This window comes from Nesoenas mayeri, assembly GCF_963082525.1.
Source record: "Nesoenas mayeri genome assembly, chromosome: 17".
Taxonomy (NCBI): Eukaryota; Metazoa; Chordata; class Aves; order Columbiformes; family Columbidae; genus Nesoenas; species Nesoenas mayeri.
The window spans coordinates 1,733,836-2,022,193 of NC_137565.1; the positions used below are offsets into that span (position 1 = coordinate 1,733,836).

The window sequence follows — 288,358 nt, forward strand, 5'->3', positions numbered from 1 at the left end:
TTGAACACGTTCAGGTTTCTGATATTATTTTCTTTCTATGAAATAAATAACCTTGAAATTGAGACTGCAAACCAGCCAGTCATCTGGGTGTCTGAACTGGTGTGGATTCTTGTTACAGGTTTGAACTGGTGCGGATTCTTGTTACAGGTTCTTGTTACAGTTTATTTAATTCATCTGCCCCCAAAAAGCGATTCCATTTCTCATCACGTTCAGACTTTGTCAGTCTGGAGTTTTCCTTATTTCTTATACCTGCTCAAATTAATAAGTGTAGAAATCGGTTTTAGTGCCATAACATTAAAAATACATATATTGAATCCCGCTGAATTTTCCACTATTTTTTATACTCTGACTTGCATGGAGGTCCCTAAGCCAAGAACTTTTGTATAGTACAGACAATTCATTCTTCATACTGTTCGAGAGCTTTGAATTTAAACCTGTACCTGGCAAGCTTGTCACATTAACACATTCTTCAGTTTTGTTCCGATTGCTGCTGGTGGCGAGTATTAATAAATAGAGATAGAAAATACACCCATCTCCGTAGGAATGGGCTCCAGCCTTGGCCAAGGTGTTGCAGGTGATGGTGGGTGCTCCAGCAGAAGCTCTAAAGCAGGTTTGTTGTATATAAAATTTCCTGGGGTCACTGGATGGTGATGAATCTCGGCTCCCCACGAACACAGCAGCCACGCGATGCTGGAGCCAGCCTGCAAAGCCGAATTGTGAAAGGTTGCCAAGAGTTTCTGCCTGGCAAATGAATCCTGACCTCTTTGTCCTGACTTTCTGACCTCTCAAATTAAAGCTTAATTTTATTTCTAATTTAAAGTGAAACCTATCCCTAGCGGTTTGCATTGTACTAAATACCAACAGCTTATATATATACATATATCTGTTCTGCCTAGTTCATGCAAAGAAGAGATGGATTCATATTAACGGGCTGTTTGGTAACTAACGCTTCCACTCAAAATATTGTGCTCGACATAGAATACAATATACCATAGTGCACTGTATTTTGGCAAAAAAATAATTATTGAATTTACTCTGCAGAGCAACTGTGTGATAAATAACTTCAGTCCTTTAGTTACTGGCTGCAAAGAAGCTACATAAATAATTACTGATACACTGACAGCAATTAAGTTGGCCTAAGAGCCCAGGATTGATAACACACTTACTCTGCTCGTTCTCTGGAATAATAACTTAGATGCCATTTCCAAACATCATATATCTTTAGCTTGGATTCTGATAGCTGTCAGCTCACCCCGACCAAAGGAGCTATGAAAATGTAGCTTAAATGTCTTTCATCTCCGTAAATCTCTTTCCCCTAGTGCCTGTTTTTGCAATAGTCAGGGTTCTAGTGAGGCAATCTTAATTTATTAGTTTAATCTGGGAAATTAGTTGCTGTAGGTTTTGATTACGCAGATCAATGGGCAATAAAAACCATTTTGATTTGAATGAGATTTCTTTTCTTTTTGCAAAGATGCAAAGGGAATACTGAAAATAATTTGACTATAATTGTTTTAGAGACTAAATTCAAATGCGAGAGCATACAAAATAAATATTGCACTGAAATCACTGACAAAGGGAAAAGTCACATTTTACAGGAAGGAAAAAGGAAAAGGTTTTGCAAGCGCCTGATTTAGGAATCTAAGTCACATATTTAAGTGTCATATGGGGCCAAAACCATATAGCTGTATTTTCAAAAACATACTTTGAAAGTCCAAGTTGGACTATAGTTGCTTTTTGCCCATTTTGCCAGGTTCCCGTTTGTATTGGAGGAGTTAAGCATATTTTAATGTGATTTAGACTTTGAGGCCTGTTCGGTGCTTCCAGCTGCCTCGATGCGTATGAAAGCGAGATTTAGCTGTTCAAATCCTTTCGACCTTGTGATGCTTAGTGCAACAGCAGGAAAAAATTGAACCTGGTTGCCTGAAGATACTGCTAAGTACTCAGCGGCATATCATAAAGTGCCTACGCAGGTTAAGCTTGGATTCAGTTTAAGCAAAAAAATCACAAAAATGCCCATGCTGTTTATTGGGTAGGTTCTAATTAGTATATGGAGATAGCGATCAAACGCCTTTTATCTTTCTGTAAATGAGGAATGCTTCTCTGCTTGCGTATTGTGCCAAAATGTGTGTATAATTGCAGGAAAGTATCTGCAGAAAAAATAATCGGGCCCAAAGGATAATGCTGCTGCTCGCGCTGTGCGGCAGCTCCCGAGCCTGCCCAGTGCCACCCGATGGCACCGCCCGTTCACGTCTCATGGAAAAGGCACCGAGGGACCAGCTCTAAATAACAGTTTTCTTGTTGAGTCCAAGGCTGAGCAGCTTGCGGTGCTTGCGAGTGGCTTGCGCTGTGTCCTACACAAGGTGCGGCAGCCCCGGCTGCCCGGCTTTGACACCTAAAGGAGTCAAACCCGCGACTGCTCCAACTCCTATTGCTGATCACAGCCCCGATTGCTCATCCTGCGGGGGAGAAGGGTCTCAAGCCAAAATGTCAGGCAGCGTGAGAGCTGCTTGCTCTCCACCCCACTCACAAACAGATTTCAGAGGGTTCTGTTAACATTTGGCTGTTTGCAGAGTTTCTTTTTAATGCTAGAGGATTGATCAGTGCTCAGTGAGTTTATTCCAGTCGTGCTTCGGGTTTGTTGCTGTTTGGATAAGGGGCAGGTCTGTCTCTCTCTCGCTCTGCTTGAGTCAGATTTTTAAATGTTGACAATAATCCTGCAGTTTTATGTAAACTGAACTGCAGGCTGAGTGTGTAAATAGATGTCTTCCCTTCCAGGGTCTGTCAGCTAACGAGAGCTGTCAGCAATTCTGGTTCCCTTGAATAAAACATCTCAAGCTTGGCTTCTCTGCCACTGTCAAAAATCTAACTGAAACCCATCCGTTGCTTGAAGCCTATTAGGAGATTAAGGAACCTAATTACTCTAAATGTGTTAACCCAGCTACTTTGTCCTTTCTGGATCTTTTGATAATGTCACCCATGGGTGCCATCACCTCCAGAAATGGCAGCGCCGTCATTCATGGCCGCAGAGGACGCTCAGGACGGTCCTGGCGGTGGCCGGGATGGCCCTGCAGGCAACACCTTCTGTGGATGAAACTTGCAATTTGACTTAAATATGGAAGCCAGTGTAAAGTTTTTGCTCTTTGGTTTCCTACCTGACTTGCACTGGTGACTTTAAGGGAAATTCAGGGATTTATTAAACTATGGATGAACTACCAATAACAATATTACCAAGTAATAAGTTACTGCTGTGTAAGTCTTTTTTGACTCCCAAGTCCCGTTCCTGAAGCATCATTTTCTTTGTGAGAAAGAGGTTGTGCTTCAGAGAATATACACCTGCCTGTAAGACATTAGTTTTTTCACCTCGATGTTTCCAGATCGTCTGGTAATGTCCCTGATGTATTCATTAGGGAGCGGTTGGATCAGCGTGGCACGGAACCAGAATAAGATTCACACCAGGAGGCGTGGAAACACAATATTGAGATAGCGGAATTCTTTCCATGTATGGAATAGAAATAGTCTGAAGATACAGTATCTGTGCTTGCTTTCCGCAAATGTTTTTCTTCCTCTTCTTACATTTCCATTTGGAAATCGTGTGTCTGTATAAAGCTCATGCATGTGTTTCTTTTGTCGAAGGGATGTGCTGTAACCTGACGTCTTGCTCAGGGCTCCTCGCTGCTGACCAGTGAATCACAAACATGTACTGAGGGGAACAGTGAGAACAAAAGATTATCACATTATGTACTCAAATTCAGCAGCAAACTTGGATTCAAGGGGGTCTGTTTGCATTTTCATTTCCCAAGAACACTTGAGTGTTTGTCCTAAACACAAAAACTAATCGTGAAAATGTGGGGATTGTTTACTCCAATATCGGAATTTTCACCAGAAGGAAAGTTTGATACATGTTTCTAGTTCATTGCATGTTTTATCAAATGAGAAAACCACCCCAGTAAGTGAGTGGATGTTTTCTAGCTGGCACAATGTATCTTCTAGTGTAATATTCCATTTTTGTAAGTATTCAATATTTTTGCAATTAGTCACTTCCACCTGATTCATCCAACTAAAAGTGGTGTCTGAATGGCAAACTGGGAACATTTGTGGCAGGTTTATCAACTGGTCTGAAGAATGGTAGTTTCTGTGAAGCAGTTGATAAATGTCAATGTTTCATCCAGCTCCAGGATACGACATGACGTAAATCCTACCCAGGTAGTTGCAAGGCTTTAGACAATTGACTCTATTAGGCTTCATACTGGAGTGCTTATCAACTAAAATGGGATGGTATTCAGTTATTTGTGTTATATGTAGCATATTATGAATAATTTTTAATCTTTGAGTAATGTCACAAGAGTTTTTTTATTCCAACTGTCTGTAGCCTTTCTATGGGCAAAACCTTTCAATCCCAAATCATCTCATCCTGTGAACTGTCAGGCAAGTTATGACAGTTTTATGGCAACCTGGGTTTTCCTGTTTCACCTTCCCCTGATTAACTGGAAATAAGAGCTATAAGGAAGTTAAAAATAATGCAAATGCAAGATAAGAATTCTGGTCAAGTTTTAGGAGGATATTTTGGGGTTTTTTTTTGAGATTTGGGGCATTCCTCGGATAAAATCCAATAATCTCACCATGCTCATGAGGATATTATCATCAGAATTTCCATGCTATGTACCACCCAGAGAGACAAGTATTTCAGAGGAAGAAACACAGTAGATTTCAGGTGCCCTAGATGTAGGTGTTACAAATGCTCATATAAAAATAATGATTTTAAATCCCTGCTGCTATAGAGGAGCAGCACTGGACCCTTCTTGCATTTCTCTGACTCGTGCTGGAACAGCTTCTATCAATCCGTTGTAGCTTTCTGATTGAGTACAGAAGTTTTGGTATTAGCCCTAAAAAGCCTGTCTTGGTTTTTCTTTCTTTTTTTGTGTCCCCTCAAAAGATTCTGTTCCATTTCTGCGATGATCTCGAACGGTTACACCAGGCATGTGCTGCTCATGCAGAAACCAAGTGGAAGCAAACAAGACCTATATCTTCGTATAATACATCCCAGGTCCTGAAAAGAAATGGAGTGGGAGGGGATGTTAAATGACATTTCTCATCAGCCAAGTTATTCCTCACTCACATATCAAATTCTCCTTCCTGAACACTTAATTGTCCAGTAAACTAGATAAAGAGAGTGCTTCTGGCTAGGCAGGGTGAGATGGGTACTGTAAGAGTGCTGAATGCACCGCGCTCCATACAGCATCCAGATACATTAGCACTGTCGGGGTAAACGGGGCAGATTTTCAGATAAAATCCTGGCTTTTCACCTCTGGGATAAATGCCCAGTTTCTCTCCGTACTCCTACTAAATGCGAAATTAGCTTTATAATATCTCTGAATACTATTTGGCATCTCAGCAGCTTTGTTGTCCCTCAGCACAGTTTGAGGCTCCTGCCCTTTCCGCACGAGGGCTGACCCGTCTGAAAGGTGGGATATCAATGGCTCACACGGGGAGGGACCTTCCCCGGGGTGCGTTGGCCCGTGGCCCCATCTCAGCCACTTCAATTGTGCCTTTGCTGGACAATCCGCACATCTGGACAATCCGCACATCTGGACAATCCGCACATCTCCTGGGCCGGGTTCCTCCCACTAAAGATGCTGGGTGTGCAGCGCCGTGTGCTCAATGGGCCAGGCCAGCCCCTGCATCCAGCCTGCTCTTCTGGATTTGCGGTTTGCAGAAAGGTTGCAGATACAAAATTCTGCTATTAGGGCCAAAATAGCTTTGGTTTTCAAATGCACAAGTTTAAAGGCATGTGTGTGCATGCAGAGATCTCTAAAGAACAGCAGACTTACATCTGACTTACAATTTGACTTATAGCTGGGGAACAGGAGTTCAGCTGAAACAGGCAACTGAGGTTATATTAACTTAATAAAAAATGTAGAGTCTAACTCAAAAAATCCAGCATCTTTTAAGGGAAGTCAAGTGATTTTCTCATTTGTCTGGGCAGCTTCTATCAAGTTCATTACTCTTTCTTGATTAAATCTTTTCTAATGATTTCTGCCCGAATGAGAAGCGGAGGAAGGGTAGTCACAAATCACTCCTCAGACACACCCTGACAGCGATGGATGTGACTCATTTATACCCAGCTGGATCTAAGTCTTTAATTCTTCTTCTTAACTGTAAGGAAAAGGGGTATCATCAGCAACAAATATCCTAAGGGCATAAATCCTAAGAAGGGAAACTTCTACCGTGTTATAGCTGGCAGTAATCAGAAAATTAGAAAAAATGTTGCAAGTCTATCGGGAATAAATATAACACTGAACAAAAAAAAAGGGAACCAGTGTAATAATCCTAAACATTTAAGTTATTACAGTCCATTTATCTCATAGAATTTGTTTCTCTGGAGTAGAACTTTGCCTCTTTGGTGTATTTCTATAACTGGAGTGTATAAACAGTTTGATCTGTGTGTTGGACCACAGAACATGAGTAACGTGAGCAAATGCCAGAATAGAGGGATGTATGTAGAGCATCCTATTCAACACCAATAGCTACACAAGATCTTTGGTGCAACACAACCTTTCCGTGAAAGATATAGGTACATTTTCATTTTATCCAAAGGGTATTATTCTTATATATTAGCCTTAATACTGGCACAGTGTTCATGCACATACCCAATGTTAAGCACTTTCCTCCTCAGCGCCTCTGGTAGAGCTGAAAACGCAGCGTGTGCTGAGTGCAGAGCAGCAGCTTCCCTCGGTTCGGCCTCCAGACACAGGGGAGGCCAAGAAATCTTCTTCTTCCCCTCAACCACCTTTTGTCTGCTATTTTTCTCTTTTATCTACTTTTCCTCATAAGGCTGATTGTGAATGTTGCATTTCCGAGAGAGAACTGGGCTGCTCTGAGCAAGATAACAAACATGCACCTTTTTCTCCCACTTTCCTTATATAAAATAGCATTTCTTTATTCTGTTTGCTTTGTTGCCAGCTCTTATCTGTAATTTGGATCATAAACCAGGACTGTCTTTTTCCAGGAACACTGAATAATATAATGGTTGGTAAATTGTAAGGTTATTTTTCTATTTTTTTTTTTTCCTCCTTTTTGTTCTGAATTTTTATGATGTTTCAAAATAGATTTAGGAACTGTTCATACTCTGTAAGAAAAGCAGAAACAAACCGCTTTTATCTTCTTCATTTCTGGCTGCTATACTTGTTGTTTTAACACCTTTCCCTTCTTTACTGATAATTAGAGAGGGTTTTTCCAGTGGTACTAGCGAGAGAGTTAAATAAACTGAGGGGCTATTTAAGGGTAGGGAAGCAACCAGCTGGAAAGAATGAAGAAGGTAACGAGACCTGTGAACTCATTTGATTCCTGTTAACAGGGACCAGCTGCCTCACCCATCCCAGACAAATACAGCTTGACTTGTCATTAACTTCACTGTGTAAACCCCCCCATCTGTAGGAAGAAAAAGCAGAAGGTAGAAGTGCAGGTAGAATAACCTCTTCCCTATACACAGTGTGTTCTTGGTTCATCACTTCCATAGAACGAAGTGAGTTGGTGTCTTTGGCCCTTGGCTCAGACGAAGAGCAAGGCTGCAGCCTGGCTCGCTATCATTCATGTTGCATGCCCGTTTTCTTTCTTTTGTTGGTTTGGTTTTGTTTTCCTTGTTTGTTTGGGGTTGTGGTGGTGATTTATTTTTCTCCTTAAACTACATCTCTAAATTCTTACTTTCTCATCTTGGAAAGTAAAATGTTTCACAAATTATAGCACACAGAAGGAAAGTAGAGTTCGGCTGTTTTGAGCTTCCCAATGAGCATTTCTTGTAGTGCCATTACTGAGGCTGTTATCTGGAAAATAGCTCTATTAAATGAAGAGCTTTGATATATAGGAAGAAAATTATCTGATATTTCTTTCCATGTTAAATTATTGTCCTTATGCACATCCAGGAGAGACTGTATTTTTCTTGCAGAACAAACAGTTAGGTGTTCATAGGACCAAACATTTTCTTAACGGGAAGATGTTATTAAAAGTTGCTCTACAAAACGTTTTGCTGTTTATCGCTATGAGTTATGACTGATACGAGACTTACAGGGGAAAGACAGGCTGTGGTTTCACGAAGGTCGCTCTGCGGAAGGGCTCGGGGGGCTCAGGAAGGGGTCGGGATGCAGGATGCGGGGAGCGAGTGATGCTCCAGCCCCGGCGCTGCTGCGGACCTGTCGGGCTGAGCCCGTTCCAGGTGAATCTTTGCTCCATCCTCAATGCGGGACTGAGGAGCCTGCAGGGAACAGTCTTGGGGATGTTCTTCCTTGCATCACACATTTTTTGCCCCAGAGCAGAGCTGCAACCGCACAGGGCAGCGAGTGCTGGAGTGGGGAGGCTCTTCGGCGCCTGGTTTGCGGTGCCTGCGCCTTCCGCGGGTCCAGTCTGCTGACAGACTAGAAAATAAGTTCGATTGCAAAAGCCGTGGATTCAAAGAGGAATTACTCATAGAAGTGACTTTCCTGAAGTCGTGGAGCAAATATTGCCCTTTACTGTCCACTGAAATCCTCCTAAGTGGCTGCTGTCATCCAAATAAGCTCTGCTCTCGGGATGGCAGAGCACAGTGCGAGTTGTTTTATTTTGTAGTACAAATGCATCCTGTATTGAGTGTCTGAGGCAGGCAATTCAGTAAGTGTAAATAATAACTGATTTTGACAGAAATGCTTTGTACACTAGAGACTCTTCAGACGAGCAGAGAGCAGCTTTCACACATTTTTTCCAGCTACATTGTAGAACCGAATGCAGAAATCCAGATTTGTGACACTCTGGGTGATTCTTTCTCCCCTACTGGAAAAAAGAAGAAAGGACGGCAGTGCTTCCCTGGCATGGCTTTTTGCCTGTGAGAAATGCATTGACGTGACTTTTTCAGTAATTATTCACTTTGCTTAACAGGTTTGAGAGAGAGGAGGTTCCCTGACAGTATTATGGAAAAAAGCAACAACCGGAGTGTGGCAAAGAGGAGGAACAAGGCGTGCGATGTATCCTGGGCTGCAGCTCTGCCCTACAAATGCTGCGCTCTCCCCCGCAAAACGTGAGTGATGCCAATTCCATCAGCCACGGGGCAATGTCCGTTTTTAACCTGGGAGGGTCCCTCCTAAGATTGTCCAAGCAGTGAAAGCAAAAAGGAAATGATGGAACATGTATTGATGCCAAAGGGGTGTCACGTCTGAGCTCCCCTGTCCCACCCGTGTCTCTGCACACACGGGTTCTCAGGATGTGGGGCAGTGCTGGGAGTGGGTTAATGGTTGGACTTGATGATCCTGAGGGTCTCCTCCAACCAAAACGATTCTGTGGTTCCACATTTAGTTGACCTGTGCAGAATCTGAAACAAAGATGTTATAGCCAACATAACATGAATTTTAAGTTGTCAGAATCCTACTGTATAAGGCCCAGATTTCCCAAGGAGCATTTGATTTCTGCTGCTCAACTTAAGGCTCTTTGGAAGGGTAAAAATTTTGTACTGTTGTGCATTTTCCTCCAGAATATTATGAACACAAAGTCAAACTTAAAGCTTTTTGCAGTGACAGACGTTGTCCTTCAATTTTTTTCCCTTTTTTTGTAATTGAACTGTTTTATGCATTATTCCATATTCATAAGTAGAGATAAGCAAATGCTTAGTTTGGAGTATGCTTAAAGGAACACATGCAATGCCCCATCAAGCTCTTGTACAGTAACTGCAGAAAATAACACAGGGAGGCAAAAATGTCAGTTGCATTTGGTGAGTTAGACATCCTGGATCTGCTCTATGGGGAGTTACCCTGAGCAAATGAGGCTCTGGTGAGGGGAGCCCTTTGGTAAAGATGCACCAAATGATGCCCAAAAGCCACCCTTGTGACTCAATATTTCTGCCACGCGGGAGCACCTGGTGAACGTGCCGATGTCAGTGGTACATTTAGCACTGTAATCACCCTTGACAAGATGAAATATAGCCTCCGCATTCCAAGAACATATGGGATTGTTGAGAAAGAAAATTGTGTGAACAAGGGCAATTATAGCAATAATCATCCATGACATAGCACAGAGTCATCCAAATATAGCATAGATACAATGAAAATATTTTTAAAGGTGAGCATAATGTGAACCAGTGCCAAAAATTATGTCATTTATTATTCTGTCATGAATGTTAAAAGTACCCTTTACATTTCACAGAACAGCCAGAAAGCATTCTTTTATGTGTGCCTTGCTACATTATTTGGAGGGATACAAAGGGAGAAAGGTTTCTTTGTAATGAGTATTGAAAGGTGATGAAACACCTTTCTCATCTAAATTCCAATCTTTAATATTTCAGGGTAGGATTGCCCTGGTTATTCTACATTACATGGTTCCCTTCCTATTTATTTTCCATCGTCCCCCCGCTCCGCAGAGGAGGCAGCTGGCAGCCTATGAATCATAACCAGACCAGCTTGAACCTTGGAAATGTGGCATCTGCACCCCTATGACCATGAGCTTTTGGAGGCGTTTGTTCTTTGATATGTAACATTTCTGGATTGACATTATCATTTTCAGATAAAGATGTTGTAGCCATAGAGTTCGAATACGATGTGCAAGGATGCTCTGTGTGGACATCAGACTCTGCAGCCACTACAAGAAGGACAGTTCTGCACCTGCTAGAAAAAGGTAAAGTGGAGAAATCTCTGTCCTAATCCTGTAGCAATTAGCAGCTTTCCATTATAACACGACATGCAGAGCATAAATATGTACCGCAGTGGTTTGGGGGGTCAGGGCGAAGGTTGGGGGTCACACCATGCAACACTTTAGTCCTCACCACTGCAGCCAGCAAGAGGTGAAAGAGCCCAAATTACAATGTGGCATTAGCGTTTGATAACAAATGCTCTGCTCGTCAATTGTGCGTTTTATCTTCGTTTCACAGCTGGGATAAACACATCGTTAGGAAAAGTTATTTGCGAAGGTCACGCAGCAGAGCGATGACAAAACCCCGGTGTTTCCGAAACCCCAGATTGGTGCCCAGGGCTGTGTCCCCAGGATCCCAAACACGGCCCCTGGCACTGGTTCGAGGGCAAACCGCCATGGGAAGGGAATCGTGCATCCCCTCCTATCCAGCAAATTCTTTTTCCCCAGACACAGAAAACAGCGTAGAAAAAGGTGCAGGTGTGGTGATGGGAAGAGACTCCTGAAAGATGCATATATATATATATTTATTTAATATATATTCATATATCTAAAATGTGTGTGTATATATCTAAATGTGTGTGCGTGCTTGTCACACACAAAATTCTATATTCAGATATCTGTTAGAACGAGTTTCCCCTCTAAGTCTGAGACACAATTTGTTTGTCATATGCATAAATGTACTTTTTTTTCACTTAGGACCTGACCTTGACCAGGTTGCTGGAATAGTTGGGTTAGGAGAATAATCTGCAGGGGATCCTTCATAAAACAGGCTCTTTTTTAAAGGGGAGGGAATGACTTTCTTCAAGTATATTCTGTGGGTATAAACTTTTAATACAAAACATATTTTCTGCACGTTACGTGTGCACTTGACACATAGAGCGAGAGTCCTCATCTGAATAGAGCTGTGCTGGGTTATCGTACCCACCGAGAGCCATCGTTGCCGCGCTGTTCTTTATAACCCACGTCAGGAGAATCATTTGAACAAATACAAAGTCCTTTTAGGAAATTAAGATTTCTTATTTATTTGGAGGGAAAAACCAACAAAACTCAATCATTTTATTACTTACTGGCAAAGTCATTCTTGCTACATTACCTATTTTAAAACTCACATCTCATTCAATTAAGATTTCATACCACTGACAAAATGATGCTGTCCTGAAAAAAATACTGCAAAAGCTGCTATATACAAGCCCATAAATAAACGGCAAGATTTTCAGGCTTCAAAAGACTGAGGACAAGAAGAGATTGTCGAAAGATTCATTCGAGTTTTTCTTATTCAGTACATTTGCTGCATTCGCTATCAACAAAAATACATTGAATCAAACAAAAAGAATGGACTTGGATGGCAATGGAACACATTTGTACTTCACGGTTTTTTACTAGTTTATAAAAAATGAAAGAAACCTCATACCCAGCCTAATATTACAGACACGTTCTGGCTCCCGACCTCGTGTGACATCAACAACAAGATAAACTCTTCATCACCGGGAACGTTCAAAAGTCACCGTGTGGGGCGCAGGTTGCCCACGTTGGTCTTGGTAAATACAGCATAATAAATGGTCCCCCAGCTTATGATCCATCTGTGTCACAGTCCAAAGTACAGAACCAAAAACGTTTTCACACTCTTCCTATTTTTGGAGAACAATTGTAAAACATGGTATACCTGGACAAAAACAGATTTAGCCCTTTACGCTACTGGTTTTTGTACTGTCATGTGTATGTCGCATGTGTGTTTTCAAATGGACCTCGGGTAGTGACATAGGTGACCAATGTACATCAGCACAGGAGGAAATACAGGCAATGAAAACGCTGTAGAGGGAAATATTCTTAAAAATTAAGATTTCTTTTAAAGTGTTTATATGTCCTATCACTCATTCACAGAACTGTTTGTGCTATAATACAATGACTAGAAGAGGAATGATCAAAAAAGGGTTTCAACCTATATCCATGGTCACAGTGTAAGAAAAAAACCAACAACAACACAAACCCCCACAACACAAACCCCCACAACACAAACCCCCACAACACAAACCCACACGCTCCAGTATAAAAAATATGCTTAAATACATTGTCTGAGCACAACACAAACACTGAAGGCTGTTGTCACAGTACTGTTCTATTACAGTCTCTTCCATACATTCCAAGGCCTCCTTCTACTGTGTCTTTTGGGGGAAAAAAAAACCCATCCTAATTCTTAGGCCAAGAACAGCCCAGATGTTTGCACAGCTGGAAGACAGTCCCATGTAGCAAAGGCTCGGGAAACGCCATGTACAAAAGCCAAAATAAAGACATAGCCACTTAGATATTTGGCTTTTACTGACCTGCCTTTTAGAGTTATCTGTCAACAACTTGTTATTTAGCGATAGCAAACACAAGCATAGATGCCTATATATTTCACACATGTATATTTGTGATACGCAGTGTGTCATGTGCTGCTCTGGTCAAGCATAAATCCAGCATCTAGCTGCTGAAACCAAGAGAATTTCTGTAGGATGTTTCCATTTGTAGCCACAGACAAACTTGGGCTCGTTGTGGGGTTTCAGTTTGGTGACTGTACCAACGAGTCTTGGCACAGGAGGTGGGAAAGATTGGCCCAAACTGGCACAGATCGTTGTTAATTAGTGCAGGAAGGGAACACAGAGAAAACTCGCTTTAAATCAATAAAAAATGAAGCACATTGCTGTTTTCTAAACTTTCAACTCCGCTTCTTTTGGATGAAGCACTTCACTAAAATCAGTCCTAATTAACTAAAGTTTCCTGTTACCTAAAGATCAATTTACTTTTATCTTGTTTTTCTTTTTTTTACAAATTTGCTATCTAATAAACAGTTATTTCCACCCTGCATGTTAGGGTGCAAATAGCTTTTCTCTTGGAAATCGGTAGTAGATATCTTGCAAGATTCACTGCGACCAGAAACGGGCTGAGCTGATGAAGGTACAAACCTTTAGTTAAGGAGGAAAAACAAACAGAGAAAACCCCAAATCACCAGAAAACAAGACTAAAGATTTGCATATTCGCCTCTTTTTGTAGTGTTTTGCTAGCCCGGTGTATCGGGAAAGCCAATACAGTTACCTTGCTGATTCCTGCAAACCAGTACACCTGGGCTGCTGGCCAGACTGCAAACAGGAGGAGCCGGGATGCACAGACACGGCTGCAACAGCATCGGCCAAGGGGACTCGTCTCTGGAAAGGGCTCCGGAGCCCCCAGCTGCTGTAAATCCTGGAGCAAGACACAGGTTTAGGGCTCTGACCTCCCAGCTTTACATTCAGCTTCACCCCCAGTGGGAAAGGTGCATCGTGGGCACAGCTGAGATTCCCCCCCTGCGCTCCAAATGTCGCTCTGAAAACGTACAGAACACTGGTCAAAAGAAAAATGACAGTGTTGGTTTTTTCTCCTTACAGATACTCATAGCAGTACTAAAGCAGAAGCTATTAAGTGCTGAGCAGAGTTTAAAAACCACAAAAGGCTCTGCAGAGACCTATTTAAAAGATGTCTGTAGGTAACAATACATAGACTTATTTGTAGTCTGGCTGTCTTCACAGTATATCGTTGTGTTATGTATTTGAGGTTGGAATTCAGTGTCTGCATTTGACCAGTAAAAGGAGGAAGATAAGTCACAGTGCCAGGTTTTGGTTTCCAAAAGCTACAGCGCGTTTGCAACGTGCACTTGATGGGCAGCTCCTGATTGCATCCAAAAGCTTCGGGCAAAGCAGCACAAACACTTTGCATTGTGATATGTCAGCAGACACGGATCAGCGATAGAAATGCTTTGGATGCCTTATAGGACACCCTTGGCTGTTTCTGCCTTTTGCAGATACAATGTAAACAGGAATATCTAAAATACTAATGGGCCACGTACCTGTTTTACCTGTTACATACGCTGTTTATGTGCACAGAGACATAGGCGCATGTCACCTTGGCTGATCCCACGGCCGAGCTGGGACCTGAGGAGCTGGAACCCGCTTCTCCCTCCAGTTCTGGCTTCCTCGTAGCATCTCAATTAATCACCATGCTATGTATTTTGAATAGGTTTCACTTTGATAATTGGATCTGTAAGTAATAAATGTAAACAGAGAGCACACAGCAAGACCAGAATAGCCCCATTACAACATCACAATGGGAAGAATGGTATTTTAGAGCATAAAAGTCCATCTTTCCAGAGGTTCGTTGCCTCTCGGTGCTGGGAGCTGGAATGATTCCGATAGCTTATTGCCCTTTCTGCGTACCTAGTGTTTTCATCGCTGCTGACAAAACCATCCAGTGTATATTTGTGCTAGTTAGTTTTACAGATATTGCTAATGGCCAAGTGGTAGAGTGTGTTACGGTTTCGAAGGCAAGTGAATGAGGGCTATTTACTCAAAACACCCCAATATGGCAATTTCCAAGTTCTTAGGCAGTGATTAAAAAGCAGTTTTCTGCTGGTATGAACGGTGAGAAGAAAGCAAACCAACGGTGGACACTGCGCCAGGGTCCTGGGCGTCCGGCTCGGTTTCCAGGGCGAAGCTGGTGCTGCTGTCACACTGCCGATAAATCAATGCGGTTGCCTGAATTGCTGCTCTTGTCCCAGGTGTTGAGCTTGGTGGGGGTTGTGGCCGGCCTGGTCCCCGTCATCTGCAAAACAAAATGATATGGAAAATAGATTGATTTATTTTGCTAAACCACTCCTGTCTGGATGAAATAAAAGCTTGAAAGCTCTATTTCCGTTACAGTGTTGTCACAGAGTCCTGAGAGCACATGCCATAAAGGATTTTTAAACAGTTATAGCCGGGATATAAGGCAGCAATCACGTAATAATACCTATCACTTCAGAAGTCTGGTTCTTTACAAAAACAAATGTCTTTTGCCTCAAGACAATTTAAGGAGAGGAAGAAAAGCATATTCAAGCATTGATTTATTTTAGAGTTTACTCCTCGGGCTGAAGTGTAAAAGTGCCCTATCAAAAAGCCATCATCGGCAGACAAATCCATTGCCAAAATGCTGCCGGAATGTGTAATAGGAAATCCATGACAACTGGTGGGAATGGTCTCATGGAATCATACTCCAGAGTTCATAAACCTTTGCTTACTTTTATTTGATAGTTTACCAGAAAGCCGAACTTTGTCCTTTGCTTTCAAAACAGACGCTGTAGCTGCAACTTAATACTTGCCGATTCTACCTGTTCGCACCAGGTACTAAAAATACCCACGTCTCTTGTGTCCTGTTCTTTCCAACAGAATTTAATGTGGAACACTTGCAAGTACAATAGGGAAAGGAAGAAACCAGGAGGGCTACTTACAATGTCTGAATGGAAGGGTTTCACGTTGATGTTGCGGGTCGAGCTGCTGGTGAGGGACCAGACTTTGGTTTTGTGCTTAAAGGCAGCTCGGACCTTTGGGAAATAATAAAACAAATGAAGCCAGGTAGAAGATTTCTTTTGAAAAAGTCGTGTTCATTCTCATAGGTGCAGCCTACAATCCTTCCCCCACTATCTTTTCTCCACACGAGCATCACTGTACTAAAAAGCAAGAAACAATCCACCCCTACATTTTGTGTTATATTTATGGTCTTATTTTAAATTTTAACTTCACTTTTCAAGTACCCATGCTTTAAACAGACAGTATTTTATAGCCTCACTTATGCCTCATTTCATTGGCAACACTGATGTTAGCGGCATTATCCTAGATGCCCAAGGTGGGACTGCATTACCATTCTACTTGTTAAAAATAAGAAATAACAAAAGCAAAAAAACCCAGAGGGCTGAAGGGCGTATGCACATACATTTGCAGCCCTGGTTTGAAAGATCGCATGAGGTGCCATTATACTGATTTTCAGCAGCTCGCTAGGACAGTTTCACGCTGCGTAAGGGAATGTACAGCCCCCGGCTCTCCCCGCAGCTCACCCAGCACAGGCGCCACACATGTAAACCAGCTGCCAGCCTTTGGAAACAGAAAGTATTTAAGATGCTGGATGAAATTCCCTATAGATGCAGGAAGATTCCGCACCAAAGTGAACATGATCAGCTGCATAAAGATGGCGAGACAGTTATTCTTTAGGCAAGCGGGTGAGATTTATCGAGGATCACTGGCTGGAGGTGATTGACCAGTGTTGTGGTTTTGTGGTAAAGAACAGCTCGTCAGGAGAAGCGTAGCCTGTGAAGTAAATACACAAACTAATCCTCCCTCCCCATCCTGCCCTGGCCTCAGGTACAGTGCTGTGTCCCGCATCCCAGGACAAACAGGGGCCAGCTGAGACAGCCCTGACGAGGCAGTGAGGGTGATCACAGGGCAAGAAAACTCATATTACAAGAAGCTCTGGATGCCTAATCAAGAGAGGAGATTGGGGTAAGACAGGATAAGTCCTTTTCCTGTGGAGAGGAAGGGAATTATCTACTTTTTATACATGTGGTAGCTAAGACAAGAATAAGCTGTAGCTACAGTAAGAAAGATGAGAATTAGGATTTAGGAGTGGTGAGACATGGAGCCAGATTGCTGCGAGAGAGCAAGGGGCTTTGCTGACATGACTGAGCATTAAACCTGTGCTGGGAAAAGGCTGCTCAGGTCCCTGTCAAATCCACTCTCCTGTGTTCTTCATAATGTGTATTTCTTGTCCAGGGCCGCTGGGAATAAAGCTCCTTTTATACCCAACCACTTGGCAATATGTGCAGATTTCACTTTACAGTATCTGAGTTTTACTTCTACTGTAAGAATGAAATACTCAACAATTCCTGCAGTTTAGCTGAAGAAGTATTTTAGATATGCACAGCGTAGGATGGAGCCAACAAGACCTGCTCTCCAAAAGTGACATTCACATTAGCTCTATACGAACTGGTTTCTGAGGATACATGTTCTGAAAAGTTTCTGAATTTAGTTTCTCGTGAGACTTAGAAAAAAGGGAGCAATTCAAATATTTGTATTTGATGTAAGACAAACGTCTGAAGGCTGACAGCAGGAAGAAAGCTTTCTGAGCCTGGAGCAGAGCAGAATAAAGAAACAGTTGTCCTCCTTACCCTTAACCTGCCTGCTGACTTTAATTGATTTCAATAAAGATCAAGCTTTTCATAGTCAATTCCAACTCTCCAAACGGATTGTAGCAAAGATCATATCAATGCTCTAAGACTGAATAGGTTGGCAAATATTAATAAATAATAATGTCTCCCTGGAAGAGCTGGGGTGCTATTGTTGCATGGGAAAGGGCAGCAGGTGTGGGGCAGAGCTGCTCAGCACCATCCAGAACAGCAGGGGGAGAACGGCAAAGTTTCACGCTCACTCATCCGTGCTGCTGAGCACTTTCTGTGATCGCCACGAGCAGGGGACGCTGCAAACGCTGGGCACACAAGGTCTGCACAAGCCCCATTTACATCCCCTTTGCTTTGGCTTTACCCCGTTGCTCTGTACAGCTTCAATGCGAAAAGGTGCGTCTGGAAACCTGAACTGCCTGCCAAGGAAAATACCTGGAATATGTTCTAGTCTGTTTGCTTTCCCATTAAGGATTGCAAGAGAAACTTCCAAGAGTAGGTTTTGCTAAGAATAACGTTTCTTTTCCTTTCTGCAGCTGTAGATGTAACCAAGCCAGAGTGAGTCCTGCTCCTGCTATTGCAGCATCGTCCCCCGGCAGCACGGCCCATGCCTGGGGAGGGCTGCTTCCCTGGGTCCTGAGCTGCTTCTCTTATATATATATATAGATATATATATGTATATATATATATATATATATGTATATATATATATGTAGTCAAAAACCAAACAACCAAAACAAAAAAAACCCATCTTTCTCATGTTAAATAAAATAAACATCAAGCATAGGTCAAAATTCCGCCAATCACAGTCACTAACAGTCATGTGTTAATTGAAAGGAAAAAATAAACCAGTGGCATAGCAGGTGATGGAGAAAGTGTTTTCTTTCTTTGTACTCACGTTACTTGAATTAGGTAACGCCAGCTTTGTTAACGCCGTTCGGTTACGTACCTCTGAATTCAGAAGACAGTGGAACAGGAACATGAAAAATCCCTGAAAACAGATAAAATGGAGAAGGCTGAAGGCTGACTGTGATAAACGGAACACAATGATGTCTTTCTCGCGGTATTGTGTAAAGCAGGCATGGAGCAGCTAGAGATCTATAAATATCGAAGAGCAGCCCGAATTGTGCCCGTGTTGAACTGGGGAAACCTGCAGCATTTCGTTCCTATGGGGCTTGTCCGCATCTTTTCCTATAAAACAGCAACTCGGAAACTTTGCGGTGCGAACGGAGAAAAACCTGGCTGGAAAGCAGCAGGAATTCTGTTTTCATGAGAACAAGAGAACTTCTTGTCTGTGCTTGTAAAGATAAAGCCAGATGTAAATCTCCTTGGGGAAACGCCAGATCAATACTTTTACATTAGCAAACAGAGCTATTAGCACTAGAAACGCTTTAACAACGGAATTTTGCTTCTTGTCCAATAGAAGGTGAAAAGGTCTCATCTCCTTTCCCTTCCAAAACAATTTTATTTTATTTCGGGGACTGTTCAGCCCAACTTATGTTTTTATTTTGGGTGGAAATTGGAACTTTATCAGCTTATGGGGAGAACTCTGTTGCCCTCTTGCTGTGACCATAGTGCTGATTGTTCCTGAGACAATAAAGGATTTACAAGAGTTCATTTCCCTCCACCTTGTAATCATTATTCAGGACAGAATTTTAACACACCTATTTATGCCTCTACTGGAACATCCACTTAAAGCAGATGCTTCAATTCCTTCTTGGAAAGGGCTGTTTTTCTGGATCGGTGTCTTTAGAAGACGGGACTGAAATGCGGGCTGTGAGGGGCACGAGCTGGTTCCTGCAGAACGGCTCCGCTTTGCCCCTTCTGCTGCACCTCAACACAAACTGCTGCTCGCTTGCATTTAGTCTCAGTAATGGAGCCTCAAACTGACGCTGAAAAATCATTCTGTTATCTCTGTTAAAGAATCCTGCCTGTGGTAGATGGTGCTGGAAGAATGAATTTCATTTCTCAAGCTCGCTGTCTTGTTTATTTAATTATTGCTACTGGAAGCACAGAGGAGTGGGATTAAAGTTGTGTTTGTACAGACTGAACAAATGCCAGCACTTTGTGGTCAGCACAGACTTAAAAGACAGAGGAAGGAACACAGAAAAAATCCAATAAACACAAGCTTGTGAAAACGTTACTAATGATCCATTTACGGGATTTCAGTAGCCATAAACTTTCCCACCATGTACTTACTTGTAGCGAATTGAAAGCAGCAAATATATACTGAAATACTAAGGCATGGGCGTTGACGGCCAAAATCCCAAAGATCCACGAGCTTCCCAAGATGGGTAAGAGAACAGCGACGGCTTTAGCTGTGAGTCTGAAAGAGAAAATGAAAGGAGGAAATATGGTGAGACACTTAAACTTCCACCCACGCAGCAGGGAGCTCATCACGCGTGGCCTGGCTGGAAGGCAGCGCCTGGGACCCCTCCCCAGAAAATCCCTCCATGGGAAAGTCTCTTAATTCCTCATTCCACACCTGTGACACCGGGGACAACAGAAATTCAGTATTGCATGGGATAAAGCCAGAGGGAAAGTTGGTTTAGGGCGATTAATGTCCTACGTGCGCCTTTGACCTCCTCGTGCAGATTAAAATGCAGGTTTGTGCACAAAGGTGTGCGACAAGAGAGCACTTGTAATTACAACAAACATGAAACAAATCAGAATTTTGTACAGCATGATTTAATGAAGAAATCTTTTAATTAAATGTAGAGACACCTTATTTGTCTTAGCGACCTGAGCACACGCTTCGTTACAGCCTTGATTAAAAGCGAATGTTGAAGTGCCGCACCGCCTTCAGGCTTACTGAAAATCTGGGATGGGGAAGAATCTAGAATATTGTTGGTTTGGCTTTCTTTTTCTTTTCTGTATTGATTCATATCTTTATGTCCCCGGCCATGAATATTTCTGCACAATTCAATTCAATTCTGCAAAGAGTTTGTTCAGCCAGAAAATAAAGGAATAGCCAAAGCTATTTTGCTGCACCCCAATAATCTCCTCAACTGATATACAAACCTGTGGTTTATGTTGCCAGAGCGCTAACTCATTGTATAAACCCTGTTTGGTTGGTTCATTGGCTGGACTTTTCCGGCCAGAATAAAGTCTGGTTTGGACCTTGTTGTCCACCTAAAACTGACTGTGGGGTCTCTCGGTGACAGGCGAATGGGCTACACTCGGACTCCGGGGTGCTTCAGGTGTCCTGTCTGACCTGACGTTGTAGGTGGTCAGTGTGCACAGCGCAGCTGCACTTGTAGAACTGCCCTCGCTACAAACCCCGCTTTGTTCTTCTCTTCTCACACTCTCCATTCCTATAAAATGTGCCGTTTGAAATATCATTTTCCTCAGCTGCCTTGTTGCCAAAATTGAATTTTCATTCTTTCTTTCCGAGTCTAAGCATAAAAAGCTTCATCTGTAATTTGCCGTTGGGGCAGAGTAGAATAAGAGACTACATTTCAATGTTTTCAAATCCTTCTTACTGTGTGGATTTTCGGGAGCCTGTTAGCAATGCTGCTCACTATTCAGCGCGGAGCTCAGCACATGCGCGGCACAAACACATAGTGAAAAATTAAAACAAAATACAGACATGTGGGGTTTTTCGTGCAAAGTCATTAATGTTTCATGCATATCCATTTAGAAGAGAAGCCATGAGGGGGTGAAATCCATTTCAGACTATCTAGGGGTCAGCTCTGCACATATATCACTTAAATCTCATTCAATCTTTGTGGTTTTTTCTAATTAGTGCGTAGTTTCCATGCCTACCTGCCCTGAACCTCATCTGATGTATGAAATGGTCGGTTCAAGGTGTTTATGAGCTTTACTCACCAAGGGAAGGACTCAGCTCTATTGTTCCTGGTCCTCTTTCATTTTCTTCCACCTTCCCCACCCCTTCCCATCCTTATTTAATTTTGTCTTTGAACTTTAAAAAAGGAATACACTAAATGCAAAATGCTGTGTCAGAACACACCATTAAGGTGGCAAGCTTAACAAAACCCTTAGGAATACAAAAGTTAATGTTCCACTGGGCACATTAATTCTGACACACTCTGCATACTTCATTTTTTTTATTCCCATTTTTCTTTGCTACATGAATATTTTAGTAGATTAGTTCTAGTACACTAAGATATAGAGCACAGTGAAATACGTGTCGGTTTTGGAGAAGCAATACCGCATGACTTGGGCTGCAATGCCAGCATTTGAGCTTTATATTGTCTATGGAATTGGGTCCACGAAGGAACAATCCTTGCGCCCTAACGGGGCAGAAAAGCGAATGGTCATTGCTTTATAAAGGACTCTCTCATTTCCTCCCACGTGCCCCTTCTCATGCTCTGGCCTTCGAAATGAGCAGCAACAGAACAGCCTATTTCTGACATACACTTCTAAAAGCTCAGAAATTATTACTTTTCAGCAGCCTAATGGCATTAAGTCAGGTGAACTTTCTGTTTCTCTTCACCTATAGACTCTGAATGGTCAGTCCTGGAACTGATTAATCCGGAACAAAGCAAAAGCAGCACAAAAGATTTGTTTCTTCTTTCTGCCGTTTCCTTTTGCCGATATATTGTTTGAAAGTACGTATCTTTGGCTCAGGTTGTTGCTCCCTCTGCCCCGGCACAACCGACGTCTCCAGCCGGGCTGCGGAGACTCTAGAGCACCGAGAACCGCTTCGGTAGAACCTGATTGCATTTGGGTTGGTGCCCATTGAGTGAGATTCCTCTCTCGCACCAGAGCTGCCCAGTGTAACCTGATGGCAGAGGCTGCCCTGGGACACTCCTGGTCCCTGTTTGCTCATCCGCGGCCCCGCTCACCTGGGCTCTCGGGTCTCAGTCTCATTGTTGGGGGACCAGAGCCCTTGGAAAATGTTCCCAATGGTTCTTGCAAGAGCAGCGTGAGCTTTATTCATTAGTTGCTAATCAAGCTGCCCGTTTCACATGCACTCACCCTTTCAACCTCCTGTTGAAAAGAAGTATTTTTCTTCCCTTTACCTGTTCCTACAGTTTGATTCCTGAATGGTAAACATTGTTCACTAGAGATCCGCTACACATTTCTTCAGCTGGCTTTGGTGGGCTGGTTTTGTTTCAGCATTCACTTCAGTGTATTTCTTACCCCGACTGTTAGCAGAGCTTTACCCTAGCTGGGATCCTCAAGTGTGCACTCAGCAATCAGCAGAGAAGGGAGGTTTTCTGAGCTGGATAATTATCACTGTATTGAAGTCCTGTTGTGCAAGAAGTGCAGGTTGCAGCACCTCCAAGACGTATTTTCATTACCAACATCATATCAAATTGTTGCACTGCTACTGAAGGAGCATTTTTCCAAGAGCAGGGTCGGGCCTTATAGTTTTATTGTATTTGCAATTGGTCTGGAACAGCTCTACTCAATGGAGATTGCCGCTTTCCTCTTATTTAATCTCTGCCTGTTTCTGCTGCTGCCAGTGTCGATATCTTACCCCGATGCAGAACGGCCACACTGACAGCTACAAGAAAGGAATTTCACTGCTTGCAGAAAGAAAACTTGATGACTTCTGCGAAGGGGACCCCTAATTCACAAATCAATTTTAGTAGTTATATGCAGAGCACTAATCCTTTTAAGACTTGTGACATGTACTTTCCAGTCATGATGCCTCCTAAAGAACTAAATTCAGACCCATAAGCCAAGACTATATAATAATTGGAGGAAACACTGTCTAAAAAAAGCAAAAATCCTTCACGATTCACCAAAATCGTTACTCTGACAAACAGGCCTATTAACTGGAATTTCTCTCGTTTCCTGAACTCTTTGCTAGCCTCTGTCAGCAATATCCTTGTATGAAAACAAATAAATCCCCAAAGCTGTAACTAACACTGCAGCCTAATGCTGGGAGAGGTTGCCTTTAGCTGGGAACCACACGCACCAATTCTGGGCAGGAATTAGAATGTTTCTCCTGCACGTCCGGCAGCGCTCGGAGCGCACACACCACGTCTGCTGTCCGTCTGTCCCGCCGCTGAGGACGGACGGTCCCTCTGAGCACACGCGTCCCTCTGCCACCTCCTCCTCCAAGGGGCCAAACCAGCACTAAGCCATTTAGGAGGTGAGTTGCCACCAACATCAAACAGAGAAATGGAAGGACGCTGATAACAACTCTTGTTTTCAAGCAAACCGGGCAGTGAGCAGAAATGAAAACAACATCCACGAGAGTCTTTGGGGCTGATCCAAAGCCACTGATATCATTTGGAGTCTACAGGATCAAGGTCCCTTTCACTCCTCAATAACAAACAAGCGAGTCTCATGGAGTAAGAGGCTGCGGGGGGTGTGAGCAGCTCAGCAGAGCAGCCAAGCACAGGCTGAGACTCACATCCCTCCGGCCCCATTCAGGCTTAGCAACCAATTTGCTGCACACACCGCATCAAGCGATATGGAGAGCAGGCGCCTGGGTCTCTTTATCAAAATGAAATGAATCTCTGAACTCTGCTGGACACCCCGATCCAACGGGCAGAGCTCTCCTCGCGGAAAGAACAAACGCATTTTAATTCTGAGCAGTGGCTCATGAACTCCTGCAAACAGACATGCACCTTTTATTCCTCCTACGCATTGTCTTGCTTACAGAGACAATCAGGTTGATGGCAGAAGGGATGTCTTTTAATTAGCACATACACAGTTGCCAGCCTAAGCTCGGGTGATTTCTAGGCACAGCTACAATAAATTAAAAAATAAAAATAAGAAGGCAGAACCACTGGTAACTGCAGATGCCATTTCCCATTTTCCCAGATGTTATTTGCCCTTTCAAAGTGATGCTGTGAAACTGAGTAAGAGATATTTACAGACACTTCAGATCATTGCTTTCTGGTGGGTGCTGGTTATAATCCAGGGAAGACGCTGCTCGTCAAAACTGCCGTATTTATGAAAAGACAATAAATCTAGGCTGCAACAGCAACTAAATGGAGAGTGATCATGCTCAGGTGAGGGGGACGGGGGTGGCATTGCTCCCATTCTGTTCCACTTGGTGAACAATACCCAGCCCTCTCACAGACCCTCACAAGAAGGAAGATGCTCCTAAAGCAGTGACATTTCTCATAAGTCTTCCCCAAAGCTAAAGCTGCCTTTAGGATCTACAGTATCTGCCCAGAAGGTCTGGGCTCAGATCCCTCTCCTGCCCAAGGGACCGCAGTTGCCTTTTGGTCCAGAAGAGCATTTTGAGTCCCTGCTTGATGCTCACTCTCACCTATTGGACCTGCTCCATTTACATTCAATAATAAAATATTGCCTAGGTCAGAAAGAGAAGGGGTACTCCATGGGCTAGTCAGTGGATTAGTATTTCTTATTTTATATTAAATATTCAGTGGAGCAGGGACTGAAATCCTTGAACCCCCAGCAGGCCTGACACGACTATGGCCGTGACCAGAAATGGAGGGACCTTAAGAACTGGAACGCTGGGAAGGCAGTTCCAGGGGCTGGCAGCACTGACTTCAGCACCTAACCAGGGATTGTGTGCCCAATCACTATAACAAATTCACTATCAATGGTGCATTTCTTTAAAATGCAGGTCAACTAAAGGGTTGACTTTGTTGCAGTCACATGTTAAATCTTTTGGGAGTACCAAAAAATGTGGCTGCTGAAACAGTTTTTTGGGACACGCGGACAATGGGTGACAGAACAAATTTCCCAGCGGTTGGTATTGACGACCATGGCCAGAAGCCAAAATAATCAAGTTCTCAGAAAAGCATGTGGAAAATGGAAGCAATTCAAGGGGAAAAGAGCAAGCCTTGCTCCTTACAGCACTGGAGATTTATGGACTTCTTGAACACAAACCATTCACTTTCCTATTTCTTCCTCTGTTTGGATCTTCCTTAAAGCTGGTTCTGGCATTACTTTAAAGGAAAAAAAAGACAAGAAGATATTACCCACTTCCACTTCAGGGGTTCCTTAATAGTCTCACAAAAGCAGTTTGAGTGGGAAGTCTGGAGGGGTTAATTTGTTGTTTTGAAAAGAACATAAATCGCTGTGTTCTAATGGGTCATGTCCTTTTTATATCACTATTATTGAGTTTGTTCCCGAAGTCGGACCAGCCCTCTTGTTTTTCAGGTCACACTTACCGAGCAGACTCTCCAGAAAAGAGCAAAGAGAGCAGCGCTTTGTCCTCACAACCACACAACACAGCTACGCGGGAGGGTCTGGGTCTATCCATGTACCGTTAGCCCTGGGCTAGTTCTGGGCTGAAAACGGTTACAGCATTATTTCTGTCTCTAGGCCAGATGAAGATATCAAATAATTAATTGCCAAATATGACCACAAAGTTAGTTGTAGGAGTAACATATTAATACAATAATCTAACCTGGGCTGCACTTGGCACTCTCTATATGTGAAAACAGATGTTCCTTCAGCCTCCCCCTGTCTAACCGGAGCTGGTGCCGAGCTCTGCACTGGACTCAGCCGCCAGAAGGAACTTGTTACAACAGCTTATTCTCAAGATACTCGGTACCTGTCCCTTCCAAGGACAAGGCAATAGAAATGTCCCCAAGGGCTAAATCCTGCCTGTGGGTGCCAGGTGATTTTTTCCAATTAAATTCATTATTTCTTCCGCTACAATTCATTTTCAAAGCTCCCAATGCGGGACTTTTCCATCTCCCGGCAGCTTTCTGCACAGACTGGCCCTGGGTCTCTTGTCGGTGTGAGGCATGAATCTATATTAACCCAACACTTACTATTCTTAATTGGCTAAATCTCTGCAAGTCATCTTGAAACAATATACTGAAAATTAGTCCTATTGTGCTATTTACAGCCATCTGAATCTTTTTTATAGTTATTATCTCATGCGGTGAAAATCTTTGTTTTCCCGGCAGTAAACCGGGATGACAGAGGCAGTGCTAATAAAGAGGGATTGTCAAATTACAGAAGTTATGAGAAGGACCTCATAGCATTCGCTTTTTCTTACAGAACAGGAGATTTGAGGGAAGAACTCACCTGACTGGAATACTGATCTGAAAGGGCACAGCTTGTTCAGAAAGGACACGCAGGGAAACAGAAAGGCTATATCGACAATGTAGACCTGCTCAGAGAGCCAGAAACCGTAGGCAGACCTTTCAAAACTCTATGTAAAATAAAGGCAAAGGGGCCGGTGTGGCAGTGCACGTGGCTTTGGTTTGCCAGACCAGAAGCTGATGTGGATGGGCCTTTTCCTTCCCCAAACATTTCAAGAGTTGCCCAAAGCACAGTATGAGCTGTTAAGATGGAGCTAGCTTCATTTAATACACAAAACGGCGGGTTTTTTAAGACTAAAAGGAAGCAACAAAAATTATTAGTAATCTAGAAAACGTGGCCTGTCAAAAATGGGACAGGTTTTGAGTATATCGGTTTGCAGGAAAAGAAACTGTTGTCAATGTCCACAGAAGGACGGGCTCCTATTCGTCCTTTCTTAAACTGCCCTTGTGGAAAAGTCAGGCTTTTTAAGAGCAGCTATTAGGGAAAAACTTCTGAGCCAGCTACACCCCAAAGAGACTCACATTTCCATCCCCAAATGCTTTTACCAGTGGTTTTACACACAATTCAAAGTGGTCAAGAGCAATTACACAGCCGGTCACCCCTGTTCAGCAATGAACCCCAGAGCTTGGTAGTCCTGGCTGCCTGGGAACAGCCGGGAAAAGCAGCCTCGCAGGAATGGGGTTCATCCAAAATCTGCACATTTGTCAAATATCTGCGGTCTAAGCGTGAAGTCAGCAGGGCTCATAGTTTAATTGAGGATGGCAAAGCAAGAATCACATCTGCCCATACACAAAATTTCTGTTGAATAACATTCACCCCCTGAGGAGCTGAACTCTGAAGATGATCTTTCAACCTAAACATTCTCAGTGACCTTCAATTATGCAATGATATCAACAGAAAGACCATTCTCCCATTTCCATGGCAACGGTACCTGTGACCAGCAAAGCCATCAAGGTCAGGCACACAAACGGAGAAAGAAAAGTAATTTTCTGTGTAATGGCTCATATGAGCTTTAACTGCAGTCGTTGCAAATAAATAGCCATATACGCGCTCGATCGCCTGTCTCAAGTGTACGTAAGGGGAGAAAAGAAGAATTGCTGAAGTACAACTGCAATGGCACCGCTTTGCTGCCTGGATGCTGAGACCTGCTGGTGCTGCTGCTCCGGAGGACGACACACAGTGCACCGGGCGCCCGGCCATGCAGAGCTCTGCTGCCAGAGCTCCGTTGCTTGTTAAGCTGGGATTCAAGGAGCCAAGCAACACAGCCACCAATGCCAGCAGTGCTGGCTGAGCCCCTTGTGGCTTTTTGCTACCACCTCAAGCCCTTTGCTTTAGTAAAATGCAACAGGTATTGGGTACATTTGTGGTTCTGTATATATTACAGAAAAAAAAAGACTCTGTGGTCATTTATTCTAATTACTAAGCTGAGGATCTGCTGATTCCCCTGTTCTGTACAGAGGGCTCAGACAATATTGCATAACAAGCTCCTTTATGAGGCTCCGTGCATATTGATGTCTGTCTTACTGCTGCTTAATTTTCTGAATGGGTAATCTGAATCATGACTCTCTACTCACATGGGAACACCCAAGGCTTCTTTGTTCTCTTACTGTATTCAGATATTCCCTAGCTTTTTAATATCTTTATTAAAATAAGGCAACTAACTTGGGAGGGCGGCTGGAGAAGCTACACTGGGGATGATAAACCCAGTGGAGTTAACGCGGCTCTTCATGGGGCGATACAGAGCGCACTTCGAACATTTCACTGCTCCTGACATTCTCCTGCTTTCAGTCATCATCCGACTTAACTGCCTTTTTGATTATTTCCAATATTGTTCCAAAATAAAAGTGCTTTTTATTCCATTTCCTTCACTGAAATATATATTTCTGCCTCACATCTTTTTCAATTGAAAAGAACTGGGCATCATTTTCAATTTCTGTTTCCAAAACACCTGTAGTATATCTATAGTTAATGGCATTTTATTACTTACCTGAAAAGAGTATCTGAAAGTTAAAAATCACTTGTGATTCTAAAATAGGGCCTTTGCCGCAGGTACCCATATTTTTTGCTGATTGTTATTTACTTAAATTTATTTATTTATTTTTCCCTATTTGCTTTTATTATGAGAGAATATTGCGAGGAAGAGATGTAACTCACACTTAGCTAAATCTGTGTCACACTGAGCAGTGATTTACAAGGTTGCTCAGAGCTCTGCGCGAGCTGCATGTTTACATAAGCGTTTACTTTATGTGATGGCACAACTGTAATATTTGTCTTATTATTCTGCATCAAGCTGACATAGAGTTCTAGGATAATAAATTGGGCCAAGGATGTAAATGCAGCAGTTCAGGCGAACACTTGAAGTTATTGCTGCTCACAGTGAATTGTACTATTTTTAACATTTTTATATTTATTTATTTATATTTATTTTAATATTTTTAACATTTAATTGTTGCTCTGGTACGAGCCGTCAAGCCGTGACTCTCAACACTGCCACCTCCTGCCATTATTTGCGTGGCCCAAAATCGATCTTAAAAGATTGGAACCTAAAAATAATTAGGCAAATTTTAAAACAAAGGGCTGTGAACATCAAAGTCCTTTTTCACTGTAGATTTTCAAAAGCTGAGACTTTCTGTTGTTATAATTCTAAAGTAAAGACCATATACTGTTCTTTAGATGCCTGGAGGAGGGAGGATGACCCCATACCTTCAGTGTTCCCATAGGTCACAATATCATCTCGCTAACAACATCTTTGACCTGGCTCCTGTGTGCGCTGGTACCCTGACACCACAAAAGATGCAGCCTTGGGCATGGGGCCAGCAGAGAGGTTTGTTCTCATTAAATGCCACGTAAATCCTGATCTGGCTTCAGGAGGCGCCATCTGAAGGCAGCAGACCCTCCAGCTCCTGCAGAGAACAGATTCCCCTGCAGCGGCTGCTGCTGGTGTCTGCCAGGGACAGGACGCAAGCAAGGAATTGATTCAAGTGTAGTTCAATAAGTACGACATAGGTTTCTAGACACGGAAGATGAGAAATAGCCAAAGGGTGGCTTGGTGCGGTCCCTTCTCTCATCCCTTTCCCTTCCATTTCTGATTATGTTGTGCTCAGAGCAAGGTTTCATCATAACCAAGTTTTACTAAACCTCGTTCTGTCCTGACATTCAGATATGAAAACAAACATGCCTGAGCACGTCTAACGAAAAACATTATATCCTTATCCTCAGAAAATCTAGCACCTCTTAAATATCAAGCTTTCCTAGTATATTTTGTATCTATATCACAGTATCATAAAATCACAGAATAGTTTCGGTTGGAAGGGACCTTTAAAGGTCATCTAGTCCCACATCCCCTGCAATAGCAGTGACATCTTCAACTGCAAATCTCACTGTCCTTCCTCATACAAGAAAGAAACACGCACACGAGTATCAGAGCTGCTTGTTCCTCTGGAGCCAACGACCAGCTGCCCTGGCCACCCTGGAGCAGTAAATCCTGTCTAAGGAGAAACAGCAGACGGGAAACAATTCCCGCAAAGGACGATTTGGGCTCAGAAGGAAATGACCAAGAGCACAATAAGCTGCGGAAGGACTCACAGTGTCGTCTTGTCCAGCTCAGCTACAGGACAGGATCAGCAGTGCAACCGCTTGTCAAGCTGTTCAAAGACAGGAGCTCAGCACCTCTCTGGGTGACCAGTAACCTTCCCACTATTGGCAGCTTAAAGATATTTGACTTTGCCATCAGTTTAAGCCCATGACTGTTCTCCCTTGTCCTGTGGTTTTGCAGGGTAGCCTGCTCCCTGCAGTTATGTTTTGCATACTTTAAAGCTTTTATTACTCGTCCCCAAATGTGCCTGAAATGTGCCTTAACAATTCAACAGGACCTGGAGCCTTTTCCAGTGCATCTGCGCTAAAGCAAGCGCTGCCGTTACCGTCATTATAGTTCCTAAAAGATTAGCACTTCCTCATTAATACTCTCATTGGCAACATTCAAACCCATGTATTTTTAGTCTAAACCTCCGAGTCTAATAAGGAGATACCCAAACTGCATTTGTATTTGTCATATTCAATGAGCCAAAAATTTAATTAGGTTGAAGACATTATTATTGGCAGCGGCACTTCAGCTCACTAATTGTCATTGCTTAATACTTTCATTTTAATTATTTCCTTTATTGCCAGTCAACCCTCCTCCTTCCAAGCGCTTCCTTGAGGTGCATCACCCACGCTGTTTGAAGCCGTGTTCAATAGACGCGATTCCTCACACCCGATCAGAAACGGTGAGAAAAGGAATTGCTGCAGCAGGTTTGGCCTGGGCTCGGCTCTTTCTGCCCCACGGCTCTTCAGCAAACGGGAAAAGCTCCTTTCCAACATCGCACACAAAAGCTGGGACCCTGTTTCTCGGAGGGTTGCACTGCAGCATCTGCTGCCCAGAAAGCGTTTTCTAGTTCTCTGCATTTTTAAACCCTGTAGACTTCCTGAAGAAGTCTTCATTGTAACTTGCTCCTCACCCCTCTTGGAAAAGGGCAGAAAACCATCTCTAATGGCATCACAAAGGGGTGGAATTTAGTTATGGAAGGAGGGGATGCTATCTCTGTTGGCAGCAGAGCTCTCACAAGAGCTTCAAGCAGGTGCTGTGATGGACAAGTACAGTCTGTGAAAATGAACAGCAGCAAATAACCCTTAGAAAGAGAAGTCTGTGGGCACCAAATGACAGGAGACAGGAAAGGAATCACAGGAACAAAATGGAACAAATACACAGTATCTTGCGGGATAATGGCTGATGTTAAAGCAGCAAAGCTCCCTGCAGGAACGGGGGGGTTGATGTGGAGACAAAAGGTGACGGGGCTGGAAGGTGGGCGGCATGTTTATAAACAACGTAAAATACTGATGCAGAGCCGTGGCGCGGAGTGGATCGTTGATTAAACGGATGAGCAGCTTGCCACGGTGCATTCGGCGTGCGGGGATGTAATAGATGGCTTTGCAAAGTGCTTTGGAACGGTCAATTACACGGTTAAACATACAGATGTCCGCGGCAGCACGAGCTGCTGGGGGACAACTCTCTTGGATTTGTATCTGTCAAAGGGAAAATCTCTCTGTACAGCTTATTTTTTTTCGAATAACCAAAGTAAGGAATGTTTTTGCATTAAACCTGCGCACTCTGTTTTCTGTTTAATCCAAAGTGGTTTACGCTATATTAAAAAAGCGGAGTGAACTAATACAAGAGCTTACAGGAGCTTTCCTTGAAGCCCTGTTGTGCTCCCGTGCGCGGCAACTACTGCCATTTGTTCCAATTTTTAGTCATTAATTTAACTAATCAGAAGAAATTATTTCCCCTCACCCAACAGAGAATTAAGAAGCTGTTTTATTATTTTACTGAGGACTGAGCTTTCAGGAACAAAGAAAATTAGTAAAATGAAAGCAAGAATGGGGCAAAAAGCTAAGAAACCTTCCTGATATTGTCGTAATTGCTTTCTCCATGGATGATGATGATCGCTATCACTTCTGCTTCACTGCCCGCTGAAGTGCACACTTTTAAAAAATAATAGCGATTTTTCCAACTCATCGGACCATTTCAGAGTAAGCAGTGAGAAAGGATTCGGTAAGAGTTGGACTTGATCGTTTTTTCAAGAACAAATTAATTAAACTGCTTCTTCTGGACAATATATGCGCAAATGCAGTGGCTGGGGAAGCACAGTGCTACCATTCCTGCAGCAGAGATGTGCTTGGCATTCCTCCCTCTATTACAATTAATACTAATCTTAGTGCAAAACTAAGATCTTTGAGAACTGTATCATGCTTTAACTCAAGTAATCCAGGAGCCAGGTAACTCCTGTAATCAAACAAGTACCTGCAACAGGCTTAATCAGGGCAGAGTTCTCCCCATGGGCGATGGAATGCGCACCTTTCTAACCCACTGTCACATTAGATATCTTTTCTCAACATAACAGAGAAGTAACTTCCCCAGTAAACACAACAATGAGACTTTGAAGGGGTAGAATAGCAAGAAAAAAGCTATTTAGGTCCTAATAACAGTTAATGAAGGCACTGAGTGGAATTAAGGCTTTACATGAGGCAGAAATAAGTAAGAAAAAGAGTTTGAATGGTCCATAACTCAGAAATGTAATCACGTGCCTTTTCAAGCACGTGAGCAATTCCATTAAACTAATCTGCTTTAATTGCATTAAGCTTAGAGAGACTGCTCATATGCTTCAACTCAAACGTATGATTAATTATTTCCCTAAAAGAGGGGCCAGTCAAAAGGAGCGGTTAATGCAAACTAATGTCTTATATATACATTTAAATGTTTCAAGGCATTTGGTTCAGAATTCTATAAATGAAAATATTCAGTTAGCATTTTGGTGCAAAATTTGCCCCCTGGTTGCAAACCGCTCTCAGAAAGCAGCAGTTGAATTATGACCCAAAATTATTTTGCTGAGAGTCAACACCTAATCATCTAATAAAAGGTTCAAATATAATCATTCACAGCAAAGTGCAACAGCTCGTATTCCATTCATATGTTCAATATGCTTCAAAAAACAATGCAAAAAGCTTATCCTTAAATAAAATTAAAGTAATAAATAGGAGCTAATGACAATTTTTTTCTCAGCTCTTACCAATAAACCGCTCTTGCACAATTAAAGTTCAGACAGTAAAAATGTGACTATTTTCGCACACATACAAAAATTCCTACAATGACCAAATACTTATTGCTCAGACTGTCACAGGAGTCTGTTATTCATTAGTTAGCATTTCTGATCCTATGTTGATTAATGATATTCATTTTGCCCTAAATTATTGGGTATTTTGCAGTTTATGTGTCAGATAAACTTACTCTTTTCTACTGCTGCTTCAGTTTCTCCCATGTTTTACTTTGGGAGTGCTACTATTGGTATTTCCTTTAAACAAACCAGAAGCATGTCCACACCAGCACCTCTATAACTAGAACAAAATGTTCAGCAAGACGCCGTCTGGTGTCTCCATTGTGACGAGCAACATCTGAACCTGAAGAGGCCAATCAGCCCATAATGTACTGCCCTTTATTCTGAGGAAAATGTGAACGGGGAAGATGAATAATAAATGAATTTTAGGATAAAAAAGGCATTTTGTTCACACTTCTTTTTCTATTTTGGCTTTTAAAGCTGCAGCTCAATGGATGCTGCCTTCGGAGCGGAGCACTGGCTCGCCCTGATGCATATGCTGTAGTTGCACTGGAGAGGACCTGTTGCCATATGGAAAACCACAAACAATTAGTCCAAATAATTACATCAGTTTATTGCTGCCTGTTGCCAAGAGAAACAAGCCTTGTTGGTAATATCCACTTGCGTTGCCAAGTAACTTAATCTTTAGGGAAACTAAATACGCTCCAGTATTAGCACCTCTCTAACAATAAATATACTTTCCAACTGATATCATCACGGCTCACAACAGCATCTTCATTAAATTCTCTGCTCAGCCATGGGCCGGAGGCCTCAGAGCCGTGAGTTATCAAAAGAATGATATGATACCTTTGACATTCTTTGCACTTTACTAGAAAGGAATGATATCAGTGTTCTGGGAGAAGTCCATGACACGTCTCTATGACATAACATTGCTAGTGGGAGATTACTAACTTGTCATAATATAACTTGAATGAGAAAAACTTACTTGAAGGCATTGGCATCTCCGTGGACCTTGTAGTTTTCGGCACTGATTCTCGAGATGACTCTCGTGACGGCGATGAGGATGCCAATGTTGACCTGCAGAACGAGGAGGAACACGGCTTGGTCAGGAAAGCGAGCGCAGACAAACGCAATAGAAAATAGGAACTTTGTGTGTTGTGTTTATTTGGCAGAAGAGGTTTCCAGTTTTGAACTAGTACAGTCTGCCCCTTGTCAATGGCTTTCCCTGTCCCCACAGTGGGAAACTTGCTTGTACTCTCCTTCAGGAACAGCCCCTGCCTGTTGAGGATGAGGCTGGATCGATCCATTGCTTCAGAGCTAAAGAAGTGCTCAGGATCCCTCCGGCACAAATAACTACCCTAATCACCTACTACCAGCTCTTTGGTTTTGTGTTTGCACGTGCACAGAATTCTGAAAGCAACTTTCCGGCCAGACTTCACGATTCCTGGTTCTTACCAAATTCTGCTTGCAATTTAAGGACAAGATTATTTTAAAACAGCAATAAGGAAAATATGTTAAGCCTGAACTCTGTTCTTTAAAGCCCTGCTGTGTTTGATGGCAGGCCCTGCAGAAACATCAATACAATCAAAGACTTCTGCCAGAAAAGTAAGGAATCTTGAAAAGCCTGACACTGAAAATGTCTAACAAAGGAGAGTTTGCTCTGGAGTCACAGGTGAAGAAAGAAGGAAAGATGAAAGAAGATGAAACCTTATTCTTGAAATCCCAAATTTCTTGCACCTTACAAAGCCAGTGAAAGGTGTGAACGATACGCAGCAGCAAATGAATACTGAGAATCTTGCAGATTCTCCAGCTGGCCATGAACCCTGCGCTCTGCTCATGACAACAGCACGGGCAAGATAGTCTCAAAGAAGACCAATTAGATGGTTTTCTAAAGCACAATCTGCTCAGCATTTCTAGCTGAATTTTAATTTCTTTACATAAAATAAATTAAATTGGAAGTTAATTTCCTAGGTATTTTGGGTTTGTCTAAAGTGGAAATTTCAAAAGGCCTTGAGCTGCTCCCCTTGCGCAGTCAGCGTCACTCTGTCCTTTCCAGGGTGCACCAGTAAGACTTTCAAAAGATTAAAAGGAAATACTGCGATCTCACTGCTGATCAAAACCAGGATACAAGTAAAATTAGCAATGAACCATTACACTCAAGCCCCAAAGTTCTATATTTAAATTTCCCAAACCACTTGACATTTTTTGCTTTGGTATTTTGAGAAATCAATCTCATCCAGCCTAAATAAACACATTAGCTACTAATGTCTTGCTTTGTTAATGTGTCAGTAAGTAAAACATGGAGGTATTTCCACTGCCCTTATAATGGGAAACCAAAATAAAGCCCCTGAATTGCTCCTCCAATGATTTTTTTGGCATCTGACATAAAATCTTTGCCGACGACTTGAAGAGGAGAACGCTTAGTTGATTAAACTCTCTTTGTGCTTTAGCCTATATCAGAATGTTCAAACTAGGCGAATAAACACTTAGGTTAGGGAACTGTATATAGTTTCTATTTTTCACTTGTCACCTAGATTTCCTCCAAGTCTCATGAGATCTTTGTCTCTTCTTTAGTGCGGTACAAAAACCCCACGTGTAAAACCTTCCGATGTGGTGCGTTGCATCCCAGCCAAGTAAAGGCTTGGCAGCACACAGGAACTGAGCGAAGCAAAGGATAGAACACATTGCCTTCATTAAATCCATTGACCAGCTTCCCTCTGAAACCACAGACTATTTTAGGCTCCACTTCAGTTTCAGGGAATGGTACAGGGAGTTAGAACTGAGTTTTCCAGTCCTAATCTCGCCATCGTTAGTAATACACCAACACTGCAAGTCGTTGTGCTCGCAGCCCATCGCCAGGTCACATCAGGAATCATTACTGGGTATTATATATTTCCACACACAGCTAATTGATTAAATTAGATCGATGTTGAAACCCGGGAGAATGATTTGGGAACACCTGATTCTGCCCTTAGCTCTCCCAGAGCAACTACAGGTGGAATAGACTCAACTGAGTTAGTTTAGACTTCTGTGTACATGACTTTGTAGTAATGCATGTAGAATCACACCAGTCAGAGCTGAATATCAGAGCAAAACTTTGAGGCTGGAAAGGAAATACACAAGAAAATAAATAATGAATGAAAGCTGTAACAGATCCCTGACTCCTGCTCTTTCCTAATATTAATCCTTAATTTTTAATTTCTTATCATCTGCTCCCTTGTTTAAAAAAAGTCGCATGCTTTCCTGATGGTTAACTAAAAAAAATTTCATTTTAAAATAATGAAGAAATTTAATTTTAAATAGTAAAAGGGCTCATAACTGGGCGCTAATAAGAAAAAATGAGAAGCTTAGCAGCTGTGGCCTGTCCATTCGTGCTCTAATCTACCGCAGCACTTAAGTATGTACTTGATTTCAATGACTCTGAGGAATTCTACTGCTCCAGGGCCTTTAAACACTACGGGTCCAGCTCTGCCACCTTTTCCCATGAAGAATGATGTCTAATGAGGGACAAACATTGTCACTTTTCAATCAGTGGTTGTACCTGCAGAGCAAGATACTATTCATCATACCAAAATGATCCTAATTCTGCACTGGTACATAAAGGTATGAATAAATACCATGAGGCCACAGAGGTGGCAAGTGATCAGCAAGTATAAGGGAAAGAATATATTTTTTTACATATAGAATATTCCTAAGCAAGTACCAAGTGAAGACAGTGACGGAAACCTCAGCCTGGGGCCCGAGCTCCACCGAGTCGCCTCTGAAGCCTCTGGTTACAAACGTCATGTGGCCACCGCACTGAACTGTTCGCAATATGCTCATGGAAACCACTCAGCTCCATAAAAATGCTGTTTTTTTCAGAAAGACTTGTGAAAACCCACCAGGAAAATGCCTAATTACAGGGACAACAATAGCAAGGACTCGCCAGTCCAGCCCCATATCTGCCCCCAGCGACCGTTCGTCGCGCACAGCACCCCCACTGCTCCGTGCGCACAGATGCTTTCTGCAGAATTGCCTTAATTCTGCCATATCTATGGAAACACACCAAGGCAGCAGATGGCTGATAACAAACAAACCCTTCTGCCAGAAGTTTTAACGTTTTATTCCAGAAATTCAGGTGCTTTGTCAAGGTGTCTTGTTCCCTTTGGAGCCATATCCCAGGCCTGCTTTTTGGTTTTCAAATTAATTGCAAAGGTTTTTTGTGAACCTGCCTGAAGTGGATGCTACGGAGGCTTGAGTGTCACAGTTTCGGGCGTGTGGGACAGTGATTTAAAACTAAGATACAGGTAGAAGCCAAAAGCCCAACGCACAGAAGGAGCTATTTCTTCCATCGCATCCCTTGACTCAAACCTCAAGGTTTCCCTTTCTGTATGGGAATCCATATAGGGATGGGAGGTTCTGTGAATTACTCCATAGAAAAGCATGTGTGAGTATTATTTCCCGGTCCCACTCCCACACATCATTCTGGTTTAGGGCTCCGTGAGGTCTGTGCCTTTCGGGAGCTGAAAAGAGCAATCTCTCGCTTTCCTTCACAGCATAATCCTTTTTCTTGGCTCAGAGACACCGCGGATGGAAATAGTCAAAAAGCGCTTTTTGAGACGCATTTTCAGAGCTACACACTACTTCATGTAACCAGTGGGTAATTTGTTATTTACAGAGCACAGGCACGCATGCACACACAAAATAGTGTTTACCCTCGTTATTTCCCTATAGGCACCAACACATTTTTCACCTAACATATTCAATGCCCAGAGAGAATAATTTGTCAGCCAGCTCGCTGCTATTTTGGGCAGAGCTGGGCTCAGCCCATTTAACAAATTGCTCTACGTGGATCAATCTGGTGAGCTCATTTTTTTTTTCTTTCTCTACATACTTGTATCCCTATAAGAATATAACTTGAGCAGCACAAATGTTATGTATCATAAGTGAGAGCCAGGCAGCTACACCCTCACTTTCATTGGCAAGCAGCTACACATGCAAATAGTTGAAGGCTGTGCTCACTCAGGTGAGTAAGTGCTGCACTATCTGGTGTGTTTTGATTAATAGCATCTTTGGACAGCAGCTGGGAGAGATTCGGTTTCACTGCTTGCATCTCATTTCTTCCTTTGCTGCTGAGCAATGGCCAGAAAGCAAATGCTAATGCGAGGAGGAGACATTTGAATACTAGATTATTCTAATTGCTCTCCAAACATTAATATTTACTTATCTTTGAATATAAACTCATGTACAGAAAGTCCAAGGCACGGGCCAATGAGAAATTAAGTTTGTTGGAATGAAGTCTAGAGTTGTTCAGCCAGCTCTAATCCAGCAACCAACATTAGTGATTTTATATATATGCTTTCACTTAGATAAAAGGAATTTTGCCCTCACTGTACAGGGACTTTCCAGTTTTGCCATTAATAATTAGATTAAAACGCTAACATGAGGCAGTTTCTGCCATATCAATACAGTAACTATTTTCAGAGGTTTTTAACATACGTTTCTCTAGCCTGGTTTTCAGAGGCTGGACCCTGGGGGGAAGATGCTGGGCTGCCCACGAGAGGTGCTGAGTTCAGTGTCTGCCAGGCCAGTGTCGGGATGTCTGCTCAGCTGCGGTGTGGAATTGCTTGTGATGGAAAAGGTCAGCCAAGGAGCCACTTTCTGCTTGCCAAATAATTATAGAGATATGCAACAGTAAACACTAGTTCTGTATATATAGCTCTCCATCCTCCCTTTGGCTTGGGAGTGGGATTTGGGGGCAGTTTCTTTTCTTTTCTCTGTGTGTTCCATGGAAACCAGAGCTTTCTCAGGGCAGTCCAAGGCACAGGCTGCGGCTCCTGATGCTCCTCCATGCAGGTGAATCCAGAGCTTATTTTACCTGGCCCTGCTTAAACACCACAGCAACACAGACTCTGGTCTAAATTTGGCCTCACGCCTTCGAAATCTAAGCAAAGCTCTAAAGACAACCTGATTTCGGTAAACAGCGAGTCCATCTCATGTTCATAGTGTCACTCTGACATTATAGCCTGCAGCAAAAATTGTAAACAACCTGATCAATTAAAGTATTGAAAACAGTGCTGAAGAGCAATAATCTCCCACTTAATCCCTGCAAGCACCCCTGACTCCTTAAGTAATCATAGTGATTAAGCCACAACTCCCTGTAATTTAACATGTGGGCATAATGAAACTGCCGTAGAGCATTCAGGTCCCAGCACTGGCGCCCCCAAGGGCACTGTCACCCGAAAGACACTGTTGGTACAGCCGGGAGGGGTGTCTGCGGCACCACCTGCACCCCGGCCCGGACAGCCCCGCTTGCTCCCTGACATGGGATTCCAGCACCTGGGGAGCAGCACTAATTCCTGGTCACTGTAAGGAGGCAGGTGCAGCTCCGAACCTTCCCCAGCACGTACCAAAGGGTGACAGCTCCTGCTGCTGCTTTTATCCTTTCCTGCCTGCTGCAAACTCTGCCCATGAGCATCTTCCCTCAGGCCGCTTTACTGGGAAAAGTGAGCTCTCTACAAGTAAAAGCTTTAAATAGCAGTGGGGTATCTGAAACGCAAACCACAGGGTTTGTTCTTTTGGAGGGATCTTTCTGAGAGTTATTAAAACTCCCCAGATTACTTGACTCTACACAGTTACTTATGGCTCCAACAGGGCTGTTTCAGGAGATTGCTCTCCTAATATTTTAGTTTGTATTTTTGTCTCGGAATAGTGAAATGAATGGTTTGAGCATTAATACGCATAAGCTAATACACAACGGTGTAAAACACAACAATCGGAGGAGGAACAAAATATTCTGGCCTTTTGATCTCTGTGGTTGGTTCCGTTTGGCTGGCCGGGCACAAGCCGTCCAGCCGGCGCTGCCGCGCGGCTCCCGCCAACGGGCAGCCAGGACAGGGCGGCAGCCCCGGGTTTACCTACCACAATGACAAACAACGCCGGCGCCACGAAAGCCCAGATTGCTCCATTCTCCAGTGAAAGCCAGCAGCTGTGGAGAAAAACCAGAATGGCTTCAGATGAAACACACAGTCATTTAATTAGTAATATTCTTAATTTAGGAAAGGGACTAAAAGAGAATGCAAAAAGAGCGATGAATTTTAAAAGCAAGAGACATGATAGAGCATCAGTAAGAAGCTCTTTTCCCCCTCACACGTGGGGAATCTGAGGCAGGGCGTAATTTTGATGAGTGTCTTGCAGAGAGCCGGCGGCAGCGATCTGCCCCAGCGCGCCTCCCCGCAGCATCGGGGCTCAAAGACGGGAAGAAAGGGAAGGCTTTATTTGCTGTCTGTTGTTCTTGTCTCCTGTATCACAGGCGTTCATTTCAGTGCTGTGAGCACTGTCATTGTAGCCGGAGACAAATTGAAGCCCTCCCTGGCTCTCCTGGCTGGGGGTGAGGAGGCTGGAAATTTGCTGTCAGCTTCACGCCTTTCCTACAGAAAGCTGCTTTACCACACACAGAAACAACCCTTGCTCCAAATCTTTTGCTTGCATTATTCATTGGTGCCCAACAACAGGATAAGGGGCAACAGGCACAAGCTGAAACGTGGGAATTTCCATCTGAATATGAGAAACTTCCTGACAGGGACAAGGACAGGGGCAGGGACAGGCTGTGGAGTCTCCTATGGAGACATTCAAACCTGCCTGGACATGATCCTGTGCCATCAAAGTCAACCTAATTGAGCAGTGGGGTTGGACTCGCTGATCTCCAGAGGTCCCTTCCAACCCCAACCATTCTGTGATTATGGCAGGATTTCATCCTACAGTGTTTTCTCAGATAAATTTGCTTTACTTTTTCCAAACGAGAAAGGAACTTGGTTTTCAAAATTTTTAATAGCAACCATTCTAGATCTTCTGGTGTCTAACTGCAGTTTTCTTCAAACGATTAAATGCCTTTAATCAAGGATTACACTCATCTTGTTGGAAGCGTTTTGGCCGCTCGGTGCTCAGCGCGTGGGGTGAGCGGGGGCTCCCCGCGGGGCCTCTGCGGCAAAGGGGAAAGTGGGCAAACCATCTCAGCAGCCCTTTGTGCATCATCTCAGCGCTGGCAAGCAAACCTGAAGCTTCTGCCTCCAGCAACCTGTTGATAGAGCAGTTGTGCTTTTTCCGGCTACCTCCCCTGCTCCTCAGCAGGATCTTGCAGAACTACAGCCCTTTTAACAGATCTGTGAGCTTTTCTCCCCAACAGATCCTTATTGCACCCGGAGTGAAGATGTTTTCATACTCACTTGCCACTTTCCCCATAGCTGTCCAGGGACGATGCTGTAGAAACTACACAAATCAGCAGCGGGCAGCCTGCGAAAGGCAAAGGCAGCGGCAAGATCAGTAACAAAAGCACATCTTCCAGTAAACTCTGCAAGTTTAACTACGTTTTGTATGGAGAACAGAGCAGCTCAGAGTCATTTTAGAATTAAGTCTGACTTGACGTTCTCCTGCAGCTGTGTAATACAACACATTTCAATCAATTAGTATCAGACAAACCAAATGACTTCTCAATAAAGCACTAGTTTAACAGTTAAACCAAATTAGTGTTAATTTCATTGAGAATCAGATCCCCTTTTTCAGCCTGGTTTTTGTTTATGCAATTTCTGCTGCTTGCTCTTCAAGCAGCGAAGTCCCATAGAGCAATATCAGGCTCGTTTTAACCACTTTGCCCTTGTTCAAGAACGCAAAACAATCTCGAAAACAAAGTTGAGTTTCTCACAGGGTGCGTGGCCACCGGAATCACAACATTCTGTGATTCTATGGCCAGCAGGCGAGAGGAAAGGAAAGGCGACATGTAGCTGTCCAGAGCATCACACGAGCAGCCAGAGTCGGTCACCAAGAGACAGAAGCAAATTCTGACCCCACTCGGATGCCCAACCAAGACTGCAGGGAAACCACGTTTTCCTTGCCAACAGTTCTGAATATAGTGAAACCTCATCCCTTTAAATATTACATGATTGCCTGTTAATTCCTGTATGATTTAATAAAATGTGAAGGTTTGGGGTTTTATCATCTTATGGAATTTAATAACTGAGTCCCAGACAGAGTATTATACATGATAGCTTAAAGTTTCAATTTTCTTCTAAATTCTTCAGGTTTTCTGCATGAGGTTTTAGCAGAAATCTCTGACAAGCTATTTCTGCTTCATCTTACCAATATCATACCCATAAAATTCTGTATAATTTTCCTGAAATGACAGAACTGTAATTTTAGGAAGGGATATTTTCATTCTGTTTTGAGTGCAATTGTGGCTAGAAGCACCTTGTATTTAAATAAGAAAACCACTCAGTAGTTAAAAAGCAGCATCTACAGACATTGTTTAGGTCTTAAAACTCAAAATCCCTTCTGCAGGATGGAGTTTAATATCCCATCAACTTGATTCTGCTCTCCCAGACTTGTCCAAATCAGGACTAACTCCTTAGAAGTAATTTCTGTGTAAGACCTGAACGAAGGCAAGGTTTTAGTTTGCTACCACATTTGCCTGTTTTAGAAAGGAAATTCCCACATATATATTTGAACAAATAATTACATTTAAGAATCTTTATATCCAACAGAGCGATTAAGCGCAAACATGGGCCCGTGTGCTGCAATTCGCTTTGCCGCGGGTCCATGAAATGCCGGGACTGATGGTCCCACTGGGACGTGGGCACATTGGCCATCGCGGCCCCGGTTGCTGGGGGGACATTGTTGCTGCCTCTGCTTGTCCGGACTTTGTCACAGAACCAAAACTACCTCTGCCCAACCAACCAACCTTTAGAGTTCTAGTCTGCCTTTTTTATTTTTCTCCCAAGTCAAATGCTAGAGATTCAAAGGATTTAGTGTGACTCTCTATCAATTTTAAATGGTAGTGAAGAAGAAAATTAAATACAGAGTTCCTTTGGAAGATAATAAAACTTATGCAGATGAAACAGAGAGCAGTCATCTGCATAAAAAGAGCTGTTAAGTCAGCGGGAATAAAATGGTCTGCAGCCTGTAGTGCAGTGTTTGCCTTTTCTTTGCATTAACGAGATATTAAATGGATAACGGCAATGGAGACAGAATCGAGGTTTGGTTACAGAGAAACTGGAGTATTTTTCCTTGAATCATTCAATAAATTCCATAAAGGTTAAAAAAAAAAGCTATGTAGCTCAAGGGGATCATAAGATTTGATCTGGACTGAAGAATTTATATGGATTGTATATTATACACAAAAGTAAGTGTTTTTGTTTAATCTTTTGTCAGTAATAATTGCATAAGGGCTGTGAAGTTTAGTCTACACCCATACTAGGTAATGTTAATGTTGTGCTGGCACTGGTTTTCATCCATGGGAGGATTATGGTTGGTTTTTTTCTGCTGTATCTGGATGTTTTCTCGGTTAGCAAATGCTGCAAATACGCTCAGCAACCCTACTCCAAATCTCCAGATTTATGTTGCAACAGCCCGTGCTTTCCCGAGCACAGATCAGATTAAAACGCTCCAGCCACACCTTCCCGGCAGCTGATATACGGCGCTGGTGTCGCCTGCGTCCGTGCAGCCCTAGAGCAGCACAGGATCACATTCAGACGGGTAAATCAACCACGTGAGCCGTGTGCTGGGGCAGCTTGAGCTCCCTGTGTCCCAAACCAGCTCATTTAAACCTGCCTCCCAAACTAGGCACCAAAATCCAACCTGCAGAGCGAGCAGCAGCTTCATACCTGGCGCAGCAAACCCAATAACGCAATCCTTGCGCTAACAGAATTCTCCCTAATTCAGCCCAAACACAGTCACCAGGGTGAAGTCCAAAATCAATGCCGGCAAAGCGCTCTTCCCCAGCGTTAAACTTCACGTCTAATCCATCTGCTTTATGTTTCTGAGGCGCTAACGATAAGTAAAATGGAAAATGCCTGTAAATCTGTTTGCTGTTCTGAAAGCTGGTGTGTCTTCTCTACATAGCAGAAACCAGGCAGGCTATGGCAGCTCTGTGCAGGCGGTTCAAAGTGATTGCAGGACATTATTTCTAAAAGGCATTTATTGAGAAAGATGGAGCGTTAGACACAAATGAAAGTAGATTTCCTTCCAATACTGAGAAGATCTACTTTGCTTGAGTGCGAAAAGTATATTCTCCCATTTGTTTTGTAAAGGTTAATTTTCTATGGTTTTCTTCTGCCGTGTTACACTGTGTCTACGCAGAAGTCTGGGACTAAAGCAACAGCAAATAAAGAAATTTAAGTCTTTTGACAGCTCAGAACAAAATTCTCATTCTACGGCAGTCTGAAGGGAAAAGAAATTGTCTGAAGTAGGAAAACATGTTAAGGCCAAAGTGCCACAGCAAAATCTCCAGTATCACGAATTCCACCATCAGCGTCCTACAAATGGGTGGGTGGGAAAAGTTTTGCTACAATAATGTGTGTGATGCTGAATCACCAAGGCAACGAGGTATTCTTTTCCCTCAATCAGTCTCTCAAGGTAGTTTTAAAGGCAGGATATTATCACCTTCCCCAAATTGCTCTTCTTTTGAATTCCTGACAGCCGCAGCCTTTGAGGTAATTTTAGTGCCCTTGGGACTAAAGATAATACACGGGGACTTCAATCAGCTCCGTTTGGGATCCTGTCTCTGATTACTGGTGAATTCATTTTACAGGAGCAATATCTCCCAGAACTCTCAGCAGATGTTGGGACCTCAGTGATGCTCGGGGTAGAGTTCCCTGTTCCTATCTCCTCTCATCGCCTCAAGCTTCAATTTGTCATTAATATCGACTTTGCGAACTTTTACACATGTACCTAGTCCAGTGTTTCTGCTTAAAAAAGAACGAGAGGTCTGGGTTTTAAAATTCAGGACTGGGGTTCGTCATTATTGCAGGAACTGAGGTTGCAGAAGTTCACTTTCAATTAAAAGCAAGGAACAAAGGAATTAACTATCTGTTAATGCAACCACCTATTGTCATACGCAGTAAAATGAGGCAAAATGCAACGTTTAGTACTAGTCCTAGCGCAGTCAGATGCCGTGTTTATCCTTGTGTCTTCTGAATCACTTTGTACCTCACTGCTGTTTTACAACACATAAACCATACACAAAATGCCAGGACAAAAAGGGTAAGGGTGCATTGCGGCACATATAAATCATTGATTTATTTTCGTAAGGTAATTAATGATTGATCGTAAATTGAGTTCATCAAACCATCTGCTATCAGCGAATACCCCAGTGAATTAAGTGCCAGTTCTTATTATTTTATGAACTTCCGTGGCTTTTTACTGAGTATTTCTGAAGGTGAATGTGTTCTCAGGGACGTTTGAGAACACTTTCTTTGGTTTGATCCAGCTGGATTTGTATTCCATAAGCTCAGAATTAAATTAATCCACAAGAAACCTCTCTAAGACCAGCAGGTTTCTCTGCATTTAGGACTGAACCTGGAGGAATCTGCAGATCTCCAGTGTCTCCAATCTTTAACCCCTCCAGGTTCTCTCACTTTTGGGTCTATACACATGAAAACGATTAATTACTCCACTTAGCCTCTTTTTGGGTAAAAAAGAAAGAGATGTATTCAGTAAGCACACCTTTAAGGTGCATCCTGTTGGCACACTCCTTCAGAGCAAAAAATCATCTTAAAGCAACCAGGATAAGGACACATATATGTGATACTCTCGAGCCTGTCACAGAGAAACAATGAGGGCAAAGGGAAAACCCTTTTAACTAAGCAAACTGCGGTTTGTCCCCATAGTCCAGCAGATATTGTGCTCACCAGACGGCAGCAAGCGCCCCTTAGGCAGAACTGCTAAGCAGCACATTTTAAAATAGAAAAGGAACAATGAGCATAATAAAAAGGCCACATTAAAAAAAAGACAAGTAGGCAGCTGTTGAAATATACATATATATATATAAATATATAAATATATATATTTTTTTTTATATATATATATATATAAGTGAACGGCATTACTAGTACCCAGATCTGCATGGTGCCGATAGATATTAAATGTTCCAATTATGACTTCTGTGTGTCTGTATTACTGGTATAATTGCTTTTCGTTCGGCTTCCAAATGAATTTGTGGGGGGAAAAGATAACGTATGTTTTAACATATTTTGAAATTATCTGTAATTACGTGGATATTCATTTGTTATCTTTGCATCTCTCTGGTTTTGACTCAATGTACGAGGTTTTCTGGTAACTATGGAGGTTTGTGGAGCATCAGTGCTGCACTGAGCTTTCATCTGCTGGGAAGAGAGAGGCTGCAACACAATATTCCGTTTCCAGTCCTCAGTATGCACACAGATGATATAATATTTCTGTCACCACATTTAAAAAGCTGTGAATTGTTATCTGTGAGATTCGGGTGTCATAGGACTAGTTTTTTATTCTTCATAACAACATTGAGGTTCCCTGCAGCCTTTTTCACCTGAGCATTTCAAGGCACAAAAACATCGACTAATGAAGTCTTGTGATACTCCTGTGCTGCTTCACCGATTTCTTATGTATGAATTGCAGAATGCAGACAGAATAAGACAGGGTTGTGAGTTAGAGCCAAAACAAGAACGTACCAGTGCAGGGGGGCCGCCCCCACACACCCCGCTATTGATTCCCTAATTAAGGATCTGATCTGCCCCAGTGCGGTCATGGAAATCACTGCACTGGGACCAGGTTTAGGGACTATAGATCTTTAAAGTCTCATTACAGTCCAAAAAATTATTCATTTTCTCATCCATAGTGAGACCTATTCTCAGTATGGCAAACTATGATCATAAAATGATAGTTTTAGATACTCTTCTGCATATAATCTTGTCCTACAGTGAGAAGACTTAAACAGCTACTAAATGCTTACCCCATCCAATTCCATAATAGTAGAAGTGCTTGCTCTCTTCTGACCCAAACACTTTGATCACCATGCTGTAAAGATGAAACCCTTCCACCAGCATCCATGCAAACGCACTCAGGAAGAAAAAATGAAGGAGAATGGCCAAGATCTTGCAAGGCACCTAAATTAAGAAAATAATAATAATAATACGTTACTTCTTTGTGATGCAGTCATATTGGCTTTCCTTTTTTAAAAAAAAAAATTCTGTAGACATTTACAAACTAAACGCTTAATCGTGCAGTATTCTTAAATAACCGAGCACTAGGGAACTTCATTTTTCTGCAGCACTTTCAGAATAACAAATCCTCCCACCTTTTCAAAAGAAAACAGAAACCATTGCCAGACATGATGTGGAAGTCCAACCTGATTATTCATTGATGCATAAGCAATACTCCTACTGTAGTCTACCAGATATTTAAGAATTCAAACCTGTAGAGCTGACATCCCATTGCTGAGCCTGCGGTACGTACAGGAGATAAAGGAGCGGGGCACAGGCTCTGTCCTCCATCCCGCTCCCTGCTCTGTGACGGCAGGAAAATCAATATGGTTCCTGACTTATTTTCTACTGAGAACTAGTAGAAGGTTGGTGGATCAGTTAAGTTGGAGTGAAATAAATAAGGTGCCCTGTTGTACCTGCTCTTTAGTTACACTTCGCCACGTGGCTTTTCTACTTTGCTGTTCTCCGTATTAAAAACAGGACAACACAATAATTAAATGACGTTATATTCCAGTGTCTGTCTGTCCTGGTTAGAAATTCGGTAGAAGTCCCACGTGCTCCTCCATCGACAATACTAAAACTGACATTTTAAAAATTACTACAAGCTATCATTGGCTCTTCCACCCTAATTACTCTATGGTGGGCATCTAGTTTGCACATCTTTTTGAATTCTTCATTTCCCATGGTCTAAATCACACACCAGCTGTATATGAAGCCATGTTTGACAAGGACATGTCTAGCGCTTGAGGCAAAGAGCTGAAAGTCTTATCTGTAGGGTGTTTACAGACAGTTCAAATCCTCCTTGCTAGTCCTTTATTCACTTTGCGCTATCAAAGTTCTGGAAATAGGAGCAAATACAAGAGTTTAAGCAACGCCTGGTGTAAGCTGGACTACCTGTTTCAGTCTAGACTGTAACATGCTTGAAATAAACGCTGTCCCAACAGAGAGAGGAATGGCAGCGAAAGAGGATGCAGTGAGAAGTGAGAACATCCCCGCGAGTCCAGTTCAGGCCTGTCCCACCGTGGGCTTTGGGAAACGCCACCTGGATGTTCCATAAAGGTGTCACGGCACCCAAAAGCCGCTCCTGAAATAGATCTTTACATTTTTCTCTGAAGTCTCCTCTCAGTCTGCCTTATGAACACAGGCAAGCCCAATCCTTTCTTCTTCCCCGCTCTTCACATGTTCACACAGCACGTTCTCCTTTCCCGCTAATTGCTTTTCGAGGATGTCTCACCACAAGCGGCTTCGCTCATCGTACAGTAATTGAACAGATGTGGCTGCCAATGATCTTACCACAAGATAACCTTGTTTGGTTTGCTTTCAGCTAAGGCGAATTGTAAACACGCTCTTGGAACGAATCCCAGCTCTATCTCAGTTTTGCATCTTGTAGCGTACTGATGATGGTCATTCTGCTCTGTGAGGTGACATCCCAGGATCTCAGAGGGGTTGTCTGCATGCACTCCATGCAAATAGGATGGCTCTTTGCCCACCTGGACCAGTCACAGAAACGTACCCGGGCAGGTGGAGTCTGTGCTGAGGAAACATTACCAGTAGGAACCAGCTTGGTGTCACACTGGTCTTCAGACATTAATCATTAGTTCCCTTTGTTGCATCAGCTTTGCTGCCTGGTGCTGGCGTTTTATTATTTTTGTTGATGGTTCATGATTTTGTACACTAATTAAAATTAAAGTGTTGGGACTTGATAGTTTAATGAGAACTGAAGCTTTCCCGCACCTTCTCACTTGCGCTGAGCTGGTCCAGAGCTAGTGCAAGGGCATTTTAATGCAAATCCTCTGGGAATACTCGTATTAAAAAGCAGCAATAACTGTAGTTTTAATTCTTGTAAGTGAGATCTGTAAGCGCTTTAGTGTTTTGCAATGTTCAGTGAAATATAACTAAACCAGATTTGATTATTGACAAAACCTGTAAAAACCTTTCCAGTTAATTTTATCATATGGCTGTGAAATCTATTTTAATGCCTTTTGATTTCTACTGGGAGATTAATCCATGAAAATAGAAATGCAACATAAAGCTGACTTACAAGCTAGTTCTGTCTAATGGATACTTTCCAACCTTTGAGTAGCCAAGCAATATGAACCACAAAACAGCAGAAAAATAAAAGGTAGTGAAGTCGCAGGAGGCTGAGCTGTATATGATTTCACATACTACCAACTTGCAGAATTTTACGTAAAATCCATAGCAGAGTTGCTACTCATCCTGTATTTGTGCCTGAATTATTACTTTGAAGATAGTCCTAATTGACAGAATTGCCTTCTTGAAGAAGTCATTGAAACGTTGAGACCTTCCATATTGAAAAAGCAGCTGCCCCTTGCTGTGTCCTACGAGGCACACTATGCTGGGAGAATCCCTCTAAAAACGCAGGTCTCATTAGTGTCACTCTCCCATTGACTACCTGGGAGCCTGTGGAAACACAGAAATCAGTCCAGACAGCAAGGTCTGTCATGTTAGAGTTGATGGGAAAACAGAGCAGACTCAGAAAGCCCTCTCAGAAAATAGTACTGAGGACAGTCTTAAAACAGACAGATAAATTTGCATACATTTGCTAAATTCTGCTTATAATAGTGTTTTTAATTGAAGTGGCAATCCTACTGCATTATACAGAACCCTCTGCAAACGTCCTTCTCTGCAATCCATATGCTGCCTTGATACACAGCCTGGAATTTCTGCACATACATATATCACAGGCATATAAAATCTTCCAGTTGTGCTGGAAAATCACAGTGCTACCTAACACACTGCACTTCCATTTTCACTTTGCTGTGTCCAAATAATCCTTCACTTTCTCCCATAAACATGTTCAGATCTTCGGGAGCCTTCAGTAGCCTGAAGAAATGTTGGTGGTTAATTATTTTTAAATGCACGCTGCTCTATGCGATCCTGTTAAAAATGCTGTTATCTATAGTGGAAAGAAGGTAACTAAGAGCAAAGTTCTCTGAAGAAACAAAAGCATCTATTGCTGAAAGTCAAAGGGAAGTCATTAGACTGGCATGCGGACAGCACAGATATTTTAGGGACTTGGCAGTATAGGAAGAAGATGCTGTCTGCAAAGATATTTGTATTAGAAAGATCAAAGTCCTATTAGTGAAAACAGAGTTTTGTGGTTAAAAATTAATCCTACTCTTCAAAAGGAAAACTGCTGTAGTATAAATTGTGAATTATTAAATATTACATCTGAAATTACCAGGTGAATATGGTATGCTATATCTGGAACCAAGAATTCAATATCTGTAGAGACAGCGATGGGAATACGCAGTGTAAGTGCAGCCAAGCAAGTGATGCCATTCCCAGTCCCACTGGGTTTCCCAAACTGGTACCACTGTCCTGTCAAGCAAGGACACTTATAAACTGCTTAGCACCAGATACACCCATCTTTGGCAGAAACAGATTAAAACATTAACGCCTTCTAATTTAAATATTGCCTCCCTCTTTTTTGTAGACTACCATTTAGCAATCCAATTAAAGCAGCAATTAAAGGTATTAAAGCTGATATGAAAGCTAGTGAGAACAGAGCAAGGACATGAGCCTAATTAAAGGAGGAATCACAACAACCCTGATACCAAGAGGTTAAAACAATGAAAAAAAGTGTAGCAATAGTATGTCCATCACGCTTTTCAACTTTAAGACCTTTCCGGCATTGTGCCCTGCAATTACTGCTGCTGCAGAGGAGACGCACTGAAATAGCTGTGCGTTCTGTGCGGTGTTTCACTTGGGGAAGCCTGTGGCAGAAGACAGGCCTTGCTTTCTGTGTGCTACGGGTTTGATTTAACTAAATGAAGTTTGGGATAGTTTTAAGGGAAAGAAAAATATGCACCTATTAAACTGCAACTTCAGTCTATGAGAGTGTTTCATCAGCTTATCTACCTCTGCTTAACTAAGCAAGCAAGACATCTGCACATGCACGAGGGACATTACATTAAGTTCTCCATTACTACGGCAATTTTTCCATTTGATGGGTGCTTATCTCATTCAGTTTTGCAAACATCCATGGCTGGATACTAAGAGAACAGTATTTGGATGCACAGAGGTCTTTATCCAGCGTTGCAGGGTGTCGTTTTTGGCTAAGGTGTGTTAAAACTGGTAAGACACTTTCTTGCACGTGGCGTTCGCTCCACGGAGGAGCCTCGCAACAAACACAATCGCTCTTTTTAGCACTTACCGTCCCAGGGCTGAACTGAAAGCTGGTGAGAAGCAGGATCTGGGCCACCAGGACAGCAAAGGACAGGTTGGCATGGATGTGGTAGCGCTGGTTGCGGATGGTGCTGACTGACCTGGCAGGAAATAGAAAGACACATGAGTACAACGGTATTGCAAGAAACACGAACGTATTTATGATATAGCGGCAAGCGTTTTGGTTGGCTTTTAGTCACTCGTTTTGCTGGAGTTACCCTGAGCGCTCCTTCCACCAGCACCGAGTGGCACCAGCTGGTTTCTTGCATATCCTGCTGCCATCCTGAAGGCAACAGAAAGACTGCTTTGCACATTAACTAGTTCTGCTAACGACTTGTGATAGAATATTTACAAAGGGGTTGATCCTGAGTGGTGCTGAGCTGTTGGCCCTGCCGCTCACAGAAAGCTTTCTGCACCTTGCACATCCAGCACACACCGTGCCAGAGTTTCTGCCTTTATTTTGTTGGTATTAATATTTGCCTGGATTAGAAATAAGTGAATGTGAAAAGGTTTTAGTTACAATTTTGACTTTACTATTACCAGCTTTTTGAGCTGCTTACAGGATGGGCAGTGCCCATCTTGACAGAGACCTGACCTGGAACACAACATCGTTTGAACTTCTGTCTCAGCTTTGCGAAAACCAGTGGAGATCTGACAAGAACATGCTTTCCTGGGGGCCTCCTGACCTCCTGCTTCTGTTCTCATCCAGAAATAGGAAGCAGAAAACAAAAATACACGTTTCTCTGAACATTTCAGGAGTTTCACATAAGTTTATTCTTCTTTTTTAAAAAAGATCAGCACTAGTGATAACGAGTTTTCCATTTCAATCAGCCCCTGCCACCGGCTTTAATCATTTTGGGAGACCTGGGCCGTCTGGCTGTGTGAATGGCAGCGCTTCCTCCCACTGCAACGCGTGCTCCGTCCTTTTCTTGTGTCACACTGGATGGCGGTGGCTTTTGCAATCTGGTGACACATCGCGTGTCCCCTGTGGCAGGTGCCCCAGGCTGGACGGTGCAGATGACGGTTCCCTGCCAGCCCTGCTCTTCCAGCGCCGCTGCAGCCAGTGCCCCATGAGTCCCTCCCATGAGGGAGGACGACAAGAGCTATCGATGTCCTACAAGTAATTGAGAGAGACAGGCTGCGCCGCCTGGCGCCAATGCCTTTCTAATAAGGAAATTCACATAGTTGCAAACTGGAACGTGGTTACCCAGCAGGGCTGCCCTCCTGGGAAGCTCTTGTCATTGCCAGTACGTGGAGTAGCAAAGAACTTGCCAGATTCCTCTCCGCTTACCTCACGGTCATCTAACAGTACATTGCAAAATCTCACTGCGGCTGTTTAAGGAGGCCCCGCTTGGCGGTGAAAACCTAATCAGACTGTTTTTAATGGGCGGTTTGAGTGGTGTTGTATGCGGGTAGGGTGCGCAACCCCTGGGGTCCAAGCTCTCTGTCCCAGTCTTCCCTTTGCCTTTGGTTTCTCGAGCACTTTGCAGCCCAGCAGCAGCATCACCAGCTCCTTTTGCTCCTTTTTCCTTCCTAAACACTGTAACATCAAATCTTGCACTCAGACAAAAATGGAGCCGATCATTCCCCTTAACCTAAACATGCAAACAGCACAATGCCAGATAGGCAAATGTTGGACTTATTTAGAGTGAATTTTGCCACGAGTTGCACGCTTGATCCAAGTATGACGAGCACAGATCTGAACACTTAAAAATAATACAGGATTTGGAACAAGCAAACATTACAATCGGTTTACTGGGCTTCAGAAAGACATTTTTCCTAGAAACTGGCCACTTAACAGGATGTCCAAAAAACATGCTTAGTCATAGAAATAAAGAACCAAACTCTTGAATAAGAAGTACGTGGTTTAGTCTGCAAAAGGAGACGAGAATCCCGTTCCTGTGCTCCAAGCCTTCTACAGCCTCCTTGCAACATTCCTGATCTATAGCGAAAAATCTATAGCAAAAACTCAGAAATACCTCATAAGATGGAAATAGCTTGCTATTCAAAGACCACCCCATTTCAGGAAATGAAAGTAATTAAGAAATAACCAACCAACCGTTACAAATACATGTACAGAATATAATTAAGGAAGGTTGTAGAATTAATAGCTTTTGTTTTATCCTGAGCACCTGAAAGGACCACTGCTTGGCTTCCTGCATCATAGTTGCTCGGCAGTTAATTAAGATTAGATTACTCACGACAATATAGCAAATGTGACCAGGGTGATCATCAAGCAGAAGATGGACAGAGCGCAGCCAATGTAAGTGATGGAGGAGAGGGCCACCTGGTGTTCTCTTGTTAGCTGTACACAAAGGAAAAACAATTACAAAAATATTAATTGCTTTATGACACCACAGAACCACAGGTCAGCCCCCCCTGCACCTAATGTTTCCTCCTCCGTGTGCCCATATATAAGCTGATGTTCGCAAACATGCGCTGCTGTTTCTAACAGGGGAAATGAAGAGTCAGCTCCAAACTCAGTCGCGCAGCCAGGGCATCCACATGCCCGTGGCATTTTGGTTCCTTCTTTCACTTCATAAGTCAGTATTTCCTCAGAATAAGTTCATTTCTCTGAGATGAGCGCGGTTTCTCGGGCTGCACAAGCAGTGTCAGCGGCGGGATGTTTCACAGCTCGCAGGACACTTCGCTAATGCCCCCGCGCTGCAATAATTTACAGCGTTGTGCAAATACCAGAAGCGCTTCACAGCAGTGAGAGCTGACAAACCGAGGTCACCCATAAATCACAGGCCATTTATAGCCCACTCATTTTGTTTAATGTATCGTGTTTTCGGTGCCTGTTGGAGGAGCTGGACTGACATCTACAGAGCAGAAAGCCACAGAAAATGCCCAGCATGAGTGGTCGGAGCGTGAGCCTCTGCTCTCAGCCTCTGCTCTCAGCCTCTGCTTTTACCTACACGCACCTTTTGAAGAAATAATTCAAATTTCATGAGCGTTTAATCTTTAAATCTATAGTGTCCACTGCTACACTCACAGAACCATAGAATCATGTAGGGTGGAAGGGATCCCCCAGTTCATCGAGACCAACCGAACCCAACTCTGGCTCAAACCACAGCCCTGAGAACCTCATTGACACATCTGTCCAACCCCTCTAGGGACGGTGACTCCACCGCTGCCCTGGGCAGCCTGTTCCAACGCTTTGTAACCCTTCTCGTGAAAAAATCTTCCTAAGAGCCAATCTGAACCTCCCCCGGCACAACTTGAGGCCATTTCACTTGTTTTATTGCCTGTTAATTGGGAGAAGAGACCAACACCCTCCATGCCGCAACCTCCTTTCAGGTGGTTGTAGAGAGGGAAAAGCCTGGATACCTTCAGTTTGTTTTAACTGTTCTTCCTAAATTAATCAGAAAGTGTGCTTTAATTGTCCATGCAAGCTGTCATAAAAGAATGAGGAAAAAAGCCGCACCCAGCAAAGGGAGCCAGACAATATTAATATATAATAAGTAGAACAGAGCCGGGCAGGAAGGAGTTTGCTCATCTCAGAAGAATTTTCCTGACTCGAATTTGGATTGAGTTGACATTTGCATAAACTGAAGATTTGAAAAAAAAATGTGGCCAATCGAAAAGATTTCATTTTGATATTTGAAATACTGTGGGTTTTTTTTTTATTCCAATGCCTATTTACTATACATTATTAGCTGAAAACTCATTCAAAATATTCATTTATTCTGAAAAATACTAATATTTTTTCCTTTTTTTTTTTTTTTACAGTAACTCCAATAATCGTTGAAGTTTGGGATTTTCTATTCTTTTCCCACACAAAATAAAGTTTTCCCTCCAACAAGTATTTAATCAGAGATGATCAAACCAAACCAGTTCTACCAATAAACTATTGAAATTCCTTTTAGAGCAGAGAAAAAAGAAAAAAAAAAAAGAAGATCATTGTAAATGTGAACAAAACCGACGTGTTGTGGAGGTGCGTTTTCCTATAAATATCAGCTCACGTGCGGTGAGTTTTACAGCAAACAGGTTGCGGCTGCTCCGCAATCTGAGAAGCACCAAGCGATGGCCAGCGGTTGCTATGGTGTTACCGTTCCGAGGAAATACGATGCAGCTCTTCAGGATTTCTTCTCTCTCAGCCAAAGACACGTTTCTTTTCCCTGACATGGACAGCATCGCTTACAGAAACAAAAGTGTTCTGTGTGCCAGACCAGCTTCAAGGGTCCATATGATGTCTACACAAAGCTCCTATCACCCCTCATCCCCCATGTGTAGCCATTCTTCACAGATTATTCCTGAAACAGGAATAACTTACGTGGAAAACTGGGCAGTTTAGAAGTGATTTCCTCACTCATGCCCAAAATGCATGGACCTTATTTCCTGATTGCTCCAATACACATCCCTTTCTCTTGCTACAGGTGGTTTGCAGTTCTACAGAGGGAGGAGGGGAGCAGAGGAAGCTTTTGTAGCTTCAGGGCTCTCAGAAATCAGTATTTCTCTGCACTTCAAGGCTTTCTTTCACTCCCAACACCTGCAGCCAGAAGATGTTCCCTACTGAGGTCAAAGCTGCTCAGTGCTCATTCTGATTGACCGGGGTCTATCACAGCGTCTGCATTGGCAAAGCGGGTAAGGTCTGCGCAGGAAAGGTGATGTCTGACTGTCACACACAAGTACGGGAGATACAGGGGATCCATCTAGTGGAAATGGGCAAAAATCAAAGCGTTTGTATTTTTCCATAGTATATCCGAGAGAAAGTAACGATCACACAAACATCTTTTCCTAGCTAATCTCTGTTGTAACCAGCATGCCCCTAAGAAAGGCTTGCTCTGGGTTTTAGCTCAGTCTTCCTCCAGAAACCTCCGCAGGGAAAGACAAGACATAAATCAAGTTGTCCCAAGAGGAGCCTGTATTACTTAGAAATGAAAATAAAACAAAACCAAACAAAACAAAAGAAACCACTTCTCAACAAAGCGTAGAAGATTCACTCCTAATCTAGAATAACCCACATAGGTCCCCACATCTATGAAGTGCTCTTGCTCTGGTAAAGTCAACCAAAATCTGATGATGCTTTAAGGACGCTCTTAAATCAATTCCCCACATCAGTCTGGTAACTGGTATTTCCAAAGCAACCTCGCTGCAATTCACAGGCTCATCCTGCCCGGTGTGAAGAACAGGAGTGGGGAGTTCTGACCCAGTTCTGCGTGTTTGGGGTGAGATGGGGCCTGTGAGGGCTGTTCTCCAACTGCACTGCGGGTTGGGGTGCAGGGCAGCGTCCCCATTCCCAGCGGCTCCTTTCTGGGCTGATACGAATTGCAGGGGGGAGGATACAGCACACAAACAAGTCCTGGAATGATTTCCAGGGTGTGGAGGCACATTTCTAAATAAAAGTATATGGTGCAGGAGAGAAGAGAACCTATATTTAAAATACCAGGTCTTTCCTAACTTCCCACAAGGCAGCTGTTCCAGCACAGCTGGATGTTGTGTGTCTGTGTTCAGGCTGTAAGGGATAACAAGCATGAAGTTTGTTAGAAGTATCCGGATTGTCAGAGCATTGTGCATCGCAATTCCTTATAAACTCCAATGCCTGATAGGAGCTGATTCCATCTGACCTCAGCTTGTCTTTTTCCAAATTTCCAGACTCGGTTCATGGCATAGAATATAAGACGGTAATTTGGGATGATCTTGTAGTCAGCACAAAAAAGCTAATCAGGCTATTACTAAAGAAAAGATCATTAAAAAGTACCAAATAAAACATCGGGCAATCTGTGAAGTAGTCCCATGAGCCTGACGCTCACTCTTGTACATGAAATTATTCTTTTCTTCTAAAAGATTTTGCTTCTTTGAGCTTATAAGGTCATTGTCTTACACTGAGACAAGCTGAAAAGCTAGGAAACGAGCTTGTGCAGTCACGAGCGTTAGCAATCATGAGCACTAAAAGACAGATATTTCCTAGTTTCAGCTTGAACAAACAGTCAAATCAAAAATGCATTGTCCATATGAAACTCCCACTCTTTTAGTTCAGGCTGTAACACCCTTTACCTTGCAAGGGTCACTAACAGCAGGGACAAAGATCTGACCGTTTTGGTATTAACAGTTACTTCCATCTGCAATGTTATAGACGATTGTCTCGCCTTCATTCTCACTCATAAAAGAAGCTAGTGCATTTTTATTATGGAAAATCACAGGCATCCGCATGGCCTGAGAAATGGTTCTGGAAAGATACCAGTTCAGACTCCGAACATATATATTTTTCCTTGATGATGTTGTTAAGAACAAGAAAATGAGTGGCATCTAACTCATCTGTTTAAAAATAGCTGTGCTGCAAAATGAAAATATATGATTATAATAGAATGGTACTTTTCATCTCTGGAGTATCTGGAAAAGGTCAGTTGAGGCTGAAAGTCTTGCCCATTAGGCTAGACATGAAAAATCCTTTGATCTGTATCTAGAACAGAAAACCTACTTATTTATGTAACACTAATGAGCACTCGTATATACAATGCAGCACAACAACCCATCAGAGAGCTAAAGGGGCTACAGACTCACAAAATACAACCGGCCGGACCGGAGTGTCTGTCTGGGCAGCACTGGGCGCTCTGTGCCCAGCATCCCCTTCCACGTGTCCCCTTCTCTGGCCCTTTTTCTCATTATTCACCTCTCAGGCAGCTGACAGCATGTTTTCTGCCTTGCAAAGGGGTTATTTTTGCTTTCTCCAGAGGAGAAAGGGACATTTTGGGTGAGTATTAATCTATAATTTTCTTCTTTACATAGTGCAGAATATCCCCGTGTCTGCCTTTAGAGGCAACCCCTCAGATAAAGGGCTGAATTCTAATACTTAAAACAAGCTTTGTCACAGCCGATCCTGAAAGGGTTTGTCCACATACCAAATTACAGCTTCACAATTTAGCCACCGAAAGCAGTAATTTCACTGTCTAAACTGCTTTTGAAATCTCCTTTCTGAAAAGCAATTCATCTTCTTCCAATAAAAGGCAAATTCTTGAACCAAAAAAAGCTTCTCAGCCTTAAAAAATAAGCCCTGCAATCTAAGGACTATATTTGCCCTATCATTTGTATTTTAGTGTTGCTTACTGGTAGAACACAGAATTTGCTATTTTCTGCGTGTGCTTATATACCATATACATTGCATGAACCCAAATGTTTTTTGTTTACTGGCACAAATGTAAGACAAGACAATAGCATTTTGCCCTAAGTTCAAACACAAGAGCGAGTCGGTGTCCTTTTTGATCAGCTTTCCATCCCAAAGCAGCATTCCTACCACAAAGTTAATTACAGAGACATATGGCTTTTACTCTATTGAAGCGACTGGGAGGATCAGCCGCTGGCCGGGGCTGAAATCGGCTCTCAAACCCTCCTGCAAAGGCTTGAAACGATCTCTTCTGAGACATTTCTTGGGGTGAAAAATTAAGGCTCGGCCAACCCTATTGAGGCTTCACCTTTAAAATGCAATCTGAATCCAATTAAGAAAAGGATGAATAATTAACTTTGGCAGCCTGAGTGTTTCAGAGACAGTAAAACATTGGCCTCGACTGATGAAGCTAATGGTTTTAATTGCCTCCAGAAAGGCTGCTGAAATTCAATTTCTGTCCAGTGAGGCCTTTATTTATATATTAAATAATAATAACAATACAAGCCTCTGTTTACCTTCAGCTTGCCAAGCACTTTGTTAGGTACATAACACCATGTTTTCTTTTCAAATTAATGTTCGTGTTTAGTTCGGGAGGCTCAGTCTGCTCACTGAGACCACAAGGAGGATTTTTGTGTGGCCAAACCTAACGGCACAACCACAGCTCACAGAAAAAACAGGCTCGCTTGACCCAGAGAGTACTTGTATAGAGCCACAGTGTACCTGATACCATGAGTTTAGAGAAGAAAAGCCTCTGAGAGTGATGCTTTGCAGGGCTATCACCTTTATCAGCCACTTCCAGCAGAACTGCTTTTGAATTCCCATTCTCTATTAACTCCATGACTCCTAGTGAGCAGCAATAAAGTGCTACGAATGGGGCTTTTCAGGATTAGAGGAACTTCTTCCCATCGGCAGCCCAGCCTGGTGGTTGGCTGCTTATTTAAAACATTTCACCATGACATGAAACATTTAGAATTTCCCCAAATATCTCTGCAAAGGTATTAATTAGCATTCTTAAAACCCCACGTTGTCTTTTAAAGTAGTTCTGGGCAAGACGTCATGAAACAGTGGGTAATCTGCTCATTACAAATCACACGCAGCAAGTTTTGAGTTCGGTGAAGCTTAAAGGAAGCGCTTGAGTTGCCAATGTTCCCAAAGTATCGTAAAGTTTGGGGATTAGAAAATCGTAGAATCATAGAATGTCCTGAGTTGGAAGGGACCCACAAAATCAGATATTTGCAATTCTTCCTCACACCTCTGTTTGTGTAACACAAAGCAGTGTGGTTTTCCTGCCTTCATGTCTGGCCTAAGACTTGCAGTGCTTCTCCAGAACTGTTCAATGCCGTATTGACAGCGGATTATCCGCTGTGATACCAAAGGAGCTACTTTTGCCCATACGCCTAAGACTTGTCCATCTGTTCCAGCAAGAGCGGACTCATTCTGTTCTCCAATTAACAGCCAAAAGTCCATCAGCGAGTCCAACGAGGAGAACAAACCCCATTGTGGGGCCAGCGGGCTCTGGCGGGCAGAGAGGCGATGGGCTCTTGCCAGACTCTGGGATTTTTCGGAGCGGTTGAGCACAATTAAATACCCAGCTCCCAGAAAAATTCAATGAATGTTAGTATGTCTACTTTCCTTATCCCAGGCTTGGGCTTTGATTCAGAAACACACATTTCAACTCAGGAGCCAAGAATCTCCCGGTCCCCAGCATTGAACTTCCCCTGCACCAGGCTTTGGGGAGAAAAAGGGCAGAAAAGGGCCAATACAGGAGACAGACTAAACTTAAGAGTACGGAATGACTAAGTTTAAAGATATTCAACAGAGAGCAGTCATGGATAAAGGTGCAGTATCATAACATTTTTATGGGGAAATCCTTCAGACAGCAAGATGACCCAGCTGCCAAATGGCTCAGTGCTTTCATTTTCACCATAAGAATGAAGTCTGTGTTATTTTGTTAAACATTCTGATTAGAATAGAGTCCTTCTCAAACTAAAGAGCTCTTTTGACCATTAGAGAACTCTCAAATATTTGTGCTTTTCCAAAATAAAAGAGGTGGTTTTTTTTTGTTCTCCTCTGCTGAGTGAAATTCAGCTACTGCCAAACAATTCTCCAAGGAATTGGAGGGATTTCATATCCTGCAGCATTAGTCCAGCTTTTTCCACGTAATTCTATGGCATTCAGGACAGAACAAGAAATTCTCCTATTTCCTTTCATCAAAATTAACAGAGCTGCACTGGCAAAGGAATGGAATAGCAAAGAATGAGCGATGGCTCGGGGTTAGAAGTTGGTTGTAAGAGGATCAGCTTTGACGATCGCTCTCAGTTGACCATTGCCAAGTTCCAATGGTGGCCACTGCGCTGCCCATCTTCAAGGCGCTCAGCTCCCTTAGGAAACTCCTGGACCTGCTGCTACACTGTCCGTCCATCAGCAGCTCCTGGGCCAAACGTCTTGTTGATATTGAGAGTTCAATCCGCTGCTTTACTACCCAGTTTGAACTCTAGTAAGAAAATCACTCGAATTTGCTTTTTGTCTAATATCACTTCCATAGTTTAAAATAAGCATAAGATAAACAGCAAGTGATAAGTCAGTAGCACAAAAACAGAAAGCGAGAAAAGCGCATTAAAACGAAGTATAACGTATCCACACTTAAGAATGTATTCCAATAGCAAATGGCAAATTTCAACAATGCAAAAACCGCAATTACTTTTACACCAACCTAATAAATACATCGGCTGATTCGTCTTTGTTCACCTGATGGGTAAGGGCTGCTTAAACTGTCTGCAGAGGTCTCCTCAGCTAAGTAAACTGTCAATGGTAATAAACAAGGACCAAAAGAATTGGAATGCCTACCCAATTTTTAAATATGCAACAGAGAAGAAAAATGGCTGGGCTAAGGCATTATTCTTTGTATGTTCCCAGCAATGCAAAACATGCTGAGAAAAGTAATTATATTAAAATTGCAAAACAGCAGAAATCAGAAAATGTCACATCATTTCCATTTCACTGTCCTGTTGGATTATATAGGCTGAACCTCAGCTGGGTGAAAAATTAAGAAAAGAGTTCATTACTTCAGATTGTTCTTTTAATCCCCCCTGAGTGCAACATTTGATTAATAACTGCAATATTAGATTTAGGAAAATAATGTTACCGACTTATAAATTATACACCTATGCGCCATGTTTCTAAAACATTTGACAATATTATGACACTTTCAAAACAGTCTTTATAGACACAAATAGATGCACTTTGTTGTCAGTCAGCCACACATTGTCAAAACTTGCTGTCAGACTCAGCTATAACATGACAAAATAGAAACACACATATTGCCCAAAAGAAGGAATTTGGGATGTCTTTCCTTTTGTGGACAGAACCCCACAGCCAAACCCAGGGCTCCCTAAAGATGCTATGGGTTGTCTCTATAGCTCCAGCTGCAAGATCAGAAGCTTTTAAATATTTTCCCCTTTATAAATGCTGCTCTGATTCAAGCCCATTGGTGGGCAGCTTGAACTGTATTGATTGATCCTCTCTTTCGAATTATGGAAGAACAACTACAAATGGGATGGAAAAAAAAAAACGTCTAACTTTAGAAATGTAGAAAATGCGTTTAAAGACCTGAACAATATCTGCAACAGTTTGTATGACACTGTTACCTTGCTGGAAATGCCCATCCACATGTGAACTTTATAGCAGTCATTTTTATATCCTGACAATTGGAAAAGACAGAAAGAGGATAAAATAGGGGGAAAAAACAAATCTAAGGGCCATAAACATTACATTTGTGTCCTGCCTCGTTCATTCTGGGAGGGGGACCCAAAGCTCAAAGTCTATGTTGCTGTGGGAGACAATTTCCCCTTTAAAAGAATTGTTGAACTCTGGGTCCCCAGGTGTCCACCATCCTTTTGCTGAAATGACATTTATGTGGCAGATGGTACAAATAGCCTGGCATGCTTTGTGGTTGTTGGATCACTATAAAAATCAAACCTGCCAGATGGCTGGCGTGTCTCCTGGCAGGAGCATAGGGCCCACTGACTGATGAGGGGAACTAAAGCTGCCCAAAATAAAATAATAGCGCCTGCATTTTCTTTGGAGTGCTTTTGAAACGTGGCTTCTTCCGTGCTGGGTTCGATTCCTGCTGTCGAGGAAGTACCTTGTGCCATGGCTCCATCTGACCGCCCCAAGGAGCACAGCCCCGCTCTCCTCCCAGCCCAGCAATGGGCCTCTCTCCTCCGGCCATTGCCCTCAGCTGGAGGTGCCGCTGGTGCGGGAGGTGGCCTTGGAGCTTGGGATGTCCCCAGCCCTGCCAGCAGAAGATGCTACTCAAGGAAACGTGTTCCACCTCCTCCTCTGCGGCTCCTGTCCAGGCCCACGGCACAGACTTCTGTCCTACCGTCCCACAAGGAAACCACCACGGGGAGCGTATCACCCCGAGTGCCCTCCACTTGGACATAAACAGCCAACATAAACCAGTGTAAACACATCAAACTAGATGGATTATTTCTTTTTCCTACCACAGCTATATTAATGCACCATTGTCTCCCTAACTATAACATTGCAGCACTGGCTTGTTCTGACTGCAGCAGATGAAGCCAAAGCTGGAACACTGTTCTGTGGGTTGAGGAATGAGAAAGACAGACACGAATCCCCAGGAGTGCACCTTGAGCAATGATTTGCTGTGAGGGATGTTTTCCCCCATCAGGAAGAGCAGCTTGATCGGAGCAATGAGTTCTCCAGAGGAGGGGAACACGAGTTCGTTTGTATCTGCACAACTACTCTGAAAGTCCCATTTTGTTAGGGAGGTGCAATTGTAAAATTCTCAATCTGACTAACTTGATCAGAGTTGTGAAAAGACTTCTCAACCAAGTTTCCAGACTCTGTGCTGACCCTCATTACATCCATGCAGCTTCACAAAGGCAACCAAGGGCTGAACATGTCCCTTCAGGAACATTCTGCTCGTATTCAGTCACATTTTACCTTCAATTAACTTATTTATTCATTTAAACCAATTCTTCATCACTAATCCCCAGAACTCCAAACAAATGCCATCATTTCTCAAATTAAAACAAACACGATAAATGAATCTCAGCAAGCAAGCATGAACTTGGGCCAGCCGTGACACAGGCTTAGCAGCAGAGTGATAAAGACACAAATAATTCTGGCGTTCCATGTGGGCCAATTCATCAGCAGGCTAAGAGGTCAGTGCCAGGCTGACATCTGAGCACCACATGGTCCTAAGTTTTTCCAAGATTGTCATTTCATTCCTGAAATAAACTTGTTAAACTGCTAATCGCCTGCCTCACTGACAGCACTAAACTGCGCCCATGTGTCTCAAGCTGATCGGTGTTGTCCACATCGTTCTTTCACAATCACCGCGACTTCAGTGTGGTCGAGCTCTTGCTGAAACAAACACAAGATCTGGAGTAGTGTTCAACTACACTTGTAATCCGAGCTTGGTTTTAGCTATTTCACAGCACTCAAAGCTCTTTTCCTCCACACACCACTGTATAGCACACATCTATGTTAAAATTGCAGAATTTAAATGTTTTCTTTGTGACCTCTCTTTTGCTTTTTCTCTGAAAAACGGAATGAAAGTGCTTTTCCATCTCAGCAGATTTCAGTCTCTGTACATTGCTGCCAGCTGGAATACAGTAGAATAGTGGCTGGGTTAATCTAACCTGCTTTGAGTAAAGATCAAGAACTCGCACATTGTTCCTAAGAACTTCTTATAATATCCATGCTACCTGGAAATCAGGCCCACCTGACAGCCTGCCCCATAAATGTCTAACAATTTGTCAGCACTCCCCATCTTGCAATACTTCAAGTATTCATGAGAAAGCACCATTAGATGCAAAATATCCTACAATTTTGTCCCTATGAATGTCTCACTGAAACAAAACAAAATCCACATGGCATCGTAATTCCTCTCCAAGCGGGTGCATGAATTATTAACATAGTTCTGTACCTTGTAATAAAATCGCTATGGTAAAGAATCTTGAGAATATATAAAGGCATTTATGCCCACAAGAAATGCACAAACTGCATAAATATATAGAGACATCTGCTGGTTGTTGGTGAGAGAAGCTGAGCTGGACCATTCCCAGCGGGAAGGGAGCACTGGGTTCATCCAAGCTCATGGATTCTGGCTCGTGCTATATTCTGTCCATGGAAAAGCCAGACTTGACCGTGCGAGGGAACAAAGAGAGGGAGCTAAGCAAGGAGATTCTTGCTTAAATTTAGCATAACCCAGAAGAAAAATCACCATCCTTGACAAAGAGTTATCACAGAATCATAGGATGGTTTGGGTTGGAAGGGACCTTAAAGATCATCTTAAAGGTCACTTATTTTCAGTATTGCTTAGAGACGCTTTGGCTTTGTCTGAGTTTAGAGTGCAACGTACTCTCCAGTTGTGAACAGCAAACTGCCTTTAAAAACCTGTGTTGTCTCAATAACGGAAAACTTACCCTTTTTTTTTATTTTTAGCAAAAAGATAATTATTCTGGTGAAAATGGGCCGAGTCAAACACTCCTTGCACTGGAGCTGCCCAGCAGCAGCGCTCTCCAGAGATGTTCTCCCAGCTCTGGAGCTGCTCCATACCTACTGCTCTGCACCGCATCTATTTAGACTTGAGAATGGTTGATATCCCCCTTTGTATTTGTATTAACTCTTTCCTGTGCAGCTGCCTGCCTTTCTGCAAGGCAATGTAGAATTATTCATCCAGGCTTTTAGTTCTCCAGACCGCTGCATTGGATTAAAGGCAGTTACGGCGCCCTTGGAGAGGATGTCTGCCTGCTTCTGCTGCCCTGAGAGCTGCACCTACCCATGGGATGGAGAGAAAGGGAAATGGGACTTTCTGTAGAAAAAATGCAATATAAAGCACCCAAAGCAGAATTCCCATGAAGAATATGGCTACTTTTTTTTGTACCAAAGTACAGCTTTGGATGAAAGCCTCCCCAGTTTTCAGGCAATCCATTCCCAATAATTTATTTACATTTTTTTTGTGAAAAGCAGAGCCCTTCTGTAAAAAAAAACAGAATCTAGACAAAAAATAAATATTCTGTCAAAAACAGTGTTGATGTGGAAAAATTTCATCCATTTCTATTTATACAGCCACAGCTATATAATAACTATAAAAATAGAACTGTTCAAATGTGGGCAGTTTCATCCATCCACCCTCGCTTTTTCTTGTCTCATTTATCTGTGAACTCCATTTATAAAAAGAAAAATAAAATATACAAAAGTTCAAGATCAAATACAACACCATTGTAACAATTTCTTAAAGCACTGACAACCTGGTATTCAAATGGGTGATTTATATGGGCCCTTTGAACCTCGGCTCATGAATTTCAGAACACGGTGAATAAACATGTATATGTGTTTAAAATCTACAGCATTTTAACATTTACTTAACAGGGTTCCAAGGGCGCCCGGGAGAAGTTCCCAGTTGTGTAGTTGATTCAGGAGGCTCTATTGCTTAGATATGTGAAGCAAATACTTAGCAAATGTTTTAGGAATTTGTAACTGAGCATAATCTGCTTGCACAGCTCAAAAGCCAGGCGGCTCGCCTTTGCTTGAATCTCAACTTCACGCCAATTACACAGTGAAGACACCTTTGTCTTCTTCCACTGGTTAAAAATATTACTACTGCAAGATAATCCTAAATATTCAATTTAAAGGGTATATCTTGGTCAAAGATTTGGGATGAGATCTTCTGATGAACTCTGAGAGAGGGGCCAAATAACAGCCCAATCAGAGGAACTGCAATTAAAGCACATCACGGGATGACAGCCTTCATTGGCTTCGTGCGAAGCTCTTCAGGCAAAGCTGCGTTTTATTACAGGTATGAAGAGTTCCTAGAAAAATGATACTTGGAAACCATCTGTGGTCATTAGGCGCTTTATAAGTAATAAAGGTAATAACGGTTAGATAAAAACTGGGTGACCTGAACAGGATACCCTCATCTTAATGTGGTTTGACTAATGCAAAGCACTGTGGGTATTAAGCTCTTTGGACAGCAAACCATGTTATTCCAACCTGTGCCCCTGCCTTGGATGGCATTACACCACCCAGCCAGCATTACCGTGTGAGTAGCTGCGCTAACAGTGTTACTGAATCAGTAACTCCCAATTGCAGTTTGGGATGATTCATTCCAAAAGGCTTTGGAGCTGCTCAGTGGAACAACCCTGATTAGAGTTCCCTTACGCTGCAGCCCGACTTCTGCATCCATCTGCAGGAACCCCTGTGCTGTCCTCACACGCAGCCCGTCCCGCAGCAGCAGCTGTCCGGGCAAAACCACTGCCTAAAAGAAGAGCAAATCCATTCGAACTAATTAACAGGAGCCTGAGACATGGACATATAGTCAATGCATCCACGCCAAGAGAGCCGGCAAAGCCCCTCCAGCTGTACCGCAGAGAACGCCACGCTTGTTAGCAGCACACGGTGACAAACGTGACAGTGGGACTCCTGCAGTCCTGCCGAAGCTCTTCTTCAGTCTGTTAATTTATGTTATTAGGATGGTGTCTGTGGAGAGCTGAGAATGTGCCAGAGACTATAAATTTGACAGACGATCAGTATACATTTCTTTAAATGTATGATTTGTAAATGGTTTCTATTATGCATCCACTGTTTATTAACCAAGGGTGGTCTGAACAGGGCTTCATCCTTACCTCCATCAGATCCTCTCTGATGGAAGCACACCCAAATAAAGCAGTAAAAACGTATTTCTCATGCTCATGGCTGTGCTGTCTGTCTGTCTGTCTGCCTGCAAAGATCCAGGACAGAGTTGAGCTTGCCTGGTGCTGAGTTTTGTAGGAGTCCTTGAGCAGGCACGAAGCAGCAGCTCCCAGCAAGGAGCAGACACTGCTCCAGCTCTGGGGGAATCTCAAGGCATTGTAAGGTATCATGAAGAGAAGAACACCCCTAGCGAGGCGAGCAACGTGTTTGCCATCAAAGCTCCATCTGAAAGTGGTGATGAGCATGAATAGCAAGCATATTGTGCTGGGTAAACAAGGGAAGTGTCACATTGCAGCTGGAAAGAGGCTTGCTTGAAAACTCTTTGGAAAAGGAACTGAGCATAGAGAAAACTGTACATAAGGGGTTCACTCTCTACTCTAAAGCACCAGTTTGTTTCTCATGTTCCTTTTACACAAGCACCTGCTTGGCAATGGGGTGAATGGTGAGCCGCAGGGAGGCACTTGGGGAGCCAGCAGGGCCAGCTGGCAGCAGAGCTTCCCACGGAGGGCAAGCTTGGCTCTCCATGTTCCACAAATCTCACCACCAAAACCCTTAAAGAGCCACATCTTCAGCTATCTCTGTCTTCAAATGTAACCGTAAAAGCCAGAGTCATTTGAACAATGTCTTCTACTGCTTTTTCTGCTTAATACTTCAAGAAACCATGCCTGAAGAGTGAGAGCAAAGAGAATTCCCACCTACCACAGACGTGTTTCATTTCATGCTCCATTTCAGTTACCAAAAGTTTTAAAAAAATAAATAAAGTCAAGAGCTATTAAAACATCATCCCAGAAAGCAAGATAAGGAATCAATCTGAGTTGGGTAAAAATTAGCCTAGTTTCAATCCCTTACTGTGGTGTGAGGATGCAACTGGTGTATTTATGCTTTGGTTTGGACAGATAGATTTATTCCTTTGTTCTGTCTTACCTTCAGAGGCACCACTTGCATCAGAATGGCAAAGTTGGTGAGATGGTTACAAAGACACACTGAGTAGTTGAGGTCCCCGCTCTCTCGTACACAACCTTCGTTAGACCAGACGCCCGTCCCGTTGCTGCAAAGCACACAAAATTGGAACATAATCTCTATCAAAAATGCATCTTATGCAGGTTAATTTGACATGCATTATACTATACAGCAGATATAAAGATGTGAAAGCCATGTCAGGCTAGTGCATCCACAAACACTGCTGGTGTCTTCTCAATTCCATCATGAAAATAGTTAAGGAAAATATTAACCAGAACAGGTCCCATATCAAACCCCTACATGAACGTCACTAGAGATTTCTTCCCAGTTTTACAACAAATGAGTGATAACTACATTTTTTTCTTAACATTGTGCAACCCACTTATGGCATTTCACCCACCTAGCCTCAAATTTCTATGTTGTGAGAACTACAGTATCAAAGTCAATAAGCACAAGTCAAAGTCAGCGTATTGTATCTGCTGCCTCTCCCTTATCCACTCATCCTGCCCAATTAATCCATTCAGACTGATTGAGGCTCCATGGGCTCAGACACCCGAGGTTGCCCACCCAAACTGCTTAACCCTGTATTACTTTTGATATTATTCCAGGTCCTGAAGTGAGACGGAGTGATCTGTGCTTTCCTTGGCGCTTATTTTAACTATAGGTATTACCTCACCCTTCTTCTCTCCTTTGGGACCCTCCTCGAGTTCTCAGAGAGAGTCCGTCATAGGTCAGAAACCAACTGCTTGTTCTTTAATTACCATGCACTGGGGAATAAGACCATCTTGACACAAATAAAACTCATTAGGAGGGACAGATTTTGTATTTCATTTCCTATCCTGAGGCAAAGCCTCGAGGGCCCAGGCCCCGATGGAAAACAGTACAGAACAATGGCCCAGCCATATTAATTTGCTTCAGTGAAATCTGTTTCTAATTTACCGTAATTTGTGCGTAACCATAACAACGAGTAACTGCCAACAGCTGGGGCGGTTCAACAGGCTTGAAACAAGACTGGAATAAAACAATGGCGGTGCCGTTCCCACGTGCGTGCTGGACAGGAGGGATCACGGCACCGCGGCACCGCTATGGCCATCAGGATTATACCCTATGGCTCAAAAATGGCTAATCCCCATCAATTCCAAAATTCACTATTTGTATTCCTTCTCGGTTAGTTCAGTAAGAGCAACACATCTGGAAACCAAAAACAGATGAAATATATTCAGAGTTTAAAAAAAGTGGCTACTGCCTTTCCATTGTTCCTGTTTTATGAGAGGAATTTAAGGCGATGTTTAGTTCTCTTTTATTCTAATTTGCATTCAGGGCCATAATATTTCTTCATCCCACGTGTTGTCCAAATTCACGGCTCTGAAACAGCTGTGGTGTGACACAGGCACAGATCGAGCAAAAATAATGGCGCTGCTGGAGGTTTTCCATTAAAACATCCAAGAATTTGCCCAAGAGAACACACTCGGAAACTGCGATAAGCACCATTTGTATCAGTCTGCAGTTTAGTTTGGATTCCAAAATTTTTCAGCCTTTCAATTACCTGCCTAACGCAGGATCTGTGAATAACAAGTCCCCTATTTACGGGAAGAAGTCACTATGAGATTGTGGTTTTTGTTAACCAGTGGCTCCATTTCTATAACTATTTCCATGAAAGCAAGAAAACAAAAAGAATCTAGCTAATATCTAGCATCAATTATGTGCATCGATCATATGCAATTTAATTAAACCAAGGTAAAGAATTTGAAGTTATGTTACATACCTATAGTCCAGAAATGCACAGTAAAGATGAACTCTGTTACTCTTGTTTAGCGCTTGGCTGTATTGTTTGGGAGTCTGCAAGAAAGAAAATATAACCCCGAAGTAAAGTTTAAAAAGGACAAAGTTCTGCTATTCAACTACTTTAAATTCTCATTGTTATAATAACTTCAATAGACTTATTCTAGATTAACATGCCATAACGGAAAGCAAATGTTGTCAGTCCTTGTGGCTTTAACACAAACTCCAAATGTGAAAAGGCTGGTATTCAGTCTTAATTTCACACACTGGGATTAAACTCATGGCGCTTTGAGAGAGAAATCTGTGTCCCATTTAAATAAATAGCAAACCAAAATCATTTATTGTATATAAGCACAAATATATACGTTATTTTTTGCAGGACTGGGTGTTATTCTTCAGCATATATTTAGCTTTGTTGGGTTTTGTTTTCATTAGGTAATAAAAATCTCATATTTTAGGATTAATAACATCGAAATACATGCATTCCAACAGCCAGCTCACAGACATTTTCTTTCCATGATAATGACTATTTTAAAACACACAATCCAGCTGAAAGAATGATGCCATAATTCAAGGTTTTATTTTAACACACCTTTGCATTATGGTGACATAATTTCTATCTTCCATAAACAGATTGAACCACTAACTCAGTCTCCCCCATTCAGGAAGCCTTGAGACACCAGTTTCATGACAAAATAATTCAAAATATGTTAGAGTGAAGTAATAGTTTGTTATACACAAAATATGCAAGCTAGAGGATTTCCAGCATCTGTTCAACTCTTTCTTATACATAAATCCCCAAAGTCCACCTTTTGTTAGACTCTAACTTAAAGAATTGGTTTTATTATGATTACAACTTAAATAAATCACTGGTGAATCAACAGCCCTCGGATTATTGCAACATGATTCTGCTGTCAAGCCAAAAGATAACCAAGTATTGCTTTCCTTGTTTTAGAAGGGGAAAAACCGCCCCGCCTCATGGTGCAGAAATTCCACCAGCATCCCTGGTGCAGTCGTCCTCCTCTCCCCCCGTCCAGCACCCCGTGCTGGGCACCGGGCAGCACGGTTCCCTCCTCACCCGCGATAACAGAGCGTTTCTGCCCCACCCGGGACACTCACGCTGCATTTCCACACGCCTCAGGTAGCTATGCTGTAGATAAGGCCATTGACTTCTTCTCAACTCACATCTCCAGATAACACAAATGGAATTTTCTTATCTCGTGGAGCAACATCCCTGGACAAAATTTCTAGTTCCTGGCGTGACCCTGTTTTCCCTGAACCACCACAGAAGCAGCCGAGGCGGCGGGTCGGGCACGTACAACAGCGCAGCTGGGGGAAAAGTCAAGTTTGCTGTTCATCTGCCCAGGGTCTCTGCTTCCTTCTGTGACTCTAGTGCCATCCCAGAGCCTTTTTCCACACAGGGAGCAAAGCAAACGGTAAAACCCCCCGTTCTCACAAGTGTGCCGCGCTGGGAAGTGATAATGGGGCAGAATTCACGTCCCACATCGCCAGGAAATCTCACTGATATAACCCCCAGTTTGCTCATGCCGCTTAATTCCCAGCTCTGGTGAGAGAAATGTAATAAAACCAAATACTTGACATTAATTATTATAATACAGAAGAGTTCTTCCCCATCTACGAGAGCCCTTCTCCCTCTGAAAGCCCCCACAAGCCTTCAGGGTCAGACTGGTACGTTCCCTCCTAGATCTGTCATTTCAGAACTTCTCGTTCCTTTCAGAAGGTGCAAAACTGCCTCCTGCAGCTTCAGTTCGTTTATTTGTGTTAGGAGAGTTTGTTCTGTTTTACCAGCGGCAAGGGCATGTAGCATAATATTTGTCCATTATGCTGTATAATGTTATGTCCATCATGTCTATTGCTTCCCTGAAGTCAGCAATTGAAACAATTCATAGTCAGTTTGCATTACAAATTACTTCGCTTGTACAAGAGACAAACAGCAGCCAAGAAAAAAGTAAATTTAAAAAAAAAGAGAGAGAAAGAGCTGCTGTAGTAAGAGCTAAGACCGTACAATTACTGCCATTTCTGATCGGTAAGGTATCTGCACATAAATCTTGATCCCTAACACACTGACTGCAAAGGACAGCACAGGGTCAGGTTGGAAGAAGACACAGTGCTTCAGCTGCCTATCTTTCTGCACAAATAAATCCTGGCTTTATGCTTTACCCTCTGGCAAGGGACAAATTATTGGTTTTCCCCATCTTTAAACACATATGTCACTGATTAGACAAAGAACTGCTCCAAGTGTGGTTATACAGTCTCTGAGCTGTCCAGAAAGGTGTGTGCACCCACACGGAAAACGAACCCATAAATAATGCGTTTACAAGAGGGGTCCGTACCATTTTGCCTATTTACTTCTCTTCAAAAACATCTCCCATTATATAGGCCTGAAAAGTGCTGTTTATAACTCCATAAAACACTCATCTGCCGAGACTCCATTGGAAGTTCTGCACCGAAACCGTCATCAGAACAGAAAGCCCCGCAACGTATAAGAAACTTGCTAGAATGAGGTGTAAACCCTCTCTGATCTTCACCAGCTCTACTTCAAAGGACTCTCTAATCTATGAAAAGCAAACTGGCTGTCCCTCGAGTCTGCATTTCTTAAGTTAAACTGTGTGTGACAGCTCCTCTGTGCCTTGGATCCTGTAGCACTGAGGATATTGATTTAATGACACTGATAACAGAAAGCTTAATATACAAGCAGGCTTTTACGCTAAAAGATTAAGTCACTTGAGTGCTTATAAAAGCCTGTGAAAGGACAGTTGCTGCAGCTTTCAGTGCTGCAGAGAGGGAATGTACCAGCACGCTCAGAAATACAGGAGCTGTGCATCAGTTCTCACCAGTCTAGGTTCTTTATATTAGTCCTTCTGCATGCAGAGGGCAGCTTCGGCAAAAAATAATTACATTAAAGGAGCAAAGCAAGCTCTTGTCGCTGAGAAACCCTGCAAACGCTGTGTCTGGAGCAGGAATCTCGAGGAAGGACCGTCTGTTCATACCCTGGCTGCTCAGCATCCCTCACATTAACCGCTGGCTCTCAGTAAAATGCTCAGGATTACAAGCAAGCCCCAAAAAGTTGCTGTATGTGCTGAGAGCACCCAGAGACACGCGTGGTTGTGTGATGGGGATACGGTCCTTATGCTGCTGGGAACGAGGCATGAGGCCACGGTCAGTGGGTGAAGGGGCCAAGAAAGGGGCGTGGGGCTGCGGGGCTGCTGGAACCCTTCAGGAAAAGCTCGCTGCAGGAAATGTCGGGAACACAACTGCACAAGAAAAACAGGCAGGCAGCTGCTGCCGGGACGGCTTGCCAAGGAACAGCCGCCAGGCGCAGGGTGGGGTGACGCTCCAGGACATCAGCTCGTTCCTCCTCTCCTCCCCTGAATCTGAAAAGCAGATATTCAGCTGCACAGTGGTGGCCACCATGGAAGGGGGGGTGTGCACCTTCCAGTTCAATGTTGGTTTCTCTGATGTGAAGGACAAACCTGTGGGCCAGATCTGCCATTGATCTAAACTCAGCAGCTCCAAGCCCATTGTGCTAGACTTTCTCACATTCAAAGCAAATGATAATTTACCCTATTAAGTTCAATTTGTCTCTGTTTTACAACGTACAGCTTTTTGTCTAATTCAGAGATTTCGAAGCCTTGTCTTCTCATCCCCCAAGAACACTGTGGATTGTTTTGAAGGTGGTGAGAAAAGGCACTAAGACAAACCAGCCTCTGGTCAGTATGTCGTGTCTTTCCTGCAGTTCAAAGCCCCACTGAAATGTTCTTACAGCTGTGTGAGTCAAAAGCCCTTTGGATTCTGCTTTATGGATTAAATTAGAGACTAAAGTAGTGCTTCTAATTGAAGGATTCCCTGTCCTCACAGTGACCTATCCAAGACCACACTGGCCATTAACTTTCCTTTCCACATTATATGATCTACTTCTCCTTATTACCTAGAAAATTAAAACTTTAAGGTACTCCGTTCCCCAAAATAAGACAGAAAGAGAGAAAGAAAGAATAATCACCTGTTTCTATAGTGGCTGTATTGGCTGTTTTCTTCCAAGCTGCATTGCAGCAGACCTTTGGTTAGATCACCCAACCATTTTAATTTAGAATCTGTTTGACTGATTCACCCTGAGATGTAACTAGCATATGTAATGAAAAAAGGTTACAAATGCTACAAGAATGAATTTAGCTTATCAACAGGGAATTATAGTGTGTTATGCATAAAAGCCAGACCTTTAGTTGTTCCAGTGTTGTCAACAGAGCTGAGCCAACACTGAAGCTCCCAGGGTCCACACGAAAGCTCACTGAATGTATTTTATAATGGTACAGTCATACAGTTAAAAAAATCCCATGATATCACGGAGGGTGGAAGACTGTGACAGAGAACAATATAAAGGAAAAAGAACAGCAAAATATCAGAGCCTATAAAGACACCTGAAATTAGAAAATGTGGCCATATCTAATTGAATATGGATTCGGTTGGATTCTTCCTTTGCCTGAGGTTAAAAATAGTAAACGTATCAATTTTCTGCAAAAAATATATTCTGCAAAAGCTACACCAATAGCTTTCCTGTAGTCAGTGCCAGGGAACCAGGCAGTTCTGAGCACCAAGTACCTTGCTCAGCCTCACCAAGCCACGTATCAACCACGCTTCCATACGTTCCTCAAAGATCTCAAACACATAACAGTATCTTCCCTTTTCCTTTCTCTTTGGCCTGGGTGCATATGGGCACAATGAGCGTTTTGTATGTATTTGTTAACCCTGGGCAGTGACAAGTAGTCGTGCGCCAAATCATTGCAGCTTGGAAGCCAAAGCTGTTTAAGATGTAATACTGCAGCGTGAAACCACGCCAAACTCCCATTGGTTACAATTTGGATTAATAATCCTCACAATATTGTTGTAAATCATGGTAATAAATGGAAAGCACAGAAAGGCTGGAAAATAGCCACAGAAAGGAGGTTTGTTTTCATCGGAGATGCATGGAGCTGACTTCAATAGAAAGCACACGCAAATAGAACCCACAGGATAGGACCTTTGAAATTCGGTTTTGGCAGCAACCAAGTTACATCAGTAAATATTTGATGTTTAAAAATTGTAAATGCCAGTCAGTGAGAAATGAGGTTCAGCATGGCAGCCTCTCCTTATGTGAGCACCAATCAACACAGGATTAAACTGATGATCTGTATGGAGAGTTGCTTTAATGCTTAAGTGAAAAAATGGTTTCTCATGTCCCCTAAAAAGCACAGTTTTGTTCCAAAGAATAATAAAGTGAAAATATTAATGTTCTCTCTCTAGAAATAGTCTCATTTAAGTAATTAGCAACATGGCAGCCAGACGGCTTTCATATACACTTACAGTTTAACAGTTATATCCATATGTAAGAAAACATTCTGTACGCGCGCAGCCCTCTAAACCCGTGCGTGATTTCACCCGCTAGGGATGGACTCGGGAGTGCAAAATCAAGTCACTGATACTGAAACACCTGCGACACGTTTTCTCATTTTGAGTTTCAGCAAGCCAGTTCAAATCAGAGAGCAAGTACGAGCGGTTTCTCTCCTGTGTGTTATTGATAGAATGGTTTACGCAAGGGCGGCATCATCCAACTTGCCGGGACACTCCGCTTTACCTCCCGCTGACTCCAGGTGTAACCTCCAACTAGATATCACCTCTCCAATATTAACCAATGCAGACTGGCTCCAATGAGATCTAATTTAAATCAGGCAATATAAAATGCGAGTTATTTCACTCAAGGTGCCCTTGTTGAAGCCATTACTCACTGCTCAGAAGACCTTGTTTTGTTTTAACGCAAAGCAAAGCCCTGCAGAGCAGCTTCTCTGCTCTTCCCAGCTCTTAGAACTTCACACCGAAGAGAAAAAGAGACTCAGCTTGATTATCGGGGATCAAAAAGTGTTTGTCACACTAGCAAATCAATAAATAAAAGGAAATCTACCATTGTTTTCACTGGCAGACCTGCCTGAAGTGGACATTGCTGAGAGGCTGTAAACACTAAATCCTATGGGGCCGTTCTCCTTTGATCAAGATCTCATTTCTGTCTTTTATGCTCTGATGTGTTTTAGCACATCTGAGTTAGACAGGCCAGGCTGACAGTAATCTTTGACCATAGATGATACAACGCTGAAAACACAAAACTACCTCAAACATTTGGTGAGATCTTACTTGCCAAGCTCGGCTATTAATGCAACTGGTTGTCACGTTCGTTCCTCTGGTCCCTCTGCACTTCTAAGTGCCCTGAAAACACTATTTTTAATGCAAATAAAGTCAAATACTTACGAAGTTTTCTGTGCAAACCATCCACCAGCATTGCAGGATTCTAGTTATACATGCTGCTAGATGCTCACAGGCTTTTCTGGACAGATGAATGAAATATAGTTTCAGCTCTTCCCCATCCTTACAATCAGCAGAATACATTAGATGTTGTGGTCAAGCTGATACAAGTTCATGAGAACTTTCCAAAACTGCTTAGTGAAATAAATGACAATGCCTTTTGTTAAGGTTTTTTGTTTCCTTTTGCTGTGCCTTTTTCTGCTACTCTGCATTATTTTATTAAAAACGTATTGCTTTTCTAAAACGAGAAGCAGATGTTCCTTCTATACACCCTTTCTTAATCTCCTCTGTTCTTCTTAACTCATGTGAAAGTACCGCTAAAGGAAAACAACTGGTCTGTTTGATATTGAAAAGTCTATTTAAAAATGGACACGCTTTCTAACCCAGCAGAACCATAATGAAAAAGGTAAACAAATCTCCCTTTTTCCCCCCATTCACCTGTAGTATTTGGACACAGCCAGGAACATTTCCCTTTGCCAAACAACTGCCCAGGCCCAACACGGAGCTCGGGATGCCAAGAGCTGTGACAGGGACCAGAAGCCATCAAGCAGAATCCTTAATGGGATGCACAGAGTAGAATCAGTTTTAAGAATCCTTTTCCTATTAGGTAATGTTTCCACAACAGCAGAGAGAATTAGAATCAGAAACAAGAAATAGGGAAAGGTCGTCAGCAGCCGACAGGAGCGGGTGCTTGGCCCGCGATGCCGCAGTGCCCATGGATGGCAGCAGGACGGACAGACAGACGGTGCTGCGAGCGTTTGCTCCCATTCCCACAGTTCCACCCGTATCCCAAAGAACACACATCTGGGTTTTTGCTAATCAGATTTCACAAAGCTCAGCTGAAACCAACAACCATTGCAGCAGATTTTGTAAGATACTCGGTTGGTTTGTCACTACACGTTGGTAGAGGCATCTTTGGTAACATTACTTTCCAAACAAAGGACAATGTTTTAATGGGTATTTTGAAGATGTGGTTTAATGAAAGCTTTAGGAGGAGTTTTAATAGTTCACATAAGAAACAGAACCATGCTTAACGGTAATAACATTTACCACTCAGTACATTTTTTTCTAGGGCTGGATTTGTATATTAGCAATTTCCATTCTCCTTAAAAATCCTGCCTATGTAACTGTTGCCTCTGAAAAACAACGCGTCGCGTTCTTTGTGAATTATCTGTGGCAACCGTTGTTTTATATTGACCCTTTCAGCATTTGGATCCCTTGACGAGCTGCTAATCGTCATTTACCCTTTCCCTGACTCTGGGAACCTCCGGGGAGTGGGTGGGACAGGCGGTCAATGGAAGCGATGGGGTATAAATAATGACAGAGTATGATAAACATCCCGGTTGCAACGCCACGTCTTGTGACAGAGACTTTCAGAATGATAGAGCACACAGTCCTTCTACGATAAGACTGTTGTAACCAGACTGGAAAATATTACAAAAACCTTTTGCTTGCTTAAGGCCAAGATATTCAGACCCACTAGGTGAGATAAGGGAGTATTTATTCTGTAGAGTTAAAAAAAAAAAAGCACTTGGACACTTGGTTTTATTCCCAAATTCACTTTCCCCATGTGACTTTTCCGGTTCTTTCCTGTCTCCACGTGTTTTGTTTCACATTCATTATCTTACCTATTCAGTCTGTGAAGTCTCAGACTGAGGTATGACTCCTGCATCTTGTTACACTTTGCACAGTGAGAACCCAGCTCAAGTCTGCAGAGCCCGGCTTAGGAGCCCGAACACACATCCAGCCTAATACTGTGGCTTTTTCCAATAAGCAGCCCTGGATCATCCGAAAACCTCCTTAAGTACCCAGTGAGCCCAGGGGCTCCCTGAGCCCCCAGACTCCAGCCAGAGGTGCGTGCTCACTGCATCGCTTGTGCCGGTTCCACAAACACCCAACCACAGAGTGAAAACGAGCTGGGAAAAAACCCAACAAAAAATGCAAGTTTTGTATCACATTAATAAACTCCAGCTGCTGTCTTGAGCAATACGATCAATAAAAGAAACAAGGAACCACGGCAAGAGAGACATAGACAGGAGCAGGATGATTCTGTTCAGATACAGCCCCAATCTGTACCAAATTGGGTCTAACATTAATCCTTATCTTGAAACAAAATACTCCTCTGTAATGCGTCTTGAGCACAGAGCTGTGTAACACCCTCTCTTGCAAGACTCTGGATTTCTTAACTTTAATATCCCATTATTATACTCTCCTGACTAGATCTTTCTAGGATTAAGCTCATGGGTTTCTATTGCTTTTTATTTCTCTCTAGTTTTCATTGTGGAAAAAAAAAAACACCACCCCTCTCAAGAACATTTACATTTTTCTTCTTCTGATTTGAATCTTTTCCCCCATTCCTGCACATCTGCCAAACATGAGTTGTCTTTTAGTCTGTTGCATGAATGGGGATGAAGCTCACACAACTATTCAGTGTCATTTTTCATTCACAGGAAGCGTCGAGGTGCCAGAACTATTTGATTTGTGCATCAGCCACAACCAACGAATTGAGCACCGCTCTGGAATTAGACCTGGCCCATTAACTTCAGCTACAAGGCTGAGTAATACAGGACTAAGCCACTGAGTTCGTTTTTCAGATGAGGAAATGGAAGTTAGAGGAGCTTTGTGTGTGTCTCCAGACATAACACACGCAGAGATTTTGTTGCTGATATAGCAGCAAACAGAAAATAGCCGAGTGGGCACCCAGGTTGAGCAGCTGGCCAGGGAGCCCTTGGGAGCGCAGAAACCAGGGGCTGCGCTTTCAGAAATGCAATAAACGCGGCACTCCTGAGAAGCTGGAGCTCTGAATTTTCTGTATACAGGTGTTTGGGGTTTTTTGGGGGGTTTTGTTGTTTTTTTTTTTCAGGATAACCAGGATGAAATTTTCAAAGTTGGGGTACCTTCCACCTTTCATTCCTTTGCCGCATTGCAAATAGCACCAACTTTTCCTCTTTTCTCTCAAATAAACTTTGTGCGAACATTCGACCAAAAGATTTGTGCAGCTGTACAAGGGGGCAGGCAAAGAAACGAGCAGCAAGCTCAGGAGCAGCAGCAAGCAGCCCCGGAGGCATCCCTGCCCGCCGGCTGATTCATCCGCGCGTATCGCACAGTGCCACAATCCTGCCATAAATTCGAATACCTCCATCGTTAGTCAGCTCCCCGCTTGCGCTGTTTGGCTGGGGCTCAGTTTTTCCATGTGATTCCCCAAATCAGCAACGGGTCCCTCTGGAAACTGACCTAATGGTTTGAGGAATGTAGCCATGGTTATTAGAGCTTGGCAAAGTTTTCTCGCAAAGGGTCCAAACTCGCTTTTCAATTACTTAGCGCAACCATTTAAAATGGGCAAAGAATGAGAAATGTTATGTTTTCCCTTCAATGGAAACGCTGCTACGCCCCTTTCCTTTCTTTGTTGCACTTCAGTGAAATGTCACTCTGTGGCAATCCGGATTTTCCAGCATCTCGACAAGATGCAAGGACCAGCAGCCAAGCAGCACATCACAATGTCACGTTCCTGCCAGCTCCCGCGACACTGCTACCAGCAGCTTTTCTTCCTTTTTACATAAGTAGAGAAAATGCTTTTAGCTCTAATAAAACTACAATCATGCACAAACAGAACAGCTGACTGTACAACTTCATTTACCAGCATCATTCTATATAACTTGAGAAAATATTACAAAGCAAAAGCCTCCAGCAAAGTGCTGCGGGTCAGTAGCTGTGCGGGCTCAGGGGCGCCCGCCCTGTCCCCACTGAACCCCGCAGGGAAACTTCAGCGGGTACGAGGCACAATATTCCTGTTCCGCCCTGATTAAAAGTTATTACCAAGAAAGACCGTCCAGTTTGAGGAACACAGTGTCTCAGAACATTACAGCAAACATTTCAGTGTCATCTGAGCGCTAGTTCAGGATGCTTTATGCCGTGAGGCATGAAGATGTCGTTCTTTTGCTAAATGTGTTATTTTTGGAAACATTTTTGCTAGTGTTCGTGGGAATATTTCCAATCGGGCAACGCTTCCAATTAAGACCTCCCTCTTAGAGTTTATAAATGCTTCAATAAATGGCTGCCAGCCTTAAGAATAAATGTATTTTTTTAATAAACTGATGATGGTTAACCTGTCACAGAGTGATATACGGTCCAAATAAGTCAAGAGACTCCTTCCAAGTTATAACTTCAGAACTTGTAGTGTCCTCATAACCAAAAGTGACACATGCTATGGATATCTACCCTATGTCCATACCATCTACTGCTTATTTAGGAATACTTAAAAAGCGATTCATTAAAAGATGCCAAGTCATTTCTTAGAGAGGCTCTTCCACAAACTCTTGTGGTAATATCAAGTATTTCTAACGACAGGGAATAGGAGAAAGAGGAAAATACAGCCTTTCCCGGAGATGTATTTAGATTCTGTTCAGCACAGTGAGATATCAGGAGCATCAGAGCTATCAGTGGAATTGTTGGACTGCCCTGCACACAGACAGCTTTGCTGCAGTTAATGGGAACATCGCACAAGCACAGAACTGCCCCAGGAGGCTGCAGCTCACCAGGTGAGGACCATGGGCTGCACCGCTTATAAATCCAAAGCTTAAAGCACCAGAGGGAAACTGCCTTGAGCCTCAACACAAAGAAAAGGAATATCATTTAAATGCAGTTTCCTAGTTTACGGCCAGTCTTTCGTGACGGTCTCCTTACGCTACACAGAACCAAAAAGCAGAAGAGCCTGGGGAAGGGGACAGAAAGCTGGGGAGAGGGGAGGGAACACAGCGCTCGCTGTTCCTCTTGGACCCAGCCGTGTGCGTGACTAGTTTCCTAACCTGAGAGCACTTCACGTTAAAACAATGAAAGAAAATACGACTTTCAAAACTAGCAAACCCCCCTCTGAAACCTTACTTACCAGCAGGATTATCAGCGTGTTGCACACCGGTCAGCTCCCTCTGGTCCCCCAGAACATCAGGTACCTTTCCAGCGAGATGCGCCCGGTGCACACAGCGGAGGGCAAGGAGCAGCTCGGAGAACCTCCATGCACTTGCAGCAGGACTTCAGTAACACAGTCAGGCCTCTTATTTCTTTTTTACACAGTAGTGATTCATTTCTGCTTATTTCCCAGCAGCAAAATATTGATCCGACCGGACCTTTTTTTTCTTTTTTATTAGTTTAGTTCCTACTTTTCATTGTTTGCCTTGGCAAACTCTCCTAGTTCTTTCCACATTCAACCTCAGGAGAGCAGGAGGAGCAACAAAATCAAAAGGCCACATCCAATATCTCAGGTGAGCCAGTATGCTGCAGGAATATCTAATGGTTGCTGCCTGTAAAGGCAACTTATAACAACCTGCTCATTGAGGGTGTGACTTTTTAAAGCAAGAATTTTCAATGCAATGCTATAAACGCACCTCTCGTCACACTCAGCCTCTACATGTTGCACAGGACTTGTAAGGACCTGCATGGTGAGCAGAGCTGTGACTGAGACTGAGCTGCACCACCAGTCACAAGGGTCTGTATGTCCAACCCCATCTGCCCACAAAGTGAACATCGTTACACCGTTCACGGCTTGATCCCAAACCCATTTAAGCCATTTACAGTCTTTCTTTAGATTTAAAGAAGTTTTGGATCAGTGTCTCCACCACAGAGCCAGAAAAATTTCTCATTAGCACTCTCAACGACTTCAGGTTCTGCCAGATTTCATTACTGGGAAGTTCTGCCAGCCCAGCAAGAGCTTTCCAGCAGCAGAGCCCCTCTCAGCACACAGGTGGGGCCACTGCCAGGGTACACTTCACTTCTTGTCAGTCTGTGCTTCCAGGCTGCACTATTTCCTAGCACTTTGGTTTTGATTGCCTCGGATACAGGTTCTCCTAATGCTCATGAATGCGAGAGCTGCTGAATTCAAAGCAGGAATTTGTGTAAGGGAATGGTCAGGACAGAAAAGTGATTCCTCTATGCAATGCACGTCCTTTGGTCTGCACCACCGTAAGGATCTTCTTGTTTGCTGTTAGTAAAGATATTTAGGGGATGTAAGATAACTATCACAAGAACTTGCATGGGAAGACAAGATAAGATATCTGAAGGCAAAATGTAAACATTCAGATTCACTGAGCAGCTGTTTGACACAATACCGAGGGCTATTAGATGTAATCTGTATTGCAGATGTGTGTCGTACCCTTGACGAATCAAGGCTATTAAGTGCTGTTTGTCCCTAAATCCACATGCCACTTGCACTGCTTTTAGCTCCTCTTCCTTCCCTGCCCTCAAGGACACAAATCATAGCAACAATCACATTATTTTTTAATTTAATAGGAGGAACAGTGAAACTAATTCCAGCCCTGGGCAGTGCAGACAGCAGTAATCTACTCGCATCCTTGACGTATTGTATAGAAAGGAGATTGCAGCCAAACTGCATCGTTTTTTCAACCACATGCTGAGGAACTGCAACGTGGGGCTCCTCTCTGTTCTCATCGCTGGGTGTCCAACGCAATCCCTCCGCCTCACCGGGAATACGGCTAAATATTGAAATACATCAAGTTAAATTAAAGCATACATAGTAATATAGCCCATGTAATTAAATTACCGCAGAAGGCTACAGACGCTGTGCAAATTGCAGCCTACAGCTGTGCGGTACGCAGATATTATAGGTCAGACTTGCATTTGTTAACTTCAGCTGACAAAAAATGACAGCCCAAATACCTACTTTTGCCTATTTCTTCCTAGTAATTAACACAAGCAGCCTCTAATGTATGTTACACCAGGGGATTTCTACCCAACCGCTAATTCTATCTTCATATATCTATGGTGTTTCTTTTTACTTTGTTCTCAGGCTGTGTGGGCACAGCACAGCTACAAAGTCCAATACATTCTCTGGACAATGCCAACAACATTTTGGCTGTGGCTGGAAATTACACAAGCGTGGGGATGAACGCAGGAGACTCAGAAAATACATTCTGTTCACAGAACTAACTCTCCCTGATGAGATTAAATTAGACTCCGGTTTATCTGATAGTAAAAAGGATCACATCCAAAAAAGAGCTGTAGCACAAACAGTCTGTGCTCAGCCTCAGGAAATCAAAGATTACCTGTTGGGTGATTAAAATAGCTTTCTCATACACAGACAACAAAGAAGAAAATCAGCTGTATGCCTGCCCATGAAATTGTTTTGTGGCGTGAAATTACCCATTTGAGTTCATCCACAGGACAGAAAACTCAAAGATGCATGAGGAATTGTTTCTTATTCTACAGGAAATATTCCTCTCTACAAGTTTTATGGAAGTGGGGGAAATTGTTTACATTTTGCTTGGCTTTTCCATTTTTGGAGTAACGTGGGACTGGAAAAATAGAAGTGACATGAAATTCTAAACATTATGATATTTGAAAGTCCTAGTTTCCCATACCATTTCCCCCAAGAAATCACTGAGCGATAAAAAATTGTCCCCTAATTTTGAAAAGAAATACTATGACATTTTCAAAACACTTTGAGATTTCTCTCTTGCGTCACATTCTCTTTGGTTTTCAGCCTGTAATACAGTAAATCATCAAATTAAATCATACTGAATCTTGCCCATATCTTGTTATCTCAGAGGCATATGTTATTGCAGCCCAAAGTCTGACAATATAACTGCCCAATAGCTGCTTCCCCATCAGCAAAAAAAGCCTGCAGGCATTTCTATCAGCTACATTTCTATGGACATATGTGTTATTTTCATTTTTTTGCACATTTTCCCTGTTATCGTACTGCTTCTTCCACTATTTTCTCTTGGCATGGGGAGTTCATTGCCTGGTTTGGTGGCACAAGGAGCAGACCCACCAAATTCATGCCATCTCCAAGCTCAGTCCCGTTGGGGTGATGACCTCCAGATACGTCCATTAGAATGAAAGAGAAGGGGGTTGTTGGTTGGGGATGTGCAGTTCTTAGGGTGTTTTAGTTTTAGAGCATGACAAAGCCTGAAGCCAACAGTGTCACTTAGTTATCTGAGTCTTTGGATGTAAAAGTTCTTAAAAAGCTCATTTTCATTTTATGAGAAAAGGGGAGGCGAGAAGAACAACTTTGTTCTGAGCTCGTTTCTGGTGTTTAAACTCCTGAGGAAAACTTCAAGGTCAAATTGTAGACCCTGAAAATACATGGTTTCTAAAGAAAACGCTATGAATGCCTATGAACTATAAAAGTTATGGCAAACCCTGTAATAGTAATAATAATATCTTTCACTTCTATATAGTGCTTTTCTCCCAAAACAACCCATAAACTATAAGCCCAACAAACTCATCTGTGGCAGTAAAAAGGACTAAAATAACAAGGACTGTAAACTTCTGGATGGGAGAAACGTCCCACCCTGGTTCAGTTGCTGGCCAGGACTTTATTTCTGGTCAAATTGAGTTAAACTAAACAAATTAATTTGAATGGCACGGGCTGGTGACTCCAACTCCAGCGCCGGAGATCTCCCTCCAGAGAGCTCAGGAGGGAGCAAGTCACCACTATAAAGATATACGGGTTCTTTACCTGGGTAAATAATGGTTGAGAAAGAGAAAACCTTCCAGCAGACGCTACCAGGAGTGCAATGACTTTTCCAGTTTCAGTTAAATCTTTCTGTTGAGATGGCGACTTCAACAGAAGAATAAACTTTCTCCTGAATTTTCTCCAAGAGACCAAAGTTACCACAAATAATAATAATAAATTAAAACATACGTGAATCCTATATGAATGACATAGCCACTTGCAGAAAATCAAGGCTGTTTCTTTGATGGCTGCTATTACCTATCGCATTACACGGTATACAAGAGGTCTAGCTGAAAACATGAAATCATTAAGAAAATAAATGTAGACAGAACTTGGTGATTTATTTTGCATAACAGCTTCTTCTCCAAAGATCCTACCAGCAAGCTGAATAATAAGTGTCTGATTCAAATTTATGATGAGAAATGGACGCAAATCAAGTAGTAAAATATTTGCGGCATATGCAAAGCAGCAACTGTGAGAGCTACTCAAGTTGTTTTCAGTGAGCTTTGCTCGCTTTTATTGAAAAATTAATATCTGTCCATCAACAGCCAACTCCTGGTCCCTCTGAAGGCAGCGGGAACTTTGCCATTGACCTTAGAACGTGGCTTCATTGGTCTTGTTGGGAAGGTGGGGGGTGGCAAGTAGGTTGTTTTTTGTTAAATCTGTAATGGAGCGGGAAAACTTCTGAAAAACAACAGTAGACATTATCCTCTAATTAATTTTGACCAGTGACGCAGCATCAATATACCCTAAAAATCTCCGCTCCAGGTCTTTGTGTTCAGTGCCAATATGCCAAGCACTGTGCAAACACAGCATTTCAGCTCCAAAGAGCCAAATTTCCAAATAGAAAAGAGATAAGAACAAAAAAAGTTGAAGGATTGTTGTGTCCATTTCACAGAATTATTATGGAATATTTCCCTTCTTGAAATAATTCATCGCCCTTCCCCTTATTTCATCTGAGTGAACCAACTACATTTGAATAGCTTGCTGAAAGCTAAAGGAGCAGATTATGCCAGATCCAGAAAATCGGTTTTAGGTATCAAATACTTGGTTGGTGTAAAACTGTCTTTTCACTCTTGTTTTGTGATTACAATCATCCACTTTATACAATGCAGTTCACCAGTGTTACATTCAGGGGTATCACTGCACCCCTAATCAAGGGACCATGTACAAGGATTTTAAAGGCAGTAAAAGGGTGGAGTAAACATATGAAAATAAGCTTCTTATGCAAATAGATTCATCTCAGTAATTATCCTTACAGAAAGCAGATTTCTGTATTTAGGACTGCAGTTATGAACGAAAGCAATTTATACATTAATTCTAGAAAACTGTGGGTAAGATGAATAAAACAAGTGAATGCTGAGTAAGCTTGTCAGAAGATCATCCCTGCTTTTGTTTCTAGGAGTCAGAAAAAGCCAGAAAGACTGAAAAGTTATGTGCTTAGTTGGAAAGATACCAAGCACCTGAATTTCTTACACCCCAAACCAGCTCTTCCAGATGTTGGGGTTTGAATCACAGGCAGACCCGTAACACCAGTTTAGGATAATATAGATTTTCTGATGGCTCAGCTTGATCCAACTGTATCACAAGGACAAGTTAAAATTGGAGTGGGCATATGATGGGAAAGGGATAATAATGAACAGCAGTACGTTGGCAGAAAGATGAACTCTTCCAAACCCAGATCATTTCCAGTCTTTTTTCTTATTTTAACTTTAGAAAGCTCCGAAATCTGGGTCACTGCTCCAAAACTTCATGGTTTGCTTACAGCAGATCTGAAACTTGGCCCACAAACTGTGTCTTTTTCAGTTCCGTGGGAATGGCAGTTGCCTGAGATTGGCCGCGGTGCCTGGTTAACCGCAAACCAGAAATGCCACATGAAAAGCTATTTTCATACCATTTATGTCCCGTTCCAACACAAATCAAGAACTGCACAGTCTCACACTGTGTTTCTGAGTTAACAGCACCTTTGAATCTCACTAAAACGCAGGTACTGTTTGCTTCAGAATTTGAGGAAAGGTTTACACAGTGTTCATTTTCATCAGTTTTACTCCTCTATTCTCATAGTCACTCCTCCAGGACTGAAGTTGCCTTATTCCACAAAACCTTCAAGGTTTTCTGGAACAGCTGGGTTTAAACTTCACCCTTATAATTTAACTTGCTGGCCAAATATTTTTATTGGTTTAGGTTTTTCTCTACATATCTTTTTTTGTACCTTTCTATAGGACAGCCATAGGTCAGCTTTCTTCCTGCACTCAGTGTTCTGGATCAATACAGTATGATGATTTTCTCAAATTAAATACTTTGACTGAAATAGATATCTATTGAAGGGAGGCCTGTACAGCATTCAGATTTAATTTAAAAATCAGGCTTAAAAATAAATCTAAAGGGAAGATTAAAACAACAACAAAAAAGGTATTTACCTGACTAAAACTGAGCTCAATCTTGCAAAGGCACAAATACCCAAAGCCTTGTCTGGTCATTTTTCAATGTATAAGAACAGTCTCAAGTGCTACCAAACAGGACTAGAATTGCATCAGTTCTCAATGTCCATGGCTACGTGAAGTGCAAGGCAATGGAAAATAAGGCCCGTGTTCTCAACGCAGCAAAAGGAAGCCACGGTCTTCCGAGTTCAGGATATTTTATAGCAGTTGACACTCATTGGGAGCCTTGACCCCAAGGCAATTAAACTTGTAAGATCGTGCAGAACCTTCTTGCTTTGGGATTTTCCCCAGATGCTTCTCTCAATTACCAGTCAACAGAGCAGGAGTGAGGGGATTTTGAGAAGGGAATTTATTGCTACCAGAAAATGAAGAGGCTGTGGACACTTGGAGCGATTCACCTCGTGGCTCGGCTTCTCGATACTGTAATTCAATACAGTCCGAAACAGTCAAAGACAAGACAAATCTGCTTGTAAATAAGGCCACAGAGACTATGATTAACTTACACATACATGTTCCTAACACCCACTAGCACAAGCTTAAGCCAAGTACTATTTTTTTCAGAAGCTATTTCAGCTTACCTGAATGACTTTTCACGATTAATTATTTTTAAAAACACAGAATGTGAAACGAACGTCTATTATTTTCTAAAATAAAAGGAGCTCCTTTTTTTAAAATCAATCTAGATCATTCAATCTATTTGAAAGGGCAAATTACAGCCTGATCATAAGCCAATTATTTTGGCGGAGATGGTTTGAATGACTAAATGTATTCTTTCACAGGCAGTATTTGCTATTTGAACACTGATGTTATTTAATTGAAGGATGAAAAATAGGTACTTCAGGTCAAAAACTGATTGCAAGGAGTGTAGCTCTACATATAGGCTGTTGTACTTTGGAATGGGTCTGCCAGCCTTGGACGTCCGAGTCCCAGCCTCAGAAATGGTTTTGCTGATGTTCATGGAGGAAAAAGCACAGAGCCAAGCCCATGGCTGATTTTCCTTCACCGATGTGATAACAGCAAGCCCACAGCACCCAGAAAGGTGACAACCTTTGGAAAAAGCAGCCACGGGTTCTGTGGGCTGAGCTGATTCAGTGGAGCACAAGCACATCTTGGACTCATCTGCAGGGCTTGTGTTCCACTTGTACTAAATGGCTCTCAGAAAAGGCTGAAAACTTCCTGAGCAGGTCCCCACTGCTTGGTGCATCAATCGCTCTGCTATTATAGCCTAGATTGCAATAATAATAATTAAATACCATCTTAGAGTTTACATTCTGAACAATCAATTCTCTCTCTCCAGAAATGTTATGTCCAAGGAACAGCAATGCAGAACTCATTACCAAGAGCTGATTATGAAGACTGTGACCATGCTCTGGGTTATTATAATCTGATTAGTATAATAACCTGTTCTATCCAGCTCCATGACAATTCAGTACAGATTACCTTGAATACTTCAGCTGGTTGTGCGAACCCACTGAGAAGTTCTTCCAATCGCACCAGCTAGCGTTAACTTAAAATGAAAATGTTTACTGTGTTAAAAATAACCCTTTCATCATTTAGGAAAAAATATCCCTTATTTCTATTTATCTTCTCATTCTTCACATTTTGAGTCACGTCTCAAGATCAACTAAAGAAGCTCTTTTTTTTGCTTCCAAAGATCCAAATCCTTTGAGTTTACACCAATACTTTTATTTGTCATATTTATTGGATCTGACATCTTTCTGGACTCTATTCACACTATGACTTATGAGCTGAATTTGGTTTCATTTGTTTTGCTGTTTAAAATAAATTAGGACCAGGGTGCGGGGGCCTTATTCTTCCTCATGATCTTTATTTTCTAATATTGTGCAAAGTGAATTCGACATTCTGGTTGCTATTGAATTATGTCATCTTATTAGGAAAGACCTTACCTAGCTATTTAAAGGTTCCTCTCCATCTCAGAACTACTATTTCATTTAATCCCTATAACATAAACCAGGGATCTCATCTAGTTATACTCACACTAGGGATGAGGAGCCAAAGCACAAAGACTGAGACTAAATGAGCAGCTGTGCCTGAGATGGGATGGTTGAGCAAGGGCTGAAGTTCAGCCTCCCAAGCGCAGTCTTAGGATGGATCATACATATTCTTAAAATAAACAGCAACCAAGGAACAACTGGGGAAGCTGAGACTTAGGGAATCTTGAAAGGTCTTAAAGAAAAAACACAGTGGAAATATATGATAAATTATGCGCTCAAACAGATATAAGTAAAAGAAAAAAAATCATGGTTCTGGAAAAACGTTATTTTCCACTGCTGGTGCTGGAAATAGCAACCACACATCTAGATGGCAGAATTCGTGCCCCTTCCTGATGGTCCTCGCCAGACATGGGCTGCCCAACAGAGGCCAAGGGCAGAAGGTGGTTACGGCGATGGATGTGGCACCTGCCTTCCAAAGAGCAGGTACCGAGAAGCTGCACATTAACCAGGACCCCCTACCCATGTATAATCCACTCCATTTCTTCTTTGGAATCAAGAGACACCCGTCTCCGCTGTGCTCCAAACACCTCTGAAACCAAACCCAGCCTACATCTTAAGCTATTACACTAAATAAAAAGAGAAGAAGGTGATACAAAGTCTTTACGCTGTTACAATTAATTCCTGCACTACTTCCTCATTAATAAATTGCAGAGTTTTGCCTGGCTGAAGCCCAGAAGGCTTGTTGCACGTAAGATTTTACGCAAAAATGACTGCTGTCCACTGGAGTTCTTGTGTGAGGGAGAACACGGTCTCCAAGGAGCGAGCTGCTGCTCAGACACGAAGGCACACCAGAGAATGTGCATTCGAGATAGAGAGAGAAGAAAGACTCGCCTAATCTGAAATGCTGAGAGCAGAAAGGCCTTTTCTTCTTCATTCCCAAGGCTCTTCCCTGATTCCTGGAGCACTGTTTGGGTTCTTCTTTGAGGCCAGAATACTTCAGAATCATATTGTGTAGGGTTTTCAAAGCACCCTACAAGGGCGACTGCTGAGTTGTCGTCAAACTCGCTCAGTGGGGTCGGGAGTCAGCACAACAGTAAAGCACAACGCTCAGTTCTCTTGCGATAAAGTACTGAATCAAGAACCTCTTGTAGGGTATGCAACACTTTCCCCAAAGAAAACCCCAGCCGAACAACAAAAAACTGCAAAAGGCCCTCAAAAGCTGAATATTGTAAGCATCAGTTAAATGCTTTTGTTGTGTTTAGGTCTGAAAATTGTTCATGGATAAAGCAGATGTTTGAAACTTTAGGAGACGCAGCTCACTGACAGGTCTCTGATGACCCTTGGGGAGCTCAGGGGTAACGCAGAAAGGCAGAAGGTCTGCTTGACAACCACAGGTACATTATAATTACACAACTGCCCACGCACAAGTTGTGCCAAAATCTTGGACAAGGTAGAAAGGAGCGAAAGGCAATGATAATTTAAAATGTTATTTCCAGTATCTCCTCTATGTGGATAAACGAGGCTGATGATAATCCAGACAGAGGGAACACCACCTCAATTAAATGAACTTTTAACAGCAAAAATGGTTAGGGGATAGCAGTGACAGCTGGTGCTCTGTTAACAACGCCCCGGTCAGACACTTACTCCTGAATTAAAGCCTCAAAGAGGGAACTCTGCCCGCAAAATAACAGTTGACATGACTAATTTCTGATGAAACAAGCACCGAAGACAATAAGAAAATGCCATTTAAAAATAATACTCTGCTATGCCATTGAAGCAGAGCTGGCTATTAATTGAAGTATTCATAAGAGAAGATGCAAAGCAACTCTGCTGGAGGAATAGCAGGACACTGCGGGGACAGATGATACAGACAGAAAAGAACATTGATGGGCTCCAGAATATTCTCAGTAATTATTCTTTGCTCTTCTTTTAAGTCATATTTGAAAACAGTTTATGAATTCATCTCCATTAAGCTACAGAGGATCAGACAAAACCAACCCCAGGAAAACACTTTAAAATAAACTGGGTTTACCCCTAGGAAGAAGCAGCCCAACTCTATCTTCTACATGAGGTTTCTCACCAGCTCTTCATTTCTAGAAGAGCTTTCTAAGGGCACATTCCACGCACCTTTACCTGATCTCGTGGGTCACCGAATGCAGCCGCCCGCTGTTCTGTGCGCCTTGCATCGGGACGAGTTTCTTCCCAGCTTCCAACACAGCCGGTTTATCCCATCTGACAGCCAGCTCTTTTCACAAAGTCTGAACTTATTTTACTCCTCAAATAACCATTTAATCTTGATCGTTTCTTTTATGCATTTGGCAAACAGCAAATTTTTAGCTTTCATTTTGATGCCTTCAAACACCTTACACCTGCTTTTCATTTCTGGGATGACACCTTAAATATCCTATTTGCCTCTAAAGGAAGGCACACATACAGATTTCAGCCTGTTTAAGAGGGAACAGAAAGGTGAATACATTCAAAGCTGCTGATATCTGCAATCTCCAAACAGAAATACGAGCAGTGACGAGTGGAAATACATTCAAGCGCAGGCCTCCACATACACCTCTCTTTATTATCTACCTTTTCACAAAGCTCTGGCCTTGTGCAGCTGCTGCGCCTTACTGGGTTTCATTTTCCATTCTACTCATTCAGTCCCATCCATCTTGCAATTTTATACAGATGGCATTGAATATATTTATCCATCTCATAGTTAGTCAACCTAGTCCTTTCTTGACAGCAGGGACTGATCACAATATTCCCCATTTCTCCTGAATTATCTTGCTTATTTAAATGTTCCCCAGGAATTCTCCCACAATAGAATTGCCCCTTCATCCTCCCGACCGTGTAAGTCTCTGCTATGCCCAATGAGGACTGTGAGACAATAACTGCTGAGTTCATTTAGTTTGCATTCCAAGGGTGGAATCTCTTCTTATTAGTATGAAATTAGGTACCAAATGTGCATGTGAGACAAAAGAGGGTTAGTATTGTTCCAGGCAAGCATTCTAGTAAGATAGACAACTCAGACTGTAGATTTGGTGTATATCCTACACGGAGTTATGAACAGACTTTCAGCATTTATCTTCTTGCTATTTGCCTATATAGATACTGTTTCTATGTTCTGCCTTCTAATTCAAGAATCAAGTTATGTTATACATTTGCCATTGTTGACACAGACTAGATCCTGGTATGCAGTTCAGAAGTAACAAATAGCCAAGTTCTTAGTACGCTGAGATAAAACTCATTAAACACAAAATCATTCATCAGTTTCCTTCAAAATTGTGATGCAAAGGTTTTTATGGAAACACTCTCCATAGCATATATGTATTCTAGACATGGCAAGTTACTCTAGCCTGGGCAAACAACCCATTTGTCTAACGTGTTTCTAAGAAATACCACAAAATTATTTATAGTTAGTAAGGCCAGAAACCATCCCCCCAAAAAATGTTACAGCACACGCAGAGATGTAGAGAAGCAAATATACTTTATACACAACAGGCTATTGCTCTTCTGAGTAATTACATGTATTTTCATGTGAAGCCTGTTTGCTGTTGCGCCCTGAGCAGCAGGTGCAGATGTGAGTGCAAGTGGCTGCTTGTGTCAGACGGGAACGATTTCATGAGAAACCTGAAAGAGCCAACCCAGACCCTGCTCGGGAGAGCCGAATTCTCTGATCGGCACGAGGGAGGTTGCAAACTGACTGCAAAACAAGAGCACCCATCGTCTGGCCCCCCTCCAGCATCTGATGAAATCACGCTGCCCGCGGCCAGCCCCGCTCCACAGATGTGCTCTGCCTTATAAACAAATGAGCGAGGCGTCTTGGGAACGGGAACTTTAATGCACGAAACAGATTGTATTCTGTTCTGCCACAAGCAAAGAGATGATGGAGTGAACCACCAACATCTTTAAGAGCAAATATTCCCAACTCTTTCCTCGCACTGGGCCCCTAACGCCACCTTCTCAAAACGGGTTTCTCCAGCTCCCGGAGCTTGGTCCCTTGACCTTCACAATGGAACATTTCAGGAGATGCGGACAGGCCCTCCCGTGCCTAAATACCCAATGATAATACTTCATACCTAAGTGGAAGCGGTGACTGGTGCTCTGTAATTTTGTGCCATGGCTAGGTAGATGTAAGAGTTTTGGCCTGAAGCAAGAAGAAAGATGACGGATGTGCTCCCATCCGCAGGTGGACCAGAATGGCGTGAATATTGCTGTATTATTACACAAAACTGCCAGTTCTTCGGCATCTGGAGAAAAAAGGCCAAGCAATAAGTGCTTGGAGTAGGGCCAGCAACAATTTTGCAAGAAGGTAAAGTGCATGTCTGAGTGTGAGACATTAAAGTAGCTGCCACCAGGGTGGCTTTTTGTGACATCCTGAAGTCATCACTTCTTAGGGTTTCCTTCTCAAAGCAAGTTGAGAAATCTCTCTCATTGCAAGGGCTGGAAAAGACGGAACTTGGCCAGACTGAAAACAGGCTGAGAAAAGTTACCCTCATTGTTTTCGTTTCTGAACTGAAGGATGAACAATAGAGATGATAAACAAGGAAGCAACAGATGTTTTAGTGCCCATTTGGAAAGTCAAGAGATTCATATACCCTAAGAGACCATATAAGAACTGCGGTACTTATGACTAATCCTTCCACACCATAATCCAGGCTGGATGCTCCCTCTTGTTTTCCCAGCTTTGTATTTAAGTACTTGCCTCCCCTGACCTTCTTAAACCAATTAAAAAAGACCTTGCAATTTTTCTTGCCATCTCACATTCAACCAAAAGCCTCCTGAGACTGAGCATCCTGGAAACATCCTGTTAATGTCTGAACCACCAGAAATCTTAAAATCCTTTGTACCTTTGAGATGATCTTTCAGTACAGTTCAAATGTGTGGAAAAACAAAGAACAATATGGAATGGGTAATTATTTAAAATTCAGTAATTATCCAGGGGCCTTTTTTATTTCCAGATGTTTTAGCCCAATCTGACTGCAGTTCCAATACACCAGTTAAGAATCTAACTCGCTGGCCACAGCGGGTGGTCTGAAAAACCTGTAAAAAAGACAGGATTATATCACAGGACAAAGTGCTTTGTTTTATGGATTCATCCCCAGCAACCCAGGTCTCTTTGCAGAACTGACTGGAAACACCTAATTCTATGCAGCCCCTCCAATGGCAAAGTCTGTATCGGGTTGTGCCAACAATAAAAAAAAATAAAAGAAAAATAAAAGAAAAATAAAAGAAAAATAAAACACAACAACAACAAAAACCTTTCATCAACCTGCTTTAGGTCACAATGAATTTTCAGGACTACATAGTCACATCAGAGCTGTAATATGGCCACGTAAGGTGAAGCACAACCATTAACGGGTCTCCCTTCAGAAGACGGTGTCTGAGCCAAACTTTACCCTAAACTAGAGGTAAATACCCCCAGTTTTAGAGCAGCTGAAGGTAAGAATGGGAGCCGGCCTTGCTCTGCCACGATGGTGCAGCAATAGAGGCAAACGCCCCCCACCAGCAGCGGAATTCCGCAGCCGCGGGAGCGCGGAGCGGAGCAGATTCGGGCTGACTCACCCGCCGTGTTTACACCTCCCGCTCCAAGAACGTATTTAGAGAGCACACAGCACACGCTGCCACCCACCACAAAGACAGAACATTCCTGGAAGGGAGTTCCTCCCTTTCTTTTGCAACTGATATAACCTTAAAGGTATTTTTCTGCTTCAGCATGTGCATTTCATTTCTTTTTTTCTAAGGCAGACTTTACGAGGCTCTTGTTTCTTCTCAAGCAACAGCTGTCAGGTTTAGTGGGAAGAGACTCTGCTTTTTGCAGAGTGTAGTTACAGAACAAAGACTTTGGGCCAGTGTTTTGGCCACACACAAGCAGAGAAAATCTTCCCCTGTCTCACACAAGAATTTATAGAATTAAGATCCGTTGGGTCTCTTAAGCAGTTCTGCTGTTAACATGGAACTTGGCTCATGGCCTCTTTACATGATTGTTTTAAAGTTGGGATTAACATATCGCCTCATCCAAATTTTCAGCCCAATTCCCACCTCTGCTGTATTTTGCACCCGCAAATGTTAAATACAGTACCCCCATCTTCAGGAAATTTTTGACATGTTTAATAATATTCCTATGTTATTCCTTTGGGGATATTTATTGCTTTCAAGAAAGCATCTTGTTTCTGCTCGTGCTGTATTTTAAGCAAGGCACTTCTTCCAGAAGATCTGGGTTTAATTTACATTTGAGGAACTGATACGTATAGTAACAAAATAGGAACACTAGTCCCAGTATTTGAGTATTGATCTACTCAAGTGGCACTGCGAAAGCCCTTTCTTTATCCCATGATCTTTAATATAGTTGATATATAGACAGCAATTCTCCTTCATGGATCTTATTTCCATTAGTTTCAAAAACTGTGTATCCACACCAGCTTAAATTAAATCCCATGAAGTCAATTGTAGCCCACCCACCATCTTTGATCAAACCCAGCAGGAGGAATTAAGTTATTGTTTGGATCTTGGAGCCAAGACCATAACGCTTCAACAGACCAGTTATATAGTAGAAATTAAAACAAGAAGTGATAGGCTTGCAGTCTAAAATTGCTTCTTATTTTGCAGTTTGTAGTTGTAGGAATGAGAACATATTTTACTGTAATACTATTGCAATTGCTTATTTTTCAGATGGAAAAGACAGGAAATCACCTAGCAGAATGTTAGGAAAAAACACTTACAAAAGCCTCAGAAATATCACAAAAAAGAGAGCATAAGAGCAAATTTCAAAGGAGCAACTGCCCATGGAACGTTAAGAGTGGGCAGTCCTGTGCCTCTCTAATCTCTGTGCACGAAACCTGAGTTCTCACAAATAGGTTTGACTCTGCTACACTAGGAAACAAAAGGGGTTTCAAAGGAGCCTTTCTGTTCATAAAGAAAACAAGAAAAAAAACTAGAGCAGGGTACTAAAGGTTTCCCCGTGCCAGTATCTTTTGCTAAAGGCAATCATTACTACACAACTGGAACAGCTAAGCAGATGCGTGTGGAATAAACCAAACACAGCTCAAATATCATATCTCCAGTGATAACATTTTCAGGAGGAAAATCCCCCCATTGCCCGACTCTCTCCATCACACGCGTTCCTCCCCCGGCTCGGCGCTGCCCACATTTCTTTAATGCCTGGGGTTGCCGTAGCTGGACAGAACGAACCCTGCAAAACGCTTACGCAGATTATACCAAAGGAATGTAGGGCAAGGATTAAATTATAAACCACAGTGACTTTAAATGCAATAACACAGCAGGTTGTGATGACCATTCGCTACGGTTGTTTAGTACCTGACTTTGAAGATACGCCAGAGTAGGTGTAGGTGTGAGAAAGGAGAGGGGACTCCTGGCCTGGCTGAGGTTTGTATGATATCCCAGGTGGGGTCTATGTTCCTTCCTCCCCCCACGTCTCCAAACTACCTCTCCTTGACTCGGTGCCTAGAAAATCTGGTCACCTTATATATAGTTGGCAACACATCAATGTACAAGTCCACACCACCATCTGAAAGCGATCATTTCACTGCCCGCGCTGGAAGAACGTTTCCCCACAGGAATAAGGAATTTTATGAGCGTTATAAAAAGTTACTGGCACCACAACGTATTATCACTGTGGTATAAATTACTGATGCGCACGTCAGCGAGGACGGCAGCCAGAGCCCCCTCGCTGCTCCGGGGGAGCTGAACGGGCAATGCCCCCGCGCATCCTCCATCCCCGTGTCTCGGGTGGATCCAACCAGAGGGCAGAGCACAAAGCTCTCACATCACATATTGATCAGACGACAAGTGCAGCGCAGACAACGTTTTGACAGCATTTTTGTCTTGCTGCCAACAAGAGCAAAAATGTAATGCTGATTTCCATCAGTAGATATGAAAGCTGCAGTTAGTTTTGCCTTGCTTTCAGGCTTGGAATAAATTAAACAGAGTATACTTGAATATACATAAGTATACTTTGTTCTTAAATAAGATACTTAAATTTTCATCAGGTCATATATTTCAGCTCCACAAACGTGGAATCCAGAGTTAGGCACAGTCTGGTTCCTCCCTGCTCCTTTACTTTGGGGAAAACAGCATTCAAGCCTTGAGCCGTTCGCCAGAACTCCTGCAGCTCAAGTTAGACCAAGTTTTGGATCCTGTAACTTAGCACAAACTACAGCTAGATGATGAGTCTTCATCTCCTGTTCAGAAAGCCAGTGCTACGAGGCAATGCCTTGTGAAGAATTCTGTCCGACAAATTAGAAAGACTGCAGCTCAGACTGAAACAATTAATCTGCATGCAGGGCTTGTCAGCAGCCCCCATTAGTTTGGAAGCTCCAGCCTTGTCAGCGATCCATCAGTAGTTCCAAGACACATTTTTATTTTCAGGGCTCCATAGCTCTGGGCTGAACACCATTTGTGGTGTCATCAAAATGTATAAAACCTGGTTCAGTCATGCAAGAAGGAATGAGAAAAAAATAAAGGACTTTTATAGTTTCAGTACCTTTCCCTTTTAAATTGTTTTCTCTCTCCAAATGCTTTCATTAGGCTTAAATGTTGCACGCTACAGAAAATCCAAAATGAGGCAAGTTTTTCTCAGCAAGTAATCCAAATTTCAGTCATTACAAATATAAATCTCCGTATCTCATCTGTGCAGTCCTTACCAAGCACAGGTGGTACCTCTAATTCCTTAACGTGTCTCTGTTGCCCACCTCCCCACATTGCCCACAGCAGGGACCTTCCCTGGGAGTGCTGATCTGCTTAATCTTGCAGCCAATTAAGACACAAAGGATGGGTCTTAGCTGAGCAAATCTAGATGCTTATCACTCCAGCTTCCCTTCATATTAGTGCAGACAAATAGGAGTAATTCAGCCAATACATTTTAAACAGGTACTTTGGCATGAGATGGATCATCTCCCGGAAGAATTAATAATATCTGTAGTGAACTGTACAGGAAATCTGTGCTGGTGAGCAAACCTGGAGATGTCAATTATACAGGGTGTTAAAATACAAAAAACTCTTACTCAAACACATCTTGACCCAGGTCTTCAAATGCAAACAAGGTGCAAGCTTCATTCAAATAGTGGGTAACTGGATATCCAAATACTTTTACAGATCTAGCCCCATACATCTCTGAATTGCGACGTGGACCCGCTGGAATAGCGGTGAATGAAAGTCCAGTAAGAGTTTGGTTTGCTCTTCATCCAGCGTGAAGGGCAAGAAATACACCTCTGACATTTTGGCTTACTGTTGTATGATTCAGATGCTAATTAACCCCACTAGCATTAAATCACAGAACCCAGAGTGTGAGGGGTTGAAGGGCCCTGGAAAGCTCATCCAGTGCAATCCCCCCATGGAGCAGGAACACCCAGATGAGGTTACACAGGAAGGTGTCCAGGCGGGTTGGAATGTCTGCACAGAAGGAGACTCCACAAGACATCACATGCTCCAAGGTGGTTGGATAAGTGTGAGGTTATTTCTTAAAGTGAATAATCAGGCTTAATAATAACACATTTATAGGAAGCTTGTTCCCCCCACGGGACCGTGCGGGACTTTCATCGTGAATGATTTGTGCACAGCACCTCACGTCCCCCTCCCAGCCAGCCAGCCCCACGCTGCTCTCCTTCCTCTGCATTTTAATGCTAAAGAGAAATCTACAGAGGAAAATAAGCCCCAAAAAATAATCCCTGATAGACAAACTATCTACATTTAGTTCGGATTTGAGGGTGGGGATCTCATGGTCAGACACAGAGCTGTGCAGGAACGCAGCCCGTTCCGTTTGCGTCTTCATTGCTCCTGCCACTTTGGCTGCAAATTCAGTAATAAATGGCCCTTGAGCATCTCTCTGAACCGCGCTCAGTAAAAGCTTTGACCCGAGAGATGAGAAGCGAAGCTGGCCTCATGCTGAGCAATGAAGGGAACGAGCTGACGGCGCTCAGCCAGGTTGTGAGAGAACCGGGTCCTGGACGCTGAATTTCTGCCCATTTGTCTCACACTGGCAACTGTTCCCAAGAGCAAAGCGACGCTTCTCTGAAACAGAAATGGTGCCCGTGCTATATTTTCTTCTGCTATAATAAATTATTCCCTGGATGATTTTCTTGCTTCGCCCACATCTCTTTGACCCCCACTAACACTTTGTCTGACTCTTGGCAGGTTTTCAGTGTAAATATTTGTGCTCCTTGGAGGGATGCACATAAAGCCCAACTGCTTTGCAAAGGAGAAATGTGCGAAGCTGCCACCGCCCCTTGGTGACAGTTCCAGAGGAGCCGGTGCTGCGTCCACAGGGCCAAGAAAGGGAACGTCCAGACCTCAGCTCTAAGTGTGCTCTGCCATTCACCGGGAAACTGCAGTTTAGGAGTCAGGTTGAAGTTCCAAAGCTTTGATCTGGCAGTCTGAAATAACAGCCCCGAACACGTATTTACTGGCAGCATTCAGCAGGTTTGCAATTGTCACATTTTTGCAAATTTTAGCAGTTTTTGGAAGTCCAAAGGCTGTGCAATAATATTCTGGGGGCCGCTATGGCTGAATCCGACACCGTCTTTGCTGGAGATGCCCTCGGTTACTACAAAGTGCCATCATTATATTAACTTATGTGAACTCCTGCTGAGGACCTGCTCCCATTAGATGTTTATCCAGTTTATATAACCATGTTTTCTCCCCAGTTTGAGCAAGAACAAACAAAACCATTGGACTAGAAAACAGATCATCACAACAGTCTCATATATTGAAATCAATGGAAATCAGGACTTTAACACATAAATCTAGGGGAAAAGCTGTGTATGAATCACAACACAACCATTCTATAGAAAGCAAAACTCAGAAATCCGAGATTAGAATAAAAATCCGATACTCTTCCAGCTGTTTTAATTAGTTGAAGTGCATAATTAATGGCATTACATTGCAAGGCTAACTTTCTTGACAAAGAAAAATTGATCCAGTTCTGAAAGCCTTTAAGTAATACTCCTAAAAGAAGAGCTAGCATTTGTCTGCCACATGCTAAAAATTGGGACAAATTCTTATTGAGGGGAGTGGAGAGGAAACAAAAACCAACCAAAACCTCTCACACATCTGAAATTCTGCAGCTTGTTGAGGGTGGAATTGTTGTCCCTCATAACGAGTGGAAACCAGTACGATTTCATCAGTGTAGCTGAATAATTACAAACATCACTCAGGAAAACCAAATTCCCTGGTGTGTCTGGTTCTTCCTCAATTTCATCCCCTTGCTGGCTATTCCAGTTGTATTTGACATCAATTATCACAACGGGAAGCAAGGGATGAAAAATACAGAGAGCAGCGCTCCCGAAATGATGGCTATTGAAATGGTTTAAAATATTTTTAGGCTAATAAAGTCTATTGTAAAAATTGTTGCCAAGGAGCATCATAATTCACACGCAGCTTAACATGGACCAACCCATTCCTTAAGTGGCACAGGATATTATTTTCCCTTGTGACTTTATATATTGAAAGTCTCCTTGAGCATTCAGTTCAGAGATTCTCTGCTTTATAGCCACAGAGAGACTATGAAAGGAAAGTGTCCCCTGAGCATGGGCACATTGCAAAAATATTAGATCTTATGGAGGCTTTTTGTACCACCCTATAATACAGGGTATAACACACTCTCCAATGCTCTGACACTGGACCCATCCTCTGCCCTTCCTCCTGTGCACCCACAGTGCACAGCAGAATCTCCAAAATGTTTGTAACATCAGCAGCTATTACACCGTCACACCGAACGAAGATTTAGTCACCCCATAGAGGATTAATTGATTTCACAGCTCTTTGATTAGCACGAATGCAAAATAAAGAAGTTGATGACTTGCACTGGACTAAAAGCTGGTGACTAAATATTTTTCACTAGATAATCAACTGTGCATCTGGGGATTAATTCCACCCTCATCCCGACATGAGCCATCAAAGTACATTTCATCAGCCGAACCCCAGAATTCTTCCTCCCGTGCACCGTATAGAATAGAAATAAGAGGAGTGGTTTGGTTCTAGGATGGGAGAATTACATCTTCCTTCTATCAAAATACTCAGGCTTAGTTAAAGCCTCACATTATCTGGCCCAGCCTGTTTTTCAACAATATGGAGTTTAGTATTAACATTAAGCATACACAAATACATAAATATGAGACTATAAGATGACTAAATTAGGATAGATACAGGTAATATAGATACAGATACAGCAAGCCAAAAAAAATAATTGGCAGTTGACCAGATTAGACTTGCTCTAACTAAACCCAATTTTAACCAATACTGGAAATACTAATCTGGTTCTTCCTCTGAAATCAACCAAAAGATTTCTACCAAAAATATCTGTACCATTGAGACATCACTTTCTGCAGTTCTTTCTATTTCATTTATTCATGGGCTCTGTCTGTTTATGATTTTCACATATCTCTCCTTGTTTAGCACTATCAAACACTCAACTTGAGCCAAGCACTTGGCAACGGGCTCGATTCAAATCGCATGAGTAATCCCTGTAAAAATGTTGCTACATTATTTGCTCTCCCTCCTACACCGTGATGCCCCGCTTGTCACACCAAGTGTTTCTCGTGTGAACCTGCCTTGATCTGGAGCGCAGCCTCTACTTTAAGGTGTACATTAGTCATTAAATGACAGCTTGACCAGCTCAAGATGACTGAGATTGATGGCGGGTCCTGCAGAGGAGGAAGGTGAGGAAAGAAAGGAAAATCCCTCCTCAGCAGCTGCACATTTTCTGCCAGAAAAACAACAAGTTTCTTTTAACATTATTATCAGCTTAATACCATTATCAGCTGCGCTGCAAAGCAGAGGGAATCGAGTTGCAGCGCCTGGTGTAACCAGCATTGGGAAGGAGAACCAGCTAAACCCGCAATTTGAGCACGCACAGATTTCTCTGAAGTCCGACTCCTCTGCTATTTCTGAGCTAAAATTATCACCGTTTGCTAAGCCAAACGTTTTTATCCGTATTGTGTGAAGTAAATGCAAGCATTGTTCAGAGCGGGGATGGACTGTGACAGAGCCCGTGCTTCGCCACGCTGCTGCCCTGTAATCAGCGCAATTTCAGGAGACTGGTTTTCTTTAGAAGAAACGCCGCCCTGGAAAGGCAAAGGCAGATCCCAGCAATGCTGAGCAGGTGCCTTATTTTTCCATCACCGGTTAAATCCAGCAATTCAGGAGTGTAATAAAAAGGGCAGACTTCCAAAATCTGGGCAATTTCTTCTGTACTAATGGTGCAAATCACCAGCAGCAGAGAATAATCTTTGCCTCTATTAAGTTATATAACTGGTATCTCTCCCTCAACCATCCTCACTTTTCTATTCTGCTTATGAGGAGCCCACTCTGGATGTGCATCATATTCCAGCTTTCCCATTCAGTGGCCCAAGGCAATAATCACAGCATTTCCCAGCAGAAATTGTGCATATTTAAAGGGCAATAAATAATCAATTTGCATTAAGCAGACTTGTAGAGTTTTGCCATTCCTCTTCCTACTAACCATAAATTCATTCCATTTGGAAAGTGCCCACTGCTTTATCACCAGAACAAAAAAGTACAAGACACCTTTTCAAGCCTCATTGTCACAAATTAAACTCCTTCAGTTCCACAAACCCACCCTGAACTCCCTCGCCCAGGAGCCTCTGATGGGCGTAACCTCCAATATGCAACTTAGAATAAGGGAGGGCTGAAAGCCCATGGGACTCGGCAGTTCTACCATGGATTGTAATCAAATTGATATGAAATCTATCTCTTTACAGCCTTGAAAACATACTCTCTCCAAGCATCTGACTCCAGTGAATTTGAAATTCTCAATCAGCAAAACTATTTCTGACTTTTTTTTTTTAAAAAAAGATAATTTAGGCATTTTGAATCTGAATCCAGTTTTATGCTATTTCAAATGCTCCAGTTTATTTCTGCCACTTCAAACCAGCTTGACCTCATCAAGGGAGGTTTTACAGGATCCACGCTCAGTGGGGATCACAGAATCAGACAATATCAGGGGTTGAAGGGCCCTGGAAAGCTCATCCAGTGCAACCCCCCATGGAGCAGGAACACCCAGCTGAGGTTGCACAGGAAGGTGTCCAGGCGGGTTGGAATGGCTGCAGAGCTATGTTATGCTTTTCTGTTTATAATTTTAAACAAAGTTCCTAAGATCTGAATGTTGGCTACTTCACCTCCGCAGGAAATTTTTTTCATAACATTTAAATATGTATATACTTGTATTAACACTATGCAAAGGAACGCAATTTTTTATAGCAGAAACCCTGACAGTTCATTAAATGCAGCACAAGCAGCTGGAATTCCTGCAGTAAGACATCACCACATTCAGGGATGCTTTGAGGATGTGGTCACTGATGAGGAGCTTAAACAAGAGGAATTAAATAGAATTTAAAAATGACTTTTCCCACTGGGACAGAACTCCACATCACTGCACCAGATTTGATCACGTCAAATAGAAACCCTGTCATTTTCTCTTCTCCTCCTGTGACAAATGTCCAATCAAAGGCCGAGTGGGAAGTAGCACAAAATGCCACCAATTCTGTAAAACAGGATAACTGTGGAATTCATTTCTGGGTTTATAAGTCAGCAAGATTTTGTCGAGGTTTGTTGCTCAGTATGAACGGGCTTCCAGCTGCTGACGCGCTGTTACTCCCCAGCGGAAACACGAACGAGGAGAAGCAGATTGACAACCGCTGATTCCAGCCACCGGTGGTTATTTTCTTTAGGCAAGAGGTAATTTCATAGATACTAAGTGGAAACTGGCATGTAAAAATGACCCACATATCCAAAAAATTAAAGTCAGCAACTACACTTAAAATTGAAAGCAAACTTTACTTCTACACTTCAAAAACCATCCAGCTGCTTGCTGATGCCCGCACTCCTGCTCCTGTATCCACCTCAAAGGCAAAGGGCTCGTTAACAAGAATTGTAAATTCAAGGCTTGTTTCAGGACAGATAAGTGATAACACAAGGCAATAACTGTGCCTCCCAAGGATTAAGTCTGTTCTGACATGGAAATGAAACCTCCTATGCATTACAGCTTAATACAATGCAATCCTGATTCTCACAATAGGCAATGTTCAATACACTAGATGAAAATCTATATTTTTTGTTAGTGCACCTTTCCAGGCTTTTAGAATGGATTCCCACGAGAAAAGTCCTGGGATGTTTCTGTTAATAACATTAACAATACAGAACTATTGCTGTATTTTAAGAGATGCTGTATATCATCACAATAACTATGGGTATTCTAAGGTTGCCCAGGAGCAAGAAAATTAGCTGTAACTACGTTCATTTCTCATTTGAACTCAATGGATTTTCTGTATTCTTTATAACAAAGATTTAAAGTACAAGCCTTATTTTTTCTTTTCTTTTGCCTATTTGTGGTACTCCCGAAGAGTCAAAGTTTTAATTGTATCTTATTCCAGTTTTTCTGGCAAAGTCCATCCAGTGAAGGATTATACCTTTGTTCTGCAGATGGGAGCAAAAGACATGGTTTTTCCTCGATCAATATATAAATTAGTCAACACTTAACTCACCATAAAAATAAATTGGCTCCGCATTGATTCGCCTCTCTCATGGTTGTGCTAATATTTGTGTACAAATGGGAACGGGTTCTTCTGTCGTCCCATTTTCCTATCAGTAACGATGTTAAACAAACCTCAGGATATTGTACACAGCTGGCCAGACAAAAGATGATGACCAAGTGCCTTTTAGAGGCAAAAGTCCCATTGCCTCTTTAAAAGCCCAATGAAAATGTTCTCTAACCTTATCTCTATCTCCCAGACCTGCAGGAACTACCAGTGCTTTGCTATGGTGGGACCAGAGCTGAGAGCAGAGCAGCTCTGCCCACCCTGGGCTTCCCAAAGGAAAACCCCAGCCGAGCAATTAACTCATTTCCACCCAAACCAGCATACCTTGTTATTTTTCACCTGTTCTTATTACACTTCGCTCTGTTAAACTGAGAGCATTATGTGGAACAAACAGGCAGCTCTAAGAATGACACTGGTATCCACTTCAAATGTTTCTCCCATTATTACAACAAGCAAACAGTATTTTAATGGATGAAACAGGTTTCTAAGCCACATTTTATGCTCTTGGTTTTGTCATTATATTCAATCATAAACTTACATAAATAGCTTCGCTGTTATTCTTTAAAATAAAGTAAGTGCTTTAAAACAGTGATCTTGCAGCCAGAATCTTTCACTTTTTAAACTCTACTTTTAGAGTAGGGAGGATATTGAACTAAATGACAGAGAGTGGAATAATACGATAGAAAGGACCTGTGTTGGTTTCAGAGGGCAGACAGCACTGAGCTGCTTTTCCAAAGCTGCTAACACAATGGTGTAAGTTTCCCTATTTCCTACAAGGATGTTAAAAAGCAACGTTTAAATAAATAAACACACACACCACAAACCACACTACACAGAGACCCCAAACACTGGAAACAAGTCACATCCGAGCAGCCGTCAGCAGCATGAGCAACACCTGAACATTCCCGCAGGTGGAAAATGGAAATAACCATAGGAATAGTGCAGCAGATAACAGCTGATGGCCTGCGAACATATTGCCAGTTCTGGGAGAGGAAAAACCTGCTCCCCCAATACACGATATACAGCACAAAATGTTCTACCTGGAGCCCACAGCTCCCACACAACCTGTGTCTGTTATATATAGGATGCTGGACAGACATGTTCATACCACATACTAAACTAGAGACATGTAAAATTTGTATCTGTATACCACGATCCTGGTGATCTTCACCGTTAAAATCAACAGGCGTAAAGAAAAAACACCCAGGTTTGTCTAACAGCCCGCCAGTAAACCATCAGACACAAGCATGAGGAGGGACCCGAATAAATAAAGCAAAGTATATTATATAAATGATCTACACAAAACACAGTCTTCACAAGTGCCTCTAAGAGGCAACTGGGGACATTCAGGAGAGTTCTTAGCTTGAAAAACTGTCAGCAAAACAACACTTTTCATTTCTATGCCTTAGGCTCTTTCCACATATTTGTTTTCTGTAGCCTACTCCATTTTTATCAGAAGCCCCAAAGGAAGACGATAAAATGGCTTGAAAATAGCTGTTGAAGGAAAAAAAATGCACGATAAAATATTCAGAAGAATATGGGAGATGTTTTCTAGGAAACATTTAAGAATTGCAACCTCTCTTTCCACTCGATGCTGTCAGTGGGTCACAGATGCTGCCTCACGCCAGCACCTCTGGGTTTGAACTCAGCTCTTCTCTATTCCACCACCAAGACAGAGATGCCTTCATTTCCCAGATCAAACAAAACCAGGTATTTTTTGCAGTTTCCTGCTGGAATACGCTAATTTGGTGAAACTGGAATGTCTTACCAAAATTGATCGGTTTGAATAAAATTTCAGGTTTTCTCAGGTGGTCTTGTTTCTTGTTTCTCAGACCCAGAACGCTTTGCTCTCTGGAGAGGACAGTTCACGTTACAGTGACCTGAACCTGCTCCACTGCTACCCCGGAGATGCTCTGCCCATCATATTGTATCTGCCCTTGGAGGAGTTATTTCTCTCCGTTTATTCATGAGAACATTCAAAACACCTCAATTATATCAATGTGGATTAAGACCAAACGCAAAAGAAAGAAGTGAATTCTTGTTTTTGACAGCTTTAAGGAGAAAGCAGTAATCCATACCGGCCTATTGCAGACTGCACAAACACATCCATAAATAATACTTACGGAAAGGCCTGAAGCTATATTGTCACTTCACCTTGTTCAACACGTGCACTAATCAGCCTTTTTGCAGCAATGGAAACAGAAATCATTGAAGTGTAGTGATTGGAAAAATATAATATTGTAGTTACAAATGCCACCTGCTCCTAAAAATTCCCACAGAAATTAGAAGAGAAATACAAAGAAGGGGTGAAGTCCTGGACAGCCCTAGCAATGGCCTCAATAGGTAGCTTCCATTTCACCTACCAGTCTGTGGGTGAGCTGGATGGTGATCAGGGGAGATCCTGAGAGATTGTGAGACAGCCTGGGTAGAGGTTCCACCTTGATGGAGATAAGGAAACTGGTCGCTGAGATCATGTAACCTTTGTGGGCAGCAGCTTCAGCAATCCTGCGAAAGAAACAAATACATTAAGGAAGGAGAACAACCAAAATTGGTTCATCCACAAGAGGAACGCAGGACCTGCTTTTTCAATTCATTTCAATTCAATGCTTTTTCAACTGATTTCTGTAGGGGGCTGGCCCCAAAAGATCCTACAGGGCTAGAAGCAACAGCTACAAACTATAGGGAACAGCTTTGGACATTGGGAGATCATAAGCGTCCTTCATTCTGCTCCTCTTGCAAAGGTTTCCACCTGACTGAAAGTGCTTTAGATAATCAGAGAAAATAAAACAAAGTAAGCGATCTAAAAATAACCTAACAAAGCAAAGGAACCTAAACCAGGAGCAAACTCGCAGGGATTTCAGGCTGTCTAATTAAACATGCATATCAGTGTATAAGACACATATATGATGCATATAAACATCTATGTAGGACTATATTTAGAAGTAATTTATAGCTTTATTTTGAAAAAAAAAATTGATTATGTCCACTTAGGTTTGTTAAGAGTGAGTCAGAGCACAACACACAGAGCTGAGCCTGACTAAACACCTCGTTAGCCCAGGTAATACTTTCTTTCCTCAGCTGAATTAATTTCGCGGTACATAACAACCCTTTTATTTCTGCTCTCAGCTCAAACTTATGACTTTGACATTTTCTCACACTCAGGAGTAACTCAGATCCATTTGGCTGTACCGTAACATTTTTCACTATCAGTAACAGACTGTGCAGGATCCTGTTGTCATTCAGTGGGATTCCTACAGCTTTACACAGACTTTACGAGCAGGAGCAGAACTGGGCTCAAAACCTTTTTTCGCTTTGATTTTTGTTTTGTAAAGAATCAAAAGCGACTCCCCTGAGAAGCTGCTATTTATGCAGGCTGGAAATAGAAGCCATCTGTCTGTGCAGCACAAAAGCTCCGAGAGGTTGGGTTTGAGCTTTCCACCGCAAAAGGAAAAAAGAGAGTTGCCCTTAAGAAGAAAATAGACAGGCTTCAAATTACAGGTGCTCAAGTAGCACAGAGCTAGAAAGAACATAAAAGAAAGTCTTTAAAACAAACTACTCTGGGAAAGCCTTGTTATTGCACTGAAATATAAGCTGCAAAGTTAAAATAGCACAGCACAAAAAATGAAAACCAAGCAGAAGTGCAGACTTGTTTTCAAAAGGTTTTTTTGAATACCTGGGGTCTGATTCCACAGAGGAAAAAATCGCTAAGCTGGCATTCCCTGCGTGACTGGGATTTAAATGCTGTTTTGGACCGACCTGCATCTAGAATTTCATAGACATGACTCTGTAGTGCATTATGTACTGCAAACAGTTCAAGTTGTTTGGATTAATTATGGAAATCACAGAATCACACAGTGTTAGGGATTGGAAGGGACCTTGAAAGCTCATCCTGGTCTCCCCAGGGCAGAGCAGAGGGGCAGGAGAACCTCTCTGACCTACTGACCACCCCCTTCTAACCCACCCCAGGTACCATTGGCTTCCTGGCCACAAGGGCCCAGTGCTGGCTCATGGTCACCCTGCTGTCCACCAGGACCCCCAGGTCCATTTCACCTACACCGCTCTCTAATAGGTCAAATCTCGGAGGTGTTTGTTCTCCAGTGTCTTTGTGCTTCTCTTTAACATCACCATAGGGCCGGATCCTTCCTTCTCCAGAGTTGTACAAGTACATTCATACAGCTCGGTGGAACAGGAATGGGTCTCCAGGTTGTCGTATTCCATGACATCCAGAGCATGTGCACAAAGGTGATATAACTGTTTTATTTTGCTATATCAGAGCCCCAGGAGCTCGATGACAAGGCATTAGAATACAGTGTTTGGATAGGCAGCATCCTTAACCATATTGTGTTTGCTAAACTTTGACTGAAGTCAAGACCATATTAATTCCTTTCCTCTCTTTAGGAAGCTGAGCTTTCTATCTTAATAAATTGCACTGATCCTCCTGCTTGAAAAACATAAGCAGCCATAAATTATGGCCTGTATTTCTCTGTGTCAGTAAGGAATAATGCACACTAATGACATGGTTCCTTTACAGCCAGCTGCTAAGTGCCCTTTTGTTGAGAGCATGCAGGATAAACAGCAGCTCGGCTTGCTACTCGATGTAAAAATGCCATTTAGTAATAGCTGTGTGATTATCTCGGTGTGATCAATGGGATCCTAAGCCAGGGTTCTTTCCCCTGAACTTCACCAATGAGTTCTCATGGTCACAACCTCCCTTGTAACCGCATGGAAAGAACAGGAACCCCTGTCAAGATGCCGCATCTTTCCTCCTGCTGTCAAACAGCACAGCGAAAAGTCACAGATTGAAAAAGACAAGGAGAAAGTTTAAACTAATCTATGTACCCCAGTGAAGATCAAATACATGAAGTCACACCAGCTTAAAAGGAAAGTGTAATGATTTACATGCACGGCATTGCAAAATTCCCCCAGGAACTGTATTTCTGAGAGGTATACAGCTCTGCATTTACTTTATCTTATCTGCTAATGATTTCATTGATGCAGCGTATAAAACAAAAGGTCTTTAAAGCATTGCCTGGTCTCCTGTTATAAAGTTACCTTTACAGGTTTCTAGGATTAGGATTCAGATTTTATCTAAAGAGGGATGTGATGTTTCCTTACTTGTTTCATTTAAGTGCAAGCTTTATCTTTATATATGTCAGGAGAAAAGACGTAATTTCATTTTATGAGACAGATTAAAATGATGACATTCTAATACCAGATCTGATGAATGCAAGGAGAAGACAAAAAAAGACAAACACGTCGCTCCGCGAATCTATTTTACCAAAGCATAAAACATCTAATGTAAGCTTTAATCTCTCTCTAGTTAATGACTACATGTCTTCAATATAGCAGAATCAGGGTTATGGCTCGTAATTTATTTACAGTTGATAATGACACAACTGTTATAAAGGTGTATCACTAAGGTAATAAACAAGCTGTTACAGCATGAGAAGTCTGAGGTACTTACTTTGTATCCATAGGGTTGATATTATGGAAGAAATAATGCATGTTATGGTAAAGCAGGCCCACGATGGTGATCCAAGCTGCAAAAAGGGAACAGGGGTCATTCCTCAGAACAGTGTACACGGGAGATGCTTCTCTCCTAGATCTGAAATGCCATGGTAATTAGGAGCCTGGACTTCTGTCAACTTCCATGTCTTTGGTTTAGCAGAATTCTGACTATTCTCTTAAGTGAAGAAGTACGGACATCTCGCAGTACAGCACAGGAGATAGATATCAAAATAAAATAGAAGGATGGCTGCCCTGCGCAACTCTACTTCCAAAATAAGTTGCTTAAGTAATCAGTTGACAATTTTAAATCCCCGCACATAGCACTAGAAAGGGTTGCACGACATCCCCGAGTCAACCTCTCAATGTCTTCACAGCAATCTCAAGGCTACTTCACCACCACCACCATTAACCGCAGGTTATGGAGCTCAAACATGGTGCTGATCTCCACGCTGGGTGTCCCTTTGCTGGGTGCATTCCAAGTATTTATGGGTTCTCCAGCATTTGAGTGAAGAGACAGACATGTTTTGTAAGTCTCAGCCACACAGGTATCTTTTACTGCCCTTTTTGCTGGGTTCCAAGTATTTTTAGTGTCAACGGAATAATGAATTATTAGGTTAGCCCAGAGGGCACATGGATCAGACTTCCCGAAATTTGAGGATGCGGGTAAATGTTTTTGTAAATAGTTTCCTGCAAACCCTGATTAAAACATAGATCATTAACTCCAAACCTCGTTCTTTTGGACTCTTGACTAGAGTTTCATATTTGTGTCACACCTTGCTTTTGAGATTATTAAAATTTTAGCATAGATGTGGATTTCTGAGCTCTGTGGTTTTTTGTCTGGTCTGTAGTTTAAATCTTGTTTCTGTAGCTGCTGTTGCTTTAACCTGCCATTTTATACTTTAATTTCATACAAAATTTGAAGCGTGATTCTGCATGAAGGGATAAGTAAGACCTGATCTGACATCCTGGAATTTCTTGAAATAACTCGTTCAGATTATTAAAAATAATTTATGAAATTACAGCTGCTCTGATGTAAAAAGATGTCAAAATTAAATGGCTTCAGTCTCTGTGGCCCAGCTGTATTTTTCAAGATTAATTCAAGTAGTATGAAAATCCTACCACATCAATCATTCATTAGTGTGACAGGGCAACTGCTGCCTCTTTACAGTCAGTATTCTCAAGAGCAATCAAATTGGTTACTTGGAAAAAGAAAGCAAACCAAAACCTGTTCTCGAGCAAAATCGTTTTTAGATACCCTGTTGGCATGACTCTGCTCTTCCCTTTAAATTTTTCCTTACCTTTTTCATGAAAAGCTTCACTGGGAATGGAAATATAACTGTGTCCTCGAGATGGAAATCGATAATGGGACAAATTCAGAGTCTGAGGATGCATTTTGACCAAGCTGTAATCTGTGCGATAACCCAAACAAAAATACGATAAAATCAATAGCCTCTACAACCAACTTGGCTATTTGACTAGACCGCCCTAATAGCTACGGCACGTCTCGAACGTAAACCACCAGATGTTTGCAGAAAATACAGTAAATTCCCCAAGTATAAAATTGCCTTTTATATCTGACTCTGTACACGTACTGTTAATATCCCATGGGTCACTTCACCCACACTCCAATACTGAGCTCACCAGGGCAGGCAGAGCAGATTGATAACGCTCTTCTGCTGCCATTGAAGGCATTAACTCCGTTGGAGAACACCAGTGGCCAAAGAGTACGTGCAATAATTAACGGTAGCGGTGAGTGCTCGTGTTCTTTGCCCCCTCACACCGGTCTCAACAAGGCAGAGCAGATAAATTACCTTCGCTACCTGTGGCACCCAGAGACACAGATGAAATTACAGTTCTCGGATGCTAAACAGCAGGAAAATGTGATTCTCCTAGAAGGTCAGAACTATTCCTATTATTTACAATTTATTGCAAAAACCTTGCAAAATTAAGGTTTTGTAGCATCCAGACATGGGCAGCTTTGAAGTGCTGCAAAAGAGCTCTAAGCCCTTCAACCGCCTCTTAGTATAACTAGATTCATTTCCTAGAATTCATATTCTAAATCTCTTCCCAAATAAACTCAAGGAAGTCCAAGTACGGTCAGAGCTGATTGCCCAGACTACCCACACAGTCACCTTTCTACGTCTGAAACACGCCATTCAAAACAGAATAATCAAACCAGAAAATTCTCTGCTTTGATTTCCTCCTTCGTGTTGGCAAAGGAGGGGCTGCAAGCGTAGAGACATTGAGGACATGCAGACAGTCCAGAGAGAACATGTCTGCTAAATTGTACCTGCCACAGATGACATGCCCTCCACGGTTAAAGGCAATGAGTTTTCGTCCAGGTTGCACGTCATATGGGCCATCACACTATCAATAGTTTGAATTAAACTTCCAAATATATGAGCGCTCTGGTGGAAGAAAAGAAGAAAAAGCTCTACAACCAAGGAAATTGCAGATCACAGCCCAAAATGCTGAGGTGCCACGTTAAATTCCTGTGTGAATCATCACTCAGCCGTCCAAAGGCAAATTGTGACTGCCGCCACAACCTTTTCCACATGTAGTAGATAAAACGTTACACAAATTGAGGCCACCCAGAGCCTGACCTTATGAAATAGTGTGTTTTATAGAATGTCTCCAAATGACCATCTGCCCCCATCAGCCTTTGACAGTCATTTATACTCAGCATTCAGCAGAACGAGGCCAAGAACTGAGCAGATTATTTTGACAACATGGAAAGAGTGGTATCAGATTGCTTGTGGAACGTGAGACACTACAGTCTGGCCTTCTTTTATCTTTGTTAAAATGAGCCCCAGTATAAAGCTACTTTCTAAGTGTTTATATGTCAATCTACAAAGCAAATATAAACTTTTAATTATAAAAGTTCAGTGCTAAAAAAGGAGTGATTAAACCCTTTATTGACAATATCTATTATTTTATAATAAATACACCTGTGTTCCATTCATCCTGAAATACATGGAACCGGTGGTATATAAAGTTTCCTTGTTTTAACCCTCAAAGACACATTAAAAAAGAAAATGACAATTGTTTTGCTTGTGGGTCTTTACTGAAAATGTGAAAGTGGCAGATGAAAAAGAAGTAAGTCATACTGGCAAAAAGTGCCAACAAGAATAACAGAGACAAGCAGTTTCATTACTACCCATGTGAAATTATGCAACCAAAGTAACCTACACATCTAAGCCCATTTGCCTTACCTCCGGTACATCGATCCAGTTGAGCAATAACAGAAAGTCTTCAATAACTTTTAAAAATGCCTAAAAGATAAATAAAACTATATTATTGGATTGTTTATTAATCAGCTACGTCTCCCGATAAGGATCCAAGGCTGGGATTTTCCTAGGTTCAGTTTAAGATTACAAGCCCATTCCAATTCAAGTCACGGATTCATCTCCACCTGGCAGCACCTTCATCATGTTCTTTATGGTGACATCTTAAAGTAATAGTTTATTAAAAGTAACACCTCTGTGAAACTCCCAAAGTGCAAACATTGTACCAGAGATGAGGTGCCAACACTGGAACTAAGACTAAAGTGACCTTATTCTCCCATTTTATCTTAACTTGTATGACATTAATATCTCTTTGAGTCTTAAACGACCAGATATTTCAATGGCACTAGATAAATATCTGGGTGCCATCACTTGTACAGTTTGCTGTCTGCTTAATGGCTGCACATAAAGGTTGATTTTGAGGGCAAGATCTATCACGGTGGGCACTGTTCACATTCAGCGAGTATCTCTTTCCAGCATCACTCCCGAATTACCCCAAAAGGTTGTGTTAGGCCACTGAAAAGGGAGGCAAAGCAGGAGTGCTGGAGCCACTGAGCAGCATTACAACAGAAAACAAGTCACATTTGTCAGAAGCAATGCAATATAAACATGTGTCAGTAATCAGAAAGTTTATTGCATTATCATTTCAATCAAATTTTCTTGTCCTGTGAGGCATATGACAATCAGGACAGAGATAACTTCACAGCAAACAGCACGCGTGCTCAGCGCCTGTCTTTAGGGAATTAACTGCAGACAATACAAAGCCCAACCATCAATCAGCCAAATGACAGCGGCAGTGTGTATGAGCAGGACTCTCTTGCATTTACCTCCCAAAATAGCTTCACTAAAGATAATCATGTCCCACGTTTCTGTCTGCAAATCACTTTCATGGCACACAAAGCAGCATCATATTGCACGAGTGAGCAGAAAAATGGCAACTGAAATGATGTGGGAAGCAGGTACAATATCTGACAGGATGATGTTCCTTTTTCAATTTATAACCCACAATATTTTCAGCAAAACAAAGGAAACGAAGTATTAGAGCTTTTTAGAAGGGTTTTTGCTACATATTAAACTGTGACCCATGAAATCCAAGCTCCGCGGTTTGCAAATGCTAAGCTTTTAACAGAAACTGTCAATTGCTGTCCCCGTCGTTTTCAGAAGCATTTATTTATATTCTTTGTCTGAGTAAATAATCCTTGTCACCCTGGTATTACCTGCGGGCTTAGAGGAACAATCACCAGGGTGGCCAGGGCTGATCACTGTAATAACAGCTTTCCAGCCTGCTGAAATCAGGGAATTAGACGCCCACGGTTTTACAGAAGGCTGACTTTATGTCAGCAGAATATGACCGCCCGTCCTCAGCTCAGCCTGCAGGAAACACCTTGTTTCTATTTTCATTTTTTTCTGCATTGTGGATTAGCTTAAAAATACATTACTCAATTAATCTTTGGACCTGGTCTTTCCACGAACCAGTTTCAGTGGGGATTTGTGATATGTCTGCGCTCCTGCCACTGCAAACTGCTGCAGGAATAACGCACAACCCTGCCGAGGGGAAGCTGGAGGAGACACAACTCGCACACCGGAGCAATAAATGCCAACGGGAGGCTGGGCAGCCAGAGAACCGAGAACTTTAACCCTCTAGCGCAGGTGTGAATCTCAGAGATAACACAGGACAAGTTCAGGGGCAGCCACAGCTGCTCTCCCCGCACCCCGCTCTGCTTGCTCCCAGCTCACACGTGGCTCCATTTGCTGCTGTCACTGACCACGGTGTCTTTACATCCTGCTCCTGACACAAAACTGCCCAGTCTGCTGTATTTTGGATCAGCTGGGCCACGCAGACAGATGCTGTTTGTTTTTCCAGAATTATATATTCTTTATTGAATACACTTACAGCTGACAAAAAGAAGAAATTTTCTACTCCTCTGTTTCCTGCTCAAATAAATCATTATTTTTGACGTGTGGCCACGATTCCAGACATTTACAATTTATACATTAATTACGCCCCCAAGGACTAAAGAAACCCTTAAACTATTTTCTCTGCTTGAAGCTCACATTCTGCTTTTTCCTAAAATATCTACTGCTTTTATCATGTGTATATTTTGCAGTTGAGGTTCCAGCTTGCGCAGGAGCTGTGAGACACCCACCTCGGTGAGGCTGAGCGCCGTGCTTTCCGACAGGGATCTGTTGGGCAGGCTGAGGGACACGTTCTCCAGGTAGCCCAGCAGGACGTGTGGGGAGTGGAAGTTCCCTCGCTCCTCGGTCAGGTTGGCGATGATGGGCTGGTAGGCGTTCGTAGACACCTACAGGACACACACATCAGAAATCGCTCCAAACACCAGCCGTTATCTATTGGGAGTTGGAGGTGTAGCGGACGTGGTTGCACACGAGGCCACATGAGCCAAGGGAAAGGGAAAACACACAAATAGAGGATAAACAATAAACAGGCACAGCTGAGGGTTTTCATGAGCCACCCAGGTCCTGTTGGCCATGGTCTCCTGAAAGTGCTCGTGAACACAAAGGAAACGAACAGAACATTAACACTGCAGGGACCTGTTCCAGTGGATTTTCACTGTCCTGCTAATTGCATGTAGGTTGGTTACAGCTAATTGTATGTATTCTCCATACGACAGCTTTATTTCATTTAAATCTTTTTCATTAAGCATTTACAGAAGAGACAAAAACTGATTTTATTATTGTAGTGGAATATATTTTTCTAATTTTAAAGGAACTAAGAGGAAAAATTAGCAAAATGTTTTTGAATGTCCTACGTCTTCAAAGTTCATTGAGATATTTCAGAAGTTTCTGAAGTTTTTTTCCCCTTTTTTTAAAATATAGAGAATATTTCTATGTCCCAATGAATCCCCTTTATCTGTCCCACATAATAGTTCTGTGGTGCTCCCTTCTTCCCATAGCAGCTCGAGGTTCTCCTCATCTGAAAATGTTTATAATTGGGGCACTAAAATAAGCGCTACTAAAGAGAATGGTGAAGCGCGAGGGGTCTGTAACTGATCTATACATGTATTGTGCCATTCCAGAGGAGGCAGGAGGACAGTCCTACCGCAGGGCTCGTGGTGCTCGTCATCACAGACCATGGCAGTGTCGATGAAAACAAAACTTGCACACCTGGGGAAATAAAGGAGAGTGTTAACAAATCTGATATTCCTACTGCAGGTTGAATCTCTTCTAACCTACAGTCAGATATTTGCTGTTCTGCACATTTATCTTCAGTGCCGTAGCTAAACAGGCTTGTTTAAAGCATTTCATTTACTGAGTCATCAGTTTTACTCATCATTTTTATATAGATGAGCCTTGCAATTTAGCCTTAGACACTTATAATGAATCCTTTGTTTGCAAACAGGAAATCTCAAGTGTTATATCTGAAAAAAAGGACAACTGTACATTAAAACACCATCATCCCTCCTTGTTCTCCGGCTCTTCTCCTGACATCTCTGCACTCTCTCCATTTTTAAAGACTTTCATAGGAATCATTGTTTAAAATAAAAACATTTTAAAATAAATAACCTGAGCACAATTGCTATTATTTGTGTGCCAAAGCAAATCGACTGCTTCATTATATACCAGATGGAGGGTTTTCTTTTTCAGTGATGTCAGTTCTACATGAACTAGTTTATATTTTCTTGGTTGATAAAATCTATTTTGTGTGTATTTGATTGCAGTAATCAAAGCTGGAAGTCACAAACATTTGCACCTCCAGGCATGCATTGCAAATTCTGTTATTCAAATGGTTTCTGTTGTGAAAATGGTTCCCGTGAGTTTTAAAGCACAAGAGCGATGGGTGTAACTGCTTGAGCTCCCAATAACCGAGGAAGAGCAAGAAAAGCAGAGAAACTGCCAGCAAAGCCAAATGTTCCCGATGCCCCAGAGCTCTACTCTGAGATGGATGTTTCCTAATTGCTGCTAACACACAAGCACTTAATAGCAACAGCCTTTCTTGTACTGGAAGGTTTATTGCACAGATCCACAGAACAACTAACAGGATTTACCAGCCAGTCTCCTAAGTCTTTGTTCTAATCTTGATTCTTTGTCTCCTCTATTACATTTCAGCTGATATCTTTGGGGGTTTTTTAGATCACAAGCAAACATGAGTTAATAAGTCTTTATCGTTCCAGGAAGTGGAGAGATAACCATTATTACCCACAGCTGCTGGAATACACTGAGTGACCTGGCTCCAGAAATCCAGAGTCAGACTTTAATACTGGTCTGCCTCAAGCCTAATTATTGCTCCTCTTCTCTTGATCCTGGGGGATCTAATAATGGCTGGATACTTCAGGTCTTGACAATTTTTAATGATGCTTTTAAGGAGCTAGAGCCCAGGATAGAAAGTCTGCCCATCCAAAGACAGCTGAGCACTTCAGTGACATTCATATCTGACCTTTCCTGCCTCTAAAAATCACATGCAATAGCTGAAAGGCGTACAATGAACGCAAATCCTACACACCGAGCATTTAAGTCAGCATCTTTCCAGAGGATGAATGATGCCAGCCGTGCAGGTACTCACCGATAGCAGCGGTAAAGTACTGCTCGATCTCATTGGGGGTGAGGGCCCGTTCCCATATGATGAATTCATCAAACGCCCCATTCACATAGCGCTTGGTTTGATCCCCCTCAGTCCCCGTCAGCAGATTCGCACTGGGGTCTCCGTAATCATAGAAAACCTTCCCGTCCGGATCAGTGGTGTTCAGGGTCCCATTGACGTAGACTTTCAGTCCTTCTCTCGATTTCCAGGTAAAGAGAATATGAGTCCAATAAGGACCTGCAGAACATTACAAGTCACAGCAAAATCCATGAATCAATTCCATTTAGAGACTTCCTGTTCAGTAGGTTTTTGCTGACTTGTGCAATGTTATAGAGCTGTGTAGGAAGTGCTCAGAGTGAATTATAGAACGCTGATGTCATGTATATTAATCTATGTACCCATAGGGAAACCCATACCTTGGCAGAATGCCTGTTAGCTTTTGTCTGAACTTTTACTTGGGTTCACTGCAGTTTCATAAATTACACTTGCTAAGTATTATTGGCCAGGATTTGAAGCCTCTTCAATACTGTCTCAAACCTCAGTTCAGCAAGAACTGCACAAAGGCTGCAAGAACTGGAGCACAAGCAAACAGACTCATTAAAAAGTTGCTGCCATTTCTTAGTTGTAACTAAGAGGCTGAAAACACAATATTAATTTTCACTTGGACTGGATAACCCACAAAATGTGTGAATTATTCTTACCATTTAGCAGCTTTTCTCTTAGAATAAGATTTCTAAACTCTGCTACGACAAGGTGAGAACATACTATTTTGCCAATGTATAGTGGTCAAATCAAGGCAAGAAAAGATTTAGGGACTTATTAGAATTACTAAAAGACCTGACTTTGTTCCAGTCACTAGGTAATACTGCACCCCAACAACACGCAGTTTTGACAGAAGCAGTGAGATACGCGATACACCAAAATGTTTATTAACACTGTGCCATGGTGCGCAAAAATTGATGCTCAACAGACAGCAAAATGACCAAAGCACTAAGCACCCAGTTAGACAGTTACCAAGTAAAGTCTTAATTTAGGAGGCAGTAGAGGACAGCACATGTATCCAGTTTCACAATATACTGAGAACTGTCAGCAATTAGCCTGCGTTCGTTTCCATCTAAGCACTCAATCTATTGATGTCAATAACAATTCCACTTCAGAAAACTCCAAGTTGCGTCCGAGGACTGTTACTGAATGGCAGCTGTTCTATAATACACCATCACTGGTTTTTCAGTCTATACTTTACATCTCTCTCCCTGCATCAGGAGGATTCTTGAGCACAGAGCTCTGTAGCTATGTGTATAGATCCACATCTCTTTCCTCAAGTCGTGCTCTCACCCTACACCTCTCTGCAAGAGTAAAATAAAAGAGCAAGAAATTAAAAATCGGATAAACTTTACCTGGGGGACTAAAGCTTGCTTTCCACTTCATCATCGCGTTTCCACGGGTGTAAAATTCCACCGAGCCTTCGCCTTCGTTTGAACAGATTTTGAAGCCACTGGAGATGACTTGTCCACCAGAGGCAGGGAGGAACTTGGCCTGCTGGTCTTGAGTCTTCCAGAAAAACGAAAACGTTACTCCTGAGGAAAGCAAGTGAAAGGAGGTTTGAATGGCAAAACCAAGGGTCATTAAAGATGTCCAATAGTGTAGAATACAGGGAGTGAGAACGCTTTCAAGACAGATCATCTGCTAGCATAAAAAGGACAGCGTTTTTAAAATCAACGACGCTCTAACAGTTTAAAACCAAATCAGTGTCTCTTAGTTTCACATCACATGCGCATACTCGGTGTGTAATTATTGCTTCCTAAGTAGCTTCTGCCAGTTAAAACAAAGTTCTTTGGGCACCAAAAGTAACAAAGTCATCGTTCCAAGCATGTTATTAAGTGTGTTTTCACACTCCAGTGCTCCAATAATTGCTGAAAACAACGAACCAATGTAAAAAAACTATAGGGACAGATGCAAGGTCACAGTAAAAATTCTGAGGTTCTCACACAAAAATCAAAGAATTCTTCCCAAAATGCAAGCGCAATCCCCCAAGTGCACATGTAATTAACTTTGTCCACAAATAATCCTGTTAAATTCTCAGCAAATTTTAGTATTATGCTGCCAAACTGAAGAACTCTTTGAATTGAACGTTAGCAAAGAAATACGGTTTCTGTAAGACAACTTGTCTGTTTAGTGACAGTTACCTGGAGAGGCTTGACTGAAACAAGTAGCAAATCAAGCCTCCTTGCACTCCAGGAGTTCACAGCGGCTCTGCTATAGAGGTTCTGCAGTCAATTGCGATTACAAAGGAAACGGCTCAACTAAACAGCTCCTAAAAACGTTAGTCTCAGAATTTATAGTACAAAGCACTAACGATAAAAACCGAGTTCAAGCAAGTCAAGAAGAAGCTTATGCAGTAAAGAAACAGGAGGTTTGGCCACAAAGAATCACAATGAATTAAGTTGGCAACAGCTCTGAAGATCACCCAGTCTAAACTGCCTGCTCAAAGCGGGGTTTATTTCAGAGCTTATTGCTCAGAGCTCAGCTGGGATTCCACTGTCACCACAGGAGGAGGCTGAGCAGCCCCCACCCACACTGCAAAGAAACTTTTATCCTTGCATCTAAACAGCATTTCTGGTGCTTCAATGAACCTGCATTGCCCGTCACGTTTTCATTGTGCATCTCCAAGATTGTTCAGCTCCATCTGTTTCTGTATCCGCCCATCAGGTAGGTGAGGGCAGTCCTCAGCATCCCCTTTTTGTCACAGTGGAAGGAAAAGCCTCAGCCTTCCCTCCCGTGTCACAGAATCCCAGAGTGTCAGGGGTTGGAAGGGACCTCAAAGCTCATCCAGTGCAACCCCCCATGGAGCAGGAACACCCAGATGAGGTTACACAGGAAGGTGTCCAGGCGGGTTGGAATGTCTGCAGAGAAGGAGACTCCACAACCCCCCTGGGCAGCCTGGGCCAGGCTCTGCCACCCTCACCATGGAGAAGTTTCTTCTCAAATTTAAGTGGAACCTTTTGTGTTCCAGTCTGAACCCATTACCCCTTGTCCTATCACTGGTTGTCATCGAGAAAAGCCTGGCTCCATCCTCCTGACACTCCCCCTTTATGTATTTATAACCATTAATGGGGTCACCCCTCAGTGTCCTCTTGTCCAGCTCCAGAGCCCCAGCTCCCTCAGCCTTTCCTCACACGGGAGATGCTCCACTCCCTGCAGCATCTTGGTGGCTGCGCTGGACTCTCTGCAGCAGTTCCCTGTCCTGCTGGAACTGAGGGGCCACAACTGGACACAAGATTCCAGGTGTGGTCTCCTCAGGGCAGAGCAGAGGGGCAGGAGAACCTCTCTGACCTACTGACCACCCCCTTCTAACCCACTCCAGGTCCCATTGGCTTCCTGGCCACAAGGGCCCAGTGCTGGCTCATGGTCACCCTGCTGTCCTCAGCACCCCGAGGTCCCTTTCCCCTGCACTGCTCTCCAACAGGTCATTCCCCAACTTATACTGGTGTCATCCCAGCCTGAGCCATCACTGGACTCACTCTGGCTTCTCAGCACCTCTGGGATGTCAGGGGACAGAAATGGGACACGGTACTTCAGATACACTCTGCTGAGCACTGAAGAGAGGGGATTATCGTTTCCCTTCACCTGCTGACCGTGCTCTTCTGACACATAGTCAAAATATCTGTCCGGATGATGTTAGTTAGCAGTTCTGCTGCACAGGCACTGTGAACTCTGCCAATGTGCTACCAGAGAGCCCAGCACAAGTCAATGATGCCCTCAAAATATTATGTGCATTTCTTGTTAACACCATTTTTTTAAACGTTTCATAATTTTATGATTAAAGATAGAAAAGCCTCAGCTCACCACTGTCAGAAATATTCTACCTCCCCGCCCTACTCTCTGAAACATATATTTTTTAATATTTCACACGTTTTTTTGTCCTAATAAATTAGCAAAAAAAAAAAAATTTAAATCATTGCAGAATAGATAATTTAGCTACGTAATATCTTTCTGTCTAACTGATCTTCCTGTTTATCCTCATGACAGCACCCATCAATTCACATGATCTACAGACCGTTCCCTAACTGCTTTATCCATGATAAACTAACCACCACGGAGATGCTAATCAATTATCATTGGCCTCCTAGAAATCAATTAGTATATGAACATCATCCATCTCAATTTGCTAGAACTTGATGGATGTGTGTTTAGAGCTCTAAATGCTGTGAACTCCCACCTGAAAGATTTAAGGTCTGTTCTAAGCACGTTGCGATACTTTAGTTGGCAGATAAGCCCAGTTCATATTCCCACTGAAAGGGCCACCAAGCCCAACCACCTTCCCCTATTACTGATGGTTATTTTTTTCACCTGCTACAGTGATTCAGTATTTATTGTTTATATGATTTCTCCTTTTCACATTTTATCTGCTGAACATTTCAGTGGTTTATTTTTTCAATGTTCTTGTTTGTGAGATACTGTGAGTGCTCCGGTACCATAAAAATCATTTATTCTGATTATTATGTTATACTATAGATGTAGAAATAATACAACTTTGTGATGATTTTTTTTCCCAGTGGTACGAAAAAATATGAAAGATATCATATGTATCAGAAAATCTGCCTATAGTAGGACACTCTATAACTTTTGTTAATACTCTCAGGTTATATCCAGGTACCATCTGCTTTCAGCAGTCAACACTCCATTGTTTTAAAAGTCAATGAAGAATAACGTCAAGCTGGAATTTTTGACAGTTTATTCCAATGAGGAAGGAAACTATCATTAAATTACATAGTTTGACAGCAGAAAGAATCCAATAGTAATTAATGAATTTACTAACCTTCAGGTCCACAAACTTCTGGATTACTAATGCAAGAGTTTTGATAGCTTCCAAAGAAGAGAAAGGTAACGCCTTTCTTTTCAGTGACGTAAATTCCTTTGTTCACCATTCCTTCTACAATATCTAAAGGAAAAGCAAAATGTTGTTTAAGATTTAGATAAACCCAAACTCCTTGGAAACAGGTTTTTAACAGCCCCCTACACCTCACATGCTTATCTTGTCCTAACTAGAGCTTTGCTTTGGTTTGGTGGTGGGGTTGTTTTTGAGTTCATGCCAAATCTCAATACAAACATCACAGTTTTCAGGTATCCCCCCTCCCTTTAAGAAATCATCAAGTTCTGCCTCTAATCCACAGATAATATTTAATTTCTTTTACAAAATTGAGTGTGTATTATGGGGTGAAGCAAACACTTCTAAGTTCTTCTCAAATCACTTGAATTCTAAATTAATCTAGCCAGAATAAATCCCATAAGGTAATGCACTTGTGTTTCCACAGCATTTCCTTCGCCGTTGATGTTACTCTCTTTAATGTTCATATTGAATATATCTTATTATGTGAGAACTGTGAAAATTGTCTATAAAGCAGATAAGTGGGGATTGAGAGTAATTAGGGTCATTTGAAGTTCATTATTAATACAGTTCACATTTGCCAGCATACTTTTACTGTTGAGTAGAAAAATAGGGGGTTTAATATTCTGTAGAAAGTTCCTAGAGTCCGAGCAGTGCAAATGATGCTCCCACCATTTCCATCTTCCTCCTCGGGTCAGATTTGCCAACAACTAGATGTGAGTTAATACCTAAATGTAGAGCGGACAAGGTCCTATTTCAATTGCACCTTCATAAGTATAAATCCTAGCGATGCCAATTAATCGACTTTCAGCTGATTCTGGTGTAGATGTCAGTAGTTCCAAATTTGTCAGGTTTCTGCCCAAAAAGTTGTCATTTTCTGTTCTTCCTTTTATCTCCCGGTGTAGTGATGTACAGAATAATAATAAAAAATCATTAAAAGGACATAACTCTGCAGATTGTTGCTTGTCCTTTTCTTTAACATGTTAAACAGAGATGTCATAATTGACAAGATCTTACTTCTAGGCTTTGCAAATTTGCTTTTATTTGTTTTTTTTTAAGGTGTCCTTAAAAAATTACTATGAAATGTTGAAAAACAGATGGCTTGTGTTTCCTTTTAACCTCAAAAGAAAAAGCTCAACCTATTTGCTCTTATACGTTCCTCTGAAATGTCATCTCTGTTTCTTTTGAGCTCTCTCTCTATATTTTATGTTTTGGAGAAGCACTGGGACCCATCCTCCCATGGGCCGCTTGAACCAAAACAGCGTTAACTTTGAATCCAATGTTACAAGAACCAGCCAAGCTTGACAAATGCAGAACAAAAAAAGACATAAATCCTCACCTACAGTTGCAGAGAAGTTAGAGTAGGCAGAGTCATTGGTATATACAAAGGTAGAGTTATGGGAAGGAAGCACAGTGAAGTTGTGGATTCTTAGAGCTGGGTGGAACAACAAAAGAAAATAAGCAAATGAGCAAAACAATGATTAAACAATCAGTAATGAAATGACCAGTTCATATCTCTCAACACAGCACACATCACACACATCAACACACAAGCACCGCTCCCAAGGACGCGTGTGCACACAAATGCTGTGCTAACTACACCAGTGCAGCAAATGGGGTATTCCTAAGGTTTAGGGGTTGTCTAAAAAAAGAGAAGACGAGGCTGAGATCTTGTTGGTCTCTGCAAACACCCAACAGGAGGCGCAGAGATAGCGCCAGGCTCCCTCAGTTATAGCCAGTGAACAGAGCGGAGGCAATGTGCACAAATTCAAACACAAGAAATTCCATCTAAACATAAGAAAAAACCCTGACTATTTATATCTGATTATTTTATTCTCTAGTATTCTTTTTTTTATTTTGATAATTTAACAGTATTTTGTGCACTGTCGTTATTTACCCTGGGCAGGCAAATAGAGCTTGATGGGAAGCCCATGAAAATAAATAGAGAAAGATTGATTTGGGATTTAGCCTGACTGAGCTCACAGAAGGGAGAGGTAAATGCTCTTAAAAATATGGAAAACACCTGCATACACAAAAGCCTCAGGACAAAAATGCATGAAAAATGGGTGGTCAGCTACAAAAGCCGAACATGGCCACACGTTTGTTCGTTTGCTATATTTCAAGTTGATTGTGTCCCTGCTGTGATAACCAACACATTAATTTGCTGACACTCTCACAACACAAACACCTTGAGAGATACAAATCTGGCTTCACACACAATGACTACAACAAGTGAAATGGATTAACATGACGGACAGATGATGATGCTTCAAGGATTTAAGAGGGAAAACACTGAATGAAAATAATTGCGTGACATGATGAGTGGAAAAAAGGCTCTGGCAATAAACAGAAGAGTTGTCTAATCAGAATGGTATCAAAAACAAGCAAATTGTCACCTGCATTAGATTACAACAATAACGAAAACGTTTATATCAAAGTCAGATAACAGATACATCCAACTTCAGCTGGAGGCAGTTGAAATAATATCTGTGTATTATAACACACAATATAAGCAGCTAAGAAGAATTTGAACTATGCACTACAACATTAAGGAAATAATTCAAATTGCCAGAATTGCACTGCAGGGAGAAAGGCTTTTGGATATTGGCATCCTTGGCAAATAAGAGTAGGACAAAGTCCTCCAAACATTTTTCAGCAAAGTCATGCAGCTGGCTCATTTATAAAGATATTTAACACAGTGTCATTCTAGGAGCCAAAGGAGGTTGCTCACGCGAGCCAGTCCCATTCCTGTCAACAACGGCTTGCAGGGTCAGGAGTTTTATACATTCTGCTTCATCTCTTTCAAGGTACTACTGAAAAGATTTCTGAACTTTGAGATAATGTAATTTAACATAATTTGAAAAACGATCTAGCACCAGCTGTCATTTTCCCAGGAGCTATATTTTATATATCACTTTCAAAATGACCCCGTTGTAACACGGACGCCAAAGCAGCGCGAGATATGGAACGTTCTGCTCTTCTTGAAACCATGTGAAGTCCAATGTGAGAAAATTACTTTAACACAGTGTGAGAGAATCCATGTTAACTTTTTGTAAGCCAAATTATGAATCTATTGAAGTCAACGGGCATGCTGCCATCAGCCTCTAATGGGAGCAGAATGTTGCCCAGATTTATTTCTGGTCAGTCCGTTCCATTCCTTTAAGAAACTTTGTGGAAAAGATGGGTCAAAGTTTAAGCTTAAAATACTTGAACACCTCTGGAATAAAAGGGTTTAGATATTTATGGATCTTCTGCCCACTTAGGAGCAGAGTGATGTTGCCATTTTTGTGTAATTAATAGCAATAACTTTGCACTTCTCTAACACTTTTCATGTGCGGTTGTAAATGTCTCGAGCTCCTGATTTAATCTTCTGCGGGGTTCTCTGGGTGAAGATGTTGCAGCCACCAGCAGGTTCCCTTGCACCAGATTGGAAAAGAGTTTGAACTAATGCTGCGATACCGCTTGTAAGGAAATAGCCAAAAGTACCAAAAAATGAGTGAGAAGCTTACACTTCTCTTTCTGTGAATACTAAATACAATTTCAAAGAGTACCTGAAGAATCTGGACATTTAACTCCTTCCGAAAAGCAAAAAGCAGCAGACACTGCTGGCACAGCCAAAACCTCAGTCATGAGTGTATTAGTGCATGTAACGCATGTAGCAAACCAACTAAAAACGCGATTTCAATGACTCTGTGGATCATAAACCTTTTCTCTTTATAACCTTAACAATGCTTAGACAGCCCATAAAGTGTCTGAGAATACTCTATAAAAACCAGTTCACAAATACATTATCATTTGGTCATTGGAGCACTGCAAAAACATTGACTAAAAAAATCTCAACTGCTGTGGTACAAAACCCAACCCCTTCACGTCTCCTGCTCCCATCTACTTACAGACTGACACAAATACTTATGTTATTGCCATTGTCAAGGAATCCTTTGTCTACCTCCATTCGTATCCCGAAACTCATGAATTCCATCCACATCTTCCAACGGCCAGTAATGGGAAGCTGAGGCGAGAACTTTGAACCCTTCCAAGAAACACAGATGAAAAAGTTATTAAAGGAACACCCAACAGGGACTGTAACAAGTCTCTACAGGAGAGAACGATAAAGGGGTTCGATAGGTTAAAAAAAACAACATATGTCATGTAAATCAAGTACTACACATAAGCAAGTCCATAAATCAGAATGGCAGAGGAGATTGAAGCCAAATACCTGATTGAGCACTGAGGAAAACCTGGGTTTAAATCTCAGCTGATTTTTGTTCTAATTGCACTCAGAACGTGTAATGATCTCTAACTAGATCTCTGCTGGTGTACCAGGCAGCATTTGTTGATGTAACAGTTGAGATGATATTCGAGAGTCATTTTAAGATGTTACCAGCCAGTGGTCGGTAGAAAGCAGCAGGAAGGGAACACATGGGGAGCACTGAGCCCCTGCACACACCGCTCCAGCCTCCTCCAGGGTAACCCAACCTCCACAGCTCCCAGGAACCTGCCCCTCTTTCCAAACCTCGCTGGAACACCAGTGCAACACCTCCGGGTTAGATGGATCTATGAGGTTCTTTCAACGTGTATGGAGATACACTGGGCAGAGCCGGTGAGGAGCAGCACTCGGTGCCAGAGGTGGATGGGGATCCAGGTGTCTGTATGATTGTTCCTGCACACTCTGGCCCTCCTGATCTCTCCAGATATCTCACACCTTAGCAAGGTCACATAGCAGAACTACACCCTTTCACAGAAGGAATCTGATGTTCCACAAGAGAAGACATTCCGGAACATAAAGCAGCATATGGAAGAGAGTTGACTCCTCCCCATACAGCATTAGCTGCTCCTTCAGAACCTTCTCCGCTGCACGAAAATGAGAACAACTCCATGGAGCTGGTGGGAACGTTTTGTTTTCCTAAACATCCTCCTTAGCAACAGGTGGAGAAGCTGACAAAGGCAAAACATCAGTTGATTTCCATTGACAGACTTATCTCTACAATCTAATTGATGAATTTGAACGGATTTTAGGAGATGCAACTACACAGCCCTGACCCAAAGTAGGCTGCCCAAAGCAACCCAATTCTGTGTTAACAATTCTGTTTGCAGGGCAGAGCATTAATAATGTAGGAAAAAATGAATGCAATTTATTATCTTGTTAGCTGCAAGAAAACCTTTATTCTCACAATAATTATTTTAACCAGCTGTGCTGAAATAAATTTGGAATCTCCCATATCTAAGAGAGTTTTAGAAGGTTGATACAGACAGACAGAAATTTTACTGTGAATGCAAGTGAGAATGTGTTCTGTTCGCTCTCATGGCATATCATCCTGTTATTAATAGTTTGAGTTAATCTTTTCTTTAGGAGAGAAGGAGACAGGGAGAACAGACGGCAGGGACACAGAGAGCGCAAGTATTTATATTGCAGCATATCTGGAGCTCTTTGCCCTACAATCATTTTTCATTCCCAGGCAATATTTCAAGAACCTGAGGTGCGAAACGTGCAGAGATAAGTTTCTTACAAGCCGCTTCAGCCATCACACACCACACAAAACTCCCCACACCTCCTGTGCAAACTAAACCACATCATGGGCAGCATCCTTTGACATTTACAGCCTATCCCCACACCGTTCTTCACTCTTGAGATCAGCTTGATGACTATTCTATCATCCTGGATACAAACACCATGGATATGATGGTGCAGAGAGGATCCTAAGGGTGCGAAGCTGATAAAAATCACTAAACATCACAAGCAGCAACTGCAGATCTGAGAGCAGGGAATGAAAAGCAGCTCTGCCTCTTGTGAGGATACACAAACTACTCCAGACTTGCTTCCAAATTCAAGTGTACCAAAGATACCTAACCAATGATTCATAATCGACCAGGACCTATTATTAGCCTACCTAGCTAGAAATGTGTGCAGTTGACACAGAGGTTTTCACCCAGAGAGGGAACATGGGGATCAATAGGTAGGATGGGGCTGAGGCACAGAGGAAGTCCTGTGGCTATAGGTTTCCTTTGAATATTTGAAGGATAAAGGCAGAATTGCTAACAAAAGGACAAAGCTGCTGCCAACATAAGAGAGTAACGACACAGAATAAGCAAGTACAAAACCCAATCTGAAAAATTCCAGGCAACCAAACTCAACTAAGCTGAGCAAAGCAACACGCACTGAGGAAATGGGATACAGGAACGAGGGGGTTGCGTTTTACATAAACTACATCTGGGTATGCGCTTAGTTCCATCTTCCAAGAACGTATTCTGGCTGCTGCAGGCAAAATGAAAGTTTCTGTGATATTAAGAACACCCACATTTGCAACCTGTGCTAAGGCACCTCCAGCACAGCGCCAGCTCCACTTTGCAGAGCACCGAACGTGTCTGCTGTTCCACAGTGGGCTCCAATGCAGATGTTTCTTCCTCCCATCAACATCTCTTTGTATTAGGGGAGAAAAGAATAAAGTTCATATGGGAAAATAGAAAAGACAAACCCCAGGAGAAAGTGATCTGATGCTAAAAACTGTGTCACAAGTATTTTAGTGGTAGTAGCAGCATCATGACAAAGGCATTGCCAGGGTTGGCATCAAACAAACTCATAAGCAGAAGCTGGATTCTAAAGAGCTTACACTTAAAAGGTAAAAAATAAAGAGGGAGCAGGGGGGGAAATCTATAGGAAGTGAGATTATTTCATTGTTTTTGAATGAAGGTAGAACAAAACAACCTAATAGAGCCGAAGCTGTTGCAATAGCAAACAACATGGCTTTTCCGCGTCACTCTGTGTTTTACTTTGAAAATAATTGCATATGGTTGAAACTTAAAAGCACAAAGCAATATATGAATTGGCAAAGCAGTAAAACTGTACTTGTACACCACCATGAGGCTTGAGGTTAAACTATTTATATAGACAGCAGAATTCAGTTGCACACACAGACCCCAAAGAATCTGTGAGTAAGTTTTTTTCTGTATTGGAAGCAGATGAAAGATCCTTAACATGTTCTATAAGTGATCAGAAGTTCAGCACAGAAGGTGCGAGGAGGGGGGATGAGCTGAAATCGTGCTCAGTCCAGTGTACTAACTGCATATCAACCGTAAATCAATGAGCTGGAAAGGCTGAGCACTGAGAAAGAAAATAGTCCATGTAGAGGTGTCATTGGAAACTCCTGCTCAAACAAGCAACAAACACATTGTATATAGGATTTCTCTACGTAACGAGTATTTTTCTCCCAATACATTTCTATGCAGAATATTGAGTAGGTAGGTTACAGAATTTAAAATGACTGGGACATTCTGACACTGCAGACTTGATTAAAGTTTTAATACAGAGCTGACACTCAAATGCAGGACCACAGGTTTTTTGGTTTGTGTTTTTCATTTCCTAGTAGCTCCAAAGAAGCAAATAAATATGTAAGTACATTGGCATAAAATGTAAATAGAACATTGCTTACCTGGGTGTTTGGGGAGCTGGGAAGAGTTTCCAGACACCTGCACAAGAAACATTTACATAATGAGACCCAGTGTGGCAAAACTCACCAAGAGGAACTCAAATGTATCTCAATACTGCCCAAAGTCAGAACATTACCTGATACTTGTACTGAAATAAAATCAGCAAAGAATAACAACAACAGAGCAGAGATAACAAATTCTCCATGGTGTATCTAAGGTTAAAAGTACAACTGAAATCAAATTCCTGCAAGATTGCAGTCATAAGGTTTCTTTTGCTACTTTCGGTGTGAAAAAGGACATTTTCCATGCAGGTACAAAAAGTCCATTCCTTCAGGGATGACAAAATATCCTTCCAGAGCCTTTGAGTAGTATTTGCTTGCTTCACACTTTGATCTCTTCATTTAGCTATTAATAAATCACCGCGACCGGAGGAAAGTTAAAAGCAGCGCATCAGATCCGAAAGTTGTTCTGCTCCGGGGAAAGGAGTCAAAAAGTTTGTTACGATCTGTGCCAAAAAGATTTTGTTTTCGGCTTTCTTCCTATGGTTGGCTTTTCCTTTCAATTACATTCACGCTGCAGGAGATCCGAAGCCAGTTTTAGTTTTGCCAGCAAGAAAATGAGCTTCCTTAGAGCACACAGGGCACAGACCTCACGATTTCCCCAGGAACGGAGCTGGACAAGCTGCTCCCTCCTCGCCGTCCCGCTCACGTTTGCACCTCCATCCAGACCCTTTTGGGTGGGGAGCAGCTGGGGGATGGCGTCATCCCTTCTTCTCAAACTTTGTCCCATTCTGGGACTCTATTTATACAGCGCTGCGCTGGCTCCGCTGGGTCCTAACGCCGGCCGGCAGCAAGCGGAGAGCAGCGAGCTCCGGCACGCAGAGCGGCGCCCGCTGCAGCCTGCGCCCGGGGGAGCGGCCACAGGGGGGGCTCAGCGCTCAAAACAGGGGCTTGGGCAGAAATTTGGGGAGGAAAGCGAAGATCTGCTAAAAGAACAGATCGTATTTCTGGCTCAGGAAACATTGCTTTAAAAAAAAACAACAAAAATACCGATTTAAATCACATGGCACTCTGAGGAATTAATTTGACTGTATCTCTATCGAGAGTAGGAAACTGAGTCATTTCACTGATTTGCTCGAAGTTGCACAACCAGTAAGAGAATTAGGAAAAAACTTCTATAGTTGCTACTTTAATTTCTTTGTATTAAAAAATACTTGCATTTTCTATTAAGAGCCTCCCAGTTACATTCTGAACTAGGTCACAAGTATTAACCATCACTTTATATGTAAAATAGCAGCTAGAACTAGTTGGTATTCCTCATGTGCTCTGCTCCTCTATGGTAAATGCTTGTTTTCAGTTCTAAGTTCTCTTTTATTATGAAGGAAATAAACTGAAAGAGTAATATTTTAACATTTTACAAGCTTTCCATCCCTGTTCATCCCTCCCCTGCATTTCCACGTCAACCCCCCCTTCATCCTCACACGGCCCATTTAAAGGTGACGTAGGCAAGATGAGGAACCAAAAACCTGAATGGGACCACGCTAACATCTCAGCAAAACTCAAATTACTTCATTTGCCTTTTGCCAAAAATTCTGCCAATACTTTAAACCTTATTTTCAGCCCCAGGTGCTTACTTGTGCAGTGAAGCATCCTCTGCCTTATCACAACCTCTGCACCAAGCTCTTGGCTGGAGTCACCCATCACTTTTAGGATAAAAGAGATTTCCATCAACACTTTATATAGGGCTCATATAATGGGAAGCCCAACACATGGCAGTAGCTGTGGCTCCGATTTACCCAGCTGGCTCCCCAGATCTATAATGAGCTTCCAAAGCTGCTGGTAGTAATTAGCTCCTTGCAAGTGACTGGTTGACTAGATGGTACTCCAGGGTCCAAGGGTTGAAGAGATCAACATTAATTTTGGAAACATTAAGACATTCACGCTGTGTGAATGCTTCAATGTTACCAAAGTTTAATATTACGAAATTTCAGTATCGAAATTAAATGCGTATTTTGTTTGTTACCCTGATTTAGGGTGTACAACAAAATTTTGACAGTTTTGAATTTTGGTTCCTACAAAAATGCAGCTTCCCACTTAGTTACAACCAGTCCGACTTTTGCCTTTTTCCACTGGGATTTTTAGGTTCCTTCCCTCTTTACTGTCAGCCACAAACTCCTCCAGATCCCAAAGGCAGAGGAAGAATTGTGCGTAAACCCTAGGAATTGTGCATCGCATCCTACCAAGTAGAGCCACCCTTAGAAATAACAGCGAGCTGAAGCTAAAAATCCTGAGAAAAGCTAAAACGTAAAAAGAGAAAGACAGGAATTTGAAATATTTGCCAAGAGGGGCCTGTTAGGGGAAAGAATATGCTTACCAAAACAATAGTGAGAATCCAAGCAAACATGTTCACTGCCAAAAATTTTTGTGGAAACAGCAAATTGCAAGCAGACGTTGGAGATCGTTTGCAGAAACAAGTTCTGAACGTGTGGCTGGGATGTGCCGCAAAGCCGAGGCGCAGGGCGCGCGGAGCAGGGGCAGCACCAGCACCCCCACGCGAACCGGAGCAGCGTTTGGTGCAATCGATGGTGCTGATGGCTCCCGAAAACCCGCCGATGAAATAACGTTCATTATGAGCGCTTGCACATCAATAAGAGCACAAAGGTCTGTGCACGCTGGGCAACGAGCGGCTGTGACCCCCTGAACCGCACCGGGGAACCACCAAACCTCCCAGTGTTCTGCCCCATCTCGGCAGGGAAAAGGATCCGCTCTGCAGCTCCAGCACTTGGTGACAAGCAGAATGGGCTCCCCAAACAAAACCAAAATCCTGAGGCTTTCCGCTCTTTGTTTTGTTTTGGGAGAGAGGGTCTAGACTTGGAAAGACAAAGGTTTAGCAAAAAGGCTCAGTTGTTATTCCAGCACTTTTCTGGGTGCTGGAAGAACTCTGTGGTGTCTGTTCTCAGGCGTTCCGCACCGGTCACCCCTTTAGTCGTTATCCCTGTTACACACATCGGGGCTCTACTGAACCACCAGTGAAAGTCCAGTCTGTGATAAGTCTGATTTAAACTGAAAACACGCGTGGCCTCCTGTGCATTCATAACTCAAGGCTCTGCAATTCGAAGTGAACCCAAACCATACAAAACAAAGAGTTTCTCGACACTATGGGAAAGAATTATACATAAAGTTTGTACTACAGCTGTACAAACCTATGCTGCCTTTGGAAGAATGTGTAATATGGGAGAGACACAGAGGTTTTACTAGCACAATACTTATAAATACATACAGGTTTTATTAGCATCCGTATCACTGTGATTAACAGTAGGATGATTCTCATTGGCGTGTGACCTTCAACAACCATCAAGCTGAATGAGCATCGACGGGTGATGGAAGGAGCCACTTCAGCTCTTACCAAAGAGCTCAGACCAAAGACCCACAAACGCTATGAAAAAACCTCCACAGGTAGAAGAGTTCCAGGTGTTTCAGTTCTTATTTGCACAACAGCGCCCAACAAAAGACAACCGAAGGGCAGCAGCGGCCACAGCCCCACTCCTGTCCTCGAACACATCGAGTATCAAAGAAACAATGACAAAACCAGTCAGAAAGTTGACCGCGCTCATAAAACCAGCACACAACATTCTCTTTTAGTTGATTACGCTGAAAAGGACGAACTGAACAGTTCGGATTAAAGAAAAAGTAAACAGAAAAAACCCTGGAACTGACTCCGCGAGGCCAACACTGTCATGGAAAAATGTTTTTCCAATTAAGAAGATGAGAAGCTGCTGGTTGATGCCAGAAATACAACTTTTTGGCAACACAGTTTAGGCTTAATCTGATGAAAATCCTTGTGTCATGCTATATGTGTTAAGCTGATTTAATTTATATATTCTTTCTGAAAACATTAAGAGCCTGATGATTCAAAGACCAAGCAAGCAGGTGAACACCACCACACAATGAGTCTGACATGCAAGTTTCCTTTGGATGAGGCTCCACTTGCTAATTAATAGTCACTGGATCACTCTGTTTATTGTCTATTTACGGTGTCATCCTGTGCATCAGGTTTTGTTGTTGTGCTGTTGCCTTGAACATCTCGTTCTGTATAATGAAGAAAACACTGGATTTTTGCTAAATAATTACGGCTTTTGTACAAATCCCAAAGATAAAATTTAATCAAGTCTTTCATTATCTGAGCCTTAATGTCAAGCTTATGTAAAATGGGATAATTGTATAAATAAAACATTATACAAATTATTTTTTTATGGAATTAAGCCACCTTATCTGCCAAAACACCACTGCCTCTAACTGCATTTTTTGTGTGTATCATTCAGGTAGTCAGATTTTCCCAATTACAGGAGTATTGCACCATGATAAATTTTGCCTTTGGAATTTGTGCCAGTTTCCCCCTTCCAGCGCTCCTTGATTGTCTCTCGCTCTTCTGGGCAAAAGCAGCTCCATGAAAGTTTCATTGAGCCGCTGTGTGAAACAAGTTTACCGCACAAATGGAGAATAAACCCAGAAGCCAACCTGCAAATTACTTCTCAGGAAGAACATCTGAGCCCACTCTAGATGCACATATTAAAGACTCTTCATCCTATGGGGAATACACAGTTCCTGTCTCCCGTACTTCTCACTGCAGATCTAAGTGGCAAAAGCAACAAGAGGGTGGGGACAGAAATCAGAGCTGGCTGAAGCGGTGGCAGAAACTTCCAAATCTGTGCTCTTAATAAAATCTGAAGAGTCATCAAATCTGAAGTGCGACTCATTAATTAATTTAAAAGCACGAGCACTGAATTCCAGAATCTCTCAATGGATAGAAGAACCAAAGAACTCAATTCCCTTGAGCACCGGGGCTGCTCTTGGCTCCTTCCACTCTGCTGCGATGCTTAATCAGACCAGAGGAATCACTCACATGTGTTGGCCGCACCAGCCCAAAGATGCCGAAGTCACAAGACGCACCCTGGAATCATGGAACTGACTAGAAATTTAACATGTTTTCAATAAAATAAACAAAAATATCCCATTTGTACCTGCCACTGTTCTTAAGGTATATTGCAGAAAAGCAAACCAAAATAAAATCAGCCATGCAAATTGTGATTTGGACTGTGAAAATGGATGACATGGAGGTGAAAAAAATCCTCCCTTTTCTTTTTCTAGAGGGTTTGTCAATCTCACGGTGACTTCCGCAGGCTCCTCAAATCACTGTCATTTTCAGATGTCACTTGCAGCTAAGGATAACTGATGCGACCTTCTTCAGATCCCTTTTTAATTAGTCAGAAATACTGATTTTGAGCAACTGTTTTCCCTCTTGGGCTCCGAGCCTGTTTTAGCACAGAGTCAGCTGGGGTGAAGAGCAGGAGGCAGAATCATCAAGAAACACCCACCATACCTGTGTTCGCATCTGTAGAATTAAATAAGGAAAAAAAGGGTTCTGTAGTCAAGGCAGTACCTGTGAAAATGGCATTACAAAACTTAACGTGTCAGGTTTTAAATGTATTGTATTTAGAAGCAGGATTTATCCACTGCTCGGGGGTACAAGCATCAGTCCTCTAAGCCACCAGCAGCAAGGATCCACTTGAGAAAGCTCAACAGCAACAGGCACACAAATACATTTTGAAAGCGTAATTAACTCAAGCAGATAGTGTTATTTTCTTCTACCCATTTCACAAAGGCAACACAGAAGGTTTTATACCTGTGTGGTTTTGTTTGCATTGATTCCTTGAGGCTGCTGTGTAATATTTACATGAAACAGTGTTGTTTCCCCATACGCTGTACTGAAGCACCCAGGACAGGACTCGTAGCTGTACACACATATGGAAGAGACAGCACCCAGCCCTTTAAAAACCTACAACCAAAGCATCTGAAGAGCACTGGCAAAAGTAGCCAACTGAAATAACTAAAAAGCAGAATAAAACACACCATAGAAAACTGCTTGCCCCAGGGTGTGAGTCTTTCAATCTGCACCACAGACTGTTACATGCCTAAATTGTATTTATCCATTATACGTTACTAAAGGTCCCTGTTTACTGTAGTAACACCTAACCTGGAAATAACCCAAGTTATTCACCTATAATAAAGTGGCAAAACCCTACCTGACGAGTGACCTTCAAGCTGCAGGGTGTTGAGGTACATTTTCTCACGCAGCTCCCACTTAAATCACAGAAGTTACAGCAAAGTCAATCGACCTGTGCACAAGGATTGGTGACAAAGCAAAATCAGTTGTTTTCTCTTAGGTCCATTTCTTCTTTCCAAAGTTCTTCGTGATGGTACCTTGTCAGCAGTGCCCGAAGCACTGTCCAGCAAACCACAGGTGCATGTTCAGTCTCGCTTGTGTACAGTTCTTGCAACGCGTCGGACACCAGCCTGGCCCTAATTTAAATGCTCTGCAGTGGAGAACCGTGTAGTGAAGCTCTGAGTTAACAGAGTTGCGGGATTCCCTCTCCAACGTGCACATTTCTGTGCTTTCTTCCCTTTGGTTTGACATCCCACAGCAGGTTTGGCACCCGTAACACACAGTGTCTGAGGAGCTGTTTAAAGACGCTGCGCTCCAGCACAACCAGAGAAAACCACCATGGAGCAGTTCTCCCAGTTTCACACCTGAACTTCTGAGGAACATCCATTGCTTATTTACAGTCTCCTTACAGGAAAATGGGAGCTATGACAGTCAGGACACCGAGCCTTCCAGCTCTCTGTCCATTTCACTATTCATACTGTAACTCGACTGCAAGATTAAGCCATGAGCATAACATGACACAGGACTGTGCAACGTTTGTCTATTGCCTGTTCCTAACAGATTTTCCTTTTACAGCAAGGTTTGGAGATCAGCACTTAATGCATATACGTTGGTTTTTTTTACAGGTAAAGTTATACTTCAATGTCAATTATCAAGATGCTGCTTAGTTTTCTTCCTGTGTCAGCAAGAGCCAAAGAGCAGAGGTAGCACACAGTGGCCTTCAGCAGCACATTCCAACCTGAGTTTTGAGCATCTCCTGGACTGCAGGTCAGGAGGTGGTAAACCTAACCAGGTGCTACAGGACCTGGTCCAAAGGGCAGAATGAGCCCCAGTTCACAGTATCACAGTATGTTGGGATTGGAAGGGACCTCAAAAGATCATCTAGTCCAATCCCCCTGCTGGAGCAGGAACGCCTAGGTGAGGTCGCACAGGAACATGTCCAGGCAGGTTTTGAATGTCTCCAGAGAAGGAGACTCCACAACCCCCCTGGGCAGCCTAGTTCCATATAGTAAGCTCTGACTTTTAAGCACATGCCAGCAGCCCCTAAGCTTTGCTACGCAAACAGCATTAGGATGACAAAAGCCCTCCTGTAAGTCACTGTCGTGGTCTGTTTCACACTCTGTTTCAATTTTTGCTCGCTAGCACCTGCTGCTGCCCCCGCGCCGCAGCCGATCGCTCCCGAAACGCAGCGGCACGGCGCCCTGGCCGCGCCCGCAGCCCCGGAGGCGCGGCGGCGGGCGTTCCCAGCACGGAGCGTGCGCTCCCCCCCGCGGAGCGGCAGCGGCACCGCAGGACCAGCCGGCGGCCCCACCGTCCTCCCCAAAAACACAACGCCCAGACGCCAATAAAACCGCTACAGCCAGAATCAAAGGCGATCAAAACCGCTAAAAATAGACGCAGAGAAAGATTTCTTGTTTATCATGACGCATCTCTTTGTTTATAAATGCAAACAGAGCTCTCTCGCTAAATCCTTGCGCTGCAAACACAACCTGAGAGCTGGAAATTTTAACAACTTTTTTAAATGGTGTAATCCATAAAAAAAAAGGCCTGATGGGAAAGTTAACATTTTTATATTCTCGGTATAAGCAAAACACACATGGCTTCCCTCCCCAAGACATGAAAAAGCAAGTTACCGCTGGTTTTGTGTGGTGAAAAGCTTGTGAAGCAGCAATAGGGACTAGGAAGGAGAAAAAAGAATAAACAGTGTGTGGTACTGGCCCATGGCCCATGCAAACTCTCACCTGAAACAGAAGCCCAGAGCAAAGAACCATTTATATTTGTCACTTGATTCGCTATCTTTAGCTTAACACTTTGTGCAGGAGACTCAGATAGCTATGGCAGAAAAGATCCCAGCACTGCAAACATAACCAGGGATTGTCACCTGGACAACTGTGACAGAAAGACACTGCTCCAACCTTTGCTTTCTGATTTTACTGACCACAACCACCTTATGAGCTTCCTGTTCATGCCCATGTAACTTCACACTCAGTTTTTGTTCTAACTGCCCTTTTCAGTCCTTGTTACCCACACAACCCAGTTATAAGTATTTGTGCACTCCAGTCTGTAACGTAAGATGATTTAGGCCCTGTGCTAGAGCCTTGGTATAAATAACATGCCTTGTTTCAACATTCCTACAAATATTCAGTAACCAGATATGTAGTCTATGGTTTGGCTCATCAGTTTGTCCCACAAAGTCTGTTAAACTGGTTATCATATTAATCCTCCCTTTCAATCATAAAGATATTCCAAGTTTAACATCACATTATTTGCCAGGCAGCCAAGCAAGCTCTAAAGCACAGAGGAATTGGTCTTTTTCTGCCCTCCTTGCTCGAAAGGCAGCAGCTTGCACCATAAGGACAGCTACAAACAAGGCCAAGGGCAAGGGAGGCTCAGCAGGGCTGTGACCCAAGTGTTCAAAGAAGCCACAGGCTGAGGACAGCAGAGTCATCACTGTTCTCTGAGCACAAGACCCCAGCCAAAAACGTTTCCCAATTTTGGCCACTTGCAGAGATGTTCTAAAGTGTTACAGGACACCTGTGAGTGAGAACTCCTCCATGGGATGCTCAAAGAGCAGCTTGTGCTAGGAAAAATATTATGGGAAACTTTCCAGGTGAGCACAGAAATCAACATACAGACACAAAACCAGCCCATAAATTAATGCACCAATGTGGAAACAAACTGATCACAGCAACAGCTTGAGTTTTGGAGTCATTTGCAAGACATTGCAGTCAATCCTGCTACAGCAGGACACAGTCAACAGCTGCCAAAGTTCAGGTGAGACAGTGACCAGCACCACCAATCCTGGGAAGGATTCAATCAAACCAGGGATCTCTGCTTTAGGAAAGCCAAGGCAGAACTAACCACACAGCAGCCAAGTGTAGGACAGAGCAGGTACTGCAGGAGGGGATTCCAGCCTCACCACTTCAGTCCTGATAACGGCAGAGCTCTAACAGACTGATGCGACTGTTAAGCACAGAGGCTCTTAGAGGGCAAGTTTTATTTTCCTCATTATTTAATAGGTAGAATTTCATTTCACCTAAAACAAACTAGTAAAAATTTCCTTAGGAGTGTTATAGTTGAGGAACATCAACTGAGGAATCTGCACACACATATTAAAGGCTACCTGCATTATTTATAATAAAAAATTAACGGGGACTAAATGTGACAAAGTACAGTGCTGCACCAAGCGGACCTAATTCACTCCAAAACCATTTCAAGTCCAGATTACAGCAGGACTAGCATAGCTGCCTACTTCACAAGGGAGTTATTGCAGTCTTGGAAGTGAGACCAAAGATTACAAAGTAAAGCTCAGAGCAGTTTTACTACTTTAAACAGCTACTTTTTTCATAAATCTCTGCAGCCATTTGGTAATGATTCACACTAAGCGCAGTACCTGTGTGCAGTATGCAAATCGTGAAAAGGACACACAACAAAACAATGTAACTTCAGTGCTGCTGTTTCTTCTGAAGGCAAATCCATACTGCAGAGCCACCAGCGTTTTCTGTATCAACTTGCCTTTTTTAGGTAGTGCCTTTTCAGAAGTGAGACAGCTTGAAGACAAAAAAGCTACCACACCTAGTAACGCAGCAGCAGACGGTTAAGCCAGCAGTATTAACCAAGATAGGCACAGGTAAATTAGTAAACACTACAGGCAAGAACCTACAATGTGAAGTTAAAGCAAGATGATGCAAGAAGCTTGAATGGGCTGTTAAGGCAGTTGTTTTTTTACAAAGTGTATGATGTTCCTTATTTTTGAGTTTCAGGTCCTAAGTGACAACTCAACTTCTCATTGACTAGCTAAAGAAATACACAAGAAAACCAACCACACCAAAATCCACATAACTGCAACTTGCACTAACTTGAACATTGCTCCTTTCCAACAGCATCGCAGAACCAGTAATCATTGTCCACACTTCTTGCTACCATGTACCAGAATGGCTGAATAGTTAAATATTCAAATAGTTATGTACACAAACATCCGAGTTAAAAGGAATAAATGAAATGCTCCACTTTATTAAGAAACCAAAAATACAAAAACTGAAGAGTTCCAGGCTCCATGTACTCAAACACTACTGAAAAATGGTATCTCAAACTTAGTTTTGTTTACTAGCAGTACTAATATTAACCAAGATTCATCTCTACAAGATAGTGTTAAGAGTTGACATTTTCCACCATTTGTGCTGTCATAAGCTATAGAGTTTCAAATTAAGAACTTGGTGCAGTTACAGTAAAGTCTAGATATTCATATAGATGTGGTTTCAGTTAATATACTGTTTTGTAGGCAAGAGCTCCTTAGCTCACAATACAGCTGTTTTCTAGTGGATTTTAAGATGCTTAGTTTATTCAATCTAGCTCTACTGAACGATGTTTCATGCAAAGATACAGCTTTTAAGTCACCTTACAGATCCAGAGACCATTTGTTTCTGGCTACTGAAAGTAGAGAGCTCTGTGAAGGCATATTGTAGAACATAAAAGAGTTGAGGAAACTGTATCTAATGGTAGCATACACAAGCTGAACTACACACCTGCCTCCCAAGACTCCCTGCAGACCACAAATATTCCTGTTTGGATGGGAATGTCAATCCAGTCACACTTACCAGTCAAGCATTCACTGCTTTAGTTTTATCTGGCAGTTGGTTAGTTCAGCTTTCCTCAGGTGCCTCAGTTCTATGCTTCAGGAAAACAAGGGAAGGTTAACTGCTAGCTCTTAGCGAGAGGAGCACAACATCAGAAGCAGGAGGGAAAAGGAGAACAGAGAACGAGAAATGCAGGAGACAACCAAGTATCAGCCTCAACAGAAGAACAGAAGACACTTGGAAGAGTTTTCCTAACAATGCATGAAGTTCACTTGCTTAGAGATACTTGAAATACAACTTTATTACCTAAACAAAAAAGAATCGGAATGACAGAAACAAGATTTACCACTTAACACTCTGAGGTGACTGCAGCAGTCTTATATTTGAAACTCAAAAGGGGAAGTAATTGTAGTCCAAAAAACAGCTAAATATGCAGGTCCAAAATATGAAGTGTTTTAGGTTTTCATTTTGTTTTGTGTTTTTTTATTTTTTTAAACTGCCACATTCACTCCGAAGCCCATTCATCTCTTTCAGCATCCCAAAGATTAAGCACATGTTCTGTTCAGCTAGATAATAAAGTGGCAAACACGCTGCACCACTGACATCACAGGACAGTTGCCTATAAAACTAGACTTCTGACGCTGGGCTCCAGCTTCATCCCTCACAGGTCATCATCTTCATCTGGCAGTGCAGTAGTCTGAGCAATCTGCAACAGAGAAGCTACACTTTAACAACTGCTCTTCCATTATTTGCCCCAGGAGTCTAAACAGTAGTTATCAGGCCATTATTTCACCCGTGTGCCCTTTTTCACTTACCTGTAAGTCTTGCTCATACTGTGCTGCCAGTGCTGGGTCCATAACAACTTCAGGTGGTGCAAGAGCAGGCATGGCAACAAATTCCAAGTTAGGATCTCCAATTAGCTTTCTAGCAAGCCAGAGGAAAGGCTTCTCAAAGTTGTAGTTACTCTTAGCTGAAATGTCGTAATACTGCAAAAAAGTACATAGTATATATTATTTAGAAAGACACCTCTAACTGATATCTAGGGCAAACCAAGACTGACATGCACATCATCAGCTGTGCTTCTACCTTAGTATTCTTTTTGACCACATGACTTCTGTTTATGCTCTCAAAACCAGTTATGATCCAAGTGTCTATAAACACACAGTTCCAGGCAAATAGGCAGAAGTTGGTTACTGAAAAGGTATCCAGTCTGATCAAAGATGGAACTTCTGGGAGGCAATGGTACATCTATCTTTTTCCTGTGACCTGATCTACTTTAGTCTCACTTCTGTGTCATCTGATAAGATTCTGAGCAGTGAAAGCCAAATGCACACAAGCTCTTCAGGAGCTTATCATAGCTTCTGCTCAAGACACTGATGACCATCTTTAAGACCGTCACTTCCCCCCCCTTCCCATATTGAAATACTACAGCCTGTAACCACAGAGGCAAAACATAGGATTACTGCACAGAACTCAACTGCAGGCAGACTCAACAAATCCCATTCCTACAAACTCACGTCAACACACCTGGAGATTCTTCTTCCTGTGGAAGACAATGGATTTCGCTTTGACTTTTCTGTCCTTAATATCCACTTTGTTGCCACACAACACTATAGGGATGTTTTCACATACTCGTACCAGATCTCTGTGCCAATTAGGTACATTCTTGTAAGTAACTCTTGATGTTACATCAAACATTATAATGGCACACTGAGCTGCAAGAAAAGAAGTCAGAAGTTACATTAGGAGAATACGCACTTGTTTAAAGGTAGGACAGAAAAGAGGCACCAACAGAAATTCCAGATTAGGGTTAAGCATCCGAATCAGCTTTTCCCTCTCAGCTTCAAAGTTCTGAGATGCCATGTTCTGTTAACAAGTTCAATACACAAGTCCACAGAACTCAGCCCATGACCACATCATCTCACTTCTTTAGTGCCCAGTCTTTAAATGCAGCTAGTTTTATCAATGCAACTCTCCCACTCAGTGCTGCATTGTATGAGAATATACAAGAATTATAAAAGTCAACCTTGATATACATAAATATTTGACAGAAATTAGTTGACACCTATTTCACTAATCTCAGACACCCTACTGATGCTTTCAGGTAGGCTGGGAGCTTGTAGTCCACATCTCAGGATGTCTTTGTCAAGAGCAGTTTTTCAAAGAACACTGGGGCTTGGCTCAGTCCTGATACTTCTAAAGCAAAAGCAATTATATCAAACTCTAATAATCACCACCAAAATGTTAAAGATATGCAGGTGACTGAAGTACACACAGAATAGAGCCTGGCCAAGCAGAAGGGACAATGTGAGAACTTCTTTAGCAAGACAACTAGATTCTAGCATGGAGATGCACAAATTCAACATTGTCTCTAAAAATCTTAGTTTGCGTGTTCCAAGTCCTTGCCTCAGCATGGTATATTAATACACATACAAATCTGTACCAATTGAAGCACATAGTTTCACTTCTTAACCACTGAATTTCATCAGCAATATCTTGCCATTTAAGGTGCATCATTACTTTTCATTAATACCAAACCCTGCAAGAGCATACTGAAACAAAATTTTAGACTATTCCTACTTCAGCACAAGTTGTCTAGCAAAGGAAATTATCTACATTAAGAGTCTGAAGACCTAGAAACGATCTCATCAAGACACACTGAGAACTTTCAGAGCAGCCAACACAAATGACTCAACTGTAAGAGGTACAAAACATTCCCATCTATAACAAATCTTACCTTGGATGTAGTAGCCATCTCGCAGGCCACCAAACTTTTCTTGACCAGCTGTGTCCCATACGTTAAATTTAATAGGGCCTCTGTTAGTATGGAACACCAGAGGATGAACTTCAACACCCAGCGTTGCTATAGTAAAAAGAACAAGCAGTGCAATTAGCAAGTCATGAATTGCAGTTCTAGTTGTAACATTAGTTCTCAAATATTTTTTGAGACATACCTACATACTTCTTTTCAAATTCACCAGTCAAATGACGTTTTACAAATGTTGTTTTACCAGTGCCACCATCACCAACCAGGACAAGCTGTTGACAGATAAAGGCAAACAGGTCAGAATGTTCTGGAGACATGTCATAGTCTAGACCAGGTCCCCCTAGCCAGCAGCTGAAACCATGTGCTGCTCACTCATCCCTTCCCTGCTCCCAGAGGGATGGAGAATTAATCAAACAAACAAAGGCAAAAACTCATGGGTTGGGATAAAAAATTTAACGTGGAAGCAAGGAGAAAAAAGAAAAATGAACAAGCAGTTAACAGCAATGGCAAAGGAACCTACAAAGATGATGGGCAAACAGTGCTGCGTGGTAGGTACCTTCCCCCCTCCCTTGCTCTGCATCGCCACTTGCACCCCAAATACCAGAAGGAAAAGAAACCACATGGCCCACAGGAGTGGAGCCACTGCTCCACCTGCCTTGGACCGGAAAGAGCCCAAAAAGGGAGACCGGATATGGTACAGAATACCCGGATGTCCTGGCAGCGTAGAAATTAACCCCATATTGACCAACCACAGACATTATTAGTCACTTTAGTGTAAATACTATTTATTACTACAAAGACCTTAGTCCTACAAGATGGTCTAAACAAAAGACTGAATTCCCCATGAAGTGACTCACTGCACTTGGACCCGATTTGTTAAGTGTACCACGTTATAACTCCAGCCAGGCTCATCTCGTTCCTGAAAACTACAATGCACTGTGAATATGGTTCTAGTTAATTACAAGTGACTGAACTACAAGTATTTAGGGCTTTCAACCCGACTGTGCCCCTATTTAGAGAAGCACTCATTTAAGCACCCAAACTGGAGAAACCCACTTACAATTACATGCAAGCAAAAAACCAACAGAAACCCAAACAACTGCACTATTAATAACTGGAATAATCTAGCCAAGTATTGTAAGAAACACAAGTAACATTCCATGAACTTTCATGGAGCAGCCTTAAGGACTGGCTGTTAAGATTACAAAAAAAAATGCAAAACACCAAAAATTCTGTTCTGAAACGTTTTTTCATCCCTAGAAAATTAATACACATCAGAAAACAGGCTGAGTACTTTTGCTTGTTGCTGTGAAAATCACTTCTGAAGTTTAAAAGTCATTCTGTAGGCAAAGCATGACCAAAATTTCTTACACTAAACTACAAATAGCATCAGACTGATGCAGTTCAACAGAATCTTTTTGTACAAGTTGTACGCAACAATACAATAGAAGTAACTGCACCATTAAGGATACACCAGCACTTCAAACCTACCATCCACACCGGCACTCCAGAGTCACTCCTGCCACTTTTCTACTGAAGGAAAAGAAACGAACAAGGGGGAGCGGGGGGCAATAACCGAACACAAAGCGCTCCTTACCTTAAACTGCACTTGTGGCTCTCCTTGGGCGGCCATGCTGGGTCTGCAGGGAAATGGCAGCACGTGAGATGGGCCCGCAGCGGGAGCGCCGCTCCGGGCCCAGGCCGCCCCCCCGCCCGTTAGGGGGCGCGTGGCCCCGGGCCCATCCACGGGGCCGGAAGCGCCTCCACGTCTCCCACACGCGGCGGGAGCGCGCGCGCTAATGGCGGCGCTCCCTCCCCGCCCACCCCCGGACCCCGTTAACGGCAGCGCGACCGCCGCTGCCCCTCTGGCTTTCGGGCCTGCAGAGGGACGCACGAGCCGCGGGCTCCGAAGGGCAGGCGGGAAAGGCAGGCTGCAGGCCCGCTCCGCAGAAAGCGCCCCACCCCAGCCCGCCCAAAACCAGCGTCCCGTCCCTCATGAGTACCCACCTCCTGACCGGGAGAGCCCGGAGCGAGTCCTCCGGGGGGCCCGAGCGGAGTGCTCCCCCGGCCGGGCCTCGGCCGCTCCCCGGCCCCCCCCGCCATGAGCCACCATGACTGAGCAGCGCGCGCCGTTTCCCCTCCCCCCGCGGCCGCGGGCCGTTGGAGGCCCCACTCCGCCTCTCTCTCCTCCGCTCCGCTTCTCCTCAGCTCCGCTCGCCCTTTTACCGGGGACGGAGCAGAGCGCGGCTCCTATCCTTCCACCTCCCCACCGCGAGGGCTGAAGGCAGAGAAGGCGCCGCACAAGTCCGGCATCACAGCTCAGCAGGCCCAGCCTCGCCGCAGCCCGGCCCATCTCCCACCCCGCTCCGAGGCGGCGGCCAACGGCAGCCGCCATCCTCACCGCTCGCGCTTTTAAAGCGGCCACGCTTCCCCTCCACCCGCTCCCGCAAGGAAGAGGAGACCACCCCGACCCCGTCACCTTTCCGAGGCTCCTCCGCGGCGCTCCGCTCGGTGACTGGGCGCTGGGAAGATGGCGGAAGCGCGGTTCAAATACCCGGACAGCGACGCCGCGCGGCCGTGGGGAGGGGCGGGGCCGGCCGTCACGTGGGCAGGCCGGGCGGGAGAGCGGCGCGGGCTCCGCCGCAGCGCGGGCCGGTGTGCGGGGCCGGGCGGCGCGGCTCTGCCCCCCGCGGGAAGCGGCAGCCTGGAGAGATGGAACCCCGTTCGGTAAAAGGGAGCGGCTCCTTTGTGGCGTGGGCGGGAGGGTGCGCAGGGAGCGTTGCCGGCCGCAGCACGTTCTGGCGCGCTGTGCCCCCCCGGGATTCATAGCGTCCTTCCTGCTCCTCTCTGTCCAGTTACACGGGGTGCCCCCGGCCCCAGCCGCAGCAGGTTCCGGCCCGCTGAGGCCTGCGGTACCCCTGGGGTCACAGTCTCCATTCAGCCCTGGAGCTTCTCCTAGCCTCAGTTACACAGCGGTGCTCCCAGCCCTGGGGGGATTCACACCGCACCAAACGCGAACAGCCGCACTGCGGTCTCGAACCGGGGGACTCAAGCGATCCTCCCGCCACAGCCGGGAGAGCGGGCGCGCGCCACCGGAGCCGCATCAGGAAGTGATTTAGTGCGGCATGAACCAGTCAGGTGGTGTCCGAGACAAAGGGTAAAACAATCTATTAAACTGCCTCCAGCGTGGCTTAATGAAGGCTTGAAAAGCAGCAGGAGAATTTAATTGAACAGCTGTTAGGTGAAGACGGCTGTGTTCAGGAGAGCTTTCCTTATGACTGTTGTTTTCAGTTCTTCATCCAAGCTGGTCTGCGTTCACCAGCGTGCACTACTAAAAATAAAAGTCGCTTTGTAAACACTCGATTTAGAATAGTTCTGTAAGCTCTCAAGTACAACCTTCAGTAGGACAAAGTTGTTCACAAACTTTCAAAGAACATGTTTTGCATAGGTCTATAAATACCACCTTTTGAGGGTTCACACTGATTCTTAAGGGCTCAGATTGTTTTTCACTCTGGTACACGTCAACAGTTTTCAGGTGGTCTGCATAAAGTTTGTTGGTGCACCCCACAGTTTAGAACAAATGTTTTGGTTTTTTAACTATGGCTTGAATAAACCTAGAAAATATTTCATGGCAGGGTATATATGCAAACATAGTTTATTTCTTGTTCATTTTCTGCAGACCTAGAGGCAACACAGAAAGTTTTGCAAAAGTGGCTGCACTCTGCTGCAATTTTTTCTTGTTTGTTAGTGTAACACAAATCCAAATGTTGCATAAGGTTGCTGGAAAAATGTTGAACTTGCTTTCCCTTTTTTGGATGAGTTGGGTTTGTGGGGTTTTTTAGCATTTTTGCTGATCACCTCTAGGTGTCAGGAAGGATATTTTTTCAGAATATGTAACTCGAATTTTTCTCAGTACATGGTCTCTTTATAAAACCCTTGTGCATTCCACCTCTGTTCTTGACAAACAGGCACGGGTTTATAAATAGGCGCCCATAAAGTGATGGTAATGGGGTTTGGAAGTTTTTAAGAATATAAAAAAAGGTAATCTGTAACTGTGGATAGAACACTTTACAATACTTTAGAAATATACCAATATTGTTACAGATTTATTAGTAAACTACTTTTTTTCCTGCAAAAAAAGGATAATACTGATACATTAATGTGGAATAATTAAAATCGATTTCTAATGAAAAACTCCTCCATCATAGCATTTGAACAAATATGTATTTTATTGTTATGGAGATAAATTACTACATGGATTCTAATTTTTATCCTCTGTTTTTTCATCGTCTATAAGACGTTCAATGGATCCGCAAAACATTTGCTTCTGATAAGCCCATTCAGCAAAGGCAACAAAACACTTCCAAGGACTCATCAGCTGTGTTATATCACTATCTAAAAGATTAGAGTTCAAAGGATATCCAGTAGGTAGTCAGCAGAATAATTACTTTTATAAGATTTTTACATTTCCTTTATCTTGACTCAGGTTATCTGTGAACAAACTGAGCAACTCGCTGAAGTAGAGAAAAGCAAAAAGGAAAAGGCAGCTTGAGTGTCTGGGGATGGTTCAAAAGAGAGTCACGGAGCTAAAGAGAATATCTGAATGTAACTTTTGTATTAGTAGGAAGCAAAATAATTTTGTAAGCTGTAAAAAAAGGCAACAATATATCCAGGCAAGCAATGAAAAGGAACATAACTGTACTTGCCAGTGAAAGCGGTGACTGTGGAAATGTCCCTGGACGTAGCTCGAGCGGGACGCAGGTCTGTGCGCTGGGGCTCAGGAGACACAGGAAATTACACTAGAGGGTCTGAAGAGGAAATTAGTCACTTTCAGCAAGAATGGGTAAAATGGACCATTACAGTAACTAAGCTCAATCAAAATATGTATTCAAAAGACAAGCTTTATTCATATTTTTCACCAAGTAAAACATGTCTGACTGCAGGTTTCATATGGAGACTACACGCTTGGAAAATCAGCATTTATGATGAAGGGCAGATGTACATGTATTTATTTTTTTTTTCAGAGAACAAAAATTCAGCAATTTACTGTAATTAAAGCACCTTGTATTGCTAATTCAGGATCTTTAAATTCCCATCCAGCACTGAAATTCTTTAAATACATGAGGAAGACTATGCACTATTATGTTCCATATCCAAAATTAACATTTTTAGAATGTATAGTTGATGAACGTGTAGCCAACTCTATATATGATAGAACTGGGGTAGCAATAATGACAGGTAATTGACTATCGTCTGAATGGTGATTTTTAACATGCACCTAAGAACACGGCACCACTGAGGATTTTTCTGCCTCCCACAGTACATGGATGCTGCGTTTCCTACAAACTCACAGGCCTTCAAGACATACCTGTTGTTGTACAGATGTAGAACTTTGGCAAATTTTGCTGTTTTACTGGAGCCCTTACCGTGAGTAACACGCAGCGTGTGCCAACGTGTTTATTTGAGGAGTTACTGCCCGTCAGTGGCTCATCCTGAGCTCCCTGGAGCGCTCAGCTTTGCGCTGATCCAGTCGCGATGTGCGTTATTCAGCTGCTCCGTGGTGAGCAGCAGCCTGCACAGCACGCTTAATATTACGAAATAGCCAAGGGACATGTGTGTGGCCTGCGATGAGCGAAGAGACAATGCAGCCGCTGTGCTTTTTGGACTAAACATGAATTACATGAGGTCCAATCGCAGCCTACCCACACCAGAGGAAAACGAAATAAATCTCAACCAAAAAATAACCATATCACAACTTTTCACGACTCTTTCATTACGGTCTTCCAGAACCGCGTGTGTTATGGGTTCCTGTTGGGATTTGTGCAGGGGATGGGAACGTCCTTGTGGGCACCTGTGGTACCTTCAGACACCTCAGTTCTTCCCGTTTCTCTCCGTTGAAGCATTTCTGCGGCAATGGTCCCCTCAGGCGTCACAGAACCCCAGAATGTCAGGGGTTGAAGGGCCCTGGAAAGCTCATCCAGTGCAATCCCCCCATGGAGCAGGAACACCCAGATGAGGTTACACAGGAAGGTGTCCAGGCGGGTTGGAATGTCTGCACAGAAGGAGACTCCACAACCCCCCTGGGCAGCCTGGGCCAGGCTCTGATACCCTCACCAGGAACAAGTTTCTTCTCATATTTAAGTGGAACCTCTTGTGTTCCAGTTTGCACCCATTGCCCCTTGTCCTACCATTGGTTGTCGCCGAGAAGAGCCTGGCTCCATCCTCCTGGCACTCACCCTTTATGTATTTATAAACATATTGATAACTATTAATGAGGTCAGCCCTCAGTCTCCTCCGAACTAAAGACCCCAACTCCCTCAGCCTTCCATCCGCAGGAACCAGCGCAGCCGCGAACACCTCCGCAGGGCCTCATGGTTGCCGCGCCCGCCCGCTCCGCCCGTCCGCGCATGCGCGGTGCGGCGCGCGGGTGCCGTAACGTTGGGCGGGGCCCGGGGGGCGTGGCCGCGGCGCCGCGCTCGGCGGAAGGAGGGAGGGAGGGCGGGAGGCGGCCCGGGGACTGCGGGCCCCTCAGCGGCGAGCGGGGATGAAGGACCGGCTGGCCGACCTTGCGAAGGTTCGGGCTCGGGGAGCGGGGGAGGTGGCGGGTGAGGCGAGGAGAAGAGCGGGGCGGGAGCGGACAAAGGCGGGGGGGCCGTTACCGCCGCCGGGGTTAACGGGGAGCGGCGGGCGGGCCGGCCGGGAGGGGCTGCGGGGCCGACGCCTGGGCCGGTCCTGGTGGCCGGAGGGCTCCGGTGTCCCCGTTCCCGGCCGGAGGGGGCGGTTTTCCCCAGGGACCTGTAGCCGAGCTCGGGCTGTTGCGATTTTTGTAGCTCGGCTTCCTCCAGCGCGTTCCGAGCGGTAACGTTTGGAACGACACACAAACTGGAGAACAGTTTTGTTTCCGAGCTGCCCGTGGGGCAGATTTATCCGCTGGGGAGCCGCTTGCCCAGTAATGCGTCAGTAAAACCGTCTGCAGCGCTGATTTTCTACATGTTTACAAAATGGTAGCTGGTTATGTTTATATGCTCCTTTCCTTTGCCTTATTTGTGCTTTGAAAACAGTGCCCTAAAAAGAAGGGAGAGCTGGAGGGAGGTGCCATCATGTGTCCTCAACAGGATATGGCTTAGTTAAAATAAAAGGATATTCATCTTTTTTTCTTTTCTTCTTTTTATTTCCTGAAAACAAATGGAAACAGAGAACACACAGGAGTCCTGTGGTGGTTCCAGGACTCCACATACATGTAGAAGTTGGCCCGTGTTGAGCTGAATGCTGGTTTAGGGCTTGTTCATCTCAAGTTCAGTTCTTGTGGGTCACAAAACACCCTTTGGAAGCTCCATCTCCAAATGATGGAGTTACCAGTCTCCTTGTCTTCCTCTCCAATAGGATGAACCAGCATCTGAAAAGTTTTTGCATTATTAGATTACAGTATGTTTACCAGGAAAGGTGTTTCAGAGTCGTGCCAAAGAAATGTATAATTTCTTTCGGGTTTCCTTATTCCAGTTTCCAATTTCTAAACGTGTTCGGGTAGTAGGAATATCTGCCAAGTTTCCGTGATGGTTCGCGCTTCCCAGAAAGAGGAAGCAGGAAACGCCGATCTGAATTGGCTTTTTAATTTCTAATGCTAAACAAGTAGACTTTATTCTGAGGGGAAGCGGCGCTGGACTGTTAGATGGCTTTTCAGCAGCGGCAAGAAGATGGCAACGATTGTGTAAAATATTCTCCGAGCCTTCAGTGCTTTGCCATTCACGGCTACAAGTCCATCTTAAAATGGCATTAAACCAGCTGTAGGATCTGTGTTCAGAGGCTCAGTTCAGTGTGTTCAGACAGTGTCAGGTATTAAAACCAGATGTCCTTGTAAAGGTCTGTTAATAAGACTAAACATTTTTGTTACTGTTGTTAAATCATTTGAGAAAGAGGTGAGCTGTAAACCTCTGCTTAAGTGTGAGGGTTCAGATCTGTGGTTTGGGGTGCATTGTCCATATGGGTCAAAAATTACCATCTTGTTATCTGCTGAAATGGATGCAGAGCTATCTATTGAAATGCATTTTTTATGCTAGATCAGTGAATCATTTTAAATATAGGCTTTTTATATTTCTTCCATTTTGGGTGTTACTGAGTGTTAGGTATAACCTTTGAAAAATGCAGTTACATATGATGGTAGTTGTTTTTTTAAACAAAGACCTGTAACTTCAACAGAACTGCTGTTTCTTAGGTATTCACTTATTGCCCCAAAAACTGTTTAGGAATGAGGGAAGAACCACAAAGTCTCCAAAGTTAAAATCGGTAGAATTGGGTGGTATGGAAACAAATGCAAAAGGATCCTTTTCAGAAAGAGGAAAACATGACTGAGTTCTGTTTTTCCTGAATTAACCTCTTGCATTAGTCTTTGTTCAAATGCAGAACTTAGCAAAGATGGGCTGTATGTTTTCTATGTCATAACAGCGTAAAATAAGTTATTGTAGGCGATTACCGTGGGATGTTCCTCTGGTTGTACAACAGTGCCACTAAATGTGTGTTAATGATTGAGCTGCCCAAGGGGCTGGACCGATCTCCCCTGTGTGAGCCCTCCGTGGCTGCTCAGGCAGGCAAGAATCCCTTGAAACACGGGTGCGCTGGAGAACTCTGGCACTCAGTAACCGCTCAGGACCGCTCTTGGGTCCGTTTGGGTAGGAGATAGTGATCAGTTGTTATCCTTACAGGCTGAGGACTCCACATGATTTGGATGAGCAAAAGCTAACCTTGATGGCAGTGTCAAGGGCAAGCAGTAGTCGTGGTTTTCCATTTCAGAGTATGTTGAGACATCCCAAACCAGCCTTATTTCTGCAATGTAAGGTATGGCTATTTCAGAAGTTTCATAAACCATCAGGAAAGCTGAGAAATTGTATTGTCTGAATAACTAGATTATGTCATATAAACAACCGTTGAGGGAGCTTGGTCTATTTTTGAAGTCTGTGAATGTTTATGGGGTTGTATGGCCCAGACTTTCAGTCGCAAGGTCAAGGTACGAGCTGCAAATAGACGTCATGTCATTAGATTGCTCTCGGCCTTGACGTGACTTTTTTTTATCAGATTTTTGTAATTCTGCTTGCACGGAGGAGGTAAGGCCTGGGAGGAGCTGTGTTTCTGCTAAACCCGATGACAAAAGTGAGTTCTTGGTTGAACTGTGTGCTCATCAAAAGAAGGTGCATCACTTCAGTTGAGGAGAGTTTACAGATCAGCTTATTTTGGATAAGTGGTGATTGAAGAACAAAGAAGAGAGGTTGGCAAGTCCTCAGCTGCCTTTCGAGTGCTGATGTTCAAGATAGATTGACCATAAATCCTTCAACAAATATTAGACAGCAGGTTGATCTGTCATTGGTGTTGCAACCCAATGTAAAGTGAGATGTGGAGCTGGCTCAGGGTGGGCGACCCGCAAACGGGACTGAGAGGAGTTTGGCATCTTTCCTGTGCTTCACGTTCACTCAGATGTTTAAGATTTTCCTCAGGTCTTCTGAGCCAGCTGAAAGCTGACATGCTCAATCTCTTAGCTGATACTATTTTTATTATTTTTAGTTCAGTTAACTAAATACTGGAAGTGGTTATAAACAATTAGAAAGATTATTCTTTGCTCAGTAAATGTAAGCAGACAGTGCTCTTTTATGTAGATAATCAAATTAAATGTCTTTAACGTGTAGCTCATTCTTAAATATTAACTTAGAGCTGGTAGCTTTGCGGTACTGCAGTCTCTGGTATGGATGAAGTTGGATAACTTCATTTGTGCTCAAACTTCCTTGCTTATTTGTATTAAGACTGTTAATTTATTACAATCTCTAAGGACAGATTCTTAATATTAAATAATGTTATTAATACTACTACTACTACTACTACTATTATTATTATTATTATTATTAATAATAATAATAATAATAATAAAGAACTCAGTATTAGAGTTCTAGCAATCATCTTCCCCAACTGGGTAACTACAAGAAGTGCTCAATGACACGCAGCATTATGATTGGCAATAACACCTACATTCCTTTATTTCAGATGGGCCATTACGGTTGCCCTGAGCATGAAAACCACATGATTTCTTAAAAAAATACTGTCCTGTGGCTTTATGCACCCTCTGAATTTGCAGGAAAGGAACTGTCCCAAAGTACAGGGAATAACTTTCCTGGGAGATTTGGGGCACTCTTAGCACATGTTGATGCACAGATTGTCATTGAGCGTAACCTTCTTTATTAGATTGTAGCGGAATTGCAAACTTATCACGCAAACAATACACATCTCACCTAATTTAGTAAAACCAGAAACAAAGGGCTTATTGGGTAATAGGATCAGGGTTTAGGAGCAGAAGGTGGGTGTTAGAAGATCCAAGGCAAAGGTGCTTGTAGGAGAAAAGGTGTTTTGAACATGAAAATCCCTTAATGTTACCTATCTTGTAGGGTTTTTTTTCTAGCAGATAAGCCATTTGCTTTACAGTAGAATAATATTTTGTTCTATATTTGATTTGATGCAGTTCAAACAGTGTGTGTTCTACAGAGGGAACCGGAAAGCATGGAACTCTTTGCCTTTATTGATGTGTGTTCATTCTGCATTTGCTTTGATAAAACGTGAATCTCAGTTGCTGTCAAATGGCTCTAATTTGCTGGCTGGCTGCAGTGCTCGCTGTGATTCGGGAACCGCTGCCTGTCACCCTGAGCCTCCGTCTCCTCGACTGCTGTTGGGAGAGTTCATCAATTACGTGCTGCATGTGTGGTTTAGTGCAGTGTAATTATGTCTAAATTGCTATGGAACAGCAGCCTCCAAACCCCCCAAGGGCAACACTAGGGAGCAGACGATAGCTTTTTGTCGTAGCTTGCATTAGCCGTTTAGCGTATGATTTGACAAGTCAGCGGTCAGCACCCCTTCTAGAGTTTCTTTGAGAGGGTTGGTTACTGTCTCAGTAAACCAAATATTATTTTCAGTTCATGTGGGTCTCACTGTGGAAATATCTTTACGCTGACATTGTTTGCGGAGGAGTCCCTGCCCCTGCGTTCACAACTCCGTGGTGCTCCGTGACTTTCCTTGACCTCCCTGCTTGTTTCCTTTTCAGTTAAAGTCCTCAGAAGAGGAAAACTTACTGGTTTTGACTTTGCAGCCTATTGATGAAGCAGTGCACGCAGTGCATGCAGTAGCAATGTGGAAGAAGTCGTCGTCGTTTCAGAGCAGGATCCTGAGCTTTGTGTCCTAGATCTGTTTTCTTGTCTTTTACAGTGTAAAGGAAACGAAGATGGGGAGACAGTTGTTGTTGAAAAAGACCATTTCATGGATGACTTTTTCCAACAGGTAAAGTTGCAGTTTTCACCACACCTTAAAGACTTAAAGCTTTCTTCCTGTGCCTTTTAATTTCTGTAATTAGGTTTAACAATTCAGCCACACACACCTCCCCAATAGTCTTTGCAATGGGATGTCAAATCAAATGTTGGTAATGTTTTGCGTATTTATTTCAGAGTATTTTCTGTCTTAACTGCATAGAAGTGTTTTTAACTCCCTGTCGACAAGGAATTATAACAGCTTACAGAATTTTAGTATTTTTTATTAAGAATAGTAGCACCTAAGTTTTTAGGTGTACAGATTATATTTGCTATTAAGAATACCCTTCTTTCTTACTTTAAAAAAAAGTGCATGCTGTTGAAATATCAGCATTTCTGCTGGGGTTTCTGTCAGCTACTTACAAATGTTGCAATGTAATATATTTTTTTTAATTACAAAATTATTTAAAAAAATGCCCTGAATTCCCCTAATATTCTCATTGTCGTATTTCTCTTCCTCTAGGTTGAGGAACTTAGAAATAATATAGCAAAAATAGCACAAAATGTGGAAGAAGTGAAGAAGCAGCACAGCATTATCCTGTCAGCACCAAACCCTGAAGGAAGTGAGTAGCACTTGTTGTTAGATTTCGGAAACGTGTGACTAGATATCAGGAAATATATTTGTTTGGTTGTTTTAGGTGTCTGTAGGAATAGAACTTCAGGTTTTCGGAATGCAAAATGTAACACAATTTAATTATTTAAATATTTATGTATTTTATATTTAGTTAGTATGTTCATTTGCTTACTTTTACCTTTTCAAAGTCTCGTAGGAGCCACCGTCTCTTTATCCTTCAGCACTAACGCTCCAGCCCCTGCAGCAGTGGCACTGAGACTTCCAGCCCTATTTGTCGAGGCTGTAACCCCACAGCTGGAAGTGCAGATGTGCTTCCTGAACAGACAACTCCCAAGTTTAGGGAACGTACCCACAAACGTGGAGCTTTCTCTGTTCTCCCCACTCAGTTCAAGGCGTGCCTGGGTTTGTGGGCAGGGTTCAAAGAAAAGGGAAGGAAAGATGCTGAGATATTTTGTGGAATGTTGCAATGCTGGCTTCATATTTATCTTCATGTTGATGAAGGCTGAACTTCGGATGTTAGTGTTTCTTTTTCCCCTATTTTCTTTCTTTATGGATGGACATATGTTTGCATTCCAACAGCACGGATCTAGTTAAGTTCCTCATGAATGTTCTGTGTAGCATTCTTCAAAAAATAGTGCATGGTAGAGTTAGGTTAATGAGAGTAAAAGCAATGAGTCCATGGTAAAAAACAGAACTAAAAAGATGTGAGGTAAATCTGTATTTTCACATGATAGACTTCAGTGAACTTTCATTTTGACCAGAAAAGGAATATTACCCTGGAAGAGCTGGATAGAGAAAAATCATGGAATATTTTATCACCTAGTTTAGTTGGTGATTTGCGAATAACATTTCCCAAGTGTAAGTGCCTGTAATAAGAAGCAGGAATCTGACAGTACACTGTTTAAAAAATTGTATTTAAAGTACTTAGGAGTATAATAACCTTTTTCTCTGCATGGTTGTATTGGATTCAGTTATGAGGTGGCAGGGTAGAGCTGTAGGTGTTGCTGGTTTACTGTTATCAATCATTAACAGTTCTAAAAACATCTTTTTCTTTTTTTAAAGGAACAAAGGAAGAACTTGAAGAATTAAATGAGGAAATCAAGAAGATTGCTAATAAAGTCCGAGCCAGGTTAAAGGGTAAGTTGTGAGGAGACACAAAACTACTGTCATTTGCAATGATTCAGGATGGCAGCAGTGGTACAAACTTGATGCATTGCAGCTGAACTTCTGAACTGTAAAAGCTATATTGTGTGTGGATATGTTGTATTGCACAGCTTTTTAAGAAAAGAACCACCTCTCTGCCAGCTACTTGATAGCCCATGTCAGTAAGAGCATTGTCTTCTCCGTCCCTCCTTGGTGAGCTTCACCGCTCAGAAATAGCAGGTGCCAGCACAGCCTGGCCTGTGGGACAGGACCAACAGCTCACGTGCTGCCAGCAATAACCCAGAAAATTACCATGCAAAGTCATTAATCTGTGTAGGAGTGTATTCTGCAACTGAAATGCTGAGTTTTGGGGATGATGTTTTGGAAGGAGATGAACTGCAAAAAGAGAGTCGCCATGGCATAACTGTCTACGCAGGGAATTGCTCTAGAGTGCTAATTTTGTTGGGCCTTTACCTTATGAGTGTATCTTAATAGTTTAGCATAGGTTTTGAAATATATTGAGTGTCATAATGTTACTATATTACAATTACTATATGCTGTTGTCCTTCCATAAACACTAGGGAATGGTGTTTATAGTTTTAGCTGTAAGAGCAGCCCATATTGTTAAATTTTGGAGTTTTTCCACAGTAGTGTGACTCTGTTTAGGATACTGAAGTACTTACTGTGGTTTAAGATCTGTACCAATTACCTAAATTATTTTAAATTTATATATATATATATCACTACCACCCCTCCCCTACCCCTGAAACGTTAAACGTGTCTGTGGGGAGCTTGAACATGAACAAAGCAATAATAGTATTTACAAAGTAACTGAGCCACACTATTAAGTTATACTGAATGTTGACTCATAATATTCTTGTAATTTTCTTAGCTATTGAACAAAGTTTCGATCAGGGTGAAAATGCTAATCGGACATCAGTGGACCTCAGGATAAGAAAAACACAGGTATGATCACTTAATAAATGTAAAGGAAGTAAAAGTATTCTAGTAAATCAGAGAATGAGTTTTGCTTTTCTGAAGTAGATTCAGAACTTCATGTTCTGTTATACTGGAACGTAAATACCTCTTGCAGTTGTTGTGCAGTAGTATTTACTGTATCAAAAAAAAAGTAAATGTTTTTGTTCCACGTTTTTAAATCCTCAAAACCAGCACTCTGTGTTAGCTCACAAGTTTGTGGAGGTCATGACGGAATACAACGAGACCCAAACCCTTTTTCGAGAGCGCAGCAAAGGTCGGATACAGAGACAATTGGAGATAAGTAAGTGACTTGAATACAGTTTTTTAAATTTTTATTGAAGGTGAATTGTGTTGTTACTGCATCACGCATCTTGGACATCTTCTTGAAGCACGTGAGGGAAAACAATTTTATCACATGGCATAAACTTCAGAACAGCTGTAAGAAAACAGAGAAAACTGAGTAGATCATTTAACAGAATCACAGAATTGACTGGGTTGGAAAAGACCTCAGAGATCATCAAGTCCAACCCTTGGTCCAACTCCAATCCAGTGACTAGATCTCAGTTTAAAAACCTCCAGGGCCGATGAGTCCAGCACCTCCCTGGGCAGCCATTCCAATGCCTGACCACTCTCTCTGCACAGAATTGCTTTCTAATCTCCAGCCTAAATTTCCCCTGGCAGAGTTGAAGCCCATGGCCCCTTGTCCTATTGCTGATGCCTGGGAGAAGAGACCAATCCCCATCTGGCTAGAACTGCCCTTCAGGTAGTTCTAGAGAGTGCTGAGCTCACCTCTAAGCCTCCTCTTCTCCAGACTAAACAAGCCCAGCTCCCTCAGCCTCTCCCCATAGGGCTTGTGTTCCAGTCCCTTCCCCAGTCTTGTTGCTCTTCTCTGGACCCGCTGCAGCACTTCAATCTCTTTCCTGACCTGAGGGGCCCAGAACTGAACACAGTACTCCAGGTGTGGCCTCCCCAATGCAGAGCACAGGGGAAGGATCACTGCCCTTGGCCTGCTGACCACACTATTTTCGATACAGGACAGGATCCCATTGGCCTTCTTGGCCACCTGGGCACACTGTTGGCTCATGTTGAGCTTCCTGTCCATTAGTCCCCCAGATCCCTTTCTGCCTGGCTGCTCTCCAGCCACTCTGTGCCCATCCTGGAGCGCTGCAGGGGGTTGTTGTGACCGAAGTGCAGGACCCGGCGCTTGGCCTTGTTGAACTTCATCCCATTGGAATCAGCCCATTTTTCCAGTCTCTCCAGATCCCTCTGCAGAGCCCTCCTGCCTTCCAGCAGGTCAACACTCCCTCCCAACCTGGTGTCATCAGCAAATTTGCTGGTGATGGTCTCAATCCCCTCATCTAAATCACCAAGAAAGATGTTAAACAGGGCTGGACCCAACACTGATCCCTGGGAGACACCACTAGTGACTGGGCGCCAGCTGGATGCGGCCCCTTTCACCAGCACTCTCTGGGCCCGGCCCTCCAGCCAGTTCTTAACTGTCCAACTGTCAGCACTTGTCCAAGCCATGGGCTACCATTTCTTTTATGGTGAATGTTTTATTTGAATTGCTATCCTTCTGCAAAGGTCAAATTTTATGTTCAGTGCTAAGTGATGTTATGTGAAGTGTCGTTTTTACTGTAGCTGGGAAGACCACCACTGATGAGGAGCTGGAAGAAATGCTAGAGAGTGGCAATCCTTCCATTTTCACTTCTGATGTACGTACTTCTGGTTCACTTGTGTCTCTTTCCTGTTGTGCTGCTTCTGCTATTTATAAGTGTACCAGCACATATTTATTTATGTCCGTATCTTTTTTCATTCTCCCGAAGATTATATCAGACTCTCAAATAACTAGGCAAGCTCTGAATGAAATTGAGTCGCGTCACAAGGATATTATGAAACTGGAATCCAGCATACGGGAGCTGCATGAAATGTTTATGGACATGGCAATGTTTGTGGAGACGCAGGTAAATGAACCAGTCCAAACACGTTTACGTAAGTGGGGTTTTTTCCTTTCCTCGTCTTCCTCTTTGAAGTATTCAGGAACAATTGCTTATATTCAGATAATACAGACTTAGTGGGTTCTGACTGTGATTAGAACATATGAAAGTTAATCACTAAAGGTTTTTTGCTTTGCTTTAGACAAATGTATCATCTAGATATACTCGCATGTGCTATGAATAACTAAGCATAGACTCACTTTCCCGTTGGCACACTTTATATGCTCTTGAGCATCCTTGTATCGCAATATGCTTGAACGTTCTGTGCGTGTGTAAGTAAGAACAACTCCCTCCTGCCCTGTGGGCCAATGTCTTGGGAACTGGGGATTCTCCCAGATGGGGAAGGGAATGCTGGGGTGAAACAGAATGTGCGTTACTGAGGGTGTGTGCAACCTGCACGTGATACAGAGGTGTGACCACTGTTAGAACGACCTGAACGTAAAGGGATTGACAAGCCGTTCAATATTCATAAGCTTTGTCTTGACATGGATGTAAAGTCAGTCTGTTTGTAGTCATTGCATACTAGTTATCTAACAAATATCTTTAACTTCCATCCCTAAAACACTTTGACTTATGCAGGAAAGTGGAAGGAATAATGTTCAGGAGAGAAACTTCCCTGAAAAGGCCTATTTTATTAACTAGGTTTTGTTTTAGAAGTCCTTTGTTGCTTTGATATTAAATACGTAGCCAAAGCAAATTAGTAGCAGTTCTTTTTTGAATAAGAAATGAACAAGTTACTTGTGCATCATTCTTTAATGCTTTGCTGTTTACTGCTGCTGATTATTTCTTCTGATGGACAGAAACACAGGTAATACTTCCTGTAATTTCTCACCAATCCTCCATTTCATTACCAAATTTCATTCATCATAATTAATTTTAATTTCTTCTGAATTGACATTCAAAAGCTCCTCAGACCTGAGGGTTTTGAAGTTGCTACTATGTGTGTTTTCTTAGATAACCGTTAAACCTTGTGTGGACATAGTCAAGATCCTTTCCCATTCCCTGGCGCATCAGGGGTTTCCGATCTCTTTGCTATGTTGGGTTTGATTTTGGCTGTTACACACACCTCATGTTCACAGGTGTGTTTGCAGCTGCTCAGTGTTTGTTCCTGCAAAAGGGAGGAATGTGCCTGCCCTGTGTGTTCCCTGGTCGGTTATAACGTTGAGCCCTTCCTTCCCCTTCCCTTTTGCCTCCACACATCAGAGCAGAAAACATGTCACTGAGAACTACGTGATTCACTTGCTTAAACCGATAGTGATGTCCTATAGCCTTTCTTCTCATGGGTTCACTAAACAAGGATCCATGGATTCCAATAATAAAATCTTTTCTTCTGCATTTCATTTTAAGGGTGAAATGATCAACAACATAGAAAAGAACGTGATGAATGCGTCAGATTATGTGGAACATGCAAAAGAGGAGACGAAAAAGGCAGTTAAATACCAAAGCAAAGCGCGAAGGGTATGCTCAGTCTATTAACTTAGCACAGCATGGAGAGACCTGCAATTGTCGTTGATTTTGTTGTTGTTGTGTTCAATCCTTCAAGGTAGAATTAATGTCTGCATTTTACTTGTAGTTGTGATACTTAAAATTAGATTATAAAACATTATAATTTCGTTATAGATTAGTGCATGGCAGTGAAAGATTTTTACAGACAAACAAAACCATAATCTGGAGGAAATCGGAACATTTCCAATGTGAATTAACTTGTTAGAGTTAATATTAAAAATTGTTATTACTGGTAGAAGAGAGAAGCGTCTTGTACTATAGAACCAGATGAGCAATTCATGCGCAGCTCAGGCCGTGTTCTCAATTTTCCGATTAAAAAGCTGTCATTTGCAGAGTGTAAAAAAAGCCCCAAAGAAGAAGTAATGTTTTATGCTAGTAGATAAACCCACATGTTCTTCTTACCGTCTTTGATAACTATCTAGATATTAATCACACCAGATTACTTGTAAACACTTTAAAGATGTTTATTCTTATGCATGCATAAATTTATCTCAATTTGAGAATACTGCTTGCTTAAATAAGAGTGGATCTAAAAGCTAAAATTTGAAAATAAATGCAAATCGTAATGTGTTTGATGTTAAAATAATAATGCCTTGTTTTTTGACAGAAAATGTGGATAATTATCATAGTGTCATTGGTGTTGATTGCCATAATTGCTCTAATTATCGGTTTGTCTGTTGGTGTTCGGTGATGCTTGGATAACCCCGCATGCATGACTTCTGCCGGGGGGCAGTAAGTAACTAATGCACTAATTTTGCTCTCGTTTGGCTCTTGTGGCTCGTGTTGTGCTGACCCCGTGCTCAGAGCTGGGGAGGCCTGAGCTGCAGCGCCCCGACTTTTCTTTCTCTGTGGATTGGAAACGTTCTTTGCATGCTGGCATGGAAATGTGACATCTAGTGGTAACCGCTGCATGTCACCTAGATGTCCCCTAAGTGTGACATCTAGTGGTAACCGCTGCATTTCCAGAATGCGGCACTGCAGGGGACTCCTCAACACAGACGGGAATCAGGCCAGGAAATCCAATCACTGTCTCGCAGTACTTCTAATGTTTTTTATTCTGAAAGTTGACATCAGCAAATGATCTGCACTGAGATGTGGCATCCTAGTTACACTTGGAACTTTATCAAACTCAGGTTTCTATGGTTTTAAGTAGAACGTTCACAAAGTGGATGTCTGCAGCCATGGAGCTCGCTGGTATTCCTTGCAGGGCATCCCAAAATTCCTTACTTCAAAGCTCTTCATGACTAGTAGACTGAGTGAAACGGTGGGAAATAACCGTGTATTTGTAGAAGGAAGTCTGGTCTCTTTGGATGTGAAGCGCTATGAGCAGTCTGTCACTTCCCACAGCTCATCAGGAACTCAGTTTTCTGTACTAACACTCTTTTAACATCAAAGTTTTTAGTTTTGATATTACAGTTTCTTCTCCGCTTCAGTTTGTGGGCAGATAACAGGATTTAGTGTATCATTGCTTATAGTCAGAAAAACCTGACCCAGTGTCAGACTTTGATGCGTTTCCATGGAACACATCTCTTTTTTTTGGTTGTTTTTCCTTGCAGCTCTCCTGAGCTCTTACCCACACAATGATTTTACTGATGTTTTCTTAAATTCCACTAAGTGTGCAATAGGAAAGGTTTGAGCAGGCTGCAAATATTTATCCGAGAGGGTGGCAGTAGGGAGCGTCACTGTTCTCAGGCTTGACCTTGATAAGTAAGTGCTCACTGTCGCATCTGTTTTTCTGCATAATGATATTTACAGAAGTTGAGGATGAGTGATAACAATTATTCTGTGAAATAGAGAAATGTTACACAGCTCTGTCTTGTAACTATGGCAACATGTATGTTAGAAAAGCCAGCCTAACAATGGGAAATCATAGCAGTTGTTCTTTAGAAAGAAAATCCAAACGCAGATTAGATATAACTACTATTAATTAATTTTCTGTGGCTATGCTTGTATCAAGAGTTCTGTATCTGCCAGGTATTCCAGTCTCAACTGTTCTCTCTTTTTTGCAGAAATTGATGTTCATAATTATCTGTGTAACTGTGTTGCTTCTGATTCTTGGCATTATCCTGGCGACAACCCTGGCGTAGCACATTCCAGGAGGCGCGAGCTCAGGAAAACCAGCCCTTCTATACCAGCCCATGCCTTACCCTGCTCCCAGCCCTTCAGCACCAGCCCGTGCCTTCCCCTGCTCCGTGCTGATCAGCACCAGCCCGTGCCTTCCCCTGCTCCATGCTGATCAGCACCTTGCTGATGGTTACAGATTCAAACAAAAATCACTCGTCATGTTTACTGGTAAACGAAGATCAGAATGTATTAGGATACGGATGGATTCTTATCATAAACTCTACCTTTGTAGGACTGAAACTTGCTCTTAAATTGTTTTGAACTAAAGTACCATAGGATTTGTTTTCATCTCAGTGTTACAAACAGTTGCAATAGGGAGCTGAGAGTCTGAGTTTGGACTGTTGGGCTTTTTTTTCCTCTTGCTAATAGAATTCTAATCACGAATTTTAGTACCTTACCAGTGCTGCTTTTGTAGCACCCTTATGAACATTTTTATGAGACGCAGCCTTGTCTTTAAGTGTATTAATTATTTAGTCACCTTAACCTATATAAGCTTTATACTTTAAAATATTTTTCTTCAACAAGTGCTAAAATATTTTATCCTAAAAAGACTACTTATTTAACTGCCTATTGCCTTACACTTGAGAAGACAAAGAAAAGGTTTATTACACTCTCCAGGTTTTATTCTATTTTATTTTTCAAAGTGACTAAGGTAAATTGCTTGAAATATTTCCTTGCCTTATAATAAAAAAACAGTGGCAACATTTCTGGTAACAGAAGGCAGTAATGAAGCACACTGAATTGGAATTTGATCAGATCATTTGACACGTAATCCTCGTGCGAAGGAACCTGCTGGATCAATTTAGCCGTATTGTTTGTGTGAATAGGAGGGAAATCACACTTTATAGAGCCAAGTCAAGATTGCTTATTCAGAGCTCCTGATGTTGGGGTGTGAATAGAGCACGTAGGGACAAACTCCCACAGAAGAGTCTGAAACGCAAGGCAAACTAAGACACTGATTTGTTATGGGATTTGTGTTGTGTAACATAGATGAAGTGTTTTAGGATATCCAGATGTGATGCCAGCTTGCCAGGCGCGAAAGGCTTAAATGTAACCAAATAACTGCATTTAATGTTAAAGGTTATTTTTGTATTTTTTTTTGTGTAAAATATTTGTAACTTGAATTTTTGACTTCTCATGGTTTAACGATATGCATGTAGATATGTAGATATATTTACACTCTAAGAAAACGAGAGGAAAGTATAATGTGTGCCTTTTTAAACACGGTCGATGTTTCCAAATACTCGCCTATAATGTTAACCACAATAACTTGGTCCTCAAAGTTTAGAATTCCGAAACCGATGTGTTGTTTCAAGTGGCTGAGATCAAAGTCGCTCAGTTGACTTCATGAAATTCAGCGAAGTTTACAATGTCTGTTGTATGCATGAATATTCCTGCTTTGCTCTCCAGATACACTGTGAATGTGCTGGAGCTCTTCAGATCTCAAACATAGTCAAAAAAGAAAGAAAACCTTCTTTTTGGTCTTTTTCAAGTCAGACAGGAAGAAGTCACTTGAAAAATGTTGGCTTCATTATGAACAAATTCCTTTACCTCTAATCCAGAGCACTCGCCGTCGTTTGTGGGGAGGTTTACATGCAAAGCGAGGAGTGATTGGTTCCCTTAGTGCTCATTCTAGGTAAAATATATCTTTTATTCTATAGTTTTTTAGCTTTTTATCAGTAAATATTATTTATACAGACACATAAATTAGATTGAGGGGGAAAGAACCAGTTCTGCTGTTTAACAGCTGGTGACCTAAAGTGACCCCCACAATCCCATCATGTTGAATTTTGTTATTTATAATGAAATAATTTGCCCATCAAGACCAGAAATTGGAACAGGCCAATCCCTGCGTTTTACTTGTTGTTCTACAGCTGCCTCAACGAGTTTGTTTTAAAACAAACCTCTTTGTTCTGTTCATATTGGAGGGGAGTAAATCTCTAACCTATGCACTAATAAATTGATCTAAGCAAGTATCTTGTGACTGTTTTTGTATCCGTGACGTTATTGTGACCTGGGTGAGTGTTTCCATTAAGGGTCTGAATATCCCAAGGCTGCTGTTTGCAGTGACCTGTCAAACAACTGATAGCTGGGTCTGTGTACTTCCCAAAACCTTCTCTCCAATAATGTGTAGAGATTATCGAAGTAGCTGTAGAGATAATTACGAAAGCATTAATGGGATCTATTAATTTAAAGTATGCCTGTGGAATTTTGCTTTACTATTAAACTTGAGTATGGGAATTATTTTTGTGAATAAAGCTATTCATGTCTACTCAACCATTCCTCATAGAAGTGCATCTATCATGGCGCAGAATTGCAATAGCTGCTTGTTCCCCAAATCTGGAGTGGGCTCAGAGTTCGGGTGTACAGGCGGTCGCTGGAGCCGATGTTTAAATTCAGGTTAGACTGATGTTTAAATTCAGGTTAGACTGATGTTCCGACAGCATCTTCCTCCCCCAGTTTTTTGGAGAATCTTGAGGGAAGAGCGCCCAAGTTCTCATTTGTTTTGGTACAGAAATGAACGGTGGTTGTGACGTTGAGCACAAGGATGTTTGGAGCTGGTGGCGAAGCACTTGGCAATTGGGTGGCTAATGATGAACTGGGAGATAATGGAGTGATTATGCTTAGTGAGATTTGTGGTATTGGGGAAATTGGATAGGAGCGGGAATGTTGCACTTCACAATCAATAAGGTGAGTTTGTCCGTAAAGGCAAACCAAGGAACTAAGGAATTAGGGCAGGGAAAATGTGAAGCGGTTGTTCCTAGAAAGATGAATACAACCTGGGTGATCCGTAAGTGCAGGAATCTGCTACTTCTCACCTGTGCAAAAAGCACCAAATATGGACCTGGATTAATTCAATAGAATGAACCAAAGCTGTTCCAAAAAAAACAAGGTGTCTTTATTCTGCTTCTCCTCGTGGTGTAAAACACAGAGCAGACGCTGCCGGCACTGCGGGGTTTGTTTAGTGGAGCGCTACGTGAGTTTTGGTGGATACAAACCTGATAAATAACATTTAGAAGACGAAATGAGGGAACTGCTGCCTATGAGGATGTTTTTCTGTATAAAAATAACATTATTTAAAAACCAAAACACCCTTCCACGCAGCCGTGATTAATGCGGTTGGGAGAGAACGCTTTGGATGGGGGCTGTTGGTTTTGTTGCCTTTTCTTTTTGGCGGAGGGGTTAAGGTCTTATGTTACCGCTGTTAAATTTGCTGTGATGTGTTCATGGGGCTCGTATGCGGCTCCTGGGAGCAGCCGCGGGTTTCAGCTGCGCCCGCGTTGCTGTGTCCGCACCCACCGCGCACTCCCGGCCCCCCCAGCGCCGCCCGGGAGCCCGTGGGACAGAAACAGCCTTTGCAAGCACTTGGAACTGGGTTCTGAAGAATAAAAGTACTTCTGCAATAAAGGTTTTTACAAAGGGAGTTCCATAGAAATGGTAAGTAAATAGGAAATCATTCTGGTTATGTATTGTAAAGAATGGTTGCTGTGATTTGCTGCATTTTTTTTCCTTTTAATGGGCTAATGCCTCCGATTGGCATGGAAATTAGTTGGGTTGCTTATGGTTAAAAGGAAGGACCAATTTGCATGCAGGTGAATGAAAATTCAATTTGAATTCAGTGTTGGTCCCTTTCACCTGCATCTTTTACAGGGTGATGGTTTGACTTGCTTAGAAATCTGTATATCCAGCTTGACAGTGCAGGAAAGACTGGAGAGAGAATTAGATGCATTTCCCCTATACTGTTCACTTTTTTTCCTTAAAAAACCAAAATAGGGTTTAGAAATTTCTGGGATTCATTTTTTCCAGTTTTTTTTATGGTGATTCATTTTTGCCTAGGAACATCTTTAGGACAGCCTTCTGAATTTTGCAATAATCCAATCTATTTAGTGCTTCTCACTTCAATCTCTATACATCACAGCATTGTGCCAGGGCCCATCTCCATCTAGTCATGCACATTTATCTAATGTTAGCTTTCTAGCCTCAAAAAAAATGTTTATGTAATGTCAATTGACTTAAATAACTTCAGTCTCTCCAGGTTGCCTGGTTGAACTTAAATGCCCTAAAACTTCAAATATCTCATGGTATTTGTAGCGAAGAAAAGTGCCAATATGTAAGTTTAGTTAAGGGCGGTCATCCGTGATGTAGACTAATCTTGGTTCTATCCACGTTGCTGTCAACCAGCTTTAAATGGATAAATAGAGACCGAACTGCAGCAGAAAGCAATCTGAAGAAATAAATACATACATTAAAAAGGTAGGAAAAAAAAAAAAGGCTTTAAACCTTTTGAAAATTTGCAAAACAAGTATCAAAACACGGTGGGTTTCAATCCATTTGTACACGCACACGTTGCGTTCCAGCTCGCGCGCTTGCTCTGCTGCCGATCGCCCCTTTTGGCAAATGATTCAGAGCAGCGTTAGTGCGCGGGATCTCAGAGGAGAATAAAAGCCAGTGTGCTGAGAACTAATGAAGTAATTATCTAAAGCATTATTTACAGTGATTATTTAGAAGATAATGAGACCCTTTAATTATGTTTGTTCTGCATAGCTAGCCTTTCAATAATTCAGAGTATCGCTGTACAATTTCCTCTACGTTCACTTCGCACATTTTTGTGCAGAAAAATGTCCCAGCGGGTTGTAAAGCACAAGTTTGTGCATCTCTGGGCATCACCTGCTCGCTGGGGTGGGAACAGGAGGCATTTGAAGCCGCTTCGATGGCATGTGGAGCAAAATAAATTACGGGTCAAATAAGCTGAGCCTTAATGGCATTATAGGAGCACTACTCAAGTATTAACACAGTGTGGTAAGGTTTTTATTAGCGTTTATCTTATTGGCGGTGAAGCTTGACTCGCAGTTTATTTTCATTTGGGGAATCACGAGAGTTTTGTTTCAAACGTACGTTTTTTCAAAGAGCCTTATTTGTGTATCAGGAATTAAGAGCATCGTTAGCATTTTGGTAGCTAATGTCGCCAGTACGCAGTTAAATAGGAGGGAAGGCTGCAAGTAAATATGAATAAAGAGACAGCTAAGTGAGCTTCTGAAATACCTGTAATGTAAAACGAGCTGCTGCAACCCGGTCTCATTGCTGGGCTGTGTGTGTGCTGAAGGGGAGACTTCTCATTGAAATTCAGAGCAACGCTCCCATGAGCTTCAAAGGGCCTCGGCTCAGGCCTACCTGTGAAGCAGAATTAAACCTGCCATTCCCGAGACCAATAATTCGTGCATTAATCTATTGTGCCAGCAAGCACAATCCTAATTTAAATGGGCTGATTCCCCCAACAGAAAGCGCTTTTTCTGCCCCTCTGAGGTGCGTAACACAAGCACAGGCTGGGCGCCAGGAAGGGTGTTCGCACCACCGTTAAACAAGCAATCCAGATTAGCCAGCTCGCATCTTCAGGATGAATCTTTTAATTAGTATCCTGTAGACAGCAGCTGATCAGAAGCTCTTTGTGGGGCTTGGTGGGAGCACTCACGCTGCCGATTGAATTCCTGTTTACAAATGGTGCAAGAATAACTTCTCTTAATGTGCATTTTAGGTGTTGCTTAAATATAAGGGTCATAAGTGGGGCTCCATGGCTCAGTGGCTTGGTGCCTGACCCATGATTTTACATGAGGGAAGGGATTGGTTCTGTACTCAATTTCTAGAGTGTGTAGCCAGGAAAGAGCCCTTGTTTCTTTCTTCTGTTTCAAGTCTCAGTTCCCCATGCACTTTATATTTTATTGTTGGATATGTTTTCACAATTAAAGAACGCCGGGTTTCAAAACTCAGTGGGCTTTGTCTGGTTTAGATGATGTTTGCAGAAATACTTTCCTTCTAATCATTTTTAAATGGGGTTTTAAATAGTCTTTTGCAAAACGCTGTTGAGACCGAGCAGTCCGTGTGTTCCCTGTGGTGGAAGCTCAATACCAGCTCCTCGCATAGAAACACATCCCGCCTGATCCGCGGCTGTGGCTGGTGCTCTCGTCCCTCTTGAGCTCCTTTGCAATGGAGGAGGGACGCGATGCTCCCTACTGAGATTTCTCCTGAAACCTGTTCCAGGCTTTTTCATGTCAGATTGGGTCACTGTGCCTGCAGTTTGGAACAAAACGGGGAGGTAAATGGATGCACAGCATTTTGTTTTGCCTGATGTTATTCATTCAGATTGCTGGCCTAAGAAAATGTTATTTAGCTCTGTTCCAATTCCGGATGGGAGGAGAATGACTCCTTTTCTCATAGCACTGCAGCTCTAAGATTCGCTCTGTCTCTGATTGTGCCTTCAGCTGGCACACGGTGCCTTGTAGGGACATTATACTCAGCGGTTACAAATACCAAACTAAGAACAGCCTATTATTACTGGATATGAACCACTTCACCGTTTCCATTGGGTGGAGAATCTCCAGGTGCTGACAGGAAGGGACTCGCTCTCCAAAAAGAACCACACGGTGCTGCAGCTTTTAATGAGTTCAACCTGTTATCTCGCAGTATCTACCCAGCACCTGGGAGGCTGTCCTGCCAAAGCGCTGCTTCCACGGTTCCAAAGCACTTCGGCTGCTCATCTGCAATAGAAGTCCTTGGGGAAAAAGGGAAACTTGGGGCCACGCGTCCTTCTGTGAGTCAATATCTTGGGAGTCGTTGAAAAGCCGTGTTAGGAGAAAACAAAGGGCAGTTTTCTTCGCAGGCCTGTCAGGATGCTCACTCAGCACCTCCAAAGTTTGACTTAAAGATGCATTAATGTTTTGAAAGGGAAGGAGGGAACAAAGGCCTATAGAAATGAAATATCCAAGTATCACGTCTGATACCTTGAAGGTGTCACTGGCGAAACGGTGCTGGCTGGCTTGATGAAAAGTCACAAGCCCTGTAAGGCAATTGAGGCTCCTCTCTAAAGTCGGGATGCTCTCAAGCACTTTCCCTCTCTTCTAGAAGGCCGGACTGGATTCCCGCAGGGCAAATCAATCAGTAGCGAAAGCAGATAAACCCTTGACTAAAGGACAAGAGGAAGACAAAGTGGTGAGTAACCATTTCCAGCCCAGGACAGGGCAAAATTGTCTGCAGACTTGCCTGAGTTTGTTGTGGGGTTTTTCTTTTGGTTTCGTTTGGTTGTTGTTGTTATAAGCAAATGTTTAAAATAAGCATTTTTTTAAAAATTGTTATATAAAGGAACTACGTAAAGCCACATTAGAATAAGATTTATATTGTAGGATATGCATTCATTGTTAAAATAACCATAGCTCCTTTTCATGTTTCCCACATAAAAGTTGCTGCTTCCTATGCTGCCTACCAAGCGCTACATTTATTTTTAAATAAACTAATGTGCATGCGTAGAAGAGCAGATTTAGTCTGCTCCTACAACAGAAAGCCACTTCTCACCATGCATTTACACAGTTCCTCAAGAGTTACTGATGGCAAGATTTAAAAAGCAGTTCACCTGAAATGAGGTTCGGAGCTGTTAGAAGAAGTAGAGCGAGTTTCCACAGCAGCCCGTCAATAGTGGTTAGCAGAATACTGCGCGGTGGGTGTTTCCGAACTGCAGTGTGGATTTCGGAGGCTAATTTTAGGTCACAGTCACCCTGCCCTGTGCCCGAAGGCTGATCCCAGGACAGGCCGGACAAACGGCCGCAAGCAGGACAGCTGCGCACACTTGGCTCCGAAGCTATTTATAAGGCTTTTGTCAGAGTTCCCATTTGTGCAGTGTCCCCCAGTGTATTTTTGTGTCTGATTTTTCTTCCAACATGAAGCACATAAAACCGTGGTATAAATCAGTTCTAAAAAGAAAACACATAAAATCACAGGATGATAAAATTCAGCAATTTTTAATAACAGCTGGTGTAGTTTTTTTAAACCCTAGAAATAAGAGAAATCACTGCAAACTTCAAGTGAGTTTGAAGAAAACAAAGGTAAAGTCTTTACATTTCCCTGTAATCCAACTGGGTTCACATATCCTTATACAAGAGTTGGTTTTAGATGGTATATTTGCTCTCCGTGTTTTCTCTCATCTAAATGGGTTCGTTGCTAAGCTATAGGCAGCATGTGCTGTGCAGAATGACTCACAGGCTGGTAGGTCAGGATGCTTTTCTTGGGTTTCGGTTGAGCGTTCTTTTTATCCTACACAGATATAAATAAGTGCCCTCGTTGACTTCTCTATCGTTTAGTACTAGGAAAGGAAATGCGAAATTATTTTAATTGCATTAAAATATGTTTTCCGTGATTAAAGAGGAGCTGCTTCATTGCCATCTGTTATAGCTTTAAAAGTTCTGTTCTTACATACTGAAGTACGTAGCACCACAACACAATATAGTAACTTGTGAAAGAAAAATAAAAACTGGAGAATTTCTGTAAAATAGTGGTTATTTAAAGAAAAAATTAATATGTCACGTTCTTATTAAAATGAATTATTTTATTGCAGTTTGAGAGAAACCTGAGAGCCCCAAGAGGAGGCAGCGAGGTTTCCCAGACCTCGCTGGTTTGGGAATGAGAGCTTAGAAGGGGAAATGGTTTTCCCGTTTCTTCCTCTGCTCTTGGGGGGTGAGACAGGAACAGAGGGAAAACGAAGGTGTGAGCAAGGCCGGGCAATGGAAGGTCCCGTTGGGCAAAGCTTCACTATCGCTGCTCCTCAGGGTGGTGGCTGGGGGTGTTGGTGGCTCCTGGTGGCATCAGCACCATGTCCCCCGTGCCCTCCCACCACTGCTCACATCCAGCTGTGCTCACATCCAGCTGTGCTCACTCCATCTGCATCAGGTTCCAGCCAGGAGCTCGTTCAGTTTTGCTTCTATTTCAATCTGGTTGTGTTACCCAGGGACAGTGGTGAACTAAACTAAGGGTGTCCATACTCATTTGCTGTACCAGCTGGGTTTATAGACATGATCTCATTCAGGGCCCAGCAATGACTTGTTTTGTTTGTTTAAACATCTAATCACATCAAAAGTCTTTATTCCGCATGCAGTAAGTTTCTTTGCGTGTAGCCCCCTGTGCTCTTCCCCCTCGAGTAGGTTGGTATTTGTTGTGTATATATTTGCTGCCCCTCCAGTTTCAGTGTGTCCCCAGATGTGGTGGGTTCCCACCAGTGGGATGTCAGATGAAAACAGGAACAAATCAGAGAATAAGGGAAAGGGGACACTGGTTTAATTTTTCAGGAAAGACTTGCAGGTTGTTCACATCACCCCGGCCCATAGCAGAGGTCACCAGAGCTGAATCAGTGGCAGATGGTCGGTGTCTGTGGCACGAGCAGTTCTGGTGGCCACCTCTGCTTCACACCGACTGCACAACAGCTACAGAAAAGGTTGATTTTCAATTCCAAGCAGTTATGTGCTATATTAGCATGAATTCACTGTTTGTTTTGTTTCTTTTTCCTCCTACCATCTTCTGCTGGTGGATAATTAGATGATCTTGAGGGCTGATTAGACAAAAGAACAGGTTCTAAACTTCCTTTTCCGAATACAGCTTCTGGGTTGGTATCGCAAGGTTCAACGTTTCTCAAGGATGAAATCCACATCTTGAATGGTACAAAATGACAGGTAATTCTGGTCAAACAGGGACGGCCTGACTCACCAGCAGCACGGAAAGGGTGAAAATGAGGGTAGTGGCATTTGGAAAAGCAGATCTCGGTCACTTTGTTTACCCTCCGGGAGTGGTCTTGGTTATCCAACGTTACATGTTATGTAACATTAAAAAAATATATATAAAAAGCAGCTGCTTTGCCCATGTGTATAGACAGCACATTGACAACAGGAAACTGCATTAGGAAATTCCCCTTCAACATCCACAAGCAGAGAAAAGAGAGAGCGACTTTCCTAAAAGAAAGAGGATTGAACTACCTTGAGCTGAGCAACATGGTGTGAGGCCAATTCCCCAACTGCCTTAGGTTGTTTGTTGAGGTTTGTGAGCTCTAGGAGACCAGACTGTCTTATATTGAGCGTAGTGTACTGCAAAACTGACGTGTGATTTCAGCAACACCTTGACATTCAAAAATAGGAATCTGTGCGACAATCTCTAGCACACTTAATGCTGCATATTTATTCTGTACCCTGTCATTTGGTGTGGCATGAGTAACAGCAGAAGGAACAAAGGTCCCTCTTTGTGTGCTTCTTTATCCCACTTAATTCCAGGGGTGTAGCAGAAAGTGCCCTCTTTTGACTCCGTAATCTGATGAAGCGATGCCATTTACCACTTCACTGCCTGCTGCTTATATCCCTGCTGCTTTATCCATATTCTACATAAACCCCGCACGAGATTCTTCCTGAGACTGACAGAGACGAAACGCCACGCAAGGAACAAATTGCTCTGATAACATGACTCGTGAGGCTGATTGCAGCGCTGTTGAGTCCCCCATTCTGCAGCATTAATTAGCACAGTTTGCACCATGCACAGCCCAGCTCAGGACCAGGGATGTCCCGTCCTCTGCTGATCACCAAATGCCACCTCCAAATTGTTCCATTAACCCTCTTGAGCTTCAAGTCTATACTTTGAAACTTGTGCTTTGCCATGCAAACGTATTTAAGATCTGTTTTAATGAGCTGTTGATGAATTTTGTTCCACAGTCCAAAAAGGGCAACAAGAAAACAAAATAGACCGCTGAAAAGCCTCCACGATGCAGATCTGAGGGAAGAAGCAAACACAGAAATAACTCAGTAAGTGTTAAGAGGAGCAAGGTGAGTGTTACATGCTCTGAAATCTCCTGGTGGCTTTAGTGCCACTTGCTGCAGCAGCTGTGCCAGCGTTGACAGAGTCAGGAGTGAGTGCATGGACTGTCTGCACCCTCCCTGGCACCCAAACACCGACACTGATCTCATGTTTTGCTTCTTGGAGATGGATGTTTTGGTTTCATGGTCCAGCACACATCCACTCTTTGCATTTTAGGAGTTACGCTATGAATGTTAACCAGCTACAGGGCTGCACCACTATGATTTCTCTCTTCTTTTTCACTCTTCTGATTACAGTTATTTACTGCTTTAATTGTAAGATATCGAATTTAAAACATCGGACAATTGGAAGCAATCCCCCGGTAGAAAAATTACACACTGATGTTCAATTCCTTTATGATTCCAACGTACACATTTGCGCAGGAGGCTTGTGAAAGAGGGGGGTCACCTTTCCAAAAAGCATAGGGGAAAGCAGCAGTGAAGACAAGTTAAGGATGCCCTTTGTGACCAGGATGGACCACCCCGTTTATTACAGAGAAACTGCTTTTCCAATGACTTAGGGGTGCATGAGCGATAGGGAACTTTATCTCATGTCTACTTCATCTTCTCTATTTGCTAATGGATCCACTCTCCAGAGCTTTCAGTGCTTCAGTAGATACAAACACGATAAAAACGGCTTTAAAAAAATCGATAAACACTTAAGTGTTTGGCAACTCTCAGACATTTTACTGTATCATTTACTCAACAGTTTAATGCTTAATAGAAGAAACTCGCCTGTTAAATATTCATGTGCAGATTTAGCAGATATAACACACCACAGTTTGGTTCAGTTTTTGTAGCTCTTTTCATTCATGACAAAATTAATTGTTTCAGAGCGTGGAAATTGCATTTGCTGGAAAGTAACACCTGATTTACTCGTTTGAGGTCAGTGTCAGGTTCTATTTGTGAAAATCTGCCAGTATTCCAATTTGGGGCAGTAAAGTTTTTATCGTTCAGGATTTGGAGCCTTTTTGGCTTTAAAAATGAGAGGTGAGCTGGAGTTGGCCCTGCGGACACAGCTGCACCTCCTTTGGGGTGACAGCCCCTTCGCCAGAGCCCTTTGTGGGGCTGGGACCTACATGACCCTGGTGGCTTCAGCACAGGGTATGAGAGTGTATTGCTGGAATGTATTTTAAAGGCATGTATGGGTGGGGGTCTGTGCCTGGTATGGGGGGCTTGGGGGGGGCCTCTGTGCGGTCCCCCCATGATGGAGAGGCCATGGGGAGCGGATCTCCAGGTTCCCCCCATGATGGAGAGGCCATGGGGAGCGGATCTCCAGGGTCCCCCCATGATGGAGAGGCCATGGGGAGCGGATCTCCAGGGTTCCCCCATGATGGAGGGGCCATGGGGAGTGGATCTCCAGGGTCCCCCCATGATGGAGAGGCCATGGGGAGTGGATCTCTATGCTGTGACCCCTCCAGAGCAGACTTTTTCCTGGAGGGGAAGGTGGAGCAGTTGGGAAGGAAAGTGTGAAGTTGAGTTGGGGAAACACATGGAAGGAAGGTGGTACTTTGATTTTTATCTTTGTTCCTCACTACCTATATTTATTTCAATTGGCAATAAATGAAATTAACTTTTCCCACGTCGAATCTGTTTTGCCTGTGATGGTAACTGATGGTTTCCCTGGTTTATCTCAACCTGTGAGCTTCTTCATCTCATTTTCTCCCTCCCAACCTGCTGAGAACTGGGAGCGAGCGGGTGGCTGGTGGGCGCTGGGCTGCCCACCACAGCAGACACGCCACAGTGCAGCAGGAAGGATCACTATACATGTTTGAACAACCCAACTTAAAATATATCATTTGACAGCTATAGCCGTATTTCAGGTTGCTGTTAAAATATAGTATCTGCTGAGGTGACTCACTTGGGGACACATTTACATTTTTATGAAATACATATCTCTTTCAGGTTGTTTAATATTTGAGAAATTATCTCTTCTTTTAAGCAAAGTGATAACCAAAATAATGTTTTACTCTGCTGTAAGGAAAATCCTACACATTCTTCTATTATAATGTCAGTTTTCAACCACGTTAGTATTCTTAGCTGGATATGACACAGATTGGGGTAAGCTGTTGTTTCTGTGTTAAAGCTACCCCAAGCTGGTCATACATGTAGACTGTGTTGAAAGATTAGTAACTTGCTCAAATGATGTACTACTGGTTGTAAGTGGCAACAGAAAGATTAGTAACTTGCTCAAATGATGTACTACTGGTTGTAAGTGGCAACAGAAAGATTAGTAACTTGCTCAAATGATGTACCAGTGGTTGTAAGTGGCAACAGAAAGATTAGTAACTTGCTCAAATGATGTACCAGTGGTTGTAAGTGGCAACAGAAAGATTAGTAACTTGCTCAAATGATGTACTACTGGTTGTAAGTGGCAACAGAAAGATTAGTAACTTGCTCAAATGATGTACTACTGGTTGTAAGTGGCAACAGAAAGATTAGTAACTTGCTCAAATGATGTACTACTGGTTGTAAGTGGCAACACCAGAGTGGAACTGGTGTTCTCGCAAGCATGCCACAAGAAGTTAGCTTTTTCATTGCTTGACTTAGTTGGAGCTTAATTTTAAAATGAGAGAGCCTTAAATGTGTCTGCCTTTGTATATCAGTAGTTGAGTGTGCAGAGTTAACATAAAGGACGCTAAGTTTTACTCAGTGATAACAGATTTTGAGCAAGGTGGCGAAATGTTACAAACAATGAGATCTGGATAGCCGACGGGGATACCCAAACACTGCTTTCCAGCACAGAATAATACTTTGTGTGCATTTTCCATATGTAGCGATATCGAGATTATTTTGGTTAGAAAAAGCCAGAAGAAATAGGCTCGATGAAGGGCAATTTCTGTTTTGATGTCACTGACTGAGTTTCTCGATTAGCCGTGTGTCATGTTGCTGATTGAAGGACCAGAGGCGGTGGCCAAGCAGCAGCACGATGTTGCCATCAAGTGGTAAATGCGTTGATATCTGTACCTCAGAGCGATGAGGGCTGGCTGGCATCCGCTGAGCGACGAAACAAAATACACAAAACCAGATTTCCTGCTTTCGTTTCTTTTTGCTATCCCTATCCGCTGGTGATCGATCAAGTGAGATTGTCTCTTGCTCACTTACTGTTTGAATGAAAGCTCTGAAGAAGAACATTTTCAAATAATGCATTTATGATGCGACTTTTGAAAGAATTTGAATTACGCTCTTTCCCTCAGGCACAGCAAAACTGACGTGAAAAACGTATTTTCTCTTTACCAGAATGTCAGTGCTTCAACTTCATCTACATTGTCATCCAATAGCGCCGCTGTCATCACAAAAGCAATTACCGGAACGCTTCCTCTACAGCAGCAAATGCACTTTGTCAATGTCGAGGCCCAGCATCTGCAAAATGAACAGAAGCAATCTGAGAGCACAAAACATCTGGAGGACGCGCTGCTGCGGGTGGAGCGCGGGGGACTTGGAGATCAGCTGGGGTGCCCCAGGGTGGGTAACAATCCATTCTGTTTGTCATATCTAACCCTGCTGGGAAACAGTTACATCCAGTAGAGTTTATTCATAGAGGTGTTTAAACCAAGGAGGAAATAAATGGTTCTCTGCCCAGTTTTCATCCAAACAGATAGCTTAGTGATCTTAAACATTTTGTAAGTTATCAAGTCTAGAAGAGAGTTTGGGCTCCTTCACGAGCTCCTGCTTTAGCTTTCACTAAGGGTATAATACTTTTGCTGAGGTTATAAGCTTGTACTTTGGGTTACTGAGTGGCATTCCTATAGTTTTTAATTGCTATACTGACACCAGACTCTCAGCTTGTCTTGCACTAATTTTATGCCCCATCAGCAGCATCTCTGAGCCCTTTGTTAGAGCAACGTATTTACAAGGAACTTCTTACTGTTCCAAAAGGCTGGAAATGCCCGTATTGTTTTCTACCTGATCCAAGCCTGGCTTGATTAACAGTCAGAGGAAATTTACTCAGCGTGAAGCGTTAGGAAACTCAAAGTGTAGGATGTTGTGCTGCCGATGCTCTGAAGAGACATCTTGCTTTTTAGGTGGTGGAGGATTATTAAATGAAGCACCAAAAGTCGCATGCATGAATATAGATATGTTGCTAAAGCAACTATTGGACTTTGGGGGAAATCTGGCTCCTTTTGTTAATGCCAGACTTCTCTGAAAATTCTCCTCCTCTAGCTCATTATGCCTGTTAGTAACACTGTGAAGAGAAGACTGATATTTGAAAAGGAATGGTAAATTAATATAGCCTGTTTCAGCTGCATGAAAATTTAATTGGGGGGTGTCAGAGAGGGAGACATTATTAAATGGAGAGATGTATTTCTATGGATACTTTAGCAGAATTCATTAAAATAATGCCTAAGAGTGCAATATTTCCTTCCTCTGTTAAATACTGAAAGGAAAATGTAGAAGTTCCACTCAACATCACTTCTTGGGTTTTCTTGATAATTTTACCTTCATCAGCCTTAAGAATTTGCTTATGTAACAGTGAGTGCACTCCCAAAGTGCTCAGATCCTGTGATTCAGATCATCTCTGCTGGGGAAATCAAAAAAAGAAAAGGGGGGAAAGAAGATTAAATCTAGATTATTAAAAAATGATTTATTTAAAGTCTTCCCCTGTATCACTGTATCCCCTTACATCCTCTTCTAGTTGCTGAGGAGGTAGTTGTTGCATAGTTAGAAGTTTTGTACGGATATATAGCGTCCGGTTTTCTTGAGAAGAGCAAAGGCAGCGTGGCGAGGATGCTCCAGGTAATCTGCCTTAATTCCCGTCTGCATTTGAGTTTCTCAGCCTTCCATTGGGCAGGCTCGGCCGCGGAAAAAAAGCATTGCAGCTCACATTTACAGTTCATTGGTTCGTGCCAGTAGGCCACAGATGACCTACTGAGAAGATCCTGCGATAGCATTACTTGGAGGTAAAATAAAATCTCCCAACACCCGCCTTCCCCCCCCGGCCCCCCGCAGGAAACGCACCCGCGCTGCCCTCCCTGCTCCCCGCTGCTCCGTCGGGTTAATACTCCGTGAAAGAGAAACCGGCACAAGTAGGGAAAGCCATCTTTGTGCGCGGATGTGTGCGCCAGAGCCGCTCATAGGCTCCGGCAGCTGCGGCATGGCCGATGATGCTGGCGCTGTCTCTTCCACCCTGCCTCCCTGCAGACGACTCATGAATCATTGCTAGCCCGAGCGCTCGCCGTGCAAACACACCGATGCTGCTGCTGCCGACGCTGCCGCCTTTCTCCCCCCGGCTGTAACCTGACACAGACTGCAGCTCTCGCTCGGCGATGATCTTGCTGAACATCCGAGGCACTTGATTTGAAGGTACGCTGAGATTTCACCCTCTCTAAAAATAGCTGTTTCTGTTAAATGCTTTATGGGCCAAAGGAGGGTGGGAGGGCTGAAGGTTTGTAGGTGTGTGCGGGAGAGAATGCTCTTTTTAGCCAGCAGTAATGCAGCAGTAACTCCTACCAGAGGCAGACAAACTTTATTATTCTGCTGCAATTTGATGATGCCCTTGACTGGATCTTTTCTCCTGGGTGCTGCTTAGAATCATTAAATGTGTTAGTACCATGCACGAGCCCTAGGTGAAGGGATTAAACTCTTGCTAGATTATTCCATCCTCCCTCCTATTGATGTTTAATCTGATGTCATTTTCCAGACACTTTTAAGGTTTCCCGTGGAATAAACACTATATTGGCAGGTCTGACGGTGTCATTTTCCTTTGCTGTGTTAGTGTCTGTGGGCAAAGTTAGAGCTGGGGCTGGCGGCAGCTCCCCGCGGCCCCCTCCCCAAACCCCGGCGGTGCGGATCCACAGCAGCTGTTTGCTTTGCAGATGTACGTTGTCATGTCATGGCAAAGTCACCAATGTGCCTACTCTTCCATGCAGATATTGTTAATGAAATTATGTGTGCCATTTGTCTGGCACGTAATGCTAAATTAGAGCAATTGGAAGTAAATCTCTCTCTTCTTTTTTTTGATAGAAGGAAGAGATCTTTTGCAGCTATATATATATAGGCACACTATATATAGCAGTATTTGTGGGAAGTATGTTATATATATGAGTATGCAGATCATTTTATTACAGCATATGCATATAAATACCAGTTAATTAGTTCGCATGTAGCAGTGTGCCGGTACGGTGTTACAGGGGATACTGCAGGGGTTTTATTAACCTCTTTTCAAAACTGGCTCTTGCCTATAGCGCTGGGCAGAGGAGGGATGTCTGCCCAACAGGGATGTGATGCTTGACATTACAGTTGTACATGGTCTTAGTACAGCTCTACCAGAGGAAATGTAAGTGCATATGAAGGCTCTGGTTTTTCTCTTTAAGCTACTGCTGTCTGTTATTTTGATGACAAAACACTGACTGGGCTCTTTTTTGTCCAGTACAGGTAGTGATGCAGCATTTATATATAAAATAAGTCAGCAGAATAACTTATTAATGGGTCTTGTCACTGCGTCTAGTAAATACAGAGTCTGCTCCTTAAGTGATCAGATGTATTTTGAAGAAATACCTAAAATCAAAGCCATTGATCGTATCATTAAGAATTGCACCAAGTCTGCTGAGGCAGGGAAAGAATGCTATGATTGCCATCATTAAAATACAAACAAAGCCAAGTACTTAGCAAAACAGAAGAGCTGCCTTAAGCAAACAGCACGAAGTATTAAAACACAGAGCAAGTGGTACAGTGGAAATCAAAGCATCTCCATAAATGTGTTACAATAAAAAACAGCAGTATGCATGAACTGATGCGAAAGTTAGCACAGTCACTTTATATTTCAGCTCTTTGGGTGAGGAGCTGTTACTGTTTTATCAGAGGAGGGCTGTGAAGTCCACCCAGCTGCCAGGAAGGCCATTCAGATCACATCGCACGGATGTCAGCCGGATTCAGCACGGCAGACAGCCTCTGAAATGCATATGCATTGCTTCCAGTACCTTAAAGGAGGGTGGTGGATATTTTTTAGGTGCCTGTTATTTTTGTTAGAGATCCTGGACAGTGCCTTTGTGCATACCACTTTATTTTCAACAGCAAAAAGACCTGCTCTAAATGAAGCAGCGAAGCAGTCGTGCTGCCTGCAGACAAGGGAGCAGCCCTGATTTTTTGATGTGTATCTGAACGGGTTCCAGCTGCTCACATACAGCAGGACTGGGTACCAGAGGCACTGAACAGAGTTATCACATACAACTTTATATATTAGGGTGTACCTGAGCACCTTTTCGAGACATTTAATGCGTAGAATTTTCTAGAATTATAACCAAATTAGAGCTTTAAAATGGCACGTGGCTTTTAGGGGTAGGAAAAGTGAGATGGAACAAAATATGGGACAGTGCAGTGCCACAGATTTCTGCATGAAAATAATCTGAGTAGCTGGTACATGCTGCTTCGGTTAACTGACGGCTACAAGCTCAGAAATCTTAAGCATCTCTTTATGTGGACAATCTCATACTGATGCAAACTAGGTATGTACTTTTGCATGTATACAAAATATATATCTCTCTGAATGTCAGCTCCTATTTTAGGTGCATCTTAGATGCGCATACTCATCGCAGTTTAGATAGGTGTGTGATATTGAGTATGAAATGAATGTATAAGCACAACAGTGTTCATTATGGTAATAGGATATTACAGAAGTCCTTGTCTTTCTGGATTGCCAGTAGCAGAAATGAGATGCCTCTGGTCACTGCATAATTGGTATAATTTTGTATAAAGGGTTTTCCTTTACGTGTGTCGAACGCCCCACCACATCCCAAAATTAAATGTCCAAAATCATACTGACTTTATGCTCAAATAAGAAACTAGTCAGTCATGCATCACTGTCCTGTCTTTTCAATATTTATGTGGAATGAAGCACGGTTTGAGAGTTGAGGCTGTTTTTCATTTAATTGCAATTGTTATAGGCCCTTATTGCCACTACAAAATATGTCAGAGTAGCTGACTGTCCACCACAGACGAGAACTGTCATTAAGAACTGCTGACAGTAGCATTTACTCGCAGTCGTGAGAATGGGAAAATACATGCCAATATCATGATTAAAAATAGAATTGGAATGTAGCCACAGTGCTGGAAAAATGCAGCTTCTTCAAAGCAAAGTGTCACGAAACCAGTTTCTGTTCATGGGTGCAAAGGGGCTTTTGCCAGACCCATTTGCACGGAGTGGGCTCTTGGGACGTGGTGTGATGACATTGCCCTGGGAGAAGAGTTGAGCATCTTCTGGAGCAGCTGGTTCACCCTGGAGTTTGAATGTGGTCACGGGGGCTTCTTTGCTAAACGTAACCATCCCGTTAAATAACATCTTGGAGTCGTGTCCATTCTGTAAAGTGGGATTGCGAAGGCACCTGTGGTTGGCATTTTGGTGAGGAAATCAGAGTGACTTAGGGGCTTTATGGCTCAACGCTTTGGCTTGTGCTCGTGACGTGGCACTCGATGCAGAAACCAGAGTGTGACTTCCAGCTCCGCCACAGAGCCTGTGAATGGCCCTGGGCAAAACACTTGCCATCTCTTGGGCTCTGGTCTCTTGCTGTAAATGGGAATAATAATGAAACCTTTCCCCTCCATTCTGCTTGTTTTATCTGCTTAAAACATGAGATCTTCAGACCAAAGGCTGTTTTTTCCATCAGGATGCTAAATCCCACTGGAGGCTTCTAGATGCTACTTATAAATCACTTGACAGTCTGCATTGTCTGCTGTTGATCCGTAGAAAACATTTCCAAGTGTCAGAACAATCTGAATTGATTCTGAGCTTTTTGGAATAACATTTGATTTGCTAAACTTCCTATTGTGCTCGTGGGTGATTCCCAGATGGTGACAGCGGTTCGGTAGAAGCATTGACAGTGCAGTCAGGGCAGAGGAAGCCAAACTGCAGGTCCAATTTTTATATGTTATTTTATAGTCATAAAGTTTCCTCTTTTTCTGTGTTACAAACAGTATAATACTTGGTTTCTAAGGCAATAACTATTACTATGCCAAACGTCTGCTGTCGGTTAGCAAGCAGCACTGGTGCATGATATTGCCGTGAAGAACCAAGGGGGAGGCACTGCAAATATAACTGCACAGCACATTCTGTCTTCTCTGCTCTCATCTAACGACAATTAGAGACTATTTTCCATGTTTTGTTCAAAGATCATCTGGTAGCAAGCTCGTCAGTGCGCTACCTTCGTTAGGGCCTGATCTGAGCACAGGGGGCTGGATGGGCACCCAACATATGCACTGATTTTTGATCTTTATTTTCTGAGAAGCATAACTAATTGTTCTAGACAGCTTCAATTAAGTTTTTATGCTGGGTGTGTGAGGCAAAAAACGACACCACCACCCCTCTTGCCAATTTTGAAAGGAAAATATGCCCTTTTGGAGCCAGGTTAATTTGTTTTGGGTTGGCTTAGAAAAGCCATGAATTGAGACTAGATTCCTCCAGAACCATCAATTTATTCTGTGGCTTCACCATTTCAGCTCCTGCTGGATATTTCTGTACTTCCTCTTCATACACTTGGAAAATGTTCTTGGTTACTTCTGTTAGGAGTATCATGGAGCCTGCTCAGTGACATGGAAAATGCATCTTCAGTGAGCACATTGCCCAACTCTCTTAAAGATATTCCCTGATTCTCATCAGCAGGGACTATTATAGGTCTGTGCTAGTTCCAGCGGCAGGGTGGGTTGGTGGGCTCAACTCTTTCTGAAGGCAGATAGGGTTGATGGTGCCCAGAACCGAGCTGGATGCTGCTCAGGGCTGGCGCTGTAATGAGCAATACGTGCTTGAATCCGTCCCCTTTTACTGCATTTACCCTCTTCTGTGGCAGTCACAGTTTTACCACTTTAAATCCTCGTTTCTCCCCACGTCCCCGCCCCCAGTTCTGCACAGTTTAGAACATTAAGAATATTCTCCGTCGATTCCAGGAGTGTATTTTTTTCCCATTCTCTCTTGTTTACTGCTTGCTAATTAAATTTTGTAGGTGGCAGTTTGAAATCTTAGTGGGACGTGTCATGTGGCTGCTAATGCTCTGCAGATCTCTATTACATAACCTTTAAGTAGTTTGGGAAAATGTGCTTGTGTCACACTGGGCCCGACATAAGGCTCTGTCTGAAGCCAACAGTCTGATCGGGTGTTTTATGTGCGGTGACTATAGAAATCTTGCGGATGGCTCGTTCTGGCACCAGGTTTGTGCCCAGTTGTGCTGTTTCCCTGGGACGCTGTGCAGCCTGCCCTGTCTGCCCCTCCTGCAGGGGAAGGGAGGAGTTAGATTTAAACCCTCTGACATGCCAGGTAATGGTCAGATGAATATCAAATGCAGTATGCTGGGAACCCTTCTGTTTTCCTGATAGATTCATTCGTTTTGGTTTTGCAGTGACCAGAGACCGGAATAGAGAGAAGCTCTCAGCCTGTCCCCTCACCTCTTCACCTCCTGTGGGTCTTAATTGGGCTCAGGTGCATTATGCAAAACGAAAATATAAATCAATACAGACGTTTAAAAAATTGCGATGTAGGGATGATCAATTTTTAATGCAGGGTCATTCATTAGGTTGCTGTTCTGCAAAAGGAGCGTTTTGGTAAGCGAGAGCAATATACGCACTTGCAGAATAATAGCTCCTCCGCTTCTCCTGAGCCAGCACCAGCTTTTGGTCCTACTGCACGTAAAGCTTTACATTTTTATTGCCTAAAACATATTTACATGCCACTTAAGTCTCATTTTGGTTCCTGGCAGGACCTGGGCCTCGGAGCTGGGTCTGGTTTGTGGCTGGCGTTGGACACGCTATGTGTTTGCAGGGAAATCACAGCAGGTGTTTCTGCCTCAGGGTCTTTTCCTGCTGGGAAGGCCCAGTGGCAATGAGCTGCTGCAGCCTTCAGTAAGACTTGCAGTTAGAAACCAGGAAAAACTCCACCAAATTTGGGGTGGTTTTTGTTTGTTTGTTTTTAAGGAAGTCAGATTGTCAAGTTTCCAATTTCTTATTGAAGTCTGTGGTTATGTGAACCTGCATTGTGTTCTACAGTAGCCCTTAGTTTGCGATAGCAATTTTCAGTAGAAGGACCTTACAAAGTGCTTAAGAATGATGGTGATGCCATCCTGTTCATTTTGCAGATGAGAAATTTCCAATGTGCCTCAGGTTTATTTACCCAAGATCATTCAGCAGGGTCGATGCAAATCTATGGGCATTGTTTGCAGTGGCCTGTCCAACATGTTATCCATCCTATTGCTTCTCCTAATTAAACATTGCGTAAGAAGGGAAGAGGGGAAAGTATTGATCTTCTAAAACCAGACTTCCTTTTGTTTCACTTTAAATTAACTGCCTGTGCGCTACTCATAGTAAAGAGTTTGTGAGTGTATTAATTTTTTTTTAAATTACTACTGTCATAAATCACAGTGGCTATAGTGAGTTCATCTGTTCTCCTAATGGCTGCCTGCGGGTCTACAGGGTATACTGAAACTATGAATGTTTCATTGCTGGAAGGGGTCTCTGGAGCTCAACAGTCCTAAATCATCTATACAGATGTATGTACCATATATTGCTTGAGATTCAATAGCTTTGGCCTATTTTAAGATGAAGAGGCTGCTGTGTTTTCATGGTTGTTGGCTGCTGGATGAATTAGGAGGAGAACAAAGAAGCAGCTGTGAAGCTGCTCTGTGTCTGTGTGGGGGGCAGAGGGGTACACCTAATGCTCCTGTGTTTCAAAGGAAACCTGTCATTAGGGCAGTTGTTTTTGTTAATAACATGCGTAGATGAGCCCTTCAGGACCTGGACCTCTTCCAGCTGATGGATTTACAGTCACAGAGTGGGACGAGCTCTGTCCTGAATTGTTTCAGGGTGCGACAAGTGGCTGACCTGGATGTATGAAACGTAAAGAAAAACCTACAATAGAAAATCTTTTCTTGCACCATCAGCAATAGTCCAATGTCTGTCTTACCTGCCCTGTCTGTGCCTTGCGTCCCTTGCCAGGGATGAGTGTTAGGGATCGGGGGCTCTGAAGGTCTTTTCCTGAGGATTCCTACCAGGGGAGAAATACAAGGATGGCTTTTATAAACTTTGGAGTAACGCGCTCTATAAACACTGCTGCTAAGAGAAAGGGCATTTGGAAGGCAGTGGAGATCCTACATGTCACACCAACTGTCCTACCTCTGATGGCTCAAATGGACGTAAGCTCATTTCCCACAATGGTGGTAGGTCACACGTTTTTTATGGATCCAAAAGGTGACATATCTCGTGCAGCCAGAGCAAAGCAACCCTGTTTGATGACTTCTTTGTAGATATTGATCCCAGCTCTTAGATGCAAATGAGTTTTGCCGGCTTTGATATTGATAGGTACTAATTATCATAAACCATATACTTTATGCTTAGTTTGCAACCTTTCTAGCTTTCTCTTTGGAAAATCTCTATTTAATTTCAGTAAATACTGTTAAAAGGAAACAAAGTATAAAGAGCTCCAAGCTGCTGGTATTTCCGTGATCTAACGGTAGAAGTTTTGTAAATACATAATTTTTAATTGATACATGGATTATGGAATGGTCTTAAAATAGGATAGAACAATTTATAAAGCACAAGAAGACAGGAAGAAAAGCTGTCTATGATGACAAGAGCTCAAACAGTCAAATAGTGAAGGAGGTTATTGTACGGTGGATACCAATGGTGTAACGCACGTGCCTGTGGGGCTCAGGTGGTTTCATTGATTCTTTGTGCAAACCTGCTGTGAGCGCAGAGCAGCGAACATTACTGGAAACATTACATTTGTCTATTGTAAACAAACAAATCCCCATGTTTCATTAAACATAGCTGTCAACATTGATGCAACAAGCGTGTGACACTGAAAGTGACATTGAACAAGCGAAGCGTTTCCTATGTGTGATGCGCAGGCAGAGGCACCAGCAGGTCCGGGCATCAGCCCCATGGAATGAGACACCGAGAGCATCCCAAGAGCTGCTGGTCCACATGCGCAGCTGGACACAGCAGAGTGATGCACAGAGGAGAAACCTCCTCCTCCTGGCCCCTCGCCCCACTTTTCAGCCGCTTTCTGACGTGTCTTCTTTCCCCTGTCCCCCCATGTTCAGCTTTGTGTCACTTAGTCTGTTATATAAAAAGTCACCAGCACACTTAGACAAAAGATGTTGTTGCTTCTTGAAGTTTTATTTAATAGTGTTTAAGAAAATGTGCTGCTATTGAGAAGGATATTTTCTCAGCTCTGATTTCCAGCAACTAAGTAACAGGAATCCCATTGTTGTAATCCAGCACGGGAAGAAATACACCTGGATTTTTATAGTCCCATCAAAGCTGCTTTATGGAAGAAGGCCTGTGAAGTCCCACAGGAACATTTAGCTATCATTATCCATCATTATTGGATTGATAACAGACTACTATTACATAAATAATACAAACATCAAGTAAATACTTCCTGGGAGATATCACAACACCCTACTCTGTGTTGCACGTCTCTTAAAATTACAACACGCATTCAAAAGGGAAGGACAGAAATGTAAGAAGCGAGCCATATTATTTCCATCATGAATAATTGAAGCAACTTACGTATAGTGTGAAATACTTAAGCTCTACCTTTTTGCATCAGTGTAGGGTTTATGTTCAAGGAAGATGAACTGCAATGGGGACAAACAAAAAGAAAGAGCCATATGCATAAACCAGGAATTTGGACAGTGCATGCCAGGAGAGAACACTAAACGAGCTCATTCTTTCTAGTCTAATGGTAACAAAACAACCAGATTTCAACACTAATTCTGCCTCTTACAATTTTTAAAATTAAGCATATACTTAATGCTTAGTGATCCAGTTCAAACAACAAAAGATTGTCAAAGTGATGGAAGTGTTTGAAAATGTTATAAAGCTGTTCATTCTTAGTGTAATTTGTCAGTAGCATCTATCTGTCTAACGTTGAACCAGGCTTCTGTTTTTACCTTGTCTAAGTGCTTCATGGACTTGTTTGCTTTCTGAATTCAGTAATTCTCCATAAACCCTTTCTCCAAAGTGCTACATGAATGTTATTTATGCAAGAAAACCCCTTTTGCTTTTGCAATATTTCCAGGGTGCCTGTGGTATTCTTCTCAGTGCAGATGACTGCATGTGTTGAAATGCAGAGGTTTCTCCTGATCTCTCACCGCCGGAATATTGACTGTGTTGTGAATAGTTCTGCTGTTCATTTTCAGGGTTTTCCCAAAGGTGCTCCTGGGAAAAGCAGATTCATATTTTAAATTGTTATTCCTGTGGGGTCAAGTATATTGGGTTATTATTTATGCCGTCTCAAGTATACCTGCTGAGGGTTTGTGCCAAATGAAAGCCAGTCATGAAGGTGGAGAGGGGGGAAAGTATCCGGGGAAATTTAACACTTTAACAGCAAACCCGGAGGGGAACATCTGTTATTAAATTGAAGAGATGGGGAAGTGATTTAAAGAACTTACCAGCGGACAGAACTCACTAATAGCCGTGTAGGGGTAATTTAAAACGTGATGTGTCTTCACGGCAATCAAACGCAAGGCCAGCTCTTGGAGGCGCCACGTCAGCAGAACTCCTCACGAGCTGATCCGTGACAGTTTTTTGCCTCTGGTTTTTCATTATTGAGAAATAGCATTTCTTTGAAAAAACGACAGGGTTTTCTGAGGATGCTTTCAGGAAGCGATCAGCTGGGGAGCTGCTGAGGTGGATGTTGATGGCACTTGTGGTTTTGATCCTTTGATTCCAGTAAGCAAGAATTAAGGGAGCTTCTCCCATTTGATCCGTGCGAATTCTCCTTTTTAGAAGGGATTGAGGCTTGATTCTGAAACAAAGAGACTGAAGAAAGCTCCAGCTCAAAGTGCTCTTGAAACTGAGTAGCATATGATGCCGCCTTTCTTGGATTCAACTGCTAAAAGAAAATTGAAGTTTTATCTCTAACCTTAGCAGCAATAATTCATTAAAGTTAAAATAACAAACAACAGGTCTCCAACATACATGCCGTAGTCACATGAAGGGGGGAAGAAGAACAGGCACAAAATTGAAGACCATTTAGCATGACAGCCTCTCTACTTGAAGCATATGCTTCAAGTAGACTGAGTTATGAATAGATATTCAATTTTTCTCCATAAAGCTAGAAGAGAAGATCGTGCTAATAAATGGCTACATTTATGGTAAGCTTTCCATGCTAAAGATGGTCTACTTTTTGCCAGAATACTTTGTATTACTGTGGATTTCTGGTTGTTACCTGCACTGGTCATCATGAACCGCTGTTGCCCTTTCCACCTTTTCAGCCTCTGGAAGGATTGCAGGGCAGTTCTGCTGGAGCCCAACCTGAAGATCAGGTTGCCAATGATGAAGCATACAGAAAAAAGGCTTATTTATTTTCTTAGCTGTAGGGCTGTTTTTTACAAGCCCCACATGTTTGTCTGCAGGTGATGTTGTTTGATACTGGTGGTATTTAAAGGATTCCACCGAGTGAGGTGAACCAAGGTCAGGAGGCACCGAGGCCCCGGCTGTATGGGCTTCTGGCTCTGCGTGTGCAGGTCTGGTTGGAAAGGGATGGCAGCAGTTCGCCTTCTACAAGCCTAAGATTAATGGTGAAGAAGTGTTAAATGCATTATTTCATAGATACTTTATTGTCCATTTCATGGATTCGTATGATGCACTTTTTCTTTCATTTTGGGATTTCAAAGTCCTTGCAGACATGAATTAATGAAGTCACACTGCGCATCTGTTTGGCAAGAATGATTATTATCCCCACTTCTTTTTTGTTTTGAAGGGCCTGTGATTTCCCTGTGTTTTTGCAATGAGTTGGTGACAGAGCTCAGAATGAAACCAGGGTGTTCTGCCCAACTGCAGCCCTGCTCTGCTCAGTAAACTCACCAGTAAAAGGGGAGCTTTCTGTAAAATAGATATGAAACTTTTCAGTTTTCAATCATTTCCTGATGCAGAAATTAAACCGAACCAACCAAACAACTACAGCAGCTGTATCCTGCTGTGTACACTGGTAGGTGAAGTGATGGAACAACATTTTGTGAAAAAGACACATACTTTTATTGGCAGCTGAACAAGTGCTTGTAGTTCCCTACAGGAAGATAGAACCATGGTCTGACTCACCCTGCAAATACTCCTTGTGTCTGTTTTCTGGGTAAATAGGAGGCAGAAGTCAAGATTTAGGGCGAGCAGGGATTTGTTACTGCTGCAGAGAAGTAAACTGCGTTTGTTACAGTGGTGGAAAGAGGCATTAATTGTTGGTTCAGAGGGACTGGTGAGCAATGTGGCTCGTACCACATTGCTAAAGTTCTCCCTTTGTGTTGCTGTTATCCAAATGTGAAGATATTCTCGTTAGTTTGTTACATAACAGGATTCAATTGCTCCCCATCCTGATTTGATAATGGACTAGTTTGTAAGACACACTCGGGATTGTGTGCAACTCAGTCGGGTCACGTAGGGTTCTGTTTATTTTGGAGTTGACCTGAAGATTTCTGGGCTGACCTGTGATGAGCTAAATTAATCTCTGATTATAAATCATTGCTGAGGACTTATTCTCTTAGCTTGAAGAGTACAGGTGTATGCTTTGGGCCTTAAAGTCTTCAAACTGTAATTTGTAGAGATGCTGTGACTGGGATCTGAATTATGCAGATCTATGATGAGTGATGGATGGGAATGTTAGATCTGCTGCTGCAATCTTAAAAATAAAGATAAATCTTTATGTGTCTGATAGGGAACTCTCCTGGTCCTAAAAAATCCTGTTGCAAATCAAGTGATTGCTAAGGGAAGCATTCTCCCTGAGAAAATCAGGCCAGGACTTGCCTTTTTATTTATAATTTAGAAGAGAAAGTGTATTTAAAGACTTCCATTCTCTTCTTACATGAACAGTGGCTAGGATTTAGCATGCTGTCTACGCTGGAAGTTTATTAGTGTAATCACTCAAGCCGCAGATAGTTAAAACATTGAAAGAATCAGGCTGGCAGCGATTCTAATCACTGCAAAAACAAGCCATACCACAGCAACACTAAGCTTCACCGTCTGGAGCATTCTCAGTTTCCCTCTAGTGTGCTTATCTAAGCTTGCCAGCGGAACATGCAAGGTGCAGACTTAAAGGAGACGCGGTGTGGCTTGTTGGTTTGTTTTTGTTCTTGTATTCCAATCTTTGCGCTAGTGGCTTTCATGCAGAATGAGAGCAGAATGTGCGCTGCCATGCTCTGCGAAGGCAAAGAGGTGGAAGGTCGGTGCAAGGGCTGTGCTCCCATTCCTCCGGGTGTATTGTTCCCTTACTCCAGGAAGGAAACGGCAGCACGAGGCTTGGCAGCAAATCCCTTGGAGACAGCGTGGTGTTGCCTTGGACAGACCAGATCTCTGTCCCAACAAGGGCTTCACGGCCCCTTTACAGGCTGCGCAAGCCCGGCTCAAGTGAGGCTTTCACACGCTATCTCAGCCTCAGGCTTGTCTCTCGCCCATGGCTGGTTCTCTGTTGTCTGCAGCGTGACACGGTGTGTGTCACTGCTGTCATACGTGATGTGTCGGCCTGACCCGCTTCTTGCTTCCTACACTCGTGTGTCTAACGGACGGGACCATGGAGTGCAGGAAGGTCCGTGGGCACAAAGGCAGCTGGGCTGTGCTGGGAAAGCCTTTCCAGAGGGATGGCACAGCTCCGTCAGCCAGCAGCAGCCTCGGACTTCGGCCTTTGCTCTAAGTGTCCTGGTTATCCTGCTCTTGTCACTAACTCTGGAGAGAAGCAGCAACCCTCTCCTGATGCACATGTGTACAGTCACGACATGATGATGGATCCTGTATTCTGGTGGAGAAAGAGTGGCGTCCTCCACTGCTTCACTGCTGACCTACCAGCTGAACAAGTAACCTGCTAACACGCCTGAAAAGGAGCCTTCCTCATGCTTGAGGTCGTAGTTCAAACACTGACCCCGTTCTAGCATGAGTAGCTAGGAATACATGATGCTCATAGAAGAGAGAGAGAAAGCACAAAACTTTTCTAGAAATGTTTCTGTATAAATCCAAGACAGAATTTAACTTTGCAGAGCTCAGTCAGTCTAGATTGCTTTAGAGAGGTGATTTATATTAACAGCTTATACTGGCAGTGATAAAGAAATAAGATATCCAGGAGAAATAGAGTCTGGTCATGAGGAAAAATATGGTAAGCTTCAAGGAATCTTCAAAGTAACTGCATTCCTTAAACGATGGAAAGCAGAAAATTGCAATGAATCTCACTTTCATTAACCGGATCAAAGAGGAAGATAGATGTGACCTGCATATCATCAGTTCTGTCCTTTCATTTATGCAGGGTGCAGATGGAGGCTGGAGAAAAGGAAAATCCTTTAACTAATCTTCATATAACTTAATAGGAAAGTCAAAGTAAATTGATTCTCACTTCCCGGTCTTAATTCTGGACCTGTGGTAATGTAGTTATTTAACTTGCTTTTATTCAAAGAGCTCCCCTGAAAAAGGGCAAGTGTCAGCAGCTGTGATGGGCGGTTTCGTGTGGAAGGAAGGTGTGAGCATGGGTGGATATGGGCGCCAGGTGATCTGTTAAATGACCCATAAGAAAAGCAAGTGGGAGGTCAAGGTAAATTTGCTGTAAGTCTGGGCAGAGCAAGGAGCAGCTCTAGCACCATTGCAGAGCCCATGACGGGTGACTGTGCTCAGGCTGTACTTTAGTAATAAGTTATACAAATTAGATGGAGAAAGCAAGCTTTCTAGTTTTAATATCTGCCTTAAAGTGGAGATAAATTACATCTTGTAAGTGCCAGTTTTTCCATTGACTGTAAGAGGGACCAGACAACTACATCAAGTGCAGGTATTTATATGCCTCTAATGAGAAATAAAATAATCCCATGAAGATACATATTCAATTCTGTATTAAGATGTGTTTAATTTTAATATTCAACACCTTTAATCTCTATAATTGAAACAAATTTTGAAAAATGTTTGGTTCTGACAAACACTGATGCACGATGCATAATTTCTATGTAGATGATCTGAAATTGTTATTATCAAAAAAAACCCAGCTGTGTTTCTGATAGTAAGGGGTGGATGGGACCTGAAGGCTCGCGTCTGGAGCTGATGCACCTCTGTCTGATTTCAGAGCGAAGCAATCCCGCTCTGCGCTCCCCAGGCTGGAAATCCCTTTTGATTAGCCCATTAGTGCCTGGGCAGAGGGACAGATTGTCCACCTGTGGAGCTGGCGCTGCGGACGGCGCTGGCTTTGGACGGCGGGGGGACCCCGCGGTGCTCAGGTGGCTGTGCTGCGGGGCCAGTCTGTTTGCTGATGCTTTTGGCTGCGTACGTGGGCACAGGGCCAGCGAGGCTTATGTCGGAGACTCGCGTTGGAAAGGAAAAGAAAAGAAGCAACGCTTACTCTCTGCAGGTTCAATTTCTGTTTTGGCAGATACATTTAAACTCGGTTGTGAAGTAATTTATAATTATCAACAGAGCCCCGGTGCCAGGTGATCAGGGGAGTAGCAGTGGGGCTGCTGTTTACCACCCGGGTCGTTGCAAGTGCTGCACATAGGAAAGGACAGGAAAATCATGGATTTACAATACAGACTTGAGATGCTGTTTGTCTGGTGATGGGAGATTCTGTTTTTGCCAAAATGATGCATGTGCTATTGCCAAAGCAGGGATGTCAAACTCGGATGGTTTGGCTATTGAGAGACACCAGCTGTTATCTGACGCCTTCTGGCTTTTGTTTGGGTTTCAGAATTCTTTACAGAGACCAATGTTAAGTCCTTGTCCTGTTGTTTATGTCAAAGGGAGTTAGACGTTTTCCTCACTGTCATTTTCTCATAAATAGCCACATCAAATCCTTTTTAAAGGATTTACATTTTATGTTGATAATATTTAGGGTATAAAGGCCTGATTCTCCCTAGACTAGTGATAGTATCACTCAGGGATAACGCCAGTATAAAACACATTAGTTACACGCGTGCAGATAAAAGAAAAATTGGTCAGGCTAATACATAATTCATTTAAAGAAAAATCAACAGCCCCCATGGAAAAGACAAGTCTTGTTTTGCTACCGTGTGTTTTCTGCGGAATGATACAGAAACTTGTTCATACATGTTGTTCAAAATTGGGGATGTAGCTGTGACAGCTCTGAGCTGTTGTTCAACTCGTGGCATGTGGACCGTGGAATCCTTTGTGCTTTTATGAAACCTGAACGTGAAGGATGTATTGATATGGGATGTGAATTTTCATATTAAACCAAACATTTCAGGAGACTTAACATTGATGGATAGCCCATTTTCATAAAGACTTTTTTATCTTCTCAGTCAAGAGAAGATATCATCAGTACAAAGTGATGTCCCCCATGTTATATCAATAGGCAAGGAAAGTAAGTAAGGTAGGAGTAGATCCTAGGGCTCCTATAATGCCATGCCTGATGTCCTAAACTATACTATCTCTCTGTTAAAGCTGTGTGATACCTGTAGGATTTTTTTGTTTAAAGCCCAAGTTTTAGCTAATTCTTATGTTCATTTGGAAGGAAGCATTCACTTTGCCAGGTAGTTCCGGTATCAAATCAAAAGAAATAATAATTCTTTCTACATTTATTTTTCCCCCATTGGCTGTAGTGTGCATTCTGATGCTTACCAAGTGTTTTTCTTGTGTCAGCTGTCTGTTCTTGTTTGATGACTCTGGGTGTTTGTGTTCCCATGCTGTGGTTGCATGCCTGGACAGCCTCCAGTACAGCCTATTGTTCTTTCTTACTTGGAGTTGCAAGTGACAAGCAGGCTCTAATTTTTAAATTTATTCATTAAAAACTCTAAACAACAATCTTCCTATTCATAATCAAGATCACCATTCATTTAAAGCGAGATCTGTGTAATTACTGTCAAGCTAAACTTAGCATTTTCAGTACTGTCCCCTGTTTCCTGTCGTAATGGGAATTGTTTAATCTGGCTGTGATTGGAAAGATATATTTGAACAGGCATAGAAGGAATCAAGAACCATCAGTGAGTGGTTTTATGGATATGGATGATTAGGAATCACTTTTCCAACTTCCATATCATGCCGGGGTTCTTTTACCTACTGAGATGCTTGTGTAATCCATCATTGCTATGATACTTCTGTGGTTCTTCAGCTATGATCAACAGCCTGCTAGGAGAAAAGCAAGAGCAAGGTAAATGCATAGTGATGTTTTGTGTGCATATTCTTCCAGTTTTCAGGAATTTGCTGCTGGGGAGACTTTCTGAACAAATATTGGTGTCCGTAATAGCTCTTAGTGGATACTGTGGATATTTCACATAGCATGTGCTAAGTGACTTTGCACAACAAGCTTCTTCGTACGCAGTCTTTTCATTAGAAAAAAGAAAAGGCAGCTTATGTAAACAGCTGTGAACTCATTAATTGGGCTGCTATAAATATTTACCTCCATTTTTATCCTGGCTGACACTCCAGATATTAGTGAAGTGTGAGATCTTAACACTTTTTGATGAGCTTGCTCATGGATCATATGTTTAAGATTATTTACTCCAGATCAAAGACTTTGCTTGAGAATGGCGCCTTGCGTCTTCCTAACCGCGCTCTAGAATTTAACTTATTCCTTTTTTGCCACTGTGGTAAGAAGTGACATTTGCATGTCTTAATCCTATGGCACACAAACATTTTCCTTCGAAAGACCAGGAGTGAAAAATGGAATGCAAGATTTCATAGTGAATTCAATGTGTAATCTGGATCCTCTCATGACCCGTCTTAAAGATGGATGTGCTGGTTGCCTGTGGTCTCAAATGTGTCCAGAAAGCTGGTAGAAGTCACTGTGCAACTCCACCAGGTGTCATCAGTGGAATATTTTGGGACGTTGGCTTGTTTACCCAGTGAACATATTTTATTATATGCTCCAAAAATTATTTAAGAAGAAGTTGTGATTCTTTCTTTTGAAATCCTTGCTGTGGTTTTCCAGGACAGCTTGATTCCCAAACTTCCACTTCCTTGCTGGTGTGTTGTAGTCTGGTCATCTTGATTCATATCACCTGGGCTTTTGTGTAGGAAGAGTTGACTGTGAACTCTCTGAGCTTTCTGGTATTTCTTATGGTGCCAAATAGAACAAATCGCGTGAAAACAATCTTCAATAACCTGCATTTCAAACTAGAGGGACCGGTATAAATCTAGTTTAATTAAAGGGGCTAAAATGGGGCAGGAAGGGAGATTATCCAGCTAGAAGTCTCATTCTGCTGGCAGACAGCTCTGTTGGCAGTAGCGAGCCCAGTGAATACAGGTCTGGAACACTGTTGTTTGCTCTCTCAACTTGGCTGTTTCTCCACCCATTTGTTTTTTCTTTATTCCATTGAAAACTATTCAGATGGTTCCACCTACTGCTGGTTGTGCTGTTATAATTTGAAACTATTCTTTTTTTCCACCAGTTTTCAGTGGCTATTTAGAGTCTGAGTTTCTCTTCTTTCTGTGTCCCATGACAGACCCCAAAACTAACAGGTTTCAGATCGCCTTCCTATGTAGCCTGGTTCGGGAATGATTAAAATGCCACATGAGCACTCCTCTCCTTCACCCCAATTTTCCTTTGGTGGAATATCTCCCATGTCATGAATATTTTGCGAGGTTCCTGTTCTGTACACGCGGAGCTGTCTCACAGCTCTCAACCTGCAATTACAGCTCTCCCTCATCAATATTTAAATGGTGGTTCAGCTTTCAGGCAGTGTGCACCGCTGACAAAGATCAAGCTTTCTGACCTTTCGTTAATTTGCTCAGTGAAATAGGATTCCCTTGGTCTCATTTTTTGTGTATAAGAGAAGAAATTTGTATGCAGAGAGGGTCTGGGCATTTATCACTTTTTGTTGCTAATTTACTTTTGGTACTCTTATTCTAATAGAGCTTAATGAAAAAAGTCACTAGGAAGTTTTATCAGTTACGCATGAGAATCTGAAAGATAGAATTTAAGTAAAATAACATTTAGGCGCTTGATCAAGGAATTTCTGCTATACCATGATGGGGAAAATAATAAATTGGCAAACAAAGCAAAAGTGCCAATGTGTCTGAACCAACAGAAAATTCGCTACTCCAAATTTATTTGGTGTTTCACCGCCCTTTGCACGGGGCTGTTTGATGTTTCATGGCCCTTCCTCAGAGATCAATTCCTGCTTAGCACATCAGAAAGCTCCAAAGTAATTTATCAAGCAACGAGCTCAGCAACAATAGCTGCTCACTTCACAGGAAAGCGCTAATTGTGTGCTTGGGATGGCAAGGGCTTCACCCTAATCAAGGAACAGTCTGATGAGAGCCTGACAATGAGTTCTGGTGATCACAGAGATTCGGAGGGAGAGGAGGCAGGTTAGCAAACGGACTCAGTGCGGGTGGTGTAAAGCAGGAAGAAATGGCAAAAATAGCTCCCAAGTTGGAGATGTGATGATTGGGAGTTCACGCAGCTGAGCTCCCCGAAAGCACCACAACTGTATCCTCACAGCGGTTTTCTTTGTATTCGTTATGAGTGTGTTATGGATATTGGATATGGATATATGGATATTTGTTGAGGCCAACCAAACTGCCATTGTTTGCAAGGTCCTCTTTGTTTCTTATTTTACAGGCAGCCATAAATGAATGGACATAACTATAAAGTTGATTAAAGAAGGGACTTAATTAAGAGTTGTAATTAAACTAGTGGAGGAAATTATGATGGAATTGAAAATTCAAAATTGGCCTGTGTGATGTAAATGCTAATGGTCTTAAGGCAGTAATCTCTATGAAATAATTTATTATGTAGCCATTAGTCTTTTCTAATAAGATTAAGGACGAGGAGGCATGATCTTGCTAATTGATTTGTTTTGTGACTTTGAAATATGAAGTAATCAAACAAAACCGAGGATTGTTTAATACACCAGGAAGCTCTCAAATTGCAGGACAAATATCATCAAAGTCTGTCCATGTTCTCAGCTGTAATAACAATGGAGGATAATATTTGACTTAATACTAGGAAATTGAAGCAAACACATATATTTTGTGGTGTAGCCTTATGGAGAGGTGTCAGGAGATGGATTCTCCAGATGGCATCTGAGATGTTTCTTAGAATGTCAGTATTCAGACTGAGACCTCTGCCTTTGGCCAAACTTTGCTTTTTGCTGATTTCAGCTTGAAAATAAATGTGTAAACTGGTAACGACTTATATTTTCAATGGGCCATGATAAAAACTCTTATTATGCTGCAGATTCATGTATCAATATGTTGTATCATCATATTATGAACTAGTTTGTGGGACTCACATGCTGCTTTTGCCTCTTACTCCTTTCTGGAGGTCAGTCACCCTACAATCCAGAACTGTTGCTGGTGATAATGTCTGCTTTCAGTTAATAGCCAATAACGGACCGTACGCATTTAATCACTTGTATTAATAGATTACCTCATTAATAAGCCTAGAGGGAATCTGGAATCGTTATTTGTGAAATAATTCTTGTATCAAACCACTGCCAAGTGCAAAGAGAACAGTAAACAGGCATGTTATAGAGTGCAGGGCTTCAAGCTGATGGGACAGAGGAAAAGCTGGAATGTCTTTTTTCCTCCTTCCTAAGAGAGAGAGAAATCTTGTGTTTAAATCAGAATGAAGATACCAAATTATCAAAGCCCCAGATCAGAGGTGAATCATAAAGCATCCATTCTGCAGGGTTCCAAACGCCATGAGGGGACGCACGTACCCCGACTCAGCACCTATTTTTTTGTATTTGTTCCTTATTCATAATGGAGGTGATGGGAAAATGAATGTAAAACCAGACTTATTTTCCATCCTGAGCATAACTCCTCTGCATTCTGCTTCCTTTGTAACCATCTCTGTGCTCCCCTGGCCCCAAGCAGAGCGTTGAGCAGCATCCCGCGGTCACTGTGCTCCCCGGGTCGCCCTCGTGTGCTCGTGCCCCAGATCTCCCGAGCACGTCCCTCGGTTCTCGAGCGGACTTTCCTATCGTGTGTGTGCTCCAGCAGTCATCTCTGGAAAAGATCTCCTTGTAAAGGGTCAACTATTCTTGCCGTTGCTGTAACCTAAAACTTCCTGACCGAAAACTCTGAGTATTATCGTAAGCATAGGACTCCCAGACATCACTTCTCACCTGCGTTTATAGTGATTCTATAGGCACTGGAGCTGTAGACATGCGAAACTCCAGTTAACCCCTTGTGGTTTATACTCAGATGGCACTTTGGGAAGACTAGAATTTCAGAGGAATGGTAACAGCTGTGTTTGAAGAGCTGATTTCAAATCCTGTGTTTCAATACCAAGCCTCGAGCCCTCCTGCTCCCACGTTCTGCAGCCGTGAGCTTGTGTTCTCAAGGACTGTGTCCATCAAACACCCTATTGCCCATGGACACAATCCTTGCAGCACAATGTTACTGTTCCAGGTGTGAGTATGCCTCACGCCATTTGTTTCTGTTGTCAAGAAATGCCGCTCTCTCTCAAAACCGAACTTTGATAAGCTCATAGAGCGTAACTTCTCCAAACATCTTCCCTTGACAAAGGGCTTTGTTATTATGGAACGGAGTTCTTCAGCAGTCAGCTTGCACCTTAGCAAGTCATTCAGATAAACAGGTTCTGGGGAGGATTGAATTACGATCCTATTCAGCTGACACAAAACAACCACTAGTTCTGCTCAGGAAACTCATGAATAAATAAAAGGTCCTGTGCTTCCTGGCCCAAGGCTCACAGCAATGTAAGCATACATGCTCTCCTGTGTGATTTCCCATGCCCTACAAGTACAGCCTTCATGTTGCCATCGGAATTAGATTGATGCTGATGAAGACATCAAACGTTATGTAAGTAAAGGCACCTAAAAATAGATGGAAATGTGTGGGTATGAGCGGAAGTTTCTATCATTAACTGAACGATCTGTTAGAAGATAACCTCTGATATTTAGCTTGTGCATATAGGATGCATTTTATATGCCTTGCCATCTTGTGTGGGGAGGGACAATATCCGAAGTTCTTTTTAGAATTCCATTTTAGTCAAAAATATCAGTTTAAACGTCTGTGGAAGAGCTCTTTCTTGTTACATTAGAGGTTTTTTAAGCACAAATTCAGGCTTCAGAGAGTGTTGTGCTGCATATACATGTGAGTGATTTATCTGAGATGTTCACAGCTTAGCAGGTGATACAGGGCAGAAAAGGAGTGGGAGGAAGGTATGGAAGGGTGGGGATGAGAGTAACCTTGGGGTGTCCCCTGGCTGAGGATTACTTGGTTTTCGTAGGTACCAAAGCAACTGAGAGTTTTAAGGAGGACAGTTGGACACCTTTGACAAATGCTCTCAGGGGAGCTTTTCTTGTGCATGAGGGAGAAGCGCCGAGATGCTTATTGAAAACATGGCTGTGTAGAGACCAAAGGTGGAACTGCTGGCTGAACAGAGGTGGGAACCGATAACTTGATAGTTTTTAATGGGATATAGAGAGGACAAGACCCAAGTGCCGCTTGCTGGGCGGACGGGAGCTGCTGTGATCATACCCCTAGTGACAGCTCCATGCGGCGGGTTGGGTCCTGAGCACCCTGCTCTGGGTGGGCTGCATTTGATGGTGTCAGAAATTCTTTCCTACCCTCTCACAGCGTAGCTGAAGTGAAACCAAAGGTGAGGGCTCATCTGAATTTAACTTTCTGAACTTAATCAGCAAATATTCCTACTCTTTTCTTTAATTTTCTAGTTTTTTGAAGTGCAACATAAATCAAATATTATGGCAAGGTGCCTTGCTGCTTCACAGCTGTGGTTGCAGCACCATTTACTTCTAAGAACGTTCTTTCGAGAGCTCTGACATCTTTGCACACAGTCACTTTGACCTCAATATTGCAAAAACAGGGAAGTGAAGACACGTGGTTCAGTGTGGTGGAGACTTTGTGCAAAGGTGAGGACATAGAGAAAATTCTTATAGAAATTAACTGCAAAACACCCTGTTTTCTGCATCCTGGTTTCAGCTTACGGACTCTTCCAACTAGAAAAATATTAGAGGGAGATTATATACTTCCTATCAGATGTGCTATAGAAAAATGTATTTTAAAGATAGTTATTGGAAGGTCAACAAGGGTGCTGAGGACCTCAGGCTGGTAAATCTGTTCATTTGTGGGCAGAAAGAAATCTAACGGGTTAGAGAAATTGATCTCTGATTGAAATACATGATGCCGTTCGAGGAAGTTAGAAAGCTTTCTGTGGAGAGTAATGTTTGTATGAGGAAATGAGTAATCGCAAACAGAATACTCTGTATTAAATGCTTATGGATGTGCTGTAGCTATACTGTTTATTTATTTCTTTGTGCTATAGTCCTGCCTTGAAATTTCATTCAAAAATCAGGTACTCGCTGAACAGATTAGAGTCCTCGCTTAGTGACAAGATACAATAGAAAAATACAGATGAGCAAAAGAGTATTACTTTATATTTTGTATTTAGTCTTAAAAGTGAGAAATTCTGAAAAAAAATAAAAAATCTTTACACTTGTATTTCTTTTAATCAATGCATCAAATCCTATTGAATTCTCAGCCTTTCCAATGGATGTATGTGCTGCGTAATGCCCTGTACATGTTGAGATTCAAGGGCTGGCTTGTGAACAGGTGTATAAACCCACTGAGCCCATGCGCTGCTCAAACACTTGGTGTTGTGCATCTTTTACAAGTTGGACTTCAGTCTTGTTCCCTGCCCGAACTAAATATTTATTCAGCAAGGCTGAATTTATTGGTTTAGGTTGGTTTCTATTGTATGTAATGTATAATTAACCATCACTTTCAAGCAGGTGTTGGGGGCGCACACAATGAAAAGCATGTTAATGAAACGTGTTATAGGCAGAGCAAGTGCTAGTCAGCTAGTACAGATGCAGTTTTAATAATTCAGCCATTCGACTTGTTTTATTCTACACAGCTTGGAAATGCTCCATCATGTCTGCAGCCTGCAACATCACAGAAAATATTTGATCAGACCCAGTTTTTAGAAGACACACAGAGTTCGAAGTCTCATGTCACCACCTTAATCAAGAGCATCATCACTGGCAGTTTTTAGTAAGTCCTGTCTTTGTTTTTACTGTTTTATGGCAACGGATTGATGTAAAGACAAGTCTGGTTTTGCAGTCCGTGCTGTGGCTGTTGATCGGTCTGGTCTGTGTCTGCATGGGCACTGACACCAGCGAGTTGGGATTTTATGAGGAGATGTGTTGAGGAGATGGGGGGTTTAGCTCCATGATCTTTGTAGCAATAGATTTTGTGTTGATATCTTAGAATCTTGTAGAATCCTAGTAGTACTTGGATAATATACATATTTACTTGGGACATAATTTAAGCATGAAATGGGAGTTTAAGAAACAAAAATGTGATGTAAATAGTAATTCCGTGCATCCAGCATGAATACAACAGTGCAGGATCCAGTGCTGAATGGTTCTGATCAGCACATTGCCATCTGTCCTGGTGTGCACATCCCCACGCTGGATTCCTAATGTCAGATTTTTTCCGGTTGGATCTCAATTCTGATTTTCAGGCACCCTTTGCATTCAGGGAGCGACTGAATGGAACGACTTCTCCTTGGTGCCATCTCAAGGCATATCAGGGATAAGAGGGTCATTAGGGCAGTCAACATGGCTTCACCAAGGGGAAGTCGTGCTTGACCAACCTCATTGACTTTTATGAGGGCATAACAAGATGGATGGACGACGGCAGAGCGGTGGACGTGATCTACCTTGCTTTGAGTAAGACTGTGTCTTTGGCTCCAGAGTCTGTTCTCACTGCTTGATCTGTCAATAATTAAGGGTGAGCACAAGAAATCTGTTATAAATGGTTACTGGGCAGTAGTATCTTTCTGGGTAAAGGGTAAACTTGGAACACCCAAAGAGCCTCTATTGAAATCACTGTTGCTTACATAGCGTTGTATGGATAGTGAGAGTGCTGAATACTCTGATGCCAGGATTAAAATTTCCTAGCCAAATACTAAATCATGTTTATATCCTCCTGTAGTTACAGTTCTTTGGGGTCTAAATTTTAACTTAGTGCTCACTCCTATTTAATTTTCAATGGATTGCCACAGCTATACCATCATTTAGTCTGAAGAAATAAGTGCGATTTTCTCCATTCTGCTGCTGTAGGTTTCAGCAGTGGTTTCACTGTCTTCTGGTAAACAGAGACCAAATTTTGTATCTATGGACAAATGTTCCCTTCGTCTTCTGTCATTAGCTTTCCGTGTACATAAATATAACAGCTTTGCAGCGGTTACCTGTTAGTTACCAGGCAACAGCAGCATTTGCAGGGCCTGCAGCTGCGGGGAATGACGTGCGGCTCCTGGGCTGGAAATTAAAGTGCTCTGAATTTTGAACGGAGGTTGATAAGAAGGACATTAGTGCGGGTATAATGCCACTTCCACTGTGGGAGCAACATGTCAGCAGAGTTTCTATAACAACAGCGGTTTGCTGAGATATAGCCCTCTAGCACATGTTCGTGATGGAAAAATGGTGATTGCCTTAGCCTTCTGCAATACGTGGTTTGCTCTGCAATACACGCTGTACTCCGTTTGAACCTTTTTGCTGCTGTGCAAAGCAGGAATCTGTCGTGCTCCCCAAACATTCACTTGGATTTGTTGTTACTGGTGTCAAAGCACTAGATGTTTGTAATAATAGGGAAAAATCTGCGCTGAAAGAAGAAGAAATTGTAAATAATTTGAGTATTGGATGCTATTCAGAGGTGGTTTGCAGTGTCTGGATGATAACAGAACAATAAGGCTGGATATTAGTATAATAATGAAAAACATGAATGCTTCTGCTAGGAGTACTCAGTGTTTAACCTGGATAGCTGGCTCTGCTAAGGGAGTTTGTTAAGGTTACCTGGATTCCCTGTGCACATGTGAGATTTTTATCAATGAAAGCAACAAATCCATGGCCCAAACTGTTATCTGCATGTTGATAAATGCTGACGTCAAATCATAATATATTTGAATTTTCATCTTTTTACGTCTCTTCTGAGCATTTTTAACCATATGGCACAGAGTTCTATGAGCTATTTAAATGGTTTATTTCCCTTTACCATTCCATCATCAGTTTCTCGTTCATATCAATAGAATGACTTAAATAACCTCTCATTTCTGATAATATTTTCTGCGTTAACTGTTGCCAGTGCAAATGTAGAATTCTGGTTTGGTTTTGTTGATACAATGCCAGTACAATAAAAGCCTTTCCTATATGCAGGCTATGAAGAGAACTTCCATCAAAAATAGATCTTAATGTGGTTTTAAAAGCCCATTTTTTCTACTCGGAGTTGAAGCAGGTTGTGCACAGCTCTCTACAATGTACCTGGTACTTGGTGCTTGGTTGGTTGTTGGGTATTTTTTTGTTCTTCTTAAAAAAGTAATAGTTTCAGACACATTCAAACCATTAGTTCCTGGTTACCTGAGAGGCAGTGGGTGGAGGGGGGAAATGAGTCGTGCTCAGCATAGCAAGGAGATAATGAGCTACATAAATAATTAGCAACACATTTTAAAAATAGGCTCATAAAGAGCCAAATGTATCTTGGCTCAAGAGCAGGGTCTCAAAGATGTAATTTAGACTATTCATGTCAGCGAGGCAAATATGATTTAAATCTTTCTCTCTGGAGTCTTTAACATTCATAAAATGTGAAGTGTGCTCATAAAGGAACAGAATTGGATTTGAAGCAAAACACACTAAGGCCACTCATGAACATGTTTGGAAACTTTCTGGTTCCTTGAGCAGTAATATCATGGTTTGTGTAGCTGCTGTGGAGCTTGCAGATTATTTCTAGCAGCTGAAATTCCAGAAAACAATGCAATAGGTGTCTTCACCTGGGGAAAAAATGGATGCAAACGCTTAAATATACTCTAACAGCTCTATCATTTCCATGAACAGAAGAAGAAATGCAACTCTAGACACAACCAGTGCTTCCAAAGAATAGAGGCAGCTCGGCTCAGACACCAGTAAATAAGAACATTATGTATTAAAAGGATGTTGAATGTGGACATTTATGAAATACATAAATGTGGCAATAAGATATACATATGGCTGTCACTTTATGGAGCACTGGATATCATTGACACTTTAAATGATGGTGTTCCCTTTACTTAGCCTGACATGTGTACCCATCAGCAAAGACGTTAGAGACCGAAGTCCAAAGAAACAGCGATTAGCATATTTTAAAGTTTCCTGCACTGACTGCTTAAATACGTTTATATTAATAGAAAGATGAGACTCCTCATGATGTTCTCTACATGACAAAGGCTAAAAATAGTTCTATTAGAACTTTGGCTGCAGTTCTACCAAGTTTTAACAGTTCAGGGGAAAGGAAAATACTTTTGAAGGGTTATAATTAATGAGGTATATGTTGTTGGTGGTGGGTTTTTTTAAAGTATACCAAAATAACATGAAGAAATTGGGCCAAGCGTGCTATTTTGTGCCTTTGGCATTTGGGTAGTTTGCAGCTCAGTTTCCCACTTGAGACAGGGCTGGGAACCACAACTTCTGCATCCATGTTTCTCAAATTCAGTACCTGAAGTATCATTCTATGTAGTGACTTAGTGCTGCTTTGGAGGTATTGTGTTCTATTTTGTTTTGAGAATAAATAAGGGGGAAGCTTTGAGGTTATTAAAAAAAAAGGGAGGGGATTTAAAAAATGAAAAAATGATAAAAGAAATTGGAAAAATAAAAGACAAGCAGTCCTGCAAAAAGCAGCATTTGGATGCAGCGGTAGCATTGTGTCGGGTGTGATGTACATGGATGGGTGACAGAATGGGAGACATAAGGATGGTTCATAATACTAGCAGGGGAAAAGCAGTGGAACAAGTAAGCTGCTGCCAGGGCATGGGGTTCAAAGCTCTTCTAGGAGTTTCCTCTAGGATATTTTGACAACCAATGACAATTTGCAGGGAGTTTGGAGTATTTTGGCCCAGCTAAACACCCCATGTGAATAGCTTATTCTTATTCTTTGAAAGACTGGAGCCTCCAAGATCATTAAAACCTGGACTTGAAAGCTCAAGAGAATAGATTTCCCCCCATATTTTGGGCAGAACATATTATCTTTCAGCACTTAATTATTCTATCAGTTGGCTTCTAGCAGAAAATGTGGATTGATTTACTTTTTAAAGAATATTCCAGATCTTTAAAATTTCAAACTTTTAGCAAATAAAGGGTCAGTTCGTAGCTAATTCTATCTTAAATTATTTTCAAAGTTTTAATATCTTATTTCCATCTTCAGCTGTGCTCCTATAGAAAGAACTCTGTAAATCACACTACACACCGTAGGGAGAGTTCTGAATAGAGCTGAAAGAATCATTTGTATGTTAAAACCTTTTGTCTTTCTTTTTTTAAATTAACAGTTTCCTATATTTGAATTATGATTTCAAAAGATGAGAGAGAATGCGTTAGTTACGCGCTGGCCTGTATTTACGTGCTAATCTTGGTACTCATGCAAATACAGATTTCTTTGGGAGGTTTAGCTGGAAGAGGAGAAAAGAGTCAAATGTCTGCACCCAACTCCAGTCCAGGAACTGTAACTTTGTGATGGATTAATCTTGGTAGAAGCAGTTCCTGATTACATGAGCAGAATCTTGGATGTGCTGGCTGCTGATGCTGTTATGGGTCTCTGAAACCTGTCTGCAGATGCACCAGGCTCTAGGGCAGCATTAGGCTCCAGACCTCCTTCCCAATTTCATAGCAAACTTGATTAAGCCATTAAATTGCAGATCATTGCTGACAGTAAATTAATTCTTAATCTGAGTCTTATTCTGTACTACATTGGGAGACTTTTGCCAGGAGGCCAGTGACTTGAAAATGGGTAATTGAATTCTACTGTAAATACATTTATATCTACCCTTCTGCTTGCAGGAGCTGGCAAACAAGCGAGAGCCATTAATTAATACCTGTAATTTGGTTTGGTGGAATAAGCTCTACTCCTGTCAGATTCTGAAATGTAAACCAAGGCTATGAAGGGGGGGAGTAAATAAAATATAAGGAAAGCTGACAAAAGTGTGTTCCTTGGAGAATCTGTTCTTATTTCTCTCTGTAAAAATGTTGGCTGTTTGCAAATGTTGCAATACTTTGGTCTGAAGCCAATGTAGCAAAGTTAGAAAACCCCTGAATACGGGAAAAGTAACAATAGTGGCAAGATGTATTCTGGGCATTTCGCAATTATGTAATTAATCCCTTATGACCCAATTTAAACAACTTCAGGATGCAATTTGAGCAGGTTGATCATCTCTGCTGCACATAGAGATGTGCGTTGGTTGTCACACAAGGTTTTTATTGTTTGAAGGTTGTGTTCAAAAGTATTAGAAGGAAACTAGAGCCTCGCTTACTAGTGCTGTGTTAACACTATTCTCTTTCCATTCCTCTGAAAAAAACCTCAGTTTTCCTACTTTTCTTGCATAGTTTTTCCATTTCCTTAGAGTCCTGAAAGTTGGATGATTAGGAGACTCACTTCTTTGTTACAGAAAGATGCCTCCTCATTCTCATTAAAGAGAAGCAAGCTCCTCCATATCAGTGGCTTATGATAAATAGCTTCTTATACCTATATAATTATAGGGTACTTCCAGTTCTCCAAATTGGTTTAAGCCTTTGGGTCAATATCCAAACAATGGAGGGAACAATCTTCATTGCTTTCTAGTACTCTTCTTAAAACTGTTTCCACTGTGTTGTAATTGTGTGGATAATTTTCTAGAAAAGTAGGACCAAGAAGCCCGTGGGGATGCTCTAACATCATTACTGACTGGCTGTCTTTAGCTATGAGTCAATCTGAATTATATTCTAAGTATCTCTTGGCAAGCTAATGACATTAGCCCGAGCCGTGTTGTGGTTCATTTACTCTTTTGTGGTGAACATTGCAGATAGAGCTGAGTTTTTGGAAACTTTAGTAGGAAAAAGGTTTTCTTGGCAGCAAACATGTCTATAAACTTTATCTGAAATTAACAGGTCATAACAAACGGAAAATATCTGACAACACCACCAGGAAAACTTCAGTTTTCTGGCAAAAATCGTAAGAGAAAGAATCGTAGTTCAATAAAAAGGAATGTTGCTGTGCTTAATAAGGTTGATAAACCCAGACAAGAGTAGAATTAACTTGAAGATCTAGCATATAAAGAGGGGTAAGTTGTTAAAATGCAAGCTGGGGAACAGTCCCAACAGAGACACCGGGAGGGAACATAGATGCACCTTATCTGGTTTAGGCAATAAATGGTGTATTTAATGGTCTCCAGTGCCAATTAAAGTTGTAGAATTGCAATTTTTGCTCAAACCTATGGAGTCCCAAGGATTAAGGATACGTGCATGAAAACATACATATACTAATGGTCTTACGTCTACATATTTTAGAGAGAGAATTTTATACAAATATGTATAGAAAACATAATATATAAATAGACGTGCATGTAATATTCTACATGTTTAAAATCCACAGTCTGAGATTTGTGGCTTTGCTCTCCAGTGTTATTAAAAATTTAACCATGACTCCAGCTGAGACACTTTGTTATTTTGAGAGCAATGCAAATGTTAATAATTAAAAGCAATTAAGAAGTGTGCTAAAAGTCATGGAATTTTTATAGGCTGGTTGACTGAATAACAGACATCTAGATTATCTAGAGTGCCCAAGCATCACTAAACAAAGCCTTCTCCCATCCTACAAGTCCTGTAGCAATGAAATAACCTATTTTGTCGATTTGGGAATCCAGCTGAGCTTTTGGAGTGAAATTATAAATCCCGATGAGTCCCATGGTCACTGCGCTGTGGACGACTCTGAAGGAGCTCTTTCCTTCCAGAAATCCAGATGCACAGGATTCCAAGCAACAGGTCAAATAAAAGGAAAGCATGTAAGGAAAATCCTGACTTTGTTAAGCTTTATTCATCTGGTAGTGACCATAAAGTCTACGCTGTCACCACATTTTACAGGGCTCAGTGCTCAGAACCAAACGCTACATTTCTAGCAAAGAGAATATTTTATCTCTTCTGAAAGAACGCGGGAAGAGCTGAGAAAGCAGAATGCCTCCTCCCCTCTCTGCTTCTAAAAATAAATTAATAAGTAACATATGGCTTATAAATTAATCAATTTCTGTTATCTTGAAGGAGCAAAATATTCTCTTAGCTCTTCACTTACCAAAGGCCAATGATGGAAATTAGTTCAGAAATCTGCCTGGATTTGCTCATGTCCTTGCAATGTCTGCACATTGTGTGAACTCTGTCTGGTTTAATGCGTGTAATGAAGCCATTGCCAGCCTTGGAGTCAGAGACTTGTAGATTCTGATTTAGAGAACACAACATTTCCTGTGAACTGCAGTTTATCTTCTGAAGTGCGTTTCTCCTTGGCAGATAACTGAGGGGAAAATTGACTTTTGCCAAACATCACCAATACAGAAAATTAGGATGAGCTTTGCCCATCGTGCTCCTCTTTGCTTCTATATCTTTGGGGTTTGGTTTGTTTGTTTTGTGAGCTTTTTCAACTTCAAGTTTAGAATTGTATTTCAGTTTTGTTTCTTGGTTTCCAGCCTTGCAAATGCAGCTTCTTGTCACACGAAGCCGATCAGATTGACAGATGAGCTGGGACATTCCCTTTACGAGATCTCAACTGTTCAGGTTCTGGAAATAGTTCTCCTGAAATAGGACTGCGTCCTTATTTATAAAATGAGTAAGACTGCAGTCCTCCCATGTAACGGCATTTTTAGCACATTACCATATAATTAAGTTTAAAACCAAGACAGCCCTTCAAGTGTGATTGGGAAATCTCCAGCTCTGGGAAAAAGTAGCAGTGTATTTAGTAAGATGAAAAGAATAGCCAGGAAGGCACCGGAAAAATGTTGTTAAACCAGATTTAGGTGGCTGGACATCCCATGGCGGGTTAGCTGGGTGTGCAATTTGATCCAATACTACGGGGCCTGAAGCCCTTTTATCTCAGGGTCAGTCTTAACCATGTGAAACTGGATTTTAATCTTGCTCTGTGAAGTTTTTCAGTTGTTAGTTTTCAGTTTTCTTGAATTGAGTGCTTACCTGCCCTTATAGAAAAGAGATAGTAAGCAGGAGAAACAATATCGTAGCATCTGTAACTCATTACGTACTATGAGGATTTTTTATTTTTCTTGTTGTGGCTATGTCCCACTACATTTCTATGGTATCATAACTAGTGTTTTGATGGAATTCTTGTACTTCAAGTGACCTGCTCTGTTGTTTAACCTAAGCAGCTGTAAATACACATGGTACATCAGCCTGACTTCATAAACTGATCTCTCATGAGTCAATCTACTTTGTTTTATAAGACTTATAGCAACTGATGTATGGCTAGAAAGGGCTCAGGTTGCAGATTCAGTATCTCAATTGCTAAACCAAATCGCTGCTCTGCTGGAGTTTTGCTAAAGGTCTAGGGAACACTAAATGCAGGTTTGCTTAAAACTGGTACTGGAAACTGTTTCTGTTGGTAAGATGCTGCCTGAACCGAGAGCACACACCTGGCTTTTCTTCAGTTCCAAATATCAAATTGGTGAATAAATGTGAGATAGTTATTTCTCCTGCTGAAATACTTACCCCATTAGTCCTGTTTTAATCTTTTCTTCAGAACACTGCAATAAAAATCTCAAGCAGGTTTGATTCAAGTGACGTTAATGTGTCCCACCCTGCAAACGCCCGTGGTGGTTCCGAAGCAGGGTGAGAAATCAGAGCCCAGCTCGAGCTGCTCTGACATATGCAGAGATCTGTGAAGAGAAATGATCTTTCCTCACAGACTGCAAGAACAGCAAAAAGAAGAATAATGATGGAAGCTATTGCTGAGCAAAATGCATTATTTTTAGAATCCCTGTTCTCTTGGCTCACCCGGTTGAAAAGAGAAGCCGTTCTGTGCCCATGTCCCTGCCCGGCACTGTGTAGTGTGGACACGCTGAGTATGGATAATAAAGTGTGGATAATAAAGTGTGGATAATAAAGCTTTTTCAGAAGACCGGAATTTGCCCAGTGAAGCGTTTTGCGTAGCTCTTGTAGTCATGGCAGATCCAATACATTTGTGTGGCCTTGGCTTGTGTGTACATACGGATCCTCTAGTCCACAGAAAATGTATTGGAAATTTCATCTCTGGGGTTTTTGTTTTATGTTCCCCCCACCCTGTCTGGCTTGGTGCCCAGTCCTATGAATCGTGAAGCCATAGTTTAAATGTGGAATGTGTCTGTCATTGTATATTTTATTCTGTATTCATAGAATATCAAACATAGGTGAAGTTAAAACCTGTACGTGATAAAAGCATGTAGACCACTGCTAATACTTTCTTATAATCAGGAATGATCCTAATTAGCTGGTGGAGAATTGTCAGTGTATTGGAAACACGCATTGCAGGGCTACTGAAAGTGGAATTTAAATTGGCAAACTGTTCTGTTGCCGGTTTATTTGCTTGGTTTTCACTCTGGTCTCTTTCAGATTTTAGAAGCTGAGAATTCAGTCCTCTGAAATTCCTGAAATCAAAGACTTAGTGCTCCCAGCATTCAGGTTGGTGAGGAACTGCCCTAGGGCAGCGGTGTCAGGTAGATTGTACTTAAAACAAGAACCTTTTCTTCCTTTCTTCTGCACAAAAAAGTTGGAAATGTCAAGTTTTTGTTCAGAATTCTGATAATACCACGACTGGGAAAGTCGAAATCCTCCATGAAAAGGAATATTACCCAAGAGAACTGTGTAGGTTTATTTGCAAAGCACTTTGTAGCTGTGGATTGGATGACATTTAAGCACTAAATATTGTTATTTTGTGTTGTGATACAGAGCAAGCACCAATGAAAACAGTGAACTGCAACAATGCAATTGTGCGGCTTCATTTTTTCCCAAAGCTTTAGCGTTTGTGTTCGCCGAAGTCTGAATTGGTGTTTAAAATGAGGAGTTGCCCAGAGGAGATTGTTGGTTTTTTAATGTACATTTCACTGGACAGCAAAGCAATTAATTCCTAAATTTATAAATTACTCTCTACCACATTATAGCAGGATTAGACACATTTTGGCATTTCAGCAACTTTCAACACACACTTTATGCATGAGAAGAAATAATGAGATTTGACAATCTGGCAGAGAAAAATTGTTCAAAATTTGGATTGTTTTCCAGCCTGTCCAGGGAACAGGACGGGGATTTGCAGATTCTCTATGGCAGAGAGTTAATTGCCATAACATTCCCTTTGCCATCTTTCCTCTGCAGAGGCAAATCACCTCATTGTGAGCAATTTGGGACCCTCAAGGAAAAATGCTCCTTCATTTTGTGCATGGGATTCAGCCAACAATGGTTGGGAGCCTGAGTTGAGGAGACAGCATTAACTTCAATCCAGTCACTCCCACAGAAAGAATAAAGTGATGTTAAGTCATTTGGTTAATTATGTAGTTAAGCCCCATTTAAGGTGATACAGCCTTGGCAGCACCAAGACTGAATTATGCCGAAAACAGTAAAGAAAAGGTCCGGATTCTGATCCTCTGAATCAGGTGTGAAAACTGAATAGAAAAGGTGCTGGCACTGAGTTTTCTTTTCTCTGGGTAAATAAAGCATCATTGGCGCGGTCGAGGGCCACAGGAGTTTGCGTTTGGTTGAGCTCCTAATCAAGTGGCCGTTTCCATTTTGACAAGGGCTGGAACAGAATTGTGAGTTTGAAGAAATGGAGTTAACAAGCTCCTCCAGCTGCCGCCTTTTCAGCAGAAAATAAAAGGAGAAAGGTAACACGGATTCCTTAGCTAGTTCCACTGGCCATAAGAGATGTAACGCAGAATTTCTCCCGTGTAGTTCAATTCCACTACACTTTAATAAACCACCCTAAGGCTCTATGTTTCTTCTCCTGACGCATTTTCTGCTTTGTGAAGGGCTTCACGGGGCTGGTAAGCAGAACTGAACTTGGCATAGCTGCACGAAAACTGAAATGCCAGAGTGAAAGAAATGGATTAAACAGATTATCTCCTATCACACTTCAAAGAATTTGAAGCGTAGGGGTTTAAAACGCAATAACTTTATATTAAGATTTTTTTTAATGGAAGGCTATATTCATGACATACTGCCGATAAAGAATAACATTATTTTCCTAAAAGAATTTCAGAGCGCTTTAAAACAATAAGGGAATGTCTTTACATATCTGCTTGGCCACAATGAAAAGAGTTTGTTCTACACCTAATTCAAATGAATGACACTGATTTATTTCTAGTTCTTCTGTCCATTCTTCACCATTTGGTAGTATTATGTGTGAAAGAAGGAAATACGTGAGGACTTTGTGCCTTCTGCCACATGCTGGTGTAGTGCTGGGAAGGGGGAGTAGAAGGGAAAAGAAATTGTCTTCTGAATAAATATCACTTCTGGCCTTCACAAGTTGTTCCAGATCAAATCCTCTCTTTGAGAATTAGCCAAAGATAGGCAGGAAGGACAGTCCTCTGAACTATAATAAGCATAATCATCAGAAAGCAATTTCCACCCTTAAATGTAGTGTAGATTGAAGGAGGAGAAAATGTGATTAGATCAGACATGGAGGAGAAAGCCTGTAGCATCTTTTCCTATAGAATTCAATTTAGTCCTAATTTTCTGGACGCTTATGAAATAGGAGAACAGTAAACCACTAGTGGAGGGGAAGGGTGACTAATGAAGGGATGTGCAAATTTAGGAGGAAGTCAGGTGTTTTGATTTTGCCTGACATATTTTACAAGCTAATTGTTGTTTGTTTTTCACAAAATGCCTTAATTGCAAATTCCATTATATGCTCTAAGCTGGTAGCTATGTGACTATTTTCCTTTGTTTACCACTTGCTGTATCCTTGGCTCTGCCACGCAAAGTCCCCTTTCCCATGGGATGTTGCTACTGGGTATGTTGGGTCCTTTAAAAGCCCTTAGTTTTATGTTGTTGAGGTTCACCTGGTTTTGAATACATGACTTTGAGTGTCCTGTGACCATATATGCAAGGGTAGAAATTCGAATTGATAAAAAGCTCATTTTGGTATTCTCTTGAGAGACCTGCCATCTCTTATCATGTTTTCCTTGTCTTATTTTTTTAAGGAAAGTCAGGAGAACATATGCAAAAATGCAATTAATCTATTTCTAGCTTCTGCAAAAACAAATGGAGTGACTAACTTATGCAATGTTTACGCAAGGTTTTGGTACTCTCATTAAAGGTGCTAACCTTTGCAAGCAGGAAGATAGTATTTTATTATGAAGCTTGAGTTTGCATTCCAAAAAGCAGATTTTATCGCTGATTTCTATCACATAGGCTTCGCACCAAACTGGCAACAGAGGAGAGAAGGAATTGGCAGGAGTGCCCAAAGTTGTCCTTTAGTGAGCTGAAATGTAGGCTCACTGTCAGAGTGACAGACTCTCAAAGAAGCAGCAAAATTGTTAAATAATGTGTTCGTGAAAGCCTCTCTTTGAGAGAGAGGAGCTGAAATCAGCAGTTTACCTATGGAGGGTTGGAGCCTTAAATCAAAAGTGAATATACATGATGAAATGCAAAGTATTTAATCAAAAGCGGCCTGTTTAATCACTGCTTTTTGATTTTCCACAATCATGTTTCTGCCATGTTGAAATGTGCATTAGTGCTGAAATGCCAGCTCAGCAAAGGCCTCCTCACAAACACAGAGATCATTCGCAATAAGGACCTAAGAACTGGTTCTCATAAATGTACGTTCTCATCAAGAAGTTGGTTTGAGTATCACCTAGCTTGGTACTACAGGCAACGGAAATACTTTAAATAGCCGTTCCAGAGCTATATATTCTACATTATGAAATTTAGGAGAAATATTAATCTTTCCGTGCTATAGTTCCCCGGGTCCTCCTTCTTGCCCTTTTTGAAGCCTGGGGTGACATTTGCTTTCCTCCAGTCCTCAGGCACCTCTCCCATTTCCCAAGACTTGGCAAAGACGATGGAGAGCAGTCCAGCAGTGACCTCAGTCAGCTCCCTCAGCACCTGTGGGTGCATCCCATCCAGACCCATGGATTTATGGATGTAGGTGCATCTCATCCAGACCCATGGGTTTATGGATGTCCAGGTTGCAGAACTGCTCCCTAACCCAGTCCTCAGAGGTACGGGATCCTCAGGACAGCCCCCGGCAGAGTAGACAGAGACAAAGCAGCGTTCAGTAACTCTGCCTTCTCTGTATCTTGTGTCACAGGGCACACACCTCATTCACCAGCGGGCCTACATTGCCTCTGCTGTTAGTTTTATCTGCCACATATTGGAAAAAGCTCTCCCTGTTGTCCTTGACCCCTCTCACCAGGTTTAATTCTCAGGAGACCTGAGCTTTCCTAGTTGCCTCCCTACACCCTCTGACAACAGCCTTATATTCTCCCCAAGTGTCCAGCCCCTCCTTCCATGGTCTATCAACTCTCCTCTTCCACTAGAGCACACCCAGCAGCTCCTGTTCAACCACGCAGGTGTCCTGGCTCCCTTCCTTGACTTCCTAAGTGTCAGGATGCTCTGGTCTTGTGCCTGGTACAAACAGTCCCTAAACATCAACCAACTACCTTGGGCCCCTTCACCTCCAAGCAGCCTTGCCCATGGGAATTCCCCCAGCAATTGCCTGAAAAAGCCAAAGTTTGCCCTGCTGAAATCCAGGGTTGCAATTCTGCTGGCTATCCTGCTCTTGCCACACGAGACCCTGAACTCCACCATCTCATGGTCACTGCAACCAAGGCAGCCCTCGACCTTTACCGCCTCACCCAGACCCTCCTGGTTAGTGAGGATGAGGCATTTATCAGCATTTATCTTTTTTCCTTTTTTCCTATTCTCGAGGTCTTTCCTGGGAACTTCCACAAAGCTTCAAATTTGTAGCTGCTGCAACGATTGATTTTTGTGAACTGAAAAAATTAAATATGACAAGCCCTAAAGCTAAATGTTATTAGCATTGGATTTATTTTCATTTCGATCTTTAATTCAGCGTGAGAAATTTTCAACACTTAATTTAGTGAAGTGGAATACTATATTCCAGTGGTAGCGGTAATCCTGTACATTGTCTCACCATTTTCAGAGGTTTCCTTGACTAGGGTTATTTTCACTGTCCAGAGTTGATGGTTGTTTTATTTCCCCTTTGTGTATCATTTGATTCAAGGTTTATTTTCAGTCGGTTCACAAATCAGAAGTGTTTTGCATCATTGTTCCTCCTTTTTCTGTTTCCTTGCATAAGATTATTTGCTAATCAACTGGTATTTTACGCAGAAGGTGGATTCTGTGCTCTGATTAGACTCTTCCTGGGTGGTTGTCCTAATGGTGTTCAGACTTACAAGCTGTTTTCAGGTTATTTATATCTTAAATAGAAAACTTTGATTAAATACTAGCAAATGTACAAATCACAACAACAAATATTGTCTCTGGTTTTAAGCAGGGCATAAAATAATGTGAATTTTATATGAAGTGACAGCAAAAAAGATTTAAAAATATATATTCAGGATATGAGTAATGCATGCTCATATTAGAAGGTTTTTATGGGCAAAGATAAATTGAATTTCCCAGTGTTTAGATTGAGTGACAGAAGGCAAAATCCTTGATTTTACACATCTCATTTAATAAGTGAGCAAGTGACAAACTCCATAATGCTCCCTTAATGTGCCAAGGTTTTACCTTGGAAACAACTATGAATAAACTTCGGTTATTTAGATTAATGCAGATGTGTTAAGTCCCAGAACGTCCTGGTCCAGCTCAGAGATGCAGTGACAGCAAAGCTGGAGACGGGAGCTGCGTGAAATCTCACAGCATCTGCCCGTTCAGCCGCAAGCAGTTAATTATTGACCTTTAAAGAATAAACCAAAATGTAAATACTGACTGATGTTACAGATCACAAAAAGCTTCCCTGCCTCAGGTACTCAAGGAAGCACAAGCTGAGCGTGGCTTGCCACCCTTCCTTGTATAAATCATATGAATCGTACCTTACCAAGTTATGGTTTGCGAGAGGTCGGGTGCAGGACCTGCCCACGAGCGGCCTTGGGAGCCGCGTTCTCTCTGCCCGCGTTAATTTATCATGTTAATTTAACAGCATGATGCGGTACAGCTTGAATGGGCAGAAAGAAACTGCTGTTCTTTCTGTTTGCCTGTGTCATTAAGGAGGGAAGGTGGATGCAGCCGCACACACACAGGACGGCTTTCTGAGTAAGTGGGGCTGAGATACATTCCTTGCTACCGCATGTAACTCTAAGTAATGAAATAATTAATGGTTTGGGACTGGGGGTAATTAGTCACGTCAAAGCAAATTTAAGATTAATTGGCGATGCCAAATATGTTTGCGAAGCCTTGGAAAGAGCAAAGAAATAAGTCTGATTGCGACTTTAATGCAGATTTCTAGCTGATGATTTTCTGCCCTGTTAAAAGCAGTCAGGACTCTGTTTGGATTCATGTCAGTCTGATGAAGGAAAGAAATTCTGGCAGGTTTGGATGAATTGCTTCAGTATTCCAGTGCTCTTAAGCAATTAGTTCCCTGTCTGAATTGAGACCTTGATAATTCAGTTTTCTTTTGATTTTATACTAAGCAGAGTAGTATATAAATATCTTCCTGGCAGCATTAATTACATTTAGGAAAGAGAAGATAAGGAAAAGTACCATGGCAAAGATATTGTTTGGCTTTTGTATTGTCTCTTCTGTTAGCACAAAGTGCTTTGTCTGTGCTCTACTCTCCTCAAAAATGCCTGGAAAACTGTCCTCGGAGACCACAGAGATGTAGAGCAGATTTAGGACAGCAAAATAAGAAATGGTGGTAGTTCTTAAAGGCTTAAAGACTTGTGTGTTTGTGTAGAGTGGGATATACAGGGGGATTTTTGTGTTAGGATCTGTTTCTGACTCCACTCTCAAATTGCTGTTGAGTGCCAGTCAAGCCACCCAAGAGCACATGCCCAAAGGGTTCACTTTTCAGGGGTGTCCACAACCAGGAATACAGATTTAATGTTGTATTACGTGAGAAATCATCTAAAGTTTTGATTTTTTTTTCTAGTTTTCAAATTGTGTTGAAAACACTTTGAAAACAGCTTTGGTTAATAGAACAAGGTACATGGTGATTTCCCGTTGTTTGGAGCCCTGCGGATAAAAGGCGCCTTTGTGATTTACCTGCGTGTTCCTTCTCCCTAATGAGGAATGCAAGGTGGTGTTGCCGTTTCTGTAAATGGGAATGACGTGTTCTGAGGTGGGCACTTTCCTGTAGATCACCTTAATTAAGGAAGATTTGCTTGAGCCACAGAAGGACTAACACCGATTTATACAGCTTTTCTTAAAAATGCTGGTAGGGAAAGCAGTGGCCCGTAATACTTTGTTTTGGTCAACTCATAAACTTTTTTAGTGTTCATATATACCACCTTAGCTTAACAGAAGATGAAGAATTGATTGTACAGTCTTACTTGAAGGCTTTAGTACTATCTGTTCTGAAAACAGAACTTCTGGAGCACGAAGAGCTGTTTCTGAATGACGCTTCTGGCATCTAACCCTTAACAATATTCAGCACATTTTTCTTGTATCTGTCTTGAAAGGAAAAATTATCTTCTGTTTTCAAGTCACTTTTTAAAAATTGTGCTAAACTTTGCATAGAGATTTCCAAAATGATGTCACACATCAATATGAATTGCTGCCTAGTAAACTATGCCGAGACAACCGAATAATTACTGATGTCACCAGGGTTTACTTATTTTCTTTTCTAACATGTGCGCCTCTAAATGTGCTGCTTAAGAAGATGCCAATCTATGAAAAGAAGCCCGTTTAGCTGGTAGAGCTGTAGTTGCTGTTCAGCTCGGGCTCAGCGTGCCGCGTCCTTGTCAGCGCCACGGGCCTGAGTTCTCACCTGCTGGGCCATGCGTTGCCATGACAACCGTTGATCTTGTTTGCTGTTCTCTCCCGTTGTGCGCGACAAAAACGAAAGCTTTTTGAGAAACATTTGTGAAAGCTGATCTAGCTAATTGCATTTTAATGATCAGCGGAACAGAATAAGAAATGGCTTGCTCTCTTTCAATAAGAATAAGAAATTCCTATTATAAGAAATAGCACAATGAGTTGACAATTTAATCAAAGTTGACAAGGTCTCTCCGTGAGCTCTTCCTATACAAATGTGTCTGCAACTGGTGTGTTGGCAGAATACTAAACCCCATGGTCTTTAGAAGATCTCAAAAGGTATTCTACTGCGAGATCTTGCCATTTACCCATCTTCTCTATACGTTCTGTTGATGAGCAGATGGAAACCATAAAGCCTTAGTAGATCATTGAACAGACGCTTTCTGTTCCCTTATCCCTAATGAGCTCCAGTGCTGATCAGAACAGTTTTATTCGTATTTTTTAGCTGGTGAATTTTGTTTGTTCTGCCACTAGTGAAACTGAAGTCAGTGGAAAATGCGGATAGCAAGTTCCTTGTGAATGATCACAAAGTGTTAGTGGAAATTCACACGGGTGCAGAAACCACTAAAACCACAGTATGTATTTTAATTATTTTAAAATATTCGATGGCATTTGGATTGCCCTACATAAATGAGTTAGATCTTTGGCTGGACACTAGGCAAAACATCAATTTACTGACAGTTGGAGATGTGAAACAAGAAGTAGTATGATGGTGAAACAAAAAGAAGATATTTGTTAAGGGGCAGTAGAGATGTCTCCTTCGGCTGGTGTCCCGTCTTCAGCTTGGTACCAGCAGTCAAATGGGGTTAATGTTTAAACCACGCTGTGTTTCCTTTGTGCCTTAATACAAACCAGGGACCTTTTCGCTCCTTTCTCCCTTAGCAGTGATATTTTAAGACTATTTTTTTCTTTCTCTTGTGTATAAGTTGCCCCTGAAGGAGCTGGAACTGTGCTATGGTAAATGAGTGTTTGACCCTCCGTGTCTCAGATACACGGATTAATTTATTGTGGTGAGGAGTGAGTGTAAAAAAAATAATTGAAAGAAAAACCTCTTGATAAGTATTGATTTTTCGCTTCAGCCCACAAATCAAATTGATTAACTTTCTAATACTGTCTGAGGGAAAACACTGCTGTAATAGTAATTTTAAGGCTGCAGAAATGAGTTTTTGCTGTATCTTTGGCTATGTTTGCTCTCAGCAGCTGGGTGTTATTCGACAGGTGGAACACGAACGTGCTTGTTTTTGAAGGAAATCCTCAGCAGCAGTTGTGTTAACGTGAGGTGAGGGGGATCTTCAGCCTGCACCAGAACTAACGCACAGCTACATCAGGGACAGCTGTGTTGGTGGTAGGATTACTTTGGTATAAAGCTTCTATTAAAACTTATGCCATCAAAATAATTTTATATGGTCACTGATTAAAGCATTATCAATGTTGCATAATTTTAGTTACTGAAACAGTGTTAGACTGAAAGTATTAGTGTTAACACATATAAATAACTCATTATTGATGAGAACTGACCTCTCTCTCACCCCTTATTTTTCTTTGAAGTCTACAGGCCTAAAATTTACCTTGAATTGATTCTTCAGTTATCAGCTATATATTTGTATGCTACTTTTTCACAACAAGATTACATATGATTTCGTCATTAAGGAATTAAGCCGTTATCCAATAATAACATTTTCATTGCAAATACTGAGAAGGTTTTAAAAGAAGATGCTGAAAACATAGATGATAGGATTGCCATCTTTGCTGGTTGGGGTAGTTTGGTACTTTCTGCAGAAGGTAACGAGAACAGGAGGTCAGAGGCTTCATTCCCTCTGAGCTGTAACTGGAACGTGCAAAGACATTTGGGCTTTTGCTTTTGGGTGCAGAGTCTAGTCGATGCGTTCCACATACCCTATGGAGGAAGCAAAGCATCATAAAATACATAATAGCAAAGACTAAATAATGAGGAATGTCTTTATGATTACTTCCTTCAGCCACAGTAGGTGTAAAGTCCACAAATAATGTCTGGAAGAGAGCTTGGATTTTGGTAATTCATTATAAACAGCTGTAGCTTGAGTGTCTGCTGTGTTATATATTCATGATTATGGATACTATCATAAAACCATGGCACTTAGGTGTATCTAAAGTTATCACCCATGCATTTTCATTATTAAAAGAGATGAGAGGGTCTCGTCATGGGACTTAGGTGAAGAAAATAAGATGGAGAGTGTGATGAACAGTTTTCAGTGATGGCCATGGGCTGAGCAGCAGCAAATCAAATATGGTCACATCTGATTCTAAAACAGTGGAATCCTCCAGAACTTCAGATGAATCTGTTGTCGATCTGCCCTTTTCCTCTCTGATCCTGCAAAACACGGTAGTGGATTCTTTCTCATGTAAATCAGAGTTCTTATGGGGGTGATGGGTTTGAGGTGGCAGAAAAGATTGTGTGGACAAGTTATGAGAAATAATTGCCTGAAAAGCTGGTGCTCCAAAGGATGAGACAGGAGTGTGAATGAAATGAGTTGGTAGCGCAAAGCTTGTTATCTTAAGAGTCTTATTGAAGCGAAAAATAATACCGTGCATTAATGGTTTGTGCTTCCTCCACAACATCTGGTCCTGGTTGCTGTAGTGCCAAGACACTGGTGATTTCCAAGCCCAGTAAAATGCTGCAGTCCCTGCGTTCCTTATTTAGCAGTGCTTTTTAAGAAGTGCTATTTTTGTGTAGTGTTTCTTATCCTAAATTCAGCCTACTGATTAGAGGCGTTTGTTTCCTTTTGTTTTCTTTTTGTTTTCTTTTGTTAGAACAAAGTCTAATTTGCATGAAAATGATGAAAATCAAATTGTGAAGTTATTTTTGTATCAAATGGAAGCATTTCTGAATAGATCTTCATTAATCTTAGGAGTGGTAGTGGAAAAAACTTCTGTATGACCGTCAATATTCTCTGTAGTAATTCCTTAGTTTTATGGAATGTCCAGCTGCTTTCTGCACTACTTGCTAATATGTACTTCATCATGACAGTTGAGAGGAAGAATCAAAAACAGCTAAAAACCCCCACAACCTTATAATATGTAATGTAATAACAATGGAGCTTGCTGCCTGCCCAAGCTGATAACAGTGGAAGCAAGTACTGGTGAGACCTGTGTCCTCCGTGGGACAGGAGGGGACATTCAGCACCCTTCGGTGCTTCCTTTCATCCCACCTTTATCTCCTGCTCTGCATCCAGAGCTGTCACATACAATGAAAGTGCCGTCAGGACGCGAACAGAACAGCAGCATCTCTTGTGAAGCCATTTTTCTCCACCTGCTCCTGGTTCCACTTTGCTGTTGCTGTGTCATACAGCAGCTGGGATTCTGCAGGGCAGCCTGGATTTTCTTACATCATCAACATGCTGGTTACAAAGAGAAAATCAGAGTGGTTTTAACGGCAGTTTGTTGTACAGGCTGTGTCTCTCAGCCTCGCCCTGTTTGCCCATGTTGATGTTCCTAAATAGTCCTAGTGTGTGCAGTTTGGGATGAGTCAGCTTTGCCTTTAAAACCGAGCAAGAAGAAAGAATATTAATTCGTGGTGATGAACCTGACCTTAGAACTGAGTCATTTACAGGGCAAAAATACACGAGAAAAGATCAGAAGATTCTTCATTTTTCCTTTTTAAGTACCTGTAGACTAGAGGTCTTCACTTTTCCCTTGGATTAGTTCTATTCACGTATCATCAAAACAGAGAACTATCACAGGGGATTATAATCAGAGTGTTCTAATACAGTCATTCCAGGTTACTGGCAAAAGTAAGTCTCACAGAAAAAGAGCTACAAATAAATGAATAGTGTATAACGTTTTTTTAAACAAAAATAATTGATGGATGAGCAAACTAGCACACAGGGCAACAGATGCCTTTCTCCAGGCAATGTAGAACCTTGTTACCCAGACAGTGGTGTCAGATTGTATTAAATCCACACAAGTCATCCTCCTACCGCAAATTGTTGTAGTCAGTCCTCAGATCCATAGGAGAATTTCTACTTTTGCTCTGTTACGAACACACATTTTTGCCTTCATTTCTGCACTCAGAAAGATGCAACTTATATATAAGGTAACACAATTTGTATGTGTTTTGGTTTTAATTTTTCATGGGGGTTGGTTTATTAATCGTCTCGTGCTGCGCAGTTTGTACTGTTGTGTGAGCCTTTGAATTGGTGCGGCGCTCTGAGCACCCTCAGAACATGGCAAACCGCAGCTCTTTGTACCCGTTTGGGAGGGATGTCCATTTTGTGATTCAGTTTATGTTGCAGGTTCTGAAAAGATCATCCTTAGTGTTGTTTTCTTACATCAAAATGCCTGTCTGAGCTGAGAATGCCTGGAGCATTCCTGACATCCAGCACGAAATGCTGTTTGGAATTTTGTCTGACATGCTAAAGACATTTCAAATGTTATTTATGGTCCTGACATGAATACAGTTTGATTGACATGCCACCACATATGTAAAATAAGTATGGTTGATGCTTTTTGTAGTCAACTTGGTAAAAAAGCTGAAGCAGGAGCACTCTGAGCTCTGTGCAACGTTAAAAAAGGGTTGGGTTTGGTTGGTTCTGTAGCTGGTTGATGCTGATCTGTGGCAGAACTTCCAGCCTTTTCTGTGATAAGGTGAAGCTTCTATTGTATCCTTCCTTATCATTAATTTTCCATGTTCACTTCTCTGTAAAATTTTTGGGTGTATGTTGGACTAGTAATTAAACTGCTTCAAGGCCTTTATTTTTACTTTTATCTTTTTTTAAATGGCCATTGTGTAGCAACACCATTAGAAAGGGGATGACAGACTTCAACTAATAGCTGAAACCCGCTGTCAAGAGAAGCTCTTTTGGAAGTATGCAGGGTTGCTTCCTTTCCATTTGGCACATTAGTCTGATACCAGTTGTCAGCATTTGCCATTATACTGTGTCTTTGACTGGCACGACGAGTTCTTCATCCTCACTCCACTTGTCTTTAGGAACAGCTGCAGTGGGTTGATTCGTGTGGGTTCTACAGGAGACCTCATTTGACCCCAGTAAAATGTTGCTGCTTAGGCACAATTAAATTGTCAGCGTTGTTACATACAGTGGATAAATGAAGAACAGGGGAGAGGGCAGCAGGGGGAAAAAAGACACAACTCTCATTAAATTTGTAAAAAGTCAAAAGCTATTTGTATAAGAAGGTAGAAAGGATGAGGGAAGAGAGCATGGCAATGCTTCCCACAGGTTGGTTCTTTCTGAATCGCATCAAGCTCCAAATTGAACTGCTATAAAACCACAAAAATTCCTCGTAGGTCCAAGCAATATCAGAGTGGTGGCTCTTTGCGTGTCCCCTTTAGAATACGGTAGAGTTATTCCATAGAGAGCGGGGAAGTGTGTATTGGAGGATCCCCAGCGCGCGCGGGCGGCTGATCCAGCCCGTTGCCAGCAGGTCCGTCACTGGTGATGCTGCCCCATGTATTTACTGACCCCTGCTCGCTGTCAACTTGGAGGTTCTGTTTGGAACTGGCAGTTGTAAGAGCTAAAGCGGGCAGTGTTGCCCTCTTGTTAATGCATTCGGTGCTGGCTGCCAAGTAAAGGAGGGAAGATGGAAAAATACGTGTCTTTATTTCAGTGCTGCATCTTAAGGGAGCGTAGCCTTCATGTGGGAGAAGCTGGGATTTTCAAAAGGCATCTGTCTCCCTTACAATACGTTTGAAGTTTCAAAGCTCTTTCAGGATACAACCATCAAATCCTAACGAAGGCAACTCACACCATAGGTATTTTGTCACTTCTAAACACACTGATAATATATACAAATACCTTATATCCTTATTGCAAATAGTGCAAGTGGCAACTTTGCACCTGAGTTTTAGTTGCTGGGTGTCCATCTGTGTATTTTTTAGGCTAGAAGGGTGCCAGGAATTCCTGCTACTGTTTCAGGTGATTCTTGATCTCTACAGATTTAGTAATAGTTGGGACAGGGAGCATAGGTGGGTTTATCCTGGCAAATGTGAAAGAATACTGAGAGCAATTGGCACTCTCACGGACAGAGATGCAAGTGAAAAGAAATAGGCTTATAACTAAGACCCGATGAAACGGAGATAGTTACTACCCCACTTCTCTTCATCCTCACAAAGAACATGATAACATGTATTTTCTTCACGTAGGACTAACAGCCAGCCCAGTTTTGGTGCCATCTCTTAGAAGCTGGTTTCCATCCCAGAGAATTTAAGCAGGGTGTGAAGGATGCTGGCCTAGATTGCCATCAATTCCTCCTCCTCTCCTCCCCCTCTGTTTCTGCTTGAATTCCTTTTAATAACATTATTAAAACCTGGTAACTCATGGTCACTTTTTCCCCATTAAAGTCAGCTGAGCAGTATTGATTTGTAACAAATGCAGATTGATCCATTAAAGTCAGTGTCAAACCTGGCTTGACAAAAGCCTACAGTTGTAAGGGCTTCAGAGCAGCTACTGGAGCTTATTTTCAATTTGTGAAGCGCAGGAAAGACACACAACGCTTTACAAGTGCGTTTCAGTAATTAGTAGCACGCAGTGATTTATTTTCATATCCAATGAGCTGTTCTGCGCAGTTTGTTGATATTATAAAAATATTTACTGATTTAATTCGCACCTTCGAAAATGCAACGTGAGCTAAGAAATTCCTCTCGCTTTGGCCCTCAGAACTGTCTGGCGTCTCACGGAGCCCGACTGCCACTTCTAATTGGATCCTGAACAGCACATTTAACAGACTTGAGAAAGGATAATTGCTGAGCTCCTTCTGTGCCAGATGACAGGTATATCTGCAGCCAGGAGACAAGGAATATGCTGCAGTTTGTCGTCTCAGTTGAGTTCAGTAGCGATTAACGCTTCCCCCCGACAACGGGATGTTCTGTTGTACCGTGATGGTGCTGGAACTTGCCATTACTTCAGCTGAATTTTCACTATGTTTCATTTATGTCCAAATTTAACTATCAGCTGGCATTCCAGGTGTGGGCAGAAACGCAGGATCTTCGGTGGAATTAATTGTCATGTTAATATCGCTGTTACTCAGGATGGCCTTCTTCTGTGTGAAAGATTTTATAAAACTGATATTTTAAGCTCATTTTCTATGGGGAAAAAAAATCTACATGATACTATCTGTTTAGCTGACAATACAAATTTTGAAGCCAGTGATTAATTTCAATCAGATTTGGATGTCACGACTTCTCAGGTGTTAGTCAAGCAGCCATCACTGGAAATGCTAGTGCACAAAAGAAACTGTCACAAGAGTCGGAGGATGCTGCTATATTTTCCCTGAGCTGATGTATTTTGATTCGTGTGACCTGACAAGGCATTTCCACCCCTCTAGTTTGACCTTTGACTGTATATTTGAGTTTTATTTACTTTCCTTTTTTCTTCCTTAGAGTGCTGTCTAAATAGATAAAAATGCATTCCTGAGGCTGTAGCTGATACCTTCATCTTTAGGCATAGGTTACAAGCCTTTTGACTTTCCATCTGCATTTCTGATTTGCCTGAACTGATGTACATAGATGCTCTACCCGCATTCTAAAAATGTTGGTGTTAGGATGTGTATACATACATGTATCATAAATAAATATACACTATAAAACATGTACATGAGTGTACATTCCGGTTGTTGCCTTTTGCCCTCTAAATGCCTTCTGAAGACTGAAGTTCAATAGCATTATTTATTTCTGGGAGTCTCTTTCTCTTCCCAGCTCTAAGTGTGGCAGCCGCATTTGGGCTCTTTATAACACCCACAGGGAGATTTTTATTATTACTATTTTTATAGGCACCAGGCCTGTGAAGTCAGATCATCTCGCTTTGCTTGCACATCTTTAATCAGATCAGCTACTGAAAACATGTGGGTTTGCGGCAGAGCCAACTGTAATTGCAAACTAATCTGCTGCTTCTGCACCTTCCCTGCCTTTGGCTACGGGCCTGATATTACTTTTAATAGCTTGTTAATACCAAATAATGCAAAAACATTGCTTCCTTAAGCACTTAATAGGATGTGCTGTAATGGAGATAAATGGTCTGTAAAACTCTTTACTTGTGTTTTAGGGAAATGAACTGAAGGATGCTGTGCAAGAGAAGAATCGCCTGAGCCTTCAGTATGTGCGTGTGTCCCACCCAGCTCTGCAGTGTGACCAGGTAACATGGGCACAGGCAGCAGAAGTTCCTTTCCTACAGAAATTCTGCTGCAGAGTGGCTAAAAGTGGAATGCACAGTCTTTTTTTTCTGATTCGTGTGTTTCTACTTGAGAACACAAAATATTTTAACTAAAAGTAAACCACCAAAATTGATTTTGTAAACAAATGTTAGTTTCAAGTGCAAATGTAAGACACGCTAATGGTCTTTAGAGAGGCTCGTCATTCCTCTGTGTATTTTCTTAGCATTGTAAATTGTCATTAGCCTTTGGCAAAAAGACCTTTTAATGTGGTTTTGATGAGATTTGATGGAAAAATACTGATAGAAAAAATTGCTGTCCAGTAGGTTTTTTTTCTGCATTTTTTATTCACATCTTTAATTTTCTTAATAAAACATTTAAAAGCTGTTGTCCAGCAGCAGATGTCCCAGACTCTATTTAGCAGTTGTTATTCCCCCTGTTGCATGGCACACAGGGTAGTCTCGGCTGCTCTAGGTCCTAATATAAAAGTTGTTTTAATAGTAAGTACGTTTCTTCAGCTCTTTTTTGTGCCTGTTATTGGACAAAATTTATCATTCTGACTCCAGTGGGATTATATCTACAGCAGATCCTGCATGGCGTGAGTAGCATGGGAAGAGAGGTTGATGTGCTGTACCCCAACACGGACCAATTCGGTGGAAGAAACATCACGAACCAGCCACTTTACAGGGCTGCATTCAGCTAAAAATAAAACTCCAATCTGGGATTTCTACAGGGCTTAAGTGAGTTGCTCGGCAACCTCATTCATATCAGAAGAGCTGTAACTCACTCCGGCTCTGATGAAAGCCCAGCCTTGGAGCTTGTGAACCAGCAGGAGCTGCACGATGTGGTATCTGCTCACTGTGGAAGCTGCTCGCTGTGGTAGCTGCTCACTATGGTAGCTTCACAATGTGGTAGCTACTCGCTGTGGTAGCTGCATGCTGTTGTAGCTGCTCACTATGGTAGCTGCTCACTATGGTAGCTGCATGATGTGGTGGTAGCTACTCACTATGGTATCTGTTCACTGTGGAAGCGGCACACTAGTATCTGCTCACTATGGTAGCTGCTCGCTGTGGTAGCTACTCACGGTGGTATCTGCTTGCTGTGGTAGCTGCATGCTGTTGTAGCTGCTCACTATGGTAGCTGCATGATGTGGTAGCTACTCGCTATGGTATCTGCTCACTGTGGAAGCTGCACACTGATATCTGCTCACTGTTGTAGCTGCTCACTATGGCAGCTGCTCGCTATGATATCTGCTCACTGCGGTAGCTGCACAATGTGGTATCTGCTCGCTATGGTAACTGCTCACTGTGGAAGCTGCTCGCTGTGGTAGCTATTCGCTATGGTAGCTGCTCGCTGTTGCAGCTCCTCGCTATGGTAGCTGCTCACTGTGGTAGCACTGACATGCATGTGTCACCAAGTAGCCCACCACTGCATTTCCAAACCAAAGCGGGTCTGATTAAGTCCTGGAGACAACGCAAATCACTGAAATTCAGAGATCTAGTCTGCGTTTGGTGTGTAGCCCCTGGTATCGAAGCAGACCTGAAACTTCCTGTGGCTGAGGAATTTAAAAGGCTTTTGTAATAAAAGGTGGTGTAATAATACTTTATGATAGGACGAAGCCACGTGTATCATAGGATTGCTTAATTTTATCCATCCATCTGTGTAGAATCTCTCCCTTTCCTAGTGTTTCTCTCTTCTCTTTATTGGTGTTTACACATTGCCTTTACTCTTTGCTTCACGGGGGACATGAGGTCTGAGGCAGTTTTATATTCCAGCTGACACAGGAATCGCATGAAGCATTAATTCGGTGAAGGGTCAGTACGTTGGTGACACTAAACATATTAGACCTCTTTCTATCAGAAACTAAACAACTATGGGGTTAGTAACATTTTATTAAAGGTGATGTTTGTATCTTACTATAGTGAAGAGCTTGAGGTACGTTGAAAAGCCTAGTGAAAGCAATTTGAAATACAAAGGTAAAATGCCAAACTTTGACACATTAGGCAGTCAGTAATAAAATTGCCTTTTACTATTGTAGTGTCAGAATTTGTCATACTATAGGTGTTTGTTCTTCAAATATATTAAATACTGTGAAAGGCACCAGGCAACAATTCTGGATACCTGTCAACTAATTGACTGTCAGAGCCTCAGTAGGATTATGTACCCTCTTGCTTTTAACAATACCAAAATACAGTGTCTTTGTGTTTTCCTTCTTGCACAACCAGTGTTCTGAGGGAATTACTTGGGCTTTTCTGTTTGGCGCTTTTGTTTTGTTGTTGGTTTTGTTTGGTTTATGGTTTGTTTGTGTGGTGGTTGTTTGTTGGTTCTTATTATTTTTTATTGTTGTTGGTTTTATTTGGGTCTTGGGTTTTGTTGGGGTTGGTTGGTTGGTTGGTTTTTTTACCACACACAATGAGGTTGAGGGTGGATTGTGCAGTTTAGGTCACATTTTCTATTCAGAAATTGTAAACCACAACTTTGGATGTGGCGGCTGGAGCAGAATCGTAACGGAGTTCGGGCTCAGCCTCGAAGGGGAAAACCTGCCTGAAATGATTTATTCTTTTTCACCCTTGAGAGCTGGCCTGGAAAACAGGCCAACTCCAGCCAAACAAAGGGAGCTGGGCAGTGTCTCCACATTCTGTTATGGAGCACAGATAAAAAAAATAATGCTCATTTTTGTACAATATAGCTGCTGAAATGCAACTCTAGAAAAGAGTTGGTACAAGGCTGGCTACCTTTAAATCCACAAAATTAAGCTAAAATTGTCCATCACTTCCATGGTTTAGTTTAAAAGAAGCAATACCTGGAGTGGAGAACTTGTGAGGAGATGTTGTGTCCATAGGAGTGCTGTGACACGGGGCTCTCGCTGTCCTGCTCAGCTGAATATATATGGGCTAGTGGGTTTATGTAAGAATAGAATAGGCATTATACATTCAGAATTTATTTCCACTATACTGGAAATCATACCATTGTCATGGTGGTTTCAGAATAACGTTTTCTGCACAGTGTCCTTTGTTTGAGAAGCTGGCAGGTCAGTGAGGTGAGTGGTGGGTTCTAAGGCTGAAGGAGCTTTTCACCAATGAAATAAACTGCTGGGTTTTGGTGTGCTGGTTGTCAAGAGCCAGTTTCTCTTTAAGGGTTTGGGAAGTGCAGTATTCTGGCCTTCAGAACCGACTCAAGTGAGGGTGTAAGTGTGAATGGATGGGATGAAAAATAAATGGTTTGATGCATTGAACAGCGAAACGTCCCAGATCAAACTGTTCCCTGTTTCTGTTGTGAAATTAGAGCTGTTTCTGATGGCATTCTATTTAGGTCAGCTGGTTTTGCCACTGGGAACACTGATATTTTGATGTGCTCTGTGTGTAATTCAAGTTCATGTATATCCCATATGTTGTTAAACAGGCTGCTCAGAGAGAGCATTAAATTCACATTTAAGAACAAATGTTGTCTAAACAAAGAAAAAAGGGCAAATGCTACAACTCATCAAGCTTTATGCTACCTTGTGTGTTATATAAGTGTATATATCACAGCATTCTATGTGACACACAATCTCCAGAGGCAACCATCTCTGTGTTCCTAAACTTTATTTAATTTAGATATGTACTTGCAGATCGTAAATAAAAGATCCTAAGACGTGTAAAATATTTGCAGTTCTACCTGTCTCTAATTCGCCTTTTTCCAAAATGACATGACAGCCTGATAGGTCCCGTTTGTTCTGCTGGCCCCTTCACCGCCCATGGGGACAAACACCCCGCAGAAAAGTGCCATGCTCACTTGTTCCCTAAAATTATTCGGATTATAATGACTAATAAGTTTTAGAAAATCCTTTACAAAGGTGGTCAGTTGGTATCAATTGGTTTAGAGTCCAGGAAAACTGAAGTTTGAGGAAAATGACCTTTCCTTGAAGCTTGTTCAAAATATTGTACTTCATTCAGCCACAGTAAATTAGCTGAGAATCACAGGCAATATCAGTTGCATCGTTGACGGTGAAACCTCATTGCTTCCTTTTTCCACTTCATTATTCCTCAACAATATACATTGAATGATCTGAACAATGAAATACAATATAAAGGATGCAGGAAGTTAATAGATTCTGAAAATCCATTGTTTAATAGTTTCCTCAGTTATAAAGAAATGGGGGAAAAGGAGAAGAAAAATCTGTGCACAGAAAAAAAAATCCCGAGGTTGACAATAATTGCATCAGTTCTTGTGGAAAACATGATTTGTTCCATTTTCCTCTTTCTGTTTTCTAGTCCGTTGCACTCCAAAGCGCCCTCTTACAAAGATGAATCAAGGGCTGGCTCTGACCATTTAGGTTGTTTGGTCCACGGCAAAATTTGCAAGTTAACAAACTGGAGCCAGAAGGCAAATAGAAAGGCTTCCAAACCATGGCTTTAGAAACCGTCCGGGAGATACCCATGGCACATTGTGCCATTTGCTCTCCTTCTTTTCTAAACCAAAACAAACCAAACCCAACAAAAGCAAATCCAAACAAATCAACACACACACTAAACTCCAAACCAAACCAAACTTGACACGTCTTTAACTGGAGTTGGAAGGAAACGTGAGCTGCACCGCAATTAAAGCCTGTTCCTTACGCCACCCTTTGTCCTGCTTTGCTTCTCCTGCCGGTGTTTGTGCTTCTGCACTGGGTTCAGTTAACGAAGGAAAACAGATCCTTCTTGGAACACTGTTCACTAACAATACAATGGCTCTTTCTTTGCTTTCCTGCCTTCCGCCAGCATTGCAGGGAAGAGGAAATAGAATGTGAACATTTGGTATTATTTTTACCCAGCTGTTTATTGCTGGTGGGTTTTCATTCTCAATGTAAAAATTGCAGTTCCCAATATGATCCAAGCTGTGACAATCCTGTTGTTATGTATCAATACAGGACATAAAGTCATGATATAATCAGGGATAAGAAATCCAATTTTCAACTGATATGAACTGATGCAAGAACTTTTCCATGGCAGGATAAAGTGGTGTAATGTTATCTTTTCTTATTTTCTATGTGTGTTTGTGAAGTCGCTATTGTGGATGATTCACAAGATGTTGTAGAAAAAGAGTTAGTCATACTGAAATGGTTAAGCTAGCACCAAGTCAATTAAATCAGAAAACAAATCCTACTTGGTGAGTATCTTATCCTCCAAAACCTTCTGTATGCAAATATTTTAAGAGAAAGGATTTTGTGGCAGAACACCACCTATTTTGGATTGTAGAGACACTGATTTCAAATGTTAGCAAGTCAGTTTATACCAAAGAATAGTCCAGAAAGTCTACATGTGAGTTATATTTCTGTATATATGTTAGGTCTGTCTCTTTATATAGAACTCTCACTTCTGATGGCTCTGAGATCCAGAGAAATCAGGGATTGTTTAATTGTCATTTATTTTATGTGCTATAGTATATTTATTTAAATTTGCAGAACTTATGCATTAACTACAATTTAGTTGCCAGAGTGTAGTCCTTGTCAAAAGAAAATGTGTTTCACGCATACATGGAAATGAGACGCACACAATTTCCTCCATAAACATTCCCTTCCATTTTTTCATGCTGCTTTCCTGTTGTTTGAACTTTTCTGCCTTTCCATTTTAACATGCAGCAATGTTTGTGTCAGATACAGTTTTCCCTTCATTAATCAGCTGTTTGATCAATAACCACATTTTCTTTTTTCTAGGTAAAATCAGACTATGTCCATCTTAGAGAGACCCTTCTCAGAGTGACCAAAGAACGAGATTTGGCTCTAAAGGGAAAACACCAGCTCCAAGCCAAGCTGGAGAACTTAGAGCAGGTCCTAAAGGTCTGTATAATGCCGTAAGGTCCAACAATCCGGTACTCCTATTGCTTGTTTAACATTCCTGATGTTCATTCAGTGAGTCACAGAAGCATAAGTGTATTGTGGTCTAGAAGACTGAAAGCCTCTGTTAGTTTATGATAGAACATATGGAATACAAATCTCCTTTTTAGCACTAACCATGCCCGAGCATATGCAGTTAGTTGTGTATTTCATGTGTGTCCTCATATGCTCAGCAAATTAGTAGTTTGAAAAGTGGTTTGCAGCTTTCCAGCCGCTGGAAAGTTTTGACAAATATTTAGCCCAGTTTCCTTCTCAAAAGAGAAATTCAGGATGTATCAACAAAGCAGAAGAGGGAAGATGAAGAACTGCTGAACGAGCTCACTTCTCCCAATCTTCCCAGTGCCCCTCCCATAGAACAGTCCTGATTTTCTGATGTGTTCAGCCAGCTTTCCCCATTCATCCCGCTGTAACGGTGCCCACCCATCTGCAGGCACAGATGACAAGTCCTTTGATAACGGTACTTGGGTGAGAAATAAATTTGCTCCCATTCAGCCTCATGTATGAGTTTTGTCTCATAAACAAGACTTTAGCACTTGAAAGCCATTTGAGTTTGTTCTGGCACTACCCAATGGCATATTTTAGAACAGTAAAAGTCACCGCTATAGGAACGAATGGGTTTGTTTTGTTGGCAGCTGTAGGTAACGCTGTGCACCCACTGAAACGGCTGAAGCTATTATAGGATGGGCTATTAACTGTCAGACCCCCCTGCTGCCCATGAGGAAGCCAGAAAAACAAGGGCTGTTTGAGCAGGTCCCCTAAGTGCTATTTCAAAACCAGTTTATACTATACAGCTGTCTGGCTCTACCATTTGAAAGAAAACTGAGATATGCACCATATCCCCAGATCATTCTCTGCTGCGTAGCAGGATTCTTGCCTTGAATCTGAAAGGCACATTGAAAAGTTTCCTTCCTCACACTTTCTTTGAAGGATAGAGCATTATTTGCCAAATGTTTTGAAATATGAAGTCCTTACTGTACTTTTTCCTGTGCTCGTTTAGATGTGGATTTGCTTTCTGCTGTTAGAGTAACGTTATTAGAATCTCTAGAAAGGGTGCGAACAGGGAAGTGCAAATTTACACATGTAGAAAGTTGTAGCCTGGTTCCAGTGGACAACTGGATCGTCACCACAAACAGTGACAATGTCAGTCCTGACGGAAGATGCAGAAGATTTGACAGCTCAGGGCTGTGTCCCCGTGTCCCAGTGATCTCTGCTGTCCACTCCCACTCCCCAACTGCTCCCTCGGGCTTGGAACACGACCCGGCAGCCGCTGATGTGCAGATCGGGAGCGCAAACCAGATTTGCAGGCAAAAACAATTTGTGAGCAGAGGGGGAGGGGAGGAATTTCTTATGGTTTGGGGGAGATTTAATTGCTGTGCTTGGGGAGGGACAGATGCTGGGGTGAAGAGATCCTTGCTGCTTTAAATACTAAGTAGATCATGACAATACTAAAATGACTGAGAGATTCTTTGAGGTTAACACAGATGAACAAATGGTCTTTTCTGACCCTAAAATCTGTGAACTGTAGCTCATTAAATGTGTATTTTAGGAAACAGAGAAATGAAAAGCTGGGGAGAATCACAGATCAAGTATCACAATCTGTTTCCTCATCACAATTTATAGATTCACTCCATGGTCACGGTACTGATTATTTATTGATCTCTGCAAAGGACTGGAAATGCCCTGTAGTAGCTTTTGTAAAAGTAGTGGGAATGTAACAATATCAAAATCTGCTGTACAAAATCTGGTTCTAAATCTTGAGAGAGTGAAGTGAGACCTTTGTTTCTGATAATTACAGGTTTTAACCTAAAGTGTGAGAATGACATGATTGCCTCACAGCTTCTTGAATATAAGAAATGTGCTGATGCTCCATCAGTGTCAAGTTTTACGTAAGACTCGATGGAAGCTGCTGAGCTCAGTAAACCTAGCGTTGTGCTAATTTAAATCACGAGTAAAACCAGTTCACAAAATAGGTTATATTTGTTCAGATGAGATGACAATTGGAACCGTTACTTTTGGTCATTACTAAGTAACGAGAACAGATATAACCCATGAACAGATCCATTTAACTTTTGTACAATATGCAGTTTGGAAATGTCTACAGTCAAAACACTGAATTCTCACAAAACTCCTGGAAAACAAGCCGTAGTTGAGAATAAAAACTGTAGGACTAGGAAAATCTTTGATTTTGTTGTTTTTGTTTTTAATCAACACATCAAACGAGAGGAAATAAATGCCAAGCAGAGGCCAACTGGAGTTTGGGGATGTTTCTGCTTCCTTTGCAAACACGCAGATTGAGAGGAGTCAGGGCAGCCTCTCTGTGCTGTCCCTCTTGGTTCTGATTAACATTTAGCAGGGAATAACAGCTCATTAAAGGTTAGCAATATGCTCAATGACGTTTTCTCTTCTACACAATAAGAGATTTTTTGGGGCTGTTCTTGTCAATTTTAGCCGTGCATTTGTGTTTCCAAGCGTTGATTCCTAATAGGTTTTTGTGTAATAACTCATGGTGCTGCAGATAAGACATTGTGCCTCTGCTCTGAGAGTGTTATGGGAATTATATGTAATTTAGAAAATATCTTTAATACCAGTTTCACCAAAGAAGAGATCAGAATCTATAAAGAGATCTTTCTTAACTCCCGTTTATTAACAGGGTGTTTGGAAGTTATAATGACATTGGGAGAATAATACCAACCTGTAATGAAAAAGATTTTTATCTGCAAAGGGTATCTTGACATTGTTCAGCTTGTGCTCTTCCCAAGAACCTTTCTGATATTGCTTTGAATTATTAGTAGCAACAGAACTTTAAAAGTTGGTTTTGAGTCAGCGTAGTCGCTTTTGTCCAAATCCACCTGTGTTTGTTTTGCTCTGTGTAATTTGCTGTAAATAATAGGCCGAGGTTAGCAAAGACAAGCTCTTTCTTTTGGGTCATCATTTGCAAAACAAATGACAAAACTGTGTCCTAGATAAAGAGGCGTTTAGGGAATTGTCAAGCTAATTTTTTTCCAGGCTTTTAATGTTTTAGCACAACATCTAAATGTGCGCCTGATGGATAACATGGGTGCTGCTCACTTGTGCATGGCAGAGGCCACATTGCTGGCAATGACAGAGTCATATATCCTAGAAGAGATTGCTGTCAAAACGCCTGAGTTCAGCGTTGGCAATATGCCTCTGAGTACTGACCGAATTAAAACCCTCTCCAGTTCCCCGCTTGCCTGTCAGTGCTACCAGAGAACTTTGACGCTGAGATGAACATCTGTGTGCCCGGAACGGCAGCGTTTGGCTGCAGGTAGGACATGTCAGAGCCTCCTGACTGGTTTTCTGCTTCCTTTGACCCAGCATATGCGAGAGGCTGCTGAACGGCGGCAACAGCTGGAGTTGGAGCATGAGCAAGCCTTGGCTGTTCTCAACGCCAAACAGCAGGAAATCGAGCTCCTGCAGAAGGTGAGCGGGGAAAGGGCAAGTGGGGGCAAACGGGAGAGTGCAGTGACCGGGCACAGGGCACGGAACGGAGCTCCTGCTCTGGACGAGCTTAAACCACCGCTGGTTCCTGTTCTGCATGGTTGCCCATGCAGGTGTAACAAGGGGATTGTTACTGCTGGATTGGACTGTATGAATTGATCTATATTGTGCCAGTGAAGATTAAACTGACCAATATATATAAGCCCTTGTATTTCCCAATAGGGAGAGAAGCGATACAAGTACGTGCATTTCCTTTGTATTTCCATTGCTTCCCTCTGTGTTGTGCTCAGGTATATTTCAGCACTCATTAAATATCAGGAAGGAAACTGGTCCTAATTTCATGATAATCGAAATGTGGAGAATCCACCGTTTCCTTGTCAGTTTGCTGGATGAGTTCATCATCCTCACTGACACATTCATGTCTTGTTAGGATTTCTTGGCCCTCCTCTTCCAGACACTGGCTATCCTTACAGCCTTTCTCCACTAAATTAGATTCAAGTCCTTGTCAAGGTACTTACACATCACAGCTGATCTTCTTTTTCATCAACTAAACAGCTATTTAAGTACCTCATTTCCGAGTTCATTCTCTAATTCACAGATCAGTTTAAAACTTGTGTTTTATCACACTGCAACTTCTTAATATTCATTAGAATATCAAAAATATGGTATTGAGTTTCAGTCTTTCCAAAGTCACTTAAAGCTGCAATTGTCTCAATGCTAATGTTGATTTTTCCAATTGCTTGACTAGATCACAACACAGAAATAATAATGCTAATGATAATTTGGTAGAAAATTGGCATGGAGAAACCTTCTCAGCAGAATAAAAAGACGTATCTAAACATAGTTTGCTTGAAATAGAAAGCTGCACTTGACCAACTGAAATATTTCAGTTAATTTTCTTTTAGCCTTTTGCTATTAATCTATTTAGGCATATTTCAAAATGCAGTTTCTAGTTATTTGCAGCTGTTATTATTTAAACTTTCACATAAATTTTGGACTTAAATTTCTTGGCGTATCTTGTTACTATTGTAAAGTTGCTGATAAACCAGAGAAATGTGCGAGTTCCTTTTAGTCTGATGCATTTGCTGTCACTTTCTGATTATCTAAATAAAAGTTCATTGTGTTTTTAATATATGTACAGACTGATCAGATTTTCAGCCTAGAGGGAAGACTACAGTATTGATCATCAAGGGTTTGTGTTGATGGGGAATCAGATGGTCTTTTTCTCCAAGAAAGCCATAATACAGGATAGTTTGATGTAAAGAAGAGATAGCTATTGATGCAGCTTTTCCAGTCATTTATCAAGAACTCATATTCTGGGTAGATTTTATTAAACTTGTGATGATGGATAACACAAGGCTTTCTATTACCTGTCATCACATCTTTGCTAATGCTCATTGAACCAATATTTTATCAGGTGCTAGTGATAAGACTTATCACTGTAGTACACGAAGAAATGCAATTATGCATTCAGGACCAAAGCAAGGCTTTACTTTCATGCATGACAGTGAAGTATAGTTTGGGTCTATATTTTTCATTGTGACTTTATGGGCTGGCCCCGCTTCCACTGAAACCAGTAACGGAGCAGGGTAGCCCTCATAGATGAGGAAAATGAGATTAAGGTGTGAGTGTCCATCATGGGACAATCTTGCCCATTGAATTAGCAGGTCTGTGGGGTGTTGTCCTCTGCTGAACTGGAGGGTTGAAGACTTTTCTCTGAGTAAAGTGCAGAACGTGGTCTCTGGGTTACCATGATAAGGAGCTAAGAGGCAAAGTTAGTGCATCACAGACTACCAGCCTGATACAAGGTTAATAAAGAGTTTTGCTTATCTTGGGAAAGCTTCAATAAAGAATAGAGTGAAAACTTAAACAGAAATAAGCGAGGACAGCACAAAGTTACTGAGTCCTATTTTTTTTTGTTTCTAAGGTTTAGACTTTTCCTGACCAAAATTTGATAACTGAATTTCTGAGCTACATAAAATACACTTTTCTGCTCTTATCAATTCCCTCTTTTCTTCTTTGACCCAGTTGATTGGACCCTAAATTTTGCACCTCTGTTTACAGACAACCTTTCTTGTGGTTGCCTTGAAATGGTTTGTGAGCTACTTACTGAGATGATAAATACTGTTGCTGCATGTAAAGAATAAGCCTAAGTTTGGTGGCGCTTTCTCCTACCTGGTGTGGAAGGTTTCTACACTATGAACCTCCTGCAATGTAGAATAACAAGCTCATTTTTCGGTTTTAATTTAGAGGGTTTCAGAAATACTTCTGGTGTGTTCTCAAAGTGTGTTGAGCACGTTCCTCTTGGTCCAACAAAACACGGATGCTCTTAAGCTTCACTGAGATTCAGTCTGCAAAAAATAAGTAGTTATTTCAGTGGCTTGGAACCAAAGCTCTGTAGTTATATTGACGGAGCCATCCCTTAAAGACCGTAATTGGCTTTGGATTTGAGTAAACAATATGCTACTTTATGTAGTTAGAGCAAATCATATGTGGCACGACTGATTGATTTTTTCCTTTTTCTGTTTTTGTTTTTCTGTTTTCCTTCCCCTGACTCCTTTCCTTTCTTAAAACAAGGCTCAGGTTGAAGCCAAGAAGGAACATGAAGGAGCAGTTCAATTGCTAGAGGTAAGAAGGGATTCTTTGTCCTACCTTTGCTTGTGGAGGTTCCATTATGAATGTGATAACTTTACAATAGCATCACTTTTAAAAGTTTCAGGTAATATGTAGGCAAATAAGGATGTTTTTCTCTTCTAATGTCATTGCATTCTTTAAAGATTATAATTCTGTTAGGGATCATTATGTTGAGCTGCTGGAAGTGATGTGTGGAACTCAGTGTCTCTTTGTATAGAAAGGAAATTTTGGTACCATTTTTTGTAAAATACCATCAGATATCTGAAAGTGTTTCTGGGATTCTGTGATTTCTATAATTAATCCAAACCACTTGAACTGTTTGCAGTATGTAATGCACAACAAATAACATACTAACTGCATCCAGATTTCCCTTTGTTCTTTTTGCTCATCATTTTTTCCATGCAAAATAGGTGTCCACTGATCACTACCAAACTAGTTTTCTTGTCTAAGGAAAAGGCATTAAATGGTTATTAAGTCTTAACAAACAGTACATGTCGTAAAGAACATGCGATACCACAGACTGGTAACAGCAATGTTGACAATGCACTTAGAACTCTGTTTATAGCAGAACACCATTTCTAGTCTTTACCTCCCCACAGTGGTTCTTGTGTCTGTACCTACTGCTTATGCATCGATGGAAGGTGGTTTTTCTGGTGCATTGATCACCTTTTAAAAAATTTGGTTTTATTGTTTATTTATACCTGTAAAAGTTAATGTTCCCACAGAAAATGTTTTACTCATATGCGTTCGTTATCATCATATATATTACACTTGTCTTGCCTTTAAGAATGTAAGATTAAATTATTATTTAATGCCTGGTGGAAAGTAGATGATGCAGGAAAACGTAAGTGAAAATAAAGCAAGCAAGTGATTATTTACACCTCCTCAAGCTTATTACAATTTCTATTTAGCTGATTTGTCTGCAACCTCTGATTTTGCAGAACCCCATCAATGTTTCCTAAGATTTTGCTTTTCATTGCCATGAGCTCATTATTTTTTAGCATTTTATTTAATCTGCCTTTTGCAATTTGAAACCAGCAGTGCTAGTGATTTCTGAAACGTTCTATACCGTGGTTTACGTTAATGCATGTTTTTACACGTGTTAGCTGTTCTAATATATTTTGCTTTGAAATGTGAAAAAAAGTGTCCAACCCTGTTTTTCTTTCTTTGTTTATTTCCCATCTCTTCGTTTACTGTGTCTTGTTTGGAATTTATTGCTTTGCACTTCATCCAGAACACCTTGGACAGCATGCAGGTATTTTAGGGCATAAATTCTCCTTTCCTTGTCCTGAATCCTGCACTTTTCCTGTTAAAGCCGGACCTTGCATGGGATGTGTGCTAGAACCATTGTTATGCAGGCATGCTTGGCATTTATTGGCCTAACACCAAATCACCAAAATGAGGGGTTTTTTCCTACGAAAGAGTAATCATCGAATATGGTGATATATGATTTAATGAGAGCTCAGATACTGGTTTTGAAGACGAATTTCTTACGAGCATGCCCAGTAAGGATGGTTTAGTAGTTCATTCTAGATCGTAGCTTTCTGACTGGATTTTGTCTGAATTCAGATTGGCACTTTTTTAACACAAAGATAATTTCATGTGGTATCTCCACCTGAGGCTGATTTGTTGAGCCAGGCACTGAAAGTCATTGATGCTACACAAACAATTAAACTAAGGAACGGCATCTCTGTAACAGAATGTGTGAGCTCATTACTAGTCTGAATTCCAGCCTGTCCACCTGGAAAGTTGCTCATCATCTTGTCTGTCTTGTGCTAGCAGTCTCTGTCTTGTAATGGATGAAGTCTACTTCATTTTCCATTTAAGAAGCTGTTCAGGTTTTAGAAATAGCACGATGTATTCCATGAGTCACTTGGAAAGTCCCAAGTGAAACGCGTTCGTTCTTGTCTGCAGTGGAGAAGGTCTTCCCATCCAACCACTGTTCTAGGTAGATCTGGTTTTAAGGAGTTATAGTAGACTTGGCCCTTTTGTGCCATTGTTATTAGGGCAGGCAGAATCATGATACAGAATAAAAATTCAGCACTTGCCCGAAGCCAAGAAACAAAGACAGGGATAGGGACGCCTCCTGTTAGTACTATTGTGGATCTTACGGTAATTATTTCTTTGTATGGTATGGTTGTGCTCACTTCTAACTCATAACCTTGATTAAAATAAAGTAGTAAAGATATTTTTCTTCCAGGCTTTGTACTGTCATGAGAGAACAACATGAAAATGAAGATTCTAGATAATTGAAAGAAAGTCAAAGAAGGCATATTCTGATATGAAAATCAGTTTTGAATTAATAGATTATAACAATATGTTAAATTTTTATTTTCAAAAATGTTTGTAAGGCAGCTGTAGCATCTTGTTGGGTTCTGGATGGTGACTTTTTATTTTCCATTTTTATGCTAGAGTTTCCATAACCGCATGTGGAAAGGTCAGTATATGTTCTTAGAGAACTGAATAGCGCATCCTTAAATGTTCCATTGGGAAGAGAGGATCCAAAAACCAGAGCACTTTACTACTTTGTTTGTTTAATGTTCTTTTAAAATTGTGAATAGACACCTTACTCCTGCAGTAAAGAATCAAAGACTCCCATTTTGGTTGCTCAAAGCCACGGTGAAAAGATGAAAGACAAAAAACCCACAAAAATCAAAGCATTTACTGTTTGTGTAAAAAATCCCACAATGTTTCTGTATCTTATTGTTTTCTGTTTCATAATTAGTCAGATAGATACTGTAAGACTTCTTTAGCAGAACTAAATTAATTTGTGTCTTATGAATAGAAAGAAATTATATCCTCAAAATTCAGTGTTGCTTTTGTTAACCAAAAACAACCCAAAAGGAACAAACAGTAGCATCTTTTCTAGTAGGAAATGTGGACGTTTGTGTTCTTCTGAGAACTGTTTTGTTTTGCTGTGCTAAGATCTTTGTATAGGTGGTATGTAATATACACCATTTTCTTGAAATGTAATATGTGCAGTGTTCCTTACATGAACTGAGAATATTTTTCTCTTTCAAGAAAAAGAAACCTGTAGCACAGTTGAATGAATTTAATTGGTGTCCACTCCTCCTTTGTTAGTACAGTTGTTTAACTAGGCGTATTCTATAAAGGGGTTTTTAATGAAGGAAAGTGATGTCTGTTCATCATAAAGCATCACATTAGGATATAATGTACCAGCTTTTCATAGAAGGAGCCTATTAGTGCCTCTGAGCTACTTCTGCTGGCAGCGTTGGGGTCACAGCACCTGGGACACGGGTGTCCCCTGGGTCTCAGCCTTTCTTTGGCCTCTTCCAGAGCACAGACCTGGGAATCTTGGCTGGTTGTCTGGGTTACTTTGGTGTGGTTTGGCAACTTGAGTGAGCAGCATTACTTTTGAAAGCAAATTAAGCCGGTAGACAGATCCACATTCTGCATGAACCTTGGTGGTGTTCTTTAATACATAAATACATTAATCTGACAATTCAGGAGGCTTCAACTTAATAGCCGAGGATGGGCAAACCCCAGAAATACACCTGAGTTTTAGAAAAAGATGGGAGAGTACACAAAAGTGACATTCAGATGCTAGTAGAACTCAAAAATCCACAGGATCTGTTTGCAGGAGTTGTTGGCGGTGACTTTTTTGCCAAAAAATGCGATGAGGAATTTCCACTTTGGAAGCCAGGGATGAGAAGGAGCACTCACTGCAATATTACAGGGATGCTAAAAGGTTTAGTTCTGAATATGGGTGAGAATTTTGGGGGAGAAGAGTGTGACTGTTTGTCCTAAATAGTTTGCCTGTCCTGGCTTCCTGGTACTCAGGAAAAATCTGAGAGTCGCAGCTCGCTCTGATCTCAGTCAAATGTCTGTGTTGTGTCTCGTGAAGGCCAAGGTCCGAGAGCTGGAGGAGAAATGCCGGACTCAGAGCGAACAGTTTAACCTCTTGTCCAGAGAGCTGGAGAAGTTCCGACAGCAGGCGGGGAAGATCGATCTCCTGAGCAGCAACTCGGTGGCATCCTCAGATATCTCTGGTTCTTCCGGTAAATCTCTATCACAGTTAATGAATGGAATAGCCACTTCTATAGGTAAAGGTAAGGACCAGCGTTTTATTTGTGGATATCTGTTCTGCCTTGTAAGTTTTAGGATGCACCTCGGTGACGTCAATAGAGTTTGATTGTACAAATGGAGGAAAGAATTCACTCCTGTTCCTGTTTTGTGACTGATGTTCATTTCAGAGCATCTCTTAAGCCTTCACTGAGGTTGTTCCAACTTCATTTGGGCGCTGCTGTGAGCAGTTCTCTCTAATTGCTGTTGGGTGTACTGATGAGAAACCTGTGTTAAAATGATGCATTCCTTATATAAATATCTACTTCTGTCAGAAGAAGAAAGTTGTTTGAAAACGATTATAACAAAGAACCAGAAAAATGAAAGTGTTTTGACGTTTTTCATTTCATCTTCTTAAGCTTCTGGGAGAATTCTGAGGCATAGGGCCTGGAAATCACAAATCATTTCCCCGTCATTACAGATGAGCAGTTATTTTCACTGAAGGGTGCTAAACTCAATGTGAACCAAGTCTAAGGGAACCAAGGTGACATCCTTCTTTTGTTTCACTTCAGTAGCTTTGTATGCTTTGGGTTTTTGAACACAAAATTCAAGCTATTTGTAGTTTTGCCCATTGTGGTGTATATAAGTTTATATGCCTTTCTGGAGCTGCAAGTCTTACCTAAGTAGATATTATAGTGCAATAAATCGAGAAACCAGAAGGCATTACCTGATAGCTGTAAGAATTTAGTAGTGGCTTCTTTAATATCAACAGGACTAGGTCTTCGTGTATCTAAGGACAGGATTTTCAAAGCAACACTTAGTTTTAAAGGAAAGGTAATTAGCTGTTGAAATGTCCCTGAAGCAGCTGGTCAAGGTCCAGTCTGTATCTCTGCAATTGATCTGAATAGGCTCCAATCCTCAAATAAAAATCAACTAATGTTGTTGAGCTCCTCGGTCAAACTCTTCAAACTACCTTACATTTATTCTTCAAACGCTAATGGAAATGGCTTTTGAAAAAACCTTCAAAACATAACAAACAGAAATCTTCCAAGAAATACTTGATGAAATCCACAGAAAACACAGGCAGGTTGGTACTGTCGTCATTCAAAGGCCTTGCTCTGTAAACAGTTTCTCATAATCTAGTGATTTTTATGCCACTTGGAATTCAGGGTCTACAGCACTTGTGTATAAACATCAGAAATCCATGGACAATGTTCGTTCTCAGGATGAATGCACTGACAACAATAAAGTCATGTTTGAGCAAGTGGGCAGGATTTCTAATGACTGAAATCAACCATTTCACGATAATGACGGTAATGCCACAGCAAGTTCTTCAAACCAGAAGTGTAATTATTTTTATTATGTGTGTGGAAGAAAGAACAAGAGGGAACACAAGGACAGCTTTCAAAGCAAAGCAAATGACAGGAATGAGATCAGTTTGTGACCAGCTGCTTTGCCTTCATCGGTGATGGTTGAATGTGGCAGGAAATGAAATAAACCCAGAACAGATTAGGATGTAAAAAGTTCACTCTAAACATATAATAATGTCACTATCAGACACAGAAACCTTGTGATTTATTATTCACCAAAGGCTCATTTAAATGGGCTTTCTAGATAATTTAGGTAGTCCATGATGAATCAGCAGTTCCAATAAATAAAACTGAGAGCCTAATCGTTCTTCTTTAGCTCTTTCCTTGACAGGGTGTTCTTCAGACTCCTTAACAGATATTGGCCAGTCATGGGAAAATAAAGGCCATTTAGAGCCTGTATGGGTTTTACAACACTTTGTGGACAAAAAGCATCCCATGGCCTTTTAAAAAAGTCCCCCGTACAGAATACACAGGAACTAACTCTTAATGTTGTACAATACAACTTGCCCAAAAATCTGTTCTTTCAAATTTATTGCAGTTGTGAGAATAGCTTGAAAATACAGTGATTTTTAAGCTGCTTTAAGAAATAGATCACACTGTGGTCCCAGATAGGATCAGTCCCACAGCCTGGGAAGGAGCCTTGGAGGATCAACTTGTGTTGTTTCACACACTTTTCCATAAAGAAGCAGGAATTGGTGGCAGCCAGTGCAGAATTGATTGAGGGAGGAGACGTTACATTGCATAAGTAGCCAAAAGAATGAAGAAATGGACACTGTAGGTGGCAATAAGTCCAGTTAGGAAGAATAGATCCATTTTGCACAGCTAGATCTGGGGCAGAAGCTGTATTTCTGCATGCATTGGTGGGTGTGGGTCCAGGCTTTGTCTGCTGGAAGGGAGGCACCTGAGCTATGTCTTGTGTTCAGCACCATCTGCAGCCCCTTCATGTGATGCAATTACAACTACCACGCAGTTTTGCCATTAAAGACTCCAGGTAAATGTTGTGTACCCCATTTTACAAGTGGAGAAAAGACGACAGTTGTATATCTTCCAGCATCTTGATATTCCTGGAGTTCTTGTTCATATGTGTTCTTGTTATCATCCTATATACGTGCAAAGCGAGGGCTGTTCTGTCCAAGAATCTTCCTCCACATTTTGTGTGCAGTGCAACTAATTTACTAACAAAGCCTGAAAAATCCAGGAGGTATGAGACCAAACAGCAGTTTCCTTTGAATGAATAATCACAGTTGGACCAATTATTTATAGACTTGGCGCTGACGGGCTGATATGGCAAGCACATTAACAGCAAACAGAAGGAGCTAAATTGGCTAAAGGTTTCTGAACGGGGATGACTTTTCTATTATATATGTGAGAAAGGTTCCAAGAATAAAAAACGTGTCCTTTTCCAGCCTGGGGATTGCTGTGAGCAAGGCTGCTTGTAATTAATCTTTTGTATGATGACTTGTGTATTTCCCTGCTGTCAATGTGCTTAAGCTGTCCTGCTGTAAATTACAGTGATGCAGAGAAAATTAATCATGTTGGACTAAGGAGCACACCAGAAAAACCCTCTGATGATATGTTTTGGAGCTTATTCTCCTCTGCAATATGAGTAGAGAGGTTCCACTGATAATTCCCGGTGATGTGTGTCTGGGAAGCTTGTAATTCAGGAGCAGAACGTTTCTGTCCAGGCTTTTGGCAGAACTGGGGAGGAAATGCTGAACCTGAACATATCCAAGGGCTGAAAAATCAGAGCAGAGGTTCATTATGTTAACGAGAGAGAAAGGAGAAGGCATTCTGCATATCTGATTGTGTCAGCAATGCTCTAGACTCTGCTTTTGCTGTCACTTCTGCTGATGCTGCAAGTATAATTAGGATGTTGACACTTCCCTGCTTGTTTTCCTGTAGTTTTGGGACTAAACTGACAATAAAATGGAAAAAATGTAGAAGTATTTTATATTATACTTTATTGGTCTCTCTTGCAACCTTGGTGGAGTTGTTATTTTCACTCGTGTCCCCTCACCCTTAGGCCTGGTTTTGACTGGAGTCAATAGATGTGTGTTCAGCCTGGGCTGAGGCTGCCTGCTTGAGTCCTCCCAATGTGCACTATAAACTCTCTTTTCCTTTTTCTTCTTAAGCGCTTTTAAAAAAAAAAACACAATAAAAATATTCAAAAAGCATTTCTGGAGATTTTTCCTTTTTCACAGCCTATGTCTTCTGTTTTTGTAGAAACTGGAGAGACGGCACTGTGCTCAAATGATGTGTTTTAGTACCGGTGTAAACAAGGAGCTCTTAAGAAATGCCTGCAAAAAGTTACTTATTCCTGTATGTGTTTTGTTCACCGCCAGGTCATGAAAGTCCTTCTGGAAGTCGTTGTGTGATCTCAGAGTTTATACGACCCCTTCAGATATCTGGAGACAAACCAGAACAGTTGTCTGTCAAACCTACATTCCTGTCCAAGTCAAGATCTGGTACCCCAAGATGCAGATTTGATTCAGACGTGAGTTTTTTGAATTTGATGCGGACACTGTATATTATGGGGCCAAGACTTCGCCAGGGCTCCAATGCAGGTGGATCCACCTGCCTTTAGAAACTCCAGACATGAGTGTTCTCATCTTCTGAAAGAATGTGGCTGTTGATATTTAGGACAAATGTTAAATATAAGGAGGTATAGGACACACTTTGCAAACTTTATAGAAAGGTGTTATTTCCTATGAAATACCACAAAGCTTTTTTACATGGGCAAACAGCCATGAGGAAAGGCTCTTTAGGTGTTAACCTTCACCTTACAGTCCTGAATCTAATTCTTAATCTTTACAGAAGAAACAAATTGAAACTGTGTCCATATTTTCTCCCTGTTTTATATTCATTGCTGCTGTACCTGTGAAAGCTGAAAGCATTGAAATGTTTTTAAAGGGATCACAAGCCTGAGTGTGGTGCAGGATATTCAACAAAACATTAGGTTATTTTATAGCAAGAATTGGGCGTATCTAAGGATTATCCACAAATAAATGTGTGTATGTTTGTGTGTAGCAGCATTACTGCAAAGTGAGAACATCCACTGCTTTTTGAAGAGGTCAGCTTAGCAGCGAGACTTAGGGAAGCAGAAGTAACAGCAAGGAACAGAAGAAGTGCACGTCAAATTTAATTCCCTTTTTCTATTATTTTTGAGTTATCTCTCACTGAGAATGTCAAGCCCTCTTTTGCAGAATTGTTCGTTGTGTGCCTTCTAGAGTTTAATTACGTGATACATACTTGCATTATGCAAGCTCACAAAAAGTAATCTCCATTCTTTTCCAGAGGTATCCAGACCCAGGGAGGAGAGTGTACTAAAATCTAAAAATGGGACATAATGCTGTGAAGTCTGAAGCCCTTCTAAGTAAAATTAACCTGGTTAATATAACAAAGGAAAGTGTAGAGTTTTGCATCTGGGTAGGAACATCCCCAGGTTCCAGTATAAGTTGGGGAATGACCGATTAGAGAGCAGCGTAGGGGAAAGGGACCTGGGGGTCCTGGGGACAGCAGGGTGACCATGAGCCAGCACTGGCCCTTGTGGCCAGGAAGCCAATGGTACCTGGGGTGGAATAGAAGGGGGGTGGTCAGTAGGTCAGAGAGGTTCTCCTGCCCCTCTGCTCTGCCCTGGGGAGACCACACCTGGAATATTGTGTCCAGTTGTGGCCCCTCAGTTCCAGCAGGACAGGGAACTGCTGGAGAGAGTCCAGCGCAGCCACCAAGATGCTGCAGGGAGTGGAGCATCTCCCGTGTGAGGAAAGGCTGAGGGAGCTGGGGCTCTGGAGCTGGACAAGAGGACACTGAGGGGGGACTCATTCATGTTTCCAGATATCTAAAGGGTGAGTGTCAGGAGGATGGAGCCAGGCTCTTCTGGTGACAACCAGTGACAGGACAAGGGGTAATGGGTTCAAACTGGAACACAAGAGGTTCCACTTAAATTTGAGAAGAAACTTGTTCCTGGTGAGGGTGTCAGAGCCTGGCCCAGGCTGCCCAGGGGGTTGTGGAGTCTCCTTCTGTGCAGACATTCCAACCCGCCTGGACACCTTCCTGTGTAACCTCATCTGGGTGTTCCTGCTCCATGGGGGGATTGCACTGGATGAACTTTCCAGGGCCCTTCAACCCCTGACATTCTGAGATTCTGTGATTCTGCGGTTTGTTCCATGTTAGAATTTAATTTTTTTGGTCGATGTTTCATGTCTGATTTTTACTGCCTGTCAGTAACACAGTGAATGCATCTTTTTGAAATCACATAATCACATTGTCTTTTTTATTTTTCTCTACAGATGGATAATGATCAGAATTCCAATACCTCAAAGCAGAGATATTCTGGGAAAGTCCATCTTTGCATTGCCCGTTATAGGTAAAAAACCCCAGTTCATTACATATGTTAAAAGTATTTGTAATAATCAACATTTGGTTTTACTTCACCTATTCATGCACTAAATTATTGCCCAGGACCAATGTTACGGATAGCAAATGCCTTTCAAGAATTTTCTGTATATGTGTACCTTGTTTTAGCTGTAGCTCACTGTTTTAGTCTTTATTTAACTTGTCTTTATTGAAGTGAATAAACTTGTGTAAAAGGCTGCCATGTAAAACAAATGGAAAACACACCCACAACTGAGTTTGCTCTAATTCACTTTAAAAATTAAAGAATATTCTAAATGAGAAACCTGTAAGTAAATTCTGCAGAAAAGGACGAGATTTGAAGTGCGTGGTGCTTAAGCAAACAGGTTACGTGTCCTGGCAGCCCGTGGGTGACGCAGTTCAGTTCACAGCAACAAACAGACCTGGACTCGGCTCAGAATGTGTTTCACAAGGGAAACAAAAAGCTTGAAGTGAGGAATCACCTCCCTGTGCAGCCTTTTTCTGATCCGTGTTCGGTTGTGCGGGGTTGTCAGTGAACACAGGTTTTCCATCTGTACTCCACTGCAGCTACAACCCTTTTGATGGACCAAATGAAAATCCAGAAGCAGAACTCCCCCTTACGGCAGGAAAGTACCTGTATGTGTATGGAGATATGGATGAAGATGGCTTTTACGAAGGTATTCTTTTTAATCCGTGGATACATGCTAATTCATGCAGATTCAAATCAGTTCATCTGCCAAACATGCTCCCAGTTCTTTCCTTCATCTACTACCAAATTAGTTGCTAAAATTACCCCTATCATCATTCTGTTAATTAATTTGCACCAGCAAAGCCTCTCCTTGCAGGCAAAGCTAATTATAAGATATTTTATATTGTCAGCTTTTCCTACTGGCGAGATTTAAGTTGACAAGAAAGCTTACTGCCTCTGGTTTTTGCCTCACTGAACCTTTGCGTTCTCAAACTGCAAATGTTGTTTATGTCCAGTTTTCGCTTGTATCTTCTTCTTTTTCTTGCTGACTTGCAAGGTATCAGCATGCAAGGTATGTGCTCCTCCCAGGACTTTAATGGCATTGTTCTTTCTCACCAGGGGAACTTCTAGATGGACAGAGAGGACTAGTCCCTTCAAATTTTGTGGATTTTGTTCAAGACAGTGAGACCCGGTTATCAAGCACATTAAGCAGTGAACAAGATCAGAATTTTATCAACCATTCGGGTCCTACTTTGGAAGGAGATCTCTTGGAGATAAGTCCGCCAAGTCACATAGACTCTAGTGTAATCACCAATGGTTCAGGGACTCTGGATGTAAACATTGATGAAATTGGAGAAGACATTGTGCCTTATCCTAGAAAAATCACCCTTATTAAACAACTAGCCAAAAGTGTCATTGTGGGCTGGGAGCCACCGGTAGTGCCACCTGGATGGGGAACGGTTAGCAGCTATAACGTTCTGGTTGACAAGGAAATACGGATGAACATAGCCTTGGGAAGCAGAACAAAAGCTCTTATAGAAAAGCTTAACATTTCTACTTGTACATACCGAATATCAATTCAGAGCATCACAAACAAGGGTAACTCAGATGAACTGCAGTGCACTTTGTTAGTCGGGAAGGATGTCACAGTAGCCCCCTCTAATCTTAAAGTGGACAATATAACCCAGATTTCTGCTGAGCTGTCTTGGCTCCCTACAAATAGTAATTACAGTCATGTGATCTTTCTTAATGAAGAAGAATTTGACATCGTCAAGGCTGCTAGCTACAAGTACCACTTTTTTAATTTGAAGCCCAATATGGCCTACAAGGTGAAGGTCATGGCGAAGCCCCATCAGATGCCCTGGCAGCTTCCCCTGGAACAACGGGAGAAAAAGGAAGCCTTTGTGGAGTTTTCTACTTTGCCAGCAGGTTTGGTGTTTTCCTCCCTACCCCAAAAGTCTCCGGTTAACTTTCTCTGAAAACTGTAGACAAATTAATCTAACCTTCAGCTTTGCGCTGTAATCCCTGGCACATTCATGAGCAGACTGGGGATTATTAGATTGCTCTATGATATCTACAATGAATTCCTGTCCTGTGCTAGTCTCTTCTTTGTTCTTGGGTAAGGACTGAAGCATTTAAAAAAAGCTGTTGCTTTGGACGTATTATTTGTATGTTATTTGTATGTTATTTGTGGGTCTTAAAGCACTTTTTATGGGGGTGATCCAGGCGTTTTCTGCAATGAAAAGCAACACAGACAATTTAGAGGCCCACACAGTGATTTAGGGGATGTAAATTCCTTTTGGTGGTGAAGCTGTAATCACATCGTACAATTTGAATTTGTAAGGATAACAAATTGGTCATGTTTTGACAAGCCCCAGGTGTTTTCCCACCTTACTTTTACATTAGGAATGTTGATAATTGGTACCAGTGACTTCTCAGTATTTAAGAACAGCGAACGTTGAAAACTACAAGTGAAATAATGTAGCAGGTTTAAAGGATAATCCCATATTTTGGGAGCGTATGGCAGCACCTGAACAATTTGAACATCTCTGCTTATGGATTCATCTGACCTAGGTCATCCTATCAAGGACAAGGAGACGGCTCCTTGTATACTCCGAGTTTCAGAGCAGTGAAGCCTCTGAAGCGGGGACAGTCGGGTACAAGTGACTCCTGGCCAGGGGAGTTTCAATAACATGTGCTGTGCTCTGGCTTGATTGATTGACTCCCTGCTGGGATTTGGTTCCAGCAAAGGGGCTGGAATTATTTCTGGTCTCTTCCTTGGCTTGCGTGACTTACATAGGAGACGTGCAGGACGGTGATGCTGGTTGAGTAGGGAGCGAGTTAAACTTGCATGTCTGCTGCTTTTTATGCTGGTGATTTATAGTTTCAGTGAAAACGTCCCCAGCTCAGGCGCTTACCCTTGTGTCTTAAATCATTTCAGTGAGACGAGTGGTGACGCTTTCACAGGATCTGCCAGGAGGGGGGATATTTTCAACTTTGTTCATGTTCTCTGGGAGTCGAGAGGTTGTGGCTTGAACTTCTTAGATGTGTTGTCGTCTTTGTTATTTGGGAAAGGCCTTGTGAGTGAGGTTTTTTGAGGGCAAACACTCAGCGTGCTGTATCTCCCTCTAGCTGCTGCAGTGTGCAAAGCAATAAACGAGCTGTTCTCTGTTGAGGAGATAGATAAAATACAGGGACGCCTCTGCTTTTAGATCCAGAGGTCCCAGGATCTTCCCAACCACTTCGTTTCACATGGAGCATTTTTACATCAGTTCTTCCCTGACATACAGTAAAATAAAACAGCAAAAGCTGAACTGATTAGAGGCTGATGCTTTTATTTCAGAAGTCGTTGAAACAAGGAGGGAAGGATGCCCGTGAAATCAGAGTCAGCAATGGGAGTTAACATCATAGCGGGTCATGTTTTTCCTCTTGCAAATAACACCGGCTTCAAGTAATCACAACAAACTGCAGTTAAAAGAAAGAAGTTTAGAAAAATAGCTAAAGTAACTTTAATGTTATTTGAAGCCAAGAAGCTTTGCTCTTAGCTAATGGGCACAGTGGTGTGCCCATCAAAAGGATACCATCAGCCACTTATATCAAAAAGGGAGTGGGAACCAGTGAATATTTACAATTTTTCACATTGTATCCATCTCAGGGTTTTTTTAGGAATACGTGAAGCAAAAATGAACTTGAGATAACTGCTCGCATTTCAAAGTCAGAGAGAGCAGGTGCATGAAAAGTACAGGACAGCTAGAGGTCACCTTTTAATGTTTCTCTTTGCATAGATATACCATGTTTTGCATGATTTACACTTGAACACACGTTGCTTCCTGTCAGACCAAAGCTGAGTGACAGCTCTTTAGTTGCTGGGCAATTGAACTCCTTGACTCATCAGAGCATTAGAACTGCTGAAGTTAAAATAGAAATGGTTCTCTTTTGGGTGCGTGGGTCTAAAAATAGACATAAGTATTAATAGGATTGGGACAGATAGCTAATAAATTCATGAAGACCAAACTGTAGCAGAATTCTGAAACAAACATTTATGTTGATGACCAAGACCATCAGAAAGTTATAAAGAGTAATTTCCCATTTAATGATGGAGGAAAATAGAAATCATATTAAGCCTTGGGCATTCCGGTTTATTAAATCTCTCTCTCCTGCAGCCTGTGAAGGTCGAGATAGACTCCCTGGGGATTGTTTGGTTTGGGAGAGTGGGAGGAAGGTGACTTCTGCTGCAGGAGCAGATTAATGTCATTGTCATTGACGAGATACTGGACTAGATCAGATCCATGTGTTGTTCTAAACTGAGGAGCTTTGCTGGATTGGGAGTACGGGCTGGCAATACAATTGGATGGTCAGGGGAGCTGAAAACCAGCCTTAAATCAAAATATACACCTTGGCCAAGAATAGTATTAGGTCAGCTTGCATACCTTGGCCTTGCAAGTTAAAAACACATTGTGGGTGCAAGGGGTGGCATAGGCAAAAATGTCATGTTGTGCCTGTGGTGTCCTGAATATGACCATAACTTTATTTCCATGCCCACCAGAGGATAAAATTTAGTGACAGCAAACTGCTGAAATGCACTGATGTTTTGCCAGCATATCTGGAGGCTGAGGCTTGTGTGATATTTACACTTGTATCGTGGTCTGGTTATTAGCAATGAATGCACACAGTTAAATATTTGTGGCTTTTTGGGGCAGATGAACAGAAGCTGGTTGTGCTCAGTTCACTGGCAAAGCAAACTCACAACAAGCAAGGTTTGTGCTCTCCCACCTATGACATAGAGATAGGACCCTGCTTCGGAAATGTTTTAGCATGAAATACTTCTCAGGGTTTGACTTAAATTAACACAGCAGGATGCCTGAAATATTCATGCACTAATAATCTCTATGATATTTTTACTTTGGCTTTCTGTCCAAAGTAAAGCTATTTATAGTGGGGTAATAACGTCTTTTAATTAAGGCTGTGTTTGGTTGACTATGACACTAACATACTGTAAATGTCTCAAAAGGTTAGCAGGCATACTGTTTTCTTCAGTACAAAGGCTTGAGTTCAGTTGTCCTTTAAACCAGCATGTTGCAGGTTGAAAGGTTCAAGTTTTGCCTTGCTGTCCATATTGCACTTTAGTGTCAATGTGCTTCTGGCCCTTAAATCGTGACCTGGAGCTATCGATGGTCCAGAGTGCGCATTCAGTGCAGAGAGATAGACCAAAAAGTCACTTGCTGTCACCTGCAGCCGTTTTCAGCTAACAGTGCCACTCCTGGGCCTCTGTCCCTGTATTTTTCTGTCAACATCTGCTGCATTCAGAGTAAGCAGCAGTTATGCAGCCCGGAGGAATAAAAATAGGTCCAGAGCAAGCTGCAAGTACAGGCTCTGTTGCAAAGAAACACAGCTCAGTTACGAGCTGTAAGCGGAGGGTCAGTTCCCAGCTCCACGACCTCCTCAGTGTGTGCTTCTGTTTTTACATAATAGCTGCAATAACGATATTTTGACTTAAAAAAATAGAAAGCTTTGAGATGTGTCGTTTCCAAATTGCAGCTCTATTGGTTGATGTTCATACCTCTGCCCCAAGGTTCAACAGTGACCATTCTTGGTTTTTTTAGGTCCTCCAGCTCCCCCTCAAGATGTGATTGTACGGGCTGGGTCCACCCCAGCAACTGTACAGGTGTCCTGGAGACCACCAACTCTGACAGCAACAGGGACGTCCCATGGTGCCACTGTCACCGGCTACGGCGTCTACGCGAGAGGTCAACGGGTGAGTTCTCCTTCCAGCCTTACAGTGACCATCTCCAGCAGGTGAATTCCTGCAGGTAAAGGCAACGGTAAACACGTGACACCGCCTGAATGTGTCCAGGGTTTTCTCACCTTCCAGTAGAACTTACTATTTTGCATGCAACTTGCTTGTTAGCTTCTTTTCCATGAGCACTTGAGCTTTTGGGCAAATCAGTTGTAGCGATTAAAAATAACTAATTGATGTGGAGCCCTCATGTGGCTCTTCCAGCCCTCTCTGTGTTGGCAATGGTTCTCCCCACATTAAGACTTTGAAGGTTGTACTTCAGTGGGATTGGTGGGAGGGAAACAGATGTCACCGTGCTAGTAAGTTGTTTGTTTGTGTATTCAGGTGGCCGAGGTGATCTTTCCAACAGCAGAGAACACATTGGTGGAGTTAATCAGACTAAGGAGTTTGGAAGCAAAGGAAGTTACAGTTCGAACGCTCTCTGCGCAAGGGGAATCAGTGGACTCTTCTGTTGCTGCCATTCCATCTGACTTACTGGTGCCTCCAACCCCTCAGCCCAGAACTGCTCCCAAATCTAAGCCATTAGCAAGTGCCGGAGCCCCAGAAACCAAAGAAGAACATTTAGGTCCACATTTGAAAATGGATGAGTCGTGGGAGCAGACTCGTTCGGCATCGCCCGTTCATGGACACACGCTCGAGCCACCCGCGCCCAACTTCCACGGCCCACTCCAGGGGAGGAGGTCGCCGTCGCCCAACCGAATCCTCCCGCAACCTCAAGGCACACCCGTCCCCAACACTGTCGCAAAAGCCATGGCAAGAGAAGCTGCGCAACGCGTTGCAGAGAGCAACAGGGTAAAGACAAACTTAAGGCTTTCTGGGAGATGGTTTGATTCACTTCTGCACTTTCCATCAAAGATTTTATTGTATCATATGCTTTAAGGAGAAGCTAATCACTCCTAAGCCATGAAGATCTGTATTTTGAGAAGGAGCAGCATGCTAAAATTCTGTGCCATCGTGCATACTTGTAACCATAAAGAGCATTGATCTGCCTTTGATCAGCAGTAGAAACCCCACAACATCAGTAGAAATGTTGTCTCCAAAAATGCAGAGCCTCACATCTGGAAAACAAACAAACAAAACCACAATAGTAATCCAAAGTTTGTGCTTGGGTCCTGCTGGACCCACAGAGGAGGCGTGCACCTATGTGAGAAAAGTACTTTGAAAGAGATCTAAACAATAAAGGGCGGTTTAAAAATGGGTCTAATCTTTTCGGAGGTTTACAAAATGAGGACAGAGTCTTATTTCTGTAAAGGAATCTAACCAGCTGTCAGGCAAGAGAAATATTTGTATTCTAAACCCATCTGCTTTTTCAAAATACCAAATCACAGCTCAGATGCACGCAAATCACTATATTGCATCTTGTCATGGACCCACAGGCAATGTTACAGATTTGCCCTTCAAGAACGAGCCTTTCTCAGTCTTACACCTTCACAGATGTTTACAGGTGCTTCAGCACAGCTGCCATGTGGGAGCGTTTCACTGCAGCTCCTCTTGTAGCTACTGGAAGCATCACTGCCCAAAGGAGACTCCCTGGTTTGGAGACCATTATGACCTATGGCTGCTGGAGTGACTTAGACATTTCCTAGTTAATTTAAATCCCACATTTGGGGCTCTTGGGTCAGCACAGCTGATGCGTATGCGTCCTGACAGCGTGCTCTGCCTTCCCTACCCAAGCATACAATATTTAAATACTCACAGTGCTCTGGGCAGTTACTTTCTCATCACAAGCTGCTCACAACTGTCCGTTTCTTTATTTCAGTCTCCAGTGTCACTTTTTTCATGCATTATCTTGGTCCCTCATCTGACAGTCATCTGTTATGTCCGGTCTGTCCTTTCCCCTTGTATCCCCAGAATAGCTCCATGTATTTTGACAGTTCACACGTCTTAACAGCCCAAACTTATTGACTGTTCCTGTTTTGGGACAGAATCGAGCCAATGGGTGATGATACAGTGTTTGGGAAGATTAATAATTCTGGGTCAATAAGGTCTGCTTAAATACATATGTAGGCATGTGGATATTTCTGCCTTTTATTTATAAATAAAGCAAACAGGAACAAATGTAATAGAGGGAGAAAAGGCTATTAGTTTCTTCGGCACCCTAAAGTGAGGGTTGATTTACAACCACATAGGGAAAGAGAGCTGAAATTCCGGTTTTGAAAACTGCTGACATAATATATGCTCTCAACCATGCTTAATTACATTAATTTTAGTGATGCTTGAAATGTTTAATTCAAGGATCTGGGCAGAAGTTTACAGATGGATCCACTGTCAATGAAATCAGATCCTACTGATGATATTTGCCGTGTTTGGTCCCCAGTAGCAGAACGTGCTGTCTTGCTGCAGCAGGAGCTGCGTGTCACCTCGGAGCAGAGGAAAGCATGAAGTCTCACTCTATAGGGTTTTTGTACAGAGGTAAAAATGCTGTGGTGGCTACATCTTGTGCTAACTCTCTGCCAAGGGGAAATTAACGTCTTCATTAGCAACATCTGACTGTGCAATACCGAGAATTTTGACATAAGTGGTACAGGGAGGAAAGGCAGCAGTTGATTTGATGGTCACATAAAAGCATAACACTGTTTATGAGCAAGGGTAATACAATAAGCAAAATTTCTTGAAAACTCCCAAAAGGTTGCGGTCAGGGGAAGCGAACATCGCTTTAAACCACGAGCATGTTTAAATGCTGTGTTCTTCCACCCCTATGTCTTGTATTCGCAATTGCTTCTGTTGGTTGCAGGAACAGGTCTGCTTCACAATTTTCCATTTCTGCTGCTTTTCTAGATGGAGAGGAGGAGTGTTTTTATCGAAAGGAGCAATGCAGCCCAGTATGTGAACTCAGATGATGAGGAGGATGGCTACGATTCCCCCAACGTCAAGAGAAGAGGGGCTTCAGTTGATGATTTCCTGAAAGGTTCAGAACTTGGAAAGCAAGTAAGTAACCTCATCTTCTTATTGTGTCGCGTGTTGGACATGAAACAAGTAGTCTATGAAGTTCAGCAAGCTGCGCAGGTCACTGTCTGATTAGTGAAGTCGTATTGCTAAACCATACAGACAAACAGTTAAATTGTGGGCAGGTAGATGAATGTCCTGGTGCTGGAGTATAACACCATCTGATGGGAACTGGATGCTCAGCACTGTGTATTTAGAGATCGTTAGCCCAAGCAGCAGCCTTAAGCCCTTGAAAGTTTAAAAAACTGAAATAGAAAATGTGACTGCAATGTCATGTGTGAGCTCTGGGATGTTTCTGTACGATGTGTTACTATTGCATATGAAAACAAGCTGTGAAAAATAAAGGGAGTAGGGGAAGGATTTTTGTGTCCCATAAAATCCATAACCTGTAATCCAAATTAGCAGAAAACCAACAGAATATGTGCTTGGCATGCTGTAATGAATACATTACAGATGTTGCCAGAAGAATTTTGCACATCTGCACAGCTTTTAGTCTGATCCCACTGAAAACATATCTAAAGTAGTTTATTACATTACTACATTGTTTATGAAAGAAACTCACAGGGACTTGAAATATTTGGAGTAATTTCAAAAGACTGTTAAGGCTTTAACCAATCTACTCCTCCGACGCTGAAGAGATAGCTTCAAATTCCATCAGCTAGCTGTATCATACAATGATGGGAAGATCCTGCAAGAATTAAGTTCTGATCACTTTTAAATTACAGTGTGATGTAACAAACAGCTGCGAAGAACAGATGATATGTGAATTATCCCAGGGTGTTTACAATTTGGTCAGCAAGTCCACTGATGCGTGAAGGGCCTCTTTAAATCAAGGGAATTTAATCACGACTAGAACTAGATTTGGTGCTGTGAATGTAGACATCCTTTTTTGTATCATCTATGCCATTAAAATTGCATTTCTTGAATTGGAACCATGAACTGGAAAAAAAAACTACGCATGATGTCTGTGCTAGAACAGAGCAGCAAGACGCATGATATAGTTTATATGTGGTTATTAGTGTGATATGCAAACCTGGGAAACGCTCTAGTCCTCATTGGCGTTACACAAGGGGTTTCGGCTTTGCAGTAAAGGTTCTCGTCTCTCTCTCTGCCCACCAGCCGCACTATTGCCACGGGGAGGAGTACCACACCGAGAGCAGCAGGGGCTCCGACCTGTCGGACATTATGGAGGAGGATGAGGAGGAGCTGTACTCGGAGATGCAGCTGGAGGATGGAGGAAGGCGCCGAGTCAGCGTGTCCTCGCACAACGCGCTGAAGGTGAGTGGCGCTGCACAGAACCTTCCAGGGTCTCCAGATCCCCGTTCCTTCTTCAAAGCCTTTGTTTTAGTCACGGCTTTTGCAGACTCTTAAAACTCACACTTTCCTATAGACCTAGAACTGAGGTGAACGTTATTTATGATGCCAAGGCCACTGTAATACATTACTTTGGGTTTTTTTTGCATAATTTGGTAGCTAATCTTTTAACTCATTGACTATTTTCCTATATGGAATTGTTGAAGTCGCAGTTTATTTTCTATATCTGGGGACATTTCCTATGTCTATAGGACAAAATACTACACTTGCCACCCAAACAATGAGCTGTTTGTTTCTGAGCAAGGAGATTTGTATAAATACACATATAGAAAGAAGCAACGTGGGTTTTTCATGTCTGAGCGATTTGTCCCTGTTTCCAGTGCCAGTCCCATCTCTTCCACAGGCTTTAAATCGCGCTCGTAAGAAAGGGAGCTGGGCCAGCTCTGGTTGATAAACACATTATCAGAAATTCTTGTGCTCTGGTTGTTAAGGAATCACCAAAGACAGCAGGAAATATCTCTCAGGGATATTGCTTTAACACTACCCAGGAATATTCATTATGAAAGACAACTTAAAGTATACATAGAATGTTGAACCTATCCAATACAGAATATATTTCTTACAGTATATTTGTACGTGTAATTATATTTGCCTTTTATGTGTCTAGCAAGTATACTAAACTGTGTTTTCCTAGAAAGTTGGATTATTTGAACAGCAAGGAAACTCACAGGTTGATTTTTCTTTAAATATGCTGCGATTTAACTAAAAATACTGTTTTCTCATGCATACAAGAATTTTGATTATGCTTGTAACGGCTTTCATGTAATATAAATTCAGTGCTTCCATTCTGATACTACCTGGAATGAGAAAGGTACTTTTTCAAATGAAAAAATAAGCAGTGTTTCTATTATTCTGCTGACAGAAAGGTTGAAAGTGAAATATTTCTGCATGCTGCTCCTGTCCCTTTCTTCTAGGGGAAAAAAACACAAGTGAATTATCTCTTGACTGTTCTTGTTCTTTATGCATCAGAAAAGATATTTACTTCTTGTTTGCAAAATAGTGTTGCCAGTGCTGATATTTTAAAAGCAAGGTCCAGCCCCCTAGCTGGTGCAGACAATCATTTCCAGCTATTACAGTCTGCAGGCACTTCTCTTGCTGTAACAGTGAATGGGAAGGGTAGGACCGGTTGATTCATCCTGCAGAAATGGAATTCAGTGTATGACCCTCCTGGATGTCTGGAGAATCCAGCCCACCATGCTGATGAGTTTTCTGAGACAAAATGCAGGTCAGATTTGGGAGAACATTGTTCCCTCCGATGGTTCCTTAAAACAAAGGCTGACATGGGTGATCAGGGGAAGATTCAACTCACCCGACTGGCATTCTGAAATGCGGGATATTTGAGCTCAAATCAAAACTATTCTTGTTCGTATTTATTGACTTTTTTCCCACTTCTATGGGAGTTTGTCTCAAAAGTTTCACAAGTGTGACACGCACTTTAAAAGTGAATGAAAATAGGTGAAACACATACAGTCATAAGTACATTTAAAAGCTCCTAATGCCTGAAAGGGGAAGACGTCCAGAACCCCACTGAGTTTAAGGTGGTCAGAGGGAGAGGCATTGCTGAAGGCTCCAAAATGATCCTGTCACTATTTTGTAGGTGCTGTTGTGTCCAGAGCCCCCCCAGATCTGGGCATTGAGTACAGTACGAGGAGAGATGATCTCCATGGTTAGAATCTATAAACCATATCCACCAAGACCAGCCCCTCCTGCACCATCATTCTCTTGCCTCTTCTCAGAGTCCAACTAAGATCCTGCACAGGCTTCTGTCGCACCAGCCTGTGTTTTGTGTGAATGTAATGGAAAAATCACAAAATGCACCTCTCATGTTCAGAATACTGATTTGATAAAGGCTGGGATAGTTATTACCCACTTTTACTTCTGCTAATGGGCTGATTTTCAAATATTGGTTTTATTAAGCAGGTGCGAGATGATGATGTGAGGTTTGATGACAGTGCAGAGCAAGGGTTGTAAAGAGCAGCCGCTGCCCAGGGCTCGTCCTGTGCAGCCAAGTTTTCCCAATGGTGCAGGTTTCCTTCGCAGTTTTACAAAGGGCACTAGAACTCCGTTAGTGCTGTCTGCAGAACAGCTCTCCTCCACCAGGACATTTAGGACTATTTGTTACTCAATTTAGGAGGCTTTAACCCATGCAAAGCAAGAAAACTTGCTGGAACAGAATTTTAATTCTCAGATATGGGCTCTGGTTACAAAGAAAAAATACACAGCAATTTGGCACGGGGCAAGGAACATACTAAGCGTTAGTGCTGTGTGTTAGTGCCATTCTCATTCACCATGCTGGAACGTGTACGCAGCTTTTATTGCTTTGTTTTAAATGCATGGGTTTATTCTCGTGAAGAGCATCACTCAGTTGTTTGTACTGATTTCTCATGTATCCGACACCCAGCAACTTCTTAATCACGTATTTATTTTCCACAGATTCTCATTCACAGCATGACATCCTTTTCACTAAATAAGCTGCATGTATTATGTTTGCCATTGCTCTAAAACTAATTCTGTCTTTATTTTTCTTTTCTTCTCCCTTCTCCCTCCCATTTTATTTTTGTCACACGCTATTTGTCCCCTGTCTGATTTTTAACATTACATAACCTTAAGGAGTGCGATAAGAATAAGACCACTGAAGCCACTTTTTTGGAACAGCCTGACTTTTCACAGCAGATACATCACAGTAAAAAGCTTTTCAGTATTCCAGAAGTAGCTGAAGAGGACGGTGAATACTCTGAGCTGCTGTACAAGCAGGGTTTAGGCATGCCCTATAAAAAGCACCCCACAATAGCTAGAGACTCTAGACCACCTAGGCCCTACAATCAAGACCAGCAGCACAACTTCTGGTACCCAGCCAAGCACAGGATTTCAGGCGTGGAGGATTTTGCCGCAGACGACAAAGGATGTAAATACAGCCGGTCCTTATCGAGGAGCCCGGACAGTGGACTAGACTGTGGAAGCGAAGAAGAAGAATCTCGGTTTAATTTCAGATACAGCTGCGATGCGGTTCCCGCCAGCGTTGCCTCCAGCTGTTGCGCAGAGGCCACCGCCTGTTCCTGCAGGAGGAGCGCGAGGCCCCTGCTGGCGCGCAGGAAAACCCTGACCAGGCAAACCAGCATCGAGGAAGATTTTGGTGACTTGGGTCCTTCCCTGGGAGAGCCCAGGACTGAACAGGTCAAGCCCAGTTACGAGAAAAAGTATGAGGCTCAGAAATACGCTAGGACAGATAATTTGGCTAATGAAGATATTCAGGGAGGCTGGAAGACCGACTTAAAGCTGGCTGACTCTAGGGCAAAGCCATCCCACAGAGACGCAGAAGACTCTCTGGTGTGTGAAATAACTCTTCCTTCTAACATCTGCTTGCCAAATCAGTTTTCTTTCTTTTGTTCTTCCTTTTTCCTTTTTCCTTTTTTTTTCGGAGTTAATTTTCAGGTCCATCCTTGGGACCTATTTTGCTTCATTTTTCCTTTTATTTTTCTCTCTCCCTCCCCATTCATTTTTGTTTATTATTCTGCATTTTCCTTTACCGTCCTCTTTTGTGTCACGCTGAAATCAGTTTAATTTGCTTTACAATTCTTCTCCTACAGAACAAATTACAATAATGGCTGCTTTTATTAAAGGACAACTGAATCTAAATTTTAATTAAGGGTTAGCTGAACTATAATTTTTCCAAAAGATTGTTTGTCTTTATTTTGCCCATCTAAATGTTGCTTTAAAAAAAAAAAAAAAAGCTGCATTTTAACTGGAAAAATATTTCATCGTGTTATTTTTTTTTTTTTAATGTCAAGGAATTCATTCCATCATGTTGGTTTTATTCACCCCATTCCCAGAATGTTCAGGACACGCTCTTTATCATCAAACATCTCTGAACAAGAATCAGGATTGTGCCCCGGTGTGACAGTGACCCAGATTGATGGAGTCACGGGTTTCATCATGTTTCCATTTTCTACCTTATCTCCGCACCGTCACTACTTTGCCTTCCTTTTTGGACCATCTCTTCTTGCCTTTGAAGTTGCCGACCGCATCCGTGCGTGAGGATGCGGGCGAGCAGCTGCTTCCAAAGGGCCAGGCCAGGGCCATCCCGTATCGCGCAAGGATGCCCCTGCGTGATCCCGCCTCTTCGCCTTTCTGTCCATTAATCTCTAGCAGAGCCTCCACGCTTTGATAGATGCATCCATAGGCTTCCCTGCTCCCTACCGACCAAAGCAAGTTCTTTACCCTCACGGTCTGCAACAGTCCAGGCTGGAAACCTCAGAGCTGATGCGTTTGATGTAACGGTAGAAATCAGCAGCCTGCTCGTCTAGTTTAAGCTGAAATGACCCTTAAAAATGTCTCCCACTAAAATTGGTACCCAAGCTGTATTAATCTCAATGATTGCACGATAAACTCTGGAGAGCATTAAAATAGTGCCATTTAGCTATTAAAATAGCGACATTTTCCGCAAGGGTAGTGAACAGAAAGAGACAGCTGTGATGTGAGATGGAGTGTGTCTACGTTTCGATGACCTTTAAAAGGCTTTAAGAACCAAAGGGCACTAAAGAAGAGCAGAGTGCTCACAGACAGACGGACGTACCCTTGTTCACGTGCTGCAAACCGGACAAGCCGTAGAGCTGCCCGTGCCAAAGCCTGGCCCGGTGAGGGCAGTCCCAGCGCCACAGCTCCCGCGACTGCTCGCACTGCTCTTGGGGACATTAGAACGGCACCTTAGCAGCAACGACAAAGGCAAAAGAATATTTCAAAACCTATTCTTTTTGTTGCTTTTTGTTCCGATGTGTGACTGCCGGTTACAAAACTCTGCCATGAATCAGGGAACCATTTTTTCTTTTGCAGGTTTTCCAGGCAACAGTATTTTACTTTTCAGCTAACCTTTCAGTTAAAAACTAAGTTTAGTTGCCTTTAGAGCTTACGCTTCCAAATGTGATTGACCTGATTAATGTCCAACCATATAACCGTGATGTTACCACGCATGTAACTTACAAAACTGTTTTTTCTGTTGTGTTTTTTCTAGCTTTTAGGTAACGTGTCATCCGCAGGACGGCCCGACAGGGCGGATCACGCAGGGCGAAGGTCCTCCCATGGCAGTGCAGTGCCACAAAGGTCTCGGCCAATGTTGGTCCCTTCCATTGGTTAGTTGGACAGATTGGTGCATTTCTGTTCTTTGCAGCCTCAGAGCTGGGGAGGCGGTCGGTCCTTCCAACAGCAACGAAAGGCGCTCTTCTCGAACCGTGGTTACTCTTAGTTTAAATGGGGTGAAACGGACTTAAAACATCTCCATCTAAATGTGAGCGGACTGGGGTCTCACAGGGGCTGAGTCAGGAGTCATTGACATCACTGGGAGCCCTTTCATTTAATGTAGTGGGTATGGGAGCTTTTCAAAGCTTGGTTAGGCTTAAATGCCGTCAGATCTTAACCTAAGAAATTTGCAGGCAGGCTACTATATGATCAGTAAAACAAACGTACCCATTCGGCCATCCATTCAGCCATCCATCTTTTCATTCACCAACCATCATTTTGCATTCACTTTCCATTTTCTTGACTACTTTTTGGAATTTTAGCAGGAAAAATTGAAGCTGTTAAATGCAGCAAGTTACTAGAACTTGCATATATTGATTAGATTTGATCCTTCTTGCAGAATCATCCCTATTCTGATTTACTTATGAATTAAACTATACGCTGGTGTATACCAGAAAATCCAAAAAGTAGTGCAGAAAAGATGATGGAATCAAGACACTCTGGACAAATACGTATCTGTTAAACTTGCACTGCATACTGGCAAACAAGAAACACTGAAAATTAGGAAACACATGCAAAACAAATGCAGAAAGGGTTCTGTGAGCAGAAGTTTACTCCATGGAGACATAAAGTAGGTCCTGCTCCTGTCCCTAAGCTGGGCTTTAATTTGTGAACGCTGTAGCATCATCAGGAGGAGAAGGAAGCAGTGTCAGGCAGTTCTCACCTCACTTTCATGTGAATAAGATGTCACAAACGGGGATTATCAGAAGGAAAGAGACTGATAATTAAGGAATGGGTTTGGTTTTAATTTTTTTTCCCTTTTCATAGAATCACACTGAAATGCCTGTGCTGTAAATTAAAGACATATCCCCCTAGTGGGCACGATTATTCTCATATCTAGGAGATAGTCATTATTATTATTGAAACCGTAGCTCAGCAAACGTGCCCAGCTGGCACAGGGAAGAGTCTCTTAGTGTCTTCAATATAGCAGCAGTGGTCAGAGGCTGATTCTCAGCCCGCATCCTGGGGTAGATAAGGATGATCTCCACAGACATCAATGGGATGACACCGGTATGGAAATGGTATGGGGGAGAACCAGCTCCAGGGAGGCTCTTGTGCTTCCATTGGCAGGTTATTGCCAGCTGAGCCAAATAGCTTTTGGATGATCATGTGAAAACCTTTAGGTTTTTGTGTTCTCCTCCTTTCTCTGCAAGTTGCCTTTGCTTTCCTCAGGACTAAAGATTTCTGCTTTCTGTTTGGCCTACTTAAAGCAAGTTTTCCATCTAAGTTCTTTTATATTATTTGCTAAAATATTGTTTTTATAAATAGCGAGGGAGTAGATGAGTTTGTTTCAAGTAGCCCTTTGGGTTTGCTTTTAGTTTTCATTTTAATTAAAAAATAAGGGAAGTGATTAAATTTATCAGACCTCACTTCCTGCCAACAAAGTTAGAACACAGAAACCACAACGTAATGACTTCACTGTTTAGTTCAATAGCAACAGCTCAGGAATCAGATAAAGAAATTGATTTCTGATAGTCAGTCTGTGCTCAAACGGATAATTAAAAAGAAAATAAAACCTTGAGGTTTTATTTCTTTCAGTGTAACTTAAAGAATGAATTAGAGTATTTTGTATTCTCTGCAATCCACAAATGCTCTTGGGGGAAGTTCCCTTAGGAATAAATTGTGATATTGTTGAATGCTGGTAACAAGTAAACTACTGACCGTTATGTACAGTAGCTAACAAAGTATTCTTTGCTGTGATCCTGTTGAAAGGGCTTATGTGGCTTAGAGTTCAAGAGTCCTGATTGCTGTCTAAAACACTAATGATTCCAATTGCTGAAAGATATGTATGCACCATTTCTTGCTTTCAGCATCACACTCGAATAAATCATTTTGATGGTAAGTGAAGCAAATATAAACACTTGCTACAAGTCTGGGCAAAAGCTGCTTTCTGTAAGCCGGCTGGAAAAACATCTAGAACATGTAAAGTGTACCAAGGGGGCAGATAAACACAAAGCATCCAAAAGCGGATAATGGAGCGTTGTATGAACTTGAACCCGCTGTCCAGGACTCCCAGGGACATGGAGGTTTCCCATCAATAGGGGCTACAAGGACAGTTTTTGGAGAAGGAAGTTGTTAGAGTTGAGTCAGTACAACATGTGGTTGCACAAAGTGAAAAGCAGAGTAAAATAGAAGGAAACAAGAAAATAAGCTTGAGCCAGAGTTTAAGCTACTTAAATACATGAAACTGTAGATCGAAAATATGGATTCCAAATTTCTTGGCAGCAATTTGCTCCCTTACCTGCACCCCTGGAGTTTTTACTGAGTTCTTGAGCTAAGGAAGGTGCTTAGGCAGCTCTGGGAGGTTGAATTAGTGGGAAAGACCTTCAAAATTGTAATGTTCTTAGGATTCCAATGAGAAAACAGTTTTCCAAAATGCTCCAGGATTCAAATTCTTCGAGGTATTTTTGCCATTCATCTATAAATACTTTGGATTCATATCTTCTTGCAGGTAGGATTGAAGTAAATGAATTAATTTTTGTTTTTAGGTTGATACTTTAGAAGGTGAAACACAGTTTACAGTGCTCTTGACCTTGCAGATCTGGCAGGTAGGATTGTTTAAACCTCATACTAAAAGATGATTCCTATCCAAAGATCTAACGAACAATATTTACGCTGTATGAAGTTTTAAAAGGACAAAATTCAGACGCTTTAAAAAATGAAAGGAGATCCATATTTCAGTGATTCCCTTGCTGAAGGAGGATTTTCGGAGGCTGAGACATCTGGCAAAGCTTGTGCAGTGTTTAGCCTTCCTACTATATGCAAGTCAGAAAAATAAAGGGTAGGCAAAGCCTGCCCGCAGGAGCCTCCGCAAAGGCAACTCTACAATATGTTTTAATAGATCATTCCCTTTTTCTCCATAGAAATTACAATGGACAGTAACAGTGAAGGCGGTCGGTCTCGGTCAGGTAGTGAGGGAAATATTTCACCTGTAAAAGAAGAAGCTTATTATCGCAGCATTGGTGGACACAAGAAATGGGCCCAGCAGCGTACCATGGCCTCTCAATATAGATACGGTATGCCGAACATTATTCCTCCTTTCTGACAGACACGTTTTAGAGCTGCCTGTTTCTGTATGACAACCTTGCATGCGATGCAGAATGCCGGGGCGCTCGCTCCCGAGTCCTGGCTGCTCCCAGGTAAGTTTTTCCAGCCCAGCTGTGAGGGACAACCAGCCCGTGGCCCCTGTCCCCAGAGCGCCCCGCAGCTCCCCCCGTCGGGCTGAGCCGAGCCCAGTGCATGGCATGAACCTCTGTGAAGCTCTGCTGCCGCCAGTGCCACCCGGTATCCACCAACACACCCCAACCACCACCCATCGCAACGACCGCGCTGCCACCTGATCCATCCACACCGGACAGGCACAAGCAGTAGCTGGTATATCACAACCCAATGTCCTGGCATAGGAAGCAGTTACCATATGTTATTCTGATTAACATCTTTAAATGAAGATTTGGGTTTGTTTTTTCAATGACCACATAGGACTTTGGCGGATCACTTGGTGAAGACACAAAAGTATTTTTAGGAATAATTGCTTCATAATGACAAACTTGAATTACATAAGGCAATTATACCTACTACTGATAGTATTTGTTGCTTCATCAACATAGAAATCATTGCATGATCAACAACTCAGTTTCATAGTTCATAACACAGTAAATTGAAGTGTGAGACACTTCAGCCATAAAAGCAGCCCAGGCCATATATAGAGCTAAGAAACACGTTAGGGTTTTGTTGATATCTGAAATGAAACAAAAGGGGCCCTGAAAGTTTAGGTAAATTGCAGTTTAATGTTGAGTTTCAGAGCAAACTGATCTGATTGCCTCACCAGATCATCAGTTTGTGTTTATCGCTGCAAATCTCAACAATTCAATGCAACTGTGATTGCAACCGTGCGTCAGCTGGAATCTGGCTGGCCGCTTCCAAAGAGTTTCACATACGCTATTGTGTGTGTATGTATGATCCATGTATAAATAGGTGGCAAATGATCTAATCAAGAGATTATTTGCTTCCTGGTTCACTGAAACAAATAAGACTATTCTGAGTCAGGTTGTTAGAGGCCAGTGCTTTTAACAGAGATACTTTGGGCTATAATACACCTCTCCCTCATTAGCTGCAGTTGGAGTTGGATGCAAAAGTTGATATTTTTCATTTAAAAAGACCAACAAAAACCAAACAACCCACCCGTGTCACGTTGCCTGGTGGACCCGAGTGTGACCCCAGCGCGACTGAGCCGGGCTGTCCGAGAAGAGACCAGAGCCGAGTCCCACCCCCTGTGTCCCGTGGCTTCTGTCCCCGTGTCCCCCACACTCCTGTGCTTCGTGCTGCATAAAGCTGCTTGGCTGGAATCTTTCCCTGCCCTTTTGCTGTTCTCCACTTTCCTGTCCACGGTCTTTCTTGTGCTCTGGACCCAAGCGTTAGCAGCTGTTCCCTTAAAGCTGTGACCATCTGAAGGTTTTCATTTCGGGTAGTTTAAAAATATCAAATGTTGAATGAAATGTAGCCGGTGTAGAGGCAAAAAGAGGAATTTTATCTATAATGTTCTATATTGAATGTTCAAACACTGACCAAAAATGAGAGTCTTATAAGAGGTGATTACAGTAAAAATTGGATTAATATGACAACTATTTGGAAAAATTTTGATATGGCCGAACTACATTTTCATCATAATTTATAATGTCACTTTCTCAATTTATTCATGGTGAAGGATCTTGTAAGTGACTGATGAGTGTTGATTGAGCACAGAGCAGAAGGACGCGACTCCCACTGGAGTCAGTGGGACTGCACAATCAGCCGAGTTTTCCAGAAGTGGCTTGTGACTCTGAGAGCTTATTTTTTGAGGCTTCGGCTTTGTATGTCTTGAAAGAGGCTATTTTTTGGGAAAGCACTGCCACATAGTCTTTCAAAACAAAATTAAGAGCCTTTGAAACGTCTTAATCAAAACACTCCTTGTTAGCCATTTTGGCCTAATTTTCTGATTGAGTTTTACTCAAGTCCATCCTTGAGTACGTTGTTGAATCATGAACTAAGTGCGTTCTCCAGCTCATTTAAAGAGTCTGAACGATTTATGAGGCAAAACATGAGTTCTCATTTTTCATGTCCTAACTGATTTGGTCCCCTGCAGTGGATGGAGTTCAGTGGGATGTTCAATGTTGATCTTTCCTAATGAGCTCCTGGTTAAGCGCAGCCATAGCTAAACTGGATTTTAACACGGTGTTAGTGTCGGGGTTGGTTTGGGGCACTGCTGGTGATGTTCAAACAAACCCATATGAGTGCAGTGCCCACCCTGACTAACACAACTGGAATATAGTTGTTCTTGCCTGTCTGGAGAGAAGAGCTTCTCACCATGTTTTAAACCTGGTCCCTAAAACATGGTCTGTCAAAACAGCTGGGATGTGCTTTCTTGTGTCCATGACGAGCAGAAGCAGCTGTGCTGGAAAACAGCTGGATCCAAAGCACGGTTATTTTTGCAGTTGTGATAAAGCTTATCAGACTCATGCTTATGTCACTCTTAACATGCTTCATTAATTTATGAGAAATTCTCGTAAAACTAACAAAAATCGCTTTCTTAGCCGAGCTGTATGCACATGTGTCAGTGTGGTCAGAAGATCAGCGCCATGCTCAGTGCATGCAGATTGTGTCCGCTTCAAAAAAACAACAACAAAACCAACAACCTGCTAATTAAAAACAAACAAAACCCCAACCTTGACAGGACATGCGTTAAGATATTGGGTGTTTTTCACTGAAATGTCAAGTGTTATTCAAATATTAACTGGAATAGTTGAAAGATGAGGCCAACTTGTTTTACTGAATTGCTCTTTTTTGCATTTAATTTCCTAGATGGCTATGGTGGTCACGACCATCTCTCTCCAGATATGTACGAAGAATCAGAAACAGACCCTGGCACAGAGGATATTTCTACTCGAATATTTGTTGCGCTCTTTGACTACGACCCGCTGACAATGTCCCCAAACCCTGATGCTGCAGAGGAAGAGCTGCCGTTTAAAGAAGGACAGATCATTAAGGTGGGACCTAAAAGCAAAGGAGACAAAGGACCCAGTTTTACAAGCAGGGTCTGCTTGGAAAGCAACTTGTGTGACTGGAGTCCAAGGGGGATTTTGCTCCAGAGGTTCAGGCTGTAAATCTTGCTGGATCTGGAAGCTAACGGCTTCAAAATAATGGGAAATGGGCAAAAATCTCAAAGCTGCTGTAGATAGTTAGGGCCAGAGTCAATTATTAAGTGCCAAAGCAAAACTGTGACTCTGAAGCCCTCTGTGTCTATTGCCACAAACTGCAGGAGAAACTGCTTGACAGAGGATGTGTGTTCTGCAAAGGGACCACGAAGTGCTGATCGTCACCCTTATCTGAGCTGGGTGGGCTTTTAAATGCTGGAAGCTCCTAGAATGCATAGACTTAACATTGTCTGCCTGTGCTCTAGTAACCATGTAGCTTGCGTTAAAGTTCTTAAATGCTGAAACCTTTAGTGACCAACACTACTATCCCTCTTTGAATAACAGGTTTATGGGGACAAAGATGCTGATGGATTCTATCGTGGAGAAACCTGTACAAGAATTGGCCTTATCCCGTGCAATATGGTCTCTGAGATCCAAGCGGATGACGAAGAGATGATGGACCAGCTCCTCAAACAGGGCTTCCTGCCTCTCAACACGCCAGTCGAGAAAATTGGTGAGAGAAAGGGTCCGTGCTTCACTTCCCCTGACTTTTGGGTGCTACTCACTTGGCTGGATCTGCTTTGCCTTTTGTTTTCACTATGTGCAGACGCATCTCGATTTTACAGCAATTTATTACACCATGGGATACATTCTGTGTCAGTATCTGGATGACTTTATTCACCTAAGATGTAATCTTGGTCACCTATTTTGCTGGAAATGAGGACTTATATCTTTATCCCTCCACTTGTTACTTTCTTATCTTAAAATATGGGGCTTGTCACTGGCAAGATTTCTGGACACAGAACATGATCCCTGTGCTTTGGAGTGTGCTGTGCTGAGGTGCCTGTGATCCGCTCACTGCTGCAAAGCATACAAAGAATCACTTATTTGTTCTCTTTACATTTTCCTACTTGACCAGTAATTTAAAGGCAAAGGGTTATGTGCAGTCTCATTTGAGATAGAACTACATATTATGCTAAAAAGCAGCGCTGGGCCAAACAATTCTGTGTTACAAACCACTTGTGTTACATCATTGGTCCAATGTTGTGCACAGATGCACAATTCAAGTGTCTTAACGTAGATTTCTTCCTAGAAATAAATTTCATACAGCCAGCTCAATACGTTTTAAAATTTCAACGTGATTCAGAGCGTAAAAGGCTGGAATTGGTTCAGTTTAAACGTGAACTGTAAAAGTGGTTGCTAAACAACCAAAGAAATCTTCCACAGATGTTTTCTTAGGTTGAATGAAACCTTGCAGTTTCTATTAGTAAATGAGAGACAAATCATTCATTTTTTTTAAGATCCTGAGACATTTTAAAATTCTCCATTGTCCATGAAAGGGAAGGATGAAGTTTGAAAAATGCTTTATTGAGTTCTTCATCCAAATCTCTGTGTTCTTTTATGAACGCCACATAAATCCAACAAATGCTTGCACACATGCACACTTGTACCTCACACCCCCCTGCACGGACAGTGACAGCACAAGAACTTGGGCCGCGTCCTTGGGACATGCAGCATCGTTAGCACGGGGACTCGTTTGATCAACGCTCTGCATTGTTAGACTGAGACAGCCCACGTGCCCTGGGTACAGCTGCACACAGCTGGGGGACCCATGATTTACACCACTGTCTAAATGTGGTTCTCATTCTAGCAATGAGGTCACCTGAGGGTACAGAAAATGTCTGTCCAAACAGCAACAACTGACGCTTGCTCCGTGCTCTCAGTCTTTAGCAAAGGCAGCAGGTTGTTGATACAGAACATGTGTGCAAATGAAACCCCCAATCTGCACAGTGCCCCAATGTTGGAACATTTTGGCTGTCCAGGGGTCATATTTTGGGAATAGAATTGGATTTTTTGTTGTGCTCAGCTGGCGGTGTCCCCTGAAACAGCCTGGGAATCAGAAAGCCGTTATCTAGAGAGAGGTGATTTGTGAGCGCAGTGTTACCCCGCCTCGCATTTTTAAGCAATTCCTTTTATTCTGGGATGTTTCTGAGCGAGCTGTTAGCAACCTACCCCCAGCAGTTCACCTTTAAATATGTTAGCACTTTAGAAACATCATGTGTTTTCTCTTTAATATTTACTAATGGACTTGGAAAGAATAGTTAGACTTAATTTTAAACTAAATACAAATGCTAACGAGCAGAGATCCACGTGCTCAGCCACTCGCTGTCAGGCTGCCCACGTGGATTGGTAGCAGAATCAGGCTCCGATTGCCAGTCCGTCTCACATTGTTACTCATTTTTAATGTCACATCAGACACTTTACATGCCGTGTTCATATGACTATATTTTTTCTTAATCCTTTGCCCACATTAAATCCTTAAAGACAGAACTTTGAACAGCTTCATCTCTTTTCTTCTTTTATTTGTATGCGTTCCTTTCCTGAAGTCACCTGTGACCGTTTCAAAGAGAGCACACGCTCTGTACACCGCAGATCCAGAAAGTCTAAAAGAGGTCTGTGCTAAGAACCAATCATTTGATTCAAGCTGTCAATGAGCTGAAATTATTTGAGCTGTCTAGACTTATATTTTTTTTAATGCCTTTGAACTTTTTCGGAAGCCAGAAGTTGGAAAATACTGTCCCACAGCACCAAGGCAGGATCCCTTTGGGATTCTCCGCTTGGTCACAGAGGGGCCCGTGAGCTGTGGGCAGCAGAGAAGTGATTCAAAGGGGAAAGCGCGACTCTGATGGTGATGTAGGTGTGGGCTGAGCCAGGTTTTGGGGAGCCAGGGGGTTAGAGGACACCCAGCAGCCCTACCCGCAATGCCAGCGGCACCAACCAGCATGTTCCTAACCAGCCACCATCTGCAAGAACCATGTGAATCGCATTCAAATTGAACGTGAAGCCCATTTCGGACTTGACGTTTCATGTTTAATATCAACCAATAAACACTTCAGGTGGTTCTAAGAGAACTCCAAATTTTACTCCTTTCCTTCTGTTCCTCACAAAGGAAACTTGTAAAATTAAGCAGGACTTGAGGATGTGGTTTTTTTGCAGTCAGAGTCTTGGCAATATTGCAAAGCACTTGCATGACGGGGCAGCTCCTGTTGTCCGGGGACATCTGAGCGTGTCCGTCCTGCTCCAGCCTCCCGGCACAAACGTGAAGGATAAACCCAGGCACAAAAAGTTCCTTGTGACAAGGAGGGGGGAAGGGAACAGGCAGTAAATGTGGAGGTTTTAATACAATGAAACAAACACGAATATTGAGTGTTTGGCTTTGTACACCCTGGTAACCTCTGATTCTGACAACCAAAAATGACTGAAAATTTCAGAACATGAGTTTTGCAGATAAACACCTTTCAGAGGACTCCATGGCTTAGAATAAAGGCAGCAAACCAACAGTTCTCTATGCTAGAAAAATATCCACATTGTTACTCACTGGTGAGGGAAGTTGCACCTTGTTTTTCTTTTCAAGATAACTCTGATAGTTTTCCTTCCCTTCCTCTCCTTTGATTGGGACAGAAAGGAACAGACGGACCAGCAGACAACAGCCGGTGGCTACGAGGAGGATGGTGGCCCTGTATGATTATGACCCCCGAGAAAGTTCTCCTAACGTTGACGTGGAGGTACCGACACCATAACCCTTCACTGTGGTTACGATTTGTGGAGCCGTAATTGAGTTAAAACAGAGTTGGTATTGATAAGCACTATTATACATTTACAGTGGATGTGCAAAGAATAGAAGGAAAAGAAAAAAAACAAAGTTTGCTTGCAAAGTTCAATTTGGTTTCACCATCTTAAGATAAAGGAGAGGTGGAAAATATTGATGGGTTTGCTATGACTAAAAAAATGTTGACCTTTGCCTACCAAAATGTGCAGTGTCCCATGTCCCTCTTTCCCAGGCCGAGCTGACGTTCTGCACTGGGGACATTATCACCGTCTTTGGGGAGATCGATGAAGATGGATTTTACTACGTAAGTTGGTTTCTGTTGGGTCTCTTCAAACTGCTCTGGAGCGTCCGTTCCTGACCCTCTCCCCGTGCTGCAGGGCGAGCTGAACGGCCAGAAGGGGCTGGTTCCTTCCAACTTCCTCGAAGAAGTGCCTGACGACGTCGAGGTCTTTCTCTCGGATGCGCCCTCGCGATACGCTCACGACACACCGACCCGGACAAAAGCAAAAAGGGTAAGCAACCAACTAAGGAAAACTTGAGTTTTGTTCTCCATTCCGTTTCATGCATAATTTAGAAGTTACTTTTAACATCTTAAATCCATTTGCCCATTTAAAATTGATTTTGAAATATTTAAAATAAAACATAAAGAAAATTACTTACCCTTCCACTAGCTCGTTACATTTTTAACTAAATTTACCATTTGATGACAGTCATTCAACTATAATTTGAGCTTAAGCAGCTTTTCCCTGGTGAAAGTAGTTACTTCTTATTGCTTCCAAACTATTCTCACTCTGTGCGATACCCAGATGAAAGCAAAAGTTGCTGTGGATTAAAGACGGGTACAAGCATCCTTTAGATGCAAACTGCAACCGCAGGCAGTGCTCAGCTTTAACCCCCGTGTCCTCCTCTTAACTGCCAGGGACTTCTCTTTGATGAAAGACTAATCGTGTTTAGAGTATCTCATTTTTGGTTTTGTTTCATCACTGCAATACTTTTCTATATTATATATTTTATATATATTTTTATTTCTTTGCTCATCTGCTTGGAAACAGAAGAAGAGTGTTCATTTCACACCTTAATAAGGCAATGTAGCCTTCACGTAAGTGAGCAACTGAAGATACCAATAGAGGTTTCAATTAAAGCTACCTGGCTATCTAATGCAAGTCTGGAAACTTAATTGTGGGGGAAACAAAAAATAAAAAGAGAGAAAAAGAAATATGTCTCCAAAATCCTTGGCCACAGAAGAAGCGGCTGAATGCTTTTACTATATCAAGTCTATTTAGTATTTTTAGGAGACAAATCCTTTAAAAAGGAATCCTTAGAAAGAAGTCAATTGGACCTTACTTTCAGAAGGTGTTTGGAACATATTTCTTCCTGAGCGAAATGTTTCTGTTTACATAGAAAGGCGAGTTTGATGTCTGCCGGCCCTCCCAACAGCTGCATATTGCATTGTTAGCCAACCGGGACGGAAAACTCCCAGTTCTAGAGCAAGAGAAAAGCACAAGCGCCCAACCTGACCGAGCACCCAACTGAAAGAGGAGCTTCTGCTCGCTGTAGTTTACACGGGTAGCGTTGGGTTTGAAACTCATTACACTCAAATACAGCCACTTAAATTATCTGCCTTAAAATGTGGTTTCCGTGATTGGTTATACCCCAGTTTGCCTAAGACCAACTATTCAACAATTCCAAAAAAGTCTCTTTGTATGGTACAACTTCCTGGGGTTTTCCTACAAAATGCACATTTGAAGTACTACCAAGTGTTTGGTTTACCAATGCAATAAAAGTCTCATATGAACCATGCAGCTCACGGAATGAATGCATTAGACTCAATATCTGGTATCTTCAGGTGTACGTTGGGGTGCTTTACCAAGTTGTTTTTGTTTTGTTTTGTTTTTAATTTGTTTTTTTCATTAGAATTAGACCTTGATTTAAAAATCAAAGTAGGCTTGAAGCCCCTTCGCTTAACTCGCTGTTGCACAAGCCAGTGAATTGCTGATGTTTTAACTTGCGCTCCACCAGGGACCCTCAGGCATGGATTCTACTACAGAAATAGCATCTTAAGTGCTAGCATCACATTGTGTCACCAGGCACTGTACTTAGGATAGGCCGAGTAGAAATAGTTTTAGCTTTTTCATTCAAGTGCTTTTGATGACTGAAAAAATAATTTAAAAAAATTATAAAAATAGCTGTTTAAAATATTTAGGAATGCCGCCATCTGTATCATACAGGTATTCACGCCATTCAGCAAGCCCATAGCTGCAGCACATGCATCCAGCAGCCAGGGTCTTTAAGCTTTCTTTGATTGCAATTAAGGTTCATTTTAGCTTTTTCTTTTCCTTTTTTTTTCTTTTTCTTTTTTTTTTTTCTTTTTGAAGCCAGTGTGCCATCTCCTCAAATATGTACATAAAGTTCACAGGCCAATTTCAAAGAAAAGGCATTTAAAAAAAAATAAGTGATCATATAGTATCTTTAAGTAATTTCTTCTGAAAAGAGTTTGGCTCCTATAGATTGCTGATCTGTAGTAATTAACACATTTATTTTCCTAAATCTATAGCTACAAGTGTCCCTCTTCATTTTTGTACTATCAGAGTACTGAAATGCAAACCCAATTTTGTGGCTTTTGTGGCCTGAACTGTGGCAAACTAAGCGTATAAAAAAAAAGAGAAAAAAAAAAAAAGGTATAAGCAAACAGGGCTCTATTGGCGTGTTTCCTGTTGTCTGCGCTTCCTAAAATTGATGCATTTTTCCATAAGCCCATACGGTATTTTAAGCCACAAAAGCAGAAAGGAACCAGACCTTTTGTTAAGTGGGTAATGGGACAAATGATGTTACCAACTTTCTTGATGCTAACAGCTTTCAAGCTTGCAAACATTCAATAAATGATAATGTACCTAATAGGTTCCTCCTGAGAATACAGGTACATCCCGGCGAGCACCATCGCCCACAGTCCATCTCCATTCCGGGTCACCTCCATCACCCGTGGGGCCGGGTGCTCCTGGGAGAGGCAGGGATATGGCCTCGAAAAAGAAAAAGGGGCTGCTTTCCAAAGGCAAGAAACTGCTGAAAAGGCTTGGTGCAGTGAAATGATTCATGTGCTCCTGGACAACTTGTAAAGCTTCCAGTCTGTGTATTTCTTTTAACCGTCCAAACTAGGGCTTTCATGACTATGCAGTACAGCTTGACCAAACCTTTGCGTTTTTAACTCTAGCACCAATAGAGTCATGTGAATTGCTTAATCAAAACAGCAAGAAAAGGAAGTGGATGTGTTGTTGCATATACTTTTTTCTTAAAAAAAAAAAACAAAATTAAAATGTGGGATTAAGACCAGAAGAACATGGTTTGATTTGAAGTCAACTCACCACCCGCAACTCCATTGGATAAATCTCAGCCTTTGGTCTCCTTAACCGTGAGTGGGGGGAAGAAAACTCTTCACTGATCCCTGGTTCAGAGATCACTCCCCTGTATCTAATCTTTATCAGTAACAAAAATGGTCTTGAAACTCCTAGTTTAATCAGCCTTGATGTTTTGCCTTATTAATGCACAATGATTTGTACTGTCTAATAAATATACCACGTATACTTTGTATGTACTGTGTATTCCGCTGTCTTCATCTTCCTCAAAACATGGTAATTTCAGATCAAGCGCTATGTTACTGACTCCATTAATGTCTGATGGAATTCTCGGGACTTTGGAAGTGCTGTGCAAAATGCTTTTTTGTTTTCTTTTTTTCCAAACCAAAATCTTTGTATTGATTTTTTTTTGGTCAACCTTCTCAGTAAACTGAAATCAGAGCCAGTGTAAGTTATTCAGAGACTCACACAGTTTCAACCATACAGCCTCCGGTTCTGGAGCTCCTGGTTCACTGGTCTAAATTACCAGGAAATAAAAAAGAATAATTAAAAATAAAAATAACACAATAAAAATGTTTACTCCCCACCTTCTTTTCCCATGGAGGTACAGGCCTAAGTTAAAAGGCATTTTCATATTGCTGATGTCAGATCCAAGATAAAGTGCGTGTCTAAAGTAAAAACTGTGTTATCAAAGCCGTAGCCAGTAAAAAGGCTGAAACAGGTGATAATCAAGTATTAATTGCAATATTGGCATTTCCATTAAAAAACAAAATCTAACACATTGATGGCAGTCATTGGCTGTTACTATTTTGTAATTCTTGTCCATTTGTAAATTGTTTTTACTGTTTATACATACTTTTCAGACTGCCTTTCTTTTTGTAATTTATGGAAGGTTTATAAATGAATGATCAAAGCTTCCCCATTGTGTCTTCAGAGGATAATGTAAATTACTGTAAGATACCGTGTGCTAGATTATAACATTTAATTAAAGAAAATAACTGGCCTAAATTTGTGGTAAAGTACTGTGTGGGTGTGTGCATGTGTCCAACCGTTGTGTATTATATTTTATATAAATAAATTATTTGATATTTTGTAGAGTGCAGTATGTTTCATGAATCACCCGTATCAGCGGCTTGATTATTGTGTTGACCTTCCCTCCCTTCCTGAAGGATGGGGCACAAATGGTAAGATCCATTACTGTAGGATAAAGGCTCGTCTAAATCCAAGACTCCAGGAGCTTTCCAGAAAGAAAAATGGATAGCAAATTACTCTAGCACATGTCACATAGTATGCCCAAAGCCCAGCCTTGAAATATGTACACAAATACACCTAACACAACAAAATGAGCAAGAATTACAGCAACAACTTTATTTAAATCTCACAAAGAAAGGAACATGGTCCACAACATGGTAGTTAAAAAATAAATCAAAACAAAACATCGAACATCAGCACTAACCCAAATTCTTGCATATGGACAAGTTCGATTCTGTGTCTCTCATAATGCAAAAATCTGAACTCAACTTCCATCGACACAACTGCTATTATTTGCTTTACAAACTAAACTTCTCCTGCTGAATAATTAACAATGAAAATCTTAGAAGTAAAACACAAACCAAGGCCCAAGCACTTTGCATTGCTTGGAACTGCACAACTGGAAAAAAACCCATGAACAGTAAAACCAGCTACAGTGCATTCTTTGATGGAAATTATTTTTGTTTAAATGCAAGCTTGTTAAATGAAAATCTCAACCAAGAAATTTAGTTCATTCTAGTTATGAATTTGCAGTTGTCTAAACCAACGATTTTTTCACACTACGTAGCAAATATGAAGTTTCTAGTTGGTCTGTGAGTCACTCAAAAGGGCAAAATATTACAACCCCTTCCAGAGGCTTTGCAGCTTAGTGCAATCTGAAAATAGAGCCTGGATGACCAAGAATGGCTGATACCCTTCCTTTGCAAAATAGAAAACAATTTAGGAGACAAAATTTTGCCCTGGTTTTAACAACCAAGAAAAACAAGGAAGCAACAATTGCATTTTAAAAATTGAAGGTGTAACGTGCTAACGGGAGAAGTTTGGGTTACAGTCCGTGTAACTACAGAACTTGTGTGCTGAAAAATAATTCTGTGTAAGACTTGTCCAAAACATGAATAAAAGCAAGAACAACTGACCACCTTCTGTGAAGAATCCCACAAACACTTTAGTAAGTAAATATTAAATAAGAAAATATTAGCGTTTTTGTAGCAAGCGGAGGCCTATTCAAATGCTCTAGTTTTTTCCTGCTACAATGAAACTTAAAGTTTCCCACCTGCACATATGATTACCCCACGCACGCCTCCTAAGAAGAAAACAAAAAGCAAAAACTAAAAACCAAACAGCAACCAAAACCATTCCCCTACCCCCCAAAAAACAAAACCCAAACAACCAAACAATAAACCAGCCCCACAGCACCAGCAGCCCCCAGCCAATGCTACGTTCCCTGGGCAGGAACTGCATGAGTTTTTTTGGCTGGTAATTTAACTTCAAAGATAGTAAAGTCTGTCTGAAAGCACCAGGTTTGGTTCTCTGTGAATGCTTTGACCTACAAGGAAAGCCAGTTTGTGAGCATACTGGCAAGGAGCAGGTACTCTGATGACACCCTGTGAAAGAAAAGAAAATATTTCAAGTCATTTAACTAAGCACACACTCACTGGAACAAGGAATCCTGGATGCAAAAGTCTCGATACATGTAAACTTTGTATTTCTTGTAGTTTATGCAGATTTGTGAAAACATCATATAAACTGAACAAATTGAACAAACATGCGCTACAGAAGAAGAGATGCAAAAAAACTTCCCAACTCCATTCCCCTCCTCCCTGCAAAAAAGCCTCTTATGCAGGTTTACTTTTGAGGCTGGATCTCACAGAAGGTGGGACACGGGTAAGTCATGTGAAACATTTACAGTTACTGCACTGACAAATGCAAACCACATCCAGGCAGGAGCCGTGTGCTGATCTTGGCGTGGAACTGAAGTCTGGGGATAATACTCAAAAAAATCTTTTCTAGAGAGAATAAAGATTACTTTGATCTTCAGACTTCAGAGAGATCACATAACCATAAAATGCCTAGCTCTCAAGCTACCACTCCAGGTCTAGAAGCACACTTGCACACTTTTTGGATGTGCATGGCTGTTTGAAGGACCTTTTCCTACCTTCTTGTGGGTTGTAATTGTATAGAGACGCACAATCTTAGATAAATATTATCAGGAAATACTTACCGACCAGTTATAGTACATGTGGCAAAGTTTGTAGGTTAAACGTTGTAGATAATCCGGTTTCAGTTTTCCAGTGTCATAAATTACATTATAATGAGTGGGTGAAACGCAGCCATTTCTCACTGCCTGACTCACAATAAAGAAATCGTACCTAGAATAGAAGGAACAAAACCCCAGAAAGGACTGAAAAATGTTGATATATACAAATACCACATATTGGAAACCATGAAACAATTGCATAATGAATTCATAAAATTTAAGCTTCTCCACTTCTTTCATTTACACATTCACTATGATTTCTTTTGAGAAGGACATAAGTGTGGAAAGGGTTATTCTACTTTATCTCACAGTCCATTTAATATCAGATATATTCCCTCTATTATCAGGCTGCCAGCAAACAGAAGAAATGTTATTTACATACTGACTTACCATTCTGGTCTGGTCACCTCCACATCCACAACAGTACCAGGGGGTGGGTTTTTCAGTCCTCCTCCGCCACTCTGAGCAAAGAACCTGGTATTCACTCGTTTCTTCACAACTATCACAGTAAGTCTTGGACTAAAATAAGTGAAAAAAAGACATTAAAACAAGCAAACAAATTCAAAAATATCCTGAAAAACTACACTGAGAGTATTTCAGAAGCAGATTCTCTAGAGCTTCAAATTAAAAGCAACTTTGGAGCTCTCCAGGGCATTAATTTCACATGTAAGTCTTCACTAATTAATTGCCTTAGACTAAATAAAACATTGTTCATAACTGCAGATTTTTTTGTTTTGGGTGTAACTTTGATACTATTTCTCACCAATCCTCTCATATTTTACTTCACAGGGAGACAAAACAGACCAAAAAGGGATCTTCTGGTCACAGATCTATTTCTACTATCTCTCTCTACCTCATCTTTTCATAGAGAAAACACTGTGTTTTAACAGTATTTTTGGTAAAGAGCAAGCCAGAAACAGCAGCTAGGTAAGCAGTTTAATTCCTACCATGTAAGCAATCCTTGGAATAGTAGTTATCTGAGCTCAAGTAAAATAAACTCCAAAGAAAAGACAACACAATCTTCATCTGTAACTACTTTTTGTACCCCAGTGTATAATCCTCTTACATTATAAAATAGGGGGTTGGTGGAACCAGACTTACTTGTAGTCTTTACCGACACTCTTCAAGCAATCCAGAAATTGAGGCACTTCATAATTAACCAAAGTATTCAGTTGTCCATCTCCAACACCATCACGATACACAATAATACGAGAGGGCAAACACTTATTCCACTTGTACCAGTCTCTTAGAGCAGCTTAAAAACAAAACCAAACAAACAGAGTAAAAGCTGTTAGCTATAATGACAATTCATTCCAAAACAAAAATGGGTTTTTCTTACTGGAAAGCACAGCAGTAGGTTTTGAAACCTAAGGTCCTTAATCTTTCAGCAACCTGAAACAGGTATGCACCATGATACACAAATGTCACTGGCAAAGAGAATTCTGGTTTACCTGTGTACCAATACATATAAAAAGAAATTAAGGAAGTTATCTACTCTGCTGGCCTCTCTCACAGCAAGAAGCTGTAATCATTTAAAACCATCTCCTTTGAAGCACATTGAAAAGTAGTATTTAATGATTCTTACGAAATACAGTACTGAATAACATAATGTACACAAAATGTTATTAATTTTCAGCAATATTTACAGCTGTATTTTTAATCTGTTTTTATCTAAGTGCAAGTTGGTGCTGCCTCCCCTGAAGGCAGCTGAGGTGTGTTTTGAGGCAGCTGAACTGTCATTCCTTAGACCTGACTCAACACGAGCAGAAAGCTGTCCTTACTTTGCAAGCAGGCTTTAAGCCCATCCACAAGTTCTTGCCCACGACTTTGAACAGCACAGCGCGAGAACCACCTGCGAAGAACAAAATGAAAGATGGCCTTCAAAGCACTTCCCAGGCCACTTTTATGATGGCCCACCACATTCAAGCTACTTTCCAGTTAAGGGAAAAATAGAGATTTATTCAAATCTTACCGTGTCATCGTGTGATTCATGCTAGCAACAAATCCTGCAACTGACTGCTTTCCAGCTATAGTGTCATGGTAACAATCAATGCCCACAATCATTACCTGTTTTAGCTTAAAAGGAATCAATACAGAACATGTGTTAGTATGTGAAGACCCGCTCAAGCACCCTATAGTTTAAAAGGATCGTGACATTTCAGGACACGTAAGTAAACCACAGAATGAAATGTCTCCTTATGTCATATTTAACTTCATGCCTCTTCTCACAGACACAAAACAAACTACACAAAAAATACTCAGTTTTATTTTTTGGAGGGAAAAAGGTTTGCTTTTTAAATAAAGCTCAATAAAGAAAACAGTTAACATTTTTTTAAAAATTACTTACTGGGATCTCAACACTCCAAAGTTCTCCACCCATTTTACAGTTCATTTGTAAGGCAATTTTTGTTGCTATGGCCATACAACTCTGAGGCTTGCTTAAAGTGCGAGCAATCACACACTGACTTGGAATGGGGCAATCCGTACACAAGTATTTCTTGATGGCATCATACTTATCCTTTCGGGCACTAGACAAAATACAAACTACCTTTAAAGGAAAAAAAAAAGAAGTCTTAGGCAGTTGCATTCTCAAAATTACAGAACAGTTTTAGCTCTCTAGGAAAATATTCTCGTGCTCAAGAAAATTATTCAAGTGTTTGCCATGAAAGAAATACCTGCACAGTCTCAGTGTCTATACATCAGGGTCAAGTACAAAGGCTCTTTTCCCAAAGGATACTCATGGTTATTCTGGGGTTTGAACAGGAATATGAGTAGACATGTAGTAGATACTCAGGAACCAAGAGTTTTATTTCTGAGAATGAATCCCCCTAGTTTTAAAACACCAGTTACAGTGATTAATGTGATTTGAAACTATGGATTCAAATACATACTATGTTTGTGTCACGGGTAATACTTTGCTGTAAAACCCTTAAATAAGCTTCTGTTCTATCATCTACTTCAATCCTGAAAAGGAAGAGGAAAAAAATGTTTACAGAAAAAATCTAATAGCTATTAAAACTTCAGCAAGAACATAAATGCTCATTATGAATCAGCACTGTATGAAGTGTTTACGAATAGCTATAAATGTGACATAGAACATTCACACGTTTTTAAGATTAAGAGGAATCCTCCCCAACTTAGGCTTCCAAGAGCAACAACATTCAAAATTAAGAGCAAGCACGTGTACTCAAGGGAAGATATTTGCAATGAGAACACGTCAGAATACCTCCAAAGTCAGCAAGAAAATACGTACTCCTTCTTGTATTACTAATATCTCCACTTGAGACGGTTTTGCTCAACGGCTATATGCCTAATAGTTTGGTTGTGGCATCCTTTAATCCCCAGCAAAAGCTCTCAGAAATAAAAGTGTAAGAAAATCAGTCACTAGAGAAAACGGAACAACTGGCATACTGAAAGCAACTTTGTTTCATTAAAAATCTCAGTAGTGTGACATACTGTACTACCTCCTCATTTAGCAGCCTAAGCTTGCTAGCAGACACACCTTAGTAAGTATTAAAATGATTTTTGCACCAGCTTTCTAAAGACACTTACATAGTTGCCTTGTTCATTTTGATTCCCATAGATGGCGTGACTTTAAAGAGATTTTGAAGTAAGGTATTAGCAGCATCATAGTTGCGCCGTGTGTATATTAATAACCAGTTGTCCAGAGGCTTTGCGCAGATTAAGGGAGCTCCCCTACTTTCCTTAGACCAATCACCAAACTGAGGATTGTAATCAAACTGGAAATAAGAGATGGGAGAGAAAGAAAAATCAACACCCAACCAAACCAGCTATACTACAACTACTTCCTGATGCACTTCAAGGACAAACTGCAACACTTCTGTCTAGAACAAATGACTAGATTTTATCTGTTCTTTTACTGCTATTGTCCCTAAATTACAACAAACTTTATCTACCCCCTTCAAGAAATCCTACACTCTTCAAATGTTTCATTCATAATTATGCAAAGATACTTATGATTTTTAGTCCAGATAAGTTGTTACTATTTGCCGCACAGATTTTGTGCTACGTAGTTATTTATGTATTGATTTTTCTTCAATTTTCTAATAAGGTAACTGCTTGATAAAAAGAAAAACATTATTACAAAGAAGATATCAGATCTTTTCAATAACAATAAAAAGCTTTACCGAATACAGATACACAGATCAAGCTATTGTAAAATGCCCTTTTCCATCAAGCATCCATTCAAAACAGAAGACTTCTACTACAGAGCAAATACACAAAAGTTTTAGGGCAATCTGGCTTAATTGAAATCTAAGTTATTCATACTGAAGAGTTGCCTCACGTTTGAGTGAACAGATACTGTATGTGTTTTACCTACTGAACTGAAATAATTAGTGGCTTTTCATTTGAAAGCCTTGGTAATTTAATAAATGGCAACCAGCTAGAAACCTCTCTAGTGTCATAGTTTGTGCATCTGAAATGATTTTGTTATGAGAGACAGGCTGTTAAGGAAAACACTACTGTAATGCACGGCAAAAAGTCTTCTGGGGCTCCTGAACAGAACCTGTGAACAGTTTGTGAGACTCCTGTTTGGACAAAGACTTTTGTATAATGTTTTCTCTCATAATCTTTCATTTATAAATCAACAAGTAATATTTCCTTCCTTAAGAAACCAATTCATCAGTGAGAGATCCAGGAGATATTAGAAGTTGTTTTATTTACCACATTTCCTGATTGAAGGATCTTTTCTCCTTGAACAACTCTTCCCGAAAAGGATAATAAATTAGAATCAAAGCTTAAACCCCAGTTTCGGAGTTCCTTCTGAACGTTGTCATCTCTGTTTCAAAACAAGATTGAAATTAAAACCAAGAAATCTGTTCTTGCTGAGACTTTTCTTTTTTAAAACCAGCAGAACTTCCAAAGTTTCATGACAAAGAAGTACAGAAGATATTAAGGTAGCATACTTCTGGATGTAGTCAATGAATCTTCCAATTTCACGTTGCCTTTGCTCCGGTGGCAGTCGTGTATGAATTGCCAAGTCCTTCATCATATTAAAATCATTACGCATCTTCTCAGTTAATCCTGTTAACAGCAAAATCTTTTTCTGAGTATAAGTTACACCAAGGACTAAGAAAACTAAACTTGCACGTCATGCAGACTAACTATGCATGTACTGCGGACACATTAAGTGGTGTCAGCAGTAATCAAGGTTTCCAGTTGCTCCCTGCACACACATTCCCACCTGCACAGAAGAAAACAACGGATTTCTGCACTTGAGAGGAAGCCACCCAAGACATGCAGCTCTTCATTTGCATTTCCAAAGCAAAAGAAAACAGTACTGAGACAGACAGGTACTGCTACCGCAAAGTGAGTATCTCAGAGGAAAATACATATTTATGGATCTTACAAAATTACAAGTTTACAGGAAATTTCTCTTTTTCAACAGAAGTTCTACCACCAAAAACTCTACAAGTTATAAGCAGACCAATGTTGAACACCATATATAAAGACTATGCAACATCAAAACCCTTCAAACTTTTCAGCTTCATTTAAACATCTAACTTGTTTCTAAATTCACATTTCTACAAACAAAACATTTTGACTCAACTTGGCAAAAGGGTGCTGTGAAAACACCAGTTTCAGTAGGCATTATGGTTTGACAGATGCTTTGGTATGAAAAAATGCTACAGTACCTGTTAAGAAGCACAGTTCTGGAATTAGAACCACAGGTCCTGGCATCAAGTTTCCTCTCTTCTTCCTAAGCTGACTGATCAAGACGGGCTGGTTCAAGTCGGTAATTTCTTGATTATATTGCTGTATGAGAAATATATGTTGTATGTTAGTCTATTCATAACAAACAGTCTGTTTTCTTAATAATAACACTCTCTTTAGAAAATGAATACTTTTCCCAAAAGAAAGCAAGCCAAAAGCAAGAGAAAAAGAGAAAATTTATCATTTGGAAACTCCATCCTGAACTAAAATGGATAATATAAATTTTGCTTCTAGTTCATTAAGTCCCATCCTGTTTTACAGTTGAAATTGATGCGCAAAAAGATCTGCCTGACTCACTGGGATGGACTACTCATGCTGCATAGGTTACCTACGGTTTTCAGATTACACAGTATCCATTAAAAATAAAATTCCGTTAAAGAAAAATATTAATTACAGATGCATGCATCGTAACTAAATCTCTACCAATGCCGTAACGTTTCAAGTTAAAGCATAACACACACACTGACAGTTTTCATACCCTTTTGTAGTAGTCCACATAGCTGATCTCAGAACCATCTGCTTTCCTAAAGGTACATTGTGGATTGGCATCCCAGTCGATGTCATCAACTCTGTATGTTCTGTTATTGTACCTAAATAAACAATTTCATCAGGTTTTCTTAAATCTTAAATAGAAAAGAAATAAAACTGTGGGATGCAAAAGTTAACAGCAGTACTCATGCAAGTTGGAATTTTTGCTATCAGCAGCAGTAACTTCAAGTTTTCAATCGTAACAGGTTATCAATTCTACTAAAAGCTAAACTGTAAAATCAAACAAAACCAGAACTAATCCAGTATGTACTTTCTGCTTTCATAAATGCTGTCACCTCGATTAGTTTGCTAGCTCGACAATTATATAATTTTCATGCTTTCTCATGCTTCATTCTATACTTCAGGACACAGAACATCCAAAAAAAATAAATAGCTCTCTAAGACAAGAGTCCAAAGAGACTTACTTTGTCAGAACAATTACACCTATCAGCTCTTTAGCACAGACATCTCTGAATTTTTGCTGTTCAACCTGGTAATACAGACTGTACATACAATCCAACACTGTTTCACTGCGAAGAACCTTGTGGCTTACATCCATACATAACATAATGCTTTCCTCATACTGGAGGATAGAACTTGTGAAGCCCGGCCAAACCATTAACCTGTCAGAAGAGAACATACAGAATCTTAATGTGCTTTAAAGCATCTCTATTCTCACCCCTTAAGTTACTATACATCTGTCCACTTTCCCAGACACTAGAAAGCAGGAATTTACATGTCAGATTAAATGGCTTTCAGAACGAAGGCTGGACACTCCTGAGCTTTAGAATTAAAGCATTCAGAGATCTCAGCCCTACAGACAGTTAAGCAAGGTTTCTGACACTGAAGTAAAATGTAACAGCAGAACACACACTGGAAATGAGTAATGAGATCTTAGACACACAAGACACTAAGTCAGGAGAATGAGGTCTCATGCCTCCTAGGAATACCAGGTTTTAGGTCCATGGTTTTATTACAAGACAAACCATCAGAGCAACATCAAAACATGACTCTTTCTCCCTGCACCCCTCCTGAACCGGAGTATCCATTTTGCCAAACCTGTGATTAGGGATGCTGATTGGGTCATTGGGGTTGTAATAATTACGTCCAATCTGCTGCAAACTCAACATCTTCAAAATCCTAGAAGTTGAAATACAGGTGTCATTTACCATTATTATTCAGTTTATCAAACTATGCACGGTCCCATCCCTCCACAAAACCTCATTTCTTGTTCATCTGACTAGATGAAACAGACATGAATGTGAACTTTCCATATAACTCAATTCAGAAAGGCCATGGACACTTATTAATGATAATCAGTTCAGAGCAAGTTAGCATACAACCCAACCCTTCACCAACCAGTTGAAGGTAGCAGTCTCAACAAGCGACATTTCACATGAACCACGTAGCCAAGGTACCAAGGTTAAGTGGAAAGACTCCAGCAACAAAAGTAATTTGTCAGTTCAAGGCCCTGCACTACTGTTTGCTCGGAGAAAAGGTATAAATTCATTTCACACCAACATGTGC

The 288,358-nt window shown here is 42.0% G+C and overlaps 5 protein-coding genes across 16 annotated transcripts in view; 2 read left to right on the plus strand and 3 right to left on the minus strand.

Annotated features, from left to right (window-relative positions):
• Positions 1-15,159: 15,159 nt before the first annotated feature.
• ADGRD1 (adhesion G protein-coupled receptor D1) lies at positions 15,160-130,677 on the minus strand (the record flags this gene model as incomplete). The annotated part of the gene is made up of 26 exons (XM_080355477.1): positions 15,160-15,255; positions 15,920-16,012; positions 18,588-18,629; positions 19,838-19,964; positions 34,226-34,317; positions 40,141-40,207; positions 41,445-41,511; positions 46,979-47,132; positions 51,406-51,517; positions 53,618-53,721; positions 68,173-68,296; positions 69,974-70,047; positions 107,134-107,275; positions 110,235-110,310; positions 111,577-111,687; positions 112,569-112,686; positions 113,491-113,550; positions 115,710-115,865; positions 116,624-116,688; positions 118,085-118,339; positions 119,500-119,679; positions 122,922-123,044; positions 124,330-124,425; positions 126,937-127,020; positions 130,418-130,454; positions 130,552-130,677. 26 exons carry the CDS (start codon positions 130,675-130,677, stop codon positions 15,160-15,162), a joined length of 2,781 nt encoding a protein of 926 aa, XP_080211603.1.
• Positions 130,678-141,506: 10,829 nt separating this feature from the next.
• Positions 141,507-146,552, minus strand: RAN (RAN, member RAS oncogene family). Its single transcript, XM_080355564.1, has 7 exons — positions 146,461-146,552; positions 145,579-145,621; positions 144,169-144,253; positions 143,952-144,077; positions 142,742-142,929; positions 142,030-142,200; positions 141,507-141,920 (listed from the first exon to the last, which is right to left on the minus strand). Exons 2-7 carry the CDS (start codon positions 145,612-145,614, stop codon positions 141,876-141,878), a joined length of 651 nt encoding a protein of 216 aa, XP_080211690.1. The 5' UTR covers positions 145,615-145,621; positions 146,461-146,552; the 3' UTR covers positions 141,507-141,875.
• A 3,928-nt stretch (positions 146,553-150,480) lies between these two features.
• On the plus strand, positions 150,481-165,612 carry STX2 (syntaxin 2). Of its 3 annotated transcripts, XR_013922967.1 has the most exons (12): positions 150,481-150,555; positions 155,217-155,288; positions 155,778-155,877; positions 156,951-157,025; positions 157,924-157,997; positions 158,202-158,310; positions 159,651-159,724; positions 159,836-159,973; positions 161,354-161,464; positions 162,120-162,244; positions 163,522-163,804; positions 165,134-165,612. XR_013922967.1 is itself a non-coding variant. In XM_080355231.1 (11 exons), the coding sequence occupies exons 1-10, from the start codon at positions 150,526-150,528 to the stop codon at positions 162,201-162,203; spliced, it is 867 nt and encodes a 288-aa protein (XP_080211357.1). In that variant the 5' UTR covers positions 150,481-150,525; the 3' UTR covers positions 162,204-162,244; positions 163,522-165,612. The 3 variants fall into 3 exon arrangements, 2 of the variants coding, with proteins under 2 accessions (XP_080211357.1, XP_080211358.1); XM_080355231.1 differs by having other exon boundaries at positions 163,522-165,612; XM_080355232.1 differs by lacking the exon at positions 162,120-162,244 and having other exon boundaries at positions 163,522-165,612.
• Positions 165,613-202,039: 36,427 nt separating this feature from the next.
• On the plus strand, positions 202,040-277,015 carry RIMBP2 (RIMS binding protein 2; the record flags this gene model as incomplete). Of its 10 annotated transcripts, XM_080355384.1 has the most annotated exons (25): positions 202,052-202,167; positions 226,949-227,038; positions 232,732-232,854; positions 236,248-236,352; positions 238,948-238,998; positions 240,239-240,259; positions 242,870-243,074; positions 246,740-246,891; positions 248,687-248,763; positions 249,339-249,448; positions 249,859-250,668; positions 254,343-254,494; positions 254,861-255,328; positions 257,315-257,464; positions 258,602-258,760; positions 261,467-262,183; positions 263,865-263,982; positions 267,013-267,165; positions 269,987-270,171; positions 270,664-270,832; positions 272,706-272,771; positions 273,781-273,884; positions 274,161-274,232; positions 274,306-274,440; positions 276,827-277,015. In XM_080355384.1, 22 exons carry the CDS (start codon positions 236,251-236,253, stop codon positions 277,013-277,015), a joined length of 4,365 nt encoding a protein of 1,454 aa, XP_080211510.1. The 10 variants fall into 10 exon arrangements, with proteins under 10 accessions (XP_080211512.1, XP_080211519.1, XP_080211510.1 ...); XM_080355386.1 differs by lacking the exons at positions 240,239-240,259; positions 272,706-272,771 and having other exon boundaries at positions 202,040-202,167; XM_080355388.1 differs by lacking the exons at positions 202,052-202,167; positions 272,706-272,771 and having other exon boundaries at positions 226,958-227,038.
• Positions 277,016-279,797: 2,782 nt separating this feature from the next.
• PIWIL1 (piwi like RNA-mediated gene silencing 1) overlaps positions 279,798-288,358 on the minus strand; it is a gene marked incomplete at its 3' end in the record, with an annotated part of 10,147 nt that continues 1,586 nt past the window's right edge. Inside the window, exons 4-18 of the mRNA XM_080355478.1 lie at positions 287,891-287,971; positions 287,257-287,454; positions 286,782-286,893; positions 286,225-286,345; positions 285,496-285,613; positions 285,254-285,368; positions 284,120-284,307; positions 283,455-283,531; positions 282,915-283,111; positions 282,540-282,643; positions 282,349-282,419; positions 281,669-281,822; positions 280,958-281,086; positions 280,532-280,679; positions 279,798-279,914 (exon numbers count right to left, since the gene is read on the minus strand). Coding sequence (XP_080211604.1) covers positions 279,798-279,914; positions 280,532-280,679; positions 280,958-281,086; positions 281,669-281,822; positions 282,349-282,419; positions 282,540-282,643; positions 282,915-283,111; positions 283,455-283,531; positions 284,120-284,307; positions 285,254-285,368; positions 285,496-285,613; positions 286,225-286,345; positions 286,782-286,893; positions 287,257-287,454; positions 287,891-287,971 — 1,930 coding nt within the window. The remainder of the gene's footprint in view (positions 279,915-280,531; positions 280,680-280,957; positions 281,087-281,668; positions 281,823-282,348; positions 282,420-282,539; positions 282,644-282,914; positions 283,112-283,454; positions 283,532-284,119; positions 284,308-285,253; positions 285,369-285,495; positions 285,614-286,224; positions 286,346-286,781; positions 286,894-287,256; positions 287,455-287,890; positions 287,972-288,358) is intronic.

What these genes read in the sequence shown, in the direction of transcription:
- RAN (XM_080355564.1), bottom strand. Translation starts at nt 145,614, where the DNA reads ATGGCCGCCCAAGGAGAGCCACAAGTGCAGTTTAAG. An exon ending in AGATGGCTACTACATCCAAG is followed by an intron (nt 142,930 to 143,951) that starts GTAAGATTTGTT and finishes CTTTTCTTGCAG; the next exon opens with CTCAGTGTGCCATTATAATG. An exon ending in ACAGGAAGAAGAATCTCCAG is followed by an intron (nt 142,201 to 142,741) that starts GTGTGTTGACGT and finishes ACTTTTTTGCAG; the next exon opens with TATTACGACATTTCAGCTAA.
- STX2 (XM_080355231.1), top strand. Translation starts at nt 150,526, where the DNA reads ATGAAGGACCGGCTGGCCGACCTTGCGAAG. An exon ending in TGGATGACTTTTTCCAACAG is followed by an intron (nt 155,289 to 155,777) that starts GTAAAGTTGCAG and finishes CTCTTCCTCTAG; the next exon opens with GTTGAGGAACTTAGAAATAA. An exon ending in ACAGAGACAATTGGAGATAA is followed by an intron (nt 158,311 to 159,650) that starts GTAAGTGACTTG and finishes TTTTTACTGTAG; the next exon opens with CTGGGAAGACCACCACTGAT.